At 36.4% G+C, this 243,793-nt stretch overlaps 1 protein-coding gene and 1 pseudogene across 3 annotated transcripts; one reads left to right on the forward strand and one right to left on the reverse strand.

Moving 5' to 3' along the window:
- The first annotated feature begins 43,109 nt into the window (after window positions 1–43,109).
- On the forward strand, window positions 43,110–43,227 carry LOC150087962 (5S ribosomal RNA; annotated as a pseudogene).
- A 13,068-nt stretch (window positions 43,228–56,295) lies between these two features.
- Window positions 56,296–243,183, reverse strand: LOC150087963 (F-box/WD repeat-containing protein 7-like). 3 transcript variants are annotated; one of them, XM_090369291.1, is made up of 12 exons: window positions 243,051–243,183; window positions 178,203–178,311; window positions 148,416–148,677; window positions 144,593–144,675; window positions 130,259–130,451; window positions 122,657–122,791; window positions 113,509–113,802; window positions 97,635–97,748; window positions 94,434–94,615; window positions 91,489–91,714; window positions 76,591–76,801; window positions 56,296–57,066 (listed from the first exon to the last, which is right to left on the reverse strand). In XM_090369291.1, exons 3-12 carry the CDS (start codon window positions 148,659–148,661, stop codon window positions 56,798–56,800), a joined length of 1,953 nt encoding a protein of 650 aa, XP_090225417.1. In that variant the 5' UTR covers window positions 148,662–148,677; window positions 178,203–178,311; window positions 243,051–243,183; the 3' UTR covers window positions 56,296–56,797. The 3 variants fall into 3 exon arrangements, with proteins under 3 accessions (XP_090225417.1, XP_090225418.1, XP_090225416.1); XM_090369292.1 differs by having other exon boundaries at window positions 178,207–178,311; window positions 242,878–243,183; XM_090369290.1 differs by having other exon boundaries at window positions 242,878–243,183.
- Window positions 243,184–243,793: the final 610 nt, after the last annotated feature.

Raw genomic sequence — 243,793 nt, forward strand, 5'->3', positions numbered from 1 at the left:
GCCTAATGAACCTGATGTCGCAATTACAAAACAGTGAATGGGAACTGAGCTGGTCATGGCTTTGTGGTAACGCGTATTTATTGAATACTGCAGGTCCCAACTTACACGTTTGTGCCTTCGACCAGTGCAAGTCGGCCCACTGAGTAGAACACAGAGTAGCTCGTATTTGATAGGTGGCAGATGTCCCTGATTCTGGGTAAAACCTGAATACAGAAAGAAAACGCCAAGTCACGTGATTGCTGTATTTAGCATTAGCATTAGCATTAGCATTAGTGGAGGCATATGATACAAGAAAGCAAGCTTATGCAGCATCAGCCAAAAAAAAAAAAAAAAAAAAAAAACCACTCCCATTTCATCCCTCCGTTCTTTCCAAATACCTGTCCAGCTCAGCCTTAAATTTATTTAGGCTATCAACTTCCACAACAAAGGATGGAAGTCTGTTCCACCAACCAACTACCCGTTGGCTAAAGGTAAACTTCCGCACATCTATCCTACATCTGTCATTCCTCAAATTGAATTTATGCCCTCTCAGGTGATTATTCTGAGGAAGAAATCCCATCAGCATTGAGACTAGGCATCTCGCAGGTGCCTAGTCTCTAGACATTGTAATTTGCAAAATTTAAGCCTTTCTTCGTAAGAGCAACCCTTTGTTCCATTCACTAATCTTGTTGCCCTTCTCTGAACTCGTTCCAACAGCCCTACATCCTTCTTAAAATGAGGCCTCCAGACTTGTATACAGTACGCAAGGTGTGGCCTGACCATTGCCTTATACAAGGGGATAATCACCTCCTTATCCCTGCTAGAAAAATTCCTGTATATCATTGACAAGACACTATGAGCTACTCTTGCAGACCATCTGCACTGCTCAGAAAACTTCATATCTGCCTGCACAATTACCCCCAGGTCCTTTTCGTTCTCTACCACTGTCAGTGTAGTACCACATAGTTGATACGTCACCCTGGGGTTACTGCTAGCCATATGTAGTATTTTACATTTGTCAATGTTAAACTTCATTTGCCACCTCTCAGCCCATCTGCTCAACTTTTCTAGATCCTGTTGCAGCAGCGTACTGTCATTAGTGTCCTTAACAACACTGCCAACCTTCGTATCGTCTGCAAACTTGGACATTAAGCTTGATATACCATCATCAGTATTAGTTCATCTGACATCCATTTAGGCCTAAACCTTGAACAATATTTCTTAGTTGGTATGTAAATCCTAATAGCTTCCAAGATAAATTCTTTGAATGCTTCCCATTTTGAATTTGCTGTTGGTAACATCATCAGTTGGTCCCACCGTATAGAATTTAAATACTGTCTCAGACCACCGTAGTCCCCTTTACGAAAGAAAAAACCCTTCCCTTTACCCCTGATGGTAGTTACCTCTTTGAGTACATCCCACTTCAGCACACTGTGATCACTGCCACCTAGTGGTTCCTTTATCTGCAGGTTCTTAATGAATGAAGAATCACTACTGATAATCAGATCAAGAGTATTACTCCCTCTAGTTGCCTCCCGAACATGCTGATGTAGAAAACAATCCACAAAAAATCCAATAAATCCACAAAAGCCTTGCTAGTGTGTGAGTGACCAACCCACAAATTGCAGTCAGTATCTGGAACTGATATTGACTGGTTTACGGGCCCACTCTGTTTCTCTGTACAGTTTCTTATTATACTCGTCAGAGCTATTAGGCCTATAACACACTCCTACTCTCAATTTTGATCTCCCAATGCTTATGTCACACCAAACTGACTCGACACTGCACTGTCAAGCGATGTCGACTGCCTTCACTTCCTTGGATTTTATGTGTTTCTTAACTAATAGCATAACCCTTCCTCCCTTCCTATCCTGTCTATCCTCCCTGTACACATTGTACTCCCCAAATTGCAGTTCTGCATTCCTTATATCTGTGTGACACCACGTCTCTGATATCCCAACAATATCTGCCTTTGATGTTCTGAGCAATACCTCAAATTCATCAAATTTATTTACCAAACTCCTTGCATTGGTGTACGTGCAAGTATACATGCACCCGTTCCTATTCTTAGCTACCCTAACACAACCCATGTGTTTACTTGTAGAGCAATGACTCCCAGCAGTCTCTGAAATACCTTGCATCTTGTTTTCCAGGCTGCTGCTCATTCCGATAGAAGCAGTGCAAGAATCACTTTCGCCTTCCAGTGGCTACTGTTAATCTATTAGTCCTTGTATCCCCCTCCCCCAAGCTAGCAGTTTTCTGACCCACCTAACACTGCCTCGATAGCTTCAGCAAATATTCTTGCACCCTTCCTATTTAAGTGTATCCCATCCCTGTAGAAGCAGTCTCTCCTGTTAACAAGTACAGACCGGGCTGAAAAAAATTTTACCCCTTGAGCCTTGTATAATCTTTCCAGGGCCGAATTTAATGTAATAGTTTGGATTATATCAACCTAATGAACAACAAAAACAACATTAAAACTTGATATAATCCAAACTATTACATTAGGGTCACCCGGAAAGTTAATTCATGTACCCATGTGTATCATGTCTGTAAATTTCTTGTGTTCTCTGGTCGATTTGCCTGTTTTGCTGGACGAAGAAACCTTGCTATTTACGCCTGAGACCGACTAACTCACCCACGGGTGAAAAAAGACCATAAAAGTTCCTCGCGTCATCGATGGAATCCAAACTCGGGCCTTTTCTACCCCTTGTGGGAAGACGGTGACTATACCACTGCAATATTCGCGCAGACTAAACTTGATACAATAATAAAGAAAATAGAACGGGGCGTAAGTAGGAGTGTATTAATGGCAGAATATAACATTGGATCGTCAACATGTTTATGTTTTTTATGTGCATCTAATAAAATTGCATTCTTAATCTCTCTATTTCTTATTTAGTCTCATTATTTCTGCATTAAATATATTAAAAATAAAACTTTCTAGATAACGGAAAAATCGAAATAACGGCACCTTGAATCCCCGAAGGTGCCGTTATTCTGAAAGTTTACTGTACTGTATTAGTAGTTTTCAGTCTGGCTGTTTATTCCTTTGAGCAACGTTAACGGCTGTTTGGGTGAATATAACCAAGCCTGCCAGCAACGCTTACTACTCAGTATGGCGGGGGTGAGGCTCCCTGCAGGAAATCATATCTTGAAGCTTCTACTTCCGTACTAAGCGCATTCCGTTGCTCTCTTTCTGATGGTCGGCTTCTCTTGTAGAAATATTTTTAGTGCTAGACCGTGTACCTGTATGATAATCACATTATAAATAGATAATTTTATTTATTTTGCGTATTAAGTGATTTATTAATCTGTTAAATGATTAAATTAGTTATTTATTAAAAGTAAATAAATAAAAGATGGTCATTACATGACCGGAGTGCAAAATAATTCTAGTTCCAGAAACGTGATTCCTATCAAGTATAATCCCAATTATAACTGTTCTTTTGGCTTCAAGAGGCACTTGATATAACTTAATTGTCTGCTCTATCCTGAAATCTATGCAAGCCTTTAATCTCTACTGTTTAATTTTCATTTCTCATCTTTTAGTGGATATTCTTCCGAGTTCCTGTTGTTGATCTTGCTTTAATGAATGCTTTGAGAAAGGATTATCTCGCTATCGCAATACTTTTTCATTTCTGTATGATATGAAAACATATGCCTGTACTTCTCGGTATTTTTGAATTCAACAATTCATCACACAAATATGAAAATAAGGAAATCTTTTCTCCCTTATCTTACATAAGCACCCATACCCAGATGTTAGATCCCATTTCCGGGAAATAACAGCTTTCTAAAATCTATCTGTATCATTAGAAAAATTTACTAGCGAAACAGTTTTATATCGAACATTTTCTTCCTCATGGGAGAAAAAAAAAATCCAGCTTCATTGTGGAATATCGCGCGCGCGCGCGCACACACACACACACACACACACACACACACACACACACACACACACACACACACACACGCCATCCTGTGTAAAAAAAAAATTATACGCTTCCTTCTTGCTAGTTTTCTTATCAAAATTCTAGCTTCACTAGTTTTCTTATCAGAATTCTAGCTATATAACACAAGTCTGCACTTTAAGAAAATTTCTCTAATGTTTTACTGCTGATGAGAAATAATCTGAACTACATTATTAAACGAAACTTATTTGAAATTGCTCTGTCAAATCAGGAATGTTTACAAATATATTTAAAAAAAAACGAAAATACTTCTGGCTTAAATTGTATTTTTACAGATCTTTCAAATAGGTTATTTTTATATAAAAATAACGTAAGAATACGTAAAAACAGAAATATGAAAGCCTGCTTCCTCCTGTCAAGCGGTCTCAAACTGGATTTGTTATACACTAGATGGGTTAAACTTGCAGACGGCTACTTTCGGCGTCTGTTATCTTTTTAACATCCAGCAATAGTCGGAAATCGTATTGATATTCCATCCCTTTGTGCCTTTCTTTTATATCCTGATGGAATCTTTTCCCCTGCTCTTCACTTAAACTACCTAAATTTTCTGGAAAATAGTTGAGACGTAGTAGAAGTGTACCTTAAGACTCACATTACAGATATTGAAGCTTAGTTTTCTGAACTTCTCAGCATGTTACTCACGATTGTCTCATAATCTGGGTGTTAATTTTTTCTCAAAAAATCGCGTATCAAAATTTTTAAGTCCATTTTAAGCTTCACTTTCTGTTTGGTTCATGAATTCTTCAAATACAGTCAAGCAGTATCTTGCGGATTTATGGTCCAAAAAAAAAAAATTCCTGTGTTGATTTTTTTTTTTTCTTCTTTTTTTTTTTTTCATAGGTTAACGATGGGGAAATTAGTGCAAACTATTTGAAACAATGGCCTTTATTCAGGGCTTGAACGAACTGTTTTATTAAACCTAGCTTTATATGCGGAGAAGGTAATAGTGTCTTGTTTCGATCTACTAGTGGCTCGTCTTTAAAGTTATTTGAACATGATGTCTTATACTGTCTTGGTGATCACACTTTTCTTTCCCTTCTTGCTCGACTGTCCTTTTCGCACAGAAAGCAAGGCATTTTTGTGTAACCAAGTTGCTGGACGAGTAATAGATGCGTGTTCCTTTCCATTAAGGGTGCAAGAATATTAGCTGATGCTATCGAGGCAGTGTTAGGTGGGTTGGAAAACTGCTAGCTTGGGGGGTGATTCACAGATAAAAAGGTTAAAAATAGAGGTGAAGGTGATTCTTGCACTACTTCTATTAGAATAAGCAGCGGCCTGGAGCGAGGGGTGCTGGGGATTTCAGGGACTGATGGCAGTTATCGTGAAACACGTGGATATATGGGATGTGTTACGGTAACTAAGAATAAGAATAGGTGCATGTATACTTGCATGTATGTGAACGCCAGAAGTATAGTAAATAAATTTGATGAATTTGAAGTGTTGGCCAAGACATCAAAGGCGGATATTGTTCGGATATCAGAGACGTGGTGTTACACAGATATTAGGAATGCAGAATTGGAATTTGGGGAGTACAATGTGTACAGAAAGGATAGACAGGATAGGAAGGGAGGAGGGGTTATGCTGTTAATTAAGAAAAACATAAAATCAAAAGAAGTGCATCCATTTGATATAGATGGACAGTGCACTGTTGAGTCAGTTTGGTGTGACATAAACACTGCGAAAGCAAAAATAAGAGTAGGAGTGTGTTATAGGCCTAATGACTCGAATGAGTACAACGAACAATTGTACAGAGAAATAGAATGAGCTAGTAAATCAGAATGTCTTATAATGGGGGATTTTTAATTCCTAGATATTGACTGGAACTTGTGATTGGTCACTCGCACACTAGTAAGACTTTTGTGGATTTATTGGATGATTGTTTTCTGCAGCAGCATGTTCGAGAGGCAACCAGAGAGGGTAATACTTTTGATCTGGTTATCAGCAGTGATCATTCGTGTATTAAGAATTTTCAGATAAAGGAACCACTAGGTGGCAGTGATCACAATGTACTGATGTGGCAGTGATCACAATGTACTTAAAGATATCATTACCATCAGGGGTAAAGGAAATTGTTTTTGCTTCCGTAAAGGTGACTACAGTGGTCTCAGACAGTTTTTAAATTCTGTACAGTGGGACCAACTGATGATGTTACAAACAGCAAATTCTGCTGTTTGTAACATCGTCAGAGTGGGAAGCATTCAAGGAATTAATCGTGGAAGCTACTAAACGTTCCATACCTATTAAGAAATATTGTTCAAGGTTTAGGCCTAAATGGTTGTCAAATGAACTAATGAGACTCTTGGCAGAGAAGAAAAATGCATAAGATGCAAATTATCAGGCGACACAGAAGCCTGTGGCAGATATTATAGCTAATCTGTAATCAAGTTACAAAGGAGGTTAGGCAGGCGAAGGCAGATTACAAGAAATCTTTGGCAAAGAATGCTAAGAAAAAGCAAGGATTTCTTTACTTATATAAACTCTAAAAGGGAAGGGAATGAATCAGATTGGTCCACTTGATATCGATGGTTCGACTGTTGATGATCCTGCTCAGATAGCAAACAAAGTGAATGAGTATTTTGCATCTACATTCACACATGAGGAGTTATTAAGGATTGAAAATGCCAGAAGGTTATCAAATTGTAGCAGGGTGCCTAATGATTTTGTAATAACTGAGAGCAGAGTGGAGGAGAGATTGTTGAAGTTAAACATAAGAAAGGCACCTGGGGTAGATGGGATCTATCCAGTTATATTAAAGAAGGCGGCAAAGGAACTAAGGAAATCCTTAGCCATAATTATGAGAGCATCCTTGGACTTAGGGGAGGTCCCCACGGACTGGAGATGTGCAAATGTATCCCCAATTCACAAAGGGGGATTGAAGGGTGACACAAGTAATTACAGACCAGTTACTTTAACATCTGTTCCGGGTAAAATAATGGAATTACTGGTTAAAGATGCATTGCAGGATCATCTAGACAAGACTGCAGCAATAATTCAGACACAGTATGGGTTTGTTAAGGGAAAGTTTTTTCTGACAAATCTGATTGGATATTATGATGTGGTTACAAAGGAACTAGATGTAAAAAATAATTTTGATATCATATACTTGGATTTCAGGAAAGCTTTTGACACTGTTGCGCATGGAAGGTCAGAATAGTATTAAGGATAAGTTGCTACAATGGATAAAAGGATGGTTGAGTGGGACAAGACAGAGGGTGGTAATCAATGGGCGCTGCTCTGCGTGGACGAATGTTATTAGTGGAGTCCCACAGGGTACGGTGTTGGGTCCACTTGTTTTGTATATTTATCAATGATATTGATAAAGGTATGTCAGGCTTAGTGTCGAAGTTTTCAGATGAAACAAAGGTTGGCAGGGTTGTTAATGACAGTAATGGCAGTGTGCTACTGCAACATGATCTAGAAAATTTGGGCAGATGAGCCCAAATTTTGACATTGACAAATGCAAAGTACTGCATGTGGGTAGAAGTAACTCCAGAGGAACGTACGAACTGTGTGGTACTACACTTAGGGTGGTAGAAAATTAAAAAGACCTGGGAGTAATTGTGCAGTCAGATATGAAGTTTTCTGAACAATGCAGACAGGCTGCAAGAGCAGGTCATGGGGTTTTGCCAATGATATACAGGAATTTTGCTAGCAGGGAAAAGGAGGAGATTATCTATTTGTATAAGGCAATGGTCAGGCCACGCCTTGAGTACTGCGTACAGGTCTGGAGGCCTCATTTTAGGAAGGATGTAGAGTTGCTAGAACAAGTCCAGAGAAGGGCAACAAGATTGGTGAGGGGAATAAAGTAGTGCTCTTACAAAGAAAGGCTTAAGCTCTGCAAATTGCAGGGTCTGGAAACTATGCACCTGCGATGTGATCTGATTGAGGTTTATAAAGGCCTTGAATGTGTTGAGCACACTAAATTCTGATGGGATTCTTCCGCTTGCCCAGATTACGAACCTGAGGGGCATAAATTTAAATTGAGGAAAGACAGTTGTAGAATAGATGTGCGGAAATTTGTCTCTAGCCAGCGGGTGGTTAATTGCTGGAACAAACTTCCATCTGTCGTTGTGCAAGTTGATAGCTTAAATAAATTCAAGGAAAAACTGGACAGTCTTTTAGAGTTAATGGATGTGTGAAATTGTTTTTTTTTGACTGATGCTACATAAGCTCATACGCTTGTTTTTGAATCACATGCCTCTATTACTTCTACTACTACTATTATTACATCAGACGAAAGGCGGATATATCCTTCCGTCACTCGCACCTTCAATTGTAAACGATGTCACACTCGTGACTTCTGGGCGACGGCTTTTGTTTTAATTGTTTAGAAAAATATTTTTTTGCTTTTTTACTGAATTGAAAACGGTGATCTATTAATTATGATTTTCTAAGCTATATTGAAAAAAATCCTACGAAAGCAAACAAGTGAAACTGGTAATAATAATGAAGTTTTATCGTATTTTTAAGGCAACTGATCTCCCAAATTGAAACTCATGGCGTCTGGCAGACGTAACGTGAACATCTGTATTTTGGGTTTAGCCGGCGAAATCTGTCCCTGCTAGAAGATTAGACACACCTGTCACTGACTTTTCACAGAAGCCACGTGGGAATGGGAGTTGCCTAGGAGAAAAGTATCATGTGCTTTACGTTCATGCTAGCAGGGTTGAGGGGATGTAAGAGGAGCCACCGCGGCTAATTTCTAAATTCTGCTTCTAGTTTCCATCACAGTCTTTATGCCATAAAACAGAAGCTGTCATTAAAATATATATATTAAAATAATATTGCAAATCATTATAAAATACGCTTCTTGTTTTTTAGGAGTATCAGTAACTAAGATCTCATTGCACATTGTGTATTATGTCTGTACAAATGTAAGTTTACTAATATTTTTTGAAGAAAAAAAAATTGTAAATCTGTACGTTGTAAACTTCATGCTATGGAGTGCCAGCGTCCTCGGTCACGTTTTGTCGAGGTCTGGGTTCAAACGAGTGACAGTGATTTTATACTACCGCCTTCTGGAAGTTCAGTAAATACGAGTACGTATACATTGTCTTGTGATCATTGCTAAGACAAAATTATTATTATTATTATTATATTATTTCTCCCTGATTGGGGGTTCCACCTCCTGACGGGTATTGCTACCAAGTACACAGGGTGGTTGTTGTTATGTCTGGTGTTACTGTTGGTTGAGGAACTCTCTGACTATCCTACAAGTGTTCAGGATTGCGACTTTCTGGAGTTCCTTGTAGGTGTTCGCTGGGAGACCTATTGCTGCTAGGCAATATAAGGTCTTTGGCACCATACCTGTGGTTGACATAATAATAATAATAATAATAATTATTATTATTATTATTATTGTCAACTTATTTCTCTGTTGAGGAGACACCCCCTGGGACAGCCATTGGCTAGAAGGGTGTGGGTGACATTCTAAGGTGTGAAGCCGAAATGAATTTCGTCTAACGCGACGTTTACAACGCTGGCTGCATAGAAATACACTGATTGCATTCCTCCGTGTTTACAGTCTTGAATGTAACCAATGTATTTCTATGTAGCAGAGGAGCGTTTTAAACCTCGCGTTGGATGCATTCGTTTCGACTTGCGCGGGTGGAACGTTACATGTGACCCAGAACCGTGCCGAGGGTGCGGCGAACGAGGCTCTTACCTCAGGTTAAAAGCTGAAAGGGACGCCAAAAGAAAGTTTAAATAATAAATCAGTGACGCATAAATAAATATGCTATATATTTATAATAAATGCTGCTTATGAGAATAAAGGGGCTTAGAGGGGAACAGATATCCTGTGTGTTATCAGACACTCAGTCTAAAACACTGATGGATCCAATATCTTTCTATTACAGAACATTTAGGAGTTCGGTTGGCCTGCCTCCCTAAAATCCACTCATGCACACCTTCTCGATGGTAAGCCCTGTTACGTCACTTAGGTGGCAACGAACGTGTAGAGTGGTTCTCTTCAAGACGCCTGGTCAGCGTGAAGAGGAAAAGACCAAACCCTCCAGCATATGACAGAACGACAAAACAAATGGCCCTCAGTCCCCACAGCTTTCACTCCCCCTCTTACGGCAGCGAGAGGATCAGAGTGGAAGCAGAGGGTGCTAAGAATCTCTGGGTACGACCAGGCTGCCATGCACGGAAACTGAACTTGGCCCATTACAATGTAAGATCACTCATCGGTGAAGACAGGATATTAGAGCTGGAAAAGGAATTAGAAAATGTGAATTGGGATATCATCGGTTTGGCTGAAACAAGAAGAAGAAATGAATCACTTATAGGTTTATCAAGTGGAAATCTGCTGTACACCAGTGGAAACAGTGAAAGGAGTGAAGGTGGAGTTGGGTTTCTGGTCCATAAAGATTTAAAAAACAACATTTTGGAATTCAAAAGTACATCACCAAAGGTGTCAAGACTAATACTCAAGATTTCTAAGAGGTACAAGCTAAAGGTTATAATGATTTATGCACCAACATCGAGCCATGGTGATGAAGAGGTTGAAGAAATGTACACCGAAATTGAGAGTTTTCTAGATGAGCAGAAAACCCACTACACTATTATTATGGGGGACTTCAATGGTAAGGTTGGAAAAAGACAAAACAGCGCAGAAAGGGGAACTATAGGAAATTTTGGAATTGGTGAAAGAAATGAAAGAGGCGAAAGCCTTGTGGAATTTGCAGAATCTCAAGGACTGTCAGTAATGAACACTTTTTTCAAGAGAAGGGTGAACAGAAAGTGGACATGAAAAAGTCCAAATCGATTAACAACTAATGAAATCGACTTCATCCTCACTAACAGAAGATATATTGTGAATAATGTTACCGTCCTGAATAAGGTAAATGTTGGAAGTGATCACAGAATGGTAAGATGTACACTTGATATAGATGTAGGAAAGGAAAGGAAAAAAGTGACTCGGGTAAATATTACAAAGGTCTTTGAGATAACAGAAGAGGAGAAAAAGCAGTATGTACTGGAACTTAAGAACAAGTTTGAGCTTCTGCAGACTGCTCAGGATCAAGATATCGACGAGGAATATTACAACTTTCTGAAAGTGATAAAGCCCAAGAAACCTATAGGGAAAAAGAAATCCAAAGAATAAAAAATTAGTCAAGAAACACTTGTTATGATGAACCGAAGGCGAAAAATGAAGAGCAAGATAAACACTGACAAGGAAAAAATTGATTATACTGGGTTATGAAAAGCCATTAGAAAGAGACTCAGAGAGGACATAAGAAGATTTAACACAAGAAAAGTAGAACAACCATTAAGGGAAAACAAAGGATTTAAATCAGCAGCCATGAGCAGTAATACAGAAAGACAAATGATACTGAAACTGAAGAATAGCGATGGTGTACTTATAAACAGCAGAGAAGGCATAGTTCAAATAGCAGAAAACTACTATAGAGAATTATACAAGGAGCGAGGGAATGATGCCAGCAGTGGGGAAATGGATTGCAAATTAGCAACACATACGACATACCCGATATGCTTCCTGATGAGGTAGAACATGCATTGAAGAAAATGAAGAATCAGAAAGTGAAGAATCAGAAAATGAAGAATCAGGCATCACACCTTTTCTAATGCACTTCAAAAAGTGCATTAGAAAAGGTGTGACGCCTAAGGAGGAATAATGCAATCATAGTTTTGCTGCATAAGAAAGGAGATAAATCAGAAATTGGAAATTATAGACCAATTAGCTTGTTATCCCACATCTACAAGTTGTTCAAAAGGATCATTACTAACAGATTAGAAAGAATACTTGATGAGAATCAACCGAAAGAGCAAGCTGGCTTTAGGACAGGATTCTCAACTATGGATCACCTTCTCGTAATATCACAGCTAATGGAGAAAGCAAATGAATATAAAACACCATTAAAAAACGGCATTTGTGGATTATGAAAAGGCATTTGACTCCATACAGCATAAAGCAATGTTTCGGGCACAGGAAAGACAAGGCATAGATACCCCACATATTATGATTTTGAAGAAAATGTATGAGAATGCTACCTCCTTTATTAGACTAGACAAAGACAGTGGGAAATTTAAAATCGAGAAAGGAGTTCAACAAAGAGACACAATATCTCCGAAGCTGTTTACTGCTGCCCTTGAGGAAACTTTCAGAAGATTAGACTGGTTGCAGAAAGGAGTCAATGTGAACGGATAGTACCTAAACCATTTACGATTTGCAGATGACATTGTGGTCGTAAGCCACGATCCCAAAGAATTAGAGGAAAATCTTAATCAGTTATGCACAGTTAGTGAGGATTTTGGACTAAAGTTGAATATGGCTAAAACAAAAGAAATGATGAACAAGTATGCCACAGAAAGGGATATAATGATTGAAGGAGCAGTAGTTGAAAAGGTGGAGTCATATACTAATCTGGGACAAGTTATTAGCTGTAATAATGATAAATGGCTGGAAGTCAAGAGAAGAATAAATTTTGGATGGGTAGCATTCAGGAAATATAGTTACATACTGAAGAGCAATACCCAGTTTGTCTGAAACGTAAAATAATGAACCAATGTATACTCCCCACCATGACTTATGGAAGTGAAACTTGGGCACTCACCAAAAGAATACAAGAGAAGCTGAGAACTACACAGCGAAGAATGGAACGAATTATATTGGGAATCAGACTGTTAGATAAGAAGAGAAACACATGGATTAGGCAGCAAACTCAAGTAAAGGACATTCTTATCAAAACTAAAGAACTAAAATGGTCTTGGGCAGGACACATAGCTCGAAGACATGATGACAGATGGACTAAAAAAATAACAGAATGGTACCCAAGAGGAGCTAGAAGAAAACCTGGAAGACAAAGGCGGAGATGGATAGATGAAATTCATGAGTTTGTGGGTAGTAAATGGATGCTCAGTGCTCAAAACAGAAGGAACTGGAAAGTTGCTGGAGAGGCCTTCATCCTGCAGTGGATTGAAAATGGCTGATGATGATGATGATGAGAATAAAAATCACTTTAAACAGTTTTTATTTATTTTTTTTTTTGTCATCCTTTTATTTTTATTAAAACTGTACCCTAAATGTGTTTTAAATGTCATTTATTTTAGAATATTTTTCATTCTTTCCTCAGATACTAAAATGGCTCGGCACGGTCCTATTGTGACGTTCTGTCCGTACACGCTGATACATTTTTAAAACTAGAAGAGTAGTAGAGCTAAGAAGCAACTACAGTCATAACGCCATGAGAATGAACTGAAGGTCACAACCAGATTCAGTATGCTTTAGGAGCGATGGGGTGATTATGGTTACTTCGGTTTTTCGATTAATTTTAAATTACCTAAACGAAATTAGAGCTTCAAAATTATAAAATAACTAATGTTATTTGCCTTTGTGTGTGTGTTTTATCTGTTTCAGCCAACAGGACTTGAACTGCCCAATTTATGCAATTGCTTTATAGCTCACTGTAACCAGATCCTAAAATGAAATTGGACGGCCAACTATACTACAGTAGTACGTACATAGACAACAGCAGGCTATTCCTTTTTTTTTTTAGGACTAATACTTGATCATAAACTGGCCTTCCTCGAACACATTAAAGTTTGCTGATACTCGACAAACTTTGCCTTCCCAACGACCATATGTATTTGCTGAACGTACAGTAGGCGTTAATATAAAATCACTGTTCAATTGTTCTCCTTGACAGCATACACTGTTACAGCCTCTTTCAAAACTTTCTGATCCCCCATCAAGCAGTAGGTGGTCTGTTTTAAATAAATGACAGAAAATAGACAAAAATGGTTTTGGCGATGTCATTTGCTTGAAAGTAGCGCAATAACAGGGCAACTAGTTTCAAAGGCAAAGTTTCTTCTACTGTGAAGGATGTATTTCGTATTAACAAGGCGGTTGAAATCCTGCTGGCACAAGGAAAATAAATTATGCTTACAGGAAACAAAACAGTTACATCCGTTTGCGCAAGTTTAGTCAGAAATGCCAAGAGCTCGTTGAAGCTAACTATTCACATACAGTAACATTAAAAAGAATTTTTCGGGATACTTTTTATTCATTGAAATTTATATGGGGGGACGTACTTTAGAATGCTCCTAAATATTGGATGGGCCTACTAACAACGATTTCTCTTTTGTGATTTTATTTTTAAATAGACGCAGAGTAGTGACACACAACCGATATGAATGACATCCGTTTGAACCCGACAAAAAAAAAAACGCCCCTGTAGTTTACTACATCGTGTTACACGCCGCATTTCTGATAATTTCACCGTTTTACCCACTCGTGTAACATCGCTAATTGCTACGTCTACAGACACTATCAGTGGTTCCCAACCCGTGTGCCGCGAGATTGGGAAAACTTGAATTCAGTGGCAATCACTCTTTAGGGTTTGTTTGTTATATTTTTATATTTATTCTCTTTAGTAACACATAAGTACAGTATAATATATAATTTGATAAAGCTTTTCAAATGATACAAATATCGTACAAATACGATATTTGTATCATTTGAAAAGGGATGCGCAGATTTTTTTTTGCCTGGAATATTATGTATTTATTAAAAAAATACACAGATACAAAAATACAGATACATTATTAAAAAAAAATAAATGACAGATAGCTACAGGTCTGGATTCAAATCAGAGATTGGAAGAATTTGCCGACCTTAAACGGTGAGTAGTTGGATTTAAGCATAAACAGTCTATGCTTCCGCATAGGAATTCAGAGGAGCCTGAAATTATTGCATCTAAATTTCCAAGTTCAACCTCTCCTCCCTTCCTGCACGATGTCCGAGAAGGAAGCTGAAACCCCTGACTCGCCTCTAGACGGGTCTGGTATAGCACACGACAAGTTATGCGACCTATAGATAGTGACACAATGACACTCCATCACGTACTTCACGATGAATGCTTACTGGCGACATCTGGTGCGTAAAAAGAAAAATAATTTAACTTAATTGGAAGAGGATTAGAAAACCCGGATTTAATTCGTATACAGCGTTTGCATTAGTTCTATACGCACGCGCAAACGATTCTGCTGCAGTGGGTTCCATGACTGAATGAGTCCAACGGTCTCACTGCTAGATTCATCTAAGGACAGAGCTGAAGATTGTAAATAGTACCGAGTAGAAACATTTTCCGTGACACAAATCATAGGTACAACTCTGTACATAAAAGTTCAATAAAAGTAAATGTGCAAAACAATCTGAATCACAAGGTTGCCTTGGTTAGGAGAAAAAAATAAATAATAATAATAAAGAAAATGATTTTGTTACTTTGTGAGAGATTTCGGCTATTCGTAGAGTAGCCGAAATCTGTTAGTCTTTTACAAATCTGTTATTGTTTCGGCTACTCTACAACTATCTGAATTTTCAGTTTTCTTGTTTTTCAGAATTGTAACCTGAATAACCATAGTACCTGTAATTTCACAATAGTACCTAGAGTTATCTCTCCATTTAATTATAGTCATTACACTGACTAACTGAACTGAGTGATTTCGAGAGGGGAGTTGTTATCGGATGTTGCATTGCTGGGTTGTCGATTCGTGCAATTGCTGACAGCCTACATCATCCAAAGTCGATGATGTTATTATGAAATGGAAGCGTGACGTACCACCACTCCGGCAATTCTGGACGCCTTCTGATTATACTGTTGGATGGGTGGTACTGCATGGGCGTCGACATCATGGTGCAATGTGGTGCAAGTACACCACCTTTGTATTTCGAAGTAATACACAATTTTTAATACAGGATGTCTATAAATAGTGGGAACACTTTCAATAATTTATTGCACATGGAGTAAGAAAGATACTACTGTATTTACTTATTTATACCATGTGAAAGAGAAAACATGAAAGTTTCCCAGTTGTTACTGCCGAGGCGTGTAGTTCCATCATTCACCGCCACTTGACGTTAGCTGTCGTACCTCTACCATACGCATAGCCCTGTTGAAATATGGCGGCTTCTGGTGCCGAGAAGGCCTCCGTGGCTGAGTTAGTCGATCTCAGGCGCAGATAGCAAGGTTTTCCCCCAGACTCTGGGGTTTCTTGTCCAGCAAAGTTAAATTTATTGTTCCTCATGCGCTGTACTGCATCACAGAGTTCAATCAGGCTAAAGGGATCCTCGTCATGTACCCCAGAGTAAGCATGATTAAGCCTTTTCATCAACATTTGTTCCTCATCGTCTTGCTCAGAGATAGTATCTTCAATCAGATGATCCAAAATCGCAGACATACTTTCTCTCCAACTCGTACTTTCCTGATCAACACCTCCAATAGAGCATGCTGTATCTCCATTATATATTGTAGCCTTGCCAGTACATAGCTTATTGGAGGCTTGAAGTGGTGAAACCCATGTTTAGTCTCTAGAGCAAAGTTTCCGGCATCCCCCTCCCCCCATACTTCTCCTTCAACCCATGCACGGTACTGAGTACTATAGTTTTGATACCTTTCGTGTTTGGGGTTTTCATAAAAAAAAAAAAAATTATACAATTCCTCATGGGTTCTTATTGCCCATTGTTCTAATCAACGTTCTCCAGACAGTTAATTTTGATTTAGATATCATACACACGTATGCACTCTGTATCCTGTGATCTCTGCTTTAAGTACTTTAACTTCCTGCTTCCCTTTGTTACGCTGACTTCTTTGGTACCTTTTCCGCGCTTTATGAACCTGCTTCCGAAGTTGGCTCAACTCACCAGACCATCATTTAACTGGGATCCTATTACAGTTCTTTTGCTTCATAGATTTGCTGGAAGTCTCAAAGAGAGAACGCTGAAGTAACTTCACTGCATTCTCTCCAGACATCTGACTGAATGCCCAAATGCTCAGATTTCCAAGTCTGACATGAATATGTTCGTCAAACCTATTCCACTTTGCATTTTTGTTAGCAAATCGTCGTAACTGTTCCTGAGACGGAACTAGTTTTATGTCCCTGACAGAAAATACAATGGCCCGATGATCAGAGCAGACCCAATCTGCTCTTAATCGCCAGTCGTCTGCAATACCAGCTGCCCTTATGTTACAGATTGTCAGGTCAATATTTGATTCTCCATTAACAGTGAAGAAAGTACTATCTGAACTTGGTAGATTTTGTATAAGCAATCCACAATAAACTTTATGAGCAAAGTAAACGGTAGTACAGCTTATGCTACCTAAAGCTTTATGAAACCTCCTTTACAGTTTTCATCTATGACCAATTTAAGAGATGGCGCAACAGTTCTTCTTTCACGACTAACGTAGACTATTGTTAACGGCTACCTGACTTAAAATTGTTGGGCCTAGAATACTATCAATAATTTAAATACAAGCCACCTCTACAAATCTTTTTACCTCTGCAAATGTAATCCCGAGCTAGAGGTTTAATACCGTGACCTAAGACTAGACTGTCAGTAAGAAACAGTCCCAGAATTTTGAATCATATTCGTTCTCATTTCAAAACCCGTGTAAAGCATAGGAAGCCATTAAAAGGCAGTTACGCTCTGAGAACGTTACTGCCGCGACCTAAATTTGTATCTATATTCTATATATTTACTAATTCTTGACTAAAATATTCAAACCAGAAAGCCAACAGCTTCCTCTACCAAATCCACATATTTCTTTAACCTAGACTCGCTAATATTACTGTTTATTTAAAGAAAATATTAGAGCAGTAAAAAACCAGAAATGTACAATGATACACCAGTGCCACCTCCAGCTACATTTATATACAAAAAAACCAAACTATTATTTTTAGGCCACCCGAATAATTAAATTCATCTGCCGTGCTGTGTGTCATATGTCTGTTAACTGCGTGTGTTCTATGGTCGATTTGTCTGTTTTGCTTGACGAAAAACCCCAGCTTCTGGGAGTAAAACCTTGCTATTTACGCCTGAGACCGACTAACTCAGCCACGGAGTGAAAAAAGCCCATTAAAATTCCTCGCGTCATCGACGGGATTCGAACCTGGGCCTTTTTGCACCCTATGTGGGGAGGACGGTGACGATACCACTGTGCTACTGTGCAGACTACATTTATATACAGTGTGCATAGTGTTAGGGTCGGGCACCACGTGTGGTTCCCACATCTGCGCCATATGTACACTGTAAAGAAATACAGAACACTGTAAACGCCAGAAAAGTGTTGTGTGTTGAATGCGTAGTATTATGTTGGGTTCTGTTGAATTTGGTAAAACGGTCAAATAGAGATTTTTTATTTCCGATTTTAGCAAGTCCCTCACAGGTTTGTATCCCTAGCCTGAGTTGGTTGTAGAGTCCTGCACCTAGCAAAGAGGTTCTATCCGTACTCCTTTAGTAATTTGTAGTGTTGTTCGTCAGAAATATACAAAAAAACAAAACTGTTATTTTTAAGCCACCCGAATAATTAAACTCATCTGCCGTGCTGTGTGTCCTATGGTCGATTTTTCTGTTTTGCTTGACGAAAAACTCCAGATTCTGGGGGGGGGGGGACCTTGCTATCTACGCCTGAGACCGACTAACTCAGCCACGGAGTGAAAAAAGCCCTTTAAACTTCCTCGCATCATCGACGGGATTTGAACCCGAGCCTTTTCCACCCGGTGTGGGGGAGGACGGTGACGATACCACTGTGCTACCCACGCAGACCGTCAGAAATATACAGTAAAATATTCGTATAACGACGAACTCAGAGGATAACATTCAGTATAACGAAAATATCAGTTCAGCGCAATAAAAAAAATCATACCCTTACGAAAAAGAATAATCATTTATTCCTTCAACTTCCGTTTTCTGAAACAATCTCCCTTCATACGTATTTCTTGAAAATTACAATATATGGAAATTAAGTCTAATGTCAACAAAAAAAAAAAAAAAATTAACCCCAGGGGCTCACATCTGGTGAGTATGGGCTTGGCACACCCAGGGGCCTGAGCTGGATATCATCATTCTTCTCTTTCTCGGTGATTCCCTTCTACTTCTCTCTCTCTCTCTCTCTCTCTCTCTCTCTCTCTCTCTCTGGGTAATTCAGAATATTTTATTTTTTTTTTTTTTTGGCTGGTGCAGCATAAGCCTCAGGCTTCCTTGCACCATATGGGTAATAATAATAATAATAATAATAATAATTTTGCTGAAAGCAAAATTGAACGGAGGGAACAGAGTTAAAGCCATAAACACCTATGCAGCTCCAGTACTAAGATACACCTTCGGGGTCATAGATTGGACTAACACCGAGCTAGAAGATATGCGAAAGACATGGACAATGGTGACCAAGAGCCGCCAACACCACCCGAAGTCAGCAGTGGAGAGATTAACAATAGGTCAGAAAGAGGGAGGAAGGAGCCTGATAGACCTGATAGGGCAACAGAAAACAGCGATAGTTAACCTGAAGGATGACTTCGAGAACAACACAGCACCACTCCACCAGGCCATAAGGAAGATAGATAAGTGGTATACCCCACTCAACCTAAGCGAGGAACCCCCCACCCACTCAGACGGCACAAGAAACGAAGTTAGAAAGATGGGCAAAGAAGCCCATCTTTGCTTCCAATGCATGGCTCACAAGCGGGACCTCTTCCCCGAGAAAGAAGGATTCATGCTGGCCATCCAAGACCAGGTAATAAACACTAGAAACTATAGAAAATACATCGCAAAGGAGCCGGGAATGTCAGACGATACAGGTCGACGATGCCACTTGGCCTCAGAAACGATCCAACACATCAACGCGGGTTGCAAGGTGATCACGCAGACTGAGTACACTCATAGACACGACCAGGTAGCCAGGATAATACATCAGAAGCTAGCGAGGAAATACCAGTTGACCAAAGAAAGTGTACCATACTACAAGTACGAACTCCAGGCAGTACTAGAGACCCGGACCCACAAGCTGTACTGGGACCGCGCCATAATAATGGATAAGACCACCCCGCACAACAGATCGGACATAACCCTTGTGGACAAGATGGAAATGGCTGCCTACCTGATTGACATAGCGGTGCCCAACACTAGCAATGTCCAGAAAATCCATGAGGAAAAAATTAGGAAGTACACGAACCTGAGACATGAAGTCAAGGAGATGTGGCAGATGCAAGAAGTATCGACCATCCCGATTATCGTGTCAACCACCGGTATGGTGCCTAAGACTCTACAAAGCAGCAATAGGTCTCCCAGAGAACACCTACAAGGAACTCCAGAAAGTCGCAATCCTGAACATCTGTAGGATAGTCAGAGATTTCCTCGACCAACATTAACACCAGACCTTACAACCATCCTGTGTACTTGGTAGCAGTACCCGTCATGGAGTGGAATCCCCCAATCAGGGAGAAATAATAATAATAATAATAATAATAATAATAATAATAATAATAAGCTAGCGAGGAAATACCACTTGACCAAAGAAAGTGTACCATACTACAAATACGAACCCTGGGCAGTACTAGAGACCCGAACCCACAAGCTGTACTGGGACCGCGCAATAATAACGGATAAGACCATCCCACACAACTGACCGGACATAAACCCTTGTGGATAAGATGGAAAAGGCTACCTACCTGATTGACATAGCGGTGCCCATGAGGAAAAAATTAGGAAGTACACAACCTGAGACATGAGGTCAAGGAGATATGGCATATGCAAGAAGTATCGACCATCCCGATCATCGTGTCATCCACTGGTATAGTGCCAAAGACTCTACATAGCAGCCTAACAGCAATAGGTCTCCCAGAGAATACCTACAAGGAACTCCAGAAAGTCGCAATCCTGAACACCTGTAGGATAGTCAGAGATTTCTTCGACCAACAGTAACACCAGACATTACAACCACCCTGTGTACTTGGTAGCAGTACCCGTCACGGAGTGGAGTCCCCCAATCAGGGAGAAATAATATAAGAGCAACAACAACAACAATAATAATAATAATAATAAATATCTTCTGTCATCTTCTCAACCTTCAACCCACCCATGGTAACTTCTAATTTCCTTTCGTGCTTTGGGTTTTCATAAATTTGTAAAAAGAAAGCCCTTAACATTAACCAGTACGACGTATGTTTTATGATCTTTGGTCTTTAGCATCTGACAATGCCGCAATGATTTGCTAAGCAGTTAATTGTCTGTTCAAGATTAGTGGCTTTTATTCTGTCTGTCTTTCTAAGTCATACGTAATTCTGGTAATGTTTTTACCTAGAATTATTTATAAAAGTGCTGGTAAATGTGGCGCTAGTGTTGAAATTGTTTTGCGAAATTTTGTTGAAATGTTTACAGTTCTGAGTGAACTACGGTTGTTTACGTCATATGTAAACAACCGTAAACGTCATTATAAACATTAAATTAGTCTCTTCCATTTTCAAATGGAAGGGATTGTGTGTAGCTCATGTTTAGAATGTTTTTTTTTTTCCATCTAAAGTTTTTTTTTCGTAGAAAATAACCAGTGTAAAACAAACACAGCTTTTGAATTTTTCAAAAAGAATATACAGTCGGGTCTCCATATTCGCGGGGGTTACGTGTCAACACTTCCTGCGAAAACGTGAAATTACGCGAAAATCTGTGCTCTCCCAAATAGACTGGCGCACTATGGTCATAGTTGCCGATGCGCCCAATAAATCCCGAAACAAACAAACAAACAAACAAACAAACAAACCCAAATAGCCACAGATTTTTCTGCGTATCAGAGGCGGATTTAACGGCGGCTGCACCTGGCGCGCGCCCTGGGCCCCGACTTCTGAAGGGCCCACGCAAAACCCAACAAATTAAAATAAATATTCTGTTTATACTTCGGCACGACAACCAAGTCAGTAGAGTTTACAATAAATCGTCAATACAAATATTTATCGTATTTAGTCACGTAGTCACGAGCTTGAACCCCGGTCCACTCAAGGAACGCGTGCTATGCACTCTCGCTCCTGACCACTGGGCTACGTCCGGCCTACATATTAGTTCAATAACTTTGTGATTATTATTATGCTATTATTAATTATGTTATACATATATTATATTCAAATTTTATTGGAAATAAAACATTAATAGTACATAATATTTTTTATTTATTTTAAAAAATGGTTAACATGTATTTTTATTTTCCCTGTCTCTCTCTTTTTTTTAAGGGGCCCAATATTTTCTTCTGCGCCCGGGGCCTCAACCGACCTTAATCCGCTCCTGCTGCGTATGCATAAACACTTAAGCAGCCATTTACAATTAACAGAAATATGTTTAAAAGGTTTTAATTGTGTTTTACAATAACTAATTCAAAGCTTTTAAAATAATACGATTTTTTATTTTGATGAATGGGAGAAAGCTTAATGAACAAGCCAAAAGGTATAAGCCACTAATTAAAAAACCTGTACTAAGTCTCTATGACATCGTTAAATTAGTGTATTTATCGCGGCTACAAAAATCAAAAATTTAAGGAAATTCTAAAATCTGGTGGGGAAGCATACAAGTGCACCGTGCACTCCATATGTTCATTTTATTTGGCTCATGTTGATTTTACTCGGTGAACTTAAACCATCAACGGTTGCTGTACTTAAATGTAACAGCACTTCAAAATTTTTCTGCGGGGACAGTGTACCTCCTTATAAACTTCCACTGAGTGTATATAGATATTTAAAAAAAATTTAAAAATAAATTTAGAATATCTTACAATCTATTTATGCTTACAAATAAATGCTTACAATTTATTTATGCTTACAAATAAATACTGATTTTTTTATACATCTGTAATTCTTTTGATTAACATCTGAGGAGATTTGGCAAGAAATTATAGCAGTAAGGTAGGCATTAATTCAGTCACAAAAGCTGTTGCGCCATATCCATTACAGTACAGCCAATTAAGGCTAATAATGCCCCATACTCAGCATACCACAACAACATAGGGCTAACAAGCAAGCACACAAGCCACCTTGAAGGCAGCTGGTACATGGATCTTCGTAATATGCATTTTGCTCGGGAGGAACGGCTATTATAACTGTATGAGGTTGTACCTGAGGATAATAAGCATATCCAGGTGCTGCTTGGACTGTTGGTGGAGGATAAATTGGCAGATTAGGATACTGTTGATACTGTTGATACTGAGGAGGTGGTGGGGGAGCGGACATCTCTGGAGGCTTTATATCAATCACATAGAAAGGAATGTGTTATTTTTTCCAACTTACGTTTTTCCGACTCGAATCAATTGACTGCCATAAAAATAATTAATTACGAAAGCATAATACACCGCTATTCGACCAAATGATTTTGACCTATATCGTTGATCGAGAATCAAACAATGAGCGTGACAAAATTTGTGACTCTGTCAACAAAGAGACGGTCATTGTCATTGTAACAATGTCATTCATTTTTACGTAGATTACAATAATTAAAAAGTTTAGAGTTAAATGTTGAAACTAAATTGTAGGTGTCCGCACGTGGAGGGGTGATGAGTGTAATCCTCCCTCACACAATCTCTGAAGTACCATCAAGGCCGTAAACAAAAATCGATTTTATTGCTTTATGGGAAAGCCTCACACTTTACGTAGAGAGTATCAAACTGATTACTGCTTTTATCAGAAATGCATAGGAAGTTATAATGGTTAAAAAATTGGCAAGAAAAGTTATAATAAAGCTTTCATGATTAAAAAAAGTCTTTTTTTTGGTACATTCTATTTCTGTAGCAATTTCCATGGACATTATTCTGCTGAATTATCTGTGATTTTACATCATTTTTCTAAACCGGTCTGATTAGCCAGCATCCATCCGGCGCCTCCGTAGCCAGGTGGCCAGGACAGTAGTGCGTAGCACACGCTTCTTGATTAGATCCGGGGTTCAAGCCCGTGACCACCAAATACGGAGGATGCGGAAAGGTCAGGGAATGACCACCGCATATCCCTCAGCAATATGGCCTTAGTTGCTAATGCTCCTAAATAAAAAAGCAGCATCCATCCGTTCACGATTTAAGTTAAAACCCGCCAAACTAACTATTCTTTATTACCTCCGCCTCATTCGGGGTATCAGTTTTGCGGAACAACGTTCTTCTCTATTTATTTCCTAAAAATTGCAATCTACAGAAATTGAAATACAAATTTCACAAGTTATAAGTTTCGCACCAGGGTCGAACTAAGATATTCAAGCACCGGGACAGAAAGATTTTTAGGCGTCCCTTTGCATATTCTAGAAATCTGCGTAACGTTTTGTAAAAAAATCCTTCCCTTGCTCTTCAGCTTCTGGTGCCCCCTATAAGAACGAAGCCCTGGGTTACTACCCAGTTAGCCCGTACCTTAATTCGTCACTGTTTCGCACCCTCAACCAGGGCTGGATTTCCGGAATGCATTGGTGTAGTTAATTTAGGGCCCTGAGGAATGGGAGGAGGCGAACCAGTCCAATTACTGTGAAAATAATTTTTTAGCTTTTAATTGCATTTCTCATTTACTGCAATTACAATACACACTGAGGCCTTGCATTAGAAACACCCCTAGTGTAGAAATAGACTGTTCTGTGAAGTTTGTTAAGGCTCAAGGTCGGGAACGGCTGATATAAGATTTTAGTTCGTACATGTGGTGATCAGTTTTTGAGTGTCTATGAGAAAGTATGGGTCAGCGATATGGGTCAGAGATCTTTCCGACTTCGAAAGTGAAATGATTGTGGAGGGCAAGACGTGCCAGTACCAATATCTTGACATCCTACGTGGTTAAGTGCAACCGTTCTGTGGTGTCACGAGTCAGTAGCGTAGCTACTCTTTTTCGGGCCCGGAGGCAAAGAATATGTTCGGGCCGCTACTTAATTAATGAAAATTGCAAAAACAGGAGACAGCCAAAGAGGCGGGCCCGGAGGCAACTGCCTTGCCTGTCTACATGGTAGCTACGCCACTGTCACGAGTCTAGTGCGACTGGCTCATAGCGATCGAACGACCAGCACAACGGCCACACTTGAAAAGACAGCCAGGTGTGATAGATGCACATGGTGAGCGTCGTATGCCTCGTCTCGTAACACAGCCGCGATGCAGCACAGTGGCTCAACTACACCTTGAATGCCATCACCGACACTGGACCACCTACATGAGGAAATTTGTCACCTTGGCTGATGAATTGCGTTTTTATCATATTGATGGGCATATTGGCATATGAAGAAACCAACATAAGGCCATCGCATATGGATGCACTACTGCGTGTTCCGCAGGCTGGAGGAAATGGTGTTATGATTTGTAGACTGTTTTTTTTGGCATGCCCTGATCACCATTACATCATCATCATCCCTGATCATCATCACATCCTTTGATCACCATTAATCAACAGCTGGGTGGAATGTCTACCTTTCTGTCGTTGCCGACCTAGTACATCCCCTAATGATGACAGTGAATCAGTTTTGATGACAATACATCAGTTTTAGATAACTTCGCCTTACGCTTGTTAAAGGTATTACACAATCTCAGATGGTCATGCACTCACCGTGTTCTTTGCCTGCTAACATTTACGCCGTTTTTTTTTAGCACTTTTCAAGTTCCTACTCCAGGGCAGTAACGGACAAGTTATCGGCAGAGCTCGAAATGGAATGCCCTTTAATGAAGTACAGTAGAACCTGGATAAGAAATTCCCGCATAAGTTTTCCTCTGTACTAGGTTTGGTTTCTTAAGTCCCAATTTCATCTCTGTGCATTGTAATGAATTATTTTCCCGCGTAAGAAGTTTTCCCGCATAAAAAGTTCGTTATAAAGAATACACAGTGTATTATTACAATGACGTTTTCCCATTTAATACGTTTTTAAATATAGAAATTATTTATTTTTAATATTAAAAAATATTAAAAATAAATTTGGTAATCGAACAAGTGAGTGCTAAGGATAATTTTACTTCATGGTAAACTACCGAAGTATGTGAAATGGTATCGTTTTTGTTATATCTCATATTGTGAATGCCTTTACAACGAGTTGCCCTGATATTGCATTACTTCCAATAAGCAACGCTTCGCCAATGGGGAAGACTAATGTTACTTATTCTCGGGTGGTAGTATCTGGCGAGAATCCATTGGCGAAGTGTTGCCTATTCGAGAATCCATTGTCGAAGCGTTGCTTATTCGAGGTAGTTCAATATCAGGAAATCTCGTTGCGAAGGCATTCACAATATGAGATATAACAGAAACGATGCCATTCATCGATGAAACGATGAAACGAAGAAAGGCTTAAGTTTTGCAAATTACAGTGTCTGGAGACTAGGCACCAGCGAGGTGATCTGATAGAGGTGTATAAAGCCTTGAATGGTTTGAGCATGCCCAATGCTGATGGGATTCTTCCTCTTGCTCAGAAAAATCACCTGAGAGGGCATAAATTCAAATTGAGGAAAGACAGATGTAGGATAGACGTGCGGAAATTTGCCTTTAGCCAGCGGGTGGTTGGTTGGTGGAACAGACTTCCATCCCTTGTAGTAGTAGTAGTAGTAGTAGTAGTGGCACATGATGCAAGAAAGCAAGTGTAGGAGCTTATGCAGCATCAGCCAAAAAAAAAAAAAAAAAAAAAATCACACCATACCCTCCAAATGCCTGTCCAGTTCCTCCTTAAATTTATTTAACCTATCAACTTCCACAACGACAGATGGAAGTTTGTTCCAGCAATTAACCACCCGCTGGCTAAAGGCAAATTTCCGCACATCTATTCTACATCTGTCCTTTCTTAATTTGAACTTATGTCCCCGTAGGTTCGTATTCTGAACAAGTGGGAGGATCCCATCAGAATTCAGCGTGCTCAACCCATTCAAGGCCTTATAGACCTCAATCAGATCACCGCGCAGGTGCCTAGTCTCCAGCCACTGCAATTTGCAGAACTTAAGCCTCTCTTGGTAAGAGGATCCCTTCATTCCCCTCACCAATCGTGTTGCTCTTCTCTGTACACGCTCAAGCAAATCTACATCCTTCCTAAAATGAGGCCTCCAGACCTGTACGCAGTACTCAAGGCGTGGCCTGACCATTGCCTTATACAGAGGGACAATCACCTCCTTTTCCCTGCTAGCAAAATTCCTATATATCATTGACAAAACCCCATGACCTGCCCTAGCAGCCTGTCTGCATTGCTCAGAAAACTTCATATCTGACTGCACAATTACTCCCAGGTATTTTTCATTTTCTACCACCTTAAGTGTAGTACCACACAGTTGGTACGTTTCTCTGGGGTTACTTCTACCCATATGCAGTACTTTGCATTTGTCAAGGTTGAACTTCAGTTGCCACTTCTTAGCCCATCTGCCCAAATTATCTAGATCCTGTTGCAGTAGCACACTGCCATTACTGTCATTAACAACCCTGCCAACCTTTGTGTCATCTGCAAACTTCGACATTAAGCCTGATATACCTTCATCAATATCATTGATAAATACACAAAACAACAGTGGACCCAACACCGAACCCTGTGGGACTCCACTAATAACATTAGTCCACGAAGAGCAGCACCCATTGATTACCACCCTCTGTCTTCTCCCACTTAACCATCCTTTTATCCATTGTAGCAACTTACCCTTAATACCATTCTGCTCCAATTTGTACAGTAGTCTTCCATGCGCAACAGTGTCAAAAGCTTTCCTGAAATCCAAGTATATGATATCAAAATTATTTTTTGCATCCAGTTCCTTTGTGACCACATCATAATAACCAATCAAATTTGTCAGACAAGACTTTCCCTTAACAAAACCATGCTGTGTTTGAATTATTGCTGCAGTCTTGTCTAGATGATCCTGCAATGCATCTTTAACCAGTGACTCCATTATTTTACCCGGAACAGAAGTTAAACTAACTGGTCTGTAATTACTCGTGTCACCCTTCGATCCACCTTTGTGAATTGGGGACACATTTGCACATCTCCAGTCCGTGGGAACCTCCCCTGAGTCCAAGGATGCTCTCATAATTATGGCTAAGGGTTTGCTTAGTTGCTTTGCCGCCTCTTTTAAAATAACTGGATAGATCCCATCCACCCCAGGTGCCTTTCTTATGTTTAACTTCAACAATTTCTCCTCCACTTTGCTCTCAGTTATTACAAAATCATTAAGCACACTGCTACAATTTGATAACCTTCTTCCATTTTCAAACTGCAATAATTCCTCACGTGTGAATGTAGATGCAAAATACTCATTCAGTTTGTTTGCTATCTGAGCAGGATCATCAACAGTCGAACCATCGATGTCAAGTGGACCAATCATATTTATCCCCTTCCTTTTAGAGTTTATATAAGTAAAGAAATCCTTGCTGTTTTTCTTAGCATCCTTTGCCAAACATTTCTCGTAATCCGTAGTGGAGGTTGATAGTCTAAATAAGTTTAAGGCTCAGCTGGACAGGTATTTTGAACGAACAGAGGGGTGAAGTGGAAGTGGGTTTTTTTTTTTTTTTTTGGCTGATGCTGCATAAGCTTGCTTTCTTGCATCAAATGCCTCTACTAATGTTAATGCTAATTCCATCTATTTCGGTGGTTTACTTCGAACTGAAATGATGCTGAACACTACCTTGTTCGATTAGTGAATTTTCCGTAGTGTGAGGCTTTCGGCGTTAAAATCTTTTTAGTATAAACACTTTGATATAATGGAAGTGACATATTGCAATTATTTTAGGATAAATATCCAATTATGGATAATTATTTTCAATGTATTATCCATAATTGGATACGTAAACCAGGTTAAGCGTTAAGTTCTGATTGTTGTGAAGAGTTCTGAATTACTTAGTGGATTGTTGCTCTGTCTTATTGTAATTGTGACCTTTTAATCATCTTTAACTTATGTGTGTGTGTGTATCTTTTCATTTCTATTTGTGTAGTTAATATTTCATACTCTTAGATCACTTTCCCCTTCTAAGGAGTTTTCCCGCGTAGGAAGTTCTAAATCTCCAGTCCGTAGGAAAACTTATTTGGGTTCTACTGTACTTTATTTTTAAACATACAACTAATTTTTCCTTAGCGCTGATTAAATTTCGAAATTGCGTATTTTGCCCTTGATTGTCACCCTTAATTGGATTATATAGGAAATTAAATTCTTCTTTATCCATCCATAAGTATATCTTGAAACGATTTTCATCTTCTTCTTCTAAGTCCTGCAGTAAATGATGGAATTCGCCTTTTTCTGTTCTCTTCCAGTTGATGTCTTGTATCCATTGCTTACTCTTGTTTTCTCGGCTATAAGAAAAGCACATGCATTTTCTAAATCTTCAAAATCTGAACAGGAGGATGAACTGTGGCAATTCATTTCGCTTCGGCTTTCCTCAAAGAGAATGACACATATACAACTTTACATGTTGCCAAGCGTACCCATTTTGGAATTATAATAAAATTTCCAAGATGCCCCTTTTTTAACGTTTGAAATGGGGAATTTGAATAAAAGCAGAAATCATAAAACAACCAGTTGAGATGATTATTTAGGAAGAAAGAATTAACTGACGATAAAGTTGTTGAAATGCACCCTTAAAGACTCAAAAAATAACATTTTATCCTATTTACATAGGGCGATACAGAATATTTATATTACGCCTACTTTGTACCCTTTTACATTCTACTTGACTTCTTTTTTATTTCGTTGTAATGTTTTAAGGCTCAGGCAACAAACTTTTTTTTTTTTATTTAAAATTCCCAATATCAATATCGATTTGCTGTATGAAGAATATGTTCTGTTGAAATCATTCCGTAGAAATATTGAGACAAAAGACTTCAAAAATACCGCAGATGTTTCGATAAAAATTTTAAATGCGTACGAAGTACGTAATACAGAAAAAAATATTAATTTTGTTTATGCTTTGCCTCACTCAAATGCAATGAGTATTTAACTCAATGTTTAACGCGTGGATAAAGGATAGAAATAAATTAGCCCTAAAGAATGTTGGAGAACTGTTGCAGAAAACCAATCACAATATGTTATGCAAAGAATTTTACGCATTATGTACTAAAAAATGAAAAACTGTTAAAGAAAATTCGCTCAAATGAAAAGTATGGCTAGGTAAATATTTTCTTTTTGATAAAATAAATCACGTTTATTGAATGTGTATTGCAAACAATTATGGAAAACATTTGATGATAATATTTATAAAAGTTTCCTTTAGTGTTTATAATTTTTGCAATAAAATTTTCCGAATTAAACGAATTAAAGCACGGGCTATAATTCGGTTAATTTTATTTAAATTTGACTAATTTTTCATTCCACGAACTTGTAAAAATCAACAAAATATAGGAATAAAATGGTTGTTATTAAAATTGTTCGGTTTTCTTAAGATATAATGCGAGTACCCCTAAACGAGGAATGAATACCCCAACCATAAGCATGAGTACCTCGAGATCAAATTTTTAATCTGGCCACCCTACGTTACAGTGACGACTTTTCGTCTCCGACCGACTTCGCAGTTTACATTAAACAGGGACCACTGAGTACTACTTTTATGACGAGATTCACGTGACGTGATATTAGTGTGTTTCTGTCTTATGATTCTGTAATTATAATCACGCATTGAGGATGGTCTTCAAAATGTTTCAATGGGACATGCAGGACCGTTGGGGGCAGATAAACTGACTAATCTGATAATTGTACGTATGTTCGTAACGAATTCATGTCATTTCTGTCAGAGGATATTATTTTGATGCCATAAAACAATCCCCCACACAGACGATATACACAAGAAAACAATGGATATTGTTGCGATTCATAGCAGATTTAAACAATGTTCTCAACAATAAACAGCAAATATTCCATATTTATTCAAACAGCAATATTGTAATTTGAATTGCATTCGGAACTGTAAATTTGAGATTTGTAGTTAGATCAATACGATGCCTCGTCTAAAACATAGAAATTTATTTCAGAAAGCCATTCAGAATGCGGAAAACTTATGTCGTCTGAAATACATGGACGCAATTGAAATGAATAGGGATAGAGCAGTAGTTGTAATGTTTGATTTTAAAAGACACTGTCCGGTTATAACAACATTCAGCTTGAAACAAAATACAGGGGAAGATGTCGAGTGGTCAAGGCTGTTCCATCCTAGAATGCTCCCTCTCTACGAGAAACTGGAACTTCCAAATATTCAAGTTCGTGTATTTGTTTCTCCTTATAAGCCAGTGGTTCTTTCTAACGAGTTGAAGTCTCCCAGCTACCATTTGCATACGAGAAGCTTTGCAGATGCAAGAAAGTGGGTATTTCAAATTATTTCAGCGGTTGTCCATCTTCACGAGTATGGCCTGTATCACTTAAACCTCAGCGTTGATGGCATATTCTTGTCTGCAGCAAAAAATGCTGTACTGACAGATTTTAATCGCCTAACCAGAAAAGTGAGGATTACTACAAAGGAACTAGGACCAAAGGATATCTACCGAGCTCCTGAAGTTTGTCTGTATGAAGAAAGTGACGATAAGAAGATCCTTTACTTTAGTACGGAGAAACTAGACGTGTGGGCCTTAGGAATAGTAGTACTAGAAGTAATGTTGCGTCGTCCTTTATATTTCAACCCAGTAAGATGGATTAACCCAAATCAACCAGAGTGGCGTGGATGGGATCATGACGTATCTCGAATGCTGGCAAAGATATCCACTGATAAGAGTTATTTTTTGCACCGGGTACGCATAGCACATCCACGAAGTGACAGCTCAGATGATGAAAAAAATGCCTTCTTCAGCTTTATACAATACAGTCTTGTGGAAGACCCTGCAAAACGAAGAACAGCAGCTGAGCTACTCCAACACAAGTTTTTTGAATCTCTAAATGGTGCACTGATAGCGGCACCCCCTTGCACTCTTCACCTAAATGCGCTTGCTGTGGTTTCTTCTACAGGTAAAATTAATATTACTCGAATTTTTGTGCTTTTAGTGTTTATTGACTTAAGTGCTGACTAAAGTAAGTGCTGACTAGAGCAACTTTAAAGAACAGAAAAACTTGTTTTCATATCATGTCAAATTGCGTTTTTTTTTCGCATAATTTATTACGGTACATTTCATGTTGTTAACTGTTATATAAAAGTTTTTTTTGAGTTATGTACAGTATTTCTTTTTTTTAAAGTAAAATTCATAAATTAAGAGAAACGTAAAATTCATAAATTAAGAGAAACGTAAAATTCATAAATTAAGAGTTATATAGATGGTAACAGACCTAAAAGATTTAGCCTGCTTTTATCTGTATGTTGTCAAAAACTTAGGGAAAATACAAAAACGCTTTTAATAGAACCAAATATTCTTTGAAACAAAACAATCTTTTTTCTGAACGTTTGGTAAAATGTTGTTTTGAAAACAACTTTTTATCAAAAAAGTTTTAGCATACACTATTTTAGGAAGGATGTAGCGTTGCTAGAACGAATACAAAGAAGGGCAACAAGACTGGTGAGGAGAACAAAGGGGTGCTCTTACCAAGAAAGGCTTAAGTTCTGAAAATTACAGCGCCTGGAGAGTAGGCACCTGCGAGGTGATCTGATTGAGGTGTATAAGGCCTTGAGCAAGCTGAATGCCGATAGGATTCTTCCTCTTTCTCAGACTAAGAACCTGAGGGGGCACAGTTTCAAATTGAGGAAGGATAGTTGTAGAATAGATGTGCAGAAATTTGCCTTTAGCCAGCGGGTAGTTGATTGGTGGAACAGGCTTCCATCTTTTGTTGTGGAAGCTAATAGCCTAAATAAATTTAAGGCTGAGCTGGACAGGCATTTGGAACAAATGGAGGGGTGAAATGGGAGTTATTTTTATTTTTTTTTTTTTTGGCTGATGCTGCATAAGCTTGCTTTCTTGCATCGTATGCCTCTACTAATGCTAATGACCAAAAATATTCGAATGGTGCTTTGCAAATATTGTGTATTACGCCAAAGGCCTCCCGCATGCGTATCAGCTTAATCCCGGTCAGAAGCAGTACGCTAGAAGCAATCATGAGTCGCAACCTTCAACGTGGGCTGGTGGTTGAATGTCACGTCAGAAAATTTGTGTTACCACCACTCGCCTAAACCTACCAAAGTCCACTGGGGTGAATGTCATTCAAAGGTAGAAAACCATAACTGGTACCTGTACGAAAAATGTCTGGACGGCCTCCCAAAATCGCGATAAAGGGTAGCTCGTGCGTCACGCATGTCGTCTGCTGAAAACAGCCCGGTAGGACTATGCAACTCCGTACAAATGTCACTAAACTAATTCTTGAAACATTTCTGATTGTAGCAGAAATGCTACAATCAGAAATGTTAGGGCTGCCAGAGTACTTTGAAGGGGACAAAAGGGAATAATTGGCAAGTTCTATTTTAACTTATGAAATAACTCTTGGAGCTTTAAAGCCACACTTCTTGTAACTTTATTAAACATAAAATATTGTTTCTCTAGACCAGCATTTACTATTCATAGGCAACATTTATTATTAGGCACTAGTTTTTCATAATATTTCTTAATTTTTCTCTGATAGGAAGAGCTGCTTCACTGTCAGCGATTAATACCACAATTGAGTCAAGACTGATCCTGCCCAGAAGATGGTCTGAGAGAGACCTAAGCTCAGTTAAAATAATTAAAAAGAGAGTATTAAGTAAGCAAAACAGTATGCTGTATATTATGTATATAATTGTCAGTGTTTGTCATACCAGTCTTTCTTATTTTTATAGGTAAATAGTGATAGAATGGTAAATAATAAAAAAAGTAATATACAGTTATAGATTTATACAATGTATATACACTGATGAGCCAAAACATTATGACCACCTACCTAATATGATGTTGGTCCTCCACGTACAGCCAAAACAGCTCGTGCCTGGTGAGGCACGGACGCCACAAGATTTCTAAATGTGTCTTGTGGTATCTGACACCAACATGTAACCAGCAGATCCTTTAACTCCTGTGAGGTCTGTGGTTGAGATGCCGCAGAGGTATTTCCCTGGCCTCCAAATTCCTCAGATTGAAGTCTGAGGAATTTGGAGGCCAGGGAAATACCTGGAAGTCTTCCTCATGTTCCACAACCAGTCTCGAACAATCCAGGTGGTGTGACATGGCGCATTATCCTGTTGAAAGGCAGCACAGCCAGAGGGGAAGACTGTTGCCATGAAAGGTGTATCTGGTCAGCAATGATGTTTAGGTAGGTAGTAGATGTCAGAGTGCCCAGCAAATGGATGATTGGAACCAGGGTATTCCAGCAGAACATCGCCCAAAGCTGATACCACTGCCACCGGCTTGTTTTCTCCCATGGTGCATCCAGGCGGCATCACTTCCCCAGGTAAACGACACACATGTACCCGGCCGTCCACGTGGTGCAACAGGAAACCTGATTCATCGGACCAGAAACCTTCCAATCACTCAAGGTCCAGTTTCAACTCACATGCCCATTGTAGGTGCTGTCACCAGTGGACCGTGGTTAGCATGGGCACTTGGAGCGGCCTGCTGCTACGCAGCCACATTTTCAGCAGGGTTCAATGTACTGTATGTTGAAACACATTACTCCCGTCACCAGCATTTCAATTACTGGTGAGTTGCACCACAGTCGCCCTTCTGTTGCCATGTACCATCCGGGAGGCCTTCGCTCACCTCGGGCATTGCTGAGCAGTTGTCCTCCAACACCTCCCAAGCACTTCACGGGTTTTCCCTCCTCGGACCATTTTCGGTAGGTACTACTCACGGTTGACTGTGAGCACCCACCAGCTGTGCTGTTTCCGATATGCTCTGACCCAGTCTGGCCATTACAACTTGGCCTTTGTCAAACTCGCTTAAGTCCACTGCCTTTCCCATCTGAAGAACAAGAGTAACACTGATTAATGGGGCTCAGTATCAGGTGTTTTTTATACCATGTCTCGACCCATGCACACGCTGTAGTTCACCTGCAGTTGCTTCGATTTGCATAACGACTTGCTGGTCATATTTTGGCTCATCGGTGTACATATTTATGCAACGTATAAAAGCTGGGTTTATTCTTGGCTGTATGTGCATCTTAAAGACATATACGCTCATTGGCCAAAAAAAGTAGACACCTTTTGTAATTTGCATCAACAAATAAATTAAACATATAGTATGCAAATGTACACTGAAAAGACAGAATTTATGGGATACCTGGTTCTGGCATCAACACTGTCACCCCTCTTGCTAGTGAATGAACCCACCACGTGACAGTATATAAGTACATTGCATTTATGTAGATGGTAATTCGATGTCAGAATGGATAAACGTCGTGAGTTAATCAACTTTGAAAGAGGGATGATCATGGTTGTCCAATGCATGGGTCGCTCTATTGCGGATGTGGTACAGAAATTGCAGTATCTATCAAGAGTGTATCTGGAATAACCTCTCATCATGGACAACACTCTGGGTGGAGAAAGGTGGTGGATGAACGTGGCCATCAACGTCTGTCTCATATGGTTTCAGTCAACCAGAGAGCAACAGTGGCACAAATCACCGTCCAACAGTATCAAGAGTGCATCAGGAATATGCTATTTCTGGAATAACATCTCATCGTGGACAGCGCTGTGGGTAGAGAAAGGTAGTGGATGAACACGGCCATCATCTGTCCTGCATTGTTTCAGCCAACTAGAGTGACAGTGGCACAAATAGCCCACTGCTGACTTCAACGAGGGAGTGCCAGAAATGGCTCCACCAAAACCATCAGATCATTAGCTGCAATAGGTTATGGGAGCTGCCGACCCACCCAAATCCCATTGCTAACACCACAACACAGGACTGTATGCTTCAGCCAGACAAAAGAACATTGGCACTGGACCTTGGAGATGGGTCTCTGGTTCAATGAGTCCCATTTCCAGTTATTTCAAGTGGATGGGTCGGTGCATATCTAGCAGAAACTGCACAAAGCTATGCACCTTGTTGTTTGACATGCATCTGTCATGTCAAACAACAAGGAACAAGGAAGTTCAGGCAGATGGATGGTTGTTAATGGTCTGGGGCATGTTCAACTGGCACACGTTGAGACCTCTGATACATCAAGATGCATCTCTGAATGGTCCAGGTTACATGTTCATCCTTGCAGACCATCTGCATCCCTTCATGGTCATCGTGCACTCACAGGGCAATGGATTCTTCCAGCAGGACAGTGCACCCCCCCCACAGAGCTGTGGTGACTAGAACATGGTTTGAAGAGCATACTGCAGATTTTACCATGGAACAGCAACCCCATTCATCGGATATGAACCTTATGGAGCATATCCGATATTTCAGCAGGAAATATTCCTGCTGAAATATCGGATATCGCAACGAACCTTTCCTGTGGAAAGGTTCGTTGGAGCTTTGGATCCTCCACCAGGAATGTGATGGAATTATGGACAAAAGTGCGGCAAACATGGATGGAAATATCTGTGGAACACTTTCATGAACTAGTGGACTCAGTGCCTCGCCGTGTGACTGCCCTTATCTGGACAAAAGGTGCACCTACGCTTTCCTGAGGTTCTTAGTTGATTTGGTCATGGGTAAGACAGGTGATCTCTCCAATTTTTAGAAAGGTGTTATTGTTGGAGCTTGTTTGTTTGTTATTTGGTTTTTAGGAGCATTAGCAACTAAGGCCATATTGCTCCGGGATATGCGGTGGTCATTCCCTGACCTTCCCGCATCCTCTGTATTTGGTGGTGACGGGCTCGAACCCCGGTCTAATCAAGAAGCGTGTGCTATGCACTGCTGCTCCTTCCCACCTGGCTGCGGAGACGCCTTATTGTTGGAGCTTGTTTAGGAAGAGCTACAAGAGAAAACAAAGGAAATTACTGGTGTGTTGTAAGCAACCATCTCAAAGGTACAAATTGAGTGGAAGACAAAAGGAGAGTGCAGCCCTAAAAGAAAGAAATGTAGCAGAAAGTACATACTCCAAGTAGACCAGAAATTTAAAGCAAATTGTGGGTCAGAATAGAAGTTCCAGTTTGCAGGAACTGACTTCAATTTAGGCAAAAAAAAAAAAGGCCCATTTTCAAATGAGATATGCAGCAGAAGTTGAAGAATCTAGGATTTAGTAGTCATGCATGTAGGAAAACCACTTCTTCCTGGAAAAAATGGAGATTCGACTGGAGTAGTACCACCAATGACAAGACTTTGAGACTGTGGAAAAAGTTCAAGTGGTCTGATGTGTCTATTTATACTTTTTTTGCACTGATGGTACACTGCAGTGTTATTGGGTTTTAGGAGCATCAGCAACTAAGGCCATACTACATATATATCGTCTTTAAATTGAGTGTGTTCTGAGGTCGATTTTTTCTGATGAAAAACCAGAGTTTCTGGGAGAAAAAACCATGGTACCCTCTCCAGAGACCAACTAATCAGCCACATTGTGATACAGACCCATAAAAATTCTTCCCATCATCGATGGGATTCGAACTCAGATCTTTTCCATCCAGTGTGGGGAGGATGACGATCCTTTCACAAGGGCTCACTGAAGTGTGGCATGAACCACATGAAGCCATGCATCCAGACTGTCTCATGACTGCCACTCAAGCGGCTGGAAGTGGTATCATGGTATGGGTTATATGTTCTGGACCACTCATACCATTAAAGGTCATGTTATCTCCAGTGAATATCTTTCTGTCGTATAGGACCAACCTCACCACAGTGCTTCATTTTTACCCGGATTGCAAAGGATTCTTTCAAACTATATGCTATGCAGAATTTGTGTCTAAATTGTTCCTAGAACATTCTCTAGATTTCCAAACTCTATCGTGGTGGCCTAATTCTCCAGATCTTAATCGAATTGAGAATGTCTGGGATATTTTGGAAAGGACAGTTCAACTTTTCAATTCTCTACTGACCATGATTCAGCAGCTGGCAAATATCCTGATGGAAGAACGGTCAAATCTGGACTCCCTGAGACGACAGTGGAATTTATGCCACAACGTCAACTGGCTGTAATTCGGGAAAAAGTTGGCTCAACTAGAAATTGAATAAAGGTTTATAATTTGAAAATCAATTTAAAAGCCATTGGAAAGCAATTTAAATATAAATGTTCACTTGTTGCTTGTCCATTCTTTTACTTCAACTGGTTATGACGAGATCATGCACAGGTATGAACACTGTTGTCTGCTTTGTTCCTCTTTACTTCTTCCCCCAGCAACAAGATTTAGTAAAAATTTGTGTGTTGTCGAAAAATGACTACAAACTCTTAGTGTTTTTGAGACTCCATATGTTCATTTTTTATATCAGGATAGATTACAGATAAATTGAGAATAAAGGAAAAAGTTATTTCAAAATATCGCTTCTATCTCATCTGTTACATTACAGTTGTGTTTTATATTAAGCAATATGGAATGCATCATTCATAGTTAATAGAACGTAATTTGAAATATTTTGTTTATTTAAGTAAGATTGTGATTTTATTTAGTTAATTATTTTTCCATGTACAAAATATTATCATTATAATAGTTTTATACTTTTATTTATTTTTTTTCTTTACTGCCAGAAAAACATTGTTTGCGTCGCTGGTTTGACGTATTACTTGGTTGGTGCAGCAGACGAGAAACATCCAGCAAAGTGTTGCTTTTGGAATAAAATTATATGAAAAATTAATTTTTTTTTACTAAGAAAATCATTTTAAAAATAAACTTATAACAATCCATTAATATTTTTGTTATTGGTTGAAGAATGAATTGTAAACTGCCACTGCATTTAAAAAATATCTGATCAAATAAAGACTAGCATTCTAGCAGCTATTCACATTGTAATTACAGTACTTTTTTTAATATATGGTTCCCCACACCAGGTGAAAAAGACCTGAGTTTGAATCCTGTCAATGACATGTGGAATTTTTCTTTTTCATAACATGGCTGAGTCAGTTGGTCTCAGGTGAATGTGGCATGTTTTCCCTCCCAGTAAGTATGGTTTTCATCAAATAGACATTGAACCACAGGGGGATATTCATGTGTTGTTGTGGCAGACCCCAGGGTTTTCCCAATAAGCTGCTATTGTACTTCTTGTGTTGAAGCTTACACCAAAACTAGCCATTTGTATGTAGTATGTTGGGCATGTAAGTGTTATGTGTTCTGTTGCTACGTTTTCAGCCAGTGCTTGGCTCTTAGCAGGTGAGAAGCAGTAACCTGGTTACTACGTCTCACCTCCCATCCCTGCCACGTGGAGGTAAGAGTTACTAGGAAATGTCTCTAATATGAAATGTCACAGTGATATTCAATCACGAAGAAAAATTAATTCCAAAAACTCTAAAGGCCAAGTAGTATCTCGATGAGTAGAGCAAAATTCTTTATGCAGTAAATACCTATTCTGCTGAAAACAATTCCACATCAAGTACAAGTTTATTATAAAATCCAGGAAAGTGTAGCCCTTAATGTTTTTTTTTTTTTTTTTTGTTAGTTGTTGGATTGGCTTCTGTGGCCATAATGCATCTCCCAAATTTTTTTCACTACTACTCTGATCCAAGCCCGAGGCGGGATTTGAACCTGCGACCTTTGGGTTGCCAGGCAGGTATTTTACCCACCCAGCTAGCCTGGTCGACAGCCCTTAATGATACTAATCAGTTGCAACTATAGAATCCAATCAAAGATCCTGGCCACACAAACAAGATGTTTGAAAGTCCCAGTTTGTGAAGTTTAGTATTGATACTTCCATGTCCAGTTAATATAAATATACCATATAAGCCCGGTGAAGACCACAGAGTTTACGGACATATTATATATATGGCACAATGTGGCCTAAATTGCTGATGCATCTAAAACTTTACAACAGCCAGCCAGCCAGCCAACCAACCAACCATATATGGTTAATCTGCAAGTGCCCATGCAATAGGAATTTTAAAACTATCCATCTGCAAACTGCTTTGGGGGAAAACATACCTTTTGCCACTGCCTTGTAAATATGTTGATTAAATTTTTATTATGCTAAACTTCAATGTTTGAATAATAAATGTTCATTTGTTGTGGAGGAAAAAAAAAAAAAAAAAAGACTAATATTAGAGGTAGACATTGGGGGTAGCCATATCTCCTACTGAGGATCACCTCTGCCCTTTGTTCCATCTTTAGCAGTGATGCATTTGTATCATGGCAGCCAATGCTATGTTGCCATTTTTGAATAAAGTCCCTCTGTACTGTTTTGTTTCTGTTGTTTCCTTCATTTCTGTACCTCAGGAGGTTCCTTTGGTATGCTTTTCCCATATCCAGGCCACTCCTATGAGAAGCTACAGGTGAAAACCTGACTGGTCCTTAAGTTTTGCATACCAGTGTAGTAGCGTCTAGATATGAATGGTAGGGCAGTGCGTTGAACATACAAAGGTGGAATGAATGAAACAAGATTTAGTCTCATGCATATTCAATATACTTCACTTAATAGTGATACCAAGAAAGCTATCCAATAGTAGTTATAGGTAAATCATTAAAAAGTCGGGATTGTATCATCATAGGTACCACTTTATAATAACATTGCTTATCTCTATTTATGCAGAAAGTTCTGTTCTAGAAATTTCAAAATCAACATCCAGCTCATGCTCTGCAAGTAGTTGCACATGCTTGACCTACCATAGTCTAAAATAAGATTAGCAGTGTATATCAATGAAGGATTTGGAAATAAAAATAAATGAGAATTTCTCTGAGAGTTTCTGTTCATCAGATTTAGGGTAGATCATTTCTCCTTCTTCTTGGTCTTCCCCTACCGTTGCCTATAGGCAGGGCATATTCAGGGGTGGGCAAAGGGGGAATATGTCCCCCTTTAACCAAAAATTTGAAATAAAAAAAACCAGAGAGGCACCAATGACTATCAGTGAGAAATTTATGTATTGTACTCTATTTAATAAATGCTATTGTAATAACTGATTTAATGTGTTTAATGCTGTAGTGCAGGGGCCAGCAAATGATCTATCATGATAGATACAAAGTTTCTGTGCATTGATCAATCGCAATGCACAGAAATAAAACTATAATTTTCTGGAGGACAATGCTGGATATCTTATTAATGAGTTGCCTGGTTAAGTTTTTAACTTTACTTCAAATTTTTATGTAGTTACCTAGTAGGGTTTTTATAATAAAAAAATATAATTCTGCAACCAGCTATTTCATTTAAAATAGAGCAACACATGTAAAAAATTGTGATGGGTTAACTGATCTCAAGACCTTGTTTATTTTTAAAGTAGGTTATATTGTGAAAAAGGTTGCTGGTCCCTGCAATTGGTCCACTCCATCAACCCTATAGCATAGATATGCTATAAAACTAAACCTTCCACTTCCTTTTAGTTTACTTTTCTTCAGGATTTCGGTTAAGTGCATGCTGTTTATTTTTTAAAAATATGGACCTACCAATTTTTTCAGTATAGGCTCAAATCTACTGTTATATGATTATGGGTTTGCTCATATTTTTCACAGACAGTAATATACATGATCATTTACATGTGATCTACTAAAATCACTTGTAAATGGTCGATGCCTCAGTGCTTTAATTCATTTTTCCTTATCTGTGTAGTTTTTAGGCATATTCACATATGCATAACATGCTCATTGTCTTAATCTTGTCTGCACATCTGTCCACATGTAATAACTCAACTCCCAGTGGATGGAATTTCACAAAATTTTATTTGGCTCTTTCAGAAATATTTGTAAAGAAATCCCAAATTTCATTAAAACTAGCAAATGGAAATCCAACAATTATTTTTTATTTTCAAGTATCACATGGGCTATCCATACTGTAGCTGCACTGGATGCTTGTTGGCATGCAACTCATTGGAGGAATGAACAGGCAATACAGCAGATGTGCAGAAAAGAAATGTTCTCAGTTCTTTCAAATGAAACTTGCATTTTTTTTGAGCAGCTTATTTTTGCAGCGGTCACTAACCACAAGGCCATGAATATTTATTTTTGAAATTTTTTTATAAATTGAAAGTTTAAATCATCAAACAATTTATTGGCATCGTACTGTACTATGTTTCATGCACTGTTCACGTGATCAAGGACAATCTGAGCCAATCAGAGATAATACATCAGTTTTGCAACCACTGGACCAAGGGGTAATAGCCACCTTTAAAGCTTATTACCTATGGCAAATATTTACAGAAATGGTACAAGGCTTTAGACGAGTCCAACATTACCATCAGAGAATATTGGCAATCGTTTGCTATCTTAAAGGGCATCAATTACATTAACACAGCCTGGCAAGAAGTGATTGTCAATTGTCTAAATGGAGTGTGGCATAAACTTCTCCCAGATTTCATGCGTGACTTCAGAGGATTCGAGCCACAACAGAATGTTGTAGAAAACATGAGCAGGCTGGCAAAAGAGGCAGAGTTAGAAGAAGTTACAGTTGAAGATATAACTGAGCTCTTTAAAAGTCATGCACAGACTCTTTCAAATGAACACCTTGAAGGTGCAGAACTTAGCCAACAGCAAGAAGAAGAGAAAGAAGATGGCCCTCCTCTAAAAATGATGAAGACCAGTGATCTACAACCGATTCTTGCAAGTGTAGAATCCCTCATTAATGAGCTCTGTGACACATTGATCACAACTGAGAGAAGAGTGCCACAGTTAAAAGGGGTGTCATATCAACCCTGACCCGTTTTTTTGAAATTCTTAAAGAAAGGAGGAAAAAATCTGGGCAATCAACACTTGCTTCTTTCTTCAAAAAAAGGCAACCTCCTCAACCAACACCTTCAACAGAAGATCCTCAACCAGGACCTTTAAAAACAAACTAAAAATTCAGCATTACACTGTCAAAGTGTTTTGTAATTTTTTATTTATTATATGTAACTATTTATGTAGGTTAAAAATAAAACACTTTTTTAATTAAAAAAGTTTATTTATGAACTTTAAATACTTCAGTATTGAAAAGGGTAGGTAAAATCTTTGGTGTCCGGAACCTAACCCTGTGATTTCCCATTAACTCCATTATATAAAGGGTTCCATTTGCACCTGTCCCACCATGAACCTAACCCCAGCATAAATTGAGGGCTACCTGTATTTTTTTATTACATTAATCAGAGGAGAAATGTGAAGTATCATATTTCATTTGTTATTAAAATCCAAGAGTAAAGTACATTAAAAAGCATTTACTGCTTACTACAGTCAATATTGCATTTCAATTTTTATTAAAAATCTTTTAATGAAAATTGATATATAAATTATTAAAACATTGAGGTGAATATTATATTATGGGGTATGTGCAATCAAATGAAAATTACTTTTATATATTATTAGTTATTCATTTAGTAATTAATTGGTAAGAAGATATTTACTTTTCACTTCTATTAATCACAGAAAAAGAAAATTCAGTCAATTTAAGAAATAAAAATTTGAATGTGCTGGAAATGTAATGCACTGTATACATTACCAAACTTGTAAATCGCAACGAAAATGCGATACGAAATGACACAGCAATCTAAGCAATAAGTAAACGCATTACAGGTGCTTTGAATAACCAACTATCATACTAGCCTGAATGCACCAGTTCTCGTTTGATCACCGAAGTTAAGCAGCATTAGACCCAGTTAGTACTTGGGAGGTGACCACCTGGGAATACCGGGTGTAGTTGGCTTTTTACTAGTTGGTACTATTAATATAACTTTATAGATGTGATGTTTTCTCTAAAATATTTTTAGTGGAACAGCTATATTGCAATATATAGCTGTAAATAAATTATTAATAGATTGATTGCTGATGCAGCAAAAATGAAAAAACTGATATTCACAAACGATTATGATGCTAATGGATTTTTTTTGGAGAATTGAATAAAGCAGTCAGTATCATATATTAATACTGCCTGTTAAATTAAATCTAAGACAGATTTAAATTGCCAAATGGAGAGTGGAATAATTACGAAATGTTTAGATCCAGTAAAAATGTCACAATTAATGATTGCATTACCATTTATGGTAACAATTGAAAGAGTCAAGTATATCAAACGCACAACCTTGATGGTCACCAACACATTTTATCAAAATGATAAACCTACATGTTCACTACGGTAGAGTATAAAAATGTTTGAAATTGATATTCGATTATATCTTTGTTAGAGAAAACAAGATACAGGCATCACAGATCATGAGAAGTAATATTAACTCTATTATATAACAATTATTGGAATATAGTAAGTTAGTATGACAGTTTTATTGATTTGGAACACGAACATCCACAATATAATCTATTAGTTGTTGCGATCTGAGAACAAGATAATTGTATTTGAGCAGATTGGAGAGAAAACTGTATTTATTGAAAATCTCCAAAGTACAGTTGATTCCCGTTATTTGGGACACATCGGGACTAGTGAATTTTGGCCCGATTAAACGGCTGCCCCAATTATCCGAAGTTTCACATAAATAGTTAAAAATACAATGGACCCCGCTTTACAATTGGTTCACTGTACAATCAAATCACGTTACGATGGACTCACCATAGTAAAGTACTATTCACTATACGATGTGTAGTAAGCGCCAGTCATTGTGATCACATTTGTGAATTGAATTTTAATTCTATTAAACAGCGATTCTAATGAGTGAAAATAGGAGGAATATAATCCACAGGCTATAAAAGTAAAGATATATTAAACACAAATTTACCCTTTATTACCTTACCAATTAAAAAATTAAATGATACGTGAAAATCGGAAGAATATACGTGATAATTGGAATAATTAATACGTACTGTAATATGTACATACTAACTAGTTAACATCTGTGGGATGGGGATTAAAATTTAAAACAGTAAAAAGATAAGCAATCGATAACAAACACAGCACACACACACACAAATTGCAAGTAACACGATACACGCAAGTGAGAATGGAGTAACAAGTTACGAAGTTTTAAAAATAGGAACGAAGAGAAAATTCTGAAAATTAATTTTTTTATATGATTGAAGATTCCATGGAAGTGTAAACACATTTCACCGTAATAACCCACAGAATTCCAGCTGTCAGTATTATCGCAAATTCAATAAGATCGAGTTTACCACCTGTTTATGATAGATTGCACTTATAGAAAAGCCCAATAAACAGGTGACTACTAATTGTTTTATGGTTGTGACCTCCAGAATTTCGACTGAACTACGTGGTACGGTCACAGACAATCGTAGGGTAATCTCCAGTGCTGCGGTCTCTTGCCCCGATTAAGCGGCATGTTGTCCCAATTAAGCGAAGTAAAACCTGGCTATTTTCTTGATTGGGTTCTGTTTTTTAAGATTTGCCCCAAATAAACAGCTGCCCCGATTAACCAGTGGCCCAAATAACTGGAATCCACCGTATATATAATTATTTGTAGCTTAAAATACTTTGATCAATATCCAAACAGGATTTCTTTAATATGTGGTTGTGTGATTTTCTTCATTTTCTTAAGGGTAAGAGGAGACTGATTCCTTTTGAAGTGAAACTGCTTTAGGTGCACCCCAGGCAGTTTTATATGGGAGTAACCTGCATCTGTGGATCGACAAAAATCGCCACTAAAATGCAACACGAAATGATGTACACCATACGCAGCAGCAATGCATGATGCAGTCAATACCCCTACAGTGCAGCCACAGTGAAACTTGCACTCGTGTCTTGTTTATATTTTAAATCATTATATCTCAGCTTTTAGCAATCAGATTTAAAATTGAAAAACCAAAATATCTTTCATCATTCTCTACCGTATTTCATAAAAAATTTATAATTCAACATGCCGAAGACACTAATAGTGAGCATTGTTAAGGCATATAGAGCACATATATGTGCATTGGACCACTGAAACCACCTCCATTGAGTACAAAGGAGAGACCTGTAAAAATTTTATAACAAACTTGTAAAACAATTGTAAAATATTAAACCACTGTAACATTGAAATATATGTTTAAAAATATTCTAAAGAAGTTTTGCTTAATTTCTGCTCTGCTCAGCACATAATTTTTTTTTTTTTTTTTTTAATGAGCAGGTGTGAAAAGTGAGATTACCATTGAGTTACTTCAAATACAAACAACAGTGCCAGATGACGAAAGCAAAAAAGGAGTTTTCAAGAATGGAAGAGAGATCATCTACCTCATATAGACCATTATAGCTTATTCTAGTTTTAAAATGCATAAAACTAGATCTTTGCTATGAACACTTTTGCCAAGAATGGATTTCATAAAAAAGCAAAAGCTGATGCTTTTGTTATATATATATTTGAAGCTTACATATAAATATCAACCTCATTTTATTGAACAAAATACAGTTATGGCTAAAGTTAGTCTGCAGCAAAACTCTTCTGGATTCTGAGAGGTAATTAGATTTGGATAGATTCAAGTGATCTGTATAGTGGTATTCTTCTTTTAATAATTACACTAATTATTTCTCTTACTTTCATCCTTGTCATTTATGTCTTATTAGTGGTACAGGTACACCACTACTTATTCTAAAAGCTCAGAACTGAGGAAGGTAGCTAAAGTTTTTTTTAGTTACTATTTTAAAGTTATAAAACTGCCTAATTTAAAACCATTTATGTTTTTTAGTATGAGTATTAAGTTGGTGGCTTGTGAAGATTTGAAGAGTTTAGTTGTTTTTGCAGTTTGTAATTTCAGTATTTCATTACGTGTGACTGCTCTGCATTGGTAATTTTATAACAGATGGGTGATGAGTCTATAGTTTTAACTATAGAATATTCATTTTGTGATCATCATGTCAATTTAAAATACAATAAAGCAGTATTTTCAACAGTGTTCCACAAACATTGTCTAAGCATTCTGTGACATGTTCTGCAAAAATTTAGCTGTTACCTGCATTTTGATGAACTTTAAAATAAAAAGTAAATATATTCACTACATCTACATTAAAAACAAATTCTCATGATGTTATTAACAAGTTGACCTAACCATGTGACCACTGGATAAGACTTAAATGCTTTGTAATTTGGTATCCAGCATTTTTGAAAATTCAACTTTCACAGCAGACTGCCGTGGAGGTTGATTATAACAGTAAGAAATAAGATTCCAGTTTAATTGTTTGGTGGTATTATCTTATTCAGTAAATTTCCTTCCCTGTGATATGCTTCCCCCCTCTCTTTTATCTGTCATTTATATCACCTCCTTCAATTTTCCTATCAAAAGAATGAAGGAATAGTTGGGGAAATAATAATAATATAAAAGGCTATCTGGATTTGATTATGTAAACTGAAGGTAATAAAAAAACACACACACACACAGGAAACCCTTTTATCCATTACACCAATGGATAATGAACCAATGGGAAATTTCATGACATTGGTAGTATCAATGTCATGAAATCAGGATATTTCAACTGGCTTGAAATATCCTGATTTGTGATGTCATTTAGCCATTTGCATAGATGCAGCAATTACTTAATTTCCTATTTACTGGTTAAAACATCTTGAATGATATATGATTTATATTTAAAGATCCAAAACTCGAAGCCAATATTATGAACAATCATTCAAGAATGGTTTTTATAAATGAAAGATGAATGAATGAAAGAAATTGTTTTTATTTGGTATTCTGCCAAAACTAAATGCTACATATGGTGTTCCACAATTTTTCCTCCTTTAAAAAGTGTTCTGTGATACTAAGAAATACCTACAGCAAAGGTAGAAAACATTGCAATGATGGAACATCTTTGCAAAACAAAAAAAGTTGTTCTCTTGGATCGACAGTATCAAAATCACTAATGTTGAATGACCTTAATGTTTAATAGTGTCGATTTCTGAGAAAACCCAGTAGTCTCTTATTACGGTAAATAATAAGTGTAAGTCGTTAATAAACAAATAAAAGGATGCAGAAAAAAACTACTCATTACATTAATTCATTATGAAACACAAATGTAATGGTTATTGTATGAGGACAAACCAGATCTCCAATGTTGTACTTTAAAAACTGGATGTGGTATTGAAATTGTGGTATAGAAAAATTGCTGTATGACAAATTAGGTGAATCTGATCTGACTGACTTCCTTCTTTTCAGACGTGACTGTGCAGTGATACATTAGAAATGATCAACTGCATAGACTTGTAAACAAAAGAAGTAGAATCATCCATTTCTTATGGAATATAGGCAAGACACTAATAGAAATCTACAAAGAAATTATAGCTGTATATGGTGAAACAGCAATGTCTAAGTGTTCTATCCAGTCTATTCCACCAATCTGCTGCCAACTGTGAATCTTCTTGCATTATCATGCAAGATGATTCAGTCTTCAATAAATTAAGTTTTTCTTATAGCATTTCTCCATGTGTATAGAGTATATGTTTAGGTATTAGGTGCAACCACTGAGTGCAAAGAAACTATAGCTGTATATGGTGAAGTAGCAATGTCTAAGTGGTGCCAACTGTTTAATGAAAAAAAGTAATATCCAAGATGGCAAAAATTCTGGTTACTCATGAAAATCAGTCACTGCTTTAAATTGGCTGCTTCATTAAAGAGATGTCATCATGTAAGACATTAGCCAGACACTTGGCACTTATTATGATACACGCACACCAGGAAACAACCTCTATAAAATATCAAAAAGTATGAATGGGATGTTTTTCATAAAAGTTCCAGTTTTCTGAAAAACTTTCTGCAATGAAAGTTACAGGAGATGAAACCTGGATGCTTTTCTTCTGAATCCATCCAAGCATCCATAGTGTAGAAGCTTCCTGGATCACCAAAGAACAAAAAATTCAAACACCTGCAGAAAAAGTTATGCATAATTTTTTGGAGTAAAAAAATTACCTTGATCAATTTTGCCAAATGTGGTTGCACTCAATGCCTAAACATGTACCTCACACACAATGAGAAACACCATAAGAAAATCTCAATTTCTTAAAAATCCTGCATGATAATGCACAGTTGACAGAAGATTGGTAGAATCGACTAAATGGGACACTCTACAAAAGGAGATCTCTCAAATGTTACAATACCACAAATCCCTAAAATGATAAACGAGTTTGTGTGACCCACCCTCCCAAAAAAAAAAAAAAAATAATAATTAATTAGAGTTGGGCAAGAAATAAATACAGGTAGTTCTCGACTTTGAGTTAATTCGTTTCTAGAGCGTGCTTGTAAAGCGGGAATTTATTTCCCATAGACATATGGTTAAAAATAGGGGTTACGTTATCAACAATGAAATTAGTTAGCTAATTAGTTTATGTTTAAACAATGATTTATCGAAAGAAATGAAAACAGCCTATAAAATCAAGCAAATTATAATAAATAGAGAAATTATTTATGACTTACAAATGTTAAAAAGTGTTTATTCTTCATCATCGACTAAATGCACACTTGTTGATCACTCATTATTGGCTCGGCACTCATTGGTTTGTTGCACAAGGAGTCGTCTTCTTCAGAAATGCTTCGAAAGGCATTTGTTTCAAAGATAATCTTCTCTTTTAATTATAAATTTCATGATTGCATGCATAAGCATTTTTAAACGCAAATTGCAACTAACACGATTTGTGTGGAGTAACAAGTTTACGAAGCTAAAAAAAAAAAAAAAAAAAAAAAAGGAATGAAGAGAAGATTCTGAAAATTTATTTATGTTTTTTATACAATTGAAGATTTCAGTAAAGGGGAAACACATTTCACCAAAATAACGTAAAAAAACCCACACAATTCCGGCTATCGGTATTTTTGCAAATGCAAGAAAATCGAGTTTACTACTTGTTTATGATTGCTTGCAGTAACAGAAAAGCCCGATAAACCTTTCCGGAAAGTGCAAATTGTTTTTGTTTTATGGTCGTGATCTCCAGAAATGTGTTTTAAAAAAAATATCACAAAGGCATTTAAAATTGATTCTTATAACGGACCATATGATAACGATGAAAGTGTGGTGCATTTTAATGATTTGAATTGGTAACTAATACAATTTACAAACCGTGCTTACGACCTTTATATAGCCTTAAGGTCACACTCGTGACCTTAAAAATGACATTTTAGAGATAAATAGCTTAGTTATACAGCGAAAATTCCAACTTCCAAGGTCTTGAAATGAATTACCAAAAAACAATGTGTTATTGGGTTTACATTATGATATTTTAACGATACGATGGTGTCTCTGGAACTGATTAATATTGTAAAGCGGGGTACACTGTATTGTATAGCTATGCACGTGGTTTGGAATGCGGTATTTATGAATGTTTAACATTAATTTTTTGCAATTAATGTTCATATTTTCGATTTTGTTGATACTTGAGTAAAAGAGAACTCGTAAAGCGAGAACTGCCTATTTATTTTGAATAACAAAAAGTAAATTAAAGGTAAGTTACAAAACTTTACCAACATTTTTTACATAATGATTTTAATATATAAATTTAAACATATTTTAAAATAAATATTACACGAGTGTAAAAAAAAGTTCATCCAAAATAAGGTTCCATAATACAAATAATACTTTAAAACAGAGTTCCCCAAACTACGGCCCGTGGATATTTCAATTAGACCGTAAAAATTAATGTTTATTAGATCACAATAGAATTTATGAAAAACACATTTTACAGATTTTAACATTCGTCGGTTGACGCCTCTGTGTCATCAGCTCAGTCTTGTTAGATATTAATTCTGTTATTTCCACTCAAAGCTATTCTTTGAAACATCGTTAAAATAATCTATTAATCTTGACGCTGTCATTAGCAATAGGCATTAGAGACAGTAATTAGGGATTTCCTAATCCCTTGCCAGCCTGCATACCAACCCTGATGTTCAGAGTACAGGAGCAAAGGTCACCCCTGGCTTCTATTATACAAGAACCTCCCTGCTATAAATTAACTGCTGGCAGCCTGTATGCACAAAGTTTCTGGTAGCATTGGCAAGAGGAGGCTGTCGGCAGGTATGAATTTAATCTCTTTTTATTACCTTAGATTTCCTGTTTTCTATTGTAACAGCAATTCAAAACTTAATACTTTAGAATTGTAATTTGCAAATTGTAATATTGGTAATTGGAATTGTATTATTGGTAACTGTAAATATTATAATAATATAGTTTTATATTATAATAATGTAGTTTATTAGGCAAACAGCCTGATAAACTATATTAATTTTTTCACGTTATATAAGAGTGATATGAATATAATAGTAACCTTTATGTTAAAATATTTAAGACACGTCAGTGCTTCAATATTCACGAGTATTTTTTTTTTTTTTTTTTTTTTTTTGTTCCAGTGACCCCATAAAAGTCATGTCGAGGTTGATGCTGCATGTCGTATTTTTAATGAGCGGTGGCTAACGAACTACTTTTTTTGCACTGCTCAATGATACTTGCACATCTTATTTGCAATGAAGCCTTGCTGATGTTCAAGGAATATAATGTGAAATGTCACTACACTACAAAAAATTACAATAAATTTCAAGAAGCTTTGTGGCAGAAAATATTCCAAGAACTAACCCAAACTTTTAAAAGTCAATAACAGAAGATTAGAACTTTTACTCATCAAAATTTATCTGCAGTTAGAGCAAGTTTTCGAGCCTCCCAAATCATTGCTGAAGAAGGAAGGGCCTTTAAGGATGGAGAATTTGTAAAAAAAATTTGTTTGGCAATTGCAGAAGTACGTCCTGAGAAAGTAAAGAATTTTGCATCTGTAAGTTTATCGTCATCAACTGTAACGAGAAGAACTGAAGATTTAGGAACCGATGTTCAAAATCAACTCATAGAAAAAAGTTTGTGAATTCATACATTTTTCAATAGCAATTGATGAGAGTGAAGATACAAGCCACACAGTTCAATTACTAATTTATATCAGAGGTGTAAATCAAAATTTTGCAGTAACTGAAGAGATAGTTGCATTAAAAAGCTTGAAAGAGATAACAGGTGAAAATATATATTTTTGAGTGTGTCAGAAGCAACTGACGCCCTCAAATTGAATTGAGATTTGCTATCAGAAGTTACGATGGACAGCATTAAAACTGTGGTCAGTACTAAAACTGGGTTCATGGGTCAGCTTCATAAATATCTTGAGAGTAAAAATATCAAAAAACCAATGCAATTTCATCGTATATTCACCAGCAGTCTTTTCACTGAAAATTTTTGGGTGTAGATTCAGTCAAGTCAATTGTAATATCAACAGTAAATTTTATTTGCAAGACTGGTCTGAATCATCGGCAAATCAAAAATGTTCTTGAAACTATTGAGGCCGAATACGGTGATTTGTTGTACCACACTGAAGTATGATGGTTGAATTGCAGTAACATGTTGAAGCGATTTTTTGAAGTTAGGAAGGATCAAAATAGATCTATTTATGAAGGAAAAATTGAAACCCCATTCTGCAACTGTCAGATCTCAAATGGTTATGGAACCTTGCCTTTTTAACAGATATATGTGAACACCTGAATTTTCTTAATATAAAACTACAAGGAGAAGGGAAACCTGTCAATGAATCGTATTATAATGTCAAAGCATTTGAAACAAAACCGGAGTTATTTAAAAGTCAACTACTTCAGAAAAATTTTTCACATTTTCCATGTTGCGATAATTTATCTAAAAATACACCTAGTTGTAATTTTTCCACTGAAAATTTTGTTCAAAATGTTAGTTTGTTGCAGGAAAATTTTGCAGCTAGATATTCTGATTTTATGAACTTTTTCAAAATCCATTTGATGCACACTTCAATGATGTTGATGAGAATTCACAATTAAAGTTGGTAGATCTTCAATCTAATGATGCACTGAATATAATATTTAAAAATGAAAATCTAATTCAATTTTATTCGGTATTATCTGAGTCAGATTATGCAAAAATTAAAAATTTTGTAAGAAAGGTTACATCAATTTTCAGAAGCACACATATATGTGAACAGACTTTTTCAAAAATGATATATGCAAAATCAAAAATATGATCAAGCCTTAATGACCTGCATTTACATGACTTTTTAAGAATTAGAACTAGTACTTTAAAGAGTTACTGTAGTTTTCAGTAACTAGGAATTTTCTCCAGCCCACCAAATATTCCAAAAATTCATATGTGGCCCGCTTCTCTAAAAGTTTGGAGACCCCTGCTTTAAAGAATACAATATTGTTAGTAGTTCATAGAATCCTTGTGCTTTTGCTACTCTGCTAAGTAAAGTAAGCAGATGGAAAACCGATTAGTAAGCTTAGTAATACTCAAAAGTCCAAGCTCCACTAATATGCCTGAGTTAAAAAAAAAAAAAAAAAGTGACCCCCCTCCCAAGTGGCCACAACTCAGTTTCAAAATCTCTGCTTTACAGCATTGCCCATATAGCCTTGATTTAGCACCTTCAGATATCCACCTGTTTCCTCACCTAATAACCTTGCAGGAAAATATTTCCTTAACAATGAAGTTATATCAAAAGTGCAACAATGGTGTTAATTAGAATTATATAACATTACTCCACCATGCTTTCAAAAATGTCATTAAATGTTTGAATGTTCATAGTGATTATGTCAAAAAACAGACTCGGTCTTTCTGTAACTACAATTATTTTTCTATATCTCACTAACCTGAAAATAAAACAGATTTTATTTTCCAATTTGTTCATGTATTTAGATAAATCGACTGCTGATCTTTCTTTGGAGTTACAGCAGAACTTTAGTTAAAATTTCAATTATCTGAAAGTTTTTACGTATTATTTTTTTTAAAATTTCACTCAAATAAATTGGCACAATTAATATTTAACTGCAAGAAACAAGACTGTAATATGAATACAGTAAACCCCCGCTATTCGCGGGGGTTACGTTCCTGAGAAATGTCGCTAATACCGAAAACGCGAATACTAAGTAATGGCTCCCATAGTAATAAAGGGGTTCCGTTCCAAAGTATGAAATATATAAGAAAAACTAGTCTAAAATTTTGTCTATGTATGTGTTATATGTACCTTCATAATATGACTATGTATGACAGTACATAGTGAAATGCAAGCATATGGCATCGAAATGAAAATAAGAAACAATTTAATATTAAATGTAATATTTATTAGAAATTTCAAACAAATCTTTCAAACCAGCGCCTTTGCTAACTAAAAAACTTATCCCGCCAGTGCTATCACCAGTTTCGCTAAAGTGTTGATAAAGGAGTTTTGCCTTTTCACGAATGATGAGTGAACTTAACGGAATTTTATTTTGAGTTCGGTCTTCTATCCACAGATTTAAAGCTTTTTCCATTTTTTCTAATTTAACATCACGAGTTACAGAGCAAATTTTTGAAGCAATTAGCGCGTTTTCATGGACACTACGGCGGATTTTTTCTTCCGATTTTTTGATTGATCGTACCGTTGACTCATTGATTTTATAATGTTTTGCCACTGAGGAGACACTTTCATCATTAGAAATTTTATCTAATAACTCAATTTTATTCGCTAATGTTATCACCTTCTTTGATATTTTCACATTTCTCTTGTTATTCGTAGCCATATTTTTGTAGGGGTTAGAAAGAACTTGTCCACAATAAAGTCACTTTCTTCCGTTAACACACTCGAAAAAGTCTGTTTTACACTGCAAAACGGTAGATTTATCATTTTTGTAAGCATATCAATTTATAAATTGATAAATTTATTCAATTTATAAGCATATAAATTAAAAGCAAACGACGAAACCTTCCATGACAAGCACATAACACATACTGAACAAGGATTAGCGAGAAACATCCACGCTAGCGATTTTGTCACCCCTCTCTCCCCACCCACTGAGCGCTGTTTTGACCGAGAAAGATAATTTTAGCCACGCCCATGTTTTTATGGCTCAGAATGTTCACGGTGCTTTAAAATTCACATTTTTAGGTTTCATTTTATATTAAATCGGCGATCGCGAATACGCGAAACCACAAATAGCGGGGGTTTACTGTATAATAAAATCACAATTCCACTTCTCTGAAGTGTCATAATGAAGTGAAGAGTAAATCTCAATCAGGCCACTTCTGTATAATATGTACAACTTTGCTGTATTAAACTCTCACTCACACACACACACACACTACAAATTTGCCATTTGTAAATTACTGCAAATAACTTATGTAACAGTCAATGTTATTAGAAGGTGGGCATTATTTTAAAGCTGTATAAGTATATAATGTATAAATAACTATTTTTCTCTCACTGATATTATTTTGTTGTTTTTCCACTTTCTTTTTATATATAGACAGAATGCTTTTTGGTACTGAAAATTTGAAATGACCTCAGTCCTAAATATCTTGGATAACTGGGATTTTACTGTACTTATGTTATAAACTTTTACCTTTCTTTTAATTTATAACGTTGGGTTCTCTGGTTGATTGCCTGTCTGTGGATAGAAAAGTAAGGTTCTGGATGAAAACCCTGAAAAAGGTCAGTGATTTGATGTTGATGCCACAATTTTTTCTATTTTTATAGGGTGTTTTTTTTTTTTTTTTTTTTGTACAGTACCAAATGTGTCACTTTGGAAAATGAACTGTCTATGCTAACCAACTAATTTATGCATAGCACAAAACACAAACCTTTAATATCAAGAACTAGTAGTCTCAGGAAAGAATGTACAGATTTGGAAAATCTAGTTTTTTGATTGCCTACCTGTGTTGTCTTTTTGAGATGCACCTGTACATCAGTTTTACTCCTGTTTTATTGAAGATATTAAAAGTGCCATTATAAGGATTGTTTCTGTAACAAAATGTTTTGAATTTATAATGAAAAGACTAAGAGTCGATGACTTTTACCGAGCCAGTATATTCAGATTTCAAAACCTCTTATGTGTTCATAATATGAATATGGAAACGGGAAAATGAAAATACAATTAGATGTAAAAGAACACTTGATTACAGGGCTGAAAAAAGGTGCATATTTTTAGTTTTAGCAGCAAATTTAGTTTGAAAAAAATTTAATGCTCAAACTCACTGCAAAAAGAGCAGTGCATTTTCTAACATAAAAGACAAAGGATCTATAGAGCCAATAGGAATTTCTAATTGGAAACAAACATACGGCATAACTGTGAAGGGCACTGAAAAAGGTCTCCAATAGATAATAAAACTCGTTCCACTAGATGTTTCAAATGGACTTGCTTCCATTTATAACAGTGGGGATTTTTTAAAGGAACACAAAACAAGACAGGCAAAACATCATAACAGAAGTTTCTCCTTTGTTTCATGTTGATTTAAAAAATTTTCACTGTGATGGAGTCTGGATGTTGCTGACATGTTTTCGTGCTTTTCACGGCAACTTTCCTGGAGACTTTCAGCTATAAATTCCAATGATGTCGTTCAGTGGCTCAGCAGTATTCAATTTCTTTCTTTGGTAAGCTAAACCATTTTTTTCAACCTTGTCTTATTGCTGTAACTACAGATCTACATTTGCTTTTCTGCCCTGCAGTGGGATTGAACATTTTTGATAACCATATAAATATTTACCTTTTAAAACTACAGACTAAAATTACTACCTAAGTGTTCTTATGTCTCACTTGAATCACTGTTGACCCTCAGTGCACGTGGAACAGCATGTGTAAATAGAGAACTCAAACATTTGTAGGTGCACAAAACACGAAAACTGAGCGTGTCCCCATTTGTCTTTCATTTGTATGCCAGAGGCCAGCAATGGCTAATATCTCATCCCCTACTACCAAAGTTCAAATGTTCTTGAATATCTTTCATTTTCAATTAAGCAGCATTAATGTGAGTAAGTTTTAAATTGTTTTCTAAATGCAGCAGGATTTTTTTGAATTTCTCTAATAAAATCAACAACTGTACCAAAAATGGCAATTTATTTACAAGATGTCCGTGTTGACAGTTTGGGTGGGAAGAAATATAAAGGACAACCACTTCATGTGTCCAGCACAAACAGACAAAACGAAGGCCAACACTAATGTTAAGAATCAAATTTTCACAGTCACTAACACAAGGCTCATTAATGTTTACATCCAAGGAAACAGTTCCATACCACAGGTTTGTTGAAATATTTTTAGTTCCATGATGGATAAGCAAACATGAAATATATAGTTATCCACTGGGTACTTTTTGACTGAATTTTAATACAAAAATCTTTTAACTGGAATAGCATTTATGAAATCAATTTCCCATTAACAGATCAGTCACAGCTGTCCTTGACTTCACCCAGAGATTCGTCATGTGGCACAGAATATAAGCTTTTTTAGGCAAAGGTTAACTAGAAGTCTGTTGGAAAGTTTGCATCTTGGCAGTCAAATCTTGAAATTTAAATTTCTATCTTTTTAATAAAAGTCATTTTAATGTTCTAAATCTACCGCCATCATTTTGAGTCCACATCAAAGTCTAATACAAGAAGCTTTGTCTCTTCTGTCCCATTTCGACTACCAACGGCACAAACAAGCTTAGTGGAAGATGCTCGTATCCGCCACACAACACCACCACTTCCACCACTTTCCAAAGCTACTATGTTACGCAGAAATTCACCAGTCTTCAAGTCCCACAGTTTCACTGTTCCATCGTCTGAAGAAGTTATAACAAACTTGTTATTGAACTGAAGACTGGTTACTGCACTCTGATGCTTGTTTGCACCTATAAAGTAAAAACAAAAATTAGCATAGTCAAGTGCAATAAAAATAAACAACAATGAAAAAAAAAAAAAGGAAAAATATTATAGTATTTATATTTTATATGATACAGCCTACAAAAGTGCTGCAGACAGAATAAAATAAATTATATATATATATATATATTTTTTTTTTTTTTTAAAGAATTTAATCAAAGATGTAAACTCAATTTAAGAATAGTAATATAAGCACCCTGGACAAAAAATTAGTCACCTGTGTAACTTTTAATGTGCAATCCTTCCTTTAACACAAATCACTTTATGTTAGGCTATTCTGAAAACAACTGTGGTAGTAGTTTATTCAGATTTCACAGATGGTGTTGAGTTTTCACTTTCCATTCAAGACAGTCCCATATATTCTCTATAGCAGCGGTTCCCAACTTTTTTTGACTTGCGAACCCTTTCAACATAATATTTTTATCGCAAACCCCTGAGCCTATTTTCTCTGAAATCATATAAAAGTACCGAATTTTCATTATAAAATATTTCCAGTACTACGTTTTTGTAAGCGATATTGCATAATAAAAATTATTATTAAGTATTATTTATACTTTGTAAAGTAGTTATTGATTAGTTCAAACTAGATTTTGAACAGGGCTAAGAGTAGAAAACTTGCTTCTTGCTCTAATGGTAGCTGAGTATTCTGGTCTTTCCAAAGTTTGGCCACAATTTTTGCCCATCTCTGTTTCCGCCTCTGTCAAAACCAGATGGTTTTGTAGCCACATCAGTCAAAGATAAAGCTGACCTGTTAGCAATTATTTTTTTTTTCCAACTCATGTATTGATGATCTTGGTAAATCATCTCAAACCATTCCTAGTACACTCCATTCAATGAATCCTGTGGTTTTCCATCAAAAGAATGTCAAAAGAAGGATTTTGATGAATCTGATGCTATGAAAGCTCCAGGTCCTGATGGTATTTCTCCACTTGTTCTCAAAACCTGTGCCCGTGAACTTACTCCTGTTTTGTGTCGTCTTGTTTCACTTTCTTATTCCAAAGATATTGTTCCTTCTGCTTGGAAATTTTCTCATATCCAGGCAGTTCCTAAGGGTGACAAATTCCTTCCATCCAATTATCATCCCATTGTGATTACTTCTACTCTTTCTAAAGTAATGGAGGAATCAATTAACTGCCAACTCAAAATATGTGGAAATCTTTCATCTGGTAAATAATTGCCAGTATGGATTCCGTCAGTGTCATTCCACTGGTGATATTCTGGCTTATGTACATCTATGCAAAAACTTCTACAAAAGACAGAAAAAAACGGGAGTGAAGACATAAGAGAGAAAATGGAAGTGAAAAAGAATATTATTGACACTATCAAAGAAAAGCGGGATGCAAAAAACCAGATATTCAAAAGCTATCCTGGAATGGATACCTCCTGGAAGAAGAAGAAGAGGAGGAGGACCTAGGAGGACATGGATGGAGTACGGGAATGCATGACAGCCCAAGGTTTAACTGACCAACACACCTTGAACCGCACTTTGTCGGGAAAAAAATTCCTGCCAAAAAATAACTTGTAGGCTGAGGAAACCCATTGTAAATGGAAAAGTTTTTGGTGAAACTCAAGCCATTGCTGTTGTTTCCAAGGCTTTTGATCGTGTTTGGCATAAAGGTCTTCTAAATAAGCTTCCATCCTATTATTTGCCAGCTGTTCTTTGTGATTGGGTATCCAGTTTTCTCTCTGACCGCTCACTGCAGGTGATGGTAGACGGCTCTCTGTCTTCTAACTTCAATATAATGGCCATTTTCCATTGACCGGAAATCCTATCCATAGTTTTGCTGGTGATAGCACATTACTTTCCACCTTCCAGTTTGAGAAACCCTGCCCTGCTCAAACAGCTTCAACTTCTTGAGTATCCATTGCCAAATCCTTACATGCTGATCTCCAGTGGGGCAAATAAAACTTAATTTCAATCCTTCTAAAACTCAGTCGAGTCTTATATCTTGCAAAAAGGATTCTTCTGCTCCTGTGCTTATCTTTGGTGACACACTGATTTCTAGTCAAGATGTTATCTATTTTGGGGATAACTCTGACTTCTAATCTCTCTTGGCACAAGCACATTACAAATATAGTTTCCTCTGCATCTAAAGAACTTGGTTTTCTCTTTTGCTCTCGGCATTACTTTTCTTCCAAACAGCTGTTCACTCTGTACAAATCGCAAATCCACCCTACCACGGATATTGTTCCCACATCTGGGCCAGTGCCCCCAAAACCTCTCTCATGCTTCTATATTCCATTCAAGAGGGCAGTTAGGTTAATTAATGACTCCTCTCTAACAGAGCCTCTCCACTCGCTGTCTCATAGATGTACTGTTTCTGCTGCATGCCCTTTCTACAGATACTTCCATGGGCACTGTTCTTCTGAATTGGCTTCTATAATTTCCACTCTCTTTTAAAGCAGTCCAAACACATGATGCAGCTAGCCAACATCCTTTTACTGTCCAACTTCAAACTCATATAACCAACTCTTCTTCTTCCTCATTTATTCATTCAACTTCTGTTTTCTGGAACAACCTTCCTTCATATGTATTTCCTGAAAATTTACCATCTACATAAGTTCAAGTCTAATGTCAACAAGTATCTTCTTTCAGCTTTTCAACCTTCAACCCATGCATGGTACTAAGTACTACAAGTTCTTAAAAAAAAAAAAAAAGTACCTATACATAACAATGATCCGTGAGAATGAAAAAAAAAAAGAAAAAAAAAAGTATGGAAAACATTTATTTAAAAAAGGTTGTTTAGGCATGGGTATGCACTTCCATCATTTCTATTACCCAGGTAATATGAATGCATCGTTTATTCATATCTCATATTGTGAATGAATCTTCAGAACGAGTGGCCGAGATATTGCACTACTTTGAATAAGTTATTTCACCAGACTAATGTTACTTATTCTTGGTAGATACCACCACCCAGATGGCACAGTTTCAAAGCTTGTTAGCTTACTCATCGGTGGGTGGGCAGGTATCCTGTTGTTGTAATAGCGACAACCCGGTTATGAAGTATAACTCCACAATATGAGAGATGCTTGATGGTGTGCATGGTTTAATCTTAAACTATTTCTTGACTAAACATCCAAGTGCATGAAAAAGGTTGTTTATGCATGGGTAATGCACTTCCATCATTTCTACTACCCAGGTAGTATGCATGCATCTGATTATATCTCGCATTACCCATGCATAAACAACTTTTTTCATACTCTTGGACGTTTAGTCAAGGAATAATTATAGATATTTACTTAACATGATATACTGTAAGATAGTAAAGTAATTATAAGGAATTGTGGGAGATGTGGTTTATTTCCTTGGCAATTCTTTACTTTTTATTTAATTTTAATTTACTTTATTATTTATTATTAGTTATATTTTATAGTTTACAATAATATACCTATGTAAATCGAGGCAGTGTTAGGTTGGTCAGAAAACTGCTAGATTGGGGGGATACAAGGACTAATAGATTAACAGTAGCCACTGGCAGAGGTGAAAATGATTCTTGCACTGCTTCTATTGGAATGAGCCGCAGCCTAGAAAATAAGATGCAGGATATTTCAGAGACTGCTGGGAATCATTGGGGTACAAGTAAACACATGGGTTTGTTAGGGTAGCTAAGAAAAAGAACAGGTGCAGGTATACTTCCGTATACACCAATGCTAGGAGTTTAGTAAATAAATTTGATGAATTTGACGTATTGCTCAAAACATTAAAGGCAGATATTGTGGGGATTTCAGAGATGTGGTGTCACACAGATATAAGGAATGCAGAACTGGAATTTGGGGAGTACAATGTCTACAGAAGGGATAGACAGGATAGGAAGGGAGGAGGGGTTATGCTATTAGTTAATAAATACATAAAATCCAAGGAAGAAGCCAGTCGACATTGCTGGACAGTGCAGTGTCAAGTCAGTTTGGTGTTGGGAGATCAAAACTGAGACGGAATTTTTAGTGCAAACCCACTGGAACACTTTCGCGAACCACCGGTTGGGAACTGCTGCCTAGGATTCAAGTCAAATTTGAATGCCCTGCCATTTACTTATGCCAGTTTAAAACCGTACAGGCCCAAACAGTAGGCAACAACTATTCAGTTCACAGTAGTAAACTCAATAGTTGTCATCCTGGAATGCAGGAGTATCAAAATCACAAATGTTCAACAAAAGGCACAACCTGATCAATCAGAATATCTGTATAGCCAGCCTGATTCATCCTGGTTGGTATTTCAAGTAGGGAATCCATACTTTGTAACAGTTAAAATACCTAAATAATCACTAATGAGATGATATCAGTGGGTTGACAACGACAATAAGGGAACGATTACTAGGGAGTGATCACAATTAAGCTGGATGACGAGGAGAGAGAGAGAGAGAGGTAGCAGATTTTAAAGGCAACCCCCCCCCCCCCCCCCCAGGAATGGGTTTTAATTTCAGGAAAGGAGAATAAATTGCACATGGCAAATACATTAAAATTAAGAAACTCCTTTAAAAACATGAAATTAGTAATACTGAAGTTATAGAAGATTTTTTTATTAGAAAAATCTTTCAAGCCTAAAGAGTAAGGCTAAAGAGGAGAGTAAGGCTCCTGGAGTTGAAGCAGCAAGAGTGTGCACTGAGGCATTAAGATTAATTATGAGGGCACCACTCCTCTGGGAAAGTGCCAATGTATTGCCAACAGATAAAGGCAGTTCTAAGAGCAAAGTGTGAAACTACCAACTAAGTCTGACTACAGTGGTAAGGAAAATCAAGAGGAAAAAATCACAGGGGCAATAATCAAGAGTGAAATATAGAATCATTTAGACAAAAATGGAATACTGAAGAATAAATACCGTGTTTCACAGTGTAGTTTTTAAACAGAAAATTTTGTTTAACCAACCTGTTTAGCTATTTTGACAGAGGCACTCGTGAGCTGGATGTAAGAAATAATTTTGACATTGTTTATTTTGATTTTAGCACAACATCTGACTCGGTCTTGCACAAAAAGTTATTTGTTAAGCTGGAAAACGTTGGGATCACAGGTTGGCTGCAAGATAGGAGGCAAAATATAAACTAAATAATTCCCACCTTAACATAAGAAGAGAGTGTCCCTACTTCTTATGTTAAGGCAGGAATTATTTAGTTTATATTTTGGTTGATACAGCAAAAACCTGGGGCACCACATACTGATGGCTAATATTAAAATCTTTTAACATTTGGCATTCTTATTCCTAAAAGTGTGTTTTTTCACACTTATGTCTCAAAAGCTAACACTTTGTTATAATCACAGGATGACATTATACACGTTACTTTATTAATGTATATGCGACATGAATGGTGATGAGAAGTACAGGGACAGAGGAGTGGTAAGTGGCAGTAGTAGTATGGAGTTGAGAAACCTAGTGAATGACTGAGCTGCTAACTGTTTTTCTCCTTAGTATACAATTAAACCCTCCCACTATAAATCCAACAGGGCATTATCTAGCATTATTCATTTTCTGGTTATGTTTAGGTAAATGGGCAAATCCATTTGAAATGAATTTTTACCACACTTCAATAACACTGATAAATTTGTTATGTTATGAAATTGCCTAATTGCTATTCATGAAGAAGACAGGTGATTTACCAATAACAAGAAATGGATTATTCAAGTTTCTGGGCCTGGCAATTGACACAGAGAATTAGACTGAGGTAATGATTCACAAACACCATCAACACAGCATAAAAGAAAATTAAGTGACTCAGAGAATTGTAACCTTTCAAAATGCATATACAGATCTTTATCTCTATTTGTAGAAGAGACTATTATTAAAAAGGTTTTCAACACTCAGACTTTGTGGTGGGGGAGGTTGGTGCAATACAAAAATATTGTATTATAAATTTATGTTTATGACCACCTAGAATCTGGAAAACTCTGAAGATCTAGAAAGGATGAGGTCCCAAGGGTGTCAGATTTTGGGAGGTTCCACTGTAATAAATTTTGTAATAATCAGCAATGTATTCTGATAATTCTTTCAAGCTATTAAAGACTGGAAAAACATCTATTTCATTATATTATGTGTACCTACTTCTCTCTACTTTCCACCGGTAATGTCTTCAAAATTTCCACACACACAGCTTTGCAGATTTCCTGTATTTTAAGTTGGTCGGTATAATCATTATACCTTATGTCTCAAAATGAAGGGCTGCTCAACAACAAAAATCAATAGTTCCACATATTCCATTGCAAACAAACTTATAAACAAAAAACAACCCAAAGTGGCATTTGTCAAAGAGAAAACTGACCCCTGCACTCTATTCCTTATATGGTTAAAGGTAATTGTTTACATTTTGTGACTAACATCATTTTGTACAGTAGAGCTACAACTAGTCAGTATACAAAGAAAAACATTATACAGTAGGGCATCCCTAACATGACATTTTCAGGTTTGTTCTGACCTTGTAATATTGTCAAATAGTCTACATTTTCAAGTATTCATGGGTCTTATCAAAGTCCAGCTTAACCTTTTGTTATTTAATAATTAATCGGTGCACAGATTAAGACAATAGTCAGAGTTTGTACATAGATACAAGCAAAGTGTAAGTTTGATACATGTATCAATCTCATATTGCAAAGGCACTCCACAAGTTGCCAAAGTTGCCTTACTGTGCTATGCACTTTAAATAAAAAAGTGTTACCTTCAAGGGATACTGCTTGCTGTTAATATGGTAATAATGGTGTTCATTTCAAATAAATAGCACTTCTTTCAAATATAAAACACTTTGGAAAAGTATGTTACATGTAAAGTGCAAGTACAATAAAGCAACTTATGGTGAACTGCATTCATTATATATAGTAAAACCCGGTTAATTCAAATTTCAAAGGACCAAAATATGAGCATTTCAATTTTAAAGTGTTTGAATCCATGTGTCCAAAACATATTGATATTATTAATAAAAAAATTAAGTTAGATACTCTTATTAAGAGTATGCAAAATTTTTGTAATTCTCATTTCAAATATTAATAATCTTTTAGTTTTGTTATGTACATTCATGAGTATATGGTCAACATGTTAATTTAGTCAATATGGGAAAGATAGTAGAAAGTTTCAATAATTTTTCACATATAAAAAAAAGGTAAAAAAAAATTTTTTTTTTGTGTGTGTTATTACTTTCTATAAACTTCGTAACTAAGTGCCAACTGCTGTTGCTAATTATATTACATGAGCTGGTGAGCAGCATGATGTCACTTTAGAGGAGTTCCAAATGATAAAAAATGTCCAGTGTAGAGCTTAAAAAAAAAAAAAAAAGTTTGATTATGGTTGTCAAATTTTACTTTGGCTGTGTGGAATTGTGGGGGTTTTTTTTTGTACACATAAGTTGCTATTTATGGAAAAGGTTAACCACAAAAGCTACTTGAAAGAAAAATATCATACAAATCTGCATACTAAAATGGCTTGTAACAAAAAAAAAATAAATAAAATAAAATCTGGATATTAGAACTCCTCATTTCAAACATGGATGTATGTGATAAAATTTGAACGTGGGATGCTGCTAAATGCTAATTTCACTTCCCTCGCCCTCCAAGTGAATACTGGACACAATGATTTTTGTTGTTACTCCCACCTGTCCAGTTTTGTAACTTGGAGCCATTGTCTGAGTATAGCTATTGTCATTTTTCCTCACATGTCCTCTCTTTTGTAGTTTTCACTGATGAACACTTTGGCAGCAAAGAAAGTTGTCATTAGTGAACTAAGTGAGTTGAGCAATTTTCAGTCAAAAGGAAAAAAAATGTGTATGAAGAAAAATAATTTTTTTTAAAAAATGCAAGCGTGTTCAAAAAATAACAAATTCTGTTATTTTTTGTTTGCTTCAGTGATGTTTTAAAAAAATTATTTTTAAAACATAACTTTATTAGCAACACTTATTTTTGCCTAATAACAATGAATAAAAAAACATGATTATCCAATAGATTTTTTTTTTTTTGTTTGTGTCCTTTTTCACTTTCTCTTTAATTTTAGTTAATTTTATTCTCTTAAGCGATTGGTCAAATTTTGTCAACATGACAATAGATTGACATCAGTCATGGGAAAGTGCAAGTGACTTTGATGAAAATCACCCCATATTTAAGCATGTACTGCTTAAATATTTCCCAATGGCTCAAGAGGACAATCTACATAGAATAACAAAAGTTAAATCTCAGTTTTCCTTTTTAATCTTGGTAAAAATCTAACATATTAACTGTAATCACTTTGCCATGAAACATGGCCAAAGCATGTGCAGAAGAACAGGTCTGATGACAGGAAAAACAACACTTGTAAAACTGCTGTGACTGAAATAAAAACAGGGGTATCCTCTTATGCTATTGGAAAAAATTTAACACGTCACTTTATCATTGCTAGTGTGGGCTGAAAAAAAAAAAAAAAAAACCATGAAGGGTCTGTAACATGTGCAGAAGGAGAACAAGTTCTGACCATAGGATTTTGTACAATAGGACCCAGGGTACGCACTACTGGAGGTTATTGAGGGAAACAGCCATATTCAGTTCCATTCAGTAATTTACATATTTATTGAATGTAGTTGTTGTTATTTGGTTTTTAGGAGCATTAGCAACTAAGGCCATATTGCTCCGGGGATATGCGGTGGTCATTCCCTGACCTTTCCGCATCCTCCGTATTTGGTGGTCATGGGCTCGAACCCTGGTCCAATCAAGAAGCGTGTGTTACGCACTGCTGCTCCTGCCCACCTGGCTACGGAGGTGCCGTTATTGAATGTAGTAATGTCTTTAGTAAATAAAAAATGTAATTTATCAAATTAGCATATCAATCTATAAAATTACATGAAAAATTTGTCTGCCAGTTAACCATGATTTGATAGACAGGTAAGCACAGCAGTGGCTATTCATACCTGCCATGTCTAGTAATTCTCTCCAGTGAATCACAATGGAAGATAACTTGCCAATATGTAGCAGCATTACATATTTATTTTATCTCTTTAATATTTATACTCTGGCACTACCACCAGGTCAGAGAAGTTTACAATTAATCATTTTGACAATGAATACAATCGTTAATTTTATTTAACAGTCATGCAGGATTGAACCACAGTTCACTCAAATACCTGTGCCACTGCATTTTTTCACTCAGCCATATCAGGCCTTTTGTCTTTTAACCTGGCTTGGCAAAGTAGTGTTAAAACAAAAGAAAACCTCCTGAAGCAGTTCATGGTTAATCTCTTCTTTAAACAGCAACTTAATTTATGTGCACAAAAAACAGATTTAACTCCATACAACCAAAATAAAATTTAAAAACTAATCAAACATATACAGTAGAATCCGGATAAGAAATTCCCGCTTAAGAAGTTTTCCCATGTACTAAGTTTGGTTTCTTATGTCCCAATTTCTACTCTATACAGGGGGCCTCAAAAATATCGGTACAAACGTTTAGGGGAGGTAGGTAACATCTAAAGGAATGTGAATCGCATAGGAACCCATAACTGGAAACGTTAAGGGACAGTAGTAGCAGAGGCACAAGAAGCAGAAATGACACAAGACAGTAATCAGGGGCAAACATTTATTTGACATAATACAGTCCATTCCAGTTATTTGGGACACATCGGGACTAGTGCATTTTGGCCCGATTAAGCGGCTGCCAATTATCCGAAGTTTCACGTAAATAGTTAAAAATACAATGTACCCCCCCCCCCTACAATTGGTTCACTGTGCAATCTAATCACGTTACGACGAACTCAACATAGTAAAGTACCGTTCGCTATACGATGTGCGGTAAGCGCCGGTCATTGTGATCACGTTTGTGAACTGAATTTTAATTCTATTAAATAGCAATTCTAATTAGCGAAAATAGGAGGAATATTATCCACAGGCTATAAAAGTAAAGATATATTAAGCACAACTTTTTTTTTATTACCTTACCAATTAAAAAATTAAATGATACGTGAAAATCGGAAGAATATACGTGATAATCAGAATAATTAATATGTGGTACATACGAACTAGTTGACATTTCTGTTCACTGACATTTGTGGGCGGGTGTTAAAATTTAAAACAGTAAAAAGATAAGCAATCAATAACAAAGAACACGGCACACACAAATTGCAAGTAACACAATACGCACAAGTGAGAATGGAGTAACGAGTTACAAAGCTTTAAAAATAGGAATGAAGAGAAGATCTGAAAATTTATTTTTTTATATGATTGAAGATTTCATGGAAGTGTAAACACATTTCACCATAATAAACCACCGAATTCCAGCTGTTGGTATTATCGCAAATTCAGTAAGATCGAGTTTACTGTTCGTTTATGATAGATTTCACTAACAGAAAAGCTCAATAAACAGGTGACTGCTAATTGTTTTTTGGTTGTGACCTCCAAAATTTCAACCGAACCATGTGGTACCATCGGAGACAATTGTAGGGTAATCTCCAGTGCTGCGGCCTCCTGCCCCGATTAAACAGCATGCTGTCGTTTGTCGTTTAATCCTGCCAATTAAGCGAAGTAAACAATGGCTATTTTTCTCGATTGTTTTCTGTTTTTTTAAGATTTGCCCCAAATAAACGGCTGCCCCGATTAACCGGTGGCCCAAATAACCGGAATCTACTGTATTAACAATGGAGTACGAGATGGATGCATTTCATGATGTTACAACAGATGCTCGAAGGTTCCACCATGAGACGCGATGCATGCGTCACACACCAATGCAGCATGGATTGGCAGACACGGTCAAACACACCTGGAGTTTCTTTGACAGTAGCAGCAGCACAGACGAGTCTCACCACGAGATCAATTTCCGTCTCCACAGGCGATTTATACACGATAGATTTGAGGCTCGATAAATCAGGTGAGCACCGGGGGGGAGACACGCGTCCACGGCCAATCCATCGACGCCCAAAACGCCTGTTCAAAGGGTCACGAACACACCTTCCATAATGGGCAGGTGCCCTGTCATGTTGAAACCAAATGTTGCATCTCACATTTGCTGGAACATCGTCAAGTAACCCTGGTAGAACTTGTTCAAGAAAGATCCGATATTTAGCAGAGTTCATGCGGGATGGTAACAGGTATGGGCCGACTAAGTAGTCACCAACCATACCTGCCCACACATTTATTGCAAAGCGATGTTGCGCCGCATGGGGGCACACACCGTATGGGTTGTTGTGAGCCCACACATGAGCATTGTGCTGATTGAATAAGCCTTCCCAAGTGAAATAAGCCTCATCTGTGAACAAAACATCGGCTGGAAAATTCAAGTCTTGAACACTTTCTCGGAGAAACCACTGCGCACGTGCAGGATGATCTTGGGGTAGCAGTAACTGAACCCTTTGAAGATGAAAGGGGTGTAAGGAATTGTCATGCCAGACATGCTGTACACTGCAACGAGACACTCCTAAGGCAGAGGCAATGGCACATGTGCTGGTAGCAGGATTATTCTGGACAGCATTCAACACACTTTTTTCCACGGCAGGAGTTCACGTCAAACATGGTCTGCCCGCACTACTCCTGTTACCTCTAAATGACCCATAATCACACAAATTTTGATGCACACGTGCAAACAAACGGTGGTCCGGTACATGTCTGTCTGGGAAGCGTTCTCCATAAATTCATTGAGCGGCTCGTCCATTGCTCTCTGCTAATCCATACACTAGGTGCATGTCTGCCAGCTCACAGTTCATATATCGATGCATGCTCTTCATGCAGTGACTACTGCTTGAATGAGTAAACCAGAAATTTTCCCTCTCGCAAACTGATGAACAGCGCCGTGTACAGACTTACGGTGATGTTTCCGGTTATGGGTTCCTATGCGATTCAGATTCCTTTAGATGTTACCTACCTCCCCTAAACGTTTGTACCAATATTTTTGAGACTCCCTGTATATTGTAATGTATTATTTTCCCACGTAAGAAGTTTCCCAGGTAAAAAGTTTTCCCGCATACAAAGTTCGTGACAACGAATACACAGTGTATTATTATAATGACGTTTTCCCACTTAATGTTTTTAAATATAGAAATTATTTATTTTTAATATTTAAAAACATTAAACAATATAAACATTTGGTAATCGAACAAGTCAGTGCCAAGCATAATTTTAGTTCATAGTAAAACACCGAAGTAGGTGAAATGGCATTGTTTTTGATATACATGTACTGTACCTCATATTGTAAAGACCTTCACGAGTTGCTCTGCTATTATACTAACTCCAATAAGCAACGCTTCGCCAATGGAGAAGACTAATGTTACTTATTCTCAGCAGATACCAATACCCAGGGTGGTGGTATCCATCCACTGCAGGTGATGGAGTAGTGGTATCCGCCAAGAATAAGTAACATTGGTCTTCTCCATTGGCTAATAAGTGTTGCTTATTGGATGCAATATCGGGGAAACTCGTGAAGGCATTCACAATATGAGATATAACAGAAACTAACCTACTCCGGTGGTTTACTACGAACTAAAATTATGCTTGGCACTAACTTGTTCGATTAGAGAATTTTTCCATCGTCTGAGGCTTTCCGGCAAAAATTGTGTAAACGTGATTTCAATTCAATAAGTATGTTTTTGAAATAAAATACATTAAAAATAAATGTAGATTTGTTTTCATTTCTAATTAGATAATTTCTAATAAAAAATATATTCTCACAAAATTTTTCTATAACGAATTTTTTCGCTGGATTTATCGAATTCGTTATAGGGAAGTTTGACTGTATATATATACACTGGTGTGCAAAACTTAAGGACCAACACAGTTTATAAAGGTAACAACCACAAAATCTTTACTTAAGATACTCTTTACTGATGACAGTAGATTCAGTCTCAGCAGCGATTCTGGACATCAGCTAATCTGGCGAGAGGTTGGCACACGGTATCACCCCACAAACATCACTGAAAGGGATTGATATGGCGGTTGAGGTGTTCTCGTCTGGGGAGGCGTTATCTTGGATGGACATACGCAACTCCAGATACTGGAAGGCGGTACTGTAACCGGTGCACGCTACTGTATTGAGGTAATCCTTCCCCGTGTGCATCTGTTCCAAGCTGCCATTGGACCAGAGTTCGTGTTTATGGATGATAACACCACGCCCCATCGCACTGCATCTGTTGATATGTTTTTGGAAAGTGAGGACATTGTTCGTATAGATTGGCTGGCCCGTTTCCCCTGATCTAAATCCCATCGAACACATATGGGACACTCTGAGGAGACGCCTAGCAGCATGTCCACACCCCCAGAAAATGGTGCTGACAGAGGAATGGACGATGTTACCACAAGAACTTATTAACAACGTTGTTCTAAGTATGGACAGGGGGTGCAAAGCCTGCACCAACATTGGGGGTAGCCATATCTCCTACTGAGGACCACCTCTTCCCTTTGTTCCATCTTTGGCAGTGATGCATCTGTATCATGGCAGCCAGTGCTATGTTGCCATTTTTGAATCAAGTCCCTCTGTACCGTTTTGTTTCCGTTGTTGTGTCGTTGTTTCCTTCATCATTTCTGTACCTCACGAGGTTCCTTTGGTATGCTTTTCCCATATTCAGGCCACTCCTATGAGAAGCTACAGGTGAAACCCTGACTGGTTCTTAAATTTTGTGTGTTTGTGTACACACACAGGTTGAACCTTCATATAACGAAATCAATCATTCGCTTGAAAAAATTCTGTAATTCAACTCAGACATACAGCAAAATATGAGAAATAAATCAGAACCAAATGGGGAAAAAACTTTCTAACATTAAAACAATTTATTAATACACACATTAAGAAATGACTTTTTTTTTTTTTTTTTTTTATGAAAACCCCAAACACGAAAGGTATCAAAACCTATAGTACTTAGTACCATGCATGGGTTGAAGGAGAAGTATGGGGGAGGGGAGGGGGGTTCCGGAAACTTTGCTCTAGAGACTAAACATGGGTTTCACCACTTCAAGCCTACAATAAGCAAAGTGGTGGTATTTCACCGGTTGATGAAAGTCATCTACCACCTAAATGATGTGCACAATATATTAGTATACTTTTAAGAATTATGTCGCAAAATATTTGGTTATTTTTTGTTGTACACTGGATTTCACTGTACATCGTTCATAAAAATGTGGCCTCGACATAGTTTCAAATGCTGACAATATTTCATGCTTGGAAGGTTAAATATTGCCCCAACTGCCTTCAATTTCATACAACTTAATTGCAAAACAATTCTTAATCGTTGTTTCTGTCGCATCTTGACTCCAAACTTTTGCCAACTCTGATGTGTACATCCACAAATCTATAATAGAATCTATAGGTTGGTTGGTTTCTATTCTCAGTATAATTTTTTTCATTATACACCTTCAGTAGTGTTTTCAAATCCTTGATAATGCCTTGATCCATTGGCTGCAGTTTAGACAAGGTATTCAGAGGGAAGAAAACAAGCTTCACACTTGTAAGTTTCAAAATTACCGAGTGAATGTTGGCGGGACAGGTGTCGCCCCGCCAAAGATGACGAAAGAAAACAGAAAAACAATTTTTCTGTTTTCTTTCGTCCTCTTTCTATCAAATTTTAAAATCCACTGTTCAAAAATTTCACTTGTCATCCAAGCTTTTTCATTGTAGTCCAATTCTAATGAATTTATTCCTTTGAGGAAACGGGGTTGTTTACTTTTGCCTATTACCAAAAGCTTCAGTTTTTTTATTACCAGCCATATTTATGCCAATCAAGACTAATTCTCTCCTTACTATTTTTACCTGCTACACATTTAAAAAATTGACCTGTTTAATGTTTAATCAACGTTGAATATGTCTTTGGGCTCATAGTCCTCCATAATTTTTTTCAAAACTGTTTCTTTCCAATGGGTGCAGTCTTCTTCAATTACAACCCCACTTTCACTAGAAATAACCTTTTTGAGTAAGCCACAGTACTTTTTAAATTTGTCCAGCTAACCAGAACTGGCTTGGAAAGTTTTATGCCCGAGAAAAGATGCGTACTCCACAGCCTTTTCTTTTATTAATGGCCCCGATATCTGCATGTTTTGGTCTCAAATCAAACTTCACCCACTTAAAAAAGGCTTCATCAACATCTTCACACAGGCATAATTTTGCACACTTCTGATGGGTTCTGTTTCCTCAGTTTGAGAATCGAAACAGTTTTTCTGAATGGTTGACACTACTGGCAGGGACACCAAATTTTAAAGCGATTTCTCTCTTTTTTTATAACACTGAGATCTACACTATTAAGCACTTGCATTTTTTCCACTATACTCAAGGATTTCCTCTTAGACACTGTAAGGTTACTTGCATAGCAGCTAAAACAAAACTGATTTAGGGACAACTTATACCTACCATACAGAGACCGATGAAATTTAGTGAAAGTGTTGATGACTCATTTCTGTGAAATGACAGATGAATTTCTGGGATAAAGGGAAATCACTCTCTCCTAATTCTCTAATAGGGTGCTTACAATAGAAAACAGGTTGACCAGAGCCAAAGTCCATGTCGGGAACATTCCTTAATCTTTGCCAATGACTGTGGACACAGATAGCAGTTGACCAGTGTTTACTTCTTGGTACAGTAAATGCTTTACAGGCAACTAAATTGTGGAATGCTCTTAAGAATTAATCCTTTTAGCTCTTAATTTGTGCTTTCTACAGTGTCAGCTCTATTGCCTGAAGGCCAGAGGTGCAAACAATGCCCAGGTCTCTCGAAATTAGTTCGTTATATGGAACTTTTCTTCAATGTAATGACCAAGGGGAAATCAAAAAACGTTCGCTACATAGAAAAATTTGCTATATTGAAGTATGTTAAAGAGAGGTCCGACTGTATATATATTATGAAAAGCAGAACTTGCTAAACCTGTATAGCAAGTTCTGTATGGCAGCAAAGCAAAACTCAGCAGTCTCTGTTACTCTGACTGTACAGTCAGCAGGATTTAAACTACGAAGTACAGTCAAACTTGGTTATAACGAGCATCGGGGGACCAACAAAATTTCTTCGTTATAACTGTTACTCGCTATATCAGTGATGAGTTAAATCTACCTCTTATTGTTTTTCTCTTTTTTTGATTCTCAATAACTTGATAAAAAGACTGGTGTAAAAAAGCAAAGGAGATATTAGAAAGAAAAAATAATATAAGTACATTATTTGTATTAATATGCTTGTATTCTGTTTTTAAATCTATCCAGCCAACCGTTGTTACATACAAAATCATCACACCCAAATTGTTTATCAAAGTTTTCCACTTGAGCTTTCAATATCGGACCATCTATTGAATATCCAGCACTTATTTGTGTAGTAAACCATTGGAGCAATGCTTCATTGACATTTGATAGATTGATAGTTTACTTTCTAAATCCCCCCCCCCCTCCCGGTTATGTTCTTTTCCAGTGCCGATATGTAAACGTTTATTCTTCCACAATGTCAATACCGTTGAAGAGGACAAAGAAAACTTTTTACACACTTCAACATGTTTTGCACCACGTTCTAACACAAATAATTGACTTTTCTGTGAATCGAGAGACTCTTTATTTTGTTAGCAGACATGTTTCTGAAGAAAGGTTCACTTCTGACTACTTTAAAATGATAGTAAAGTGATCTGCATACAAAGTTCGTAGAAGTCCTGAAATGCATACAAAGTTCTTAGAAGTCCCACTTCCAGAATTCTCAGAAGTCCTGTTTCCAAAATTCTTAGCAGTCACAAAATAATTTTATGGTTCAGTGAATACAAGACAATCTGAATATAGGGTAATGGACAAGTGGAATGCCAATACGCTGTTTTATAGCCCCCATATCTGAAAGGACAAGGTCACAAACCGGCTGCTATCTGATGCGGGTGGTCATAAAAGCTAAATTGCACTTTTCATTTTTGTCTATTCCAAAATTGGAGTTTTTTGACCCCGAGCAATTAAGAAAGCTTGCATAATTACCAAAATTTGCACAGTATATCTGTGTAGTATGCTTGTTATAACAGTGAGCGATTATATGGGAATACGTGTAAATTAAAATCATTATGGCTTTTTGCTCGTTACAGCCGTGATCTCATTATTTCCGTGCTCGTTATAACCAAGTTCGAATGTAATTGTAATGGTCTTAATGGCTTCAGCATGACAAATTTAATATTTTTATCGAGACTTAATATTTGTTTAAAAGCAGTGCAATACCAAGTTACCTTGGTGTTGCACTGCTTTTAAACAAATAGCATCACCAAAAGAAAGGTTAATCTGCCATTTACTTAAAAATAGATAAAAGAAGTAAGTCCTGAAACAGGTTGTCATTGCAGTGTATTTTAAAATATTTTGGTCTTTTGATCTTTTGGTGTTTTCTGTGATGGTAACAGCAGGATTATAATCAATGAAGAAGAAAAGGAGTGAACATCTGCAAAATGCATGATTTGTAGATTCTATTAGCATGAATAGAGTCTAAACTTTAAACAGTTGAAGTGCTTTTGCTTTCAACATTCCATTCAAATATTAAAACAGCATTAGCTATTTTATAATTTTGAAAGAAAAATAAAAATAAAAAATTCAATCGTTTAAGTAATACATAGGGCTGGTGTACAGGTGTTAACAGATAACACTATAATTATATTTAGTTAAAATAAGATGCATCATCATTAATATGCACAATTTTGCTATTTAAAATAGAAAAAGAGATCTATTATTCATAAGTAAGGAACATACGAGAAAGATGTAGATGATCACATTACCCAGGCCCCACTGTTATTAGGCAACTGAAATGGTGTGTTGTGGAGTCGAGACATTCTACGAGAAACCAAGATGATGATACTCCAAATGATAGTAGAGTATTTTGATGTAGGGTGAGGAAGGATGGACATTGAGTATGAGGCAGAAGAGTTGTATAAGAGCTGTGGAGATTGATAGTTTACAATGGAGTCTGCACGTGTCTCACCTTCAAAGAGTTCAGAACGAGACCATCATGGAGAGATTGCATTTGTGAGAAAATGTGGTAGATCACTTGGAATGTTTATCTTTCAGTAGTATGGACATGTCCAACAGATGACCCAGGAGAGATGGCCAAAGAGAGTAATGAATTGGTCACTGCCAGGAAGACAGAAAAGGGGACAGCCTCAACTTACATGGAGAGGAGTAGTAGTTGTTATTTGGTTTTTAGGAGCATTAGCAACTAAGGCCATACTGCTCTGGGATATGCGGTGGTCATTCTCTCAACTTACATGGAGAGGAGTAGTTGTTGTTATTTGGTTTTTAGGAGCATTAGCAACTAAGGCCATATTGCTCCGGGATATGCGGTGGTCATTCCCTGACCTTTCCACATCCTCCGGATTTGGTGGTGAAGGGCTCAAACCCTGGTCTAATCAAGGAGCATGTGCTACGCACTGCTGCTCCTTCCCACCTGGCTACGGAGGCGGCTTGAGGAGGAGTAGTGGGGTGACGTGAGCCAGAGGGTTGCACAAGGATTCCTGGGATGACTGTTCACAATAGAGAAGGGATTACAAGACAACTTCAAAAGACAAAAGAAAAACAGAAAAAGATACTGGATCTGTCATGATAATATATCAGCGTAACATTCTTTTGTCTATATTTGCAATTTTCTATTATGTGCCATGTAAAAATTTCAATATCACTTCTCACTATAGTGTTGAACAATGTTGCTCATGGACATTTATTCCTGTGATGAAGCAAAATAGCCTTCAGTCTTCTTGTTGCATGTATTGAATGTTGATAGCAATGAACTTGGTTAGAATGGGTCATTTAATTCTTACTAGTTACAGAATGCAGATTTGCTTGAGCATGCTTTGTTGAAATTATTACAATTACTGTCTTAAAATGGTTACTAGAGAAAGAAATTCCAGAGAAAGAAATTCCAGCAGGCTTCAGAAGCTTGTCCTATGTCAAAAAAAAAAAAGGTAATCATCATAGTGTTCAGTAAGCTTTTCTCTTACCAAATTCAAGAGAATAGCAAAAGGCATGGACATGTGACTCCCAGGTCTTGTAGTTATCCTTTTACAGAAATTTGCCATCTAGAAGGACACTTAAAATATCCAAATCTAGAAATTCCAGCAGGTATACTAGAACAGAAGTGAGGTGTTCTTGGTCACCTGTGGGTGACAAGATAAACAGAGCATATGAGAAAAAAGGTTTAATGTGCACTACAAAACTTAGTGTAGTGTAGTGCAGAACTTGTGCCTGGCCTGCTTTGAACAAATGTAGTACTTACAAAAAATGTAAGCTCTCCAGAACTCTGGAGAGCTTACAACTTTTGTAGGTAATTATAACAATTTGAAACCAAATTAAGATATTGTAATTTAATGTGCATTTTGAAAATATTTGTATAACATATGCAGAAATTGTGAAAAGTCAAAATATGTGATTCCTTTCAAATATGTTTGCTAGACAACAAAACCAATGCCAAAACTGTATTTAACATTATCTCAAACAAGAAAAAGTATAGAAAAAGAAAATAAACAAGTTTTTTTTGTTATATGGTATAATAAATAGTTGAAAACACTTTAATATCTTGCTGATATTGAATTACACCATTCTGAACTTTTACTGTGTATAACAAATAAATCAGAATAACAATTCACAATGTCTGCACTTACCTGCAAGAGTCTGCAGGCACTGTCCTGTTGTAATATCCCATACTTTTACAGTAGAATCAGCATTACCAGATACCAGGATGTTATTTCGAAGCTCCATTCCAGAAGTAAGAGACTGATGTCCCATAAGAGTATGCTTACAGGATCCTGTGTCTACATCCCATACTCTGATGGATGTATCCAGAGAGCCACTAACCACATGAATGCCATCAAACTATATTAATAGGAAATACACTGTAAAAATGCATGACACAAAATTTTAGTGTAAGTTAAAACTTTTAATACACTAGAAAAATACTACTGACAAATAAAGAAGTATTCTCTTTTTACTCACTCCCTTTTTCTTTCTTTCTATATAGGTCTTACTGATTAAAAACAAAATACATAATACATGCCAAAAACTGTTTTCCACAGGGTACATAGCAAGATATACTGTGCAGAAAATTACAAAAACAGGAGTTATACAAGGTATTATATAGAAACAGAAATATATAAAATTCTCCAAAAAAGTAGAATAAGTAGTAGTAGAGGCATGTTATGCAAGAAAGCAAGCTTATGTAAGCCCTCTCTCGCGTGCTCGCTCTCTCTCTCACACACACCTGTTTTATTTATGCTATCAACTTCCACAACAACAGATGGAAGTTTGTTCCAGCAATTGCTACCCACTGGTTAAAGGCAAATTTCTGCACATCTATTCTATAACTGTCTTTCTTATATAATATCGGTATAAATACACCATAGTTTACCCATACATTTAATTACATAAGTAGCGAACGGCATCGTTTAATTATATCTCATATTGTGGCTACCTTCACAACAAGACAGCAGGTATTGCACTACTTCAAATAAATAACACTTCTCTAGTACAGGTAGAGGAGACTACTGTTATTTATTCTCAGTGGGCATCACTACCCAGACGCGTTTCGGAGCTTGTTGGCTCACTCATTGGTGGGCAGGCAGGTACCCTCATAATGCAGACATGCCAAATGGTGAAGATAATGATAATACTTTGGAGACTAAATGCACAAGGCAATAAATATCTCTTTCCTCAATGGAATTTATGCCCCCTCAGGTTCATAACCTGAGCAAGAGGAAGAATCCCATCAGAATTGAGCCTGCTCAAATTCTGATGGGATTCAAGGCCTTATACGCTTCACTAAGATCACCTTGCAGGTGCCTAGTCTCCAGCAACTGCAATTTGCAGAACTTAAGCCTTTCTTAGTAAGACCATCCCTTCATTCCCCTCACCAATCTTGTTGCCCTTCTCTGTACTCGCCCAAGAAACTCTACATCCTTCCTAAAATGAGGCCTCCAGACCTGTACACAGTACTCAAGGGGTGGCCTGACCATTGCCTTATACTAGGGATTCTCAACAGGGGCGATATCACCCCCAAGGGGGAAAAAATCATGGGTATTACAATGGTTTGTGGTCCACAATTAAATTAAATACAGTCCACAAGTGAAAAATTGTCTTTTGAGCGGTGGTTTTTCACTTTCCTTAGGCATAATTTAGGCCAATTTAATTTAATTCACAACAAAGAAATTATCAGAATTAAGCCTGCAAGGTGATCTTAGTGAAGCGTATAAGGCCTTGAATCCCATCAGAATTTGAGCAGGCCCAATTCTGATGGGATTTCTTTGTTGTGAATTAAATTAAATTGGCACAAAGTTTAGTAATAAAAACTGGGAAAAATGTATATATAACGATTAAATAAAAACCAAAATAAGCTTACAAAAACCTTAAAAGTCACAATTTTTTAATGATCTCAATAGCCACTAGCAAATCAATAGCGGGAATTCACAAAAAAGAATGGAAGTGTTGAAAAATTACATCCTACACAAAAGCTCAAAAATACCATGTTATGCAAGTTTGTTGCAATTCTCTAACCATGTTATAAGTATCATGTTGTGTGAAGATTGCCGCAATTTATCAATTGTGTTAGAGCAAAACTGTGTTGTAGAAGTACTACGTTATACAGAGGTTGCCTGTACTACTTGGATTTCAGGTAGGCTTTTGTTACTGCTGCACATAAAAAGACTGCTATGTAAACTGAAGCCATGTGGCATTAAGAGTAAGTTACTGCTATGGATAAAAGGGATGGTTAAGTGGAAGAAGACAGATATTGGTTATCAATGGGCACTGCTCTTCGTGGACTAATATTATTAGTGGAGTCCCCCCAGAGTTCAGTGCTGGGCCCATTATGGTTTTCAATATTTATTAATGATACGAAGGTATATCAGGCTTAATGTTAAAGTTTGCAGATGACACAAAGGTTGACAGAGTGGTTAACAACAGTGATCAGGGTAAGCTGATGCAAAAAAGATCCAGGAAAATTGGGTCAATGGGCCGAGAAATGGAAATTGAAGTTTGACATTGACAAATGCAAGATACTGCATATGGGTAGCAGTAATCACAGAGTAACTTACCTCAACTGTGTGATACTACACTCAAAGTAGTGGAAAATGAAAAAGACTTACCTGGGGGTAACTGTGCAGTCAGACATGAAATTCTCTGAGCACTCCATACAAGTTGCCAGAACAACTCATGGGGTTTTGACAATGATATGCAGAAACTTTGCTAGCAAGAATAAGGAGGTGATTATCCCTTTGTACAAGGCCATGGTTAGGTCACACCTTGAGTATCATATACAGGTCTGAAGGCCTCACTTTAGGAAGTGATGTAGATCTGCTGGAATGGATGCAGAGAAGGGCAACCAGATTGGTGAAGGGAACAAAAGGGTGCTCTTACCTAGAAAGGCATGCAAACTGCAGCTTCTGGAGACTAAGCACCTGTGGGGTTGATCTGATTGAGGTATATAAGGCCTTGAATGGATTGTGTAAGCTGAATGATAATGGCATTCTTCCACTTGTTGGACTGCACACGTGGAGGCAAAAATTCAAGTTGAGAAAGAATGGTTACAGGATAGATGTGGGGAAGTTTTCCTTGAGCTGGCAGGTGGTTGATTGTTGGAATAAGCTTCCATCTGTTGTTACGGAAGTGGATGATTTGAATAAATTCAAGGAAGAACTAGACAAATTCCTGGAGAGTATTGAATGGGAGTAGTATGTAATTTTTTTTTTTTTTTTTTGCTGATACTATATGAGCTTGCTATCTTCCTTCATTTTCCACTGCTACTACAATACCTCAGAAAATAAAGATGCTACAGCTTATAGTGTGCTACTTTTGACCAATCCTTGTACAGGGTCCAGTCACATTATGACCACCTACCTAGTATCCAGAACATGCGCCTTTCGCAGCATGCACCACAGCCAGCTGCCGTGGGAGGAACTAAGTCCGTGGAAGGTTGCTACGGGTATCTGTGACCATGCAGACAGCAGTGCACCCCGGAGTTCCTGTAGGTTCCTTGGTGGTGGATCCATCTGTCTGATGTGTCGATCAAGGTGGTCCCATTGATTTTCAATTGGGTTAAGATCTGAGGAATTTGGTGGCTAAGGGAGTAGCTTGAAGTCTTCGTCGTGCTCCTCAAACTATTCACGGAAAATTCTGGCGACATGGCATGGTGCATTATCTTGCTGATAGATACATACGCCCCCAGGGAACATGGTCAACATGTATGGGTCTACCTGATTGGTGACGATCAATAGGTAACCATTTGCATTCAGGATGCCCTCCAGAGGTATCAGTGGATCCAAGCCATGCCATGAAAACATTCCTCAGACAATAACTCTGCCCCCCACCAGCCTGCCTTCTGCCAACAATCGTGTCCGGGTGTCTGTTCTCAGAGGTTTCACACCTAATACGCCACCATCTATCCACTCGGTGTGTGGAGCAGAAACCATGACTCATCGGAGAAGGCCACCCGTTGCCACTCGGCTGGGGTCCAGTGTCTGTATTGCTGTGCAAACTGATGCCATTGTTTACGATGAATGGCCGTCAGAATGAATGCTATCACCAAGCATCTGCTCCACAGCTCATTGCGTAACAGGGTTTGCCGCACTGTCATGCTGGAGACCTTTCCCATGGCCCCACGGTTCATTTGGATGGGCAGTTCAGCAACAGTAGTGCGCTGATCAGTCTTGACCAACTGTTTCAGCCGACATTCACCTCTGGGATCAATGGCATATGGGGCTCCACAAATGGCATGCCGGGTCATCAAAACTGTCCCATTCGTCCAGTCTTGATACACTTTTACCACTGCAGCACGTGAGCATTTCACAAAGTCTGCTGTTTCAGAAATGTTGGCACCCCTGGCCCGATAGCCAATGATCATGCCCTTTTCCAGGTCTGATAGGTCATGTGCTTTGCCCACGACAGAGGCTGTTACTGTGTTCACGGATGCCGAACATCAAGCCTTATATGCTTGCGGTGTGTGAACTTGACACGTGCGCTGTATGATTTGCTAGGTTATTGTTGTTGTTATTTGGTTTTTTTAAGGGGCATTAGCAACTAAGGCCATATTGCTCGGGGAATATGCGGTGGTCATTCCCTGACCTTTCCGCATCCTCCGTATTTGGTGGTCACAGGCTCGAACCCCCGTTGAATCAAGAAGCGTGTGCTACGCACTGCTGCTCCTGCCCCCCTGGCTACGGAGACGCCATGATTTTCTAGGCATGTGTGATGTCTGCATTGTGGAGTAGTCGTAATATTGTGAGTGGGCCCTGTATATGCACATGCTTAAATGTGCCTATAGAAATGCAAACAAAATACCATACCACTGGTCAGCACCTTCTCAAAGGCTAATATTAAAATATTTTCATTTGAGCATAATTAACCCCCTTTCAAAAAGCTAAAACCACATCTGGAATGTTGCTCAAATGGCTATCATATATATACTTTGAAGCTTAGTTTTATATAAATCATAATAAATTATAATAATCTTAAGGTGAGAACCAACTCAAATATCAGTCTGGAATAAGGTCTGCCAGCCTTATGATAGAATTAAATTAAGCATAGGTGAAGCTTATATACATGGTATTAATTTCTCAAATATACTGATACCACTGTAATTAAGTCATTAAAAGAATCATAAAATAAAAAATAATAATAAAAATGCAATAAGCTAGCCCAAGGCCATTACAACAAAGGTTTTCCAAGGATGACTGAATTTAGTGGACCTGAGTATAGCCATATACACATGTAATAATTAATTCATTAATTTGGATAACTAATTTACAATTAAAATTTTGGAAAGAATAAGAAAGATGATAAAAACATGTCTAAAGTGCTATGGGGAGGGGATTTTAAATAATTAAAAATATGTTTTTAATATAAAAATAGATCTTTCATAATAATGTGAAATAAAAGTGGCATCAAAAAGTAAACAATTTTTAATTACTTGCTGAATTTTACAATTATAAATGGGGTAACCTTTTCTGAGTGCACATATCATCCTCAAAAAACACTAGTGCAAATTTAAAGACTAAAACACACACAAAAATTAAATAAACTGGATACACCTGCATGTCATGTCTGTGGTCAAAGTGCACTTCAATACGTATACCACTCACGTAAAATAATACTCAATAAACCCACTCGTTTACTTATACCTCAAAACCATGCAAGTTACAGAATTTACACTGAAAAATTTATAGTAAGTCTTAAAGTACCGTATTAATTGCTCAAATTAATAATATAGCAATGGCTTAATTTTATCAGTACTCAGAGGTGAGTACTGATAAAATTAGGCCATTGCTATATTATTAATTATTACAGAATTGTTGTAATTATTATGATACTGACATAACTGAACATTGGTGGGATGTAGAAAAAAGATCAGAGTGAAATACAATTTGCCAGTTATTTTTACTTATCACTTTATTTATTAATAAAATAAAAACTTATTTTGTAAATTTATTTTATTTATTTCATTGAATGATCCATCACTTTGTACCATTTCAACTGTTCCATAGATATTATCTATATAAAGGCAGTATTTTATATCTTGTATGTATGCAGTTAAAAGTAGGTTGTCCAGAGCAATCACAACAGCATGGATACGCACAATTTCTCTACTGAAAGAAATCGTGTTAACCATCCAATGAGTAAAATATTTGTCTGACTAGTGAAATGAGTCAATATTTGTTAATCTGCATAGAAATCACCATGGAATATCTATATATTTCTGTGTGCTGTGAATTATATTATTTTATGCTATAGATATGTTTTAATATATTTTATTTATCTATCTATCTATCTATTTATTACACATCCCACAGAATTTTGTCTTCCTGATAACTGGATATACATGCTGAATAATAAACAAAAATTTTTAAACAAGAGTCATCAACAGTTACATAATTAGTTTAAACATATTGCACATATAAGTATTGGTAAACTGGTAGTGCCAGTTTACCAATACAGTATGCTTTCAAACAATGGCACAACTATGAATTTTCTGTATGTGGATTTCTGTTTGGATTATCTGTTAGACATCAAATGATTATGACTGCAGTCTCTGTCCTCTACAGAAGTGCTGAATCAAAGTTTTATTTATAGCTTACTGCTTAGACTTGGCTATCAAGAGTATTTCCAAAGCTTCACCAAAAAGATTTGAACTCAGTTTCACCTGGCTTTGGTTCAAAAAACTTCTCTGAATAGCACAATTGACCCTCCAAATATGCTTATATTTAAGTTCAATTTAAACAATATTTAAGTGAAAGCTTCTAAAAACTCAGCTGGGAACTTATTATCTATGAATTCTGTTTAGAGACAGTAGATTTTTGACTGCTGAAAGGAAACATGCTTTGGTATTAGGAATTCATGATAGAGTCAGCTTGATTGCAAAACTAAGTTCACAATTTACCATAAAGTCATATAGCTTCTGATATGAGTGTATTTAAATATTTGAAGTGATAACATTTCGTTGAACCATATCAGCACACAAATCACCTTGAAGGCACACCTTTTGCGAACTGAACCGATCCTTTTTTTTATGTAGAAAACACTGATGATAAAGTTTACTGATCAATTTGTCATCTATCAACTGGTTTTGATGTTCAGGTTGTGCTGTCTTGTATCGTTCTTTCACTGGTCTTTTATAACTGTGACTGACAAGGAAGACATGAGCTGGAGGAAATGCCATTCTGTACATTTATTTTTCTTTGAAAATAAATATTTAATGATATCAGTTTTAAACCTTTCAGGACCATTTATTAAACTTTATTGCTTTCTAAATTGAAGAGAAGGCATCATCCCTGAGCCACATCATATACATCGCATTACAAATGAAAAACCTGAAGAATAGTTTGCTCTTTTTTTTGTTGTTGTTGTTGTTATGACTAACTGAACAACTATGGTAAACTTTTCTAAGGTGTTTATTATGGCTGTATTCATCAATGAAAACTAAGAAGAAATACACAGAATTTTTAAAATTCAGATTTTAACAGTTTTACTGTTTTTTTGTGGAAACAATTATGTTATTGCAAACATAGTAAAAAGGCCTACGCACTCTGGATTCATTATTCTATATTCTCTATCATGTAGCACAGAGTGAAATGGAAAGTAAAATCGAATAAGGCCATGACTTGATCATCCAAGATGGATAGGGCTTGGATCCATTCTGTAAATTCACCACTGTTGCAAACGATGTTGGCGGTCTTGCCTACGAGAGGAGAGAGGAGTCCCGAAACAAATTTTGACAACTCAAAACTCAGTGAGCCACAACAGGAGACAATGGGTCTTAACTGTGCTACATAACAGAGAACATAGAATAATGAATCCAGAGTGCATAGGTCTTTTTACCTATGTTTGAACTGAACTATTCTTGGCCATCAAACATACAACATAGTCATGAAGCTACAAAAGAACTTTATTTTTATAGCCCGAGGTAGGCAACATTCTCAGGTTTGCCCACCGATGTAAATCAAACAACGTTATTCCAAAAAGCTTTCTTTACACGCCTCCATTTCCTAGTGAATCTATACAATGTGCCTGCTGGAACTTCTGCTACAAGACCCTCAATATTTGGGGCGGCTGCCTCCATCATGACTTACAGAATGCCCCAACCCGTAAAGCAGCCCTAATGCTCTATTTACTCAAGTATCACCCATACCTTGTGCTCCCAAGCTGTCAGGAAGTCTGACCGCTATTGCACACAATAAAAACGTAAGTTCGCAATTTTAGTCCGTGAGTCCCACGACTTTTGTCATCGACATAGCACCACTACAGCAAATTGTACACAATTTGTACTGCACTTGAGCGACACTTATCTGCGGAACAGATAGATCTATTGACTCTGGGAATAAATTTTGCCGTTCTTCCCTGAAGTCCACTGATCACTGATATTACTTTAGGTGTCGAAGCATCACTAGCATGTTTCTCCGAAGAAGTGGCGAATGCAATTCGCCTAAAAACCACAGTGATTTTACATCATGCTCGCCCTACTTCCTCCAATCCCAATCAGAGACAGATCTTAGAACACTGAAGCAGGATACTTCCATCATCATCATTCCAACAGACAAAGGACATCGAACAGTTGTGTTGAATTGTACTGATTATGAGGCGAAAGCCCTGTCGCTTCTGCAGGACACTTCTGTCTACCAGCCATTAACTGTCCCTGTTTCTCCCATCCTTGTCCAGCCTTGGAACAGTGGGAGTCAAAAGTAAACGTGCGCGTCAACAGTTGGTTTCAGCAAGGGAAAACAACTGAGTCCATACGTAGTCACCTCCGTGCCTCTGGCTGCCAGATCCCACAATTCTACAGGCTACTGAAAGTCCACAAAGAAGGTGTACCGTTAAGACCCATTGTCTCCTGTTGTGGCTCACCGAGTTATGAGATTGGCAAAATTTGTCTCGGGGCTCCTCTCTCCCCTCGCATTTGCAACAATGGTGAATTTATAGAACGGATCTAAGCTCTATTCATCTTGGATGATCACGTCATGGCCTTGTTCGATTTTACTTTCCGTTCTGCTCTGTGCTACATAATAGAGAATATAGTTATTGCAAAAAAAAACCCCCCACACACACACACACACACACAAAGAAATTTATGGTGGTGAGATGGAGAAGGGATCAAATTGAGTCAAAAAGAAGGATTCTCAGTCATAACTGAGACCACATCATATACATCGCATTACAAATGAAAAACCTGAAGAATAGTTTGCTCTTTTTTTTGTTGTTGTTGTTGTTGTTGTTATGACTAACTGAACAACTATGGTAAACTTTTCTAAGGTGTTTATTATGGCTGTATTCATCAATGAAAACTAAGAAGAAATACACAGAATTTTTAAAATTCAGATTTTAACAGTTTTACTGTTTTTTTGTGGAAACAATTATGTTATTGCAAACATAGTAAAAAGGCCTACGCACTCTGGATTCATTATTCTATATTCTCTATCATGTAGCACAGAGTGAAATGGAAAGTAAAATCGAATAAGGCCATGACTTGATCATCCAAGATGGATAGGGCTTGGATCCATTCTGTAAATTCACCACTGTTGCAAACGATGTTGGCGGTCTTGCCTACGAGAGGAGAGAGGAGTCCCGAAACAAATTTTGACAACTCAAAACTCAGTGAGCCACAACAGGAGACAATGGGTCTTAACTGTGCTACATAACAGAGAACATAGAATAATGAATCCAGAGTGCATAGGTCTTTTTACCTATGTTTGAACTGAACTATTCTTGGCCATCAAACATACAACATAGTCATGAAGCTACAAAAGAACTTTATTTTTATAGCCCGAGGTAGGCAACATTCTCAGGTTTGCCCACCGATGTAAATCAAACAACGTTATTCCAAAAAGCTTTCTTTACACGCCTCCATTTCCTAGTGAATCTATACAATGTGCCTGCTGGAACTTCTGCTACAAGACCCTCAATATTTGGGGCGGCTGCCTCCATCATGACTTACAGAATGCCCCAACCCGTAAAGCAGCCCTAATGCTCTATTTACTCAAGTATCACCCATACCTTGTGCTCCCAAGCTGTCAGGAAGTCTGACCGCTATTGCACACAATAAAAACGTAAGTTCGCAATTTTAGTCCGTGAGTCCCACGACTTTTGTCATCGACATAGCACCACTACAGCAAATTGTACACAATTTGTACTGCACTTGAGCGACACTTATCTGCGGAACAGATAGATCTATTGACTCTGGGAATAAATTTTGCCGTTCTTCCCTGAAGTCCACTGATCACTGATATTACTTTAGGTGTCGAAGCATCACTAGCATGTTTCTCCGAAGAAGTGGCGAATGCAATTCGCCTAAAAACCACAGTGATTTTACATCATGCTCGCCCTACTTCCTCCAATCCCAATCAGAGACAGATCTTAGAACACTGAAGCAGGATACTTCCATCATCATCATTCCAACAGACAAAGGACATCGAACAGTTGTGTTGAATTGTACTGATTATGAGGCGAAAGCCCTGTCGCTTCTGCAGGACACTTCTGTCTACCAGCCATTAACTGTCCCTGTTTCTCCCATCCTTGTCCAGCCTTGGAACAGTGGGAGTCAAAAGTAAACGTGCGCGTCAACAGTTGGTTTCAGCAAGGGAAAACAACTGAGTCCATACGTAGTCACCTCCGTGCCTCTGGCTGCCAGATCCCACAATTCTACAGGCTACTGAAAGTCCACAAAGAAGGTGTACCGTTAAGACCCATTGTCTCCTGTTGTGGCTCACCGAGTTATGAGATTGGCAAAATTTGTCTCGGGGCTCCTCTCTCCCCTCGCATTTGCAACAATGGTGAATTTATAGAACGGATCTAAGCTCTATTCATCTTGGATGATCACGTCATGGCCTTGTTCGATTTTACTTTCCGTTCTGCTCTGTGCTACATAATAGAGAATATAGTTATTGCAAAAAAAAACCCCCCACACACACACACACACACACACACAAAGAAATTTATGGTGGTGAGATGGAGAAGGGATCAAATTGAGTCAAAAAGAAGGATTCTCAGTCATAAACCTGGAGAGCTGGCAGCAACGAATATCACCTAAAGATGCTGATGCTCTATAAAACTAATGACAACAAATGTGTTATTTTGTATAGAAGTGGTAATGGGGAGAAAATCGAATGCCAATAACCCATGAAGTGATGAAACAGAAACAGTTAAACATCAGGTAGCATATATGAGTGGCGTGCAAACTTATTTTGCTCGCAATCCCCTTTATTAAATAAAAAATTGACACAACCCCTCAATGTAAACCCCAAAGGACAATGACAAGATTTTTAGAGATGAAAAAAGGAATTTTATAAATTATGTACAAAAAAAAACTGAGTACTGAAAAAGGAATAAAAAAAATTTATTCCTTTTTAATTTACACATTAAAACAATTGTTTAATATTTTTATTGAATACAGAAAGAAACAACAAATCAAATCATTCTTCAATTAAGATTACAAAACAATAAAAAATGAATAATTACAAAACAAAATAATGAGAAGGATGAGACTGGATAACCGATAATATTTGGTCCGTATTTGGATGTAATATTTGAAATTGCTAATCTCATATCACCTTCTGGATCAAGTCTGGAACGCTGTTTTGTTTTCATTGCTGTTAATTTTAAGAAACAAACCTCACATAAATATGTAGACCCGAAAGGTAGCTATGTTTGTATCACCATTTTCGATAATTCTGAATGCTCATCTCGAACAGAAAGCCAAAATTTTTTACAAGTAGTCTTGAAATTAGCACAAATTGCCTCGTCAGATGACAGGTCGATAAGATTTTCCTTTTTGCTCAATGGTAATTTCAGGGCATAAAGAAATTTTAAAAGCAAAGGGATCACGAATCCAATAGATTTTTTTCTGGAGGTATATAATCGTTTGGAAAAATTCCTAATTAGCATTGTTTGGTGGCAATGACATCCCTAAATTGTAAAATGTCAATATTACTGCTATTAACAAAATCAGAAAAACATGGGAAGATTTCAGTATTATTACGCTCAAATTCAGCTTTCCAAAGTTTAAGTTTATTTTTGAAAGCTTCTTATATTAATATATTTGTTCCCTGTCCCTGAAGACTTCAATTTAAATCATTAAGTTTTTCAAATATATCGACAAGGTAGTTAAGTTTTCCAAGCCATTTTTTAATTATAAACAATTCAGCAAGGTTCTGATCTGCATCTGATAAAAACAATAAAACTCCATGTTAGAGGCCAAAAAGACATTGCAACACTTTACCACTGGGCAACCCCTCACTTTCATATATAATAGAAGCATTTCATAAGCGGATCTCATTTCATTACAAAGTATAGCAAAAAGTCTGCTATTTAAGCCTCTACTTTCAATAAAGTTGATCACATTTACTGCATCTTTCAAAACTTTGTGCAAATCAGTTTGCATTTCTTTCACTACTAATGCTTTCCTATGTATAATTCAATGATTAAAAACTATATTTGGAGCAATTTCCTTTACTTTGACTTTTAAACCTTTATTTTCTCCTGTTAATGGAATCATCAGTAAAAATTGCAACGCAGTTGTTCCACGTTAGCTTATTTGTTTGAAAGAAAATATTTATAATATCAAAAATCTTCTGGGCCATCGTTCTTCCATCCAAAGCTTTGCAAAATAGAAAATCCTCAAGTATCCCCCTCGTAGCAGTATCCAACATATACAATAAGTTGAGTAAGGTTTGAAATATCTGTGGATTCATCGAACTGTATTGCAAAAATTGGACTTTCTCTCAACCGATTTAATAAATTGAATTTTATGTTGTTCGATAACTATAATATGCCTCGAAACTGTGTCTCTGGACAGAGGAATGGTTTTTAAATCGTTGCTGTACTTTTATCCATGCATAATTGAAATAAGTTTTATTGCAGCAAGGAGAATGCACCGAATTACGAAGCAGAATAAAGCTTACATGCGACCACGGCCGGTGGAAAACGGTAAGCCTGATAAGCAGGGCATGGGGGGTGCAGAAATTCTAAATTTTTATTATAATAATATTTAATAAAAGTATATCGAGGGTAGCCAAAAATCCTAGTGCTGCACCTGCATGCAACACACTTGCTATGTATATTTATTTACTGCTACCACACATTTGCACCTCTGGCCTTTAAGCAATAAAGTACAGGCAATTTGAGGATTTGTGCTGTAGGAAGCACTAATTAAAAACTAAAGGGATTAATTGAGTAGTACTACTCAGAATTTGATTAGTACTGAGAAGTATACACTGAGTAATCACTGAATTATGACCACCCCTATGAAAACTGAATGCAACCCCGTTGACCATGCGAGGTACGAGAGTGTGCAGTAAGTCCACCTACATAGCATAGATAAGGTGTCAGTGATTCAGTGAGTAGTAAAATTTCGAGCATGATGGGTAAAAGGAAGGGTTTGATAAAGAACAGATTGTGGGTGCTCGAGTTCCCAAACGGCTGAACTGGCGGGATGTTCAAGAGCCACCGTAGTTAAAGTGTACGAGGACTGGCATCAAAATAGCCAAACAATGGCCCAATAGCAAAACTGCAAAGGTCAGCGAAAGGTTGATGTTAGAGGTGAGCACCAGGTTCGACGACTCGTACAGGCAAACAAGCGCAGCACTGTTGAAGAGTTGACTATCCTATACAACATGGGCCAACATGGAACAATATCTGGCATGACCACGCATTGCACACTCGCACATATGGGCTATACCAGCAGATGACCCCTACAGCATCCTCTCCTAACCAAGGTTCATCAGCATAAAAGACTCGCCTGGTACAAAGAGCATGCTGGTCAGATGAGTCATGTTATTTACTCCACGCAGTGGATGGTCGTGTATGGATTTGGCGTCAACAACATCAGGCTCTTCATCCATCATGCATGGTATCAAAAGTGCAGGCCGGGAGGTGGTTGTATGGTACAGGGCATGTTTCACTGGCAGGAACTTGGACCCCTGGTGCATGTGGAACAACGTATCAGTGGTCTCCACTATCGTCAGCTGCTTGCTGACTGTGTACACCCCACTATGTTACACTTTTTCCGGAATGGCAGTGGTGTCTTCCAAGGTGACAATGCACAGAGCCATCGGGCACTTGTGCAGGAATGGTTTGAGGAACTGAGTTCCAGCATATCGTTGGCCTCCGAACTCCGCCGATATCAATTCCATAGACTGCTTGAGGGATACTATGGAAAAGCATATCAGGCATCTGGATACACAAATCACCTCCATACCTGCATTGCTGACCGCATTACACACGGCTTGGTTGGCCATACCTCCCAAACGCTTCCGACATCTTGTTGAATCAATGCCACGTTAGATAGCTGTTGTACTGAGGGCAAAAGAAAGACCTATGAAGTATTAAGTAGGTGGTCATAATTCAGAGATCACTCAGTGTATATTAATACACACTGAGAAGTTGCATTAGTCAGCTGCTTTTTGTGTGTCCATAGCCAGTGAGCAAATTAAGGCATATTCCCGACACAGCGGGCAGTAGGGTTCTTTTGTATCTTAGACTTAGTTTAAACAGCAAGGTCTCTACATCTACAGTATTGAAAAAATTATTTTAACAGGTTTTTAGCTTTTATGTACATAAAAAATAAATTTATTTAAAAATTTTCACAACCCTTTTAATTTATCCCACGACACCTCTGGGGGTCACCCCCCCCCCACACTTTGCACACCACTGGTATATACAAAGTGCCATACTGCTCAGGATACTACTTTAGAAAATGCAATGCCCTTGTTGGATCTATTCATCAGACATTTAACACCTAATAATCTGTATGTTGCATAAATTAATTTACACTCATTACTCCCAAGTGAGGATTAAAACTGGATAATAAAAATGTAGTACCATATCACAAATAACTAATCTTTCTAATGTTATATCATGTAATATACCATGAGGTTAATACTAATGAATTAATTCTCATTATCACAAGACCAGATTAACTATTTTGTATAGTGACTAGCATATGGAAACAAACAAAAAATACTGGTTTAATTTACAAATAATAATTAAAAACTGTACTTCATTAGGACTGATCTTAAAAATTACAGTACCTGAAGAGAATAAACCCTGTTGCTATGACCCTGAAGTGTATGAATACATTCTTCTCTCTCTGCATTCCAAACTTTTACCATATAATCATATGCTCCACTAACCACGAGTTTTCCATTATACTGGACACATCTAACAGCTGCCACATGTCCAACTAGAACATGCAAACATTTTCCGGTGTCAATGTCCCAAACACGAAGAGTAGCATCACGAGAACCACTAACAACCCTGAAAATAAAGTTTATAAAGGATTAAAATTATTTGCATAAAAAGACAACAGCAAAACTCATTCGAACTAATTCTCAATGAAAACTACTTTTAGTTATTCTTAAGATTTATATGTATATGATTTTATTTAATAAATAAATGTTCACAACAGTGCTTTCTTCAATCTGGAAACAACTTAGGTAATGTATGCAGTGCATTACATTTCAGGTGTGTAGATTTTATATCTTAAATTAACTGAAACTGAATTTTTTTTTTCTGTGATCAAAAGAAGTGAAAAGTAAATAATTATCTTTCCTGTGTACTCTCCCCTTATTATCTGAAATAAGTGATTCTTCTAGTTTATTCCTGTTCTTAAATAAACTAGATGACTTCCACTCCTTCCTTAACAATTGAGATATTATCATCAAAATTTCTTTGAAAGATCACTGCTGTTCCCAGAAATAACTCTTTCCACAGCAAAGTTCTTATAAAACCAACAGACATTGGATCAACATTACGTTTTGGTACCAATCACCCTATGTCAGTTAAATCAGGAGTGATCAAGAGTCTCACTTTAAATGTCTCCACATCTACGATTCTCATTGAACAACTGGATAATATTAAAGAAACCTTGAGGAATAACAATTATCCTCAGCAGGTCTCTGACAAAATTGTGCAAAATATAATCTTCCAAAAGAAGATTGCATTTTCTGCAAGCATAAGCAAGAGATGCCAGCCTGTGCACAAACAACTGCAGTTATTGTATACAAGATAAGTAACTTTAGTAAATAATGTAAACTGATTTTTTTTTACTTTTTCACCCCTTTAATTCAATTTAAATACATAATTTTACTGTAATTTTTTGCCTTGGGAGAGATATTTTTAGTCTCCAAAGAGTGTAAGCTTAACTTCAAAGTTATCTTCTATTATAAACAGCAGCCACTCTAGATTGGTCTCCACAAGTTCCACATATAAATAGTATTTTAATATTATTGAAATGTTAATTTATTGCAATTTCCCAAATTGCAAATAGCTAGTGAATGCAATTTTTTTTTTTTTAAATTGGTTAAACAGGCTTTGCAGTATGGATCTAATGTAACACATGGGTTTACTCCTTGATAGTTCTGAGGTTACATTTTTATATCTTTAATTAAAATTGACAGCCTTTTTCCTTCCTTGGGTGTGAAACCTCTCTGAGACTGGAGGAATTTGTAAATGCTTGTTTATTTAAAGCTACGGTTAGCCACTCTCAGCTGCACACTATGCAGATTAGCCTGTGAACATACTCTTGTACAGGCATAATATGCTGGTGCAGTATAGGCTAAGATATGGGTGCACTGTAAAAACTACACCCAGAACTGAACTGTGTATATCTTATAACTGGAAAAATTTATCAGCTAAATTAACTATACTTGTAGAATGGGTGGTCAATAAGTATTTACCCTCACCTAGAAATATTTGATATTATGTATATTTATTTGTTTTTCTAGATCCCTCACAGTTACTGAACTAGAGCAATCAGTACATCAAGAGGTGGTATACTGGCGAAGGCATACTGTATACTGGTATACCAGTTTTATCTTACCATAAAATTATTATGGTGTTCAAAAGAGAAGTCTTACAATGGCCAAAAACTTTCGGTCTTTTGGACAGCAAATAGAAGAAACAAATACTTGTCAAATCATTTGCAATAAGCCTATTTTAACCAATGGAGCTGAGAAGGAAATAAAGAGATAAATCACAATCAAATATTAGTTTATTAAGAAATTAGTTTTATTAAAAAATAAATGTAAGCAATAGGATAACAAATATCCAGAGGTAAGTTATGCAAACTTAAGGGTGGAATGGGCATGTAGAAAGAATGGAAGGAAAATTAGCCAAACAGATATTTTAAGCAACATAATGTAAAAGGCACAGTGGGAGGCAATCCAAAAGGAAAGTGGATTGATGGCGCCAAGCAAGTATTAGAAGAGAGTTTTACTCTGTTGTTATTATTTTTATAGTGCATTAAGTAAATCTAAGACCATACTGTACTGTATGATGACCATACAAGTTTGTGTTCAAGGGTTAATTTGCATGCTGTGCTGGCTGAAAAATCTGGAATAACCCCGAGGAGGAAAAACTACTTCCTCCATCTGAGATCTACCTCCAGTCCTGATAAAAGAGGCCTTGAAAAAATCCCTCCAGAAAACTCTGACAGGATTCAAATCTAGACTTTTCCATAGTAACAAATGATGAAAACACCATGGTGTCACAGAAGACCAAGCTTATTCTGTCTAGGGCTAAAGCTCTAACAAGAAACAGGATAACATGGAAGAAAATAGTGAATGGAAGGCTGATAGTCCAGAAGGACTAATTAATACTACCATGGTGACCTCTAACACCACTTGGTATAAGAGATTTGGATGATGATTCTCAGTTATAGGAATAAATGTCAACATTACATCAAGGTAAAAACACAATACCACTACTTCTAATATTGTTCATAGAGTTCACAGATATTTCTCTCTGCAAAGAAATACATTCTATAATTACAATCCCACATCGTGTCAAGTACTAGAATGTCAAAGATGAACCTTCTATATAAGTTATTTTCAGATTGCTGGACATTGGTAAAATATTAGGAAGAGTAATGAGCATGTATAACATAAACACTGCTGTTAAAAAAATAATAATAAAATAATAAGAAAGGAAAATAGAACATACACACAGACAATATAAAAGAAAACTATATACATACTTGTTACCATGAAGATGCATACACCTGACAGTTGATGTATGTCCATACAATGTATGAATACACTGTCCCGTATCTGCATTCCACACCTTCAAAGTTCGATCAGTGGAGCCACTAATGATGATGTTTCCAGACATTTGGGAAGACCACACACCTCCAGTATGTCCAACCAGAGTACGGAGACACTAAATCAGAAAGAAATTTTTAGTGCAAAACATCTATTCCAAGACAAAACACTTCTATTTTTGCATTAACCAGCCCGAAAGTGGCTGAAAATAATACAAAGACAATTATTGTTTTTATATTTAATGTTGAATTTAATATTTAGTGTTTTCTACTTTTTTTTTTTTTATAAATTTTGAATTAAAAAAAAAAAAAACTTTCCAGTACAGTTATCCCATGGCAAGTGGAATAACTTTTAACAAAGTACAGTACTCTTGATAACTGAAATTTTCAAGGAGATAAAAAACATTTGTTAGAAAATTCAACATATCAAATTTTACTACTTTTCTATTAAAAATAAATTAGTTTTCACACAGAACTGCAAAAATTGGTAAGCCTTATTGGTACATTGTTTCACCACAAAAAAAAAAAAAATAAATAAATAAAAAAAAATAATAATAAATATATTTATATTTTATACTCATTAACTTGTATACTCATTTTACTTCTAAAACAAAATTTGCCAAAAAAGTCTGTAAAAAAAGTAAAAAAAGTCTGGTGCATTTCTTCATTTCTGTTCCATATTATCCTCAATATGATATATTACACAAATTATTTTCTCTTAAAATCAGAAGATCTTGATTAAATCTACACACATAGTAGATTTATTCAAGGTCTATGACCCTTTCAGCTTACTGACAGATAGGTACATTATCTTTCTCTACATCAGTGATCTCAAACTGTGTTCTCAAAACCTAGGGGTATGTGACAGTAAGAGGTTCCATGAAACATTGATAAAAGTTTCAATATTTTGTATGTTTTTGAATCTTTTTAAATTGTGCATTATAAACTTTTTATTTATGTTACACATAAAAGTAAACCCCCAGTTTTTTAAACATATATTAAATAACCCACTATTAAAAAAATGATAACAATAAATAAATGTATATACACATATAAAATTCAAATCTTAAAATTCACTCATGACTTCCTTAAAAATAAATTATTGCCCTGCATGTGAAGGAGAGGCATGCGCAATTTGAGAAAAAAATTGTTAAGCCCTGTGCTCTTGATTTGGTACATATACAAGATGAGGTTTGGTTTTTGTTTTTTTTTTTTAGGAGCATTAGCAACTAAGGCCATATTGCTCCGGGGATATGTGGTGTCATTTCCTGACCTTTCCGCATCCTCCGTGTTTGGTAGTCACGGGCTCGAACCCCAGTCTAATCAAGAAGCGTGTGCTATGCACTGCTGCTTCGGCCCACCTGACCAGATGAGGAAGCTGCTAAGAAAATACGAGTGTGCAATAACAGTACAGTCCAAAACAGAAGAAATGAAGAGTGTGCATCTAAGGTACTTGATGAATTAGTCTGAAGGCTCAGGTTACACAAATTCTTTACAATTCAACTACACAAGAATACTAATATTGCTAATCTCAGTTTTTTAAATGGCATCATCATAAATTGTATACCTGAACAGTTATTGCCACTGCTAATGATTTGACATAACAAATCTCTTCCTATGCCTCTTTCAACTTTTGGACATGTCTAATTAAACATATTCTGAAACTTCAAAATACTATTTAAAAAAATTGCTGCCATATCCAACCTTATGTAAATTGGCATTTTCATGACAATTAAGAAATGTCAAATAGTATTACAGAAATAACTGGATATTGTGCAGATCTCAAATACATATTCCGAAATTTTATGCTCATCACAACAACCGTATCCTGGAACTGGTGTGAAATACACTTTATTGTTATCCTTACTAAATAAAGGTATGAAAGACTTAACTCTTTGCAATTTATTTCTTGTTTTATTTATGCACGTGTATTTATGTATGTTTGTTTAGAGTCAAACGTCACCAGGGGTTTCCCCCATCGCCGCAATATTTATGTATGTGTGATACTGCCAATTTTTCAAAAATTGCAGTTCTATAACTGTACTATATGCAGACAATGTTGCCAGGAGGAGGAGTAGGAGGTCTGGCCAACTGCTTAAAAGCCGTAAAATGGGATTTTCCTTCATTTTCAAATTTCCCAGTGCCCCAGACTATTTTGTATGCTTTTGAAACTTTTTAAATTGCACATTATAAACTTTTTATTTATGTTACACATAAAAGCAATCTGCAATAGATTTCAATTTCAAATAAGGTTCCATGGCTGAAAATTTTTAAAAGCACCATTCCAAATCATTATTATCTGCTATTTCATACCTTTTATTTTTAGGAGCATTTGCATATATATGCATTATGCACCTTACTGCACAATAGTCATTATTTGTTACTGCCTTCACCTGTTATTCGTTATTTGTTTGTTTGTTATTTGGTTTTTAGGAACATTAGCAACTAAGGCCATATTGCTCCGGAATATGCGGTGGTCATTCCCTGACCTTTCCGCATCCTCCGTATTTGGTGGTGACGGGCTCGAACCCCGCGCTATGCACAGCTGCTCCTTTCCGCCTGGCTACAGAGGCGCCTAACCTTCACCTGTCATGTATCATCAATAGCCAAACTGTTGTTCCTGTTACACGGTTGAGGTACTGCAGTTCACTAACACAGTTATTTAAAAACTGAGAAACAGTGATAAACGGAGAGAAATAAGATATAAAACAGAAATACTAATAAATTTACTAATAAATACTAAAATACTAATAAATAAGCAGTGTTATAAGTATTTAAAGGAGTGAATAGTCAATGCCACATGTTCACTCATATTAGCAGATCCAACATTGATGCACTCAATGATAGGTTAACAGTTATTGATTACAGATGAAAATCTGAACTGGTTTTCACCTGTTCTTATTACACAATGATATGGGGATTTATCTAGTTATACACATTTGTTAGGACAATGAAGATTATTATCTGTGAGGCCACTAATACCCATGGTGAAGATGAAATGAACATGGACTATATATGAAACATACCTACTTATTAGTTATAAATCAATATTCTCCTTCTTACCTTGTTAATGCTAAGGTTAATACATAAAGGAAAAAGCCAACTAAGAGAAGGAAAAAAAAGTGTAAGATATCTTACTTTTCCAGTATTAGCTGACCAGACTTTGAGCGTGTTGTCATCTGAGCCACTGACAATTCGATTACCAGAAAATTGAAGACAGGTAATTACATGGTCATCGTGGCCTTTTAACACCTAAAAGAAAGTGATAATGGTAATTACTTTGTTTTGCAGCATTTTACAATCTTTCTGTAAGGAGGGAAAAAAAAAAAATAAAAATAACACATTCCTCATAATGAAACCTTGAAGAAATATATACAAAAAAAAAATAATCTATTTCCAACCAAAAAAAGTAGAGACAATACACAGTACAGCCAAGCTAGAAGGATTTACATCAAATTTAAACCTAATAACATAAAATAGGTGACTGAAGCTTTAAACGTAGGAATAAAATAAAATAAAAATGTAAAATAAATGGCATAATCTAATGATTCTGGCAAACACTAAAATAATGAGCTGTGTACCAAGCAAATAATATGGAGCGTGCTCAATTGCTAAACAAATCTCAGCTAGAATTCATTACTGCATGAACAAGAAATTATTCCAGAACTTATTAAGAACTTAGTACTGATTTACTCAATTTATGGGAAAATTGTCAATGGGAATACAGTCCACTGCTTATTTGCAGATAGTATTGGAAGAACATCAAGATGCAGAATGCAAGTTCTAAATCTTATTAGAAGATTCAAGGTAATCTGAAGAGTAAACTTACAGAAGTATGTAATGTGACTAGAAATGTCCTACATTCTTTTGAAATTTTCAATATCATTTGCATCAATGCAAAAATTTGATCAAAGTTGACCATCCAGTCAATATCCTGCTATATTTAAGTTTTCTAAATGTGCACACTAATGATGTGGTTCACAACTATCATTGGCTATTTGTACAAAGGAATTTAGAAATTTTATTTGAACTTCATCATCCACGATTTCTTTATATACTAACATTCTTAGGAATTTTATGGTAAACTTAAGCTGGCAGTGGTCCAGAATGCTGATAAGCAAAGTATATATTGTGCATTAATTGCTGGTGTGGGATTTCTAGATGTTCATCTTTCTCTGTACCCTTTTAAACATGAAAGCACTCTTACGGGAATAGTTTCTGAAGTTGCAAGTTATTGCTAACAATTTTACCCATTTGAATAATAATGTGAAACATGCTGTTAGATAAGGTGCTACTATCCTCATTAGAGAGTAGCACCTTATCTAAAATGGTTTCTTGTCTCAATTATTATTTATCTATTTATTTTACAAAAAAATTAATATATACAGGTGTAATTTTGAATTTTTTCACATTAATGTTTTTATAAACTTGAAAATGGGCCTAACTATTTATATATATTTTTTTCTCAACAGAATTAATAAAAGTTGTTTTATTTTGTTAGAACACCACCTGTAAAAAACACATTTTTAAATTTAAATTTTTCATTAAAAAAATAAATTACATTTAATAAATACAGTAAGGCCTCCGTAGCCGAGTGGGCAGGAGCAGGAGTGCAGTAGCAGTAGCACATGCTCTTTGAGTAGACCAGGGTTCAAGACCCTGACTGCTGAATACGATCGATCTGCCAACCCGCACTGGACCAGCGTGGCAGATTGTGGTCCATTTCCCTCAACACGAATTGTTGAGGAGGCTTCCATCCTGCAGTGGGTTGATAATGGCTGCACTTTACTTTTTTTTTTATGTGCCAGTTATAGTGATCATGCTTGCAAATTGAATTTTGATTCTAATAAATGGCGATTCTAATAAGTGAAAATCAACAAATATTATCCAGAGGCTATAAAAATAAAGACAAAGCAAAAATTTACACTTTATTACCAAAGGTTTATTATCAATTAGATGAAAATCAGAAGAATATTATCCACAGGGTTAGCAAAATAAAAATAAATTTATACTTACGTGCAAACACTTTGTAGTGTGATTATAATTTAAAATAGTCACTTATTTTAGATTGGTTTAAATTATCACTGCAAAATCTATATTCACAATCACTTGCACCAGTTTCTTCCAACGCTTTCCTCAGGACGGCTATAGCTTCACGAGTTTTGCCATTTTGTAACTGGAATTCGTTCAAGTTCATCTTCCTCTTCGGCAAAATTATCAGTAACAGACTGGGCAATTTCTTCATCTGTTAAAGCTGTAGTAAATTGTAGATCACCATCTATATCCACCCAATCATTAACTCCTGTTTACCCATTTCAACGTGATCAGCATCATGACTTTGCTGACCATCATGAATAATTATTCCACATTTTTGAAAAAGTTGCTAATGCAGGTTTCAGAACCTTCATTCCAAGGGCACACATTGTCATACGAAGGGCAACTAGAACAGTTATCTGCTTTGTGATTTGGATGATGTTCCCAAACCTTCATCTATAGATTGGATGATTCTTAGCCTCATATCCAATCTATAAACGATCTTAAATGTTTTTATTATTCCCCGGTCGAGAGGTTGAATCAGTGATGTGGTATTTGAAGGTAGAAAAAATAATTCAATATTTTTGAAAGTCAACTTTGGATGAACTGGGCAGTTGTCCAAAACCAATGCAATTTTTTGTTTTTCTTATCCAATTTCAAATCCAATTTATGAAGATAATCTTCAAATAAAGAAGCTGTCATCCAAGTATTGGCAATATTGGAATATTCAACAGGCAGCTGTTTTAATCCTTTAAAACATCTAGGCGATTTACTCTTGCCTATAACTAATGGCTTCATCTTGATTGTTCCCATCATGTTGCATGTTAAAAGAACTGTAATCCTGTCCTTGATTTTCTTTCCTGCAGACGCAGAGGAAAAATCATGTAATGGTCTGGGGAAGCCCTGTAGTACAACCCTGTTTCATCAGTATTAAAAATGTCTTCGGGATTATAAGTGCTTAACACAGTTTGCCAAGAGGTTTTCAACTAGGTGTCAGCTGCAGAACCATCGGAATCCTGTTTTTCTCTGTGAAGTTTTTTGTAAACAATATCATACCTCTCCTTCCATTTTGTGAAACTCTTCATGTAGTTTTACAGGAAAATCATTTCACTAATCACATTAGTGATTAGTGAAACATTAAATTTGCATCATTCGAATAAATGATGCAAGTTTAACGTGTGATGTGATTTTAATAGTTTTGATAAAGATGCCTGAGACACCCCTAATTTTACCTGCTTCCCTTTGAGACATATTGCCTAAGTTTAATTTATCATACATTTCTATAATTTGTAACTTATCTTTTACACTCAAATTCACTCTTTCTGTTCGCTGACTTTTTGTTTTGGGTAGTAAAATTAAAAACACAGTTAAAAGGATAAGCATCCATCAATAACAAAGCACAAGGCACATACAAACTGGAACTAACAGGATGCACACAAGTGAGACGAAGTTTAGATATAGAAATGAAGAGCAGATTTCAGTGAGGGGGAAACATATTTCACCATAATAACATGAAAACACAGAATTCCAGCTATCAGAATTATTGCAAATGCAATAAGATCAGGTTTACTACCCATTTATTGCATTAACAGAAAAGCCCAATAAACCAGAAACTACAAATTGTTTTGTGGTTGTGACTTCTATAAATGCAACCTCCTGAAATGTTCTTTAGAAAAATATCACAGAGGAATTCATAATTGATTCTTATAACCGAAGATGCGATTCTAATAAATGATGCAAGTGTAGTGCATTTTACTGATTTGAATAGGTTCTTCGAAATTTAATTCTATAAAGCGGCTGATTCTAATAACCAGTGCTTGCTGTATTACAATCTATTAGCAAAAGGTCTAGCATTGGCATAAAAGTAGAATAAATAAATAAGATTTTTTTTTTTTTTTTTAATAAGAAAAGTGATCTAACATACCAGGCAGGAACATCTTTGTCACGATTGGGATGCTACTGCTGAGGGATTAAACTACTTTCTACATTGAAAATTTTACCCACATCCAATTTTGTTTTCTAATAAGACAAGCACCAAACATTCTGAGAAATTTTATAAGCAAATTAAATAGCTGTGTACAATGAATATACAAAATGGATAAAATTATTACATGCTTAACATTTCAAAAGTTCTAAATGAGGCCATGAACCCTTCTTAAATTCTAAATCTGTTTACAATAAAACAGATTAAAAAGGTTAATGAAGCATTAACCCTTAATTTGGGTTAATGGCTTCTTTATTTCATCCTCGTTGAATAATTAACCTGAGAACTTTTCAAGATGTTATTCAAAATTCATATTAAACCTTAAATAGCATACTAGCAGCTGTCACAATCAACAGAAGTAATTTGTCCCACTCATGGCTAATAATACACACAACCAGTATATTTAATAGATATACATATGAAAATACTTTTATGGAAACTACTTCATGTAAATAATGAAAGGTTGGAGGACATGATTAAAAGTTTAATTGGAAAAAGAAATGCTTTTTTTTTTTTTTTTAAACACGTGAATTTATATATATAAGTTGTTTATTAAAATGGAATCATCTCAATACACACTTAATACAAAATTTTTTGGCAGCATTTAGGAGAGTTAACAAATATATAAAAGCCTGTTACAGCAAGTACTACATTAATTAAAGCTTTACTATAATGAAAATATTTCTAGGTCATGGTCAACTTTTATTAATAATATTTTAAATATTATTTGAACAAAGTAGTTTGATCAAAAATTCAATACAACAAATTACTTTCAAGTTCACCTATGCCTAAAATGTTCTGTTTACAATGAAAGAAAAACTTCATTAGAAAATTGTGAAGACAATGTGTAGTCTATATTGTAAATATGGCTATGGAAGTATTTCTTGAAGGAAAAAAATGCAAGTTTTAAAAGATACAATACAATAAGATTCATTGTTGCATGAACCCTTTACTACATTTCCTACGTTTTTGAATGTTTTTTTATTTTATTTTTATATGTTTGAGTTTATTTTACTCCTGATACTTTGTAACAGGATTTTACTTATAAACTGATATGAACAAATAAAAAAAGGGAAAGCGTTAAAATCTAAAAAAATAAATAGCAATTTATTATTTAAGATTCAATTATTATTTAAGATTTGAATAAAGAAACTGATTAAGAAAGGAAGAAAAATAAAGGGAGAATGGAAGAGGAAGGAGCTAAACCACAGGGTATTGAGAGATGAAAGAATATTTTATTAAGATTTCTCACCCTTCAAGCTCCCACAAAGGGGAGACTAGTGAATAAATGAGAAAAAAAAACACAACATTAGGCAATAATATAGAAAAAAAAAAAAAAAAATTTGGAACTTTATCAATAACATCGAAATGAAGAGGAAAATCTGGGTGAGAGAGAACCAAAAGGAAACAGATGGGAAAAAGTACACATCACAAAGTTAAAAACTGCAGGAAGGGTAACTAACCCTATTGCCTAAAGCTGGAAACTGAGATAATTGGGGATTTGTAAACTAATAATTATAAAATAACGGTTTACAACTGGGAAATAGTATACAAGTAGGCACTGTGAAATAGTGGCAATATTCTGAGAATGGAGTTTCAAGCTGATTTGATTCATGAATCTTATGATTTATGTAGAATGATTGGTTGTGTTTTCCCTTTTTTCTGTTGATTGCCAAAGCTCTGAATGTAGTGAAGGGTTCATGCAACGATGAATCTTATTGTATCTTTTAAAACTTTCGTTTTTTTTCTTCAAGAAATGCTTCCATAGTCATAATTACAATATAGACTATGAAGACGACTTCTTTAATTGCTCTTCTAGTATTTGAACTATCTGTTGAGGGAATGAAAGTTTTTTTGAAATTCCAACAGCGCTTAGAATAAACAAATCTGTAACAGTTTAGAGCTGTTTCAGATTTGTTTATTCTGCCATATTTAACATTCTTGTGATGCTATTCAATTTTTTCCCCACCCTCTATATAACTCACCAGTATAAGAAGAATTGCATAAGCATGGTATGCAGTAAACCAATCGTCTGGAATTGTATAGAGGTTGTTGACTGTTACAGAGAAGCTGTTTGAGATATTTTGATCTCTTGATATACAGTCGAACTCGATTATAACGAGCATGAATATAACAATCATGGCTATGGAGAGTAAATGCTATCTCCAAGTTAAGTCAAGTCATGTGGGCATTTATGTATGGATGTTCCATGCAAATTTCATGGATATATCGAGAAAACTTGGTTTATTCATTTCCAAAGTATGGACCAATGAGCTACTGCATTCTCTTACTCTGGTATATTCTCTCAATTTAGACCATTAAATTTTTATAAACAAAAGGACTAATCTGGACGTAACTACTGTAGATGTTAACCTTACGAGTGTTAACCTGTTAGAAAAACTGTATATAAAACTACAGATTGTTGATTGTTCTGTAGATAATTTTGCGTAGTTACATAGTTACTCTGCTATCTCCAAATGATGTTAAACTGCGGCTAATGGGGGGAACCCTGGGGTCTGCCAATCAACAAATGAATAAAATGAAAAATGTAGATGTTAACCATGTCCCCTATCTCCCTCATTTAGAGATGCAAATCCAAAATAAATCAATGAAACATTAATTGTACCTGGGAAACCTGCAAAAGAAAACATTTATCTCTGAGAGGGGAACCAGTTATATTTGTCAGCTGCAATTCAGTTAAATTTTTGTAAAACAGTAGCATGTGATGCCACCATTTTTGACATAAATAAATTTTTGACAGCATCAGAAACAGCAAATGCCATTGGGTCCAATGAGCACTTAGTGGGAACTGAACTTTCCAGAGCATCTATCAGTGTTATAAACAATACAGTATTTGGATTTTATCAAAAACTTGTGGTGATGCTGAAAAAAATCAGTAAGATACAATGCGATAAAAATAGTACAGATTTTGCCCTTCAATGGGTAACATGTTTGTAAATAAAAGGAACCGTTTTGCTGTTTGCAAAAAAGTTGCAATCATTCAAGTTTTAGAACATGGTAACAAAAAAAAAAAAAAAAAAAAAAAAAAAAATGCAAAAGTGTGTGAAAAATTTATCATCTATAGTTTCAACTTTGTGGAAAAACAAAGACGTTATTTTATCTGCAATAAACAATCTTGCAACTTATACACACCCACATGATAAAAGAGTATTCCAATTACCTTTAGAAAATGGCTGCAGGCAGAGGCAAAAGTGATTCTTGTACTGCTTCTATTAGAATGAGCAACAGCCTGAAAAGCAAGGTGGAGATTTCTGGGACTGCTGGGAGTTATAGTGGAACAAGTGAATACATGGGCTGTGTTAGGGTAACTAACTAAGAATAGGAAGTGCATAAGAAGAATTGCATAATTCTTCTTATGCACCTGTAAGAAGACTTGCATGTACACCAATTCTAGGAGTGTAGTTAATAAATTTGATGAGCTTGAAGTACTAGTCAAGACATCAAAGGCAGATATTGTCGGGATAACAGAGACGTGGTGTTAGACAGATAAGCAGTGCAGAATTGAAATTTGAGGGGTACAATGTGTACAGGAAGGATAGACAGGACAGGAAGGGAGGAGGAGTTATGCTGTTAGTTAAGAAACACAAAATCTAAGGAAGTGCATCCAATTGACATTGGTGGACAATGCAGTGTTGTCTGTATGGTGTGAAATAAGCACTGGGAAAGGAAAAATGAGTAGGTGTGTGTGTTATAGGCTTAATGAATCTGATGACTATAATGAGCAATTGTGCAGAGAAATAGAGTGGGCCAGTAAATCAGAATGTCTTATAATGGGGGACTTTAACTTTCTGCCTACTGGAACTTGTGGTTTGGTCGCTTGCACTAGCAAGACTTTTGTGGATTTATCGGATGACTGTTTTCTACAGCAACATGTTTGAGAGGCAACCAGAGGGAATAATATTCTTGATCTGATTATCAGCAGTGATTATTCGTATTAAGAATTTGCAGATAAAGGAACCACTGGGTGACAGTGATCTAAATGTACTAACGTGGGAATTACTTAAAGATGTAACGTAACTACCATCAAGGCTAAAGGGAAAGGCTTTTGCTTTCGTAAAGGTGACTACAGTGTCTCAGACAGTTTTTAAATTCTGTACAGTGGGATCAACTGATGATGTTACCAATGTTGAATTCTAAATGGGAAGCCTTCAGGGACTTAATTTTGGAGACTACAAGGCTTTTCATTCCAACTAAGAAATACTGTTCAAGGTTTAGGCCTAAATGGATGTCAGATGAATTAATGAGTCTCATGGCAGAGAAGAATGTATGGAATGCATATGAAGTATCAGGTGTCACAGAAGCCTATGACAGGCGAAGTCAGATTACGAGAAATCTTTGGCAAAGGATGCAAAGAAAAACAGCAAAGAGTTCTTTACTTATGTAAACTCTAGAAGGAAAGGGATGAATCAGATTGAACCACTTAACATAGATGGATTGACTATTGATGATCGTGCTCAGGCAGCTGACAAACTGACTGAGTATTCTGCATCTCCATTCACACATGAGGAGTAATTCAATGAAGAGAGTGCCAGAAATTTATCAAATGCTAACAGGAAGCTAAGTGATTTTGTAATAACTGAGAGCAAAGTGGAGGAGATATTGTTGAAGTTAAACATAAGGAAGACACCTGGGGTGGACGGGATCTATCCAATTATATTAAAGGAGGTAGCAAACCCTTAGCCATAATTATGAGAGCTTCCTTGGACTCAGGGTGCTCATGGACTGGAGGTGTGCAAATGTATCACCAATTCACAAAAGGGGTTCAAAAGGTGACACAAGTAACTACAGACCTGTTAGTTTAATTTGTGTTCCGGGGAAAATAATGAAATCACTGGTTAAAGAAGCATTGCAGAATCATCTAGACAAGACTGATGAAGGTATATCAGGTTAAGACACAGCATGGGTTTGTTAAAGGGATGTCTTGTCTGACCAATTTGATTGGATACTGTGATGTGGTCACAAAGAAACAATGCTAAAAATGATTTTGATATCATGTACAGTACAGTAAACCCCCTGCTATTCGCGGGGGTTACGTTCCTGAGAAATGCTGCGAATACTGAATTATGGCTCCCATAGGTTCCAAAGTATGAAATATATAAGATAAACTAGTCTAAAATTTTGTATATGTATGTATTATATGTACCTTCACAATATGACTATGTACATAGTGAAAATACAAGCATAAGGCATCAAAAATGAAAATAAGAAACAATTTAATATTAAATGTAATATTTATTAGAAATTTCAAAAATATCTTTCAGACCAGCATCTTTGCTAGCTAAAAAACTTATCCCACAACTGCTATCACCAGTTTCACTAAAGTATTGATAAAGGAGTTTTGCCTTTTCACGAATGATGAGTGAAATTAACAGAATTTTATTTTGAGTTCAGTCTTCTATCCACAGATTTAAAGCCTTTTCCATTTTTTCTAATTTAACATCATGAGTTACAGAGCAAATTTTTGAAGCAATTAGCACGTTTTCATGGACACTACGGTGGATTTTTTCTTCCGATGTCTTGATTGATCGTACCGTTGACGCACTGATTTTATAATGTTTTGCCACTGATGAGACATTTTGTCTAATAACTCAATTTTACCCACTAATGTCATCACCTTCTTTGATCTTTTCACAATTCCCTTGTTATTCGTAGCCAAATTTTTGTAGTGGTTAGAAAAGAACTTGTCCACAATAAAGTCACTTTCTTTTAACTGTCAACACACTCGAAAAAGTCTGCTTACGCTAACACACTGCAAAACGGTAGATTTTTCACTTTTGTAAGTATATCAATTTATAAATTGTTAAATTTATTCAATTTATAAGCATATCAATTAAAAGCAAACGACGAAACCGTCCATGACAAGCACATGACACATACTGAATAAGGATTAGCGGAGAACATCCACGCTCGCGATTTTGTCACCCCTCTCCCCCACCCACTGAGCGATGTTTTGACCAGGAAAGATGATTTTAGCCACACCCATGTTTTTTATGGCGGAAAATGTTCATGCCACTTTAAAATTCACATTTTTTTTTTAGGTTTCATTTTATATTAAATCAGTGACTGCGAATACAGATACCACAAATAGCAGGGGTTTACTGTACTTGGATTTCAGGAAAGCTTTTGATACTGTTGCACATGAAAGACTGCTGTACAAATTGGAGAGATATGGCATTAAGGGTAAGTTGCAACAATGGATAAAGGAATGGTTAATTGGGAGACAACAGAGGGTGGTAATCAATGAACACTGCTCTTGGTGGACAAATGTTGTTAGTGGAGTTCCCAGGGTTTGGTGTTGGGCCCATTGTTGTTTTGCATATTTATCAATGATACTGATGAAGGTTTAATGTCCAAGTTTGCAGATGATACAAAGGTTGGCAGGGTTGTTAACGACAGTAAAGACAGTATGCTACTCCAACTGGATCTAGACAAGCTGGGCAAATGGGCTGAAAAGTGGCAACTGAAGTTTAACATTGACAAATGCAAAGTACTGCACACGGGTAGCAATAACCCAAGAGAAATGTATGAACTGTGTGATACTACACTCAGGGAAGTGGAAAGTGAAAAAGACCTCGTGGTAATTGTGCAATCATATATGAAGTTCGCTGAGCAGTGCAGATGGGCTGCCAGGGCAGGCGATGGAGTCTTGTCAATGATATATAAGAATTTTGCTAGCAGGGACAGGGAGGTGATTATCCCATTATACAAGGCAAAGGTCAGGCCACACCTAGAGTACTGTGTACAGGTCTGGAGGCCTCATTTTAGGAAGGATGTAGAGTTGCTAGAATGAGTACAAAGGGCAACAAGACTGGTGAGGGGAACAAAGGGGTGTACTTACCAATAAAGGCTTAAGTTCTGCAAATTACAGCGCCTGGAGAGCAGGCACCTGCAAGGTGATCTGAATGAAGTGCATAAGGCCTTGAATGGGTTGAGCAAGCTGAATGGTGATGGGATTCTTCCTCTTGCTCAGACTAAAAACCTGAGGTGGCACAGTTTCAAACTGAGGAAAGATAGTTGTAGAATAGATGTGCGCAAATTTGCCTTAGCCAGCGAGTAGTTGATTGGTGGAACAGGCTTCCATCTTTTGTTGTGGAAGCTAATAGCCTAAATAAATTGGCTGAGCTGGACAGGCATTTGGAACAAATGGAGGGGTGAAATGGGAGATCATACGGGAAGTACGTGGCCTGGCATTATCATGGTTATTGTCATGTAAATGAACATCAGTGATTTCTTGGCAAAAATTATAAGAGCAAATGAGACATGGCTACACTGTCAGAAACCAGTGAGAACAAATGAAAAAGGCAAACAGCGTCAAAAAAGGCAAATATCAAAGTTTTATCATAAAGTTATGATAAAACTTTTATATTATTGGAATGGTACACCATTCCAATAATATCAAAGTGTGCTGAAGATTGTGAGTTGTTGTTTATTATTTGGTTTTTAGGAGCATTAGCAACTAAGGCCATATTGCTCCGGGGATATGCGGTGGTCATTCCCTGACATTTCTGCATCCTCTGTATTTGGTGGTTACGGGCTCGAACTCCGGTCTAATCAAGAAGCGTGTGCTACGCACTATTGCTCCTGCCCACCTGGCTACGGAGGTGCCAAGATTATGAGAACATCTGCAAGAAATGTCCTAATCTCTATACCAGTGTCTAGAAGTGCCATAATTGCCAAAGTACCACATCCTTCACATAACAAAGACCTGCCTACCTATGACTTCTACCTTTTTGTACATTAAAAAAAATTAAATAAATAAATAATAAATTAATATAATTTAACTTCTCAAAATGAAAAGAGAAAAACAGAAGTTACATAAAAAATAACACTGATCAAAGCCCCGAATGTGATGCTACCTCACTGGTCAACATTACTGTACAAGAGTTGGTACAATAATGCTTCAGTTGTGTATGTATAGAAAAGCAAACAACGTTTGCTACTAAATGTGCCAATTTCATATGCAAAATGAAATGAAAAATTTAGTGAATTTTTCATTATTTTGTGAAGTTAATGAAATAAAAATGAAAACCAAATAAAAAGCATGTTACTACCGTGATTGCAATTTCAGCACTTACTGATACCTTGCCAGTGGATAACCAAGCACAGTTAGAAAAGCCCTGATGCTAAACATCATCAATAGTTTAAAACTCAAGTAAATTTAGAGCAATATTCTATGAAGCATTACTGTACATTAGTTGCAAATGCCTACCAAATCTATGTCAGTTTTGCTACGACATGCAATGTCATATTGCAAAGCAAGCCATTTTGAAGTGTAAGTGCACAACCGAGTTGTCTCGATCCTGCACTTAACACTTCAAATAAAAATGCATGTCATTACCAAACTTAACAGACAGATCAAATTGCTCAGATATGTGTAGGAGAACTTGTTACTGAATGCTTCACACAAACATGCATGTTATGAAATACTAAAATTTGTAGAATAAGAAAAATTTACCTCAATGTTATGTAGAACACTTCCTAATGACACTCACCAGAAAATAAATGAAAATAAAATTAACACAAAATTATTACAGTAATAAAAGTAATAATAAAAAAAAAAATTTTAAATAAATAAATTGAAAAATGACTTTCCTCCCTTGAAACTGACAGGGCTTTTCGACCATATGTCTTGATTACAGGAATGGAAATTACTGAGTAAGTGTGAGCCAGAATCTTAAACAGAGAGATTATCTGTCAAAGGTGGTAGATGACTTTCATCAACCGGTGAAATACCGCCACTTTGCTTATTGGAAGCTTGAAGTGGTGAAACCTATGTTTAGTCTCTAGAGCAAAGTTTCCGGCATCCCCCTTCCCCTTCAACCCATGCACGGTACTAAGTACTATAGGTTTTAATACCTTTCGTGTTTGGGGTTTTCATAAAAAAAAAAAAAAAAAAAATTTAATCTCAATGGTTTCTGCAATCGTCTAGTATAATTACGTTGGACCCAAGTATTTTGGCCTCATTGAATAAAAATGTATGGTTTTCGTTAACGGCACGAAAGGCCAATTCTGACACTGCTGGACGAGAAGCATGAACTGAGGGCACGTGCTGTTTTACTCTCACATCCAGCATACACTGCATCAAGCCCTGATAAGACGAGTCACAATCACTGCAAGAAATGTGGTATACCAGGTGATTGATTTGTGTTGCGAAAGGAGAAAAGACTGAGCAATTGTTCAGTATAGTGTGCAATTTCTATATTGGTCTGGCCAGAATTTTAAATTTGGTATTTTTAAAGAATCTCTTAAGCTGTTTGTGACACTGTTCAACGTATCTGCTGGTTAATATCTATATATTTCTGTGTCTAAAGCAGATTTAGTCATTGAATATTTATAGGCAATGAGAAATCAATTAAAAATAGACCTTTTGTAGCTGAACAGATGATAGCTATTATAATGCAGCAACACCCATGTTTGTCAGTTTATGGTAGATGTTAAATTGAACTTTATTTGCTTCCCGAGTAAGCATGAAATTTAGAAAATTTAATGACTTTGTTTCAGTATTTTTTCTTTTCAATGTAAAATTGAGTCTAGGATGAATAATATTAAATAAACGTAAAATGTCTTGAATAGTGCAACTATCAGTAATAACCAGAACATCGTCTAAATACCTCCCATAATATGTAACACAGGGTAGAAAAGGCATCAAATATATACGCTCAATTGTTGAGAGGCAGACCTCTGATATTAAGCCACTTAGACTCAATCCCATTGGCAAACCAAAAATTTGTTTGTATACATTGTCTTGAAAGGTGATATAGACTTTCAGAAAAACGGCACCTTTGGGGATTAAAGGTGCCATTATTTTGATTTTTCATTTATTGAGAAAGTTTTATTTTTAATATATTTAATACAGAAATAATGAGGCTAAATAAGAAATAGAGAATGCAATTTTATTAACTGCACATAAAAAAAAAAAAAAACACTGACGATCCAATGTTATATTCTGCCATTAATAGACAACAGCTTATACCCCGTTCTACTATTTTATTATATCAAGTTTAGTTTGCATGGTAGCACAGTGGTATTATCACTGTCCTCCCCACACCAGGTGGGAAAGGCCCGGGTTCAAATCCTGCCAATGACATGAGGAACTTTTATGGGCTTTTTTCACTCTAGGCAGAGTTAGTCAGTCTCAGGCATAGATAGCAAGGTTTTTTTAATCCAGAAACTGGGGGTTTTCGTCCAGCAAAACAGGCAAATTGACCAGAGAACACATGCAATTTACAGATACAACACACATGGGTATATGAATTAACTTTCTGGGTGACCCTAATGTAGTTGTGTTTGGATTATAGCAAGTTTGTCACTAAGCTTTAATGTTGTTCTTCGTTTCGTCTCTGTATGAGGTTTATTAACTTGAGAAGCCATAGTGAGGGGCTTTTAATTTAAAATAAATGTAAAACAGCAGTGCAATCTGTGATATCAGTTCAGAATTCACTTTCAAAATGGTGAATGTGAACAAAAATAGTAATCAAGTGACTTGGTGGTTTTTTTTTTGGCATTGCAAGACATCTGCGCTGTACATAAACATCCGATCTCAATGTGCCATTAGCTCAAATGTTCTGTTATTTGGGGTATCATTTTTTCGACAGTTTACTGTAGCTGGCTTCAATTAAGTGAAAAATTTCTTTAATAGGAAGTGTTGTATAATTCATCGGTATAAAGTTATTATTTAACATATGCCAAAGAATATCAAATGTAAGATCCAGTGAGAAATTATCATTATCACCAAGTCTAACAGTCTTTAAGTTATTAAATAATGCATTGTAGTTTTTTATCACAAATTGTAATGCCTGTCTAAATGGTTTTATAATATTATATACATGTGTGGCTAAGGATGAAAATGTCAAGTTCCTGTAAGAAGTGATTGGGCAAATTGGAAATCTGATTTTATGCAGTTTTACCTGCCCAAAATGTGCTGGGATGTTGTATGTTCTGGTCTTCAATTCCTTTAACTGAGACATGGTAATGTAGCCATTCAATACGTGGTTAATGTTGGTAAATAGTACCAAATTGGTAAATACAAATTGGCAAATAGTACAGGGTCTACTTCAAGATAAGTGGAAGTATCTGATATAACTGAATCTCACTTATTAATATAAGTTAGATTCAGTTATATCAAGTATTACAACTGTATCTCCATTGCCTGCTCTCTGAATAATAACGTCTTTATTTTCCTGAAGGTCCCATAAAACTAAAATTTCTTGCCTGTTCAATTTAGGAAGCGGCATGCCTTTTATGTTATTCACCACCTGGTTAACTTGTTGAATAAATAAATCTTTTTTGTGGAACATTACAAAGTCCAAATTCAATATCTATTGCAAACTGTTTTTTTAGGTAGCTTGCGAAGTGGTAAATTATAGTTCAATCCTTTGGATAAAAGTGAAATCTGGTCCTGTGATAGCGTATACGAAGAAAGATTTGTAAGCTGTTGATATGTAGGCACGCTGCACGTTAGGCAAAGGGAGTGTTAGAGAACTAGCTGAAACAATCTGATTGTGTGTAAGTGTGTGTGTGTGTGTGTGTTGGGGGGGGGGGTTGTGAACAAACTCATATACCCTTGGCCAGAAGATTCTGAGAATACGTTCGAATTGTGTGTAGGCCCATTGTACATATATAACGGGATTACAGAAGCACTCAATATGACCCCAGTTTGGTAAATTTCTCTTATTCTTCTACAAATATTGAAATATAATGTAGAACGCATTGAGCATCGTAGATCTGTTTTATACTAATAATCATAGTAATACTAAAATATACAAATACTTTTAATTTACACTGTATAACAAATGATACTAACAGATATCAAACAACAAAAGTTATCTGCTTTCACCAAACTTGTAAAAGATAACTTTCACTTAGGATTCAGCATTAACTAAAACTTATTTTAATAACAAACCAGCCATCTTTTTCCTTAATTATTAAAATAAACATATTTATATGTATGTAATTTAATACAATGAACTATACCTTTGGTGTGCGAATAGGATTATACCGCCAATTCATTTCTATATTATGTTGACGCATGTATGCTGCCTTCCATGGACTTGGAATAACTGGAGTAGGAGTTGGACCAGTGTTGGCACTAAAATGACTACGTGACCTTTTCCTTCCTAACACTTCTCGCAGATCCTCAATACCTTCCTCTCGACATTTTTCTCTCCACAGAAGATTATCTTCTGCAAGAATTCTCCAATAACGGCAGGTCTGAGCTGCTCTCAGTAAGTCTCGAGGTTCCAGGAATGACAAGACATAAAGCGCAAGCTGCAAAAAAAAAAAAAAAAAAAAATGATTTCTTATGTATAAAGAAAGAAGTTTATTTTAATTTAAGTCTACAAAACAATATAAGATGTTTTTTCTGCATTCATACTATTCTGTTTCTAGGTGATCAATATAAAAATATTTTAAACTGATCACGTAGTTAGGCGAGGTTCAGGAGTCTATAATACATATAATATTGATAAGTGCCAAATAATAGCAGACATCAGTCGCACATAAAAGGGTGCACATAGGCAGGCTCACTTTATTCAATGGACAAAGTTAGAAATTGCCAGGAACCTCCCCCATGCAAATGCCAGATTCATGTGCTTAACTTTCACCAAACCATTTCAGAATGCCTTAAGAATATATTTGCAGACTAAAAAAGACTAGATGTTACTAGCATGAAGGCAGCTGCTGTGTTGTGCTGTTAGATTTAAGAGTACAATCAATAAATGGGGAAAAAAGTGAATACATGGACAAAATGTAGCATTAGCAACTACACAGACTAACAGTAAACAATTTCCTCTCCTTAAGGAACCATAATTAATGGCACCCGCATAAAATTTCTCTGTAAACACACAATGTGAAGAGAAATAGATTAAATGAATTGTGATAATCATGTTTAATCTTTTCCTATCTTTTTCATTCTTGTTGAAATAAATACATTTTATGCTGTTATCAAACTATAAGGATTTCAGTAGGGATGGGGGGGGGGGAAAGAGGAGAATAGGAACAAACTTTGCCCAGAGCCCACCACTGGTCCTAAATGCAAAAAAAAAAAAAAAAAAAAAATGCAAGAAATATGAAATAATGTGGCCAAGAGTATGGGGAGTTTGCCAACTGCTTAACTTCTCTAGGTCTTGAAGTATATGCTGATTCCTGTCAATGACAGGAATCAGCATATACTGGCACCACCCTGGCACCTTCATACAATCAACAAACTTCAATATTAAATGATATGCCTTCATCAACATCAGGGTATATCATGTGTTACTGAAAATAGTAAGGGAGCCCAGCTAGGGCTTACAATATCAGTCAAAATCTTAATACCGGTATCCCGGTTTCATAAATTAAAACCTTTACTCAATAAATTTTGATGACAATTAGGTGCAATAAAGTAAAGAAAAAACAAGTATTGTAATTACCTGAATTTATGTTTGAAATACAAACTTTTATTGCAATAATAAATATTCTGAAAAAATCATTAAAATAGTTACTCTAAAAACAAAAAAAAAATACATATTGTTACTGCAAAGTTTAGTTATGTTTAAACATCCACACTACCTGTCCGAATAAAGTGAGCTCTTAAAAAACATAAGCAATCAATAGTATGATCATTTAAAATGAATCTAATTTTGGTACATATTTGATTAGCAGCAGAAAACGCCCTTTCGGATTCTATTCTGGTACTACTGTACTGAGATAATCGTAGACGATCTCATCTCACTCCATATTTTCTAGGCTTTGAACTTTTTTTTAGCAAATAGTTAAGAGTATTTCATTAATTTCTGACTCAAGTTCATCTTTTAAAATCTCACTGGAGTCAGGCAATTTCTTATTTTGGAAACAATTTGCGGAACACAGATGTTCTGTTCCATATTTGAATTATGTTCATCATTTTCTGAAGGAGAAAGATGTTTTATTCAGCAAAGTATAATTTTCACTATAGTATCTTTACTGAGTCTGTGAGAGAGCAAAGAGTGGGAATAAGGAATAAAGAAGAGAGCAAAGAGTGCAGTTAAGGAATTCTTCACATATATAAATGCAAAAAACAGGACAAATCAGATTGGACCATTATGTAATGGACATAGGATAGTATTAGATAACATAGCTGAAGTTGCAGATGAACTCAATAGTTACTTTGCATCGATATTTACATAAAAAAACCCTTTGTGTCAATGAGATATTATGGAAGTGAAGTTGAAAAAAATGTAATTAATGATGTTGAAATTTCAAATGATTATTTAACGAGAACGTTTGCACCTACAGGCGAGTAAGGCTCCTGTGGTTGATGGCATATATCCTATAATCTTAAAGGAGGTGACAAGTGAGTGCATTGAACCATTAAGGCTAGTTATGAGAGCATCACTAGACAGGAGAGATTCCATTGGATTGGTGTAAAATGGAACATAAAGGCAGTTCTAGGAGTGTAATGGAAATTACCGACCGGCCAGTCTAACTTCAGTAGTAGGGAAAATCATGGAGGCAATGATCAAGGGTGGAATTCAGGGTCATTTAGATGGAAATGGAATCCTGTAGTATACACAGCATGGTTTTGTAAAGGGAAAAATCATATTTAACAAATCTGGTGAGCCATTTTGACAGGTCACCCGTGAGCTGGATTTAGGGAATAATTTCGACATGTTTATTTGGATTTCAGAAAAGCATTTGACTCGGTCTCACATGAGTAGTTACTTTATAAGTTGGAGCAGGCTGGAATTACAGGGAAAATCCTTAGATGGATAGCACGATGGCTTGCGGGCACCAGGCAGAGGGTTTTGATAAATGGTTATTCCTCAGATTGGGTTAATGTAAGAAGTGGGGTTCCCCAAGGATCAGTATTGGGACCACTGTTGTTTTTGATTATCTTAAATGACATCTATGAAGGGATGGAGGGCATGAGGTCTAAACTTGCAGATGATTTAAAGATCAGTAGAGTAGTTAATGATTGCCGACAAGCAGAGCTTCTTCAGAGTGACCTAGATAGACTTCCGGGATGGTCAGAAAAGTAGCAACTATGCTTTTTAAACAGCAGTATAAAAAGCTGTTTGGCTTTTTATACTGCAAGCTATGCAGCCCATTACAATAGGATGATCATAACCCAATGATCACTGAGTGTATATAAATAAATAAATGATCTTTATTATGCACTAATGGGGAGTACAGAATTTAATACATACCATCACAGCAAGGTGCGAGGGATTTACAATAGGATATTAAAACAGAGTAACTTAAATATATAGTAACAAAAATTGATATAATCAACAGATAACGTATTATTTTAAGTTATCAAAAGCTAATCAATTCTTACAGATGTTCATCACATTTCAGTTGAAATATTAACAAGTATTTTATACAAAGAATTATAAGAGCAGTCAGGAAACTGTTTCCTCCCTGAAACTGGGGGCAACAGTTACTCTGTAACTATCACAACAGAAATGTCTAATAAAAACATGACTTTTTTTGTGACAACTGCCAAAAATATTCACAATCAGCCACCCAACTACATCACTACATTGACCAATAACACAACTAATTTTGAAATCTTCCAGTGATTAAGTGCTACATTTAAATTTAATATTTGATCAAAGTCTCAATGACTGGAAATCCATGTTTTTGCAGATAAAATTTGCAGATAGCACACTAAACTCCACTTCTGGCTTGACAAACCCTGCTACAACTTATTGAATATATACCACCAGTTTTTCAAATGCTAATCATCAGGTAATTCTCTAAGGCAGAAGAAAATATTAGTAAGCTTCAATCCTTCTAAAACTCAGCTCTCTCTTATAAAAAAGAAGAGGGAAAAAAAAAAAAAAAAAAACTGCTGCTCTCACCATTTTCAACAGCACTCAGATTTCGGTACAAAATCACATTTCTTTACTCTGGGGATAAACCTAACTTCCAACATTTCTTAGCATACGCATATCAGAATACTATTCCTCAATATCAAAATAAACTAAACTTTCTGTTTTGCTCTTCAAACACGCCTCTGGGGTTGGGTAAATTCATATTGTGATTTTAAATGTTTCTCACCAACCACTTATAAAATAAAACAAAACATGAAAACTGGAATTTTGAAAACTATGTGTTTACTACTATATATTTACAATTAAAATAACTTTACAACTAAAAAGGATAAAATACATTAAAATACCAGGTTAAGAGCGATTTCTGTTTTGCTCTCATCATGACTTTTCTTCTTAATAGCTACAGGTTTTGTAAAAATCACAAATAAATCTGCTGTACCATGGAATATTGTTGTCACAAACAGGCACCACAATGTTGTGGCAACAATATTCTGGAAGTTTTAAGAGGTTTTTGCAGGGTAGTACCTGCAAAAACCTCTTAAAACTTCCAGACTCATCCAAAAGAGAGCAGTCAGGTTAATTAATGATTCTTCACAAACTCAATCCACTCCCTATACACACACAGACCTTCACTTTCCAACGCATGCTTTTTTTTTTTACAGCAATTTGCTTTCACAAGCATTGTTTTTCTGACTGTTATATGTTATTCCACTTCCAGATCAGCCCAAACATGTACATCAGTCAGTTTTCATCTATTCACACATCTATTAACACCAAACTAACTCCTCACTGATGTTTTCTACTTCAGTTCTCGAAAACAATCTTTCTTTTTATATTTCCCACAAAACTAAAATTGACAGAAATTCAAGAAAAACATCAACAAATATCCTCAGTTTTTTAATGAAAAACACTAGAGTACTATATGTGCCAATGTTATTTTTACGGAAGAAATCAAGGTTCTAAAATTCAAAATGGCTAAAGTAAAAAGACCAACAAGTTCAAAATTCTGGCAGGAACAAAATACCAATAGATCAATATACTGATAGGTCAAAATCTCAATAGTCTATAAAATGACCAACTTATCCCACTGTTATGCTGAACAGCTGCATTGCAACATATAGATTCACAGTTACCTCACTACCTATGAGTTGTAATGAAGGGGGAAAGGGAGGAATCCACAGTGATTAGAACTTAGCACCATGAGGGTGAGGAGAAAAGTTAGCTTCAGGCAAAGGTTGCATAATATTTTCTCCTCAAAACTCCAGGTTTTCCAACCAGGAAAACAGGAGACAGACCACCCACAGAGTACATACAATTACAAAGAGGATATACTTGTCTCGTGGCCTCAGAATAAAGTCATCAAACATCTACCTCCCTCAACTTTAACAATAATACCAAAAGTTGGGTCCTATCAGCATTTAATAACCATCAGTATTTTTCAAATGGTTCACTGGGATTTTAACTTTTTTTTTTTTTTTAATGAAAACCCCAAACACGAGAGAGATTAATCAGAACCTATAGTTCTAATTAGAACCTATAGGAGTACCGTGCTTGGGTTGGAACTTGAGAAGACGAAAGAAGATATTTATTGACATTAGACTTGAATTTCTGTAGACTGTAATTTTCAGGAAATATGTACGAAGGTTCTTCCAGAAAACGGCAGTTAAATGAATAAAGGAGGAAGATGAAAAGTTGGTCCTGTGAGTTTGAAGTTGGACAGTAAATGGATGTTGGCTGATGGCCACATGTTTGGACCATTTTGAAAGAGAGAAAGCAGGAATTATAAAAGCCAATTCAGAAGAACAGTACCCGTGAAATTATCTGTAGAAAAGGTATGCAGCAGAAATAGTACATCTATGAGACAGCAAGTGGAGAGAGACTGTTAGAGATGAGTCATCAATTCATCATAACTGTCCTGTTCTGAATGGAATCAAGAAGCCTGAGAGGGGTTTTTGGAGCACTGCCCCAGATGTGGAAACAATATTCCATGGCAGGGTGGATTTGCGATTTGTACAGAGTAAACAGCTGTTTGGAAGAAATGTAACGCCAAGAGCAAAAGACAAAACCAACTTTTTTAGATGCAGAGGAACCAATATTTGTAATGTGCTTGTACCAAGAGAGATTAGAAGTCAAGGTAATCCCAAAAGAGATATATAAACTTGCCTAGAAATTGGAGTGTCACCAAAGATAAGCATAAGAGCAGAAGAATCCTTTTTGTGAGATATAAGAACAAGTCTGAGTTTTAGAAGGATTGAAATCACCTAAGTTGTCTTTGTCCCACTGGAGAATTACCTGTGACCGACATTTAAGGAACTGGTAGCGGATATTCGAGAAGTTGAGGCTGATTGAGCAGGGCAATGTTACTCGAACTGGAAAGTGGAATGCAATGTGCTATCATCTGCAAAACTATGGATAGGATTTCCAGTCAATGGAAGAAGGTCATTAATATACAAGAGGAAAAGAGTAGGGGAAAGAACTGAACCTTGGGGGTCACCAGCATTAGTGGAGAAATTAGAAGACAGAGAGCCATCTACCATCACCCTCAGTGAGCGATCAGAGAAAACTGGATAACCAATTACAAAAAACAGTTGGCAAACCATAAGATGGAAGCTTATTTAGAAGACTTTTATGCCAAACACGATTGAAAGCCTTTGAGATGTCAAGAGAAACTGCTTGTGTTTCCACAAATTTTTCCGTTGAATTTGTCCATAAATGGGTAACATAAGCCAGAATATCACCAGTGGATCGACCATGATGGAATCCATACTGGCGATCGTTGATCAGAGGAAAGGTTTCTAGGTAGTTTAAGAGTTGGTGGTTAATTGATTTCTCTATTACTTTAGAAAGAGTAGAAGTAATTGCAATGGGATGATAATTGGATGGGAGGGATTTGTCACCCTTTTTTAGAAACTGGCTGGATATGAGTAAATTTCCAAGCAGAAGGAAAAACACCTTTGGAATAAGAAAGTGAAAAAAGGTGGCAAAGAACAGGTGCTCCTGTATGTTCAGGAGCACAGGTTTTGAGAACAAGTGGAGAAATACCATCAGGACCTGGAGCTTTCTTAGCATCGAAATGCGTCAAAATCCTTTTGACGGAAAACCACAGGAGGCATTGAATGGAGTGTGTTGGGAACGGTGGAGAGTTGTTTTACCAAGATCATTAATACATGAGTTGGAAGAAAAATGGAATGCTAGCAAGTCAGCTTTATCCTCGGCTGAAGTGACAACAGAACGATCTGGTTTTGACAGAGGTGGGTCAAAGTTGGGGCCAATAGCTCTGGTAAGAGACCAGAATGCTCGGCTACCATTAGGGCAAGAAACAAGTTTTCTACTCTTAGCCCATTCAAAATCTAGTTTGGACTGATTAATAACTGCTTTACAATTGTTGCGAGCTTTGATGTAGGAAGAAAATGAAACTGAAGAATTGGAAACAAGCCAATTATGATATTCGACTTTCTTCTCTTGAACAGCATTAGTACTTTATTGGAAAACCAATGTTTAGATAAAGGATGAGATTTTAAAGTGTAGTGTGGAATAAAGGATTCCATTCCTACAAGAATAATTTCACTGACACCATCTGAGAGAAAACGTTGACAGAAATTTTGAAACAGTAATCTGACCAAGGAAAAGAAAAGAAATCTCGCAGGTCATCCATTTTGCATTCTTGTAATGCCAAACAACACAAGGTTGGGAATAGCCATGAGATAAAGGCTTCATTAGAGAAGACAATCACCAAGTTGTGATCTAAGGAGCCTAAGGGACCACTCACTTTGACCATGTACTTAGAAGATTGCTGTATGCACAATCTGTGCAAGGTCATTAGTAATTGCAAAAGCTTCAGCATCTTGACCAGCTGGGTTGGTGTGATTAGAAAACGGAAGCCAGCTGAAGTTGTGAACATTAAAATCTCCAAGGAAAATTACCTCACTGTTAGGAAAGTTGGTCTGGAGAAAGTCAAGTTGCAAAGAGAGGAAGTCAAAGAGCTCCAAGTGTTTAGTGGAGTTGGGAGAACGGTAGAGACAACAGATAAATTTAACAAAATGAGGTAGAGAGATTTTAAGCCAGAGAAGATTGAAAAGAGGAGATTCCAAATTACCAAGTCTCTGACAGGGAATATCGGAACGGACATATGCACAAGTACTACTTTTGAAGTGAAAGGAATCATGTAGCAAATAATTTTGGCAACTGAAACGAGCAGTATTTGAATCAACCGATAACTGAGATTCTGTCAGAAAAAGCATATGGGGTGTGGCAGACTGCAAGTGGAAATGGACATCGCTGAGATTAGAACTGAGACTATGTATATTTGTAAAATGAACTAGGAAGTGTTTGGGAGGTTTAGATCTTTTCGCAGATAAGCTTACTCTATTAGTTTGACAATTCATGGTGTATTCAATAGTAAGAGAAAGTGGGGGGACAACATGCTATATGAAGTAATGAAATATTTGGATATGGTAAGAATATACTCAGATCCTTGACATAACATGGCCTCAACAATGCTACCCCCTCTGCATACACACTACTCAGACTCCCCCCAGTCATTATCTGGCAGAGTAGAGGTAGCAAGATTATACACCAGCTGATACGAAGCCTCCTAGAGAATTACGAATAGGTTCGGTCCAGTGTACTAACTAGCGGCCAGCCTGCGAACACCATTTTAGAGCTGTACCCTCGAAATGTAAGGCAGATTGGATCTCGCCATGATGTCCATCATAAGCTCATAAGTTATGAGTCATACTGCATGATGGAAGAGATGGGGAAGGGTTGACCGGAACTTAGCTCTGGAGACTAAACATGGGTACCACCACTTCAAGCTTCCAATAAGCAAAGCGGTGGTATTGCACTGGTTGATGAGAGTCATCTACCATTAGTACAGACAGGGCGGCATTCCTTCATGTGGTGTGGTGTGGGTGCCCCACCTCGACCCCTGCTTATGTTGGTTCACACCTGAGTGGTCATTCACAATGTGCTTGCGTATGGGGATTATACCCAAGATTAATTGTTGATAATTTGAGCTAAATCCCTTTGTGTGTTTGGAATCGCACACAAAATTAAGAAACTTAACTCAATTTCCGAAAACAGTATATCATAAGAAGTACGTACTTTGCATAAAAACTGCACATAAATAAAAATCTAAATCTCTAAGAAAAGGTTTCTAATAATTTCTAATAAGTATATTAACAATAATTATATAAAAAAATACTGCATTGAATCTTTAGCATAAAAAAGCAAGCCTCTACATTAACAAAAATACCTACCATTTGTATAACAAACATAAGTAACTGTTAAAAAAAAAAACATGAGTAACAGTCTACAGAAAAGCATACCTCCTTTGGCAGTAAAGATATAAAATCCCGCTGGAACTGTGGCTCAATAACATTCATCATATGCCGGACCTGGGTGGGTTCACACACTTCAATCAGCCTATCTAATGCTTGAAGTCTTTCTAGATTACTCCATGACTAGTTATAAATAAAACAATAAAATAATTATAAGCTACACTCTAAACTTAGATGTTTTAATTTTGTTCAGCTCCAAACATAATCACATCAATCCAAAATGAGCTGGGGAAGAGGGAAAAAAAAAACAAGTATTGTATTTAACTGAATATACACTGCCCTACCAATTTATTAGTGAACCCAGTAAACTAATACTCACACATCCATCATAGAGAAGTCTGCAAAGTACTGAGTCATACGGTACAACACAGGAGATGCCATACCTTGGTGGAACTTCAAAACATATACTATGGGTAAAGACAGCAACATCAGTGATCCCAGATGATAATGCAACAGGAGCACCATAATGGGTAGTAACAGCATTATCATGTACCAATACAAACAGTGCCTAGAGAGTCTTCAATCAGTAGCTATTCTTGACACAAAACCAGTAATAAGAAAATGTCCAGTTGGAAGATAACAGGACTGTAGACGTCTATCCCACTACATACACACAAAATTGAAATACAATGATGCAGGTAATCACAAAAACCTTCAGTACTATATAGCAGGTACCAACTGTATTAGCCAGGAAATCAAGCCAAATGTGGGTAGCTACACGGCCTGCAAGCCTCTAATGTGAGTGAAACAGACAACTAAGTTTGCAGTGGCATTGGAAACAGTGACAATGGCTGGCAGAGCAATGGAAACATGTGGTGGATCAGACAAATCACCATTTACACTGTTTAGAACTGACAGACACATGAGGATGTGGAAGAGCTGCACCAAGGAATGGATCCCAAATTTCCTACTGTTAGGAAAGCAGCTGGAGGGTGCTGTTACCTGGAAGTGTATCTAAACACTTTTGCAGACCAGGTTCATCCCATAATGCTGACATTATATCCTGATTTCAATACTGTTCCAATACAATGCTAACAGGGCAAAATGTGCAAGAATAGTATGCAAAGCACTCTAGTGATACACAGTATCTGCCATGGCTTGCACATTTGCATCATATAAGCCACAGCAGCCAATGAATCTGATGAAGCTAAAGGTCAATCTCAAACAGGACTGGAATAACATCACCAAGGGTGCTGTTCATTCCCCATTGAATTCATACCATGCAGGATTGTTGTCTGGACCTCTTGTTTTTTGTCCTCCATTTTCAAATATTTTTGTCAGGAAAATGTACAGAGCATTTTTCTTCATGTTGGAGAGAAAAAATGTTTGCTATACCTTCCCTATCATAATACTGAAAACCAGCAGTCACTTTATATTTGTCATACACAAACACATGAATGTATTGCTAATATACAAGATTAAAATTCTAAAATTATTTCTCTGACTTAAAGTTATTATTATTGTCCTTTTATTTTCACATACATGGGCACCCCCTGTTACTGCCTAGTTCAGCTACAAGGGTATAAGTTGTGAATAATCAAAGTACAGTGAAACTTCCCTTTAACGGACAGCCATGGGGAACGAGAATGTGTCCGTTAACAAAAAGTCTGAGGGAGAAAGAAAGAAAGAAAGAAAGAAAAATCGTTAAACGTTTAATGTAAAATTAAATTAAAATATATACAGATTTTGAACAATATTTTTGTAAATAATATACAATTACATACACAAGAGATAAAGAAAAATCGTTAAACGTTTAATGTAAAATTAAATTAAATGCAGATTTTGCACAATATTTTTGTAAATAATATACATACAATTGTGCTATATTATGACTTTATCTTAAGAAAAATACATACAGTAATCACTTATTTTCTTCTGCACCTTCTTCCGGCTGATAATTTTGTTTTCAACATTTGTTTGGAGTGAAGAAACCATCGAAAGTCCTTCAGTATCTTCTTCAGCGGCGACAAACATTTTTAAATGACTGATTTGTATGAACGCTTCTTCTATTTTCATCGGTGGTTCATCGTTAATATGTTCTTCAACAGAATGACCTCCTTCCATTTCTTCATCCTCATGAGGAACTTCTTGAAAAGTATTGATGATAATGTCGTTGATATCTACAGCACCATCTTCTGTAGTGAGGTTCGAGTCTATATCTTTGTAGCCAGGGTCACTTGTAGCAGAAGTATTGTACATTATCAATAGATGTTGAAGTTCTTGTTCTTCTTGGTGCTCCACATTGCTGTTCACAACTTCAATTTTTGCGTTTGAGAAGCCAAACTTTACAAAACAGTTCACGACAGTTTGTTTTCTAATTGCGTTTACTGAAGAGGAAATCCATTGAATCAATCTAGGATGCTGAGTTTCCTTGCAAGGTCACTCGCACATGTTTGCAATGAGATGTCTTAAAACACGTTTTCTGTAGTGAAGTTTAAAATTTTTTATTATCCCTTGATCCAAGGGCTTGACACTCTGCAGATGTGTTTGGTGGCAGAAAAACGATTTGAATGATACAATTCAATGTGCGGGTGAGATGCAGCATTATCCATTAAAAGAATAATTTTTCTGTTTTGACGAATCATGTTTTGGTTAAAGTGACTTATCCATTCGCTCATGATATCTTGTGTCATCCACGCTTTTTTATTAGACTTCCAGTCTACATTCAAAAGATTCAACTTTATGCCCTTGAAACAACGAGGATTTTGTGGTTTTCCTATAACAAGAGGTTGTTCAAAGTCTCCCAGCATATTTGTAAACAATAGTACAGTCAAGCGGTCCTTAGAAATTTTTCCACCCTGGCACTTTTCGTTTTTTAGACTCACTGTTTTTTCAGGAAGAGCTTTAAAAAACAACCCTGTTTCGTCACAGTTGTAAATATCCTTAGCTTCAAAATCATGACATAAATCTTCCAATTTGACAGTCCACTCTGTTACAACACCAGTATCAACAGATCCACCTTCACCACTTACGGTTTTCCAAGAAATTTTATGCCGAGTTTTGAACTTGTCTAGTCATCCCACAGAAGCTTTGAACTCATTTACTCCCATAGATTTTGCAACCTCCAAAGCCTTTTCCCTAATAATAGGCCCATTAATGGGAATTTTTTTAGCACGTGCGCAACAAAAACCACTTCAATTTGAAGTCCAACAGTTTTCGGGAATGATTTTTGAACCTGATCATTTATGTGTTGCCAAAATTGTTAGAGCAGTTCGTTTTTTTTCTTTAGGATGTCACTCACCTGCGTCTTTCCGATTTTGAATTTTGCAGCGAGATTGCGAACACTATTTTTTTGCCGATCATACGCATTAATGAATTTGATTTTATCTTTTAAAGTTAAATGTTTACGAGAAGACATTGTGCACTTCACACGACACTGAACAAAACTGAAAACTCAAACTCAAAAGACGAAAGGCCGACAAAATCCCCCCCCCCCATCCTGCACACACCGAATTCATCAGAAGTTTTACATGTGCCTTAAAATTCTTGAAAAAGGGTTTAGAACCGCGACGTAAACCTTGATAAAATTCAGAGAATCTGAAATAGAAAATAAACACACGATTGAGGCAATACGTGGAAGAAACGTTCCTAGAAAAAGGGCCGTGAGCTCACCTGCTGTCCGTTATGGGGAGATCAAATTAAGTGCTAATCTAAACGAAACAGTGCAGATTGCCTGTCCGCTAGACAGAAGCTGAAAACATGTCAAAACCAAGAGAGGAGAGTTGGGGAATTTGAAAATGTCCGTTGTAGAGAGGTGTCCGTTAGAAGTTTCACTGTAATTACAATAACTGTATTTACGAAAAAATTTCACTTTATATAAAACTGAGTTTAATAGAGGGTTAAAATCTAACAGAGCCAGATACATAGTCTGAGCACAATTTAATCATGGTCTGGGAAATCTCGGATGACGCTGGACTCAGAAAATAACAGTGACTCAGAAAATAATAAAAATCTAGGAATCCTCCTATTATACTGACAGCTCGATCATAGGAATCTTATTATGATTGAGCTGACCTTTGTGTAATAAAGATTGGTCATCCTGCTGACTGCTTATGGAGATACCAGTGAAGGTTCGGTCTTGATTACTGCTCTTGTTTGTATGCTTCTTTCACAATTTCCTGCTAGAAAAACTTCTGCAGCAGAGCCACAGCAATTTGTGGCAACATCTAGGGAGTTATATATGATCTAATGGTATTTGCAGAAACATTATTCTAAGGCACTACACTCCACCAGGTTCATTCAGTGGCATTAAAGTTAGTGATAATTTCCCCGGATGTCATGTGAATCCACTTGGTCGCTGATGAGTTGCCAAGATGGTGTGGTTTCTTTCTATATTCCATCAATAAAAGGAACATCAGGGTTTCATTCCAAAGTTTGCATGGAGCATGCTCCGGGAGATGAAAGGGCTGCCCATCACCGTGTTTAGCTAACCCAGGAGCCAATATTCTGGTCCAAGAAACCTACTTTGCATATATTATAAAAGAAAATCCCAAGGCCTTACTTAGATTGGGCAATCTGACAAAAGCAGTCAAAGAGCTACAAGTTTTTTTTTTTTGGCATATTGAAGTGATCCCAAAAGGTTAGCCCAAGGGCATCCAGCCATTCTTGGCTAGGGAATAAACTAGATAAAAATTCTGAAGGTTGCATGCCACATAGGTTGTTGTGCAAGCAGACTGTGGGCCACAAGGCCAGTTTCTTATCACTAATTATGCATTTTTTGAAACAGAATTTAATTTTTGTTATATATGTTCATATTTAAATATTAATATTTTTGCATTTAATAAGTAAATACAAAAATCCACAAATTATTACAAAATACTAATAACTATTATTACACTATTATTATTTGGTTATAATAATAATATTGCTAAATTCTGAGAAAGAAACAAAACATGAGAAAGCAATATAAGAAAATCAAATATTATTAGAAATAGATATTTTCAAAAATCAGAGCAAAACTATATTTTGTGACAAGCCACACTTGAAGGCTACCTATGTGGCCACAAGCCACACAATGTAAAGGATTTCAAGCTGAGTGAGCCCATCATCCTGAAAATTAGTCTGAGAGTGGATCTTTTCAATGGTGGTTCTGTTATTATTATTATTATTAGCCATATGGTGCAATGGAAGCCTGAGCCTTATGCTGCACCAGCAAAAAAAAAAATTCCCTGAGTTACCTTGAGAGAGAGAGAGAGAGAGAGAGAGAGAGAGATTGATCGTAAATGTTATTAATTTTTTCCCCTCATTTCTGTAAAGGTCACCTAGCTGTTTTCCAGGGCTTAGGGGGTTAGCTTTAGCCCCAAACATCCACGATAATTTTGCAGTTTGCCCAGGATGTTTTGAGTACCATACTTAACTAAGTCTGCATTTTCTGAATCATCCAAGGTGACAACAGCTTTAAATCATCAGCATATGTAAGGAAGTTGGGATGTTTTGCAAGGAAGGCACCAGTGCCATAGCAAAGAAGCCATTAAGAAAGTACTTCTGCTTGTGATATGCTGACAGAGGTGGTAGTGGTCCTTTCCATTTTGTGGTTACATGATATAACCAAATGCCTGTTGGTGAGAAGTCAATTGAGGATAGCCAGAAGATTTCCTTCAATCCCAAAATGTTTCAAAATTTTACCAGCTCTACTGCACCAAGCTTGTCAAAGGCTGCTTTTATGTCAAGGAATAAAATTTCTAATTGTTGAGGGCATTTTGGAGTTCCCAGGATGGTCATCAAGAGATTTGATGACAAGTTGGTTTGCTGGTTTCTGTGGACCTCCTAGAAACAACGGTATGCAGATGTTATGGCTGTTCATTAAAACAGTGGTTGACTAAGATGAGATAAATTGTTTTTTAAAACTTTTAGCAATCCACAAGATATGGAGATATCCCTGTAGCCTTTCATGACTTTCAGTTTGGTTTTAAGACTGGTAGAGAATGATAAACATTCCAAAATATTGGTGTGATACCACCATCAAGAATTTGATTTAAAATGTTATGCAATGTATCAATCACATATATACTGCATATTCAAAATAAAGATCGGCATTTTTAGGGATGATACAACTTCTCATTCCCTGTGATCATCTTAATAAGCACAAGCAAGACCCTGGCTGTAATGTAATGGCATCCAAAGAGAGGCGAAGGATGTTATTACATTTTGGGGTTAAAGGTTGTCTATACATCCATTTCTACCCAACAGCCATGTTTAGCGACAATATGCTTGGACTGCTAAGTCTTCCATGGATGAACTGAAGATGAGCTTTCTTCCTTATGCACAGGAAATCTGTTCTCTCTCTCTTTTTTTTTTTTTTCCCCAGCAAAGGATGAAGTCTTGCATGATGCAGTTCTTTTCCAGGTTCTGCAAAACTTGAAGGCTTGTTCACATCCAAGATGAATGCCTTGGTTTTGATAAGTGTCAAGAACGAAATATGAGTAGCAGCATTTAAAACAAAGTCATTATGCCTTTAAAATAAAAAATTACCATTTACATAAGAAATAGGGATAATACATCTTGTAATTTTGATATTCCTATGAACATTGCAACTGATGACAAAGGTGCAAAATTGGTATTGTCAATAACTAGTGACAATTTGAAACCAAGGATAATGGTAATGCAACTGGCAGTACTGGCTCGATGTATTTTTTGTGTATTTTGGTATCATGCTAGGCTCCTCCTTTATATCATATTTTTTAAAGATGTGTATGCAAATTTGTGCCTTTTTAACAAGTTGAAAGAATAACTACTATAATAGAAGATACCATCCAAATATTTACGATCTTAAAGTCAATAACTGAAAGAAGTTCTTTTTAAATCCATTTTTACATGGTGAAAAATTAAATTAGGAAAGAATACTTTGAAAAGCTTATCACAAAAATTCATTTACTAAAAACAATTTCCTCAGTTTTCAACCTGTACACAGTACTAAAGTACTATAGTTTCTATACCTTTTGTGTTTGGGGTCATCATTAAAAAAAATAAAGAGTAATTTATATAAAACAAAGGAGAAAAGTTTAATGTTATTTTATAATACTCTTTGCCAGATCTTTAAATCAGAAAAAAATTATTAATGGCTTCTGTCAAATCCTTGTTTACAAAAGTACAATTCCACCAGAGACCAAAGTCACTAATGAAAAGTACCCTGCAATAATGTTTGATTGCAAATAATTTTTTATAAGTCTGAATTTACTAAACTTTCTTTTGCTACTATATACAGATAGTATTTTGAAGAATTTTTATAACTGCATAAGCTGTCAAAATTATTTTTAATAAATTTTAAAATCTACACACTTTTTGTGAAATGCATTTTAAAAAAATACTACTGGTACTGGAATTATGAGCATAATTCTCAAAGCAGCCTATAAATTCAACTGTTCAGTTTCAATTCTAAAATTCAGTTATCCTCCAAATTTTAGTTGTCATTGTATTGGCTCTAAATTGAAATTAATTCATTGTGAAGCAGTGTGTTTTAGTTAATTGTTACTTTCTATTAACCATATACAGAAAAATTGTTCTATTGGAACTTTCAATTTACTGTTTTTATAAATAATACTGTTAACTCAATGATTACTTAGGACTCCGAAATGGAAAACATTTACACACCTGAAACATAGTCAACCAAGCTTCAAGTTCTGGTGGATGGTTTCCTTTGGAAGTGGTACGCTTTCTAGCAAGCCCTATAGTAATATCTTTCTCAACAATTTCATCTTCCTTCAGATCACAATCAATGGTGCCATTATTGTTGATAGTAGAAAGAGGAGCAACAGAGGAAGAGGAGGAAGAACCACTTTCAATCCTAAAAAAGAAAAATTTCTTATATATCAGAATTGTTATGTCATAGTTGGCAAAAAGGGTGATACCAGCTAAGCATTTTATGTAATTCAGCAATGTGAATCGCTTGGTATTTTTAAATACAGCACAACCATACATATCCACCATCCAAAATATGGTACTTTGAGAAGTCCTGTATATTTGCAAACACAGTCAAGCAATTTTTTGACATTAGTGACTGCATGAGATTCTAACAGGATCACGAAATTAAAAAGCTTATAAACTAAGCATTTACACAGTTTGCCATTGATATATCTCAATATTTAAAGTAAATATTGTTTCCTTATTCAGAAAAGGGAATATGCTTACTATTTCAGCACCGTTTTCTTAAAGTGGTGCAACAACAAAGGAAACCCACTAGGACAGCGGAATATGCTCTGAATGGAAGATCCACACCACAGCAGAAATAACTTTAAAATAAATCTTGATTAGTTCCCCCCCCACCCCCGCCATTTCAAATACAAACATTTGAACATATACTTACAACGAGAAAAGGATATGTCCAAGCATCGTAGACATGTGTGTTTCCAGCCACTGTTCATAACTATACTTAGTAATAATAAGAAAAATCATTATTAGCAGTATGGGAGTAACCAATTTAAACAGTTTGTAAATGAAATGTATCAATTCACTGAATGATCTATTTTCAAGATGGACAGGTCACATGCAAATTTCAGACTAAGCACACCTGCAATACATAATTAATTGACATCATTGACTTATTGAATTAACACTGCCTGAGATTAATTGTAAATTATAGAAAGAAAATCAGTGGATTTTGTTTTATGTGTTTTACTGATATAACACTGATAGCTTACTAATACTTGATGGTCACTTTTGGAGATATGAAATTACCATTACAGTAATTTCAATTTTGTCTAATTCTCAGGGCAATAAAAACAGAAACCTCTAGTTAATTCACTTTCACTCTCAGTTGTATTTAGTGACTACAGTATATTCAACTTTAAGTTTAGAATACACAATAATTACCCATTTTGTTTGACATAACTCAGTGCATTTACTGAACACTTTATTTGAACCTCTGTAGCCACATGTTAATATGCACAAAAGTATGTATGTATGCATGCCTGCCCAAAAGTATGTATCCAAACACACCTGGTAATTTTACTCACATTGAATGCAAAACTTTTTGTTCATATAAATTATCTCATAAAAATGTTACCTAAATTGATACTGCTTCTTCTAATTCACCTGAGTGGGGGCAAAATTTATACAAAATGTGTTAACAGTACAGTGACATCACCACATTTCACCTCTCCCACAGAATGTTGCTCTTACTAGTTGCTGCTGTGAAGTATACTTAGTGGTTCTTAACTGGAAGGTTGTGATCCCTCTGCTGGGGGGGGGATAATTATGTACTGGTTAAAAACCATCAAACTAGGCAATACAACTAGCAGTAATCTGGCAATGGTCTTTCTGCCACCAAGGTTGACAGATTTGAGTCTGTACCGTAGTTTAGTTTGCAGATTGGTTCCGATTTATTTTTTTACAATATTCTTTTTGTTGCTCTGAAAAGGGTTTCATTAATTAGTTAAAAATAACGAATTTGCTTCAGTGACTATTACTTTCCTATTTTTCAACACATAAACAAGCAAGTATGAAATATGAAACTGACTTTATTCGTCATTCGTCATACCATATCACATGCAGATTTGTCTTAGTATTAGAATGGCTAAATGATGCACGGTAGTTGATGGGGAGGACCACTCATATACTTCCCGACCAAAAATTTAAAAACTGATAAACCAATTCCACTTTGAACTTTTGCATGCTCTCCATCTCAGCAGGTAATTTATTTCAGTGATCTACAACATGATGCCTCAAGAGATCCAACCTTCTGTTCCATCCCGAGATTTGATATGTTATTCCTTGCTCTTGTCTCTCCTACCAGTGAGAATATACCTTCTTCATTCCCTTCGGGGTGTGACAGACCTCGGTTAGGTCAATCCTTTGCTTTGCATTTCCCACCATTTGGCATTCTTATGAAATAGTAAAATGTCAGTATAATGAAAATTTAATATTAACCCTTTCTATGGATTTTCCTAATGTGTGCTGGTTCATAGTAGTGATAGTTCTGCTATGGCCAGCTCTATGGGCTAATTCATTATAAAAATGAAAAATTTACACAAATTTTGATTTATTAGAATTAATATTTATGTACTAAGCAGTAACTATGAGGATGAAGCAAATAAAAGTCAAATTTTGATTGTTTAAATTTAAATTATGCACCACTGTGGATATAAATTTAGGGATTGGTATTAATGTGGCTACTGAATAGGCTATGGTGGCAGTCCTGTACGTGTGGGGAGTGATGCATGGCAGAAGGTGTTATAAGGTGTTTAGCAGGTGTAATAAGGTGTTTAGAATGAGTGCCTCTAAGCTAGTGCAGGCAATGTTATTCAGTTTCTTATAATAGAAGGTCTCTCTCACATCAGCATATGCAACAGGTGTAGTCACCAAGTTTATCATGGCCACAAGTGTACAAATGGGTAAATGTTACCACAAGAAAGGAAACTATGCAGGATAACCTTTATGAAATTCAGCCAGGCAAGGACTTAGTGACAGCAATAAAGACAGGAAATCAAAGTTCTGTAAAGAGTTTATATTTCTGTGAACAGACAGTTTCAATTATTGTTCAAATGTAGTTAATGGAATTGACACACTTCAATTTAAATGACTATGTCAATAAAGAGAATATACAAACAACAGCCTTGGAGAAATACATGTAAAATTGTCAAGAAACGTTATTTCTTGATGGAAGGTATATGGCTAATTCATGATGTCAATCCTGTCCTTCATGGGCTAGAAATTAACTGGAGAGAATTTTTTATTGAGAGGGAGCATGGTCCAGATGGGGTATGAAGTGTGGTTTTCCATCATGACTACTTTGGTGATCATGAAATATCAAATTAATATTTAAAATGTCCCAAACTTCCAATCCTTCTAAATGTGCATAATACCTTAGGTAGTTTGCTTTACTTACCTTTAATTGAATATTTGTTACCCCATCATTTTCTTACTTCCTCATTTGCAATATGGTAAATACTATTACTTCCATCTCTTAGTTCACTTTTTTTAAAAAATTTCATTTCTGAAGATTCCAAGTTTTAATCACTTCCTTTAATTCTTACAAAGCTCTTAGATCAATAGGTTAAATGGGCTTAAAAAGTATGTTAAAAATTGTTCTCTCTCTTATTCTTCAAATGAATTTTTCCTACTCTTCTTACTTTATTTATTTACAATCTTCCATCTTCATTAAAGACTGATCTTAGGTACAAAAAATTAATAACATGTTCCAATTTTTGGTTATTTAGTCTACATTCCAAGTTTCCTTGTCTCTCCCAACTTTCATAAATTTTATGTTTGTGTAACTAATTTTCATTCCAAATTGTGTAAAACAATGGTGGGTAACTTTTTTTTGGGTGGGGGGAAGGGGAGAATGATAACTACATTTAAGAATTTGGTTACCACTTTTCTATAAAAAAGCTCTTTAAGGTGGGCCCACCTTAAAGTTTCCCACACCTTCCAGTAATCAACATCAAATACAATCCAATACTTTTGCTAATTATGTAAAGAATTTTATGTTTATAAAATAAATTTAAATACAGGTTAATAAACAAATGCACGTGCTCACAGAATTAATGTCATAAGCTTTCTAGCATAACTACCTGCTGTCTTGTAATAAACTAACACTAAAAGACAGTAAAATATGAATCATAGCTCGTATCTGTTTCTTTATTTCTGGATTTTTCAAATTAGTTGTATTATTTTTTACATAATATTTTCCACACAGTAAGGCATGCCATTGACAAGCACTACGCATGTCACAGCGGCATGGGTGCTGCAGGGTGGCCACCTCTTGTCTAAAGCCTTCTAATTTATTCAGAGATTCTTGACAATCTTGCAATTTACTATTTAATAGTACAATAACATCAGCATACAATAATGAACTAATTTACAATAATCACTAATGATCCAATAACAATCAACAATTTCCGCTCTTCTCTCTTAAATGGTCCACAAAAATTATAATAAGTGACAATAAGGTGCAGTCCTACCTCACTCCGAATTGAACTTTAAACCATTTTCTTATGTTTCCTTTAATCTTCACCACAGTTTTGATATCTTTATATAAATTTTTTTATTCCTTTTAAAATATCAGACTTGATGAGATCTTTTTTCCGAAATTTAGAAAAAAATTTCTTGGTACTTTGCCCGATGCTTTTTCGAGTTTAACAAATCATGTATATAAGTTTTTGTTATGTTCCCATGACTTTTCTATATGATATGAATTTGCATTAATGTAAATGTTGACATTTTGGTTTTTAGCTGAAAATCTCAGAACAAGTGGAAAAACCAAAACTAAAGTAATAAAAAACAAGAAAGGTGAAATAAAAAAAAAAAAGACATTTTCTTTATGGTTACAATTATAATACTTCTGACCTTCCTTTCTAATGATTGTATTGATTTCACCTAATGCAACATGAAATGAAATTCCTCCATAACTGTCACAATCAATTACATTTCCTTTTTCATATATTGATGCAATCAATACCTTGCCTCAACATGTAATTCATCCTTTGTAAAACAACTTCTAAATAATATGATGTAACCACCACGAACACCATCTTTACTCCAGGTTTCAGGTTTGCTTGTTTGGGGATTTATTAAGCGCATTGGCATCTGTAGCCATAGTGCGCCAAGTATTTCAGGACTAATTTTAACACATGCTGCCTGTTCATACTAGATATCCACCATACCTTTTCTACCTCAACAACAGAGATGATAGCCATCATTTAAAAATTACAGAGCAATAAAAAGTACTGAAGCCTATAACAGCTACAAACTGATCTGTAATAGTGTCACAGAAAAGGTTAGGCTGGCAAAGGCAGATTGAGAAATCGATGGCAAAGAGAGCAAACGGGGGGGGGGATAAGGAATTCTTCACATATATAAATGCAAAGAAGAGAAGGACAAACCAGATCTGACCCTTATGTAATGGACGTGGGATAGTATTAGATGCCCCAGCTGAAGTTGAAAATGAACTCAACAGTTACTTTGCATTAATATTTACAGAAGAAAAACCCTTTATGTCAATGAGAAATTATGGGAGTGAAGTTTAAAAAAATGTAATTAATGATGTTGAAATTTCACATGTTTATTTAATGAAAAAACTTTCAAGCCTACAGGCCAATAAGGGCGGTTCTAAGAGTGAAGTAGGAAATTACTGGCTGGTTAGTCTAACTGACCAGCCAGTAGTAGGGAAAATCATAGAGACTATGATCAAGGGTGGAATTCAGGATCACTTAGATAGAAATGGAATTCTGAAGGATACTCAGCATGGTTTTGTAAGGGGAAAATAGTGTTTAACTAATCTGGTTAGCTATCTTGACAGGGTCACTCAAGAGCTGGATTTTGGGAATAATTTCGACATTGTTTATTTGAATTTAAGAAAATAATTTGACTCAGTCCCACATGAGTGGATAGTTGGATGGCTTCAGGGCAGGAGGCAGAGGGTTGTGATAAATGTTATTCCTCAGATTGGGTTGATGTAAGAAGTGGGGTTCCCAAGTATCAGTATTAGGACCACTGTTGTTTTTGATTTTCACAAATGACATCGATGAAGGGATAGAGGGCATGATGTCTAAATTTGCAGAGGATGTAAAGATTGGAAGAGTAGTTAATGATCACTGCCAGCTAGAGCTTCTTCAGAATGACCTAGATAGACTTCAGGGATGGTCCGAAAAATGGCAGCTATGCTTTAATCCAGCAAAGTGTAAGGTATTGCACCTCAGGAACAGTAACCCCAAAATGACTTATACACTTGGCAAAGTTGAACTAAAGCCAGCAGTGGAAGAAAGGGACATGGGTATTAAGATACAGTCAGATATGAAGTTCTCCAAGCAGTGTAGACTGGTTGCAAGGAAGGCCTATGGTGTCCTATCCATGATTTATCGAACAATTGCTAGTATAGATAAGGACGTCATAATCCCATTATATAAGATTATTGTTAGACCATACTTGGAATACTGTGTTCAAGTACAGAGAGGCTGCACCTAAAGAAAGACATTGTGCTTCTTGAAAGGGTCCAAAAATGGGTAACTCAGTGAGATGGGCAAAAGGGCATCCATATGAGGAAATACTTCAAATATGTGGGTTACAGAGCTTGGAAACTAGGCACCTTAGAGGAGATTTGATTGAGGTGTTTAAGGCTCTAAGAAGCATAAGCAAAATGAACGAGGATGAAATTTTCACGGTTATAAATGATTCTAGAACAAGGGGCCATAATTTCAAGTTACGGGAGAGATGTTTAGACTGGACTGCAGGAAGTTTTATTTTAGCCAGAGAGTTATAAATTACTAGAATACGTTACCTACATGGGTGGTAGACGGTGACAGTTTGGGGAAATTTAAAGGTCAGCTGGATAATTACCTACAGGAGGAGGGAAATGCATAGGTTGTCCATTTCCTTTTCTCTTATTAATTGTTATTATTTTTTAAAATTTTCTTCTTATTTTATTTATTTTATTTTATTTTTTTTTTTTTTGGCTGATGCAGCATAAGCCATAGGCTTCCTTGCACCATGTGGCCATTGCTAATACTAATATTAATTTCCAACATTTCAATTATTTTCTCCACACAAGTTTTTTTTTTTTTTTTTTTCAAGTATCAACAAAATCGAAAATATGAACATTAATTGCAAAAAATGAATGTTAAACATTCATAAATACTGCATTTCAAACCACACGCGTAGCTATACAATACAGTGTACCCCACTTTACAATATTAATCCATTCCAGATCCATCATATCGTGAAAATATTGTAATGGAACCCAATAACACATTGTTTTTTGGTAATTCATTCCACAACTTTGGAAGTTGAAATTTTCGCTATATAACTCTCTAAAAGGTCATTTTTACAGTGTAAATTGTATTAGTTACCAATTCAAATCATTAAAATGTACTACACTTTCATCGTTATCATGTGTTCTGTTATAAAATCAATTTTTGTAAAATAATAAGAGAAGTTTACTTCAATATAATAACGTAGAACACGTCCATATGATACTCTCCAGAAATTGAAACGAAAAAAATCGAAAATCTTACATTACAACAAAATATAATTTAAAAAAAAAAATCAATTGAACACAATTAAAACTCAATCTAACACAATTAAAAATTAAATTAATTAAAAGAAATTTAACGAAAAAATTGCAAAACAATTTTCCTTCCTGAAGCTGACAAAGCTTTGACCGTATGTCATGATCACAGGAACAAAAATTACCGAATAGGGGTGAGCATTAAACTTAAATAGGGATTATTTGTCTTCGTGCATGCACGTAAAAGTCCACGAATCAGAGATTAGAAATTGCCGGCGAACATTAACAGAATTCTCATGTAATTTAATTTCGACAGTTTCTGCAATTAAGTCTGGTATAATTATGTTGGACACTAAGTAATTATACCAGACTATTAATTGCAGACATTGTCATGAAATTAAATTACATGAGAAATCTGTTTAATGTTCGCCAGCCATTTCTAATCTCCGATTTACGTGCATGCACAAAAAGCACTGTCAGCTTCAGGAAGGAAAATTGTTTTGCAATTTTTTTGTTAAATTTCTTTTAATTAATTTATTTAATTTTTAATTGTGTTCAATTGATTTTTAATTGTTTTTTACTGTAATGTAAGATTTTCTATTTTTTCATTTCAATTGCTGGAGAGTATCATACGGAAGTGTTCTATGTATTATATTGAGGTAAACTTCTCTTATCATTTTACAGATATTGATACTAATGTAGAACGTATTGAGCATTACAGCTCTGGTTCATACTATACAATATTAAGAATAAATTTTGAACGGCTTAGTGATATTTTTCTAAAGCACATTTCTCGAGGTCATGACCATAAAACAAAAACGATTTGCACTTTCCGGTTTATTGGGCTTTTCTGTTAGTGAAATAAATTATAAACGGGTAGTAAACTCGATGTTATTGCAATTGTGAAAATACCGATAGGTGGGATTGTGTGGTTTTTCAAGTTATTATGGTGAAATGTGTTTCACCTTTAGCGAAATCTTCAATCGTATAAAAAACAAAGAAATATTCAGAATCTTCTCTTAATTCTTTTTTTTTTTTTTTTTTTTTTTTTTTTTTTTTTTTTACGCTTCCGCACAAATCACGTTAGTTGCAATTTGTGCATTCCGTTAAAAAATGCTTATGCATGCTATTGAAATTTAAAAAGAAAAGAGGATTATCTTGGAAATAAATGCCTCTTGAAGCATTTCTGAAGACGACTTGTGCAACAAATCAACAAGTGCTGAGCCAATAATGAGTGATCAACGAGTGTGCATTTAGTCAATGATGGCGAAGAATAAACATTCTTTAACTTTTGTAAGTCATAAATAATTTCTCTATTATTATAATTTGCTTAATTTTTACAGGCTACGTTTTCATTTCTTTGGATAAATCAATCATTGTTTAAAGAAACTAATTAGCTAACTAATTTCATTATTGATAACGTAACCCCCATTTTTAATATTATGCCTATGAGAAATAAATTCCCGCTTTACAAGCGTGCACTAGGAACGAATTAACTTGTAAAGTAGGGAACTACCTGTACTTCACTGACCAATTCATCAAAGTGTATTTTTATTTTTTGTTATTTTGGTTTTTTTTAAGAGCATTAGCAACTAAGGCCATATTGCTCCGGGGATATGTGGTGGTCATTCCCTGATCTTTCCGCATCCTCCATATTTGGTGGGCACAGGCTCGAATCCCAATCTAATCAAGAAGCGTGTGCTACGCACTGCTGCTCCTGCCCACCTGGCTACGGAGGTGCCTCAAAGTATATTGTAACGTTTTTCACGTTATATAAGAATAGAGCAGTTTGACAAAATTGGTGTCATGGAAATCAAGAGGCTGAATGCATGCTATTCTGGCGTCATACTGATCTAGATCTGCTAATTCCACTTCTTTGCCATTTATGCTTCTAATGCTAATGATATCATTGTGATTAGCTGTTTCAGTTGTATATTTAGCACAGAGTACCCAGACCTTCCCCCCCCGATAGGCACAAATGGAGACTATGATGACCCTGGTGTAGTTGACACCCCCCCAACAACTCATGTGTATTGTTCTACACTACTAAGTGAAAAGGTTTCAGTCATAATTTATCCAATTTAGTTGGCTGAGATCAATCTATATTATCAGAGAATTTCTATGAACATTCTATGCATGCTAGGTAATAGTATTCACCATATAGTGCAAGGAAGCCACAGGCTTTTGCTGCATTGTAAAAAAAAAGTACATACGAAAATACAAATTATATGCTTCCCTCCCCACACAGGTAACTATCCACTTGATCTTTGAATTTATTCAAACTATAAGCTTCAAATACCTGTTAGGGCAACTTGTTACAACAATCAACAACTCGCTGGCAAAAAAGAAAACTTCCTACAATCTAATCTAAACCTCAACCTGTGTGATTTGAATTTACAGCCACTAATTCTGGTATTCTTTATAACAGTGAAAATTCCACCTTCATTCATTTTACTAATCTCTCTCAGAGCCTTATAAATTTCAATTGGGTCACCTCTGAGGTGCCTGGTTGCTAAGCTCTGCAACCCACATAATCAGAGTCTTTCCTCATATGGTCATCCTTTTGCAGATCTTACCATTTGAGTTGCCTATTTTGTTTTTGGACCCTTTCAAGAACTTCAATGTCTTTTTCAGATGACGTCTCCATAGTTGAATACAATATTCCAAATGTGCTCTTACAATTGCCTTATACAGTGCAATTATAACCTCGCTATCTCTACAGTTTCGCGCCTCCGTAACCAGGTAGGTAGGCAGGAGCAGCAGTGCGTAGCACACGCTTCTTGATTAGACCGGGGTTCGAGCCTGTGACCACCAAAATACAGAGGATGCGGAAAGGTCAGGGAATGACCACCGCATATCCCCGGAGCAATATGGCCTTAGTTGCTAATGCTCCTAAAAACCAAATAACAACAACAACAACCTCTACAGGATAATGTTCAACAAATCATCAACATTCTTTGTTCCCATTCTTTGCTTTCTCATATGCATCCTTGGCCTCCCTAACCTTATTTGTGGTACTATTTACAGATCAATTTCTACCTGTTATAGGCTTCAGTACTTTTGATTGCTCTAACTATCCCATACTACCTTTTTCTGCTCTTTTTGATCAGCCGGCTCCACAGTCATCCATTTTGGCATCCTCCTCCTGCAATATTTTCCCAATGGTATGTATGCGTTCATGGCTTCTGTGATTTTTGCTTTAAAAATATTCCATAATTCAAATGTATTCACCCTTCCTCCACAATCTGCTAAATTCATAGATGGCATATATATGCCTTATATATATATATGTTATAGATGCCTTAAACTGTCAAAGTCCCCTCTTCTGAACTTAAAACCAGTGTCTTTATCCTTAACTACTGCAACATCTTTCTTGATCTTCCAACTGACAATCGCACGATCACTTCTCGACAATGGTTCTTGTACTTTATGCCCTGTGGTGTCATCTGATCATTAGTAATGATGAGGTCAAGAATATTCTCACCCCTAGTACTTTCTCTAACTTGCTAGTACAAATGATAATCTAGTTTACTTAAAAAAATTTTCCCCAAGGTGAGTTTACCTCTCACTTATCCAATCAATCTGGGGCAGATTAAAGTTACTCATAATAAGACATCCATGCTTGCTTGCTTGCAAAATCCATCTGCATGTGGAGACTTATCATGCTCTTCACAATCTTCTGGTAGATTATTCTCACTCTCATTATACCTTTGCTTCCAACTAACGTGTACCACAAAGATCCTATGCTGACAGATGTAACTTCAGACTCAGCAAAAGCCCTTTTGCATTCAGGATGCTTTTGATAAGATGCATGACCAATCCAAATCTTTTATCTTCCCTAAATACATTATACACACTGTACTGGTACTCATCATCCTCAATTTCTGGGTGGCACCATGTTTCTGTTAGCCCTATTATATCAGCATTAGTTATCCTAACCAGGAGTTCAAATTCAGCCTTTTTATTGACAACACTCCTGACATTACTGTAGACACAGTTAAGCCTAAGTAATCTCCTTTTTTTACTATCCAGACACACTCCCTTAAAGTTATTTAGGTTTGTCTCCAAGCTTTATCTTCTCCCTCATTTGAAACGTTGCTACCCTCAGAACATCTTATCAACATTGGCTGATGTAGCAACAAACAAGAATTCTTGAGGTGAGTGCAAGTAATACTTTCACCCATATCATCAGATAAAAGCAGCTCTGAATTACTATTCTCTCCCTAACTAGCAGTTTCACTGACCCTTTAGGGTATCCTCAATGATATTTGGGACTAGGGCTCTCTTTAATATGCTTCACAGCTATGGTCTGGAACAAATTTGCAACTTTCCAACCAGAGAAAATGCCTACCTCGACCTAATATTTTCCTCTACTCATATAGATGTTCACACCGACAACCCCATATTTCACTCGGATCATTCACCAATTACTTTTGACATCACAGTGACTTCTCATAACTTCAAATGCAGCTCCCGTACTCCTCGATTCAATTTCAGAAAGGCTGACTGGCCTCTGCTCAACCTAGCTCTAAGAAACGTAGACAAGCAGCTCGCTGACGCTATGGATGACATCGATGTGCTCACCAACAACCTGATTAACTGTGTCCATTCAGTTATATCTGACATTGTTCCTCAATCCCATCTTACCGCACGCTCTACCTACCCGCACTGGTATAACAGTGAACTAATACGTAAAATTAAATCCAAAGAATTCTACAGAAACAAGTATAAGCAAACATGTGACAGTCAATACTATGAAATATTCAGCCAACTCCGCAAAGAAGTGAAAACTCTCATATTAAACTCCTACAACATGTATACAGAGTCAGTTCAGGATAGTCTGCTTACTCACAGAGATATCAAACCATTCTGGAATTTCATGAAGCATAAGAACATAACCAGTAGAAAGTTACAACTCCGTAACGCAGATGGAATTCTCTTATCTGACGAATTCAGTATTGCTCAAGAGTTTGCCAAACACTTTTCCACAATTCAAACAAATGATACATTGAGATCTGCCTCATTTCCTGACTTCACACCTGTTAAAGATGATATCCTCATTAATCTCTTTATCACTGATGAAGATTTAAATTCGGCATTAAAAAGCACGAGAAATGACTATACTAGAGGCCCAGATGACATTCCAGGCTTATTTTGGAAAAGGACTGTCACTACATTGAAACCCCTCATACTGCGGATCTTCAACCTGTCTCTCAGGCTGGGGAAGTATCCTAAGCACTTTAAGCAGGTCAATATAGTTCCTATTTTCAAAAAAGGTGATAAAAATGACGTATGCGATTACAGACCCGTAACCTTGCAAAACAGCCTGGCTAAACTCTTCGACACAGCAGTGCACAAACATCTCTTCGAATTCTTCAAGCCTTTTATCGATCAGAATCAACATGGTTTCTGCAGTGGCAAGTCAGTAGTCACAAATTTACTTCCTTTCTGGCAATACACCTCTGAAGCTCTTGATAACCACCTACAAGTTGATGCGGTCTACACAGATATATCCAAAGCATTTGATAAAGTCCCGCACGAACAACTTCTGGAAAAACTTAAGCTATATGGTATCCGTGACCCTTTGCTCTCATGGCTACGCAGCTATATTACGCATCGTTCCTTGAGCGTTATCATCGATCAAGTGAACTCAGACTGTTTTATACCACTAAGCGGAGTACCACAAGGCTCTCCCTTAGGTCCTCTTCTCTTCATTGTTTTCGTAAATGATCTTCCTTCTTTCATGTACACCTCCAATGTTCAAGTTGCTCTCTATGCAGATGATCTTAAGATCTACTCAGCAGTGAAGGAGACTACCGATTCTCAACAACTTCAATGTGCTCTCAATAAATTCTCTCTGTGGCTATCTCTGAATGGCTTGTCTGCTAACCCCTCGAAGTGCAAAGTTATCTCTTTCTCATCTTGCAGATCTCCACAACTAATGAATACGGAGTATAGTATTAACTCTGTGATCATCGAAAGGTGTGACCAAGTTAACGACTTAGGGATTCTCTTTTCCACAGTGCTAAATTCGATGCCCATGTCCTTAAAATCACCAGCAAAGCATTCAAAACACTGGGATTCATCAAACGGAACACATACAAGTTCAAAAACTACAGATATGCGGTTATCCTTTATAAAACTATTGTTCTGCCAATCCTTGAATTCAGTTCACCCATCTGGAATCCTCACACAAAGACTTTAACTAACAAAATTGAAGCAGTCCAAAAAAACTTTGTCCGTTACCTCACGTACCGCAATCCTCTATTCTATCACTCAGTGTATTATGAATCGCTGTGTGATTACTTTCATCTGAGGCCTCTGTGCACTAGAAGAGTTACTGCTGACATCGCCCTTCTAGCCAAAGTAATCACTGGAATTTACGAAGCATCTGATATCCTGAGTAAAATAAACTTCAATGCTCCTTGTAGACAAGTCAGGAACCATACACCGTTTCGCCTTGACTCTGCCAACACGGACTTTATGAAGTTCAGTCCACTGAACAGAATCAGCAAATCAGCAAACGACTCTCGCATTGACTTCTTTGACAACTCCCAATCACTGATGAACTCCATCCACAAGTTTGCCTCTTCACTTAAACTGCAAAGTGACTAGCTCACATCTAATTATTGTAGTTTATTATTATTTGTTATATTATTTTTCTGTTCTCTAACGGATTAATTATTACTTGTTTTACCGGTAACTTAACTTAATACAATCCTCTTTTGTACATATGCTTTTATTGTTTGAATCTATATCAATGTTTATCGTCCTGTAGGATTTCACATTATTGTTATTATGTTTATTGATCTGATCTCAGATACACTGTTAATGGTTACCTGTTGTGTATCTTGTTATTAATAAAATAAAAATAAAAATAAAAAATATTGGCAAAAATCCTTTCACCACCTTTGTTCAAATGAATACGATCTCTACAAAATAGGTATGGAAAGATAATCAATGTTCAAAATATATTTAGTACTTACTCGCACATTTCTGATGTCCTGCAAGATTTTTTACTTGTTGAATTAACTCTACTATCTATTACACCTTCTGATTTTCTTTTAAGCTAAAGAAAAAAAAAATTAACCTAGTAAATATAAAATATACTCAATCAATTTAAAATTCACTACTGAACATACTTCATATTTAGTAATGCATACTTCTCAGACATTTTAAAATTACAATTGAACTGTAATTAATCAACTTTTTTTTTTTTTTTTACATCCACAATCACACAGCAAATGGAATAAGCATAATTCTCTCACAGGTTTCTAAAAACAAATTGATAGCCAAACTGATAAAATTTAAAATTAAGAGTTATATATACAGCGTCTATAAAAACATTAGTTAACTGTTTATGGAGAACAATTAGCTATTATTTAAATCAAAGAACAAAAATTTTAATAAACAACTCAGCAATACTGATTTCTTCTTTAAAGTTCATATCAAATAGATGATATTAATCCTTTTGGCAGTACACATGTACATCTATATTTTTGTATGTGGTGCAAAAGAGTACTTAAGTAGATAAGTTTTTCAAGTTCATTTCAATTATGTTTCAAATAACATGTCCATCAATGTATAAATTGTTTTGATTTACCCGTTTACTTGCTGTCATATCTTATCTATGTTTTTTCTAGCAGTAGACACAGTTTTAATAGGTGGTGGCACAAATAGCTTTGAAAATCAGAGGAGGAGGAGATTGCAACTCTCCGTCTTAATTATGTAACTTGGTAAGTACAGTGAAACTTTTCTGAAGCAGACATCACTAGGTTAGGAAAAAGTTCCACTATAATAAGGTGTCTGTTTTGCAAAGGTCATTGTGTAGCCAGTTTCAGTAATTTTTAAAAGTAAAATTCACTGTAACTGTATATTTATGCCTCCTTTTTAAAATTTCTGCATACAGCTCTGCTGCAAATGGTAAGAAATTTAATTTCTTAGAAAATTAGCATGCAATAAATGTAATCCCTAGGAAAATTTTGACCAGTATTCCAAAGGAAAATCTGTATTCACAAACAAACTTTGTAGGTAGCTACTCAAACAACTGCCATTTCTCACTGCTGAGTGACAGTCATAAATTACAGTATGGGAAAACTGTCATCATCCTTCAATCCAAAAACTTGACACACCACTGTAGTTGAAGCAGTTATGAAAGTAATATCAAGTATCAAGTGGTTTTATTGAATATACAGGGTGTTCACAAACCTTTACAAAACTGAAATGTTACTGCGTAAGTAGAGTACATGATACAAATCTGAAACCACTTAAAAGTGACAGAGGATATCTTCAAATTTTTATTCACCAATTGGAAAATATGCATGCTGCAGTAGATGGCAGTATAATTATAAACATGTAATCATGCAGAAATTTAACAAAAAATATCCATCCTCTTGGTTTTGTTGTCAGCAATGGCTTCTGTATGAGCTGTATCTCGTATGTTTCCATCTGTTGACATTGATGTGTTAGGCTCATGATTCATGTGATGTGGATTTTCCCAGGGCTTTGCTTAAAGTTTTCTCAAAACAAATCCACCACTCTCACTGACTCAGATAAGATTACTGCACAAACAGTCATTCTTTACAAATTTTCCATATAATTGCAGAACCGTAGGTCTATTCGGTGACTCCTTTATAAACTGTGTTTCAAATTGCATATAACAGCAGTGGTAGCCTGTAGCTCATTGAATCAAAATAAGTACTGCACCTTCTCAGGGTTTGTAAATTCCACCATGACTGCAGTTTTGTGGTCATGCTTTCATCTACTGTGGAGCACACTTTTCTGTTTGTGAATAAAAACTTGAAGTTATCCTCTATCACCTGGAAGAAGTTTCAGATTTCTATTATGTACCCTATTCACACAATATTCTAATTCTGTAAAGGAGCTTTGTTGATATCCTGTATTACTTGTGAATGAAGAAAATCCTCATGGGTCAAAATTATCCACACAGATTGTTAGTAGAGTTTTTTTGTAATATTATATGCCACAAACTGAATCCTGTATAGACTTGCTAAAGTGATCTCTCTCTCTCTCTCTCTCTCTCTCTCTCTCTCTCTCTTTAAATTCTAAGAACAGCATTTCTCAGCTTGGCAATTTTATTGCCTTGTTAAGTGATATGCAATATAGCCAGGCCTCGCATAAAGTGAGTTCGATTAACGCGTTTCTCAGTTACCGCTATTTAAAAAAATTATAGCACTTTTCACTTTACACAATGCAAATTTTCAGTTACTGCGATCTTTTTTTATATATATGTGTGTGTGATAGTTGAAAAAGATTTGAATTGCACGTTAAGCTTACCGCACATCGGACGGGCAATAAACAAACGTTTGCCTGCTGCCCGCCTCAGTGTGTTCCATCAACCATCGGAAGAAGACGTGTTACTTGTTCGTCTCCCGCTAACAAAGTCAATGCAGACTTGCATTTAAAAATCCGAAAGAAAATTTTACAGATTTTTTTTTTTTAAAACTGCAATTTGATTTTTGATAATAATTTCACTCTAATATTGGGGCAATAAAGTTAAATAAAAACATTAATATTTAAAAGTGTTTTATGTAAAAAGTTTACATTTTTACAAAACTAAAATTCCATGGAAAAAACTTCCACAGAACTGCCCATAGTAGAAATATTGCTGCTGAAAGAATTAAAATAACTTCTGCTTTAAACTCTGTTCCACTGCAATTTAACAAATAAGAAGTGTAAATAAACCTAAAAGCAAACAAACAAGCACTTTTTTTTTTCAACTAACTCCAAATTGAGCTTAATTGGATAAAACAGTGTACAGCAGCATATGATCAGCAGTTGATCAATAGTGTATACATAACAATTTCACAATAGCAATTAACAGAATATCAACAAATGGTGTCATTTCGATCATAATTATTATTAAACATTCTGAAATAAATTAACTACTCACATGCACTGTTATCCACTTATCATAAAAAATGAATTCACCCTGATACAAGCAATTCAAGTTAATTACTACTATCAATCTTAATTTTTGTACCTTTTCAATATCTGCTATTGACTAGAACTTTCAATACCATTCTACGACCATTTATATTATTCTCGAATAATAAGTTGGATATACTTCAATTGCATATGATAAAACCTCTGATGGAAGAATGAACAGAATCATTATAATAATTTATTCTTTTGCCAAAGCTTTATATTAGCTGAACCAGATTAACAATGAGTTTGTGGTACACCAGAGCAAACCAGGTGGCTGCATAGCAACAAGAAAATTTAGATACATTCTTTTAAGCTTAACTTTCAAACTAAAATAACATTTATATATAATTCAAAGTGCTTTCTGAATTACATTTGCTCCATTTACAATTCCATGTTACACTTTTTTGAAAAACCAGAAAAAATATAAACCAGTGAATTGTTCAGATTTAAAAACAAACTTTACAGATTTCATGTTCTCTCCCTTTGAAATCCAAAACCAGATTCTCAGATTAGAGAAAGCAAGCTGGATCAGTGAACCCATGAAATTTCAGCCAAGGTTTAATTTGATACAGATTTCCAATGCTTTAGTGGTCACAGAGAAGTCAAACTTTTAGTCTTTGTAGCTTAGAGGTTTCCATAAAAGATGACATATATTTCTAAAGCAAGTTGCTAAACATGAAATAAAACTATTATATAATTATGATAATGATATAAGATGGGAGAAAAAAAAAAACAAGAAGCCAAACTTTATAGTACCATACTAACATACTTTTTTAAGACTATGTTTGATATAACTGTAATTATCTCATTTAAATGCTTATTTTCATTCCCTTCACTTAAAATGAACAAGTAAATACTTACCACTATTCCACCAACAGTAACAAATGCAACTTCCATCATGTTTGCTCCATTATCTCCTCCCTCAGACTCAACTGGTGCAACAGTGCATTCTTGTAAACTATCGTCCATATTATCTCCTTCCTCCTCCTCCTCCTCTCTGAGGTCACAGGAGGACTCTCTTTCATGGTTTTCTGACAGGGATAATCCCTCCAGCAGTGTCTTCCTACCCTCACGCCACAATCCTAACAAGGAATGGTTTGTGAACATAAACCTGCCACTGCACCTAAAAGTAATTTTTAAAAATGCAAAGAACAGTTTGAATACACATGCTGTGTAAATCATTTTGCACTCCTTCCATAAAAAGGTAATCACAAAAGTAATTAATATTCAAATTTATTATTTACAATTTTATGGTATCTACTTGAATCAGTAATTTCAACAACATAAGTCAGGTTTCTCAAATTTTACATGAATCAATAAAAATTGAATAGATCCAGATAGAATAAAGATATTGGAAAACTAATTACATTACTTTGCAGAAGATAATTTACCAATTACTTTTACTTTACTTTGACAAAAATTTTGCTTAAAAGTTTTTGCAATAACTGATTTTTATTTGCTCCCTTATGTTTTTGCTTGAAATACAATACCAGAATCTAAAAAATGCCTTGAAATTTATATTATTTATAAAAAAAATTATATTATTTCAAATAATTAAATACTGTAAATCCATTCTACCACCATGCACAACTATTGAATTTTTTTACATAATTTCTTTATCCTTTTGTGTATCATTAATTCACATTAATTCGCATGTAAAATATACACAAGTATATTTTACATGCTTGCCTAATGTTGGGCTTTTTATTTTAATAAAATAAAAGAGTTGTTCAGGCATCAGTTTTTTGCCTACAAATTTTCTATTATGTTCTTCTTTTCACTAATTCACTGTAAGATTCTGAGTTGCAAGCATTATTCTATTATTTACTACTTAAGTATTACAAAAACACAGGAGCAGTGCAGAATCTGATAGTAACACTTGTTGCTTCCCCAAAAACCTCCGATTAAATCGCTTTTGAAAACCACATGAAAAAAGAGAGCTAACAGAACCTCCAGAAGACTGCATTTTCAATAGCCATCTAACAAGGGGAGGTTACGACGTGGTTCTCAGGGGTTTCAATAATACTGTTTGTGTGGATAAGCCTTGGTATGGACCTTTATTGAGCAAAGGGTGAAAGCGTGCTTCTCAAACGTTTTCAAGAAAATCAAAGTTAAAAAAATCCCGAGAAACTTATGAGTAAGTCTTGCAGAATGTTTCACCAAAGGCCACTTGGCACGACGGCAGCGTGCCCGACTCGTATTTGCGAGATTGCTGGTTCGAGTCTTGATGAGTGAACTTTTTTTTCAAATCAGAATGCAATTTTTACATAAAATAATTGTAAATCATATGGGTTTATACATTTTGTCTATTTATTTTCTATCAAAAATGTGCATTTTCCCTTTTTTACCCTCTGCCTTGAAAATTCATTTTCGGAATTGCTATTAAAAATAAATTTATTTAAAGATTTTTTACATTTGGGTATGTAAGAACATTATGAATAATTTGACTTTTTAAGCAATTAAATAAATTCAAAAAATGAAAAAAAATATATATATAAAAAATTAATTTATACAATATATCATTGAAAAACTTCCCGAAATCAGTTTCTTTCAAGTGGTTTGGAGCAGTTTAAAATAACGTATTATACGTCCCCTTATAACATTTCTGTAACTTATACCCTCGAAGCAGATATCACAGGCAGGCGACAACAAAGAATAAAGGATGAGAAGGGAAGGAAAAGTTCCATTATACAGTGACAAAGAAGGTTTGGCTCATTTGGTTGCTAGCTACCGAAGCAGAAGGTGGACAATCGTGTACTGCTTGAACAGTGGATGTTTTTAATATGGAATCTATAACTGGTCCTTCACTGATGCTGGAAAGTGAATGTGATGATGATTCGATTCACAGTAAAGAGTCAAACGTAATTACGTTTGAAAGATGCGATTGTGTATTACAAACAACTGCTTGTGGAAGATGACCTGGTGACATTGGAATCATCTCCGACAATTTCTGAAGAAGCTATGCAAATTGGTGAAGAAATATATCACTCTACTGTCGAAATGTTAGGCCAATAGAAATTTATAATTACAGAAGAACTTATTCTTATACAAGAAATTGACGAAGAATGTCTTTTTCAAGAGCTTGAGGACAATGATTCTGATGAGTATGTATCACAAGAAAAGAAGATGAAACAAATGGAATACATTCCCCTGGATTTTAAAGTAAAGGTGGTGAACATTGCTAAAGAACATCCTAAGTGGATGTTTACAAAATCTTCAGAAAAAAACAGATGCTCACACTTAAAAAATATCAGGCATTTGAAGAGGTGGGAAAAACATTAAAAGTGGAGGAACTGCCATTTATAAGAACGCCATCATTGACTCCTGGACATACGATCGCTCTGTGGAAGCCAGAGAAAATTATCAACAAGTAACGACTAGGAATTTGCAACAATGGGCTTTGAGTGCTGCAAGTCAGTTCGACAATTTTAACTTCGAAGCATCTGACTCATGGGTTAAAAAATTTTAAAAACAGCATAAATTCCAACAATGAAAAATACGTCACAGAAAAAGAAACCATCACGATAGAGGAAACTTTGGCTGCAGCAGAAATCTTTCGCAAAGAGACGTGGGCACTAATCCCAAATTTTTACAAGGAATTCATCATCAACACAGACCAAACAGGTAAATTAAAATTTCTTTACAAATTACATAAAATAAAATGTACGTATATTTTCTAATTGTTAATATATTTACAATTTTATATAATCTATATTTTTTAATTTTTCAGGATGTCAATATCAATCCACATACAACAGAACTCTTTCTATGCAAGGATCGAAAATAGTTTTCATGAAAAGGCAAAGTGTCAATAAAGTAACTCATTCCTAAACTGCACAATATGCGATCATGACTTCCGGAAAATTGCTACCGCTCATTTTTGTGTGCCTGCAAGAATCTACAGGTGTTTTCGGGCCCTGAGTAAAACGATCTGTTGATGAATTTTCAAAAACATATACAAACATTGGTGTAACATCTTCGAAGTCAGGGAAACTGACCACACAGCTTTATACGAAATTTTTACATAGGAAAAGAGAAATTTCTTCTGTTAATAGATTCTTGGGGCAGTCAAACCAATCCAGCTCTGTACGACAAGATCTTTCAGGATGATGAAAGTGTAGGAATGTGCACTATAAAGGTTATTCCTCCCAGGTGTACACCTTTATGCCAACCTTGCAACGTATTTTTTCTAGACATGTAAAAAACTTTATCAAGCACATTCAAAATTGTTCATTTCTGATTGAACTACAGCACTAAATATCGTCCTGAGATTGCATAAAAATTCATTCAATCATCCACCATCAACTGTCTGCCCCACAATTTTCGCAAAAATGCTGTGTTATGCGTGGCTCGCTTTAAAACTTACAGATGAAAAGGAAATTTTTATGAATGTTAACGAAGTATGTTTTGCTCTTGATGTTCTAAAAAAACATCAAAAAAAAAAACATCATAAAAAAAAAATTGAGTGTAAAAAAGCAGCTTTTGTACAATGCGCAAGATATCGTGTGACTTATTGTTTTCATTGCTTCTATGACAAATATCATCCTGCCTCACGTACTGGTCCATCTGCTTCCAACAATTAATAAAACATTTTTTTTTATTTGTGTTTTTTATGTCAATCACCTATTCAAATTTCTTAATTTTTAGAAAAAAAAAAATCTTTAATTAAATTTATTTTTAATAGACAGCAATTCCGAAAATAAATTTTCAAGGCAGAGGGTAAAAAAGGGAAAATGCACATTTTTAATAGAAAATAATTAGACAAAATGTATAAACCCATGTGATCTACAATTATTTTACGTAAAAATTGCATTCCAATTTGGAAAAAAAAGTTGACTCATCGAGACTCGAACCAGCGATCTCGCAAATATGAGTCAGGCATGCTTGCCGCCGTGCCACGCAGTCTTCGGTGAAACATTCTACAAAACTTACTCATAAGTCACTCCGGATTTTTTAACTTCAATTTTCTCGAAAACGTTTGAGAAGCACACTTTCTCCCTTTGCTCAATAAAGGTTCATACAGGCTCAAAGGTTCATAAAGGCTTATCCACACAAACAGTATTATTGAAATCCCTGAGTACCACGTTGTAACCTCCCCTTGTAAGTCAATTATTCATGTTTTTGCAGCAACTCTAGGATTAAATGATCTGCTTTATACACTATACTTGATGGAATTAATCTGAATTTTACGGCGCTTTTCTAATAACCAATCAAAAATATCAAAAATTTCAATACCTGATTTTCATAAAATGCATTATGTTTTTGAAATAAGCGATTCACTTGTAATTTTTTTTTTTCTGAAAATCAATTAGTCAATAAACAACGATCCAAATGCTTAATATTAATCAATAAGTGTATTCAAACCTACAAAGGTCATTCAAATGAAAACCACAAAGCCAGCCTAAAATGCATATTATGCAGAAAATGACAATTTTGAGTCATATTACTGATCAAAGTATTGGCGACAATGAGCACCCATAAGACACCATCTGCTGGTATTATTTATAAACAGTAAATTTTCAAGATAACAGTACCCAGGGTCAGTCTTTTTTGGTGTTAGCAGGTCCTAGGTGCTCACATCATTCAAAGGTGTCACTACATCATATCAAACATAATAAAATGTCATTACACTAAATAGCATTTTTTGTTTTTAATGAAATTTGCAAGCATTTCTATAAATTTGGTTCTGAAGTTATTTCCACAAAAAAACAACATTTATTCCAACACTAACTTGCTTACAATATGAACTTTGATGACATTATTAATAATTTTGCTAACACAAGAAGCCAAAGAAAGAATTTATCTTAAGAATTTGTGTTAAAAATTAGTTTATAGAATTTTTACGAACAGAATTATGGAATTACATTTTTTTGGATCCCTGTTTTTCTGCAAGGTCTAGGCACAGTGCCTAATGGAAAAAATAGCCCTGCCAGTACCATTGAAGTGATGTCCCAAGGTGAGGATATTACCTGTAATCCAATTTTTGAATGCAGAAGAGATAAAAACCTCCTGAAATTTATCACAGAATGTTGATTCAGTATGGGGAAGTGTGAATGAATAAATGACAAGTCTATAAGTTTAAGCACATTGCACTGTGACACTAGAAGTCATAGCAGCAGTGAAAGAATTCATACAAGGAAACTATTACCTTACTATTAAGAAGTTGCCACAGGATGCAAGATTAGCATTGGTTCAGTACATATTATCATTAATGAGTATTTCCATTTTGGAAAGGGTGTGCTCAATGGATTGGATAGGCACCTCCATAGCCAGGTGGGCAGGAGCAGCAGTGCATAGCACACGCTTCTTGATTAGACCGGGGTTCGAGCCTGTGACCACCAAATATGGAGGATGCGGAAAGGTCAGGGAATAACCACCGCATATCCCCGGAGCAATATGGCCTTAGTTGCTAATGCTCCTAAAAACCAAATAACAAACAAACAAATCAATGGATTCCTTGGCATTTGAGATCAAAACTAAATGAATAGTGACAATGTGTTCCATGCTTCTTGGATTTATAATTTTGAACCTCAGGAGAACACAGTTATTAACAAAGTCCACACCCAAGTAACAACCAGGCAAGTGTATTACTCAATGTATTTTGGGACCAAAAAGGAGTGATTCTGAAACATTATCTGGAAAGTAGAGAAACAGCAGCAAGTGACAAATACTGTTATATGCTATGAACCATTTAAAGCGAGAATTTCAAAAGAAAAGTCATTGTTTGTTGCCCTCAGGTGTGTACTCACAATATGGTAATGCCCATCCTCACACTACCCATTCTACAGTGATTCAGACAAGAGATGAAGCCTAAGGTATCAACCCCATCTTTCACATTCACCCCACTTAGCTCCATGTAATTATCATTTTTTTTTTTTTTTTGGCCACTAAAGAGTGCACCAACAGAACTTACACCTTGTCAAATGAAGAGATCAAAATGGCTGTGCACAATTGGCTTCAAAACCAACCACAAAAAGTCTCTCAAAGAAAAATGGATTAGTGTAGCATTGGAGGAAGTGCAACAAAGGTAATGGGGACTACACTGAACACTGACATGCATAGTTACTCAATAATGTACTTAACTACAATTGAAGAGGAAATATGTGAAAGCAATAAGAGGTTTATTAATAATACCCATTAAAAAACAATAACTCTGCTAGTCCCTCTCTGGTAGATAATACATATAGTGTGAAACACAACTTTTAACTTTTGCAGTTTATCTGAATTACCCTTGAGTAAAAGTTTTAAATAACTTCAAGTTATTACAGAGTGGTATATACTTTTCACTGAAAAACAGGTGGTGCGAACAAAAGTTTGTATTGCTTTATATAACAGTAATTTCATAACTCTGAGCATATTATCAACCTAGCATTGTACTTGGGAGGAAAAAAAACATAACAAAAGAGAAAAATAAGTAGTCAGTTCTGCTATAACACGATACATGTGTTCCTAAAAATCTCCGTGTTATGGCATTTTGCACATTAAAAACAACAGGGCTTATGGGAAAAATAGGGATAGGGGCATACCAGTCAAAAAAATCAGTGTGGTAAGTAAAACCCTAAAAAAAAGTAGAAACCCAATAAAATTGCTAACACAGGCTTAAACAACTTAAATTTCTAATAAATAAATTTGTAAATATAGCACTGTAATATATACATACTAATTGATATTTCTGTTCACTGATTTTTTTCTCCCCCATCATAAAATTTTTAAACAGTAAAAGAGATGAGCAATCAATAATGACGAACACGGCACGTACAAATTGCACAAGTGAGAATATGAATTAAAAAGTATGAAGCTTAAAAAATAGGAATGAAGAGAAGATTCTGAAAATTTATTTTTTTTTTTTTATATGATTGGAGATTTCATGGAAGGGGAAACACATTTTACCGTAATAAAGTAAAAATCACACAATCCCAGCTATCGGTATTATTGTAAATGCAATAAGATGGAGTTTACTACCCGTTTATAATAGATTGCACTAACAGAAAAGCCCAATAAACTGGGAACTGCAAATTGATTTTTTATTGTTTTATGGTAGTGACCTCCAGAAATGTACTCCTCCGCTCACGCTATCACGCAATTTCTGTTTGAACTGAAAAATGTGAGCCCTTGAAAACATGAGTCGGCCTACAATATCTTGTGAATACAGCAAATGACAGCAGTGCGACCAATACAACTACAGTAAATGGGAAAACAACTCTCACACATGTGACGTTTGGCATTTTTTAAGCTTCGTAAATTTGTATGTATTGCTGCACAGGTTGTTACATTCAGCTTGGTGCCGGGTTTTGCATTCACCTGGCGTTACTCAGACAGTATTGCACATGAGCCAATATGAAAATTGCATCATACTCGCACTGTTCCCTAATATATCAGTCGCATTGGAACAAATTCGCACTGCAAAAATGAGTGTTATAGCAGAACTGACTGTACAGCTACCCAGATGGCCATATAAATACCATATTTATCTTTTCTGATGAAGTTAATATTCTAATTATTGAAGTTTGAAAAGTGCACACCTTTTGAAATCTTGCACATTATGAATTAAATCGAGTTGTCAAGTGATGGAATACCTAGCTAACTGAGTAGTGGCTGCATCACAAATAATTTAATTCTATAATGGAGAACAGTACTGTTTATTTGCATACCTGTTTCAGCTAATATGAACCTTACAAAGTCATATTGTAAGAATTAATTAGTCCCATCTGGAAAAATAAAGGATGAGTCGTCCAAATCTAGCTCCAAGCTAGAGTCAATCACAAAGTATGACGAGCACCTTGTCCTTCACTGTTCTGGAAGGGACAAATCAATTCCCCAACCTGACATTGAAAGGTTCATCTTTAGTTGAAAAAGGTACAGTATAATAATGGGACAGTTTTTTTAAATTTATTTATAACAAGTAGTTCATAAGAAATATTTAATAATGTCTTTATTACTTTCTTGGTTCTACCATTCTTGCCATTATTATTATGGGTCAAAAACTTTGTTCAAGACCAAGTCTCTAATGAGACTATGGGTGGGCTTGGTTAAAAATATCCACTGCTTTGTGAAAAAGCAATTAAATTCCTCATCACATTTTTTAAACATACGAGCAAGAAAAGAATGTAGTTTCAACTCATGCCTTGGTAAAGGTCAAAATACCATAAGAAGCTTGATGCTGAGAAAAATTTAAAATTCTCTCTCTCTATTCTGTATAGCAGAACTTAACCACAGTGTTTTTCAAAACAAACTCAGATGTTTTATTATTTTTAGCCAAATGCTTGTCTTAAATTTTTAAATTGTTTCAAGAACTGCAGTTTAACATGACCAGGAACCCAATACTCTTCAACATAATTCAATCTTTTCAATTTACCAGGGGGAAAAATCTATATTACAAAATAACACCTGGATAGTTTTGGATTGGAAGAGGGTAACTAACTTAAGTAATGATGTGTCTGTAAACTGTGTTCTAGAAGTCAGTTTCTTTGCTCTACAAGGTGAGAAAATAAATTTCCCGAAGAATTAAAACCTGTAATGAACAAGCTATCTATATGTAATAATAACATATTACATGCCTTCAATACACATTTTTATCTAATTATTAGAATTTTATCAAAGTTAGATTTATATGGCTTTACATTTCAAATCTGTACATAAAAAAAATTACTATTTTAATTCGAGGTGAGCGGATGTGCTTAGACAGGGCTCCTCAGTTAAGTGGTTTACTTTTGGATAGTGCTTTTAAATATTTGATTTATTTAGATATTGTTGGATTATTTTGTTAAAGGTTTTCCTGTAACTGTTTGATTTTAATAATATTATAGATATAATTTTTTAAAGTTACTTTCATTGATATTTATTTAATTTTATAATGGTAGTTACGAGATCTGCTTTAAACACGTCACAGGGTATCGTGACTCACACGGAAATAGCAGATGGCGATTTACGGGTGAGTCATGATTTAATCCGTTGTGGAACCTGTGGTATGTTTTCCAGGGTCGACCTGGTGACTAATCCTACCTCACCTGGGGATTCTTTTCTTTGTGATCAATGTAAGGAGTGCACCGATCTTAAATCACAATTTGGTGCACTGATGGAACAATTTGAGTCCCTGAAAAAACGAGTGCTTGCCCTCGAAAATAATGCATCTGGGAGCTCGTCAGGGACTCAAAACTCCAGCAATCTACCAAGTGATGCACACCCGATTCAAGCCTCAAAACAGAAAAACCAAGTGCAAACTACTCTGGTTAAAAAGGACATTGTTTTATTAGGAGACTCCATTGTCAGGGAAACGGGGAATATTTTTTGTAATAAGGATAGGTGGAGCAGAACCAGGGTATGTCTGCCGGGAGCAACTATTGATGATGTCACCAACAGATTGTCAGATTTTAAAGGGGGTAAAGAAAATATTATTATTCATGTGGGGATAAATGATATTAAACGTACACGATCTGACGATTTGTTGAAAAAATACAGGACCATGCTGAGGAAATGTCGCGAGCTAGGCCATAATGTCTGTGTCTGCAATTCTGCCCAGACACGATAGGAGGGATTATATGTTAAGAGCCTTGTGGATTAACTCAAGACTTGAAGGAATCTGCAAGGTTTTAGGGGGTAAATTTCTATCAGCATGGCCCACACTTGTAGGTAGAAGGAATTTGTTTTGTAGAGAACGGGATACACTTAAACAAAGGTGGTGCAAAGTTTTTGCCAGTATTATTGAGGATACCTTAAAGGTTCAGGGAAACTGCTAGTTAGGGGGATGTGGGTAATACTGACATGCGTTTATCTGATAATATTGGTCAAAGTAACTCTTGCACATACCTTAAGAGTTCTTATCTGTTACCCCAACTGGACATATTATCTAGATATTCTGGGGGCAGAAACGTTTCACGTGAGCGGGTAGCTAATATCAGGGAAGACAGCCTAAAAAACTTCAAGGGTTGTGTTTTTTTTTTTTTTTTTTTTATGAAAACCCAAAACACGAAAGGTATCAAAACCTATAGTACTTAGTACCGTGCATGGGTTGAAGGAGAAGTATGGGGAGAGGGGGATGCCGGAAACTTTGCTCTAGAGACTAAACATGAGTTTCACCACTTCAAGCCTCCAATAAGGGTTGTTAAATAAACAAGAACAGTAAATCTTAATTGTTTATACAGTAACGTTAGAAGTGTCGTCAATAAAATGAGCGAATTCGAACTGCTGGTTAAAACAAGTAACGCGGACATAATAGGGCTTACAGAGAAGTGGTTCCACCCGGAAGTTGGGGATGATGAGTTTCAGTACGGCTTGTATAATGTATTTAGGAAGGATAAGTTAGGTAGAAGGGGTGGTGGGGTAATGCTTCTTATCAGAAGCAGCCTGAGTGCGACGATAGCTTTCCCGGATTCAGACATTTCACATGCTAGTATAGAGTCTGTATGGTGTGAGATAGTTGGAAACAAAGGTATAATGCGAGTAGGAATAATCTACAGACCAGGTGATTGTGAAGATTATAACAAAAGCCTCTACATGCAAATGGAATGGGCAAGTAAGCGTCAATGCCTTATTATGGGTGATTTCAATTTGCCTCTAATTGATTGGAGTAAATGGGAAGGAAACTCGACATGGGGAACAAAATTTTTAAATCAACTAGATGACTGTTATTTGTATCAACATGTCAGGGAAAGTACTAGAGAAAAGAATATCCTAGACCTCATCATCACACATGAATCAGATGACATAACAGGGCTGACAGTAGAGGAACCAGTAGCAGAAAGTGATCACGGAGTTCTACGGTGGATGATGACGAGAGAGGTAGCAGAAGTAAAAGGCAAAGGAATGGGTTTAATTTCAGAAAAGGAAATTACGATGCCTTAAGGTACTACATGGCCTCTATTAACTGGGTAGATATCGCGCAGAGAATGAATACAATTGAACTGTGGTACGCTTTTAAAACATTAATCACAGATGCCTTGAATGCGTATATACCATTAAAAAAATACTCCACGAGAAGGGTTCCAAGTTGGATGAATAGTGAAGTTGCCACATTACTTGAGCAAAAAAAGGTGGCATGGAAAGGTTACAGAGCAATAAAAAGTACTGAAGCTATAACAGCTACAAGGTGATGTGTAATAGAGCCACAGAAAAGGTTCGACAGGCAAAGGCAGTTTATGAGAAATCACTAGCAAACAGAGCAAAGAGGGGGGTTAAAGAATTCTTCACATATATAAATGCCAAGAAGAGCAGGACAAACCAGATCGGACTTTTACGTAAGGGAAAGGGGAAGTAATAAATACACCAGCTGCCATTGCAGATTAACTCAACAATTATTTTGCATCGATATTTACAAATGAAAAGCCTTTTGTGGCAATGGGAAATTATGGGAGCGAAGTTAAAAAATATGTAATTAATGATATTAAAATTTCGCAAGATTATTTAATGAAAAAACTTTCGAGCCTACAGACCAGTAAGGCTCCTGGAGTTGATGGAATATACCCTATAATCTTAAGAGAGGCGGCAAGCGAGTGCACTGAACCATTGAGGCTAATTATGCGAGCATCACTGGACTCTGGGGAGATTCCCTTGGATGCAAATGTATCTCTCCCATACATAAGGGTGGCTCTAAAAGTGAAGTTGGAAATTATCGACCTGTCAGTCTGACTTCAGTAGTAGGGAAAATCATGGAGGCAATTCAGGATCATTTGGATCGAATTGAAATTCTCAAGGATACTCAGCATGGTTTTGTAAAGGGAAAATCATGTTTAACAAATCTGGTTCGCTATTTCGAAAGGGTCACTCACGAGCCGGATTTAGGGAATAATTTCGACATTGTTTATTTAGATTTCAGCAAAGCTTTTGACTCAGTCCCACATGAGCGGTTGCTTTATAAGCTGGAACAGGTTGGAATCACTGGGAAAATCCTTAGATGGATAGAAGGATGGCTTCAGGGCAGGAGGCAGAGGGTTGTGATAAATGGCTATTCCTCAGATTGGGTTGATGTAAGAAGTGGGGTTCCCCAAGGATCAGTATTAGGACCACTGTTGTTTTTAATTTTCATAAACGACATTGATGAAGGGATAGAGGGCGTGATGTCTAAATTTGCAGATGATGTTAAAATTGGTAGAGTAGTTAATGATCACTGTCAAGCTGAGCTTCTTCAGAGAGACCTAGATAGACTTCAGGAATGGTCAGAAATATGGCAGCTATGCTTTAATCCAACAAAGTGTAAGGTATGACACCTGGGAAACAGTAATTCCAAAATAACTTATTCACTTGGTGGAGTTCAACTAAACCCAGTACTGGAGGAAAGGGACTTGGGTGTTACGATACGGTCAGACATGAAATTTTCTGAGCATTGTAAACGGGTTGAAAGGAAGGCCCATGGTGTCCTATCGATGATCTATCGAACTTTTGCAAGTAGAGATAGGGACGTGATAATCCCATTATATAAGGCTTATGTTAGACCACACTTGGAATACTGTGTTCAAGTATGGAGACCGCACCTAAAGAAAGACATCGAGCTTCTTGAAAGGGTGCAAAGAAGGGTAACTCGCCTGGTGAGATTGGCAAAAGGGCGTCCGTATGAAGAAAGACTTCGAATATGTGGGTTGCAGAGTTTGGAAACTAGACACCTTAGAGGAGATTTGATTGAGGTGTTTAAGGCTCTGAGAGGCATCAGTAAAATGAATGAGGACAAAATTTTCAAGATTATAAATGATGCTAGAACTAGTGGACATAAATTCAAGTTACGGGGGGAAATGTTTAGATTGGACTGCAGGAAGTTTTATTTTAGCCAGCGAGTTATAAATTACTGGAATAAGTTGCCTTCATGGGTGGTAGAGGCTGACAGTTTGGGGAAATTGAAAGGTCATCTGGATAGTGCTTTCGGGTAAGGGAAGCGTATAGGATGATAGGTTAATTTCCTTTTTTTTTTTTTGGCTGGTGCAGCATAAGCCATAGGCTTTCTTGCACCATGCGGCCGTTACTAATACTAAAAATCAAAATCTATATTTCTCTGGATTTTCTTACATCTAGCAGCAGACGACTGGTTTTTATTTTACTTATATTCATTTATTGTACAGCAATGTCAGAACAGTAGCACGCATTCCTATGTGTTGCCAGTAAACAAAATAAAATTTGCTGTCCTAAATGCTGAATACTGATAAGCGTTAATCAATTAGAAAACTATATCAAAAAATATTTCGGCGTCCTCTTGAACTGCTGCCTGTAAGCGATGCTTACCTTGCCTATCCACTTGCAGCAGCCGTGTGTCAGAATCAGAATGTAGTAAGTTCACAATTATTGCTTCTGGTGGGATGTTACTGCTTGTGTGCTCCACTTGATTTTTTAAATTTATTTATATAATGAGTAGTGAAGTGTTTTTGTTCCTTTCTTTTAGCTCAAGTGCTAATTTATTAAAAAAATCTGTATAATTTGCAAACTTTTTGGCATACACAAGATAACTCGGGGTAGCCCAAATGGGTTATTTACTCCCATGTATTTTCTACTAAAAAATTTATAAAAAACACAAAAAACTATACAATGAGTATTCACATGATGCATACTTTTAATCTGTAAAATAAAAAAAGACGATCCGTTATGGCACATATTCAGGAAAAAAAAAATGTTCTGGGAAGGGGTTAAACGAATCCTCAAAGGGAGATATTATTATCCGTGCTCTCTGGTTCGATCAGAAATGCACAGGAAGGGTGGCTTTACTGATGCTCTTAAATGCACGAGGATTTCCAGACTGGTACATAAGCACTGGTATTAATCTGTAATCTCCTACTGCATTAGCCCCAAGCAAGAGCGTGGCCCTATCTTTTGATGCCTTGAAAGCTGACATTGAATTTTCCTCTTTGGCAATGTATGTTCCATCCAACATTTTTTTTCCAATACAGAGCATTCTCATCAATAATTTTTTCCAACACATCACAAAATTTCTCTGCAGCTGCAAAATTGGCACTGGCAACCTTACTACATACTTTAATGTTTTTGAAACCAGCGCGATGCTTGAACCTATTAAACCATCCATTGCTTGCCATGAACTTGGCTTGGGGTTTGCCGTACTTATCCTTAATATCTTTATAGATATTACTTTTTGCTTTTGTTTGAATGGTCATTAGACTCAGGGGCATTCACTTAATCTGATTTTCCATTCATATTATTAACAGCTGTTCCATCTTCGATATAGCACCTGAACTATATTTTGTGATCACTATTGATCTTAAATGTGCTGATCCTCTGACATGTTCTTTTATATGCGCACTGTCCTTTAAAATAGTATTCACTGTTGAAGCAGCAAGACCTAATTCCCTTGCAATAGATGACAAACTTTGCCCTGCTTCGTACTTCTTAATCATTTTCATTTCTAAATCAATTTTGTTTTATTTCCCAGCATTACTACCATTTGCACTTTTCATTGGTCGCTTTCCCTTCATCATTGTAACATGTAAATAAGAATGAAGAGAAGTTTCTGAAAATTTGTTTTTTATATGATTGAACATTTCGGTGAAGGGGAACACATTTCACCATGATAGTGCAAAAAACCCACACAATCGCAGTTATCGGTATTATCACAAATGCAATAAGATCAAGTTTACTACCCGTTTATAATTAGATACACTAACAGAAAAGCCCAATAAACCGGAAAGTGCAAATTGTTTTCATTATTTTATGGTCAGGACCTCCAGAAATGGGCTTTAGAAAAATATCACGAAGGCATTCAAAAATTGATTCTTATAATGGGAACATATGATAACGATGAAAGGGTACTGCAATTTCCATTATAAATATGACCTTTTAGAGAGATAAATAGCTTAGCAATATAGCAAAATTTTCAACTTGCAAGGACTTGGAACAAATTACAAAAAAAAAAAAAAAGTATTATTGGGTTCAACATTACGATATTTTCACGATACCTCCATTTATTCCGACAGGATGCAAAATACATTTCCACGATTTTTTTAAGTTTGCACTGGCCGGCAAAAACTTACATAAAGTCGAATTTCCGCAAGTTGAGGAATTCCTGTAGTAATAACAAGTTGAATTTTTTGAAGATAAAGGAAACAAAACTTTTATAATGCATCAGTGCATGTTCAGCCTATACATTTTTCAGGATGGAAAATGCAAGTTTCTTGGTGCATAAAACTTAAAAACTTGCAAGAAAGTGACTAACCTGGCAGCAGCTGATACATGTAGAAAAATGTACCCCAATCACTGACAGAATCTGAACTCCAGACTATTGTACTCAGTATTACAGAGGGTCCCTGATATCCAAGTATTCATTATCCAAATCCCCACAAGATTACAAGATTATTCATTGTCCAAATCCCCACAAGATTACATATAATACATAAAAAAAAAAAAAAAAAAAAAAATATATATATATATATATATATAAAATAGAGCCTATGTAAACCACAAGGCAAGCACAAATTGGAACACGGCATGTGCAAGTGATATACAGAGCGGCAAAAGGTTTCCGAAGTTTATTTAATGCTTTTATATGATTGAAGAATTCAGTGAAGGGGAAAACACATTTCACCATAATAATGTAAAAACACACCGAATTCCAACTATCGGTATTATCAAAAATGCAATAAGATTGGGATTACTACCCGTTTATACATTGTACAACAAATTGTAAAAAAAAAAAAAAAGTCCAATAAACCAAAATTGCAAATTGTTTTTATTGTTCTATGGTGGTGACCCCTAGCAATGGGCTTAAAAAAACATATCACAGAGGCATTCAAATTTGAAGCACTTGCATCCTGTTAGCATTAGTATTAGCAGAGGCATATGATGCAAGAAAGGAAGCTTATGCAGCATCAGCCAAAAAAAAAAAAACAAAAAAAAACACTCCCATTTCACCCCTCTGTTCGTTCCAAATACCTGTCCAGCTGAGCCTTAAATTTATTTAGTCTATCAACTTCCAAAACAAGGGATGGAAGTCTGTTCCACCAACCAACTACCTAAAGGCAAACTTCCACACATCTATCCTACACCTGTCTTTCTCAATTTGAATTTATGCCCTCTCAGGTGATTATTCTGAGCAAGAGGAAGATTCCCATCAGTATTGAGCATGCTCAAACCATTCAACACTTTATACACCTCTATTAGATCACCTCGCCAGTACCTAGTCTCCAGACACTGTAATTTGCAAAACTTAAGCCTTCCTTCGTAAGAGCAACCCTTTGTTCCATTCACTAACCTTGTTGTCCTTCTCTGTACTCGTTCCAGCAGCTCTACATCCTTCTTGAAATGAGGCCTCCAGACCTGTATACAGTACTCAAGGTGTGACCTGACCATTGCCTTATACAAGGGAATAATCACCTCCTTATCCCTACTAGAAAAATTCCTATATATCATTGACAAGACACCATGAGCTACTCTTGCAGTCCATCTGCACTGCTCAGAAGACTTCATGTCTGCCTGCACAATTACTCCCAGGTCCTTTTCATTCTCTACCACTGTAAGTGTAGTACCACAGAGTTGATACGTTGCTCTGGGGTTACTGTTTCCCATATGTAGTACCTTACATTTGTCAATGTTAAACTTCATTTGCCACCTCTCAGCACATCTGCTCAACCTTTCCAGATCCTGTTGCAGCAGCATACTGTCAGTAGTGTCCTTAAAAACCCTGCCAACCTTTGAATTGTCTGCAAACTTGGACATTAAGCTTGATATACCATCAAATTTATTTATAAATACAGAAAACAACAATGAACTCAACACTGAACCCTGAGGGGCTCCATTAATAACATTATTCCACGATGAGCAGTGTCCATTGATTACCACTCTGTCTTCTCCCCATCAACCATCCCTTTATCCATAGCAGCAATTTGCCTCTAATGCCACACTGCTCCAATTTGTGCGGCAGTCTTCCATGTGCAACAGTATCAAAAGCATTTCGAAGATCCAAATATATCAAAGTTATTCCCTACATCCATTTCTTTTGTGACTGCATTGTAGTATCCAATCAAGTTGGTCAGGGAAGACTTTCCATTAACAAGACCATGCTGTGTCCGAGCTATAACTGAAGTCTTGTCTAGATGATCCTGCAGTGCTTCTTTAACCTGTGCCTCCATTAATTTTCCAGGAACAGAAGTTAAACTCACAGGTCTATAATTATTTGTGTCAGCCTTTGATTTTCCTTTGTGAATTGGGGTCACATTTGCACATCTCCAGTCTATGGGTACCTCCCCTAAGTCCAAAGAAGCTCTCATAATTATGACGCAGGGTTTGCTTACTTCCTTTGCTGCCTCCTCCAATATAACTGGATAGATCCCATCCACCCCAGGTGCTTTTTTATGTTTATCCTCAATTTCTCCTCCACTTTCCTCTCAGTTATTACAAAATCATCTGGCTCACTGCCAGAGTTTACTTCACCTCTGGCATTCCCCTTCCTGAATAACTCCTCATGTGTGAATGTAGATGCAAAATACTCGTTTAGTTTGTTAGCCACCTGAGCAGGATCATCAACAGTTGAACCATCAATATCCAGTGGACCAATCTGATTCATCCCTTTCCTTCTAGTATTTACAAAGGTAAAGAACTCTTTTCTGTTTTTCTTTGCATCCTTTGCCAAGGATTTCTCATAATCTGCCTTTGCCTGCCTAATCTCCTTTGTGACTTGGTTACAAACGAGCTTATATCTATCATAGGCTTCCATGTCACCCATTAATTTATATGTATCCCATGCATTTTTCTTCTCTGCCATAGGTCTCATTAGTTCATCTGACATCCATTTAGACCTAAACCTGAACAATATTTCTTAATTGGTATGTAAAGCCTAGTAACTTCCAAGATAAATTCTTTGAATGCTTCTCATTTTGAATTTGCTGTTGGTAACTCATCGGTTGGTCCGACTGTATAGAATTTAAATACTGTTTCAGACCATCATAGTCACCTTTACGAAAGCAAAAACCCTTCCCTTTACCCTCGGAGTAAATCCCATTTCAACACACTGATCACTGCCCTAGTGGTTCCTTTATCTGCAGATTCTTAATGCATGAAGAATCACTACTGATAATCAGATCAACAGTATTACTCCCTCTAGTTGCCTCCCGAACATGCTGATGTAGAAAACAATCATCCAATAAATCCACAAAAGCCTTGCTAGTGTGTGAGAGACCAACCCACAAATTCCAGTCAATATCTGGGTGCCTCCCGAACATGCTGATGTAGAAAACAATCATCCAATAAACTTCTGCTGCTAGCTCCTCATTTGTAAGTGCAAAACCACTTACGAATGAGGAGCTAGCAGCAGAAGGTTTTTAGTTTTTGGTTTTTAGGAGCATTAGCAACTAAGGCTATATTGCTCCGGGGATGTGTGGTGGTCATGGGCTCAAACCCCGGTCTAATCAAGAAGCGTGTGCTACGCACTGTTGCTCCTGCCCAGATGGCTACGGAGGCACCCAGAAGAAGAGAAAGCTGAAAATGATGACATTATGAATCACCAAAGAATAAAGATTTGAAAATTAAAAGAATTAAAGGAAGCCAATGAGAAAATTTACCAAGTACTTAAATATTTTTGTGAGAACGGCCCTCTTCATGATCATGCAGCAAAAGTTAAGCACTTAACTAAATGCTACGACATAATTTTATCTGAAAAAATATGGAAAAAACAAACAAACAAACTCTAGATTCATTCTTTATTAATAAAACTGAAAAATAGTATAACTTCAATAAACTTTAATTAAACTTTACAATGTTCAACGTGTCTACTAAAATAATTATTTCATTTTTCAGTTCCAATAAAAATTGTCTAATGAAATAATTGTCTCCTTTTTCAGTTTCTTCAATCCATTTTTTACTATGTAAAAGTACATAAAACACATTACGAAAAATTGGTCTCCCTTTTAAGTGGAATTTTTCTGAAATCAATTATCCTCAGATAACGAGGACCACCTGTACTACTAAGTCATGGAAAAGAAGAATAAAGTAAAAAAAATTAAATGTTTTTATAAGCATCTGAGTATGAAATTCATAACATTTGTAACAATTAATGAATAAGCATGTTGCACAGGCAACGTGCTGCGTATCATCCTGTAGAAGATGTGGAAGCATAGATAGAAAGAATATTTAGGGACAAATGCCTCGATTACTATTTTATATGCGCACACTTCCAACTCTCAGTCTTTTCAGAATCAGATCTAGATTGATTAATAACCTGATCTACTTGAGAAAATGAAGATTGAAATACCGATGCAAGAGAATTGTAATATGCTTTGTTCTTATCCTGCACAACCTTAACACATTTTTTTGAAAAATGATAAGCAGCAATCAGTTACTAGTTATGGCCAGCCAAATTATGAAAGGCAGAAGAAAGAAGGGCCAACCAATTCAAGGTCACTAGTTGAAATACTGCATAACACCAACCTTCTCAGAACAATACAGCAGAATGTCAGTTATCTAAAATAATTTGAAAGGCTGAGCTTTCTTCTTCTTTTTTTTTTATTTTTATATTAATGGTAGTACAGTAAGTGCCAGTTATAGTGATCACGTTTGCAAATTGACTTTTGATTCTAATAAACAAACAATCACTTTTACTACCCGCTTCATAACAGATTGTACGAACAAAAAGCCCAATAAACCGAAAACTGCAAATTGTTTTATGGTTGTGACCTCTAGAATTCTATGTGACCTTCAGAAATGTGCTTTAGAAAAGTATCACTGAGACTACTGGGTTTTCAAGGAAACCATCAGTGAATTTCAGATTAGTTTAGCTCCAGATTCAGTAAGAATAATATCGGCCCAAAACTATGTGACTTATTATTTTTCTCACTTTAATTGTAGTTTCTTCAAAAGCGAAGTTTAGGTGAACCAGTGTATGGCCCAATGTTGTGTGAAAAAACATTGGATTTTAATCGGAAATTAAGAAGTAATGAAGATTTTAAGGCAAGCACAGGTTGGCTGAAAAACTTTAAACTGAGAGACGGTCTCAGTTTAAAGTTTATCTAGTTCTCTGTGAACTAGATATTCAAGGCGAGAAACGTTTTGCAGACAATCGGCAGCAGTGTCCTTGTAAGTTTGCTTCAGCTATAGCAAATTACGAGAAAGAAAATGTTTATAATGTTGATGAGATGGGCTTATTATGGAAAGCATTACCAAGAAAAACTCTAGCCACTAAAAGAGAAATGCATGTACCAGGTTTTAAGATGAGAAAAGAGCGAGTTACAATTGCTGTGTGCAAATGCTGAGATTGTCCGTGCTTGTAATCGGTAAGTCGAAAAAACCAAGAGCATTTAAAAATCTTTCTAATCTTCCTGTTTCGTATAAAAATCATAAAAATGCCTGAGATTGTCCGTGCTTGTAATCTGTAAGTCGAAAAAACCAAGAGCATTTAAAAATCTTTCTAATCTTCCTGTTTCGTATAAAAATCATAAAAAATGCCTGGATGGATAATCTTCCTGTTTTGTATAAAAATCATAAAAATGCCTGGATGGATGTTTCTGTTTTCCGAGACTGGTTTATATTTTTAATTTTATTTAATCAATCTTAATTAATTTAATCATAATAATCTACCTTACAGAGGTCTGGCATCAATTATTCCAAGTAACTGGCAACTCAACTGTACAGTCAGTGTGAATGTAATGAATGCATTAGCAGCTATTTCTTTTATGTTGTTTACAACTGACCATGCCAATAAGTTTTTTTTTTTTAATCAATTTATTTCAGTGACATCATCAGTGAAGTCTAAAATTAATTCTGCAAATGTATCATTTAAAGACAAATGAACAAGCAGACATTTGAGCCTTTTGCTGCCTGGAAGTACATAATTTGTTTGCTTTGCTTCATCTAAAATGATGACTACTTTAGTGATAGCTGTGGCTAATTTTCACTTTTTTTTTTTTAATATCACAATCAATTACAGTTGGTTTCTAAACATTTTGGATATCACACTTCTGTATTTCGGTTAATGCTACTACCAGCCTTACAATAAAAAATGGGCTATACTATTGCAAAAAATGGAAAGCAGTATTCAGAGATAGTGGGAAAAGACAAAAATGTAGAGAAAAATATAAAATACAGAACAAATTTGACACAGGACAAATGAGAGAGAGAGAGATGCAAGCAAGTTAGGATCACAATTTGAAAATTATAGGAAATATACGACTTTTCAAATATATAGGAAACAGGAAAAAATTGGATAGAAGTGCCACTGAGTATATAAAAATGAAAATGTTTAAAATCTTAGAATGTTTTATTCCAGTTGCCTTCCTTCTTATGGAAAGCACATTATTGTATATAAGAATTTTCATAGGTGGTGCCAAATGGAAATCCCTTGGGGACAGATTAATCTCATTGTTGCCAACTGCTGGACTAGTCGAGGAAGAAGTAAATTTCATCTCTAACAAAAACTTCAATGATAACAAACAGAAAGCATCAGAAGGTTTAAAACAATAGTGAAGAGTAGCCAAGGAAAATGAAGTAGAAATCAAGCAGATCATCACATCTGGCACTGTTCTAATGCTAAATGGCACAAGAGCTGGAAATTACAATAGGATATAAGCTCCAATGGAGAAAGATTATCCACCAAGTTGTGAGCTGAGGTACCTTCAGGACAGCTAATATTAACTGTGTTAGGTATCCATTATTACATTAAGTGTAAAATTGATCATTTAAAGATGAGTGGGCAATTTTACCTTTCTTCCTGAAGGTTGGAATTGTATACTATTCTAAAAGATATATGAATAAGTTGTGCAAAATCATTAGTACAGTAGAACATCAATTATTCAGAAGTCAGTTATCTGGAATAATTTGAAAGGCTGATTTTTCTAATATTTTTTAAATTTTTATTTATTTTTTTATTATTAATGGTAGTATTTGAGACAAATATTTATTATGCTATAAGAGTATTTCTGTCTGTTTTTTTAACGTTGAATATCTGGTGAAATGTTGTATTAGGACTAATGGGTTTTCTTGGAAACCATGAGTGATAGAGTTTAGTCATTTGCTTCCAATTTTGAACCCAATTTTCCATTACATATTTTGTAATCAAAAATTGGGTTCAAATTGGGTAATGGAAAATCTAAATTAAACATGTTATGTTTAGTTTAGCTCCAGATTCAGTAAGAATAATATCGGCCCGTAACTGTGCAATTAATTATTTTTCAGTTTTTTAAGATAAAATGTCAATGAAAAGAAACAGCACTGAAATGGGCAGAAAACCAGGAAAAATGATATTATCAAATTGATATTATTAAGGAACTTGAGATTTCTAGAAAAAAAAAAAAAAGTTCACAACAAACAAAACAAAAAATGATCGAACATTACTTTAAAAAATTACTTTAAATTTTTTTCCACATAAAATTGTGGAAAATACCTATCAGAATTTACACACATATGTAAATGTGTGAATTTTTATGTACAAGTTATTATTATTTTTAATTAAATAAATTCATTTTTTTTCTTGCTATTTAAAGTCTTTTTTTCTTTTACCTTACATTATAACAGAATTTATTTAATTTTACCTTACGTTCAATTATGCGGAAAATTTTGCTATCTGGAAGAGGTCTGACATTAATTATTCCGGATAACTGACGCTCTACTGTAATAGCAAAAGCCTCGACATCTCAACAAGTTGAATCTACACAACTAGCAAACTAAAATAAACTGAGTAATAAACATTAAAATTACCAAGAAAAATTCTTACAATGTCAGAAAGTTAGATTGAGTAAACTAGCTTTAAAGAAAGAAAGTCAGGAAGCTTCAAGTAATTCATTTAGCTGGAAAAATGATAGTGGTAACAATATGATAATGAGGTAAAGGGATTTGGAATCAACCGAGATCAAAAAAGCAGATTCCAAATTGCAAAGTCTCTGGCAAATGCATGCACAAGGATTGCCTTTAAAGGCAATACGTGTACATTACTTCTCTTGTTTGTCCCAGATATAAGCCAAGTTGTTTGGTTTTTAGGAGCATTAGCAACTAAGGCCATATTGCTCCGGGGATATGCGGTGGTCATTCCCTGACCTTTCTGCATCCTTCGTATTTGGTGATCACGGGCTCGAACCCCAGTCTAATCAAGAAGCGTGTGCTACGCACTGCTGCTCCTGCCCACCTGGCTACGGAGGTGCCTATAAGCCGAGATAAGATACCTCATTTCATAATTAAGTGCCTTAGCCCTTATATCCTAGATGCATTGCTCTCAATCTACAACTCTGTTCTTTCCACACAAGTTTTCCCTGCTCAATGGAATGAATACTCTTTATGAGTCCACTGCTTAAGGTTAAAGCACCAACAAGCCTAAAAGATTTCAGACCAATCTCAACTTCTTCTACCCTCCTCAAACTTCTTGAAAAGGCACTCTTTCCAGCATTAAACAAACAGATGATGCCACAGAAACCGAAACAGTTCCGTTTCACAGTCGCAAATAGATCCACCGTAACAAACCTCATGGCCACACAGACATCAATTCTTCAGGCCTTTGAAACTAAATCTGAATTAGCTATTGTGTACACCGATATTGATGCTGCTTTTCACAGTCTAGATGTCACAGCCCTTCTCAGTCTTCTGCAATTATTCTTCAGGATTAATGGAGATCTACTAGCTTTCTTCACTGCCTTATTGAGGAATAGAAGTGTCCACCTCATAATGAAGAAACCCAATTTACAAGGAAAATCAATGCAGGAGTCCCACAAGGAGGCATCCTGTCTGGCCTTCTTTTCTCAGCCATTCTAATTCCTTTCATGCGTCCCCGTGATGATGCTCTAATATATGACGATGATATAAAGTTTCTTACCTTAATCTCACAGTCTGCAAACCCAACGGCAATTACATCTTCAATCACAGAGAACTTGGCCACTCTTTCGACTTACACGAAGATGTTTGGATTAAACCTTAACCCTTCAAAATCTGCAATAATGATTTACTCATTTAAAAAGCAACCAACAGTAATTTAAGCATCAGTTTTTGGTACTCTCATCCCAGTGGTTACCTGCCATAAGGACCTCAATGTCTATTTTGATCCGAAGCTGAAATTTAATGTTCACACAGAATACCTCCAAAGCGATTTAACATCCTACGCTGGACAGGGAAGCAACACTTACTTCATTCCAACGATGCTGCAACCACTACCAGATATCTTCAAACCACTGTTTATCCAGTTATTTTATATTCTGCTGAAATATGGGCATCTGCATCACCCTCACTTCAAAAAATGGTGTTCTCATGTGAATACTGGACCCTGAAATGAGCCACAAATAAGCATCTCCGACCCCCCCTTCAATTGAGAAAAACTGACATGACTGTGCAACTAAATGTACCCAGATTCCCTAAGTTAATTGACAGCAGGCATTTAATGACTACAGTAAAAATGTACACAGGAGTGATAAATGCCCCAAACTTCTGGGATTTCTGTCGGTGGCACAATCCTCTGCCATCCTTGAGGTCAGACCCACACTAATCCTCAAATACAACCAGTTGAAACTGTGTAATATTTTCCTACCTGCCCAGGCACTCCCCAAAATTCAGGCACTGTTCTGTCTTGGAGTCAACAAAAAATACCGTCACATGCTCCTCAAGTGGATTGCATCTGTTGAACTGGGATAAATTCTTCCAAACTGGGTTACAACGTTCAGTTCCTCTTTATATTTTCCTATTATTATAATTTCATTTTTACTGTTTAATTTTGTGAAACTGCAATTTTTACCAATTTAATTCATTCCATAATGTAAAACTTTTCCATAAGGTAAAACTCCTGGCCATGTTGCCATGATGAGAATTACTGTTTCTAGTACCCGTACCGTACTTAGCGGCAATAAAAGAAGTTTATTATATACATAGTTTTTTGGTTTAGTTCCTTTCAAAGATATATCTGTTCTATCAGTCTGTTTATTCACGATGCACTGATGTAGATAAGGTAAACGTTTTGGGGGGGAATGGGAAAGGAATGTGATGAAGTTTTACCTTGGGTATACCTTGCTGTGCTGTATACATGGCAAGGTATACCCAAGCTCTTTGGCACAGTGTGGTCCCAGTAGTGTCCCTCCCCACATACATGCTACTAAAAGATCCTTGCCAGTCACAACTAACAGTTTGAGGCAAAATTATTCACTTGCATATTTGAGTATCTCCCAAAACACAACCAAGATGTTCATTTTGGTGGACAATCTAATGGCAGGCTGCCAGCAAAATCATTTTAAAACCAAGTGTAAGGAACATTGTGGCTTGTGATATGCATGTCCTAACCTTAAAAAATAGGACTCATAATGCATGATAAAAAAGATGAGAAAAGCCAGAGCTTGCTTTGCTTTGCATTACAAGCCAAACTTGGTTTTTGCACTTGATTTCTTCAAGCCTCTATTAAGCAAAGTTAAATTGTGGTATTAACTTTGTAATGACAACCACTACTACTTAGTATTATAACACTTATTACCTACTTGCATTTACCATTTACACATTACTCCTCTACTAAAAGCATCACAGATAAGTTTTGTTCTATTAGTCAAACTAATTAGAACAAACATCTCTGAAAAAGATCTAAATCTCCAAAAATTTCCTCATTCCTTTTACAAATATGCATGGTTTCAGTTTCAATAATGTCAATCTCCAGATACAATCTGCCAAGTCCCAACTTAATTTTTCTGAAATAATTCCATTTTTCAGTTGCCTCAACCACTACCCATTTCAGTTGTCCTAATTATTCATTCTATAATTCCTTTTGTTTCAAAAGTAGTACTTATGCATAAGTACCATCTTTTAATTTCCACTCTAATATTCTTTGTCAGAGATGGAATCTCCTCTTTTTGATCAACTATGGCTTAAAAATCTCTCTACCCTATTCTTTCAAATTCATCTCTTGCCTTTATTGTTTCCCACAACTCTCTACAATTACTCAGAACACTATACAGATAACTCTAGTACATGTGTGGGGGGGGATTAGTGGAAAAGTTAAGAGAGAGAACCATCTACCATCACCCCCATCAAAGCAGTCAGAGAGAAAACTGGATACCCAAATGCAAAAACCAGTCAGCAATCCATACGATGGAATCTTGTTTAGAAGACCTTTATGCCAAACATGGTCAAGTCTTAGAAATGTCAAGAGTAACAGTTTGAGTTTCACCAAACTTTTCCATTGGATTTGTCCATAGATGGGTAACATAATCCAATATATCACCAGTGGTTCAACACTGATGGAATCCATATGGGCAATCACTGATCCCATGAAAGATTTCCAAATACTTTAGAAGTTGGCAGTTAATGGATTTCATCATTACTTTGGAAAGAGTAAAAGGTAAATGCAATGGGACGATAACTGAATGGTACAAATCAGTCACCCTTTTTAGGAACTGGCTGTATATGAGCAAATTCCCAAACAGAAGGAAAAACACCAGTAAAATAAAAAAAAAAGTGCAAAAAGGTGACACGGAACAGGAGCAAGCTTAGGAGCACAGATTTTTAGAACAAGTGGAGAAATACCATCAGGACCTGGAGCTTCTTGGCATCGAGACTTGAAAATTCTTCTGAAATCCTTTTAACGGAACTCTAGATTGTTTGTTATTTGGTTTTTAGGAGCATTACCAACTAAGGCCATATTGCTCCGGGGATATGCTGTGGTCATTCCCTGACCTTTCCGCATCCTCCGTATTTGGTGGTCACGGGCTCGAACCCCGGTCTAATCAAGAAGCACGTGCTACGCACTGTTGCTCCTGCTCACCTGGCTATGGAGGCACCCCGGAACACTAGAGGAAAATATATTAGAGTGTACTGTGAAAGGTAGGAGGTGGTTTACCAAGGTCATCAATACAACAGTCAGAAGAAAAGTAGGATGCTAGTAAGTTAGCTTTATCTTCAGCTGAGGAGGCAACAGAACCATCAGGTTTTAACATTCTAGTCTATTACCAATAGACCAGAATGTTGGATTACCATTTGGAAAAGAAGCAATATTTCTAATCTCAGCATGTTCAAAAATCTAGTTTGGATTGATTAACAACTGCTTTACATTTGTGTAAAGCAGTTTACAATTGACATTTAGTGTAGGCAGAAAATACGTGGAGATTTGGATGCAAGCCAACTGTAATATGCAGTGTTCTTATCTTAAACAGCCTTAGCACATTTATTAAAAAACAAAGGTTTATATAAAGGACAAGGTTTTAAAGTGAAGTGTGGAATAGAGGATTTCATCCTTACAAGAATAATTTCACTGACACACAATTTGGGCAAACATTGACATCAGAGGATTTAAAAAAGTAATTCAATCAAGGAAAAGTAGAATAAAAATCTTGCAGATGATTCCAATGTCAAACAACGTGAGGTTGAGAATGGCCACCAGAGAAAAGCTCCATTGGAGAAGAGACCATCAAGTTGTGACCCGAAGTGCATAGAGAACTACTCACCTCTACAGTGTACTTGAAGGATTTTTTGAGAAAAAGATCAAGAGTAGTGGGTGTGTGATTAGGATTTTCTGATATTTGATAGTTAACTGAACAAGCTGTGAGGGCATTAGTAATTGAAAAAGGCTCAGCATCTCAGCTAGCTGGGTCTATGTGACTAGAAAACTAAAAATGGCTGGAGATGCAAATGTTAAAATCAAAGGAACATTGCTTCACTGTTAGGGAAGTTGAACTGGAGAAAGTTAACTTTCAGAGAAAGGAAGTCATAGAGTTCCAAGCAAATTAGCAGAGATGTGAAAAAAAACAAGAGACAACGGATGAAGTTACAGAATGGGGTAGAGAGATTTTAATCCAGAAAAGATCAAAAAGGGGAGATTCCAAATTATTATGTCTTTGACAGGGAATCTTACAGCAGACATATGCCATACCTCATTGAGGCATGTCTGTGACAAGCCTCCATGACCAAATTCTGTTCTTTAGATAGAATTACAAGTCTGTGTTGATTGATCTGTTAGTTGACTTGATAGCTATTGTTTCAAGTTTGAACACATTTAACTTACACACTTGATGGATTATGAAATAAGTGGTTTTAGTCAAATATTGTGGTAAATTTTCTAATTTTCTAATTTTTCTAAAGTTTGAACACATTTAACTTACACACTTGATGGATTATGAAATAAGTGGTTTTAGTCAAATATTGTGGTAAATTTTCTAATTTTTCTGTGATGTGATTTTGGGATATTAAATAAATTTCTTTCTGATGTGTTATAAATGCTTTTGTTTTACACTACCCATCTAGAAAGTCTCAGTAGAGAAATCTGGCTCAGGTCATTGATCAAAGGTGTCTGAAGGTTCATCTGCTTGAACAATAGGAATAAATTATCAGACTCCTGTAGCTCTCTCAGCTGGAATGAAATCATAAAGAAGCAGGAAGAAATAAATAAAAAAAGAAAATTATTTAAAATCTATATACAGTGTTAATATTAACTACAAATGGGGGGGGGGGGGCAAAAAAGATTTGTATTCACTCAGAAGTAGTTGTGATAGAAGGCTGAAACAAGCACCTTGTTTACACTTTTTCAAATAGTTGTCACCAGACAAATTTTGCCACCTCTCAACACACTTCCGCAGGCCAGTTTTGTAGAAGTCCTCTGACTGTCCTTCAAACTGACTCAGCAGCAGAAATCACCTCATCATCAGCAGCAGAGTGTTTTCCACGAAGAAAGGACTTCAGGGCAGGAAAGAAGAAATCTGAGGGTGCAAGGTTGGGGGAATAAGCAGGATGTGACAATATTTCAAACCCACATTCATGGGCACACCTCACTGTATCTTGTGAGGAATGTGCAGGGGCATTATCCTGGAGCAAGCACACAGCTTTTGACAACTTTCCCCATCTTTTTTCTTTTATAGCAGCATGTGGCTTTACAAGGAGGTTGGAATAATACTTTGCTATCACAGTATAGCCCTCTTGAAGATAATCTGTTCGTATTATGCCATGCTGATCTCCCAAAAAAAAACTGACAGCTTCACCTTGCCAGCACCTTTGCAATTTTGGAGAGTAATGATTCTGCACGTTTCCACTGTATTGACATTTGTTTAGTTTCAGGATCATGGTGATGGATCCAAGTTTGGTGACTAGCTGTGAAAAAAACTCCTCTTGCTTTTCCCTGCACATCGACAAGTTGACAACAGCATTTTTTTGTGCACATTGTGCCCTCCCTTTCCTTCTGGTAAGGAGTCAGAAGTTTGAGAACCCATCTAGCAGACACTTTACTCATATGCAACTGTTGATGGATGATGTTCTCTACACACCCTACACTAATTTGGAGTTCTGCAGCTCTTTGTTGCTAATATGGCAATATTCGAGGAGTAATACCTCAATTTTTGAAACACGCTTCTGTTACAACAGTTGCTGGGTGTCCTGGAATTTCTTCATCATGCACTGAGGTTCTTTCACATTTGAATTGTTCATACCAATGTGTAACAACACTATAACCTGGGCAGCCATCTCCATAAACAGCAACCATTTCTTCACAGATTGGTTTGGGTATTTTCTCTTGCAGAGAGAGGAACCGAATCAATGATCTGTATTCCACTTTGTCCATTGTGACACTTCACTTCATTCAGTGCTGCAAAGAAAAAAAAAAATTGTCAAATTGAAAACAAAATTTGTGCAGTTGCTATAGAGATGTTAAGGTATCAAACAAAATAATTTATCTTTATATCACAACTACTTCAGGCCGAATACAAATCTTTTTTGAATCCTTCCCCTCATATAATGAGCATTTTAATAATAATGACTTAGAAATACATATAAGAGGAACCAGAACTACATTATACTTACTAACTTGTAACAGATAGACTATTAATCAGCCTATTAAAGTTGAATGTGAGGAATTGGTTAGTGGCATTAACGTTGCACCAACACACAGTGATCATTAGTTTCTGAATTGCTGAAAAGAATCCAATCAAATAAATTTAATAAAATTTAAAATTTCACTTTCAGATTAAATATTTTTAAATGTGTATTAAAATGTTTAAAAGGTGGCCAATTACTACATTAATTTTTTAATGACAATTCTAAATGCAAAAGATTTCTAATATAGTATTCATTAATAATGAAAGTGTTGATAACTGAAAGTCAGAAGAAAACTTGCTAGCAGTGGACTTAGATTTGTAGGTAACCATACATCTAATTCGGTGCTCCGCAACTGGTGTGTTACAAACTGTAGCTTAGCATGCTACATATTTTTCCCAGATCATTACTAATTTTTGAAATATCTCTAAAAATTTAATTCTATAATGACTAATGACAAATAAATTATTTTGATAAGCTTGGCAACCCTGTGTATACTCTTATATCATGTACCTGTGTGTAAACATGAGACGCGACGCTGCTCTCTCTCATGTCAGTCTTTTCATTACCCCTGGGGTTAATGGTCTCTTGCCTTTTGCAGTCAGTTTTGCATCAACTTACAACCACGAATAGTTGTGTGGAGTTCTTGTGTCAAGTTTATTTCACTTTGTTATGGACCCTTTAAAATGGATAAATTTTTGCAGAAAGACAATTCAGTTTTATCAAAGAATGATGAACAGAAATCCAATGCTTCTAGAACTTCAAGAGTTGTTAAAAGACAATACAAGGAAGAATATATTAATTATTAATACAGGTTTATGTAGTGTGGAGATGTGTTGTCACCAAAACCAAAGTGTGGTTTGCAGAGAAAAACTTTCAAATGAGGCAATGCTGCCAAGTAAATTGATGTGATATCTATCAAACAAATTATCCATACTTTGTAAAGAAGGATATAACTTTTTAAGCAGCTTTTAACATAGAGCTCAAAACAAAGCCAATATATGACATCTACTCTCACAGTTTGACAAGGCATTAGAAGCTAGTTATTGTGTAATGAGATTAATTGCCCACAATAAAAAACCTTCATCAAACCACTGTGGATAGAAATTGTTTGACTTATGGTTGGATTTGAAGCTGTTAAAGAAGAGAGCAATGTATCTCTTTCAGTTGATACTGTATTCATGACATGTCAAGTGACATATTAGAAACTCACTGCAAGATTAAAAAAAAGGGTTGATTGTTTTTCATTTCAAACTGATCAGTCAAGTGACATATCAAACCATGCAGAGTTGATAAGTATTGTGCTTTTTATTGACCAGGGCCTCATTAAAGAGAAATGTTTGCAAGGAGCTTTCTGAAACAACTGGTGAATACATTTTTCAAGTTACTGATGACTGCATGAAAATTCATGGTATCAAATGGAAACACTGCAAAACTGTTTGCACCAATGGCACTACAGCTATGACAGGGAAAATAAAAGGTTTTGTGTCATGCATAAAAAGGCAAAGTCCATCAATACAAGTTACTCACTATTTTCCTCTATCATGAAGCATTAATGGCAAAAACCTTTCCAGAGCAGCTTAGTACAACATTGAGTGAATATATCAAAATTGTTAATTTACTGAAATCACGGTCCACTAACTCTTGCTTATTCAAAGCACCTTATAAAGAAATGGGATCAGAACATCATTCCTTACTTTTCCACACAGAAGTTTGCTGGCTTCCCTGAGGCAAGGTTTTGTCCAGATTATACGAGCTTTGTAATGAGATCGTTAAATTTCTATTAAATCATAATGAGCCTCATTTTCTAAAACTCCTTGAAAACTTTTGGCTGGCTAAAGTTGCTTACATAGGATACCTATTCAAGCATCTTAATTAATTAAACAAGAAAATGCAAGGCCCTAAAGAAAATATTTTAACACAAATTAAATGGGTTCAAGAATAGAGCTATGCCAAAACAAACTTAAACAAGGATCATCAGAAATGTACCAACGGACAAATGAAATTATAGTGACAGTTCAGGAAGTAAGCAACAGACCAGAAATATTAGATTTGGCTGGAAAAAAAAAAAAAAAAAACATTTGAATATGCTACAAGATAATTTTTTGCATTTTTTCTGTCAACGAAAACAGAACAATATAATTGGATTCACAATCCCTATCACCATCTGTCAACATTTCTGTCGAAACACTTTCTCTAAAAATAAAAGAAGAATCTGCTTATCTGGAGAATGACAGAAATTTACAAATTAAGTTTGTTGATGTCCCTTTGGATGCTCTTTTTTTTTTTGGATTGATATTAAGGAAGAGTATCCTCAAATATCCAACTATGCTATTTATACTTTACTACCATTTTCAACTACATATCTCTATGAACTCTGTTTTTCAACATTAATGTTGATAAAAAAACAACACAAGATCCTATTTGCTGGGTCTGGATCATGAACTTAGGACTGCTCTCTCTCTCTCTCTCTAATATAGAACCAATTGTTAAAAGTTTTAGTCCCTAAAACAGGCTCAAGTGTCTCACTAATGTATTTTTGTATCTGTGAAAATCAATTTTTTTGGTTAATATTAACACCTAATTGCTTTTATTTCCTTTCACTGTCACTTTAACTGATTCTGCAAAACAGTTTCTATTTAATAATATCACTAGTAATATATTGTATTTGTTATGTAAAAACAAAGAAAACACTTTCAAGGTATTTTTTTCTAAAGGTGGGAAATGTTTTTTTTTACAAAGCCATATGCATCTGAAAATAAAGTATTTTTTAACCCCAAATTAAATTTTCATACAAGAACTATAATTTACATACAAAAAAATTTACATAAGAGGTATTTATGTGACAACAATATAAATAATTATATACACTCAAATATACATGAAGTGGTGTGCCATGAAACACACCACTTCGTGTATATTTGGGAGGGAAAGGTTGCTGAGCACTGATCTAATTAATTGAATTTGGTCATTAGCAAAGGCATATACAAAGGTACCATTTACTAATAAACAAGGTTGTTCTGAATGAAATGAACACAGAATGAATAAAGGAGAAAAATAAAAAGTGAAATGCTTTGGATAAGTATCAATGGCATATCAAATTCTTATGATGCACCAATGCAAAATTTGGTTTTGTGGCTCTTATTAATTTTAACAGTTCAGTATATGAATGTGTCAGGGGCATTTAGGGCCATCCGTTTGGAAACTAGGGAGGATGGAACATTGCCTGCAGTTAGTTAGCATCAAGGTTAACTAAGAAGTTACAGCAATGTAGTACCACAATTGTAAATTGTGGTTGTTCTAATGACAGTAGGTATGAAAAATATGCAGAAAACTCTCTCTCTCTCTCTCTCTCTCTCTCACACACACACCTCTAAGATCACTTATTCAAGTTTAAATCTGAGGAAGTGGTTACTAGCATTAATGTTACACCAACACACAGTGATTGTCAGGTTCTGAATTGCTGAAAAAAAATAATCAAATTTCAATTTTTTGATTAGTGCTAATTGTGTGTGGGTGCTTTTTTGTGGCACATTAGTAACTTAGGCTGTGATGTGCCTAAGCCCAATAAAAATAAGTTACTACATAAAAATGTATATAAACCAAAAATTACTAAGCATTAATTAAAAAAAAAAAAAATATGGGTATATACTACAAATATTAAAAAAATAAATTTCAGACATCTGTATCAAATAAAATCTGACTGAAAATACAAATACTCAGGTAGCTAAAAGTGCAAAAAAACATTTTGCATTAATGAAATTCAAATGTTCAATAACAAACATGCTTAATGGTTAAACTCGTGTCACAATACTTAATTTCTGCTGAGATCATCAGCCCTCAACAGAAATGTGCAAGATGACTATACCCTATGCCAGGGGTCAGCAACTTGTGGCTCTTTTAGCATGTAACTGCAGCTCTAACTTTTAACCCACACGAAGCACAATTTGAAATGGAGTTAGAGGACTTAAAAATCAAGGACATGTGTAGTGCAAGACTAAAATGCCATAAAACTGAAATTCAGGATTTGGAGAAGCAAAAGGCTGCCCGTGCAATTCTACACAAATGGACGGTGATAAATGAGTTCAAAAAGCAAAACAAAATTGTGTTTGATGCACGAAGTAGCTTACTGCACACATACAAATTTGAAAATATTTGCTTTTGGACTTCTCTCAGTTTTTGGTTCAACAAACTTCTGTGGGCAAATATTTTTGAACATGAACTAGAGGGTTGGTAAAATTAAAGTATCCCTATGTAGAGGGCTCTGGAGTGAGTTATAAGGCTCGTACTAAAGAGAAATTTGGACAACAGGTACAATAAAGAATGCGCTTGCCATTTATTGGGAAAAAAAATTAGTTACAAAATTTGTCACTATATGAAGCTGTAGCAATACAAATCACTTGAACAGGACTACAACTGTTCAATGTGTCCTCCATTTTGCCAACAACAGTTTCCATTCGAAGAACAGCATTTTCTACAGCAGAACATAACATGTCAACTGGAATAACCAGCACATGACGTCTAATGCTGTCCTTCAGATCTGCCAAAGTTTGACACAATACACACCTGGTTCTTCAAAAACCCCACAACCAGAAGTTGCACGGGGTGAGGTCCGGTGATCGGGTTGGCCAAAATGTCTGGAAACAATGGCTGATGACCCATTCGTCTGTAAAGTGTTGCCTTAGCAATCTTTGGACACAACAGTGGATGTGTGGTGGCACACCATCTTGCATGAATATGGTGTCCTGAAGGCACCCAAGCTGTTGCAGCTCTGGTATTGCAAAATTTGCCAACATTTCACAATATCACTGTCCAGTGATGGAACAGTGCGGGATCCAGTCGGTGTTACCTGTTCAAAAAATGTGGCCCAATCATGAATGTGATCGTAAATCCACACTACACTGTCACTTTTGGAGAATGCAATGGGACCTCTTGGATAACTTGAAGGCTTTCGGTTGCCCAAATGAGACAGTTGTGAATATTCACTTATCCATTTAAGCAGAAGTGGGCTTCATCACTCTAAAGGATGTTCCATGGCCAAGTGATAGCCACTGTTATTCACACCAGAAATTGAAGTGCATATGTGAAACGAATATCTGCATCACCATACTTTAGCTGCTGTAGCATGTGCACCTTGTGAGGATAGTACCACAACACCTGATGCATTACTAGCCTTACAGTGGAATATGGCATGTCCACTTCATGAGAAACAGCTGGCACACTTGTGCTACCACATGGAGATTGACTTGATAAATCCAAGACAGCCATAGCCACATCTTCAACATGAGTCCACTCATTTTCGACCTCTACCTGGTTGAACACCAAGATGTCCTGAAATCGTAACAAATTTTACAATCATTTTGCAGACAGTCATAGGTCCACACCTTTTGCACTTCTGATGCCAAAATTCTCTGATAGCTGCAGCTGCAAATTTGCTGTTCTGATAGTACAGCTTCACTAATAGAGCCTTTTCCTGCAACACTGTTGGCATTACTGCTGTAGTGCAGGCAAACATCTACTGTATGATTTTGAAGAGACTGCTTTGCTTTCATCGATTATGAAAAAGCATATGACAATGTAAACTGGGAAAAACTTTGGCAGATTCTACGTGAAGAAAATATCCCAACCCAACTCCAGAAAGCGTTACAAAGCCTATATAAAAACTCAAAAGTCTGTATAAAATATTCTAATGGATAACTATTAGACCTAATTAACACCAATAAAGGAGTCAAACAAGGATGTGGACTATCACCAAATTTATTTAATATCTACATCCATAATATTTTTCAAGGATGGAAACAAACAATTAACAATGGAATACAGTTGAACAATAGGAATAAAATCTGAACTATATTATATGCTGATGATCAAGTTATAATTGCAAAATCCGAAGATGAACTACAGATAGCAGCAAATGAACTGAATAAAATACGTAAAAAGTACGAGATGAAAATCTCCACCTGAAAAACAAAATCAAAACAAAATATACAAAGAGTCAAAATTGTTATTGATGATAAAATAATAGAACCAATATCTGACTAGGGACCTATTTGGAAAATTAATATCAAATGAAGGGAAAGACATCCACACTAAACTACAAAAAATATAATAAAATGAATGGAATGATTAAACGCCACTTCGGAAAACAAATGACAACTGAAACAAAATTACGACTGCGCAACATCACTTCAAAACCAGCCCTCTTCTACAGCTGTGAGACTTGGGTCATAAATAAGAAAGATGCACACACTAGAAGCAGCACAAATGAGATTTTTAAGACCATTATTAGGCTTTACAAGACTAGAACACCAAAGAAATTTAGATATCCTCGAGAAATTAAAAGTAGATAACATAGTAAATGACATAAATGATATCAGGAAAAGTGGATCAGCCACATAGAAAGAATGAACCCAGACCAGATCGCAAAATTAGCCTTTAACTACAAACCTACAGGCAAGAGAGATGTTGGTCGACCAAGACAACGATGGCGAGATCAAGACCACCTCCAAGAGCTACAACGGAACAGGTCTTAAAAGACCTAAGTCGGACCAAGTTCATGATGCTTTGCTTTTATACAGTACAGTGGAGCTCAGTAGTGGTGTTGTGGCAATAACTTACAATTATGCAAATAATGTAAGTTATCTGCATAATCACAACTAAGATAGTTACGCGCCATACGGTGACAAATTTTGTACCTAATTTTTTTCCCAATAAATGGAGAGCACATTCTTTATTGTACCTCTTGTCTAAATTTCTCTTCAGTACGAGCCTTAGAACTCGCTCCAGAGTCCTCTACATAGGGATACTTTAATTTTAACAACCCTGTATATTAAAAATAAATCAAGAAACCATCTGAACAATGAGTCTTTCAGCATGTTTAAAAATGAAAATTACAGCATACTCGCCTGATGTTGAGACTCGCTCAAAAAGTTCAGCAGCAAAAGTCACATTAATTCGTACCTAACTGGATGTTTGTTATGCTTTTTCAGTATTAATAAATAGTATTTCAAAATATATATTTTTTTTTAATAAAACACCCTCCCACTCTATTCCATTTCTTTAAAAAAAACCCAACCCTCCTCCTAGCTTGAGCTGAGGTGTGGCTCTTCAGATTGTGTCTCTCTCTTTTTTTTAATTAGATCAAAAATGGCTCTTTGATCAAAGAGATTGCCGACCCCTGCCCTATGCAAAGATTAGAACTTCCTTTATTCCTGTGCAGACCAGACTGCCACAGTGTAATTATGAGCTTAATCTAGTAAAGTTTGTTTGTGTTCTGTCCATGTCATGAATGCTGCCACTGGGAATACAGTTTCTTTTGAATTCCTTGTAGGTAGCCTGTATAGAAGGCAAAGGTTATTCGGGGTCTTTGTTGATTTGGCTGCATTGTTAGCCGATTTTTTCCTTATACCAATGTGGCTAGGGATCTCACAGAAATGAATATCAAATTCAGATTTAAAAAGATAACTGCATAGGATGTACCCAAGACAGATTGGGTGAGGATTATACCTTATCACTGATAAAGCCTGCAATTACCCTGAGAGAGGGAGATGAAAGGGAATCACCAAGGAAGAGAAGAATGATGATGTCCAGCTCAGGGCCCTGGGTTCGACAGCATGTAACTTAGCAGTGTATATATATGCTGCATTCGGGGAGAATATGACCAGATTAGTATCTGGAAATACAACAGCAGATCACAGAAACAATTCCAACTTCAAGCTTTCTGGTATATATTCTGGCAAGAAGCCATATTCAGATGAGCTTGCTGTCAAGTATATATATGACAGTGTATCAGCCTTGCCTCACTTCTTAAAGCAGAAGTCACAAGCTGATATATAAACACACCAGGGCAGAAAGTGTTGAAACTGAGTAACCATATTTAACACAATACACAGAACTCTAAATAGCTCTTGGGGACATGAATACCAACTGGGTAGCCACGTTAGGGTTGCCAGGTTCTATGTTTTTCCCATAAGCTTTACGTTTTTTTGGTTGATTTTACTGTTTACGTTTTTAATTTGCCTCTAAGTAGGTTTCTTCCTTTTTACGATGAAAATCATGTTTTAAACGTCCCAGTATATAGTTAAAAGTCAGTTGCTAACACAACCATCAGATGATGCTGCAACTATTCAAAAACTGTTGGCAGTGAAACAATGTTTTTTCAACAGTTGCCTACCATGAGAAAGGCAGAAGAAAGAAGTCGCGGAACATATTGTTCTTTCACTTTCATTGTCCATCGTGTGGGAGAAGGATGCAATGCAGTTTATCAAGTGTTTAAATGTGAAGTTATAGTATGGAATATTGAACTTTATAGAAATTTAATGTACATTGTGCACTATTATTGGTATATTTAAATATAAAAACACTTGTGTGCATTATTTCTTCTTAATAGTTCTTTATTTCTCAAATTGAGAGCAAGATCCTATGAGAGACATGGGCTTTGGATTATTTGTTTATGAGGTAAAATTAACAAATTATTATATACTGTTAATTTAATTCTCTCCACATTTGAAATACATTGTTCAGCTGACAAATAATGATATTTGTGCTACTTTTACTATTGAATTTTTTTTATTTTTATTATTATTTTCAGATTGCCATTGAATAATTTTTGATAGAATGAGTAAAGAATCACAGTCCTCCCAAGAAAAAGAAAAATTTGCAGTATAAGCAAGTCTACTTAAAGAAGTGGGAAGAAACTTTTGCACGGGTGGCTCCAGCTTCTTCAGAGGATCGTGCCTACTGCAAATCGTACAACAAGAATTTTTCGATCAGTCACGGTGGTCAATTTGATGTTAAGCAGCATGCACAATACAAAAGGCATCAGCAAAAAGAAAAGGGAAATGTGGGTGTAAACAAGTTATCAAGCTATTTTGTTAGATTTAAAAAACCAAAATATGACAATGTGAACTAGGGTTAATATACCACAATGTGAAACATAATCATAGTTTGTACTGTGGTAACAAACTGGCATCATTCTTATTCCATGATTTGATATTGCAACAAAACTGTGTTGTAGAAGAACAAAATCAGAACTGTTAGAGTAGTGTAGAAGACTTTGTGGACATTCTTAATGATCCAACTAAATGCAATCAGTTCTTTTGTGTTGTTACAGATGCTTCAACCAAGGGCAACAGAAAGCTTTTTCCCATATGCATCAGATATTTTGATCCTACTAAATAGAAAATAAATTGTTAGGTATTGTTGAAACGGCTGATGAAACAGCTATTTCTATATCTGCAATGTTGTTAGAAAAGCTTTAGGCTTTTCACCTTAATCCAAAATATATTTCTGCGTACAGTGCTGATAATGCAAATGCAAATTTTGGAAAATATTGTTTTTCAGTTGTTAAGGGCAAGTAATGTTGATATTGTTAAAGCTAATTGTGCAAACCATATATTGCATAATGCCATGAAATATGCTTGTGGCAATTGTGAAGTGTATATAGGGGAAAACATTGTACTGAAACTTATAATTTTTTTTCTGTATCAGCTAAAAGAAGGAAAAACAATCATTTTTTTTGACTTTGTGGAGCTGGACTGGTCTGAATTGATATGCCATGTACCAACAAGATGGTTGTCCTTAACACCAGCTGTCAAAAGATTACTTCAAAACTAGCCTGCTATTTCCAAAGCATTGATGATTGCCCCAAATTTTTCTCCAAATTATTTCAGTGAGGATACAGATTCAGAAATAAAATTGCAAGTGGTTTCTAACTTTTTTGTCAATGTTGGGGAATTGCTAAATGTTACTACTAAAATTCTTGAAAAAAGTGACTTGAGTATTATGGATTCATACAAATCAATGACAATAATCAGAAATAAAATAAATCAAAGAATCCAGGATCAATACTTAGGAAATTCCACAAAGCAATTTTTGAAAAAAAGTTACCCCAATGCAAACAGAAAAAAGGTTGTTGATGAATGTTGTGATTTTTATTCAAATATACTGCAATACCTAGGGAAAAAAATGACTTCAGTAAGAAAAATAAGTGTTCTAAGTTAATAAACTTTTCTCTGGAAACAGAAGAAATTAAATATCAAGATTTTTAAACTGCAATTGATATTTTTCAACTCCAAGAATGTGTAAATCTGGACGAATTGTATGAAGAGTTTTGTGAGAATAGGTTGAAGTTGCTGGAAAGTGTTAAGTGTATAGGAAATGATGTGCACAAATGGCTTGATTTTTTTCCCAAAGTTCCTAAAGAAAATGTACCCAATATCAGCAAAACAGTAGGATATTTGTTAAGTATTCCTGGCTCAAATGCTGTAGTAGAAAAGGTGTTTTCATTAATGAAACTGAAGTGGACAGATGTCATAAACAGAAGTCACCGAGAATTAATCAAGGCAGAGTTGGAGATTGCAATAAACTTCTCTTTTACATGTAAAGAGTTCCTTCAGGAAGAGTTCCGACATGCAGACTCTACACAGGAGACATTTGAAATGTTCCAGTAACAATATAATTCAACTTGATGGTTGTTGGTATCCAGCCACTGAAATACAGTTTCTGATATATTCATATAACCAGGACTCAATCTAATTTTGATTGCAAAAGTGCACAATAGAGATTGTGCACTTACATTGAAAAAAACTTGACTTTTTAGCAAATATATATTATATGTATACAAATTAAAAGAAAAATAAATGAAACAGATGCCAGTAGCATGGCAAACCAATAGAGTGAAAAGTAAAAATAAACCCATACATAATAAAACAAAGGGGGGGGGGGAGTCTAGATAAAGGGTATTGTAGAAGGAACACCCCAAAATAATTTGGAAAAAGCCGATTTATAAATTTATACAATACGCCAATCTATAGCCTAGTTTTTTTCCATATACTGTATATTCTAATTTAACAGTAACTGTCAGTGGTATGGTGTTGCCATGTGAGTACTAGGATCTGTTCTATTATAATTTTTCACTGCATAAGAGCCATCATTATTCAAATCCATTGCATTTGTGATTCAATCGGTGTATTGGTATGACGATGCATGAATTTGTCTAATGTTTGAAATACAGTGATTCCCTGACCATTATTGCCCTTGTGGTTCTCGTCGAGATGGGGCATAATGGTCAGTCTATTTTATTTATTTTCATTTTGTTGGACAAGTGTTGCAGTTGGTTTGTTGGTTATCATCTCCATTTTTAGTGATATTTCACATAATTTGAACTTGGTGCTATCTTCTGGTTGCCACTAATATGACTCATTAACTGAATATGATAATTCAACTAATTGTCATATTCTGAAATTTCTGTTATTTGGTATTGTATAAATTGGCTTTTTCTCAATTATTTTAGGGGAATTCCTTCCACAATACCCTTTATCTTGATTCTCCCTCCCCCATTTTGTTTTATTATGTATGGATTTATTTTTAATTTTTTTAGCTCTACTGGTCTGCCATGCTACTGGCATCTCTTTCATTTATTTTTATTTTAATTTATTATAAGCAGCATGTGGTGGATAATGCGTTGCAGCCATTATTAATGTTTGCTGTACTAATTTTCTTTCTATTTTATCTTTTCTGTTTTTCTATCTTCTTGTATATTTAGTTAAAGTTTTAAATTTTGTACACACACACAGGAAATAAAATAATAATAACGTAAGCCAGAATATCACCAGCTGATCGATACTGACGGAATCCATACTGGCGAGCACTGATCAGATGGAAGTTTCTAGATAGTTTGACAGTTGGCGGTTAACTTACACTGAGTGATCACTGAATTATGACCACCTAACTAATACTTCGTAGGTCCTCCTTTTGCCCTCAGTACAGCAGCTATCTGACGTGGCATTGATTCAACAAGATGTTGGAAGCGTTCAGGAAGTATGGCCAACCAAGCTGTGTGTAATGCGGTCAGCAATGCAGGTATGGAGGTGACCGGGATATCCAGACACCTGATATGCCTTTCCATAGTGTCTCACAACTGCTCTTTGCGATTGATATCTGGGGAGTTCAGAGGCCAATGATATGCTGGAACTCAGAACTGTGTTCCTCAAACCATTCCTGCACAACGAGTGCCCAATGGCTCGGTGCACTGTCACCTTGGAAGACACCATTGCCATTTGGAAAAAAGTGTAACATAGTGGGGTGTACACAGTCAGCAAGCAGTTGACGATAGTGGAGACCACTGATACACTGTTCCACATGCACCAAGGGTCCAAGTTCCTGCCAGTGAAACATGCCCCACACCATACAACTGCCACTACCGGCCTGCACTTTTGATACCAGCATGATGGATCAAGAGCCTCATGTTGTTAACACTAAATCCATATACGATCGTTCACGGTGTGGAGTAAATAACATGACTCATCCGACCAGCACACCTTCTTCCAGTCTTCTAATGTCCAATTTGCATGCTCTGTGCACCAGGCAAGTCTTTTACACCAATGAACCTTGGTTAGAAGAAGATGTTGCAGGGGTCGTCTGCTGGTATAGCCCATATGTGCGAGCATGCAACGCATGGTCATGCAGATATTGTTCCCGGTTGGCCCGCGTTATATTGGGTAGTCAACTCTTCAACAATGCTGCACCTGTTTGCCTGTACGAGTTGTCAGACCCGGCGCTCACTTCTAATATCAACCTTTTGCTGACCTCTACAGTTTTGCCGTTGGGTCGTTGTTTGACCATTTTGATGCCAGTCCTGGTACACTAACTACAGCGGCTGTCGAACACCCCACCAGCTCAGCCGTTTGAGAAATCAAGGCACCAGCTCATCAAGAACCCACAATCTGCAGTTTATCAAAGCCCAATAAATCCTTCCTTTTACCCATCACGCTCAATTTTACTACCTACTGAACCACTGACACCTTATCTATGTTACGCAGGTCGACTAATTCCACACTCTGGTACCTCATGTGGCCAACAGGTCGCATTCAGTTTTCATAGAGTTGGTCATAATTCAGTGATCACTCAATGTGTCTATATATATATATATATATATATACAAAGGGTACTAGGAAAGTTTTGCAATACAGCTTTGTTTATTTAATTTTTTCAAAGTAATTTCCTCTACATTCAATACACCTCTCCATCCTCCGAAACCAATCTTTAAACCAGTTCTGCCAAGTTTCACTAGGGAGTAAAGCACACTCGTTGTCCCAAGCCCGTAGAAGGTCCTCATCACTGGAAAACCGCCTCCCTTTTAGCTTCATTTTCACATGTGGGAACAGTGCAAAGTCGCAGGGAGCAAGGTCTGGACTGTAGGGAGGGTGCTCGAGAAGTTGCAGTCCTGTCGTGGTCAAATATTCGGTGCAGGCTTTGGCGCGGTGAGCTGGAGCATTATTGTGATGGAGGTACCAGGTGTCCATTCTTGACTTTGGCCGCAGGTTCTTCATAGATCCAATGACTTTAGGCAGGCATTGTTCAGTATACCACTTAGCTGTGACTGTCTTCTGCGTGTCCAAAACGACACATTCCACAATTCCACTCGATTTGAAAAATACAGCTATCATTTTCTTCTTTACAGATCGGGATTTTCTGACAATTACGGGTGTGTCGTCATCATCAAAGACCCAAACTTTGTTTTGAGCCTTGGTCGGCAGATCGTAATAGTACAGCCAAGTCTCGTCACCTGTCACGATGTTGTTCACATACCGAGATTGTCTCTTAGAAGAAGAAGAAGAATTCTTTATTATATACAGAAAGCACATTGCTGTATACAACTCCCTTATCAAACTTTTTTAACATCTCCCGGCACCAAGTCACACATCGTGTCATCTGCTCTTCAGTCAGTTGATGCGGCACCCAGAGAGAAAGTTTCTTCACGTGCAAATGATCTTGCAGAATCGAACGAACTGCTGGTGCATTTAGGCCCAAAGTATCCTCTATCTGTTGGTAGGTCACTCGCCTGTTTTCGTCAAGCATTTTCCTCACAGCAGTAACGTTTTCCTCCGTAACTGACGTTCGTGGCCTTCCCGGTCTCTCAGAATCCTCCAGAGTGAAATTTCCCCTCTGGAATTCTCTATACCACCTGAATATCGTTGTACGATGTGGACAATCATCATCTAGTGCAAGAGTCATTTCTTCTAAGCACTGGTCTATGGTTAAACCACGCACGAAATTATACCGCAAAACTGTCCTTATCTCATTTCGTGACCACGATGCCATCGCAAGCACTTTACACTCTCACTACTAATGAATAACTGAGCCCATTGACTTGGCGCGGCGGCTACTATGCACGTATGAACATATCTCAACATGCAGCAACAAGCAGCTTCCTGTGATTCATTGTTGCGTCATATTGCAAAACTTTCCTAGTACCCTTTGTATATATATAAGAGAAGACTCAAGAATTTTGTTCAAGCCTTGTTCAGGATGAATACCTTGCAAAAAATAAAAAAAGTGCATGCAAATAATCTTCTGCAAAGAGAACCCGAAGCCCAGAAGTTGAGAAAGTCAATGGCTGTTTCAACTCATGGGCTTCAGAGGTTAACCCGACTGTCATTTGACAACCCTCATGTTACATGAACTAGGAAAACACTGTCATTAACACAAAGGGCACTGTTTTCTGCAATAGAATTCACTTTGATGGTAAAAAGAGCATTATACTTAAAACCCTTGTGGAACACTCACATTTCAGCAAAATGAATGCAAAGGGGTGGATCCTAAACAAACTTGGAATGAATGCCTAAAATAAAATGTTTTTAATAAAAACAGGAAGGCAGCCTCTAAGACTGACATTATAAAGATATAAAAGACAAAATCTCCAAGCCATGCTTTTCTCCCATATCAAAGAAAACTGACACTGGGTGCTTCTGTTTCAGGAATTATCTTGGATAGAATGTTTCCAACCAAATTGAAAGGTTCAGTCTGAACATGTTCCTTCAAAAGCCACATTGCATCCTGGAAAAGAGAGGCATCTGCTACTAAATACCATATAAGATGATCACTGTACCATTCTTTTTAGGGATTTGCACAAACAGCTAGTCAGAGCTACAGGATGCTAGTTACCTAAAAATTTTGGATCCTCTCCTAGCTTAGCAAAAAGCAAGGATTATTTCTTTGTCTGAGTGTTCTGGGAAGTTCCTATTACACAGGAAGGAAAATGACCGACAAATGTTTAAGAAAGGTGTCTAATCATTGCATACTGGATATGAACATGACTGAAAAAGAGAAAGTGTTTTCAAATAACACACATTATTAGTATTACATTGTATGGCTTGAATCCCTTGGGGGGGGGGGAGAAAGAGAGAGATTTAAAGCCTACTTTACACTTTTCTATTTCAGGACAAGAAATTTTGGAGAGCTGAAGAAATGTTGGGAAATGTTCCAGGACTGATGAAGGGTACAATGTGTGTTTGCCCTTCATTTCCTAAATTTTGTCCTAGACCATCTCAGAGCTAATCAACTTGGAAATAGAGGACGTAAAACAAATCCATGATTACTTCTGGCTCTGACACTGAATATAATGTGCTTTGTCAGGTGCCATTTAAAGTCTAAGATTGCACTGGTCAAAAAAAAAAAAAATTTTTTTTTCGACCCCTGTTAAAATTCAGTAAGATTCTTGTAGATTTGATGTTGCTGAATACAAATATGACAAATTTATTGCTGTAACACACATCAATTTTAAGGATGAAGGGATTAAAAGTCAAAAACGAAGTTTCTAGTAAAAAATATTTCATATATTTTAATAAAATGTTATATACAGTACTAAATATTGAACAATGGGCCAATTAACCTTATTCTATTTAAAAAATATTTATCTGATAACAAAACACTTATTTTGTCATTTTTTGCCTTTTATAATCATCTATTGGTGTCTCCCATACGAGATTCCAACATATTTGGTCTGTTTTCCCTAGTATCTTTTTTTCCATTTTGTGAAATCTTGGCGAAACTTTTCACCATGTTCATTGGAGACTGCACTTGAGTTTTCAGGAAAAGTCTAAATAGGGCATAGGAAATGAAACTTTAACGACATGCTGCATCCGAACTCTACTAAAATTAGCTCATCCACAATTTCGCTGTAATTTTGTGATTTCTCGTTGCCTAAAAAGTTCCAGCAGACATTTTTAAATGCCTTCCAGGCTCTTATTTCTGTAGCATTTAATATTTTAGTGAATTCCTCATCTTGGAATAGCAGTTTGATCTGAGGACCCACAAAAATTCCCTCTTTTTATCTTGGCCTCACAGATTTGAGGAAACTTTTGTCTCAAACAGGAAAATCCTTCTCCTTTTTTCTCCATTGCTTTCACAAATATATATATTTGTGAAAGCAATTTTGATTTAAACCTATTGAATATACGGTATACACTGTGAGCTCGACTAAATGGATAAGGAATGTAGCGATATATGGTATGAAAAAGAAGAAGAAATACAGGAAATTAAAAATAAAGATAAGAAGTGAAAAGGCAACCAAAATAAGATAACACTGCCGTGTCTTTCACAATCTCGGTGTCATCATCAGAGGTCATCCACCGAAATTATGAAAAAGACAGCAATGTTCTTGCTTCTGTTTCCGACATGTTTTGTATGCTGTGGTGCATGTGAGCTGTTGTCACGTGTTGAGAACGGAATATTAAATTTTTAAAATTTTTTGCGGTAAGAGTAAGGGTCTAATGAATTGCGCCAATAAAAGTGGTTATATTACATAGTGCATACAGATCATGGATGACCTTACAGAGGCAAGTGAAAAGAATTGAAAAAAACTGAAAAAACCAAAGTAATGAATATCGGAATAGGCAGGAAGAAAGGGACTTACTGTTACTTTGTAAAATTGACCAAATGACCAAGATGGCAGCATGCCGGTATATTTATGTGTGGGTACACTAGTGACTCCTTAGCGCTAGAAGGTGTGGGGGAAAAAATATATATATATATATACATAATAATTATGGTATGGTGTCTGTATAGATTGAAATGAAATAAGTGGTGATGAATGCAGTTAAATACATGATGTCCAAACTGCCCAGGATAGTTGAGAAATATAATAGCTTACAAAGTAGCAGTGAAAAGCAGCTAAACTTTAAGGCGAAAAATAGATTGGGTAAAGTAAGAAGGTAGTGTCCCGCATATTGCGTTCAGTAGACTAATGGCTCACAGGACATAAGAAGTAGTGGCTAGTAAAGCAGAAAGATGAATGAAGTAGAGATAAGTAGTTGGGCTCGGGTAGGTCGGGGTTGCAAACCCGTTCCTATAGCCAGGACCCTGAACGAAGGTCTTAACAAGACCAAGCCATTTTCATGACTTGGCCTTGGAATATGACCTGATGTTTAGGGTTTCCATAATACTGTATTTTTGTTTACCATTTGGTTTTGGTAGAAGCAAATATTAGTATTAGGAGATAGTGATATAGACCGGCAACTGACTGAGTTTTCTGTGCAGGGCTTTTGAGAACTTGGTAAACAGCATGCAATGGGAATAAATGTCTCTAAGAGGAAAAGTCATTTCAGTTTGTGTTCCAATGGAAAACTTCCCTGTAATCTTCTCAGTTTAGGGGAGCTTGCTAACCTATCTAAAACATCTCTGGTTAAGGAGTGACATTTTCCCTATGGGCTTTCTGCTGGTGGACTGAATTATTACGCAGTGTGACATTGTTTCTGATATTTCTTCCATTTTGTGTCTTTTTTGGTACAGTAAGAATATCCAAGTTGATGCCAATGTGTTGAGGAAGACCATTATGGTCCCAGAAGAAAAAAAAAGAATTTAGATTATCAAGATTCGTGACTTTTTCTGTTTGTTTGTTTCCGAACCAGGGTTACATACCTGCCACAGAGTCCAAATAGACATCTGCCACTCAGCAAGCAATAAATTGATGCACTTGGAAGTGGATACCACGGCTACCCAATCACCATGCTTGCACTTCAAACAGCCTGACTGACCCCCAATAAGTGAGCCTACTAGCAGATCGGTCTTGATCATGCCATCAAAGAGAGATCCTGGGATGACTTTATATTAGCACTGGGCAAACTATGATAATTGTTACATACATACCTAGGAAATGCTCTACTTGATGAATTGTTTTACAGCTCTCTTGTAGCATGAAGACATTATCCCAAATTTATTACACTTTTAAATCTACTACACTACCAACCACCTCACATACTGTGAATATTTCTCATCACTGGATTGTTAGATCATTTGATCATGGTGCCTACTCCTTCATTGTGAGACCTCAGAAAGAATAAAAACCTGAGTATGAAGAATGGCATATGTTTAAATAAATAGCAACAAAACACTTCTCCAATGGAGCTGCGGTTTTTATTTAAAGTGCATTGTGCAATACTGAGAAAACTAGTGATGAAGGGTCTCCACAACGTGAGATCAACTTACTTAGTAGCAAACTTGGAATCAATTCAAGACCACGAACCGGAAAGTCAAAGAATTGTAGGCTCTTGGAAAAGGCTAAGTTTTTGGAAAATTTTACTTTTTTTGACTTAAAGTAAACTAATATACTGCATAGTGCTAGTATGGAATTGCAAGGTTTTAATTGCAGTAAATAAGCAGCTTGAAGAATCTAATCACATAGATTGGTAGGTTTTTTTTTTTTGGTTTTTTTTAGCCAAAAAATGTTACTTCTAGTAAGGATATAACTATTTTAAAACTCTATGAACATAAAGATGTACCATAATACATATAACAAAAACTAAATAGAGAAATACACATTATTGCATTTAGGGATCTTAGTTTACTTTAGTCTAGTATTCTCAAATTAAACTGAAATCGTGCCTCACACTAGACTAGCAAAGCAACAGGCTCAAAACAGCAAGTGCTGTGGCTATGGAGAGAACTGAAGGGATAGTTCTCATAAGAATTACAGCCTTACAAAATGTGCTGTTGGTATGATGTTTGCAGACTATCTAGAATGGTACATGATACAGCTAAGGAGAATGTCTGTGTATGTTGTGTACAAAGGTGTGAGAGTATGGGAAAAAGTTGACAGGATTAAATTGAATTCTGTCCAGACACAACAGAAGAGATTATACGTTAAGGGCCTTATCAATAATTTCAGCCTTGGAGAGAATGTGCAAGGCTTGTGGTATAAAATTTTTCACAGCATGGTCTGTGCTTGTTAACAGGAGAGAATATTCTTACAGAGATGGGATACTCTCAAACAGAAGGAGTCCAAAGATATTTGCTGATGCTATCAAGATGTTGGAGGTAGGGCTTACAATACCGGGATCCCGGTCATTTTTTTCCGGTATTAAAATAAAAAAAATACCGGTTTTTCGGTACTAATTTAAAAAGAAATAACTGTTTATAATTTAATCACATAAAGGTTATAAAATCACCTTTATGTGGTTATGACATTTATCTCTACTAGCAAATGTTCGATAAATCATCGATAGGACACCATGCAACATTGCAACCTGTCCACAATTCTCGGACAACTTCATGTCTGACCATATCGTAACTCCCAAGTCCCATTCCTCCACTACTGACTTTAGTTCAACTTTAGTATAAGTTATTTTGGGGTTGCTGTTCCCCAGGTGTAAGACCTTGCATTCTGCTGAATTAAAGCATAGCTGCCACTTTTCTGACCATCCCGGAGTCTATCTAGGTCACTCTGAAGAAGCTCTGCTTGGCAGCGATCATTAACTACTCTACTGATCTTTACATCATCTGCAAGTTTAGACCTCACGCCCTCCATAGATGTCATTTAAGATAATCAAAAACAACAGCGGTCCCAATACTGATCCTTGGGGAACCCCACTTCTTACATTAACCCAATCTGAGGAATAACCATTTATCACAACCCTCTGCCTGGTGCCCTCAAACCATCATGCTATCCATCTAAGGATTTTTCCTATGATTCCAGCCTACTCCAACTTATAAAGTAACCACTCATGTGAGACTGAGTCAAATGCTTTGCTGAAATCCAAATAAACAATGTTGAAATTATTCCCAAAGCCCAGCTCTTGAGTGACCCTGTCAAAATAACTAACCAAATTAATTAAACATGATTTTCCCTTTTAAAAACCATGCCGTGTATTCTACAGAATTCCATTTCCATCTAAATTATCCTGAATTTCACCCTTGATTACTGCCTCCATGATTTTCCCTACTGTTGAAGTTAGACTGGCCAGTCGGTAATTTCCCATGACACTCCTAGAACCGCCTTTATGTTCCAATTTACACCAATCCAACAATCTCTCCTGAATCCAGTGATGCTCTCATAACTAGCCTTAATGGTTCAATGCAATCACTTTCCGCTTCCTTTTAAGATTATAGGATATCTGCCATCAACCACAGGAACCTTACTCGGCTGTAGGCACAAAAGTTCTCATTAAATAATTATTTGTAATTTCAACATTATTAATTACATTTTTTTCAACTTCACTTCCATAATATCTCATTGACACAAAGGTTTTTTTTTTTTTTTTTTTATGTAAATATCAATGCAAAGTAACTATTGAATTCATCTGCAACTTCAGCTGTGGTATCTAATACTGTCCCACGTATTAGACAGGGTGGATGCCCTCGAAGGAACTAAATTGAGGGGCCCATCAGGCTCTCAGCTGCCCACATCAACGCCAGAGCTTGCACTTGGTCATCACGCAACACAGCGGCAACCCCTAAGGCAGAATGCGCTGGTCCCACAGGAACTAGTTGTTGTTGGTGACTCTATTGTCAGGGAAACGGGGAACATCCTTTGTAAAAAGGATAGGTGGAACAGGACCAGGGTATGTCTGCCAGGGGCAAAGGTTGATGACGTTGTAGAGCGGATATCATCTTTCAAGGGCACAAAAGGTGATATAGTTGTACACGTTGGCACTAATGATATTAAGAGTAGGAGACCGGCAGAATTACTCAACAAGTACAGGTCACTGTTGAAAAAAAGCCGTGAAATAGGGTTGAATTTGAAAGTGTCTGCAATTCTGCCCAGACACGATAGGAGGGAGTATATGATGAGAGCCTTGTCGATCAATTCGGCCCTGGAAAGATTGTGCAAGGCTCAAGGGGTAGAATTTTTTTTCAGCCTGGACTGTACTTGTTAATAGGAGAGATTGCTTCTACAGGGATGGGATACACTTAAATAGAAAGGGTGCAAGAATATTTGCTGATGCTATCGAGGCAGTGTTAGGTGGGTCGGAAAACTGCTAGTTTGGGGGGATACAAAGACTAATAGTTTAACAGTAACCGCAGGCAGAGGTGAAGGCGATTCTTGCACAACTTCTATTAGAATAAGAAGCGACCTGGAGCGAGGGGTGTTGGGGGTTTCAGGGACGGATGGCAGTCATCATGGAATAGTTGGGTATATGGGATGTGTTAGGGTAACCAGGAATAGGCATAGGAGCATGTATGCTTGCATGTATACCAATGCTAGAAGTATAGTAAATAAATTTGATGAATTTGAAGTGTTGGTCAAGACATCAAAGGCGGATATTGTTGGGATAGCAGAGACGTGGTGTCACAAAGATATAAAGAATGCAGAACTGGAATTTGGGGAGTACAATGTGTACAGAAAGGATAGACAGGACAGAAAGGGAGGGGGTGTTATGCTGTTAATTAAGAAAAACATAAAATCAAAGGAAGTGCACCCAGTTAATATAGATGAACAGTGCTCTGTTGAGTCAGTTTGGTGCGAGATAAGCACTGCGAAAGGAAAAATAAGGGTAGGAGTGTGTTATAGGCCTAATGACTTGAATGAGTACAATGAACAATTGTACAGAGAAATAGAGTGGGCCAGTAAATCTGAATGTCTTATAATGGGGGATTTTAACTTCCCAGATATTGACTGGAACTTGTGGGTTGGTCACTCACACACCAGTCAGACTTTTGTGGATTTATTGGATGATTGTTTTCTGCAGCAGCATGTTCGAGAGGCAACCAGAGAAAGTAACACTCTTGATCTGGTTATCAGCAGTGATCATTCGTGTATTAAGAATTTGCAGATAAAGGAACCACTAGGTGGCAGTGATCACAGTGTGCTGAAGTGGGATTTACTCAAAGAGGTAACTACCGTCAGGGGTAAAGGAAAGGGTTTTTGCTTCCGTAAAGGGGAGTACAGTGGTCTCAGACAGTTTTTAAATTCTGTACAGTGGGATCAACTGACGATGTTACCAACAGTAAATTCTAAGTGGGAAGCATTCAAGGAATTAATCGTGGAAGCTACTAGACTTTATATACCGATTAAGAAATATCGTTCAAGGTTTAGGCCTAAATGGTTATCAAATGAACTAATGAGACTCGTGACAGAGAAGAAAAATGCATGGGATGCATATAAATTATCAGGTGACGCAGAAGCCTGTGGCAGATATAAGCTAGTCTGTAATCAGGTCACAAAGGAGGTTCGGCAGGCGAAGGCGGATTACGAGAAATCTTTGGCAAAGGATGCTAAGAAAAACAGCAAGGATTTCTTTACTTATATAAACTCTAAAAGGAAGGGGATGAATATGATTGGTCCACTTGACATCGATGGTTCGACTGTTGATGATCCTGTTCAGATAGCAAACAAACTGAATGAGTATTTTGCATCTACATTCACACGTGAGGAATTATTACAGTTTGAAAATGGAAGAAGGTTATCAAATTGTAGCAGTGTGCTTAATGATTTTGTAATAACTGAGAGCAAAGTGGAGGAGAAATTGTTGAAGTTAAACATAAGAAAGGCACCTGGGGTGGATGGGATCTATCCAGTTATTTTAAAGGAGGCGGCAAAGCAACTAAGCAAACCCTTAGCCATAATTATGAGAGCATCCTTGGACTCAGGGGAGGTTCCCACGGACTGGAGATGTGCAAATGTGTCCCCAATTCACAAAGGTGGATCGAAGGGTGACACGAGTAATTACAGACCAGTTAGTTTAACTTCTGTTCCGGGTAAAATAATGGAGTCACTGGTTAAAGATGCATTGCAGGATCATCTAGACAAGACTGCAGCAATAATTCAAACACAGCATGGGTTTGTTAAGGGAAAGTCTTGTCTGACAAATTTGATTGGTTATTATGATGTGGTCACAAAGGAACTGGATGCAAAAAATAATTTTGATATCATATACTTGGATTTCAGGAAAGCTTTTGACACTGTTGCGCATGGAAGACTACTGTACAAATTGGAGCAGAATGGTATTAAGGGTAAGTTGCTACAATGGATAAAAGGATGGTTAAGTGGGAGAAGACAGAGGGTGGTAATCAATGGGTGCTGCTCTTCATGGACTAATGTTATTAGTGGAGTCCCACAGGGTTCGGTGTTGGGTCCACTGTTGTTTTGTGTATTTATCAATGATATTGATGAAGGTATATCAGGCTTAATGTCGAAGTTTGCAGATGACACAAAGGTTGGCAGGGTTGTTAATGACAGTAATGGCAGTGTGCTACTGCAACAGGATCTAGATAATTTGGGCAGATGGGCTAAGAAGTGGCAACTGAAGTTCAACCTTGACAAATGCAAAGTACTGCATATGGGTAGAAGTAACCCCAGAGAAACGTACCAACTGTGTGGTACTACACTTAAGGTGGTAGAAAATGAAAAAGACCTGGGAGTAATTGTGCAGTCAGATATGAAGTTTTCTGAGCAATGCAGACAGGCTGCTAGGGCAGGTCATGGGGTTTTGTCAATGATATATAGGAATTTTGCTAGCAGGGAAAAGGAGGTGATTGTCCCTCTGTATAAGGCAATGGTCAGGCCACGCCTTGAGTACTGCGTACAGGTCTGGAGGCCTCATTTTAGGAAGGATGTAGATTTGCTTGAGCGTGTACAGAGAAGAGCAACACGATTGGTGAGGGGAATGAAGGGATTCTCTTACCAAGAGAGGCTTAAGTTCTGCAAATTGCAGTGGCTGGAGACTAGGCACCTGCGCGGTGATCTGATTGAGGTCTATAAGGCCTTGAATGGGTTGAGCACGCTGAATTCTGATGGGATCCTTCCACTTGTTCAGATTACGAACCTACGGGGACATAAGTTCAAATTAAGAAAGGACAGATGTAGAATAGATGTGCGGAAATTTGCCTTTAGCCAGCGGGTGGTTAATTGCTGGAACAAACTTCCATCTGTCGTTGTGGAAGTTGATAGGTTAAATAAATTTAAGGAGGAACTGGACAGGCATTTGGAGGGAATGGCGTGATGATTTTTTTTTTTTTTTTTTTTTTTTGGCTGATGCTGCATAAGCTCCTACACTTGCTTTCTTGCATCATGTGCCACTACTACTACTACTACTACTACTACGTCCATTACATAAGGGTCCAATCTGATTTGTCCTTCTGTTCTTTTCATTTATATATGTGAAGAATTCCTTAACTGCACTCTTTGCTCTCTTTATTCCTTATCCCCACTCTTTGCTCTCTCCTAGACTCAGTAAAAATTATAATTATACTATAGTGAAAATTATACTTCACTTAATAAAATGTCTTTCTCCTTCAGAAAATGATGAACATAATTCAACCATGGAAGACCAACATGGAACAGAACATCAGTGTTCCGCAAATTCTTTCCAAAATAAGAAATTGCCTGACTCCAATGAGATTTTAAAAGATGAACTTGAGTCAGAAATTAATGAAATACTTTTAACTATTTGCTAAAAAAAAGTTCAAAGTCTAGAAAACATGGACTGAGATAGTCTACGATTATCTCAGAGACTGAATCCAAAAGGGCATTTTCTGATGCTAATCAAATACTGCATGTACCAAAATTAGATCCATTTTAAACGATCATACTATTGATTGCTTATGTTTCTTAAGAGCTCACTTTATTCGGATAGGTGGTGTGGATACTTAAACATAACTAAACTTTGCAGTAACAATATGTATTTTTGTTTTTAGAATAACTGTATTTTAATGATTTTTTTCAGTATATTTATTATTGCAATAAAAGTTTATTTAAAATATGAATTCAAGTAATTACACAGTACTTGTTTTTTCCTTACTTTATTGCACCTAATTGTCATCAAAATTTATTGAGAAAAACGTTTGTTTTTGGAATACTGGTATCCCGGTTTCATAAATTAAAAATACCGGTATTAAGATTTTGACCAGTATTGTAAGCCCTAGTTTGAGGTTCAGAAAACTGCCAGCTTTGGGGAGATACACAGACTAAAAGATTAAATGCAGCATCAGGCAGAGGTAAAAGTGGTTCATTGCACTGCTTCTATTGGAACATGCAGTAGCAAGGTGTTAGAGATTTCAGGACCTGCTGTTAGACATCATGAAACAAGAAAATACATGGGCTGTTTTAGGATAGCTAGGAATAAGAACAGATGCATATACACTAAAGTTAGGAGCCTAGTAAATAAATTTTATGAATTTGAATTACTTTGTAGGGATATCAGAGATAGGGTCACCCAAACACAAAGGATGCAGAAAGGACAGAGGTATGCTGTTAATTAAGAAGCATATTATATCTAAAGCAGTGCATCCAATATACATGGGTGGCCAATTCAATATTGAGTCAGTTTGATGTGACATAACCACTGGGAAAACAAAAATGAGAGTAGGAGTGTGTTATACACCTAATGACTGTGATAAGAAAAATAAAAATGGAGAATTTGAACTTTCCAGATATTGACTGAAACTTGTAGATTGGTCTCTCGCACACTAGAAAGACTTTTGTGGATTTATTGGGTGATTGTTATCTACAGTGGAATGTTAGGCAACAAGGGAAAGCAATATTCTTAATCTGATCATCAACAGTGATTCTGCATGCAGCAAGAAGCTGCAGGTAAAAGAGCCACTGGGTGGTAGCGATCAGTGTACTGACATGGGATTTAAATTAAAGACATAAATAACTACTGTCAAGGTTAAAGAGAAAGGCTTTTGCTTTTTGGAAGGGTAACTACAGTGGTCTCAGACAGTTCAAATTCTGTGCAGTGGGACCAACTAATGATGTTACCAATAAAAATTCTAAATGGGAAACATTCAGAGAAGTAATCATAGGAACTGCTATGCTTTTCATACCAACTAAGAAATACTAAAGGCTCAGACCTAAATGGATATGAGATGAACTGATGAGATTTATGACAGAGAAAAAAAATTAATGTGATGCATATAAATTATCAGGTGATACAGAAACCCATGGTAGATATAATGTGGTAGCAGTAGTATACAATGTTCACAGATACTTAGGCAGCAAAGGCATATTATGAGAAATCTCTGCAAAGAATGAAAAGAAAAGCAACAAAGACTACTTATATTAACAGTAGAAGGAAGGAAGGAAGAGGTTGAATCACACTGGTCCACTTGATGTCAATGGTTTGACTGTTGGATACAGACAAACTGCATAGGTATCTTGCATCTATATGCACACACGAGGAATTCTTTAGGAATGTAGATTGCAGAGGTTTATCAAACTCTAAAAGGAAACTAAATGATTTTGATAACTGAGAGGAAATGGGAAGAAAAATTGCTGAAGTTAAAGAAAAAAATGTATCTGGAGTGGATGGGATTTACAGACTGGAGATGTGCAAATGTATCTTTAATTCACAAAGTATTTGTATTAATAGTGGCAACGATGCAAGAAAGCAAGCTTATAAATCATCAGTCAAAAAAAAAAAAAAAAAAAATTTCACCTATCCATCCCCTCCAATAGTTTGTCTAGTTCTTCCTTGAATTTATTCAAACTGTTCACTTCCACAACAACAGATGGCAGCTTATTCCAGCAATCAACACATCTATTCCGCAACTATCCTTCAATTTGAATTTATGCCTCTCATGTGCATAGAGCGAGCAAGAGGAAGAATACCATCAGCATTGAGTTTGCTCAAGCCATTCAAACCCTTAAACACCTCAATCAGATCACCTTGTAGGTACCTAGTCTCCAGATGCTGCCATTTGCAGAATTGAAGTCTTTCTTGGTAAAAGCAGCACTTTGTTCCCATCACCAATCCCACTGCCCTTCCCTGTATCCATGCCAGCAGTTCTACATCCTTACTAAAATGAGGCATTCAGACCTGAGTATAGTACTCAAGATGTGGCCTGACCACTGCCTTATACAATGGGATAATCACCTCCTTATCCCTGATAGCAAAATTCCTGTTTCATCATCATCTTAAGCCATTGTCGATCAATCCACTGCAGGATAAAGGCCTCCTCAACACATTTTCAACAATTCCTGTCTCATGCTTCCTGCTGCCATTGTACACCAGCAAATTTCGTCGATCCACCTCGTCTTTGGTCTTTTTCTTGGGCGTTTAAGAGTCAAGCAGTATCTATTCTGAAATTCATCTAGTCCATCTATCATTAGTTCTTCTTGATATGTGACCTATCCATTTCTATTTTAAGTGCTCTTTTCTTTTAATACTGTGGCAGACCTTGGTTTGCTGGCAAATCCATGTATATGTTTTTTCAGTATCTTTTTGAATATATTCAAAATTCAGCACTCCACACTTCAGTCTTTGTAAACCTTTGGCATTCAATGTCCACGTTTCACAACCATACATTAGGACAGGGAGGATATACTGATCAAAACTTTTTGAGACAGTGGCAAATTTGTTGCTTTCCAAATGCTTGCAAATCCCAATTTTGTGAACCATTCAATTTTCATCATGATGTTTCCCATCTGTTGAAATTTCTTGTCCAAGGTAAACACACCTTTCCACTTTTAGTTCTTGTCCATCAGCCATGATTTCCTTTGGTCTGGTAAATTTTTTGAACATAACCTGTGTTTTCTTGATATTCATCTTCAAACCGAGCGTCTTGCTTTCATTCTGCAGTTCTTCAATGTTTTGTTGCAATTCTTCCAGATCATTGGCAAAGAAAATAACATCTGCAAATCATAAGTTGTTATTCAGGTAATTTCGATTTATCTTGAAAAATATTTCTTCTAAATGGGCATAAAACAGTTGTGGGGAGATTGTCTCCCCTTGTAGGCTTCCGTAGCCAAGCGGGAGTGCAGTAGCACATGCTCTTTGAGTAGACCGGGGTTCAAGCCCGACTGCTAAATATGGTCAATCTGCCTACCCACACTGGACCAGCGTGGCAGATTATGGTCCATTTCCCTCGACATGAATTTTTGAGGAGGCTTCCATCCTGCAGTGGGTTGATAATGGCTGCAGTTTAACTTTCTTTTTTTTTTCTCCCCTTGTCAGATGTATTTTTTTATGTTTATCTGAACTTAACCGTTTTTGACCCATATTGATGTAAGCTCTATCTACACCATAATCGATTGGGGCATTATTATTGCTTGTTTTGTGACTGAGTCAAATCCTTTTTCATAGCTAATGAAGGCTATACATAATAGAAGGTTATATTCATCATATCACTTTATAACTTGCTGCACTGTTTGGATGTGATCCATTGTACTAAAACTGCTTCTGAAACCTGTTTGCTCTTTGAGTTGTGCTGTATCACGTATTGTGCCTATTCTTCTTGACAGTATCTTCGTGACTTGTAGACAACTGCAATAGGCTTACTGGTGGTAGTTTTTAAATCTGCCTTCAGAAGGATGGCTTCTGAATTTTTCCATGCGACAGGTACTTGTGTTAAGTACAAGCCATTTTGAAAATAGTTTGGCTAGAGCATTATATACCAGCTGTCCTCCAGCTTTGAACATTTCAACAGTGACTTTAATGAGTCCTGCTGCTTTGCCATTTTTCATTCACTTTATACCAACTTCTGCTACTTCTACCAAAGTTTCTGGTACAGCTTCTGCATATAGTTTTGGATCCAGCAGTTGTCCTTTATCATCATAAAGATTTGAAAAAAATTCTTCCACCTGTTTTAGTATTGTTGTTGCACCATCCTTAAGCTTCAAAGCAAACTATTTTTCATTTTGCTTTCTTTTGCCATTCATTTTCTTCTAGTGTTCTTCTGAAAAGAAGAAAGTTGAACTTTTGCATTTCTTCTTTTATGCGCTTTATTATGGTAATTTCTCCTTAATCTAACCTTGTTTCTTTTGTTACTATGCTTCATTTCTTTTTCAAAACATGGCAATTGTTTCTTTTGATATTCTGGTTGGTTTTCTTGTTTTAGAGTAGGTGCAAGGGCATAGGCAGTGTCTGCAATAGATTGTCATTATCGGTGGAAATATCTGTGTCAGGAAGGTCTTGGAGCACACGAAAATGATCAGACAGTTATAGTTCAGCCTTGACAATTTTTCAATAGTTGTCTAGTGTCAATCTTCTTCATTTTAGTTGACTTAACCAATTTCTTTCGTTCTTTCTTGCAATCAATTTTGATTTTTGTTCTCAGTAACCGATGATTGCTTCCAACATTAAACTGGTTCAAGACTGAGCAGTCAATGAATATCATTTTATTGTTGGTCAGCATAAAGTCAATTTCACTAGTACTTCCAAGAAGGCTGTTCCATAGCCATGGGGCTTTTATCTTGAAGAATGAGTTCATAATCATCTCATTACCCTTCTCTGTAACCATTCCAGCAGTTCTACATCCTTACTGAAATGAGGTCTTCAGATCTGTATGCGGTACTCAAGATGTGGCCTGAACATTGCTTATACAATGGGATAATCATCTCTTTATACCTGCTGGCAAACTTAATGTATATCATTGACAAAAGCCCGCAAGCTGTCCCAGCAGCCAGTCTACACTGCTCAGAAAACCTCATATCAGACTGCAGAATTACCCCCAGGACCTTTTCATTTTCCACTACTCTGAGCATAGTAACACAGAGTTGATACATTACTTTGGGATTACTGCTACCCATATGAAGTAGCTTGCATTCATTCAACATTAAATTTCAACTGCCATTTCTCAGTCAATCTGCCTAATTTTTCTAGATCTTGTTGCAGTAGCATACCTTCATTAGTCATTAACCATCCTGTCAACCTTTATATCATCTGCAAACTTAGACATTAAGACTGATATACCCTCATCAATACCATTAATAAATACAGAAAACAATGGGCCCAGCACCAAACCCCGTGAGACTCCACTAATAACATTCCACTCCACTCTATCACATCTTTATCCCTGATAGCAGCAACTTTCCCTTAGGAGAGTTACTGCTATCGGGTATCAACAACCAGATTGCTCAGAATTATTCTAACATTTTTCTGTTGGAAGGTCATGGGAAGCAATGAGTGGAATACCTCCTACTATACTCCTCCTACTACCTCCTACTGTACGTTGGGTACAGTAGGAGGTAGTTTATCAAGATCGTCAATACAAGAGTTAGCAGAAAAGTAGGATACTAGCTGAACCGCTCTTATTCTCCTCAGTTCTGTAACTAATACAATTTAATGTAAATACAATTTGTATGGAAAAAAAAATATTGTCATTTCTAATGTGTACAATTTTAATGAAACTTGGAATGGCTTGACAAATATTTTTAAAACAGCTAAATATAAAATTTCATGAAAATCTGTCCACTTGTAGTCCCTCAGTTAGATGCAGATGGAAGGACAGATATGGTGAAAACAATAGGTGAATATGCATACATAGATGTGAATGCATCTAGAAAACTGTATTGTTTTAATCATCAATTAACAGTTAAAGCAGAATGTTATTTTTGAGGGTTGATTTTGGCTCTCATCATTCTCTAACCCAGCAGTTGCGGTGGGTCACCCATCAACCAGAAATCAGCAGAATTGTGGTTAAAAGGATGTGCTAAGTGATCAGGATCAGTGATTAATACTCTGTCTAGTAAACGAAAAATGATTTCAAACAAGACAAATCTGCTACAAAGAGTTAACCTCATCAGCAGATTCCTGAGAGAATACTACGTAAAGAAATGAATAACAATGATATCTGGAATCAGGTCCCCCTGAAAAAGACCCATTTTAAAAACTGTGAAAAAAAAAAGCCCAGCCAGTAATGGGATAAGGGTTTTATATCCTACTGCTAATAAGAATAAGAATGGAGAAGCGGTTTTGAGTAGGCAGTGTCTGAAATTAAGGGATACATTAGTGATAGGCTAATGGCTGTAAGAACGACAGCAGAATGGAAGGAATGACATTAGTATAAGTATGAAGGCATCTCCCTGCTTAATGCTTTTAACTGGAGCTATAAAAACAGAGCACTACTGCAACTACATTAAGCGAAAATGATTTATTCATATAAAATAATGTAAATAACTTTTAATTGTTGGCATGACCAGCGTTTCTCTTTAAAGGCACTATTTCTATGTATAACAATATTAAATGTAGCAAAAACACTTAGGCCTTTAGATATAAACTATGCAATAAAACGTAAATACAGTATATGTTCAAGAAAAACGAAAGAAACTTTAGTTTAAAATTACAGAACCTTATATGTATTACTGTATTTACAATAACAGCTAGGGATAGTGTTAATTTTCAGATCACTAAATACTGTAGTATAAATCTAGTGCTCTCTGAAATTTGATCTTTTTATAAATGTCTAATTCAGTTCCAATGACAGGTTCTTCCAATATACCTTTTTGCCTTCAAGTTATTAGCACTAGCTGACTCACTCAAATTCCTGAGGCCATTTTAAAAAAAGAAAAGTGAAACTACATAAGTAAATTAAAATTAATCACTCAGACACAAAATGTACATAAACAATAACAAAACTTACTGAAAATCACATTGCTGAGTGATACTACTGAGCAGAATGCAGGTTCCTAAAGAAGTTGCGTAAACAACACTTCAGTTACTTCCTTGCACTATACGACTGATACTAATTAGAACAACAAAGCAAGCACTCCATTTAACATGACACCATGAGGTGGGAGGATGTATAAAGTGCACATTTTTGTAATATGCAAAAAATGGTGCACGTGACAAAAGCATTTTACACACTTGGACATGGGAAACTTATGACAGTAGAAACAGCCATAGAAAATTAACACAGATGGAAATTTCTCACAGGCACAAAAAAATAACATTTTGAACAATAAACAGGCAGCTTTCAAAGTTTCCACCTTGTAATAAATAATAGGGGATTTTAACTTGAACTTGTAGTTTGTCACTCACACAATAGAAAGACTTCTGGATATATTAGATGACTGTTTTATATAGTGGCACATTAGAGAGGCAACAGGAGAGAGCAATATTCCTGATCTGATTATCAGCAGTGATTATTCATGCATTAAAGAATCTGCAGATGACAACCACTAAGTGGCAATGATCACTGTGTACTGATGTGGGATATACTTAAAGAGGTAACTACCATCAATGGTAAAGGGAAAGGTTTTGCTTGAAAAAAAGACACTACAGTGGTCTCAGACAGTTTTTAAATTCTGTACAGTAGGACCAACTAATGATGTTACCAACAACAAATTCTAAATGGGAATCATTAAGGGAAATAATCATGGAAGCTACTAGTTGGGAAGACAAAGGTTATGAGAGTTGAAAGAGAAAAGCTTCAGTTAGATAATGAAACATAAGAGAGAATACAACAGATGTGTGAGTATAAGTATTTGGGAAACCAAACGGTGGAAGAAGCAAAGAGCAGCAAAGTAAGAACAATAATAGCAATGGATAAAAAAAGTTTTACGAAGTGAAAAATAATATTATGTGGGATTGGTACAATGTCTCGTATTGAATGGAATACTTTATGGAGAAGAGATATGGACATAGCCAATGGAAGATATCAGATTTGAAAGTTTTGAGATGTGGACATAAAGAAAGATGGAAAGGATAAGATTGGTTAAAAAAGTGAGAAATGAGGTTTTGAGAAGAGTAGGTGAAAAGAGATGTCTGAGTGAAAAAAATCATGAGAAGAGTTTATTGCTATTTGTTTTTGGGCTTTGCAGCGCAAGGGCAGCAAAGGCCATAATGTGCTTAACTATGGTAAAGTTAAATACAATTTTATCTGTATGAATGAAGTTTACACTGCATTATAGAGTTGTATAAGTTTGAAGAAAGTAAATATTTTTTTCATATCTGCTAGGAAGTAATCAGAAGAGAGAAAACTAGATTAGACCTGTGTTGTGAGGCAGGGAATTGATGAAGGAAGGTTGAGGGGAAGGGACCCAGAAGAGAACTATGATAGATGAATTGAGTGGATGGCAGATATGGACAGAAGAAATTTAAGTACAGTCAGACCTCTATACAGGCTGGTCTCGATTAACACGATTAATTTGTCCCGCGAGCGCATCATGCAAAACGGAAATGCATTAATCGAATATGATAATCAATAGGAAAAATTATAATTGGTCCTTGACCTTCTGGGATGTCCATAAAGAATTTTAAAAATACCTTTTAAATAACTTTTTAACTGTATACAATGTAAAAGATAATGAAAATAATTATGGAATTAAATGTTTATTGCATAAAACAGCGATTCCCAAACTGCGTGCCACGGAATATTTTAAATTTTCGAGGGAAACACAGCGATACTTGACATCTGTCGGACACCGCGCGAACTACTAGCTCGAGGTAAAGTGTGTTATTGTCATACGGCACCAGGGGTTCCCCCCCCCATCTCCGCATTACTTTCATTGTGGGTGAACCAGTTCGCTGGGAAATGCCAGAGATTTAAACGTGTGAGGGAACTTGTTCATGTGTAGTGTCGTGTACCATTGTTCATCTGGTCATTTAGCCACTAGACCCCTGCTGAGGTGCAACGTTGCCCCACTTACACCCCGTGGAGGCAGACCAGGAACCCAGTAGACTCAGTTTTACTCTGGCGGGTCCTGCCACTTACGTTCCTGAGATTTCAGCAGCTAGGAGCTAAAAAAAACTAATAATAAAAAATTTTTAAAAAATCCGTTAGGTTAGTGACGATGCACATACATATATACACACACACATGTATACATACATATATGCGTTGGCGTGGGGGTATGATCGCTAAGGTTGTTATGCTGAATTTGGGCTCAAAGGATTTTTGGCAGGTTAATTTCTGTTATGTGGGGGCTTTCGTTAGCATAAAGATAGAGGTGGGGGAGACAGAAGACTGGGAGGGGTGAGAGACAGAAATATGGGACCAATAGGGTAGGTAGCCCCCAGTTTTCAGTGAGGCATGCCCATGCTCCACCAGAGTAGATGTAGGGTGGCGAGAAAGGAAGAACAAAGGTCGTCCCCCCCCGTCCCCAAGGATGTGGGAATAAAAGGTGAAAGGGGCTAGAGTGCCCTCTTCAGGTCGCCGTCAGTCTGTTGGCAGTTATGCTGCTTTTTGTCTCTTCTCTGTTTTCAATGTCACTCATGGGGTTATCCCCATCCTAACGTCTCTTCCAGTTGTCAGCATTCCATTTGGTCGAGTCTGGTGTCCCGAAAATTTCGATTTTCTGTTTCATCTGGTAGAATTTCTTGTCAGTCTCTGTGTTGATTGCTGTAGATTGCAATTAGCATTTTCCTCCTAGGGAATAGATCCTGCGCGAAGAGGGAGAGCACCCTGTATTCTTCCTCTGAGTTCAGAAGTGGGACTCCAATCCCTTTGGAAGGTATTTGATTCTTGTTATGAGAATCCCTCTGAGGTCCTCATATTGTGGACATTCATAAGCTATGTGGCTCCAGCTTTCGCTCTCCCCGCATGTACAGCTGGGATCGTCGGTGAGAACCAGCCCGAAAAGCTTTTCATTGTAGGGGCCATGTCCTGTTAACAGTGTTGTCATGTGGTACCCTGGGAAGTACCACACCGGTTGTTTTGAATATATCTTGCGGATGTCCGGTAGGAATTTTTTTTTTGTCACTTCTCCCTTGGTGGTCTCAGTCCACCTTCTCTGCCAAAGGTTTAGGAGGTGGGTCTGTAACCCGACTTTTTCATTCTTTAGGCTGTTCGCGGATCAGTCGTGTAGCCCTGGTGGGTGGCAGCCACTCCCCTGGACAGCAGGAACAGCAACCCTGCCCGGATAACCTCCAGATCCATGGGGAGCACTCCGGCAAGCACCTGCAGTGCTGGGGTGCTTACTGTGCTGCAATCTCACGTTTTTGTGAGTGATATGGTCCTTTGAATCGTTTCAAGTGTTCTTCTATTCACAACCAGTGGCGTTTTGGGAAACCACACCGCTGCTGCATAGGTGATTGCTGGTAGGAAAGTTGTTTTGTAGTATATTGACAGGGTTCTCTTTTTGAGACCCCAGTCCTTCTTTGTGATCCTGGCTACCATCCCAGAGTAGCCCCTGATTTTTCTCCGGATGTATTTCAGGCACTGCTGGAAAGACAAGTTATTATCCAGGATTACGCCTAATTACTTTAGCTCGCTCGCGAATTTTATGGTGACATTTTCAATTGTTATTTGCGGGGACCGCTGCAATTGTAGTTTCCCTTTGAGGAGGACTGATGAGGTTTTTTCTGGTGAAATTCTTAATTAGTTTTTGGAAGCCCATTGTTGTAGCCGCTGTAGTGCCCAGTTTGCCAACGCCTCCAGTTGGGCCCTGGAGTCTGCCTCCACTGTCAAGGTAAGGTCATCTGCGAACGCATGAGCTCTCGCGGGTCCCAGGTCCATTTCTAGGAACTGATCGAGGACCATATTCCACAGGAGTGGCCTCAGAACCGACCCCTGCGGATATCCTCTGTGCACCTCTCTCGTAAGTTTCTGGTACTGCACGTTTATTTCCACTCTTCTCTGGGTTAGATAACTTTCGATGACTTTATACAAGTTTATCGGACTTGGGCCTTCCTCAGCCTCGCCAGGACGCTTGGCCACCAAAGTGAGTCAAACGCCCCAGCAAAATCAACGGAGATCAGCAGCAAGTACTTTTGTCTGCAGTCCTGCACTATCTTGAGCAGGTTCCTCCAGTGCATCCACAGTTGAGGTCCCCGGTCTGAAGCCATACTAGTTCGCGGATTGGAGACCTGCTGTTTCATAGTAATTTTTTATTCTTTTATGGAGGTAGTTCACAGTTTCAGCATTTCATCTCATTAAGTTGTTTGGACCTAACTACTAAACGGAACTGTTGGATATTTCTTTTGGTCTGAGTACGCCTTGAAATAAATTACTGAGACACTACGGGCGCCGTGAACCAAGAAAGTTTGGGAACCTCTGACATAAAATACACAATGAAGAAATGACTGTTGCGGAAATATTTGAACAGTGTTGACTTTCTCTTGTCAGCAATCAATTTCCGATAGCCAAAAACAATCTTCTCTGGGCCCTGGCGAAATAAATATCGCAGAAAACCTCAAACCTTTTGTTTGAGGTTCTCTGCGATACGCAAAATTTCATCTAATTCTTTTACCGTTATCTCCTTCGCAGTAACATTTTCATCTGGCTCATTTAAAAATTTGAATTTTATGCAAGTGTGCATTGACTTTATTAGCAGGAGACAAAAAAGTAACACGTCTTCTTCCGATGGTTGATGGAACACACCGAGGCGGGCAGCAGGCAAACGTTTGTTTATTGACTGTACGACTCGTGGCAAGCTTAAAGCGCGATTCAAATCTTTTTCAACTATCGCATAAAAAAAAAAAAAAAAAAGATCGCGTTAACTGGAAATTTGCTTCATGTAAAGTGAAAAGTGGTATCATTTTTCAAATAGCGTTAACTGAAAATCGCATTATGCGAGGCCTGCCTGTATAATGAAATCGATCGTTCGCTTGAAAAAATTCTGTTGACATTCAGAAATATAGTAAAAGATGGGAAATAAATTAGAAATAAGGGGGGATGAATAAATTTTCTAACATTTTAAAACAATTAATTTATTAATACATACATATTAAGAAATGACTACTTACGTGATGTGCACAATATATTAGTACACTTAAGATTTTAGTTATATTTTTTGTAAACTGGATTTTACATTGTTCATAAACGCATTTCTTTAAAAACTCAAATGTATTTTCTGGCACATTTTCTTCACACTGAAGGCCTCGACGCAAAGCTTAAAATTCTTCCAACATTTCATGTTTGGAAGGTTTAATATTGCCCTCGTTGCCCTCATTTTCATCCAACTCTTTTTCGATAGTTCTTTGAATACTCTGCAAAATGTTGGAGTCACTTGGATATTCTACTACTATGACATCATTATCAACTCCTAAAAATTCGTAAAGAACAATTTATCCACTGATCAACCTCTCGCTTAGAGTTCTTCCCAAGATTGCTCAATGCCATGTAATAGTTCATCCCTCTCATTACCGTTAATTGGCGTTTAAATAAAACCTGCTTTTGCAAAGTAATTCTTAAACGTGATATGCACATCCACAAACCTATAACAGAATGGTTGGTTGGTTTCTATTCTCAGTATAATTTTTTTCAGTATGCGCCTTTCGCAAACTCTGATATTGACATCTGCTCATTCATTTGCCGAACAAGACATTTGTGTCTTGTTTGGAAAACATTTAAAAAATAGACTGTTTCATCACTGTCAAATATGTCTTTGGTCTCTTAGTCCATAATTTTTTTCAAAACTTTTTCTTTCAAATGGTACAGTCTTCTTCGATTACAACTCTATGCTCACCAGAAATAACTTTTACAAGTAAGCCATGCTGCTTTTTAAATTTGTTCAGCCAACCAGAACTGGCTTGGAATGTTTTATGCCCCAGAAAAGATGCATACTCCGTAGACTTTTCTTTTATTAATGGCCCTGACATCGGCATGGTTTGGTCTCGAATCAACTTCATCCACTTAAAATCGGCTTCATCTACATCTTCATACAGGCATAATTTTGCAAGTTTCCTCAAACAGTTTGAGAAAATCAAAACAAGTTTTTCAGAATGGTTGACACACCACTAGCAGGGATATGAACTTTTAAAGAGACTTATTTTTCTTTTTTACACCCCAATCTACACTATTAAGCACTTCCACTTTTTCCACTACATTCAAGGATTCTTAGATATTGTAAGGTTACTTGGACAGCAGCTAAAATAAAACCTGATTTAGGGACCACTTGTACCTGCCATGTAAACAGAGACAGGTGAAATTTAGTGAAAGTGTGGACAACTCATTTCTGCGAAACAGATTAATTTCCGGGATAAAGGAAATTACCCTCTCATAATTCTCTAATAGAGTCCTTACAGTAGAAAACAGGTTGACCAGAACCAATGTACGAGTCAGGAATATGCCTTAATCTTTGCCAATGGCTGTGGACACATAGATAGCAGTTGACCAGCATGACTTCTCGGAAGTACAGTAGATGCAGTTGCCATAAAACCTATACAATCACCGCCACCTTGTTTTTAAGGTGGCGGTGGTTGTATAGGTTTTATGGTAACACTAAATTGTGCAATGTTTTACCTCTTAAAATCTAAAGAGATTAATCCTTAATCCTTTTAGCTCTTAATACGTGTTTTCTACAGCATCAGCTCTATTGCCTAAAGGCCAGAGGTGCAAACAACGTGTACTCATGTGCCTTGAAACAGTTTGTTATATGGAAACTATTTTCAATGTAATTACTAAGGAGAAATCAAAAAAATTTGCTATATGGAAGTTTGTTAAAGAGAGGTCCGACTGTATATGAATATTATTTTCTGCATCCAGTTCTTTTTTACTGCTTGTGGTATCCAATCACATCAGTCAGACAAGGTCGCTCCTTTTCAAATCCATGCCGTGATTGTCATATAATGCCATTCATAATCAAAAGTACAAAAAGAGCTTTTGGTGAGTCAGAAGTTACTTCTGAGTAGAATTTGTGTGATGTGAGTTAGTTGGCAGCAAAGGTATAATGAGCAGGCATAATCTATAGACCAGAAGACCAGGAAGAGTATGACAAGAGTTTCTACTTGCAGATGGAATAGGCAAGGAAGTGTGAATGTCTTATTATGGATGACTTCAATGTGCTCCTAATTGATTGGGAATAAGTGGGAAGAAAACACACCACAAGGAATAAAATTTTTAAATAACCTAGATTATTATTTGTACCAGCATGTTATAGAAAATACTAGGAGTAAGAATATTTTTGACCTTATCATTACAAAAAAAAAAAAAAAAAAAACAGACGACATCACAGGACAAAGTACAGGACCCATTAGCAGGTAGTGCCAAGCAGTCATTAGCTGAGAGATAAAAAAACATGTTCAAGCTGTTAAATGCATGGGTTTAAATTTCAAAGAAGGGGACTATGGCAGTTTAAGGCACTACATGTATATTAATTGGGTGAATTGCAGAGGGAAGGCAAATACACTAGAATCATGGAATACTATCAAAGCAATAATCATAGAAGCCATGAATGCAGATATGCCATTAAGAAAATATAACATGAGGAGGATGCTAGGATGGATGAACATGAAGCTGGCCAGTCTAATACACCAGAAAAAGACGGCATGGAAAGGTTACAGAGAGATGAAAAGTACTGCAGTCTACAACAGCTACAAGTTAATCTGTAGTTGTACTACAGATAAGGTTAGGGATGCCAAAACTGAGTATAAGAAAGCACAGGCTAAGAGAGCAAAGCAGGGACAAGGAGTTTGTGTATGTGAATAAAAATAAGAAGAAAACGAATTGGACCAGTCCCTTATGCACTGGATGTAAGAAAGTATTAGATGATCCAGCCGGGGGGGTGCTGACAAATTGAACAGGTACTTCACATTGGTCTTTACTAATAAAAGACCCTTTTTGCTGAGGAGAGGCTGAGCCATAATGAAATCAGTAATTTCAAAATTACAGATGACTGTTTATTAGAAAAACTTGAGCCTAAAGGCAAGGCTCTTTGATCAGAAGTTGATGTTAATTATGAGGCCATCTTTGGACTCATGAGAGATTCCTTTACATTAGAGAAGTGCCAACATATCGCCAATGCATAAAGGAGGATCTAAGAGTGAAATTGGTAACTACGGACTGGTTAGTCTGATTTCAGTGGTAGAAAAAATGTTACAGGCAATGATTAAGAGTGTAATCAAGGAACATTTAGATAGAAATGGCATTCTGAAATACAAACAACATGGTTCTGCTAAGGGGAAGATCATGTTTAACTAACCTAGTAAGCTATTCTGACAGTTACTCGTGAGCTAGACATAGAGAACAATTTCAACATAGTTTATTTGGTTTTTAGCATTGGACTCAAGTCTCTGATGAGAGGTTACCGTATAAGCTGGAATGTGTTGGGATTACTGGAAAGAAATGGATATTTAGATAGAAATGGCATTCTGAAATACAAATAACATGGTTCTGCTAAGGGGAAGATCATGTTTAACTAACCTAGTAAGCTATTCTGACAGTTACTCGTGAGCTAGACATAGAGAACAATTTCAACATAGTTTATTTGGTTTTTAGCATTGGACTCAAGTCTCTGATGAGAGGTTATCGTATAAGCTGGAATGTGTTGGGATTACTGGAAAGATTCTAAGATGGATTGTAGCGTGGTTGCAGGGCAGAGGGTTGAGATTAATGGATATTCTTCAGATTGGTGTAATATCAGAAGTGGGATACCCAAGGATCCATTCTTGGACCACTGCTGTTTCTGATTTTAATAAACACATCGATGAAGGGATAAAGGACACAATGTCAAAATTTGCAGATGAAGTAAAGATTGGTAGAGCCATTAATGATAAGTGCCAAGCAGCACTCCTTCACAATGATTTGAACAGACTTCAAGAACGGTCAGAAATGTGGTGACTATGTTTTAATGCAGCAAAATGCAACTTGGGAAATAGCAACCCCAAAATATCTTATATACTTTGTGGAGTAGAATTAAAAACAGAAGAGGAAGAAAGGGATCTAGGAGTTAAGATATGGGCAGATATGATGTTTACTGAGCAGTAAAGCCCATGGTGTTCTATCAATGATTTATTGAACAATTTCCTGTAGAGATAGGAGGTCATAATCACACTGTAAAAGGCAATTGTAAGATACCATTTGGAATATTGTGTCCAAGTATGGTGACCTCACCTGAAAAAAGACATTGAGCTTCTTGAAAGTGTCCAAAGAAGGGCAACTTGCATGGTAAAATTGGCAAAAGGGCAACTGTATGAGGAAAGACCAATTATGTGGGCTACAGAGCTTGGCAACCAGCCATCTTAGAGGGACCTGATTGAGGTTTGTAAGGCTCTGAGAGGAATTAGTAATATAAATTAAGGCAGAATTTTCACTATTAAAAAGAATTACAGAACTAAGGACCATAAATTCAAATTAAAGCTGAATTGGTTTGGACCAAAAAATAAAAAACTTATTTTTTTCAGGTTCAAATTCATCATCTGCATCTCATCTACATCTAGCTTGCAGGAAGTCAAGGCTGACAGTTTAAAGAAATTCAAAGGCCAACTTTCCTCTGAAAAACAGAAGTAGCAAGGATAAATAAGGAAGGGAAAGAGTTGGTTCTACCAGTTCGGAGTTGGGCAATGAGTGGAAGATGACTAGTCAATTGCATGTGTTCAGACTGATTTGGAAGAATTGGGAATTACAAATGCCAATTCAGAAGAACAATGGCCACAGAAGTATCAGTAGAAAAGACAAGCAGCAGAAACCAAAAGTTGATGTGACAGAGGGTGGAGAGGCTTTAGGAGATGGGTCATTAATTAACTTGAACCCAACTGCCCTCTTTCAAAAAGTATAGAAGATGCACAGAGGTTATAGAGCACTATCTCATATGTTGAGAATAATATTCCATGATAGAGCATATTTGAAATTTGTACAGAATGAGTAGTTGTTTAGAAGAAAGTAATGCTGAGAATAAAGAAGAAAACCCAGTTACTTTGATGCAGAAGAAGCAATATTTTGATGTGCTTCTGCAGAGATTAGAAGTCAGGGTAACCCATACATAATTTAATCTACAAATCACTGTCCCACTGAAGATGGGCATTGAAGCAGTACTCTTTTTGTAAGAAATAAGGTAAACTTGAGTTTTAGAATGCCTGAAGTTAACTAGGTTATCCTCGCCCAATTGGAAAATTACCTGGAGTTCAGCATTTCAAGAATTGGTGATGGATATTTGAGAAGTTGAAGCTGTTTGTGCAGGACAAAATTTCCCAAACGGGAAGGTGGAATAACGTGCTCTTATCAGCAAAAATAGGATAGCATAGCTAAGCACAGCAATAGGATAGCATAGCAATAGCAAAGATAGGATTTACAATCAGTGGAAAAAGGCTGTTAATATAAGAGGGATGAGATTGGAAGAAAGAATTTAATCTTGGGAAACACCACCATTAGTGGAAAAGAGAAAAAAACAGAGCCATCTATCATAACTTGCAGAAAGCAGTCAGAGAAAAAACTGAATACTCACTTGCAAAAAGATACGGATTTTATTGACGTAGACCCCAATTTCATACACTTGCTAACACTTTATTAGTTTTTGAACGGGAGATGATTTAACACTATGATATATAACAGAACCCCTACATGTTTGCATAAGGCAAACAAAGTAGTTACATGATAATATAGCCATTCGTGGATGAATAGTCGGGTAACTCCATACTTACAAAACTAATTTATTTACCTTCATAAATTTCTATTTATCTTCATTCATTCATTCACTCTGCTTCTGTTCTCTGAACTGACTACAAATTAATTCCTAAAAATTACAATCTACAGAAATTTAGCACTAAAATGAACAAACCAAAAACTAAAATAGTAAAGTCAGAATTAGATATATGGCAACCAACAGTTTTTTCCCCAGCACTGAAATAAATTTTTACATTATTTATTCTTTGGGTAGTACTACATAACATTTTTTCCTTGCAACATTTTGCCTATACTATAGATATTCAAGAATTGATGGAAGTCATCATAAAACAAGTAAATACATGGGCTGTGTTAGGGTAACTAAGAGTATACTTGTATGTATACCAATGCTAGGAGTATAGTAAATAAATTTGATGAATTTGAAGTGCTGGTGAAGACATCAAACGGTGGATAATCTTAAAATATCAAAGACGTGGTGTCACACAGATGTAAGGAATGCAGAATTTGAATTTAGAGGGTACACAGAAAAGTCAGACAGGATAGGAAGGGAGGAGGGGTTAGGAGTATACTGTTAGTTAAGAAATGCAAAATCTAAGGCAGTGACTCCAGTTGACATAGGTGGACAGTGAAATGTTGAGTCAGTTTGGTGTGACAAACACTGGGAAAGCAAAAATGAGGGTAGGAGTGTGTTGTAAGCCTAACAACTCTGATGAGTACAACAAACAACTCTACAGAGAAATGGGCCAGTAAATCAGAATGTCTTATAACAGGGGGATTTTAACTTCCCAGATATTGACCGGAACTTGTGGACTGGTCATTCGCACACTAGCAAGACTTTTGTGAATTTATTGAATGATGTTTTCTACAGAATATTTGAGAGGCAACTGGAGGGAGAATACCCTTGATCTGATTACCAGCAGTGATTATTCATGCATTAAGAATCTGCAGATAAAGGAACCACTGGTTGAAAGTGATCACAATATACCAATGTGGTATTTACTTAAAGGTGTAACTAGATTAAGGGGTAAAGGGAAGGGATTTTTCTTTCATAAAGGTGACTACAGTGGTCTCAGGAAGTTTTTAAATTCTATACAATGGGACCAACTGATATTACCAACAGTAAATTCTAAATGGGAAGCATTCAAAGTAATCTTGAAAGCTACTAGGCTTTTCATACCAACTAAGAAGTACTGTTCAATGTTTAGGCCTAAATGGATGTCAGTTGAACTAATGAGGTTCGTTGCAGAGAAGAAAAATGCATGAGATGCATATAAAGTATCAGGTGACACAGAAGCTTACAGCAGATATAAGCTAGTCTGTAATCAAGCCACAAAGGAGGTTAGGCAAGTGAAGACAGACTACAATATACTTGGGCAAAGGATACAAAGAAAAACAGCAAAGACTTCTTTACTTGTGTAAAATCTAGAAGGAAGAGGATGAATCAGATTGGTCCACTTGATATCAATGGTTTAACTGAAGATGATCATTCCCAAATATTTGCCAAACTAAATGATTGCTATGGATAAATGGATGGTTGAGTGGGAGAAGACAGAGTGGTAATCAATGGACACTGCTCTTCGTGGATTAATGCTATTAGTGGAGTTCCCCAGGGGTCCATGTTGGGCCCACTGTTGTTTTCTATATTTATCAATGATATTGATAAAGGCATATCAGGCTTAATATCCAAGTTGGCAGGATTGTTAATGATGGTAAGGACAGCATGCTACTGCAATAGGATTTAGAAAAGTTGGGCAGATGGGCTGAGAGGTAGTAACTGATGACAGATGGAAAGTATTGCATATGTGTAGCAGTAATCTCAGAGTAATATATCAGCTTCATGGTATTACACTCGAGTAGTGGAAAATGAAAAGGACCTAGGGGTAATTGTGCAGTCTGATACAAAGTTTTCTGAGCAGATGGGCTGTAAGGAGAGTTCATGGGGTTGTCTCAATCACAGAGTAGAAAGATAGTGTCCACTTGCTGAATTACTCCCAGAGCCACCAGTTTCGGACGTATAAACTAATGCTGCCATCAAAACTGACAGAGTACTAATGTGCATGCCCATTGTTAATAAAGTTGTTACTGTCTTTGAAAAGATTAGTATTCTTTAACCGTGGTGAGTTCATTTTTCATTCCATTTTTGGTTACTATTATTATAATTTATTTATGTATTATTATTATCATCACTTCCTTTTTTTTTTTTTTATTTGTCTGCTGACATTAATAACAAGAAGTGTTTCTTACAAAATAAATATGGAGTGCAATTGTACAGATTTCCAAAGGAACGTTTAAGATAATTTATCATAATTGATAGAACCAGGAAATATTTAATGAAATGTCAAAAAAAAAAAAAAAAGAAAAAAAAAAGAAACACACGCCACCTACTGAACAGCTAATTAATAACTAATTCCAAACTTAATACGTTAATTAATATGAACAGAGTGCACTGCTATTAATCAAAGTAATAGTTTATCGAATAATTAAATAATTTAAATTTATAGATGTAAAGACATTCTTGGGTTGGGAAGTTTACTATTCCCTTCCAAAATGTGTAGTTCTATAAATATGCCATTCCTGCACATATTAATCTGTTTTTTTTTTTTAATTATCATCCCTGGTTTTGACTTCTTTTTTTTTTCCCATGTTACTGACTGGCTGAAAGCAGTTGATAAGTATCACAGAGGTAAGTATGATAGTGTTTGACAAGATAATTATGCATTATTATTATATAATAATGCTAGACTGTGTGGATCTCATTTTTATGATTGGTGTTTTACAAGCACTGAAAGGGAAAATCTTATCAAATTTGCTTAGCCAAATGCTGTGTTTCTCCTTCAACTGATTGTGAGACCTTCAATCTACGGTTTTCAGCCATGCCCAAAACAGAAACTGTGCTGAGTGAAAAATTACGTGAAGTACCTGGGTTAAATACAGAAAATGGGCCAACACCAAAAAAAGAACACCCAAAATCTAAAAAATCTTAACATTGAGATCAGTTACATCCAGGTTTAAAAAGAAAGTTCTGAATTTTCAGCACAATATGGATTCCTTTTATCCCAGATTTGGTCACCTGATTGCAACTTGAAAGGCAGAAGGTGGACAGCCATAGACAAGGCTTTTGCTTTTAATGTTACCTTCAAAGCCTAAGTATTTATAAGATATTGAGAAGGAAGCTCAATTTACCAAGCATAAAAACCCTGAAGCGTTTAATGTTGAACACTGCTAATAAACCAGGATTCTGCTCTGTTTTCCTAAATTGTTTAAGGAAGCAAGTTAACAGCTATGCAGAAAAAAGACAAATGCATACAATGAATAAACAAAGTGCATTATCTCTAATTGTGAAGATGATGATACTGCTGTTCTTCCTGACCTCTCAAACCATACTGATACTCTGCTTGAATTGATTCACGAGGATGCAAGTGATCCAGTAAGCCTCACTGACAAAGTGAAAGAGTCAGAATCGACCAGGTACAGTGAGGATGTGGATATTTATGATGAAAATGTACTGGCATATGTCTCAGGTTACCTAGCCAGAAATATTTTAAAGAGTAACAATTGTGAAAAACGTAAAGATTTACTATTAGGCCCAAAAGATCTTGATATTGACAAATTGTTGTTGTATTTTAAAGATTTTAATGTGAGTGAGCATGGATTGAAGTGAGGATCACAGGAATTGTTGAATACAATGATATGTGTATCAAATATCTTATTTTCTGAAGTTGATTTCGTATTTCATAAGGAAAATTTTGTAAAAAAAACTTTATAAAACATGTTTTATTGACTTTGAGTGGATTGGGAACCACAAGCACAAAGATTCCTGAAAATTATGTTAAAACAAAAAATGAAAAATATGAATTTTTCATTTTTTGTTTAAAAAAAATTGAAATATGTTAAATACATGTAACTGGAAAATGTTAAACATGTGCTGTGAAAGCTAGAGGGGGAAATTGTGTCATGATTTTTTAATAGAGATCAGTTGTATAAAAGCAATATTAATTGATAAATAACTGATTAACTGACCATTCTGAACTACATAAAACATGACAAATCCACAAATAAGATACAACATCATAATTCGGATGGAATTCTATTGTCTGGTGAACTCCAAATCACTGAAGTGTCTTCTTCTGGCTTTCAGAGACATTTCAAAGTAATCTTCAGAATGGCTCTGAAAGCCAGAGACCTGAAGATTATTGTAAATCTGAAAAATACTTGTTTCCTTTTTATGGGGGAAAAAAAAAAAAAAAAAAAAAACATTCAGAATTGGCTAAATAGTTAGAAAAAAAAAAAAGGTTCTGATATTTCTTGAAGATGACAGCTCCCACTTGTTTCAGAAATTATTATTATTAATTTATTTATGTTGCTTGTACTGGGCATACAAGTCTTTAGTCTTGCTTTTAATTTTATGACTTAAATCAACATGCTCTTTTTATATATTACAGGACAGTTCATGCGATGATATTTCTATTTCAATTTACAGAAGACTACATATAATTCAAATATCTTTCATATGTAATGAGAAGCTTCATAAATTAAAGGAATTTGAATTTTAAAGTGTGATGTTTGTCTTTTTTTTTTTTTTTTGTATTATGCTAACTCAAATAGTGATCTAAATGAGAGAATGCTAAATTACTCCGTAGACAGGTGGGCAAGAGCAGCAGTGCGTAGCACACGCTTCGAGCTTGTGACCACCAAATACGGAGGATGCGGAAGGTCAGGGAATGACCACCACATATCCGCAACCCAGATAAAGGGTGAGGGTTGGCGTCAGGAAGGGCATCTGGCCGTAAAAATTTCATGCCAAAACAGTAAAAACGCTGACCTCATATATATAATGGAAAAAAGGCGAGGGAAAAAAAAACTTTTGTTAAAGAAAATTAACTCAGAAATAAAACAGTCAAAATTTAGTCAAAGATAATCGTCTTCCAAATTCTTCATTGACTCCAGATTCTTTGTAATACACAAAAAAAAAAAAAATTTATAATTGGCTGTGGTTAGCAGCTACATGATGCAGTGTTCATTTTATAGGATGAACATGCCAAAAGTAATAAATAAAGGAAATGAATTAAATTAAAATTAAATATGCGAAAACATAAGTAAATTACCATATGTATACTTGAGAAATGAATTTAAAGTAAAAGAAGGGAGAAAAGAGTAGGGAGAAAAAATATTGAGGTTTGAACTGAGGAAGGAGAAAATGACTTCGTTGAACGTTACCACACTGCTATCATAACTATTGATCTAAGCTTGCCAATATCTTTACTTATGTTTTTATTTCGTTACTCTTCCATCTTTTAATAGTCTTTTTCTGTATTGGAACAATAATTAATTGTGAATATTTCATACTAATAATTGGTGAACTGTATATTGTCCGTCACAAATACAAAACTGTAGAAAATTCTCCATGAACTCTTCACAATGTTCCAACCTCTATCTTAGGTCCGAAACTGGTGGCTCCACTTTCTGTGTGTTTTAACGTAACTGAAATTAACATTACAGCCTAAGAGAGTGGATACTCTGTATGTTACTACTCTGTGGTCTCAATGATAAACAGAGAATTTCTAGCAGGGATAAGGAGACGATTATCCCATTGTATAAGGCAGCATTTCTCAAGCTGTGTTCCGTGAGATGTGAACAAGTGTTCCACGAAAAATCGTAATCATAATTTAAAAAAATAAATAAATAAATTTTGCACATTTGTAGCGTACACCACTTTTGTATCATTATAATATTTAACATAATTTTTTTTCGGTTATTAATATACTGGCATAGACTAATAATTAACAGACTGCAGAACACTTTATTTTGGCGGGCTTTGCATAGAGAAGTATGTGTAGAGATAATGATACCTACAAAAAAGTAGCAATGTAGTGATCCAGTATGCCATTCGCATGTGTTTTAGCCTAGAGTACACGGGTTGAAGGAGAGGAAGTGAACCGATATCATAACTAAACTCACTTCCTTGTATAAATTTATTTTGATAATTATTAGTTTTTCGAAATATTATTACTAAAATATGCGATCATAGATTTGTGGTTGAAAAAGGGAACTTTAAAACAAGAAGCAAAGTACAGTACTTCTAGTATGCAACTGTGGTCGATGAAAACAAACACAATAGTGTCACACTTCAAAGTGAAGATAAATAATCGCAGCCTTTTGTTCCCCAGAAATCCAAAGTGAAAAAACAGGAACCCACTAATAAAAAGACGAAAACAAAAGTATAATGACAGTTATCGCAAATAATTTGTGAGATGAAAAGTGTTCTGTGACTAAAAAAAGTTTGGGAAACACTGGTATAAGGCAATGGTCTAGCCACACCATGACAACTGTATACAGGTCTGGAGGATGAGGAACTGCTGGAATGGGTACAAAGAAGGGAAACTAAATTGGTGCAAGGCACAAAGGGGTGCCTTACCAAAAAAAGCTTTAGTTCTGCAAACTGCAGCATCTAGAAACTAGGCACCTGCAAGATGATCTGATTGAGGTCTTTAAGGCTTTGAACGGCTTGAGTAAACTCAATTCTGATGGAATCCTTCCTCTTGCTCAGACTACGCACATGAGTGGACATAAATTTAAACTGGGGAAGAATGGTTGCAGAATAGATGTGCAGAAGTTTGCATTCAGCCAACCAGTGGTCAATGCAAGAACAAGCTTCCACCCGTTGTTGTGGAAGCAGATAGTTTGAATAAATTCAAGGAAGAACTGGACAAGCTATTGGAGGATGAAATGGTAATTTTTTTTTCCAATGCTGTATAAGCTTGGTTTCTTGCATCATTTTCCATTATTAATAATAATAATAAAACCTATGATTGAAATAAAATCTCCATTAGTGGTTTTATCTGATCTTATTGCCAATCTGCCTTGAGGAAAAGATTTCTACACATTAATATGAAAATGAAAAAGTTCTTAAATGGAGTTACTGTATATAAAATTTAAACACAAAGTTTTTGTTTTAATCTAATAAAAATGAGGTACAACCACACACTGTAATGTGCAGTGAAATAAATTTTTTCACTATTAATTGAAACAATATTTTCATACATACCAAAAATGTTAGTTTTTTAATTAATCAACCAAGAGAGGTATCTGCTTTGTCATCTGTATCTGTCAGACAGCAACTGCTAGTTTGGTAGGGGGGGAGAGGTCTGATAAACAGACTAATAGTTTAAAAGCAATGACAAGCAGAAGAGAAAGTGATTCTTGCATCTTCTATTTGAACATGCAGTAGTCTGGAAAGCAGGGTGGAGATGCTAATAAGAACAGTTGGGGATCCCCATGGGACACAATTATATGGGCTATGTTAGAATTACAAAGAGCACAAATAGGCACATATACACTTAGTGTTCACTGATTTAAGACTGCTTACCTAATACCATGTTGGGCCACCATAAACATGGATAACACTGACTGCCACTAAACGTCTGAAGATGTCCACTGCGGTCTGCAGCCATAATACTTGCAAGGTTTTCTACACCATAGAAAACCTTGTAAGTTGTCGGAATAGATGAAGGCTGCATGTCCATGTGCCTCACTTCCCGTTCCAAAACATCTCACTCAGTGATCACTGAATTAACATGGATAACAGCCACTATAGGATAATAGCCACAGGGGAAGTACCCGTGGACTGGATATGTGCAAATGTGACCCCAATTCACAAAGGAGGATCAAAGGCTGACACAAGTAATTATAGACCTGTGAGTTTAACTTCTGTTCTCGGAAAATTAATGGAGGCACTGGTTAAAGAGGCACTGCAGGATCATCTAGACAAGACTTCAGTTATAGCTCAGACACAGCATGGTTTTGTTAAGGGGAAGTCTTGCCTGACCAATTTGATTGGATACTATGATGCAGTCACAAAAGAACTGGATGCAGGGAATAACTTTGATACTATATACTTGGATCTTAGAAAGGCTTTTGATACTGTTGCACATGGAAGACTGCTGCACAAATTGGAGCAGTGTGGCATTGGAGGCAAATTGCTGCTATGAATAAAGGGGTGGTTGAGGGGGAGAAGACAGAGAGTGGTAATCAATGGACGCTGCTCATCGTGGACTAATGTTATTAGTGGAGTCCCTCAGGGTTCAGTATTGGGTCCTTTATTGTTTTCTGTATTTATAAATGATATTGATGATAGTATATCAAGCTTAATGTCCAAGTTTGCAGACGATACGAAGGTTGGCAGAGTTGTCAAGGACACTACTGACACTATGCTGCTGCAACAGGATCTGGAAAGGTTCAGCAGATGGGCTGAGAGGTGGCAAATGAAGTTTAACATTGACAAATGTAAAGTACTACATATGGGAAACAGCAACCCCAGAGCAACGTATCAACTCTGTGGTACTACACTGACAGTGGTAGAGAATGAAAGGGACCTCGGGGTGGTTGTGCAGGGAGATATGAAGTGCAGACAGTGCAGACAGGCTGCAAGAGTAGCTCATGGTGTATTGTCAATGATATATAGGAATTTTTCTAGCAGGGATAAGGAGGTGATTATTCCCTTGTATAAGGCAATGGTCAGGCCACACCTCGAGTACTGTATACAGGCCTGGAGACCTCATTTCAAGAAGGATGTAGAGCTGCTAGAACAAGTACAGAGAAGGGCAACAAGATTAGTGAATGGAACAAAGGGGGTGCTCTTACGAAGAAAGGCTTAAGTTTTGTGAATTACAGTGTCTGGAGACTAGGCAGCAGCGAGGTGATCTGATAGAGGTGTACAAAGCCTTGAATGGTTTGAGCATGCTCAATGCTGATGGGATTCTTCCTCTTGCTCAGAATAATCACCTGAGAGGGCATAAATTCAAATTGAGGAAAGACAGATGTAGGATAGATGTGCGGAAATTTGCCTTTAGCCAGCGGGTGGTTGGTAGGTGGAACAGACTTCCATCCCTTGTCGTGGAAGTTGATAGCCTAAATAAGTTTAAGGCTCGGCTGGACAGGTATTTCGAACGAACAGAGGGGTGAAGTGGAAGTGGTTATTTTTTATTTATTTATTTTACTTTAATTTTTTTGGCTGATGCTGCATAAGCTTGCTTTCTTGCATCAAACGCCTCTACTAATGCTAATGCTATATGCCTAGGCACTGACTGCACAAGATGTCTGAAGATGTCCATAGGGGTCTGTAGCCATGATAATTGCAAGGTTTTCCACATTGTCAGAAAAGACGGCTGCATGTCCATGTGCCTCACTTCCCTTTCCATTCCAAAACACCTCACACAAGTATTCAATTTATTTATTTATTTTTTTTTATGAAAACCTCAAACACAAGAGGTATTAGAACCTATAGTACTTTAGCAACGCGCATGAATGCTGAGAAGATGAAAGAAGATATTTGTTGACGTTAGATTTGAACTTCTGTACACTAATTTTCAGGAAATATGCATGAAGGAAGGTTGTTCCAGAAAACAGCAGTTCAATGAATAAACGAGGAAGATGAAAAGTTGGTTCTGTGAGTTTGAAGTTGGACAGTAAATGGATGTTGGGTGGTGGCGGCACATGTTCAGACTGTTTTAAAACAGAGAGCGGGAATTACAGAAGCCAATTCAGAAGAACATTGCCCGGGGAAGTATCTATAGAAAAGGTATGCAGCAGAAACAGTACATCTATGAGACAGAGAGTGGAGAGACTCTGTTAGAGATGAGTTATTAATTAACCTAACTGCCCTCTTCTGAATGAGAGGGCAGTTAGGTTAGAAGCCTGAGAGAGGTTTGGGGGGCACTGCCCCAGATGTGGGAACATTATTTTTTTTCCATGGAAGAGCAGATTTGTGATTTGAACAGAGTGAACAATTTGAAGTTTGGAAGAAAAGTAATGCCGAGAGCAAAGTTTTTTAGATGCAGAGGAAGCAATATTTGTAATGTGCTTGTGCTAAGAGAGATTAGAAGACAGGGTAATCCCAAAAAGAGCTATATCATCTTGCCTAGAAATCAGAGTTCACCAAAGATAAGTACAGGAACAGAAGAATCCTTTTTGCAAGATATATGACAAGACTCAGTTTTAGAAGGATTGAAATCAACTAAGTTATCTTTGCCCCACTGGAGAATTACCTGGAGATTGAGTGGATATTCAGGAAGTTGAAGCTGATTGAGCAGGGTGAGGTTTCTCAAACTGGAAAGTAGAATGCAATGTGCTATCATCGGCAAAACTATGGATAGGATATCCGGTCAATGGAAGAAGGTCATTAATATATATAAGAGGAAAAGAGTGTGTGGGGGGGGGACTAAACCTTGGAGGATTTATTAGTGCAGAAATTAGAACACAGAGAATCATCAACCATCACTCTCAGTGAGAGGTCAGAGAGAAAACAGGATAACCAATTACAAAAAAACAGTTGGCAAACCATAAGATGGAAGCTTGTTTAGAAGACCTTTATGCCAAACACGATCGAAAGCCTTTGAGATGTCAAGAGCCACCGCTTGTGTTTCACCGAATTTGAATTTGTCCATAAATGGGTAAGTAACATAAGCCAGAATATCACCAGTGGATTGACACTGACAGAATCCATACTGGCAATCATTGATCAGACGGAAGGTTTCTAGACAGAGTAAGAGTTAAGAGGCAAAATAATGCTTTCGCTCACCCTCAAGAATTCTTGTTTCTTGCCAAAACAGCTGATGCATGTTCTGAGGGTAGCAAAGTTTTCAAATGAAGGGAAAGATAAAGCTTGGGATACAAACCTAAATAACTTCAAGGAGTAGGTCTAAGTAGTAAACTATAGATGATTACTTAGTCTTGACTATGGCTATAATAATGTCAGAAGTCTTGTCAATAAAATGGCTGAATTTGAACAACTAATGTGTTCAAATTGACTAGGACAACTAATGCTGACATAATAGGGTTAACAGAAACATGGTGCACCCGGAAATTGGGGATGACAAGTATGGCTATGGTATGTATAATGTATTTAGGAAAGATAGGGAAAATAGAAGGGATCATGCTTCTTATCAAAAGCAGCCTGAGTGCAAAATGAGCTTTTGCTATGTCTGAAGTTATGTCTGCCAGCATAGAATCTGTGTGGTATGAGTTAGTTGGAAGTAAAGGTATAATGAGAGTGGGAGTAATCTACAGACTGGAAGATTGTGAAGAGTATGACAAGCATCTCTAAGCCAAGCCTTAAGATCATCAAGCCTAAGCATCTCTAAGCAAGCCAAGTCTAAGATCATCAAGCCTAAGCATCTCTAAGCAAGCCAAGCCTAATATCATCAACCTGCACTTATGGCTCACCACAAGGGGCTTGCAATCACTGAGAGGTTTCTCCCCAAGCAGATGCTCACCACCCTGAACTGCATGGATGGCGACTTTGACAGGCTAATAAGTAACAAGGACAGATACAACTTTATCAAAGCCCTTGTACCCTGACCTACTAAAAGAGGATCGCGATGATCCCATCCCGACGTTCACATCTGTCATCACTGGAGCCCTGCTGAATCACTGCCAAGTTGTATTCTGTTTTTCTCTATTTGTATTCAGCTCTGTACTTTTATGCTGTACAGTCAGTCCTCGTATAGCACGATAGTTGTGTTCCTAGAAACCCTCGTGCAATGCAAAATCGTGCAATATAAACAACAGGCCCTACGGGAAAAATAGGGTTAGGTGCCGGCCACCCAAGATTGAACACACATTTGTAACCAAAACATTACCAAACACAATAAATAATCGTAATAAAATAGTTACGTATTTTATTACGACTGTAATAAAATATTGCTAATGCTTTTGCTTCTATAGTAAGCAAACTTGTTTTTTGTTCGATTTTCTATCCAAACAGATGACAGCCGTTCCATCTCTTTCAATTTTGTGTCTTACTCTAATGGATTTTAATTACACTTTGAAATGAAACTTTGCTATGAAAGTTGTTTTTATTTTCTCTGCATTCTTTGTAATTCTCAGCGTTGCCTCATTTAGGTCTGTAGCACGTGCAATATCACATGGTCTTTCATTTCGCTCAAAACGTTTCACAATTTCATATTTTTTCTCTATCGACAGAGGCGGACTGGCCATAAGCCTTACCGGGGAAACCATGGTGGGCCAGAGGGATTTTGGCCATAAACCATAGTACGAGGCCACTATAAATTTTCTCGGGTAAGAATTTTTGACCCAGTCCGCCTCTGTTTATCGATATTGCTTTTCTTTCTCTCTCTCTCTCTCTCTCTGAATCTGTAGTGTCTTCACCAGGATGCTTCCTTTTCACACCTTTTAAGTATTTTGCTCATTTTTAGGGAATAAAGCAAAATTACAAAACGAGGAGACACGCTTGATACACATAAGCAAAGCTGTGCGCGTGTAGCATAGCACACGCTTCTTGATTAGACCGGGGTTCGAGCCCGTCACCACCAAATACGGAGGATGCGGAAAGGTCAGGGAATGACCACCACATATCCTGGAGCAATATGGCCTTAGTTGCTAATGCTCCTAAAAACCAAATGACAAATAACAATAACAGGTGTGTAGCAACTGAATAAACAACACCGTAAAGGCAGGGATACACTATTAACACCTCACATTTTACTAAAGCACATTTCTAGGGGTTACTACCATAAAACAATAAAAACAATTTCCAGTTGCGTTTCTGCTAGTGGAATTTGTTATAAACTGGTAGCAAACTTGATCTAATTGCATTTGTGATAATACAGATTGCTGGAATCGTGTGGGTTTTTACATTATGGTGAAATGTGTTTCCCCTTCACTGATATAAAAAACATAAATACATTTTCAGAATCTTCTCTTCATTCCTATCGTGTTGCGTTCAGTTGGGGTGATTCTGCGTTCGACTGCCATTTCTTGTAAATGCAAAGGTGAATCATGCATAAGCGAATTCGGTTTGTGTTATAAAAGATATTGTTCCCCTATTTATAAATCGTGTATGATCGAATTCGTGTAGTGTAAACACATGTTATACGAAGACTGACTGTATTTGTATTTCTTTTTGCATTTATACTGTATTTTGCATTTATACTGGAGGAGTATTTTGTAGCCTTTTTGTATTTATACGCTGTATTTTTTAACCTGTTTTATATTTGTATGCCATATTTTATTCTGTTTTTCTCAAGTTGCTACATGTGAACCCCTGGCACTTGTCACCGTGATGGGATATTGTGCTATAGCTCTGTACTTCACAATAAAGATTCATTTATTTATTTATTTATTAGTACAGAAGTAAGAGGAGAGCCATCTACCATCACCCCCAAGTGAATGGTCACAGAGAAAACTGGATACCCAATTGCAAAAAAAAAAAAAAAATCAACAATCCTTAAGATGGAATCTTATTTAGAGGCCTTTACGCCAAACACAATCAAAAGCCTTAGAAATGTCAAGAGCAACTGCCTGAGTTTTACCAAGAACTTCAATTGAATTTTTCATACATGGATAACATAAGTCAATATAATGCAAGTGTATCGACACTGACAGAATCCATACTGACAATAGTTTAAGAGTTGGCAATTAATTTATTTCTCCATTACTTTTAAAACAGTAGAAGTAATTGCAATGGGACAATAAGTAATATTTTTCATATTTTTTCTCTATCGAGAAACCATGGTGGGCCAGAGGGATTTTGGCCATAAACCATAGTACGAGGCCACTATAAATGAGAAGTAATTGCAATGGGACAATGGATGGGAGGGACTTGTCATCCATTTTAGGAACTGGCTGGATATGAGCAAATTTCTAAGCAGAAAGAAAAACACCCAGTGGAATAAGAAATTATAAAAAGGTGACACAGAACACGAGCAAACTCAGGAGCACAGGTTTTGAGAACAAGTGGAGAAATACCATCAGGACCTGGAGCTTCCCTGGCATCAAGATAGTTCAAAATTCTTCTAACATCCTTTTGATGGAAGACCATAGGAGACACTAAGTGGAGTATACTGGGAATGGTAGTATATGGTTTGCTAAGATCGTCAATAAAAGAATCAGAAAAAAAGCAGCATACTAGTAAGTTGGCCTTATCTTTAGTTGTGGAGGCAATAGAACCATTTGATTTTAACAGAGGTGGGAGTACTGATAGGCAAAAGTGTAGCCAACAGATTCAGCAACAGACCAGAATGTGACACTATTTGGAGAGGATACAAGTTTTCTACTCGGTCTGTTCAAAATTAGTTTGGACTCGTTAATAACTACTTTACAATTGTAATAGGCAGAAAACAAACCTGGTAGTTTGGATGCAAGCCAATTGTGATATATGCAAATTCGTATCTCAGAAAACCTTAGCACATTTATTGGAAACCAAGGTTTAAATAAAGGCTGAGACTTTAAGGTGGAGTGTGGAATAAAGCATTTCATACCTACAAGGTCAGTTTCACTGACATGATCTGAACAAACAATGACATCAGAAGATTTAAAACAGCAATACAACCAAAGAAAAGAAGAACTCTCACAGATCATTACATTTTGCATTCTTGTAATTCCAAACAACATGAGGATGAGAACTGCCACCAGGCAAAATTTCCATTGGTGAAAGACTATTACCAAGTTATGATCAGAGGTGCCTAGAGGCCCACTCACCTCAACCGTGTACCTTGGAAGAGTTTGTAAGAAAAAGATCAAGAGTGTTGGCTACATAGTTATGATTGTCAGGTATTCTGGTTGGTTGGTTGGTTGGTTAGTTGGTTGGTTGGGGATTTTTTTGGCGCATCAGCATCTATGGCCATAGTGCACCACTGGTATTCTGATAGGTAAATGAACAATCTGTTTGAAGTCATCAGTAAGAAAAATAAAGACTCAGCATCTCAACTACCTGGGTCCATGTGGCTAGAAAACTGAAGCCAACTGGAGCAGTGAACATTAAAATTGCCAAAGAAAATTACTTCACTGTTAAGAAAGTTGCACTGGAGAAAGTTGAATTTCAAAGAAAGGAAATCAAAGATTTCCAAGTGATTGGTGTAACTGTTAGATTGGTAGATGTAACAGATGAATTCTGCAGAATGGGATAGGGAGATCATAATCCAAAGAAGTTTAAAAAAAAAAAGGAGATAAGTAGTTCTATTAGTTTCACTATTCATGATGTATACAATAGTAAGAAAATATGGGGTGGGCCATGTTGTATAAGGTAATGAAATTTTTGCCTATGGCATACATAGAGCAAGAATATACCCAGCTCCTTCCTATAATGTGGCTTGGACAATGCCCTCACATACACACTATTCTGACTCCTTTAGGTCACTATCTGGCAGAGTACAAGCAGAGAAATATTATACACTAATAAGAGGTAGAGAAATATTATACACTAGCTGATCCTGATGGCTCCTAGAGAGTCACCAACAGATTCATTCTGCATTCTGGCAGACTTACCAGTGGGAAGCCTGCAAACACTGCTTTAGAGATTAGCATTAGTTCAGGCATATGATGCAAGAAAGCAAGCTTATACAACATCAGCCAAAAAAAAAGGGGGGGGGGGGGAAACCTTCATATTTCACCCATCCATTCATTCCAAATGTCTAGTAAAGCCTTAAATTTATTTAAGCTGTCAACTTCCACAACCTCCATTATAACTGGATATATTCCGTCTGCCCCAGATGCCTTTTTTATGTTTAACTTCAACAATTTTTCCTCCCCTCTGCTCTCAGTTATCACAAAATCACTTAGCTCATTGTTAGAGTTTGATAAACATCTGGCATTTCCCTCCTTGAATAACTCCTCATCTGTGAATGTAGATGCAAAATACTCATTCAGTTTATCAGCTACTTGAGCAGGATCATCAATAGTCAAACCATCTATGTTAAGTGGGCCAATCTGATTCATCCCCTTCCTTCTAGACTTTACATAAGTAAAGAACTCTGCTGTTTTTCTTTGCATCCTTTGCCAAAGATTTCTCGTAATCTGCCTTCGCTTATATCTGTCGTAGGCTTATGTGCCGCCTGATAATTTACATGCATTTTTCTTCTCTGCCACAAGCCTCATTAATTTTTCTGACATCCATTTAGGCCTGAACCTTGAACAGTATTTCTTAGTTGGTATAAAAAGCCCAGTAGCCTCCAAGATTAAGTCCCTGAAGGCTTCCTATTTAGAATTCACCAATGGTAACATCAGTTGATCCCACTCTATAGAATTTAAAAATTGTCTGAGACCTATGTAGTCACCTTTATGAAACCCATCCCTTTACCCTTAATCATAGTTACATCTTTAAGTAAATCCCACATCAATACACTGATCACTGTCACCTAGTGGTTCCTTTATCTGCAAATTCTTAACACATGAATAATCACTACTGATAATCAGATCAAGGGTATTACTCCCTCCGGTTGCCCCTCGAACACGTTGCTGTAAAAAACAATCCTCCAATAAATCCACAAAAGTCTTATTAAATTGTGAATGTCTAACCCACAAGTTCCAGTCAATATCGGAAAGTTAAAATCCCCCTTTACAAGACATTCTGATTTAATTGCCCATTCTATTTCTCTGCACAACTGTTCATTGTACTCATCAGAGTCATTAGGCCTATAACATACTCCTACTCATTTTCCCTTTCCCAGTGTTTATATCACACCAAACAGACTCAACATTTCATTGTCTACCAACATCAATTGGATGCACTTCCTTAGATTTTGTGTGGTTCTTAACTAACAGCATAACCCTTCCTATACACATTGTACTCCCCAAATTCCAATTCTGCACTGCTTATATCTGTGTGACACCACGTCTCTGATATCCCAACAATATCTGCCTTTGATTTCTTGATCAGCACTTCAAATTCATCAATTTTATTTACTATACTTCTAGCACTAGTGTACATGCACTTGTTCTTACTCTTTACACTAACACAGCCCATGTATTTACTTGTTCCACGATGACTCCAAGCAGCTATTGAAAACCCCAGCAACTTGCTCTCTGGGCTGCTCATTACAATAGAAGCAGTGCAAGAATCACTTTCGCTTCTGCCTGTGGCTACCGTTAATCTTTTAGTCTGTGAATCCCCCCCCCAAACTAGCAGTTTTCTGACCCACCTAACACTGCCTCGATAACATTAGCAAATATTCTTGCACCCTTTCTATTTAAGTGTATCCCATCCCTGTAGAAGCAGTCTCTCCTGTTAGCAAGCACAGACATGCTGAAAAAAATTCTACCCCAATGTAACCTTGAAATGCAAGAAGACTGGATCTCACCATGATGCCCATCATAACATCAAAAGACATCAATCAAACTATATGATGGCAGAGATGGAGGTTGCCAGAGTTTTGCTCTGGTGACTAAACATGGTTTTTACTTTAAGTCTCCAATAAGCATCGTGGTGGTAATGCACCAGTTGAGTCATCTACCACCTAGTACTGCTTGGTAACACGGAGGGGTAACATTCCTCTCTGTGGTGTGAATGCCACACCTCAACCTTCACTTATGTTGGTTCAAACGCATGTTGTTAACTCCAGTATACTAGGTGCAGTATTTCACAACTTGCACATGGGAGTTATACCCACAATTACTAAAAATCCCGCCGTCTCATGAAGTGCAAGCGGAGGATCTACTTATCACAGAATGACCGGACTACACCGAAATTCGGTCCACTTCAACTGATGTGTCACCCGAATATCAGTTTCATTAGCATTTTAGACTCCCAAGTAGCAAGCCCTAGCTTGTCATAACTGAGAGTGTGTCTGTAATAAGACTCAAGCAGATTCACCTAGTTTGGTGATGCTCAACAATTTAAAAAAATTTTAATTCTACCAATGTTACTAATATCTTCTGAAGATATTAGTAACTTTGGTAGAACCACAAATAACAGTATTTGTCTCAAGTGGCACAACTACAGTCTGGGCACTCCATCTGAAGCCTTTCACTGTATTGCTGTAGATGCAGCAAGCTCTTTTCCAATGTCTGAAGTGGAGAATAAATATATTTTAGTAATTGTAGATTTGCCCTTGAAATGGGCTGAGTTTCCCCCACACACACCTTCCCCTCGCGAAACAGAAGACAAAGGGACCATTGCACTAACATCAATAAATGGAATTGTCATTTTGGGTGTCAGGTCAATTCTGACAGTCATGGGCCTAATATCGCATCTGAACTTCTGTTGCTGGTGTGCAAAGTCCTGATATAAATAAAAATCTGTAGCTGCTTGCTCTATCAGCCACTCTACAGATAAGTGTCTTCCCTACTAAAGAGGCCTGAAGACAGGGATCAGTAGATTCTCAAAACATTGTCAATATTTTAAGTGCAGATTGATATGATAACACTTCAATAAATACATTTTGAAACACATTCACATGGTATATGATATTAAACATGGTACATAGTGAAACAGTGTACTTTGTTGTCATTTAATCTATACATATGACCAACCACATATTGTCCCATTTTCACACATACAATTGTATATGCTGAGTTGGCATTGCATTAGCAAAGTCAGAATGGCTGATACAAGATTTTAGTTTGTGCACTTGGCTATCAGTTCTTGAATGTCTGCAAGGAAAAATGGGACAGAATTGGATCTATCTATACATATGACCAACCACATATTGTCCCATTTTCACACATACAATTGTATTGTATATGCTGAGTTGGCATTGCATTAGCAAAGTCAGAATGGCTGATACAAGATTTTAGTATTCCCTTATTCCCTTACTTCAACCCATGCACTTGGCTATCAGTTCTTGAATGTCTGCAAGGAAAAATGGGACAGAATTGGATCTATATGTCTTCAAGGGTGAAATAATTGTGAGGGCATGATGTGCAAGCACCAGTATCTCATCAATAGCCAACTTGGCTGAATATAAGCCCTGATCATGAACAGGAAATATGTGAACGATGGGAAGAGTATTTTAAGGAACTCCTGAATGAAGAAAATAAAGAACAGAGAGAAAGAGACTAGGTTAAGTGGGTACAGGAATGGTAGAAAGTACAAATAACGAGTAAATCCACAAAGGTGATGAAAATGGAAAGAAATAAAACAGGAGAAGTCTGGAAAATCCTGGGGAGAGGGGGCTGAGTGGTTTCACTTCCTTAATAAAGTGATGAAATGAGAAAAAATACTAGATCCATGGATAATTGAGACTATCTAAAAGAGGTGAGAAGATATAAAAGTTTATGGTAACTACTGACCATCTAACTAGTTAGAAACTAAAGATCTATGAAAGGATAATTAACAAGAGGAGCAGAGGAGAGAGTACAGCACCAGAAAACCAATTTGGATTTATCCCAGATTGGTTGGTTGGTTTAAAATTTTAATGGCGCATTAGCAGCAGTGGCTATTATGCACCAAGAAAGATTTATCCCAGAACAAAGTACAATGGCTGCAGTGTCAGCAGCAATAATGATGAAAAAAAAAAAAAAAAAAAGCAGCACAGACAGAGAGAGATACCCAACAGAAGTGATTTGATAGGCAATGAGAAATAAGGGAATACCAGAGAAAGTAATGGACATGTATGATGGCAGCCAGATAAGGGTTAGAACACTCTGAAGAATCCCACTACTCTGACATCATAGTTGGACTTCACCAAGGATTGGTGCTAGGTGAGGAGGTGGTAGAAGAGTGAGAAGAACCACAGGCCATGATATATACAGATGATGTAGCCTTGATGGATTGAAATAGAGAGGAATTAAGACAAAGTGTAAAGAAATGGAAGAAGAGCTTGGGAAAAAAGGGGGCTTTAAGCTAAACATAGCCAAGACAGTTACATAAAGTGTTTCAGAAATGGAGTGAAGCAGGACTTCAACTTCTCAACCTTCAACCCATGCACAGTACTAAGTATTATAGGTTCTAATACCTCTCATGCTTAGGGTTTCCATAATAAAAAAAAAAATAAATAAAAAAAAAAGACATAGGAGAACCAGATGAACAGGAGGAATAAAAATGAACCAATCCAGGTAAGAGGAGAAAAAATCAATTGTAAAAACAGTTGAAATAAAGAAAGATACTAAGACAGCAGCAGAGTAGGCAAAGTATCAGGAATGTTATGTGATAAGATACCAGAGAAACTGAAAAGTATTGTATAAAAAAAAAATTTACCAGGACAGGTGGTAATGAATAGGAGTTAAAACTGGAGTGTTGAGATATCATGTATGCAAAAGCATACAACAGAAATGATGGGTGGCGTCTCCGTAGCCAGGTGGGAAGGAGCAGCAGTGCATAGCACACGCTTCTTGATTAGACCGGGGTTCGAGCCTGTCACCACCAAATACAGAGGATGCGGAAAGGTCAGGGAATGACCACCGCATATCCCGGAGAAATATGGCCTTAGTTGCTAATGCTCCTAAAAAAAAAAAAAAAAAAAAAACCAACAGAAATGAGAATGCCTAGATGGATGTGTTGGGTGATCAGAAAGGATAGGATCAGGAATAAGTGTGAGGGGAAGCATAGAAATTGTGCCCATTCACAAAAAAAATCAACGGAAAACAGATTAAGATAGCATGGATACATAAGAGGATAGACAAAGACTACATTACAAACCAGATTATAGAAATGGAAATTAGTGGGAAGAGAAAGATAACAGAAGAAAAGGTTAAATGCAGTGAAAGACAAAGAGGTAGGAGAAGAAAAACAGAGAACAAAGATAAAAACAGCTGATGCATGCAACACCATATGGAATAAAAGCTAAGAAGAATCTTAATTTCATGACCATTACACAAACGCTTACAATTTGTTTTCATGATACAACTTGCAATAACACTGACTGAAAGCCTTTTGTGCTTGAGACAGCCATTTACATCTTAATAAGAATGCAAGTTATACTATGGCACCCATAAAATTACTAATACATTAAGTTTTTTTAAAATAATTCAACAATTCATAACATTTAATACTACAGGTCTGAAACAAATTGCAATTTTCATTGTTTGTTTCTAGATTAAGCATGTATAGGACAAAAGATTAGTAGGAGGGATCAAAGTAGTGGACTACAAAATTACCATATTTAAATCCACTAGACTTTTATCTGGGATTACATCAAATTTCAGGGTCACACTATAAAATTAATAATACATCCATTTCCGACACTGAATAAAAAAGTGGAGTAGATCAATGCAGTTATGCAGTAGACTAAAAAAAAATAAAAGGTCAAATATAGTCATTCAGTGTTAATAACCTCTTCATTGAATTTATGCTAAACAATATAATGTTCATTTATTATACTCCCCACCCCATGGGTAATGTGTGTATTACACAGTATGTTGAAATTTTCTGAAATGATGAGTAGACAAATGGAAAAAACTAGAAGTGTTGGCAATGGAATTTACAAGGCTTGACTTAGCTTCACTGATGTCTGCTATTTGAATCTGTGTTTGTTTTTTTGTTTTTATAACTTTACATCTCTACCTTAAATTGTTTTATTCGATAGGATGAGAATCAATGATCTTTTCAAATCTGGAAAATGGTGCATTATTGAAACTTCCTACAAATTATTTTGTATCAAAAGTGTTACAAACTTTTTAATTTTAATCAGACTTACTTAATTTATGATGATTAAAGTCTGAGAAGAAAAAAAATGTTACAAATATATCTTTTCTTGATTCAGGAATGTCAACATGAGAGAATAAAGAACTCAAATGCTTTTAACTCATAAAATTCACTGTAGTTATTACAGAGTTTCCTGGTGGGTTTCTTTCAGATAGTGTATATGAAATATGACATGAAAATAATTGCACCAAGAGCAAGAACAGGAGGGTGAGCTTTCTCAGGTCCAAATTCCATGTGCAGGGGAAGATTTTGTATATATTTAAAATTTATAATAAAAGGGAGGCCCCAGTGAGGTTGTCTGCCGAACCTGGACTATTGTAGCAAACAAATACACTTGAAATGTTAATCGTACAATATAACAAAGGGGAACATTAACCATTTGCTTGTGATATTGTAGGGCAGGAAGTTTGGGATGAAAAGCTACAAATTACCAAAAAGTGGTCAAAAATGTTACATGACTAACAAGACCCACCACAAATAAGCCCCTTTAAGTTAATGTATAAAACAGTCAAATTTCGCTTATTAATGAAACGACATTTAAAGATACCGTCTGACAGCTAATTTATAACAAGCATACAAAACTGTAATTGGTATTACCAATAAAACACTCTGTTTATCTATCTTATTTACGTCCATTCATGGAGCATTATCAGCACAGTAGTGTAAAATGAATATATACCTATTTATTACTTCGTACGAAGATATAATGATAAATAACAGCCTAAATCCTTTACTTAGTTTTTCTCTTTTTGTCAAATTATATTTGTACTCATCGTTCTGACCATTAATACTAAACCTATGTATTAAATCAATTTTTAACGATGTTTGTACTAATTTCAAAATGAATCATAATACAAAATTACGACGAATTTACGAGCTGCTTGCGCCGAAGTCTAAAAATTATATACTGTATACATAAGTTAACATACGTAACAAGTAATTCAATTTATTTCAAGAAAAGCTGTGCAGATTAATTGAGTACACTACACGGGTTCAGTACGCAAACATTCGACAAAAACAAGGCAACAGGAGGGGGGATACACTTTGATTATATGTGCATTCAAAATTAGATTGATGTTTTCCCTTGAGGAGTAGTTAAAGGGAAAACATCAATTTAGTGGCAGCGAATTTTTATTCGGTGTTACTAAAACCTTTATCTGTGCAAAGTTCGATCTTTGTGCTATTTCACTTATAAAAGCTTAGAGCAAAAGAATAGTGACCAACGAATTCAAAATTTATATGAAGAATCTAGAAAATACATTCTATCATAAAATCAACGGCACTTACCGAACTCGATTCTCAAACTCCCAAGTAATATTCTACATATACATATAAATTTATATATTCTCTCTCTTTCGCTCTCTCTTTCTCTCTCGTACTGTCAATGCTTGCAATCTGCACTATCATGTAATTTTATCCTTTTAATTATTTGCTATAGCATTCGAATCGTCATGACATACCATCTGAAGTATAGAGAACTGAATTTTTTCTTTATACAAAATTTGCGTTGTGTGAAATTTCACGTACACTAGATTTTACTACATTATCGAATATACGCTATACGTCCATGATATCGACAGCCATGTTGCATACAACAGATGGCCCAAGTTCAACCAATCATAATCGAGACTAGTTATTCTTTCACTACTCTCAATACCAAATCCTAGAAATGCATCTTGCTCCTTTCTCATTACAGTATCCGGTTTATACGTAATAACTTGCATGTTCCTTCCGCAGGGGTGGACAACAACAAATGAAAGAGTGAGAATATCACAACGAGTTGCGTCAGTACTAAATTACAAATAAATAATAGCTGTAGTTACCAACCAGACGAAAATTTAGCACTCTGTAAAAAATAGTCAAAACTGGATATATCTGCATATCTATAAAAATCTGAACAAATATTCAGGTCTCAATAAAAGGACAATAATAAGAATTTTGAAGAGTACCCCGACCGTGACCATATGCATGTCTGCCATTACAACTACAAATAGCACAATATCTCCATATAAGAGTCTAGCATTAAAGCACCTTATTGATCAATACTCCTTGTGAAGAATGAGCCAGGGACATGACCTAACCTAGCTCCAGGAGATTATCGCTTGGACCTTAGCGGAGGCAAATATCGCAGACACAGTGCTTTTGTCCAGTGTTTCTTTCAACTATGACTCATGTGTTCAAGAGTAGACTGACCATGAAAGAA

The sequence above is a fragment of the Mastigoproctus giganteus genome, chromosome 3, assembly GCF_048544385.1.
Source record: "Mastigoproctus giganteus isolate SK-2022 chromosome 3, ASM4854438v1, whole genome shotgun sequence".
Lineage (NCBI taxonomy): Eukaryota > Metazoa > Arthropoda > Arachnida > Uropygi > Thelyphonidae > Mastigoproctus > Mastigoproctus giganteus.

What these genes read in the sequence shown, in the direction of transcription:
- LOC150087963 (XM_090369291.1), bottom strand. Translation starts at nt 148,661, where the DNA reads ATGTTCACAAACCATTCCTTGTTAGGATTGTGGCGTGAGGGTAGGAAG. An exon ending in TTACTGTTGGTGGAATAGTG is followed by an intron (nt 144,676 to 148,415) that starts GTAAGTATTTAC and finishes TTTTTTCTTTAG; the next exon opens with CTTAAAAGAAAATCAGAAGG. An exon ending in GTGCCTGCAGACTCTTGCAG is followed by an intron (nt 57,067 to 76,590) that starts GTAAGTGCAGAC and finishes TTTACTTTATAG; the next exon opens with GTGCAAACAAGCATCAGAGT.